Source organism: Emydura macquarii, unplaced genomic scaffold, assembly GCF_026122565.2.
Source record: "Emydura macquarii macquarii isolate MOO-44397 ecotype Brisbane River unplaced genomic scaffold, CSIRO-AGI_Emac_v2 contig_1146, whole genome shotgun sequence".
Taxonomy (NCBI): Eukaryota; Metazoa; Chordata; order Testudines; family Chelidae; genus Emydura; species Emydura macquarii.
The window spans coordinates 3,146,676-3,435,033 of record NW_027131283.1 but is presented as its reverse complement, the minus strand read 5'-3'; positions in this window follow the sequence as shown (position 1 = coordinate 3,435,033).

Sequence of the window (288,358 nt, the reverse complement as noted above, 5' to 3'; positions counted from 1 at the left end):
TTTGAATGAATCTTTCTTACACATGCGGGACCAGAACTGAACACAGTATTCCAGATGAGGTCTTCTTGTATGATATCCCGATCCTTCTGTGTATTGGCAATACCTCCCAATTTTGCATCATCAGAAAATTTTATTAGCACATTCACACTTTTTGTGCCAAGGTCAGTAATTAAAAGGTTAAATAAGATTCGTCCCAAGACCTGCCTGACAGTTCACCTTTCAGTATGACATGTTGCAGTCTCTCCTTTAACCAGTTCCTTATCCAGCTTTCCTTGCTGATCACTCCAATCTTTCACTCCTTGTAGGCTTTCTGCTTTCTCTTAATCACCTGTCTGAGATGCTTACTCATCCAGCTTGGTCTACAACTCTTGCCTGTGAATTTTTTCCCCATCCTTGGGATGCAGGCTTCAGATAGGTACTGCAACTTTGACTTGAAGTAATTCCAAGCCTCCTCCACCTTTAGATCCATGAGTTCTTCAGTCCAGTCCACTTCCCCAACAAATTCCCTTAATTTTTTAAAGTTAGTCCTTTTGAAGTTAAAGACCTTAGTCACAGATCTATTTTTGTTTATCCTTCCATTTATTTTGAACTGAATTAGCTCATTTTTGCTCGAACCAAGGTTGTCCCCTACAGCTAGTTCTTCTATGAGGTCCTCACTACTCACCAATACCAAATCTAAAATGGCATCCCCTCTTGTTGGTTCAGTAACTATTTGGTGAAGGAATCCATAAGCTATCACATCCAGGAAAATATGGGCCCTATTATTACTACTAGCGCTTGTCCTCCAGTCTATATCTGGGAAGTTAAAACAATCAGTGAGCCCTCTTAAGATACCTAACATATTTCACTTATTGTAAGTGCTAGCACCTTAGCACAAGCAAGTGGGCCCTACCTGATTTCTAGTATTTTTTTACTTAACCCTGAAGGAACTGAAAACTGTTTCTGATACAGGAATTTTATGGTGGGTTTAGCTCATATTAACAGTGGCCATCAAATGCAAATTAGCTTTCTCAGTAAAACTGTTTTCACAGGTACCAAGATCCAAGAGTATTTTCATTGACTGACTGTGTTGTGTGCTTTTTGTCATAACATTTGGATGCATGGTATAGATGAAATGCAACCTGATATTAAACTGAATGGTTTCTAAAAGACAACAGACAAGAGTTCAATTCCTTCTACAAACTCCCCAAAGTCACTAATTGTTGCATTATCCTCTAAGGGTTCATCTACACTGTGTGAGACAGCAGGACCAGACACCAGCAGGAGGGTCATAGAGAGAAGATATATAAGCCCCAGAATGTTCTGGGCCTTGTTCCCTGCAGACTGAGCAGAGGTTACTACAGGTTAATTAGGAGCTCCTGAAGCCAATTAAGGCCCAGCTAGAGTCCTGATAAAAACCCTGCTCCAGGGGAAAAAAAAGGGGGAAAAAAGGAAGAAGAACTGGCAGTAGCCTGGGATGAGTGTTGTGATCAACCAGAGGAACAAGCCCAAAAGCCATAAGAAAGGTACAAGAGAAGAGAGAGAGAGAGAGAGAGAGAGAGAGAGAGAGAAAGGGAAATAGCCCAGGGAAAGAAGTTCAGCTGTGAGGAGTGTCAACAGCACATAGCTGCTATTTGTAGGGCCCCTGAGCTGGATCCCGGAGTACAGCGTGGGCCCAGGTCCCTTCCTCCTCCCCCCTCACCGTGCATGACAGAGACACCGACGGCCCAGAGACAGGGGCACCAGGTGGTGTGCCGACCCACCACACAAGAGCAAGCGCGGGACCTACCATAGCAGAGTGGGCAATCCGTCACAACTGCTATTAAAGACCTGCAGCATATCTGCAGCTGGCCTGGGTCAGCTGACTTGGGTTCACAGGGCTCAGACTACGGGGCTAAAAATTTCAGTGTAGACATTTGGTCTCAGGTAGGAGCCTGGGCTCTGAGACCCAGCAAGAGGGGTGAGTCTGAAAGCCTGGGCTCCAACCCGAACCTGAACATCTACACTGAAATGTTTAGCCCTGCATCCCAAGCCCAGAGAGTCAGTCAGTTGACCCAGGCTCTGAGACTCAGTGCCATGTTTTTTTCTTACCGCATTGTAGACATACCTTGAAGGTCCAACGCTGATGGAACTTTGGTAGGAGTAAGTTTCCCTCCCCCTAAAACACCTTATGTCACATCTTATTCCACAGCTACTCACTGCAGGGTTCTTACGCCTCGCTTTGAAGCATCTGGTACTGACTACTTTGAGAGACAGGATAGGAGACTAGATGGACCTTGGTTCAGATCCAGCATGGCTATTCCTGTGTTCCAATCCTAAATGGGTTCCCTCCCATTCCCACCCTACACACCAGCTTCCTTTCTGGCCAACACATTGGAACCCTGTGACCTCACCAGGGAATGTTTGGTATGGAAGAGTAATTACCCAACACTCCCTTCAAACACCATTGAAACAAACAAACAAACAAACAGAACCATGAAAGAAGGGTCCTATCCACCTGTGCTAAATCCCTTGTGAGAACTGGAACAGAAAAAATTGTTGTCATTTTTCACCACTTTATAAATCTTGAAGGCAAGAACCATAGATGTTTGAACAATTAGGACAGTGTGGACATCTAAAACTGTGTTAGCCCAAGAAATTACATACTGACCAAAAAATGAAGAGGAACCTTTAAGTGTGGGATAAAATTTTCAAAAGTTACTAAGTGACTCAGGAGTGTAGGTCCCATTTTCAAAATAAAGTAGGCACTTTAGCACCTACATCCCAAAGACTTCTGAAAATTGTATTTTTGGTCTGGCAGAGATAATGTCAAAGATATGCAATGCTTAGGATGGGAATGATATAATTCAGTAAATGGTATGCTAGAAGAAATTTTAAGCAACATTAAGATATAATACAATTATAACAGGTCCAATTGCAACCTGCTAATAACAATGAACCCTATTGGTCTAGAGCAGTCTAAACACTGATAGCATATATGCCTCATATGGAGGGAACACATCCGTCAGCAAAAGTGCTTTAAAATTCAGAATCTTAAGGGATAATCAGATCTGGTTCAGTGTCTTGCTGGTCTGGTGCTTGTTTTTCCCCCAGTTGGATTACCCTTTCTCTTCCAGCTGGATTTTTACCCTCTCATTTGTCCCTCATAAGCCGGATATCTGGTTCCCTCATTCCCCCTGGTAAATGGAAACCTGATCTATTTCTCTGTCATCTGTATGTCTGTCATCTACAGGCCTTGGGGATTTTTCTGGCTGAAAATGCTGGGATGAAGCTTCCCTCCTTAACACTCCTTGGGGTTAACATGAACCCCAACCACTAACTATCTGTTCTGTAGATATCTCTGGCCTATATCCATCTACACAGAGACATTCCGGCAGCAGCTGCTTCTGTGTTGGCTTTCCCTCGTCCCCTTCTCTAAGATGAAAACTCCTTGTGCCTTCCTTTCCCTTCCCTTGCTGGGGTTTCTAGAGCCTCCTTTTCAACCCTCAGGGCCAGGGAACTGCCTACTTTCTCTTTCTTTCTTGCAAAACTTGACTTCTTGATCCTTCCACTCAAAAAGGATTCTGGCTGGCTGAAAAGAGGATAGTCTCATCTACCCTGGATGCTGATTGGATGAGTCAGGGAGGGTGTTACTGAGCTGTCCATGAAAGATCCCTTGATCAGTTCTGAAGCTCCTGCATCAGGGAATGGGAAATCAGCAATGGCTTTTTTTCAGAGTCCATTACATTATGCATGCTGTATTATTGTCTGAACACAAGTTCATACAATTCTAAGAATGGGACTGAAATGACAATCATTGCCTTTCCAAACATGTCAGAAACTCTCCTATATAGGCATCTCAGACCTTTATAAATTCTATCCATACTGCTGTGATCTCTTCTCTCTCTAGCTAAGCAGGTCAGTATTTGGACCACCAATATACCAGAGAGGGCCTGGCTAGTGATTTAATAGGTGGCAGGCTTCCTCTGGGCATGCAGTGAATTTATATCTCAGCCTTGTATTTATTCAAGGCACTCTGCTGGTGGTGATGCGGTATTTCAAATATAGGTTCTTTTTTCAACAATAGAGTTGTTAATGTCTGTGTCCTAGGTAAATTCTAATGTACCAGAATTCCCCCCAGATCCACATTTTCACGTTATTTTTATTTAATGTCATAAATTGTTGTGCAGTTGGAGTATTGCATCCCAGTGGTGGCTGTATTTCAGTGATAGATGAACTGAGAACTGTACATAATTTGTGAAGTACTCTGGGATTGTTTTGGATCAAAATTACTGTTTAAACATGAGATGATATGATTATTAGAGCTGGTTGAAAACTTTCTGATGGAATATTTTTCCATCGGAAAATGCCGATTTGTCAAAATGAAAACATGCTGTGGGAATGGGCTAATTTTCATGAAATTACATTAAAAAATGGAAATGAAGCATTTTAAAAGGTCAAAACATTCTGTTTAAACTATATCAGAATGGAAAATTTTGATTTTTTTTTCAAAATGACATTTGTTTTGAAATTTATTTTATTTTATATTTTTCATTTACTTATGTATTATTTTATAAAATACTTCACAATAAAATATAAAAGTAAATACTATCAAATACACTAATGTTCTAATGATTATTAAATGAGCTTAGTAATTGTAAAGAGATATGCATCATCTCAATACAGACAAATTGTGAAAGCACTTAGAATATGTGAAAAAAAACATTCCTACCTTACTGGTAGAAGATGTTTGGGTTTTGCCAGGTTGGTTTCTTACTGTAGCAGAAATCAGTAACATGGAATCTGGGTATATACTTAGTGCAACTTTTTTTAAACTTATGCCAGTCCTTGAAAAGATGTGGTCAAAAATAGCATTCAGACAATCCGCTCTTTCAGGAATCTCAGCCAAAATACCAGTGCCCAGTTTTCAGGCAGTGGCTCAGCCTCAAGATTTGAGTCTCATTAGAGAGAAAGAAATGGACAAAGATATATGTTTTCTGAAACTACAGAATATAAGGAAAACTTATTGGGGCACAAACCTCATCTATGTTTTTAAATCTTGATTTTTATTTTTCAGCCTGTGTGTGGAGTACTAGTTTTCATTCTGTCATGTCAGAGCCACAAGATACCTTCATGAAGATATATAGATGGATGAAGGGTGTGTGTATGTACATATGTATATGTGTTTACTAAGGTTATCCAAACAAAAACTTGGGAGTGCACAACTCAAAACTCTCACTTGAAAGGTTTGTTACCTATAATTCATCTGAAATCTCTGAATGCTTTCCTCCAGGTAACGGCAATTTGCTGTAAACACATTTCTGTATTGTTTAGATAATATGCATCGTAGCATATTATCTACCAGGCAAGTATATCATAAACAGCTGCTGTACCAAATACATCCAAGAAGAAAACAAAAGCAGTCAAGAAATAATATCTTCAACTAGCTTCTGTATACTTCCACTGCAAAAAATTGTGACACATTTCTCAATATAAAGCAATCTTTCCTGCACTTCCCACACAGCTGAATCAATTATCTCCCCTCAGGAATTATGCCAAATACTCCCTATTGTTCATGTAACGTATAATACTCCCTCTCCCCCTCTTCCGTCAATAGCAAGCAGCATTTCAGACATGAGTAGCATAGCTCCCTTCCAAATGATGTTTCTGAACCCCTTAAGAACAAACATTTGCTGTTCCCCTTGTACAATCCAGTTAAGGGCTCCACCAGTTCTTACTCCTGAACACTGTGGCAATTATAAAGGGCCTTTTAAATCTCTCAAGCAGCACAAAGCAGCTGGAAAACTGCAGCCAAGGATTCTCCTGACACAAGAGAATTTTCAGGCAATGCAGAGCCGGCATAAATTGGCCTCATGCCTTCAGGTAGAGGGCAGAGAGGAGGGGTGTCAGAGGTAGGAGCAGGGAGGATCAGATGGCATTCTGCCAGATCCTGGATTTTGCTAAATTATGTTGGGAGTTGTTTTGGTCTCAGATGGCCCAGGACTGGGGTGTGGAAACCCTCATCCTCATCTTTCTTAGATAAACTAAATATTCTAAACTATCCAGGCTGCCAAATTGTTCTGAAAATCTCAAGTGTCTTGTATGAGATTTTTGCAGATTCCTGCTTCTGGGAATAACCTATTAGTGTCTCTCTGTGTGTTTCAGCAATTACATTTCCAGACCACTCTATATCTAGGATGAACCCAAAATGAAAAATAATGGCAAATAAAGTGTTCAGATTGAAGTTTTTGAACCTCATAAAGTATAATTTGGGTTTGGTTCTGCTTTTCAGTGAAAGTTTGTATTAGTGATTATTTTAAATGGGTTACCCATCCCTTCTAGATTTCTACCAGATGGCTCTGTTGTGTATATATAGATGCAAGTTCTTTACTTCAGTACCAAGTTTTAATGTATTAATTCAGGTTGCCTAGTGCTCTGGGACAAAACGTCATGGCATGGTAAATTTTGTACAAAATTAGATGCCCTGGTCTTGAAGGTGGATTTTGTCAATGTTGGAATGTGCCTCCTATGTATTTTAGTAATTTTCTTTGGTGTCTTTATGCATACTTTATATTCCATTTGATAAAGCTTCATTTCTTTTCCCAGTTCTTCATCACATTGATTACACCGATTCCCATTCTTGGCAGTTCCCACTGTACTATCCTATTCCCACTGTATTGTCCTATTTAACCATTGACCAGTTTTGCTGCGCTAAACCCAGAAGATTTTTGAACCATGAATTTGAATGCTAATGCCATCCCTGAAAAGTTGCATTTACAAGAGAATAGTGCATATTAATAATCCTAGCTCTTTCTGTGCAGGCTGAGTCTGATGGGCAGTTAGCGATGGCACTAACTGATAGCAGTTAGTATTTATTGTTCATTTTACTTTACAAATAAGCTTCCAAAAGCTGGACAATATAAGAGTCTGCTGTTCTGATCTCCAGTTGTTGGAGATCTCACAATGACAAAACTTGGCTGAATTTCAAGAAGTGTGGTCTAGGGTATGTCCATACTGACGGAAGCAAAGTCGCCGCTGCCAGATCGATCTTTCTGGATTGATTGAGCGGTCAGTGTAGACTCACTCAATCGATCAGGAAGTCGAATGAGTAAATTCACCCCCTCAAGTAGCATAGTGCTGCATGGAAACACAGCAGTCAATGGGAGTTACGCAAGCCACTCTGCGTAATTTGCGTCACTCCGGTCAAATTTCAAGGTAAGTGTAGACCAGGGCCTAGAGGTTGAAACTGGGAATCCAGAGATTTGGGAATCTATTCCTACTGAAGCTCTGCCATAGAATTGCTGTTTGACTTTGGTAAAATCACTTACTCTGTGCCTCAGTCACTTTTTCTGTACAATGGAGATAGCAAAACCTACATCCCAGGTGAAGCTTAATTCTTCAATGTTTGCAAAGTGCTTTGAGGTCACGGGATAAAAGTTGTTACACAAGTGCAAAGTATTAAAGCATGTCAATTCATATCTTCAATACCATGGACCCTTCGGTGACTCTTTACAAAGGAAACATTTCTAGTTTGCACCTGATGATAAATATATATTCAACAATCCTGGTTGTTCCATCTAAGTATTGCAGGAGAGCTTCATTCCTACTTTTTCTCTGATGAACGTGGAGCAACGCTGCTTCTCCTTGATAGATTCCATAATTAAGGTTTCACTTATTGACCCTCCTAGTTGTGTACAATTTAAGTATTTGGATGCCCAAGCAACAGATATAACATTTTAGTTTTCTCTTTAAAAGCCATATGGAACTAATATTTAAACCTAAACATTTCTACAATTTAATTAGTTCTATGATTGTTGTGTGATTTGCTACAACAGCATATCATTTTCAAAATGAAATGACATCAAGACCTGTCCTGACATTTGGTGCTTTATTACTCTAGCTCAGTGGCTTCCACTTCTGCATGGGGATTGACAACTTGCTAGGTCTCAAAGTGATTGATTAATTTGTAACAAAGTAAACAGTTAATTGGAATGTAGCTTATATCAGGCCACCAAGACCATTGCAAGTGCTGATGAAAATGTGGTAGATTATTATTTTGGTGAAACCTTATAAATGCCCAGTGACACAGTGGTTTCTGCTGGAAGTCTCTCCTGTAATGACTTAATAGAACAAATAAAACTTATTTGATTTTATTGGATCCTGAGGGCTAGCTCCATCCTTCTTCCCCTTGTGATAGCAGTGACAGCTGCTTTTGCGGATATTACCTACTGCCGGGTGGGAAGGAGACAGGGGATATTCATGCTGCTGCCTTTCTTCAGAAATTCAGCCGGAGTTGAAAGCTTTAATTTTAGGCATGATTCCCTCGATGGCAATTTAGCTGGTGCAAGCGACTAAGAAATGTGCTAAATAATCACCTCTCTGTGGAGTCTACGCACCTTACCCAGCCAAGTCTGTCCACTGTCTGGACTGAGCTAACTGGCTCTAGGCCCCCCCAGTGGAGCGAGGCTGTGTGCCACTGTGACCACTTACACCACTGCAGATTTTCCACTCCAAGAACCTTACAGCCCTATGATTTGATATCAGAAGCCACTGTAACCCAGGGCCGATTTATACCCCTTTCTATTTAAATTGCTGGCATTACATTTTCAGTGGCTTTGGTTAGTCTGCCAGTCAGAAAAACTTCTTCATTTTCTTCTGTAAAAGGGAAAACTTAGCTTCCCTAAAGTCACATTTTCGTTATTGATAGAAACAAGGACACATCAGTGGATTATAAATGCTTGATTGGGAGATTTCCCTTCTAAATAATTCTGGAATCATCAACAGCCTAGGTGTTCTCTTATCTTCTGGACTATAACTAAGACATACTCTTAAATAATTGCACTCAGTTTCAGTTATCTGGATTTATGTCTAGCTGATAAGAATAGTCAATTCTGCTCCCATTAACATACGAAAGCTGCTTGCTCACCCACTGCCATTGTTGTATAAACTACTATTAGTGCAGATTGACTTTATTATCTACTAATCTATTCACACTGACACTTCTGTGTTTTAACAAAAATCCACAAATATAGGTTTTTTTAAAAAAAAACATAATAATGACCACAGATCAGACATCAATTGTTATTTTAAAAATGAAAGGAAAATCAATACAATGTAAAACTGTACCCTGGATTTAGCTAGTATAGCTGCTACATCCTCTAAAATTACAGAACACTTGCGTACCTAGTCTTGAACAGCTGGTCAAATATTGCAAAAAGTGTCAATGTAACTTTGAACTTTTAAATAAAATTGCTCATGCATCATTTGTGTTTTCAAATTCCATGAGCATTCATGCAATCAAGTTATTTGCCATGAATCTTCATGGGAAATTAATGTCAGTTTCATATCCTAAATGATCACATCTGAATATTCACTCTAGAGCCCATTTAAGTCAATGGAAAGACTCCCAATGACTTCAATAGGCTTTTCTGATCAGGGCCTGGAAGTGTTTACTGTACATAATTCTCCAATCAAGGAAAAGATATAATACCATCTCATTTATCTGACCAATTGCAACTGCCCAACACAGTTCAAATACCGCCAGAGAATTATTCACAATCAATCCATAGATTGATTAATTTATTTATTGTGGGTTTTTTTAGAATAAAATCTTTCTCGAATAAAAAAAACCCAGTGAAATCATGATCTGCTCTCTGATAGTCTGGCAGAAACAGACAATTCACCAGATATATTTTTCATGTAGAATTATTTATGCTGCTGTAGTTTGGAGTCCTGTTTTCTAGTTCCATGCAAATCTTTTTTCCTAAGAGAATGTTATGAGTATCTGTTTACTTAAGGTTTTGTGTAGTGGCCTCTGATTGTACATGTGTTTATAGAACATTTCCGAAAGAGTGGAGGTACTTTCATCTTTTTCCCATCTGGTTCTTTTTTTCAAGGATACTTAAAACTGTTTCTGTTTCCCTAATTCTCATTGAAATCAGGGGTCTGCAGTGTGTGATACTACCCTATTATATTCCTGGAACAATTAACAACTGCCAATGATTTGAAGCAAAACAATTGACATAAGATATTTTCTTAAATGAAGGTTCTAGTCAGCACATCTGAATTAAATGGGACTGCATACGTACCGGTACTATGTTCCCAGAAATATAGAGTGAGCCACAAGAGATTGTTTTCATTACTGTACCCTCTGATGCAGACAGATGGTGGGGCACATCTGATTCAACCCTCAGCTTGCTCTGACTTCCAAACAACTATTCTTTTCTGCATATGTGTCAGTTAGTTTACTAGGCTTTAAGAGCAAAATACCAGATTTAATTTTCAACCATGTTTGATTAATATGGTTGATCAAAGGCAGTGATGGTATACAGGGTGGGGTAATTTACATGCTGTGATATGAATTGATTAGTATTCAGGGAATGTGCAAAACTCTAGTTTATGTGCCAAGAAGGTGGAATAGGTGATGTAGCAGGACCAGTGGATAACAGTTAACTGTACAATAAACCAGGCATCACCACCACCTAAAATATACTGTCCTGTTAGTTGCTTCTCTTTCTACACTCCCTTTCACTCCCTCCGTGTGTAAGTTGCACTTCATTTGCCCCTCCAATGAATGCCAATTGCTTCTATACAAAGTGGGCTCTCCATGTGCAGAAATCCATGTGCTGCATGGCAAGTAGGGCACTAGCTGCCTCCGTAGGACTGCCCCCTTTCCCCAGGACTCAGGGGAGGGCTCTGTGCAAGGTCAGGATGCATATGGGGAAGTGAGGGGAGACTAGGTGGGCAAAGGGAAAAGTGGCCAGGTCTGAATGAGGATTTGGCAGTGCCAGGGGCTGGGTGAAACTCACTGGTGCTACAGCTATCCAAAGTTATTTTTTTCTCCACTGGATTTGTTTTTAATGAAAATTGTCTTGTGTTATTTTTTTTTCCAAAATGAACATTTTCACGGAAAAATGTGTTTTGTGAGAAACATCCCATTTTTCTACCAAAAAAAGCAGACAAAACTGACCTTTCTTTTTTTCTGTTAAAAATAAATAAAACAATTGTTTTTTCCCTGAGGAAATCAGAATGTTTCCTTGCAAAATTTAATATTGTTTAAAAATGACACCTTTTGATTTCTTTTTAAATGTGTTGTGGAATATACGGTGTTTCCCCCATTTCCAAATGGCAGCGAAACAGCCCCATACAGTCTAGGCAGAACCCCTTTTAAAGAGTTTTCCAGGGCATCTGCGGCCCATGGGCATTCTAATAGAGCTATGCCACTAGGAAGTGGAAGCAGTACGCTAGTGTGCGCCAGCCTGCAAGGAAACACAGAGCCTCTGCAGGGATAGCCAAGTTGGGATCAGATTCTCCATGAGTTCTCCCTCTCACCAACTCCTCCTATAGTTTTGCCTTGTGAACCTTCTGGGTTTTGCTCTGGGAGGTTGCCTTATGCCATGTAAGGGTGAGCTGCAAAAATTTAGAAGTTTTTGGAGAATAAAAACGAGACACATATTTTTCACAAATATTTTCATGCTTAATGTATCCCTTTCTCTGACCAGCTTTCTGAGCCTCCATGTCTTTTGTGACCAGGCAGAACAAAACCAACCTCTGTTTTCAGGGCATATATATATATACTGAAATACTTGTGTAGACTGTAGGTGCAGGCAGAAACAGAGTTTAAAACTTATTTGATTGGCTTGAAAAATGAAGTAAAAATCTAAAAATATCCTGAGAACCTTTCATTTATTTCTCTATCATAATTCAAATCTGATTTTAACGTCTTTAGTAAAATAGTTTGCATTATAAGAACTACTAATAAAAACATATTATCTTGCTGGATCCCCTCAAATGGAATCTTTACGGTTAATTTTAGCTTGACAGAAAAGCTGTATTTAACAAAATGGACACCTGCTCTTCATTGACATAACATGCACTATTTATTTTGAATAATCACTCCACTTAGGTCTGAATATAACTCTCGGATTGTAGGTGGTACTGGAATTGTCTGTATAACTAATTTAAACGGTCTGAATGAGCTCTTCCCTGATGAACTAGCAGGGGGTGGGAGGGAAAAGGCTTCAGGACCAGACTGTATTTGCATGAGCACACCCACCCTGCCTAGGTGCTCAGCATGATGGGACTGCTTTGCCCAAATGATCCCTTTGGCTGGTGGTGGGTTACAAATCACTTTAGTGTTAATTGCAGGGGTAATGAAATGTTGTTTGGCTTATTGTATGAGTAAAGGGCAGCATAACTGTACTTAGCCTGTCCTGATGGAGGGATCACCCTCGTCTGAACTGAACTGAACTTGGTAAGCAGGGGGTTTGGATGCAAAGATAGAAGTGGTGGGGATGGGTGTTCTTGTTGGAAGGTGTGGTGCTGCCCAAGAGACTCAGACATGATTTAAGTGGCCTTCCCACTGTTCAAAGATAGAGCTAGTTAAGGCTTCATAAGGAACATATTTTGTTACCTGTTCACTAGAGCTGAAATAATTTGTTGTAGGGCAGTATTTTCTGCTCAGTCTGCTTCAGCAGTGAAGTTCCCACTAAGAGCTGGCAATCAGTATGAGCTGGGTGGAATCTCAAGGGACTGTCTCAGTAGAGAAGGTGACTGTGTGCATTGGTGATGGCTGGAAGGGTGACCAGTGGACGAAGGGAGTGGCTGGTGGAGTGGGTGGACAGTGGAGCATGCAAAGGGCTTTCTTTCCCTCTGCCCCCAACCAGGCTACAAGGTGAACTCTGCAGCTGCACCTGCACCTCTGAACTCTGGGTCTGCATTAACTAAGGCCAACAACTGTGAGTGGGGTTCTGTGAGGTGAGGGGCACATTAAAAGAACTTCTGGTTGCTGGACTTAAGAAACTGAGGCAAATGGAAACTGCCCAATGTACTCTGGGGTAGGTTTTTTGCTCATGGTTTTATGTTTGTGAATCTGCTTGCAGCATTTTCCCAAGTTAATACCAGATCACTTTCTCCTTTTATTAAAAGTTTCTTTTCTACACTCATTCTCTGTGCTTGCGAAAGGCGAAGTATTGACTCTAGAGGCACCCAAGAGGTGGTGTGTAATTGTCCCAGGTTACTGGGTGGGGGCTCGAGCCAATTTTGTGCTGTACTATCGAAAAGGAACCCCTAGATATTGAACCTGGCCCTTGATGCTGCCGACTCCAACTGGCAGAAGGGCTACACTTATATTTATCTACATGGTTTTAAAAATTACAACCTTTCTCCCTTTCCCTCCCAAAAAGAAAACAAGCAAACAAAAACCAACAAAGGATAGATTGTGACATTACAGCCTGCCCTTGATTCATTAGCAGTAAGTGATATAGCAAGCAGGCAAAGTTGTAGTAAAGATCTCCTTCTCAGCATTCTGGGAGACCAGAGTTGCATAATGAGACTCTAGGGTTTGTCAGGTAGTGTAGCAGCCAAAAGATTGCTTGTGTTACACAAAACCTGAAGCCTGAATCTCCTTCTCCTGTTCCATTCATTATGCAACAGCCCTGAGTTACTGCACCACTGCAGGAGCAAACCAGAGAATGACCAGTGACTTTGAGAACCACAGTTAATTATTTCCTGATTCCCCTTGCTCCAAAGGGGAGGTATTTTGCTAGTGGTCTTTAGGTCAGTATGAGTTATGTCCCCCTCCATATTGCTCTGCTGGCTAGTATGTTGTTGGGGGCAGATCCGAGGCTCCAACCATTCCCTGCCCACCTGTGTGGAAATGGAGCAGCCCAATGGAGATTGCTCTTCCTCCCCTCACTGTGACCCAGGATGCATTTAGCCCATACAGGATGTGACAGGTGCCTTGGGCTCCCTTACTCCCTGTGCAATATCATAAAGGCAAGTCACAAGCCTACTATCCTGTAGCATCCTATATAACTTCCTCTATAAGATTAAAAATATGTATTTTCTTAAACAGTGTCAGCGTACTGGAATTTATTGTGGAAAAACAGAAAAGAAAACTAAATTTCCCTCACCTTGCATGTGTAATTGTATTATCCTACTGAGAAGTGTAATATGTGAAGTAGGGGAGTGCTGAACATTTGCTGCAAAGCCCTAATAAATTAATCATGTCAGTCAGAAAATATATGAGATGTAGATATCCTAGAAGAGAGAAAATAAAAGAGACTTATTGTTATTGGATCTGTAATTAACTACTTGGGTCCCAGTCCTGGACCGCATCCAAACTCTCTTCAGTGTAGCTCAGAATGGGGCAGGGGAGAAAGTGACAAAAGTAGCTATATTTCATCTTTATGCTTCCCCAGTTCTGGTGCCTGTGGAGGACTGGACCAAACCCACCATACATTAAAGCAGCCTTTTATGCCCTACTAAAGGACCGATCCAGCTGGAAGATTGAAAAACTCCATGGCTACTGCACTCTTTCCCTAATTGGGTTCCCTCTGCCAAGCTGTGGGAGGAGGGGTGTTATAGGAATCCCTCTGGTAGTTTTGTGGCACCTGGACATCTCTCTATGTTGGAGAAATACTCCCTAAACTGGTTAACTTGCCAAAGCAGTACAAAGCCATTGCAGCAGGGCCAACGAGCTTCCATTTAATATGTAAACTGTGCTCTTTTATACACCACTCGCATGCCAGGTCTTATTAATGAAGGCAGAATTATGGTAGATTGTGAACAACATGGGACAGTAGAGACTGATGCCATAGGTGGCCAACAGGAAACTAATTTATTGATTGATAAGCCTACTTCCATTATTTTTGTCAACCACAAGCATCTTTTTTTTTTTTAGTGCTTCGTTTTAAGAGCTGAGTTAACCAGTAATCATGTCCTCATTCATGATATCAGCTTCTTGTTTCTTTGGCAAAAGTGTTGTGTCCAATTCAGTGATCCAGAATTCAGTCACAGAATAAAGATAGGCAGCTCCCCCATTGCTGTTATCTCTACACATTCATAATCAGACATGAACGCATCCTACCACACAGACTGGATTTAAGACTCCTTTTATATAGCTGCATTTTGTGTGCTCAGTCCGTGGTGGTGATAAAGCAGAAGCTGCTCAGATGGCAAAGCGGATGGCATGTGATTCGGCACATGACCAAAAGCACTATACCTGTCCCCAAAATTACAGAAATGTAATCCTCTACACACACAGTCAGATCTGTGGCTAAACCTGACATTAGTTTTGTGCCCTTGTATAAATGTAATACAGAGTGCTGTGCAATGGGCCAGATTTAGAACATATTTATTTAGATGGGTCATCACATGATCATCATTCATCTTCATATTCTCAAAGATGGAATTTGTCTCTCTTTCTTTCCCTCCCTTTTTCCTCTCCCCTGCTGTTTTAGAAGAGGATTTCAAATGATTCAAGCTAGAATTCACAACTCATGCACATAGAACATCATTTAATTCCAAACGTTCAGTTTTGCCTTGGCATTACAGTATTTGGATTAAATCTGAATTTAAGGTTCAGCTTCAAACCCAACCTCTTGACCCTTCATTGATTAGTTTAGATTGTTATAGTTTAGCAGCAAGAGATTAATTCAGGTGTCTGCTCCTGATCAAGTGAAAGTACTGCTTTTGCTCTTCTCTTATTCCCCCAGGGTTTACATTTATATTGCAAAGCTGTGCTAAGTCAAGAATTCAGTGAAGCTACTCTATCAGTCCAAGGGTAAATGAGCCTTAAAAGAAATCTTTCTTTCAGCACAGATGCAAGAAGTTTTATTACTAGGATAGACTCCATGCAAATAACAATGCTGTTTTACTAAAGATGCATTTAATAATGCAGTTGCAATAATACTGTTCTGCTAGTAAAATCTAAAGATTTATGAAGTTTGAAGAGACTTTTGTTTTACTTTTTCTTATAAATGCTGTTTTAAATAAATAGAGGTGAACAGTTTTGCCTCTATCAATCATAAAATATGAACCTTCTGGGAAGTGGATGATCATAGTTTTTGGAGGAAAGGACAGCATATATCCAAATCTCCAGCTTCCCATCCATTGCATCATGTATTCACCTTCAGGTATGGCATCTGTTTGCTTAATATTTCTTATTTAGATTACAGTAGCACCCACAAAGCTTGGTGCTTTCCAGATACAGAAGAAGACATAGTACTTGGTCCACTGAGCGTGCAATCTAAAATAACAAAGAGAGACAAAAGGGGGTTGAGAAAGGAATCCAATTTACAAACAAAGTGTGGAGCCCCCACACCATCTGACAATGGGGTAAAAAGGCCAGCCCCCTCCACGCCGGAGCCATGATTGGCTAGAGAGCTGACAGGCAATCCTACTCTACTTTGAGCTGCTGATTTTACTATGACTGTGGGTGCGGGGACGTTGCTATATATGAGAATGGGCTGGATGAACTGCTGGACAGGGCATGTGCTGTTGCTGCAGGGACACTATAGGGTTAGAGTCTGAGCTCTGGGCTGAGGGACAGGCCCAAGATGCAGCCTGTGTGTGTGACCACTATGAGCTTGATTATGTCCTGAGAACTTTCATTTTGCTCAGTTCATAGAAGAAAATAGATCACTACCCCAAGGAGTTTACATTTTAAATTACACTGACAATACAGTTCAGACTTACTATACACAGGATGACTGGCTGAAAGTTGAATCTGTGTATTGATGAATTATCATTGATAGCTTAAATATGTCTAGAATTACATGCTGGGAAAATATACCTTCTGGGATGCCTGATATATTAAATATGCCATAGCTTTTCACTGTGATTTCACTAGAATTTTTGGCATCAGATTATGCATGGAGAATGAGCTGCAAAATAGTTAATATTGGTGGAAATCAGGTGGCCACCTAGAATAATTAATGTTTGTCTCCATCTGCTTCACTTTTCTTACAACATCCAAATACTTATTGGCCAAAGTCTAGAATCCAAAATGTTGGGTGTTTGCTAGCTAGTAAAATATGATTTGACTGCATCTCTATGTTTTGGCATTTAGATTTAATAAAATAAAATAAAAATAATTTACTTACAATCCCTTAGGGAAAAAAAAGTCATTAAATCATTCATCATAATGTGCTAAAGCTCTGTGGCCATCCAGAAGTATAACACTTAAAGTAGATTCCCATCACTTTGAAAAGTTCTGGAGTTAAATCCTGGTTCTATTAAAGTTAATGAAACTTTTACCATTGACTACAATGGGACCAGGATTTGGTTCTAGGAGACTATAATGGGCCAAATTTAGCAGAGATATAAAGAGCTGGGTAATATATGTCAGATGTCGATTATTTAGAAATGGGGGTAACTGGCGAGGTAACGCAATTTGCACTTTCGAGGCATCCCATATGGATTTGAGTTTGTCAGGTGGAACTACTTTATTTTACATCCTCTTGTTAGATGTTTTTTCCATTATCGCTAAGCCCTTTCTGCATCTTAAAGGTTTCAGTTTGTATAGTCACTGCATGTCGGTAGGCCTGATTGTAATCACATCTATATTGTTTATGTGCTGGTGTAACTTTATTGCCTTCAGTGGAATTAATTCTGTTAGCAGAAGGATTGAAAGCAGAATCAAGCCCCAACAGAGCAGAAGTAACATTATTTTTGCACTTACATGAATTTTCTAGCAATGTTACACCTGGGGCCATATCTTATTGTTGTTTTTAAGTAGAATTCCTTATTGATTTCTCTGGGGAGTTCATCTTAGAAATCAATAACATGATGTATCCCTGATGTGCAACTTACACCATTGCTTAGTTTGGCCTAGAGACTTCTATAGGATTCAAATCCCAGGGCAATAATACAGCAGCCCCAAGTCCATCAGCATGGCTGTTCTCAGCTGTAAGTGAGTAACATGTAACTGATCTAGGAATGAATTAACTCCAACTGGTTTTACAGCTGTGGTTGGGACGTCTGAATTGCCTGAGAATCTGTAGTTGTGGAGTGCAAGAGGTGGGGAGTTCATTTGTAATTCTTGGCTCTGAAATTGCACTATTTTCATGTTGCCTCCTTCAACAAGGCTGAGCTTTCCATTGGTCTGTCTCAGAGTCAGGATTTCTGAGCTTCTGTGGCCTAAGGCGCTCAGGGAACTATTGATATTAGGCCTCATATTTCCAAAATTTTTAAAAGATAATTATTTTGTAATATTGAGGAATCTCAATACAGGGGGACATAATAGTTCAGAGGTTTTTTTCTTGGTGTACAGAGATTCCTACTTTTAGGCCACTTGCTCAAATGTGAAAAGGTCAGTAATGATTTAAACTTGTATTTATTCCCATCTATTTAGAGCCTGGCACACTGCCTGTGTTACGCAGGAGGTCAGACTAGATGACAGTCCCTTCTGGCCTTGAAAATGATGACTATGAATTGTGCAGTCACAAAGAGGAGTCTGCATAGTAGGTGTAAAATGATATCCTCTTTACTTGGCAGCATTTTTATGTCCAATTTGTACTCACTTTGTGGATGGGTAAATGACTATGCAAGGTACAAAGCGGTAGAGATTCAGATACTTGGCCTATGTTATATATTCAGTCCCACTAACTGCTACTGGACAGTCTTCAGTAAGAAGCACAGAAACTGACTAATGCTCTGGGCAAAACTGATACATATTGTCCTAGTGTTGTGTGAGGTTATATTGTCAGTTCCTGTAACATAACATTTCAGATACTCCAAGTAGTCTTTATTCCTTTTTTCCCCAGACCAGGTGCCAGCTCATGCAAGGTCCCCGTGTCTCAACTGAACAAAAATACATAGCTGGAATCAATCTGGGTCACGTGTGTGTTAGCATTGTTAAAATAAGTATTAGAATTATAGGACTGTGTTTAGACTTTATTGAATGCTTGTGAGTTGCTTCGTGCAGTAATCTCACTTATAACATCTGTATCCCATGTTGCAAGGTAATATTTGAGCAGTGTATTGTGAGCTCCTGTGACTGTGCAAATCATCAGACAGAGAGAGACGTTAATTAGTGAGAAGGGTTGATCTTCAACAGAAGGTGCTCTCTCCTTTCCAACAGAAAAAGTCCTTCAATACTAGACAGACTATTGCTGGATGCTAAAGAGGACAAAGGACATTTGTTGTTCTGTTCTCCTTCCTCCCATGAAGATAAGTCATGCAAGTGGATTCCTCCTATCAGATGAGTTTACAGTGCAGAGCACCTGGCAGAAGGGGGACAAAAGGACCTGGGTATCTCTACGCTGCTTGGTCTCTGAGTGCAAGGGTTTTCCAGGCATAAGCAAGAAATCCCCATCTACTTAACCTGGGATTGCCCTCAAAGACAATATAGAGTTCACTGATTATCGCTATAGCCTTTTGAAAGTTAAGACTGCAACTCATTTGTGTACGTACAGTTATCTGCTTTAACCTTGTAAATAACTATCTGGTTTCCTTTTCCTATTTAATAAATATTTATCTAGTTTATTATAGAATTGGCTGTTAGTGTTGTCTTTGATGTAGGATCTAAGGTGCAACTAACTTGGGGTAAGTGACTGGTCCTTTGGGACTGGAAATAACCTGAATATTGTTATGGTTTTCGGTGTTAGGGACCATCTTTCAAAGGCATGCTCATCTCAGCTGAGATAGATGGGAGTACCCAAGGAAACTGTCTGTAATTCCATGTTAAGGCTCTTTTATAGTGCCTGAGGAGTTTACACTTGATGATTGGTTGGTGAAACCTAAGAATAGAACTCACATCCAATTTGGAGTTTGTGTCCTGCTTCCTAACAGCCTGCCCTGAGGTTAGTACATGCTCTTGAGCCACAGCAGGCAGCATTACACCAAGAACTATTCACAAGCCTAAAACTCTCTGAACTCCTGCTTTCCCTGCAAATCGTTTAACTAAACAAATCTCAATATAGTTCTGTGTCTCCAAAGCCAATGAAGTGCTGTAAATAATTATGCAAATTACACCTCGTCTTACAGGCTTGTCTTTTTAGAAAAATGCTGATATTAAGAATCACTTGATTATTAGCTCATTTGTGACAAAATAATGTTGCAGCATTGCGATTTTGTAGGTGTTCCATGTGTGTCTGAAAGTACATTTCTGAGGTTTGTTAGTAAGCTAACCTCTAAGTAGGAAGGCAGATTTCTGTGTAATATTAATGGAAGCATTTTGGAATTGTAAATAAACATATTTGTAGCAAACTAGCTGAAGAACAGAACGATAAAAATGGTTATAAAAATCTAATTAACATTTTAACTGTGAAAAGCTCGTTGCTTTGATACCACAAGAGAATAGTCTCAGACAGTAGATAAAATTAAATATTCCCATGTGGGTTTGCAGCAGATGAAACACTGCTATCAATATTTAATGAAATGTGTCAGAATTTACCACCATTTGAAAGAATGCAAATAGGGGTTACCATAGAAATCACCTTGACAGAATATTACACAAAATGCAACACAAACTACTACTCATGAATCCTCGAAGGAGTTAGTCTGATATCTCTCTGCCAGCCTTTCATATCATCTCTTGATAGGAAGGAGAAAAAAGGAAAAGTGATTTTGTGCTTGTGTGTCTGCACCTTGTGGTCTGATATAAGCTGGCAATTGTGAGTGTAGGAAAGAAAGAGCCTTATACATTTAATTCCAAAACTACACTTGGTTAAGTTGCAGATATGGTGGCTCAGTGCAATTCCTCAAAATAAGTACCATTGAATGCCTCAGTAAAAACCCCCAAGCCTGAAACAAAAACTATGGATATCACAAGTTAAGGTTACATAAAAATTCTCACATCAATCTGAACATCCAAAACTCACACAAACATATAACTAGACAGAAAAATTCTCAATGATCAGTACCCCAGCAACCTTAATTTTGCCCTGTAACAAATCCATCCACAATAACTTCAAAGTTTAAATAGTTGAAATGAAACGTATCATTCTCCCACATAATTTGCTCTCTGAAGGGTACATAAAAACATTAATTTTAACTCAACACATAACAAGGTTTCACAGTTCATAACGGTAGTAACGAATGCAATGTGTATCTAAGAAGACAAATTTTGCACGCCATGAAAATATTATTTTTCTTTATCCCTAGTTTTCTTTCTTCATATCAATACAAAATTTTGCTCAATGTTCAAGCATCTGAACTATGTAAGCAGTCAGGATAGTCTTCAGTTTTCAAACTCCATTTTACTGTGTGTACTGTAAATAGGATCATCCTTTCTTGAAGTCTGTTTTCTGAGTTGCCAATTGGTCTCCTTATCTAAAGCTATTATAAAGATATTAATGGCAGATGCAAACTGAATTTGGTCAGCTATCATATTGCAAGGCCAAGTTTCTCATTCATTTTTGTTAGACAGCATAATATTACCTAGCAAAAGATAGATGTGTAGGATTCAGTAATGTGCTATATTTCATTCCTAAAGAAAATTTGGCCTGGCATGCTCTCTTTTCTGGGGTTCTATGTGCATCAAAGTGAGGTATTAATACTTTCTTAAATCATTTCATCTACAGGAAGTGCATGAAATGGTCCAAGATATCTCAGGACCAGTAGTGCCTGCCTAAAATAAAATATCTACCCCCACAACTTCACATATAAGCGTCCATAATCTTTTTTTGGGGAAATAGGGTTTGGCAACAAAACTGATGCTCCTTCCAAAAATATATTGTCAGCTGTTTTAGCATATCAGTAAGCTAAGAAAAGGCTCTTATCTCTCAGTTCACCATTTGCCATATCCCAGTTTATCCTCTTTATTCTGGTCCATGATAACTATACATTTCTACACTCAATCTCTTAATTCAATAAAATGTTGTTGCTATTATCTCATTTTCATTTCAGTAAACTTAATTTTTACCTTACCTAGTCTTTGTCTCCTCCAGAGTATAACCCTTTACTACCACAGAATTGTTTTAGTCCACTCTGGGCAAAGAGTAGGAGACTAGTTATTTATATTGCTGGTATTCCAAAAGATTCTCCACAGGTTAGACTCCCTCAGTTGTAGTGGTAATGAACACAGTATAAATACCTAGACAGGTACTTGTCCATTTGAGGGTCAGCAGTTTTTTTCCCACTCATTACCTTTTCAGAAGATGTTCAAGGTTTGATTAATTTCTTTTTGTCTATCTTCCTTCTCTGTGGTAGTAGATCTTCCAGTTTAGTAGGTTTGCTGCTTGAGTGCTCGTCAGACAAAACTGCAAAGCATTTATTGTTTCTGCTTTATATAATTGTGTCACACAGATTAAAACAATGGCCAGCTACTTTTCAATCTCATATCACAGAAACATCATGGTGGTATATATTAAGAGTGTTTGCTGATCCTAGGTTATTGACTATCTGAGATGAATGATCTTACTGATACTTAGGCTCTTAGGTTCTTTATAGCTCTGATCCAAAGCCTAATGAAGGCAATAAAAGTATTTCTATTGAATTCAATGGACATTGGATCAATCCTTATATTTAAGAAACACTGTTAACTCTTTTATACTGCCCAGGCACTTCTACACTCCTCCTAATTAATTGAGGAGCCTTCCATGATCATCATTTTAGAAGCTCAGAGGGCCCACATCTAAACATCTAAGTTGATTATTAAGATAATTTGCAAATATTAGGAGATAGTGAACAGGTTCAAGTAGAGTAAGTAACCTAAACCCCTGAGCAGAACTCAAACCAAATCCTCTTTTGAGGTTCAAAAAAGTTCTTTTAATTGCTGCCATGCACACTTTGAGGAACCAGCCTGGCCCAAGAGTGGAACTGATGAAATACCACAGGAGAATCTTTTCTTGTGGTATTTCCAGTCTGAACAGAAGCAGGAAATACTGGAACCACCACAAGAAAGTCTGTTCCCATGAGATTGCCAGCCTAATCTTGCAGGTTTAAGGATGGTTCAAATAAGCATCTGAATTTGTGAGTGCTTAGCCAGTTTCAACTTCTGAATCTTTCGAGATTGGCTTGTCATAGAGAAATTTATCACTAGTACATTGTACATATTGGGCTAGATGTTTTGCACTACTCTTGTGATACAAAGAAGCCGAAAAATGAGTAGCAGGAATATAAACACCCTTTACGATGGCTCTGCATTATATCCTTTAGGACTGCTTTCCCATGGAATGGAACAAAGAAGACAGAGTGTACTGGTGAATCTGGTCCATAGCTTCACTCTACAGATTGTGTAAAAAAAAAAAAAAAAGTCATTAGATGTTGTGTAGTACAGTCTCTTATTGTAGTTTTAATGTCTTCTTTATTCTTCTGAGTTGGATACAGCTACTCAGGATCTTTCTTCTAGCCAGAAGGAAGGGCAAAGGGCTCCAGGCTAGTTCTACAATCAGTGGTAATGTTGCTCTTTAGTCAGCGTGAAATAAGACCAGTCTGTTCCTCTGGAGTCAAAGATCCTGAAGTCATAATACTAACATCTCCCAGTACACAGCACAATGTTCTTTTAAGTATGCTTTAGGCTTGTACACTTTTAAACTACTCAGCTCAATCAAAAAAGTTTCCAACTTTCTTTTTTGTTGCACAGATGTTCTTATTCCTTCAGACATTGTTGCACTCCAACAAGTGCAGTACATCCTCAGCACACTATGGCAAAGGTCATATATAGAAAGTTCTTTGTTGTGCTATAATGTGACAGCAAGAAGGAACTACCTGGCTGTTTCGTTTGCTTGTTTTGCAATCAAATTTAAAAGAAAACTCACTTCTAAACTAAGGATTTTGCCCCAGTGGTCTGTTGCAAGTGAAATTCATGTAAATGGGGATGGTATGAAAGAAACATGGGGTGGGAGTCTATTATCCTCTTCCTCCTACTGTAACTCCTGTCGGCATGTGGGAGTAATGCACATTAAGGACTTAAGCACATAGATAAATGGAAGTCAGAGAGCTTTTTAATTGTCTTTTCAAAGGGCTTTATGTCAGGTCTACATTGAAGAGAGAGTAGCTTTAGCATAAAGCAGAGTGGTGCAAGCCATTACTTTTATTTTTTATATTATACACAAATAATGTACAATTCTATCTAATTTAAATATATTACAAATATTTATGTTTAAAACACTCTTTCAGGTTTCCACATACTGTATTACTCCATACAGCTTTGTTGGATATTTTCATATTACTTGAGCCTTTTGTATTTTGTAGATGCTTATAATGATGTCAAAGACAAAATTAATCATATTTTAGATTTCAATGGGCTAACCTGCCTCTCTGTCATTGGCTGATAGTAAAGTATTACAAACTGAAGGGACATGTCTGAATTTTAGTATATAGCATTACCGTCTATGTATCTTAGGAACCTCTTTCATGATGAATGCTTCAGCTCTATTTGCTACCCAAAATATATATGGGTGATTAAAATCTCCCATTTTAAGTAAACATAGCCATATATGTCTGTTAAAGTATGTCTAATATATATAATAATCGGATACCATTACATACGGTTAACTTTCACTAACCCAAAGCGGAACAATAATAATAATAGAATAATTCCAAGCCCCATATGGTATTTTCAACAGTTGGTGCTGTTGGAATAGAGCTCTTGGGGACATAACTCATTTACTGTAAGGGGCAGTATTAAAGGCCTCAAACTAGTCTGTCTTCTTAGCAAAGCAGCTTTCATCTTCAGAATGTTTTGAAAACCTTGTGAAGATAGTGGATCTCTCAAGTGCAGTTTGCAAAAAGGTAAATATGGTTAGTTTATTTATTCTTGGGCCAGGACATGTTAAACCTGCATTGCATCACACTGGCAGCAGAAAGTCTTGATCGATTCTGACCTTCAAAGTCATCTATGGATCAGTATTCAACTACTTCAGTCATTGCATGTCCTTCCACAACCTGACAAGAGTCAAGTCTTCTGTGGGACAAACAGCTCACAAAGCCTAGGACAAAGTATGTGAATTCTGGGGAAATTTTTTCCCCAGTTGAGGGTTTTGGCATTGGAATGAGCCTCCACAAAAAGTTAATCTTATTGCTTTTAGACTCTCCTCTTTGATAAATCATTAATCATAGTTAAAATGGTGGGGTGAGGAATGTGAGGAGTGGAAGGGAGCAAAGACTTAAAGGAGGGAAATTTATATATGTTATCCCAAGCAGAGCTACCTACAACTAAGGAAGGGAAAAGAGCAGAAAACTACATGACGTGTAATAGGGACTTCTCCATGCAGACCCAATTTTTCTGGGAAGTGCTTAGATACTACATTAGAAAATCTTGAGATGATAGAGAGAGATTTCTTGAAGGCCACCAAAGAGTTGAGTTATGGTAGGTAACTGATCCAAAACTGAGGGCTTGTCTTCACTAGCGTGATAAATTGGCACCGCTGTCATCAATGCAGCAACATTGATTTAGCGGGTCATGTGAAGACACACTCATTTGATGGGAGAGCACTCTCCCGTCGACATCTGTAATCCATCTAAACCAGAGAAAGAAACTATGTTGATGGGAGAGGGTCTCCTGTTGATATAGGGAAGTGTGGACATTGCAACAAATCGATGTAAGGTAAGTCGACTTAAGTTACGTTACTTATGTAATGTAACTAGCATACCTTGCATCAATTTAGTGGTGTAGTGAAGACAAGCCTGGAATAACTGAGCTAGAGGTAAAAGGCTCTGTGTTACTGTACCAATCCCTTGAGCCATCCATTCCCCCAGTTTTTTTTATCATCATTGACTGATAGTAATGGTTCCAAGTCTCCTTTCAATACTGTCAGATTATTTTTTAACTTTTAAAAAGTTTTATAGACCCTTCAGATAGTTTCATGACATATCTAAGAGTCCATTAGAGTCCATTATGTGCCTCTAATCCTACTAACACAAAACCATATTATGTATGCTTCATAGGTGTACTTGACTTCTAAAATGTCTCATTGGCTAAAGTGTGGTATTTGGAAATCTAAGTCTACAGATACACCCATGCTCCTTTGAGTAGAGAAGGGGAAAAAAAAAGGGAAGGAGACAAGTGGCAGTCAAAAATAAAATGTTGAAATGTCTTTTTAAAAGATCAGGTTCTGTAGTTTAGAAATCATACTTGTCAAACTATTTTTATTGAAATTTCTTCCTTAATTATGAAATGCTGAAAAGTATAATTGAGAACATAGTTTTCAGGTACGCCTCATGGAACTTCCTTCAGGGTGATGCACTTTTTTAATGTCCTTTCTGCGGACCTGTACCATACTGGCACAATATGGTCCTTGTCTATTTTATTACATAATTATCTGTGGTGGAACATTAAAGACCAGGTTATGTGATTAAAATAGAGTCCTGCATTAGGGGTGGTATGACTCAACATCACCACAGGGGAGTGGGAAAGGATTGTGGTTCAGGTGCAAATCTTCCCAAGTTCTCTGGCACATAGGGAAGAGTGTGTATATTGCCCACTCCATAGGGTGTTGCAGCATGTTGATCATGTGTACTTGTCCAGCCAAACAGCTTGCAGCTTGACCCAAAACTCATTGGAGGCAATGGAAGAGCTCCCATTGACTTCAGTAGTGTCTGGTTCAGGTCCTTGGTGTTGAGGGGGTGAGGCCATGGTGGTTTGGTCTCTTGGGGCTCTCTCAGTGCTCTGCTGAATGAAAGGACTATGATTATGGTGGGATAAAAAGAGAGAAAAACTTCTGTGCCCCACCACCTTTCCCACATATGAACATAGAAACAAAACACAATCTAGCCTGTAACAATTAATCCCCAAAGCATCTTGTGTATGCTTATCCCAAGTTTAATGGTAGAGACATTGAGACATGTAGAAGTTAAGTGACTTGCTTGAGAGGCAGCATATTCCTCAACATGTCTCATTCTACTCTTCTTTTGTGTAAGGGCAATGATTCTTATTGCAAGTGAAATCTGAAAATAGACAGTAATTAGATGTCCCGAGTTACAGATAAGTATTATTAGCCCCATCATACAGTTAGGTAAATTGAGGCACTGAGAGGTGAATGAAGAGAATTTGTCTCTCTCACCAACACAAGTTGGTCCAATAAAAGCTGTTACCTCACCCACCTTGTGTTCTAATACAGTCATTTAACTTCTATTTGCCTATTTGTAAAATGAGATAAGAATATGGCTCAATGTCCCTAAGTAACATTAACAGATGTCCCAAATTAAGCATCTCATTTACCTAGAGTATATACTTACGTTATTTTGAGTATAATCTTCTCTGATGTGCATTAACAATTACAATTTTTTTAACTGTACCACAGAGAAGCAAAGAAATATGTTCAGACTGTATCCACCATTTCTCAGTTTCACAGTTTCTCCATCAACAGTCCTCACTATTTAAAATCATAATCACAGAACTGAAAGGCAGCCCATGCAAAACCCACAACTACCAAAGTATTGGAAATATGAAGACAGCAGATTCATTTCTTACAGAGAATACCATGGCACAAACAAGTCCAGAAGGAGGTTCCACTCTCTATTTTGAATCTGGCCAAATTTAAAAGCTTTTGTAATAGAACTTTGTGCACTTGACAGTAATTGTGACTGATTTCCACAATGTGCCACTGCATTGTGTCAAAATCTGTGCAGTTAGTAAAATTCTAGGAAAGAAACAAAATTTTATAAATATTATGGGGGATTTTCTCCACTGAACACCAGAGATCAGTGTTCCTGGTTATTATCCATCTGCAACACAGTCTTAGCATTGTTTAGGAATAATATCATTTATCTGTCAACTCCCTAAACTAAGTGCTCTGTCTTTTTGCTAGTTCCTATACTTCACCTGTTATCTGTTTCCTATCTCTGCTCCAGGTACACAACCTGAATAGGGAAACAAAGGCAAGAAAGTTATTATCAAGATGTTGTTTTTCAATTTTTCCTTTATTTTACTTAGACAATCAGCTGCCAAAAAGCTCCTTTTGCTAGACACTAATATGTAGGAAACACACACCTCATCTACATTTTTACAAATAGTAAACAAATTGGACACTGAGGTGAAATAGGTGTGTGTGTGTATATATATATATATATATATATATTTTTTTTTTTTTTAAATAAAATCTCAACCAAAGCACATTCTTTACGACTTCATAAATTCTGCCTCTGCTCCTTTGTAAGAGAGATAATTTCTTGTTTTTCTGCCACGTGCTCCATAGATAGTTAACTCTTTGGAGGCTTGAGTTTAAGAAATCTAAATGTTCTGCAATAGATGGTAGTGCAGATATGTTCTGTACTGTGTCTCCTGAGGGATACTGCACAGAAGGCTCAGTTTAGAGGAGAAGGCCACCTTTACGCCACCTTTGTGTCACCCGCTATCTTCCTGTGTCAGGGGCTAGTCTGGCCCCAAGAATAGGTTAGGGAAGCCTCAGGGGCAGATCTAATTTACAGTGGCCTTCACTGGTCCCTTTGTATGTCACTTTGCAGTCCAGAATCACCCAGAATGCTTACCACTATGGATACAAACACTCCCAACCCCACACTACCCCCTCTGCTGCCAGCCCCACCCCCAGAATACCTCATACACAAGGGTCTGTTGGACGGGTGGTATAGGATCACTTATGTTGGCCATATGCTGCTCCTGCACTAGGGGAAATTCACACCAGCCAGCAGAAACATATTTGCGGCATTCTGAAGGTCAGAGCAGGTGGGTGAGGGGGGAGGGAAGGGAAAAATGAGTCCTAGAGTGTGCATAAAACTATAAAAAGTTGTTCTTTCTGCAGAACATTACAAAAATTCAGCTTCTTTGCAATAATTCCATTTTGTGCATGCCTGACTGGGTTTGAGACTGGAAATCGAATAGGCTGCTGCAGTCATGGCAGGTACATTTGGTGCAACAGAGGTAATATGACAGAGCTCTATGACGGTAAGTAATACAATTCAAGAAATAATCTGTGCGGAACATATTGCTTCTGCTGCACATGTCAGGAAATGGACTTTGATCGATGCTGTTGCAACACAAAACCACCTACTAAAACTTTTTAATTACGATGACAGAGTAAAATTGTAGAGGGTATTCACTGGCAGTGTTCATAGCCTTTATAATTAATGAATTGACAGTGCAGGTTAATTCCGTATGCTGCCTGCTGTTAGTGTTTTATCATTCTTTTTAGTTCCTGCCATCAGCATATATATAAGCAATAAGGCATGACAGGGGGCCGGGTTATCATCACCTCTAGGGTGTTAAGAGGCATTCTCTAGGGGTGTGATTATCTCATGATAACACCAGCACCTGGCGATGCCATATTGCTGCTCTAAAAATTCATTAATGGAAGAGAAAAATGTGTATATTTGTGCTAGAGGATAAAGTTAAGAGTTCAGCATTATAAATAGCAGTATCCGAAGCTATGGTTTACAACTCTTCAACTCCATAGGCGAATATTCACCAGCCAATTGTGATGCTTTCTCAGATTTATGAACTAGAATACAGTTTTGGCACCATTTCTGCAACAGCACAATGCTACAAGCAGGAACGAAGCAGAAATAACACATCTGAAAAGTGGTTAGCCATTGAGTTAGCCACACATTCTGAACTGCTTTTACAGAGGGAATAGCTACGTTGGCAAAAGTCTACCCAATATTCAGGTTTTCAAATAAGAAGGAAACTCAAGGAAATCACAACTCAAGATTAGATAAGTGTCAATAATTTTTCATTTAAAATAATTTAATTTCAGTTTGGCAATACGTTTAGAGTATATTTAATGTGAATTAATCAGAAAAGTATGGAATTAAGTACGTGGGAATACAGTAGCTCATTGTCTACTATCCTATTCTTGAAATAGTTTGGACATGTACAACAATAAAACAAAATGTTATCTGACACTGTAATTAATTTTATGTTAATGGACTTTTATGCTCATTGACCTCTATAATACTGGACCTATAAGTGCTTTTGCTCTCTTTCAATTTTTGTTCTTCATTCTCCTCTACAGTCTAGGTATCTTGTATTTGTTTCTTTTCCTCTCCTTATCTTTGTTTATATTTCATTCTCTCCTTAGGAGGCGGGGAATGAGTGGAAAATAACATACTAGGAGTTCATGTGAACTAAAAGCTTTAGATATACATGATGAAGGATGATGTGTTGTTTTTCTCAGTGAGTATATAATATAGATAGAATACTTGACCATTTATTGATGTTGAAGTTGTCTCTCTGCCTTTCAGAGCTTTGTGCTCACTCCGGGGCTGCTTAGAAGTGGTGCAAAAGAGATTAGTTGTCAGGCTACTCTAGTTTGTACTGAGGAGTGTGCCCATGCCTGGCATCCCCAGTATTGGGGAATGCAGAGGTAGCTTAAACTCACACCAATTCCCCATTCCCCCCCAACCCCTCTCCTCCTTCCCTGCCCCCAACTCCACCTAGACTTGTACTAAGAAAAACTTAGCCAGCCTGGAAATTCTGGCCTAGCCCAGTGAGTGCAAAAATGGGTGTAACACACAACCAAACCGGAATGGTCCATTTTCCAACCACTTTGCACAAGTTCTGGGAGCCTTGCCTTGGACTGCAGGGAGAATGGGAGTCATTTGATTGTCTGGAAGACCGGCAAAGAGTCCTGTGCTCCAGGAGCCCATCCACAGATCATAGGGAGTAGGAGGCCATATTTGGAAATGTGCTCTACAGGTTTACTGAATTAGGGCCAAATTTATTTCAGTTGCATAAATCCAGAGTATGAGAGCTCTAGGTGCCTGGAGTAAAGGTTGAGGAGATGAAAACACTTCAGTCCGCAGCGAGGGTGTGGGGTTGCCACACAGTCCAAATGCATCTGTTACTCCATATGCCCCCTTTAGTTACATGGTAATTATGCAGAATAATACACAGTAAGTTTCATTTTGTTGCTCTTCCAAGCCATGCTACAAATGATAGGAAAATTAATTTGAGATTTATTGCCTGTACATGAAATTGCATGCTCCTCTGTGGGCTCATACAATTAGCATGTAGTTACATGAGGCTGGACTGTCCCTTCTCATTCTGCAGATACAAGGGGACATAAATACAGAAGATCCTGAATTGGGGAATAGAAGAGGTTAATACAGCTTTTGTGGAATTGTGTCTGCTGCTCTGGAATCCTGTAGAAGCCCCTCAGTGGCGGCTGTGTGGTGTTGAGCCACCATGGGAATTTGTTTTTCGGCAGAAGGATGGAGGTTCAGAGTACTGGTAGCCCATTGTTTCAGGCTGACCCCATAGAATTCCCAGCTGGAAATCTGATCAGGAATTAATGATGCTTGAAGCACCTCTACAGCTGATACTCTGCAGCCAGGATTCGGAGTGGGACTCAACCAAAGACAGCAAGTCTTCTGTAGGATCTGTGCTGCCAGATTTGTTTCAGGAGAGCAGTACGGAGGTACCAGATTTTCACGCTGACACCTCTGTCTCTGTGGTTTCCCAGAGTCCACTGGGACAGGATGGGCCATGCCATCAGCTCTCTCTGTATTACTCAGACCCAAGAACATTTTGGAGGTCAGCATTCCAGAGCCTCCTGGCTCTTCTCCCGCTTCACTGATATTTAAGAATAAACTTTGTTCAACTGTCATGAAATTATGAAGTCCATGTTTTCTGTAACATCAAGCTTTTAATTACATGGAAAACTATTTAACATGGAAAAGCAAAAACAATTGATTGCCTAAAAGGAGTAAAAAGGTAGCACCCAGGAACCAAGTTTAATAACACTTAACTGCAGGTCATCAGTGTGATTTTTGTTTCAGTATTTTCCTATATTCATACTGTATAGGACTGGAATACTGCCCACCACCATTCCCATTAAATATCACTGATTAGCCAAAGCAAATGAATTAATTCACTTTTATAACCCTGTTGTCCTTCCTAATTTCCTAGTCTGATTGATGCTATTAGTTTCTGTTATTCCCCCACTCCCCGCATAGATGTACTAACCTAAACTTAAATTTCTGCTGTGAAATGTCACTTTGTACAGAAAGCCAGTCCTTTCAGCTTTCATGTGGAAGATTATATGGTTCATGAGTTCTACATGGAAAGTTTTTCTTTATTGTGAGCTGCAGCTCATGGTGAGCGTCACAGATCATGAGCAGCTCTTCCTTTGATGGATGTTACTACATTTTCTTAGTGGCTGATTTTTATTAGTTTCAAAAAATAACAGTATATACATCCAGACGCTCTGTGTGTGTGTGTGTGTGAAGGGCATCATGCTGAAAGATTAGAAAAATCCCTCTCTCCTTCTAGTAAAAAGTGTTTCAGCAAGGATGGATATGCTTATTTGTATGGTATTAAATGCAAAAGGGAGAGGGACATGGTTGGAAAAATGGACTGGGAGACAAGAGATCTTGTCTTTCCCTGAGCTCTATCAATGACTTGCTGGCCTTGGGCAGATCATACCAACTCTATGGACCTCTGTAAAATGGGGATAAACTATCTATCTATCTATCTTGCAAGGTATTTTTGTGGCTTAATATTTTTAGAAAGTCAAGAGGTTTACAGTGGAATATAATCTCAATTGCATTGACACACTTGAACAGTGCAGTTTGGAGGCTGTAACAAGGTATGATAGACCTTTCTCCAGCACAGCCCTATTCCTGGTTCAGCCTAGAAACAAGACACCATGGTGCTTGTGGTTCTCATGGTGATAGTGTTAAGAGCTACATGTAAAGTGCTTCACAAGAGAAGCCATTTACAATGCACAACAACAACAAAGTTCTATTGGTCCTACAAAACCAAGATTACATTTGTGAGTGCCATCTACTGGCATTTTATATGTTAAATATTTACATATATAGGACATTACTATTTTCTAGAGCACTCCTTTAGCAGATGAGTGCCTTATGCCACCAGGAAGGAAAGCTCTATGTGTTTGCTCTATGTGTTGCTCTATGTGGTGAGAGGTCTGAAGGGACTAGGGTTTGCTGTTGGATCGCTCACGTCAAAGGGCTATGAAAGAGCCTTGAAAGAGGCCTAAAGGAACAGCCAAAGGCCTAGATAAAGCGTCCTGAATATCTAGTGGTGATTTGGCTAAAGGCAGCGAGAGCCAAGCCTTGAGATGGGATTGATGGGATTACTAAATGGCATTGCTGTTCTACTCTGGCCAGGGGAGGACAAGTAGAGATTTGGGGTGAGATTCTGTGCTGTGCCTCTATGTCCAGAACTATCAGCTTGGAAGGTGGGCACTACTGTTTTTACAGTAAATAGCTTCTCAGTAGGGGTCACTATAGTACAATTATGTATAGGAACTTAGAGATCTCTACCGTCAGGAAGTGCGTGAAGACACAGAACAGTGTATGAAGGAAGAAACAAATCCTGGCTGTTTCACTGTCTTGACTCTTGCTCTTATGCTTGAAAACTGAACAGAGATGGCTTTAAGCACCCACCCCATCTGGGCTATTCTAAGGTCTGGAAAGCCACTAGCGTAATTTAGACAAGTCACCATGACTTTGTTCCTGACGTGCTCCTTTAGCATGGCTTGTGAAGGGGCATTCAGGCTGCAGCCCTATGTTGCCTATGTCAGAGGGAATTCTCCCTTGACTAGAACCAGGTTTTTAAGGCCCCTTTATGCTGCTCTGGCCCCTGTACAAAAGAATTGAAGAGTGGGAGAGGATCTCACCCTTTGATTTATGTGGATTTTCATGTGTTGGACTTTCCCATAGAGGGTCTGCAGTGGTTTTGTTGGACTGGAAAGCTAAAATAAGAATCCAAACTGTGAGGGAAATTGAAGCAACACAGCATCTCCATACTGAAGAAGTAAGCCAGGACTGGATATTTTTGTACCTGTGCTACCTCCAACTGCTTTGAGTGTTATTCTGAGTGATGTTGCAGCATAAGAACATCTAAATGTTAAGTGCAAGATTCTGTGGATAGCTGGTACGAAAACAAAGTAGCAAACTCCACAGTTGCTATTAGTTTTGGAGATACACACACACACGCACACCTGATTTTCCAGCTACCCTGCACCGTGCGTGATCGTTTACACATGTGCAAAGTGAATGTATAACCTGTTGAATCAGAATAGTAGCACTTTGCACAGGTATCAATGACAACACAAGGTGGAAGGCAGTGGACAGGATATTTTGGCAGAATCTCATCCCTAACAGGATTTATGTATATTTGTGTGTAAATATTTAGTAATTACAAAGTGAAAATATAAAACCATTGAAGGGAAACATAGGACGCAGGAAAGTTCACTTCTTTTGCTACAGATGCTACCTTCAACTTGAGTAGCCAGCACCTTGCTGTCTTCATTCCTTCTCAAAAGTACAATACTTCTTCCAAAAGTGGTCTGGGTATTGCCATCAGGGAAACTTTACATCAGATTTATTTAAAGGATAGTTTAATTATATTAAACCTCATTATTAATATTATTTAGTAGAAAAAAAGGTTGGAAAATGCGTGATCCATGTGACATATTCCTATTCATTCACACATGGCACGTCAGCCTATATTCTTCTCATAAAAGATGCACCAATACACATCTAAGGAAAGTCTGACTCAGCTACACATAGCAATAAAATTTCCTTTGACAGAAAAAGTAACACATAATACCTAAGCCTGCTGCATTTAACTTTAACATGAGAGGCCTTTAAAAACATTAATGGGTACATTCAGCATAGTGAGTTGGGGCATCAGAAACCCAGTTATAGTTGGAATTTTGTCTAATTCCTAGAGCACATGCTTCTACAGCAACTTTCATTCTAAAACTTTTCACCTAAAAGCCTTTTAACTTCCAGAATTTAAGTAAAATGAAATATCTTGATCTCAAGTTTAACACATCAGTATAAAGGACTGTGAAAGTCTACATGGTCACTAATTCTCAGGAAAACCTTCAACTTGAATTCAATTCCTTCCCAAAGCTCCAATTTTTCATATACCTTCTCAATGAGGTATATGACTTGACTGACTTGAATTCAGTTCTGAAAGGAAAAATAGTATTTCTTCTTTTGATTTTTGCGTATCTGCAGCAGCTTGGAATGATTATGGACAGTAAATACACTGTCTACTTTCCCCATTTTTGCTTAACCAGTTTCCAACCACAGAGCTTCTCTGTATACAGGAACTTTGACGACACTTGCTCAAGCCTACTGGTTTTCTTTGAGGGAAAGACGAGGCTACAATTTTCTAAACATGGATAGACAAGTGAATTTTGAAACACCATTGCTTAAAAGGATATAATTAACCATTTGTGTATCAGATGAAGCATGCATCCAAGATGTAAGGAATAGGAGTAAATTAATTAGTTTGAAAAAATTACCAGGAGCAAGGAAGCAATCAGATGGCTGTCAAAAATTCAAATGAGGGAAGTTGTGCAACACAACTCAGAATCCAACTAAGGTAGCTTAGCTTCTATTTTGTGCCTACACCCTGAAAAAACAACAATCTGCCCTCCAAAACCCAACACATTAGGAGAAAAATGTATGCACACAGGATGATATTTAATTCTGTGTAGAGGGCCGAAACAAGGTTTGTGTGCCACTTTAGTCCTATTTACACCCCCAGAATAAATGTTAAATGGGACTTATGTGGTATATAGGTTTTGTGCTGCCCCTCTTCTTAGGGGTGACTATCACCCCGGAAACACCACCAAGACTGAGTCTGTTTTGCAGAGATGAACCAATGGGTGTGAAATGCAGTTTTCTTCTCATCTGAACAGTATATCTTGTACTTTCTCCTTAATAAAATAAAAGCAAGGTTTTTAATCGAACCACTGTTTCACCTATTAGCACTATGTCAACTTCAAAGATACTCTGCAGGCAGTTAATAGCTTCAGTACTGCCAGATTCAAGTAATTCAGTGAAGGTTTTTATGACCCTCACATTGCTAGGGCTTTCCAGCATTTTTTAAAAATTCATTTTAAATGTGTTAAAATTTACATTTTTTAAAACAGTGTTTCCTAAATGGTATAAAAATACTCTTCCATATTTCAAACATCAATAAAACCCTTTTCTGAATTAAACAAAATCTACACTGTAAACTAGGAAATTGCTACATCTAATCTGTTTTGGACTCCCATCACCTTAAGATGTTTAAAGAAAATAAAATGCCATACTAAATAGCCCAAAACATTTCTGGCCTGATCGAAAGCCCACTGGAACTAAAGACTCCCATTGACTTCAGAGAACTATAGAGATCAAGTACTTAGAGCTGAATTCAGATCTCAGGCCCTGATCCTGTAAATATTTCAGGAGATGCATAACAACTCATGTTGAGTTGAAATAGATTGTAATAGGACTAATTATATGAATAAAGTAATACACATATGCATATGTTTGCAAATCAGGCCTAAATAATTAAACTAATTGCATACAAATTTGACTGCACAATTTTTGAAAAAATGATAAAAATATTTGTGTAAATGAAATTAATTACTAACCATCATTTAATAAATGACCTAATAGTGCAGCAATCTGTCACATCTGAACTTCTCAAGTGCTGGAAGTAAACACCTTTGGTTTCATGTTTCGCTGTGCAACTGAATTACTTATGAGACTCACACAATACCACTCCACTCCACCATTCTTTACACATACTCCCTAATATAGGCATGTGTTTGTGTGTGTGTGTTTACAGCTAGGATATGGAAAACATGAGGAAGCTTCAGCAAAGCCATTTAGACTCATAGACTATAAGGTCAGAGGGGACCATTATGATTATCTAGCATGAACTCCTGCACAATGCAGGCCACAGAACTTCATCCATCCACTCCTGTAATAGACCCCTAACCTAAGACTGAGTTATTGAAGTCCTCAAATAATGATTTAAAGACTTCAAGGTACAGAGAATCGACCAGCAAGTGACCTGTGCCCCATGCTGCAGAGAAAGGCGAAAAACACCCAGGGCCTCTGCCAATCTGCCTGGGGGAAAATTCCTTTCCGACCCCAAATATGGTGATCAGTTAAACTATGATCATGACTCACCACCCAGACAGCGAGAAAGAATTCTCTGTAATAACTCAGAATCCACCCCATCTAACATCCCATCACAGGCCAGTGGGCATATTTACCGCTAGTAGTCAAAGATCAGTCAAGTGCCAGACTGGGCTGTTGCATTATACCCATCCCATCCATAAACTTATCAAGCTTAGTCTTGAAGCCAGCTAGATTTCTTGCCCCCACTGCTCCCCTTCGAAGGCTGTTAAAGAATTTCACTGCCCTGGTGATTAGAAATCTTCATCTAATTTCAAGTCTAAACTTCCTGATGGCCACTTTATATCCATTAGTTCTTGTGTCCACATTGGTGCAGAACTTAAATAATTCCTCTCCCTCCCTGGTATTTATCCCTCTGATGTATTTATAGAGGAGCAATCGGATCACCTCTCAGCCTTCTTTTGGTTAGGCTAAACAAGCCAAGCTCTTTCAGTCTCCTCTCAAAAGGCAGGTTTTCCATTCCTTGGATCATCCTAGTAGCCCTTCTCTGCACCTGTCCCAGTTTGAATTCATCTTTCAGAAACATGGGAGACCAGAACTGCATACAGCATTCCAGATGAGGTCTGACCAATGCTTTGTGTAACTGTACTAACACCCTATCTCTACTGGAAATACCTCACTTGATGTATTCTAGGACGGCATTAGCTTTTTCCTCGGCCACATCCCTTGGTGGCTCATAGTCATCCTGTGATCAACCAATACACCCAGGTCCTTCTCCTCCTCTGTCACTTCCAACTGATGCATCCCCAGTTTATAGCAAAAATGTTTGTTATTAGTCCCTAAGTACATGATCTTGCACTTTCCACTATTAAATTTCATCCTATTTCTATTACTCCAGTTTACAAGGTCATCCAGATCTTCTTGTATGATATCCTGGTCCTTCGCTTATTAGCATTGCCTCCCAACTTTGTGTCATCCGCAAATTTTATTAGCACACTCCCACTTTTTGTGTCCAGATCAGTAATAAATAGGTTAAATAAGATTGGTCCCAGCACCGATCCCTGAGGAAATCCATTAGTAATCTCCCTCCAGCCTGACAGTTCACCTCTCACTTGTTGTAGTCTCCCCTTTAGCCAGTTCCTTATCCACCTTTCAATTTTCATATTTATCCCCATCTTTTCCAATTTAACTAATAATTCCCCATGTGGAACTGTATCAAATGCCTTACTGAAATCTAGGTAAGTTAGATCCACTGCATTCACTTTGTCTAAAAAATTTGTTATCTTCTAAAAAAGGACATCAGGTTGGTCTGGCATGAACTACCTTTTGTAAAACCATGTTGTATTTTGTCTCAATTACCATTAACCTTGATGTTCTTAACTATTTTCTCTTTCAAAATGTTTTTGAACACCTTGCCATACTACTGAGGTCAAACTCACATTTATATACCTTTGAAAAATTATAATTATATCTAAACACAATATGGAGCTGCATAGGGTATTATGTAATGCAGTTACATGTAGCTATAGTAATATGGAACAGTGCTTCCCTATATTTTCATATCATAGCAGTTATTTGTAAAACAAGCCTTCTGACTGGGTCCCCATTTGCATTCTAGTTGCCCCTTTTCAGAAACTCACAACATTCTCAAGCATATTCCTTTTGGGATGAATTTTCCTATCTTTGTCCCTGCCTGTAGGTGATATTTTTAGATAAGCTCTGAGGTTGTTGCAATCTGCTACAGGATTGGGGTAGAAAATCAAAAAGGCAGTAATCACAGTTTGATATCAGCTTTCTCTCTTTCCTGTCTCTTGGGCTGCCATGGGTGGTTGGTGGGGAAGAGAGCTATCCTTGGCTAGCCATTCCTCTAGGATCTGCAATGGCCAGACAAGCTCCTATCTTGCTCTTCCTATGGTTCCCACAGCCCTGTATGGAAGCTGGTAATGGCGTAGCCAGAGCAAATTTCTCCTCCTCCCCACCCTGTGAGGCTGCAGGCGGTCAGCAGGTAAGGGACACTAGTTGCTCAGTAGAGTGCCTAGCTCCTATCAGAACAGCTTCAGGGAAGGCAATGCCCCCTACTTCCTCTCCATACTGACAGAGCTGGTGTAAATATTCCGTTTACAAGTCACACTGTGTGGCTCAGAGAACACATTTTTAAGTCATAATCAACTACAAATTTCCTTCTTAACACAGTAGCGCCTGAAAGCCATTAGTGGCCTCTGGGTCCCAGGCTAGACATCATTGGTAGAGCTGTTAAAACATTATTGTACTCTGCCAATTTTCTCTTTGCTTCCTTCACTAAAATTTTTTTGGGGTTGGGAGGGGTGTGGGAAGGGAAATCGATTTTTTCTTTGTAGATTTGACTTTGGCATGAAGCCTTAACAGACAATAAAGGCACAGTACTAGGTGAGCCAGAGAATTAATGGGTAATTGGAAGGAGGAATTGCCAATCCCTAAGTAGCTTGGACCTCTGAGGTTATTCTACAAGAAAAGCAGTTTTGCCAACTCTCAGGATTTTTATTGCGAGTCTTACAATGTTTTTTACTTAAAGCCCCAGATTCTGGGGACAAATGTCTGTCATGGTTCAGGACAGATATACCTGTAATTTACTCTCAGTGGTCCAGCAAGGGGACCCACTCTCAGGCTTCCAGATCCCCAGCCATTGCCTTTCTTCGGTAGAGACTTGCATCTCGCTTCCTTCTGACAGGTATTTCCAGTTCCCTGCACAGTTCCCTGCCTTTTCTATGTTATTCCCACCAGAGACAGAGACAGGCTGCCCAAGCACCCCTGCTTGCTTTCTCTTCAGAGATGGTTACCAGTATGAGTGCCCAAGGTTATAGATACCACGCAGCTCTTTTTATGCAAGCCTATTTTATTCTTAAAGTGAAAGCACTACATAAAAAACAAATTAAAAATAATAAAAGAACCTACATTCATATCACTGAGCTTACCAGGCATCAAAGGGATGGATTTGAAATGGGTCATTTGTAGTCCCCGTATTCCCAGATTCTCCCTAGTAAGCCACTTCACACATATTGTTCCTTCCAGAGGTTACATTAGTCAGTCTCCTAGAAAAGTTACATACATACAATAACACACACAAAACTGCATTTTAATACAATGGACCCCAAGGTATTAAACTAAATTCAGTGAAGTTTAACTTAATTCAGTAAAGTTCATTCAGGATGTTGTCAATCTGTCCCAATAACTACATGAGAATCTCAGCTTTCATCAAAACAAAACAAAACAAAACAAAAGTAAATCTCTAACCCTAATTGTTGTGAGAAAAGCTTCAAAACGTGTCTTAAAGTACACCCTGAGGGCTCAAAAACCAGAAGACAAATAAAAAGAACCCAAAGAATGTTATGTTTTAAATATCTCATGACTTTTAAGCCACTCTCATGTCTTTTTTGGAGCCAGACTCATGGGTTTTGAACATTTGGGACTGGGAGTGCTGGGGAAGTACCACTGACAGGACGAGGAAGGCTGTGTATGATTGGATGCACAGGTAGTTTGCTCATTAAGGGTTGTCACAAAATGTAAAGTTCAAGTCGAACTAAATTGTTTTTGAGGTTAGGGATTCTTCCCAATATTTGAGATCCATGGGAGATGCCCTTGTAAGCATGTGTGCTTATCCGTTAGCATCAGGAAGGCACCTTTACAGTGATTACAAGGCTATGTTGAAGGGTTTAATGTTATTAAAATGCTGAGGGCATGGGAGAAAATCACATTTTGGTGGTGGAGTTCCCAAAGAAAGCTCTACTCCAGCTCAAGCGGTATTTGCTTGCAAGAATCCTGCTTTTTAGATAAATGACTTAGCCAAGATTTTTGAAGCTGAAAGTGGAAGCAGATGATGGAAATAGTTCTAATCAGTAAAGCGAGATACAAAAAGAGTAGAATAGGAAAATGGTCCTCTGTGTCACAAGCAGGCAAAGCTAATAAATCCATGCCTGACAGCCGGGTACACTGGAATGTACAAATTATATGCTTTTATCCGGGGAGAATTTTTGAAGAAGATTAAGGTTTTAAGATGAATGCCTTCTTGTGAGAATTATCAGTTGGAAGAAACTGCATTATACATTTGCAGCAAGGGGACATTGTGCTCAGGTTACTGAGTGTTCAGTTTTCCACTGTACGAGAATCACCTTATAAGGCAAATTGCATGCTTATTTTAAACAAACAAACAAACAAACAAACAAACAAGCAAGCAAAAAAATAGAGGCAACTATAATAGCGAAGAAGAATGGAGGTGTGCACAAGCACTTATGACTTCAGATCTGCCGTGCATGTCATGACAAGAGAAAGAATGGCTAACGGACAGAAAGAAATAAAAATAACACATCTTATTAAATTTTTTTTTGTATTTAGAAATACAATTTATTCTTGGGTTATTGACGAAATGCAAGGATTTATAAGTAGCAGAAAAAATAACAACATGTGAAATGCAATCCCTCTCTTCACTGCCTTTGCACCCTCAGCTTCAATTATTAAAATACTTTGAAGTTTTAAATTCTTATACCTTGAATGTGATTTTATGGTGTCTTTGAAGGTTTTATCAGGACATGCGTCTATTATAGCTAGGGCACTTAATGAAATACATTATTTAAATGAGAAATGGAAAAAAGGAATAATTGTAAATCTGGAATGTTTTTCTCTGCCATTTGGAGGCACAATGGGATGACTTAGAAGAAACCAACAACAAAATAGAATAAATAGGAGGCATCCTTAGAAAATGCATTTGGGAAAACATTAATTTTCTTGGCTTCTCTATTAGTTTATCTGCTAGTGGATCTCTCACCCTTAATGAGTGTTGATTTTGTTTTTAGAACACAGATAGGTTAATAGTTGATACCTAAGTTCTCTGTTTGGGAGAGGGAGTCACAGGGAAGAAATAGCCCATAAAACATTCTAATTTTGATTGTTATAAAGGTTCTCTCACTTTTATTATTTAATATTTGCATTATGGTAGCATCTACTGGTCCTAATCAGGACTCATTTGTTTTAGACACGGCACAAACTCATAATAAAACAATCCTTGCTATAAAAAAGCTTTCAGCATTGGCCTATGACAAGACACAATAGGAAGACAGAAACAAATTCAGGGGAGGAGTGGAGGACAAGTTATCGCTGAAGTTAGTGTGTTGGGGGTAGACTAAGCAGCGGTTTCAGCATACTCTGTGCTTAGCCATTGTCATGCTTTTCCTGTATTACTTCATTTTCAGTTTTTTAAAATGCAAATGTGCATGGGTTATCCCTTTTTAAATAAAGTGCCTAGGAAAATAAGCTGAAAGACTGAAGATATGAGGAGCTGATGCAGGTGAAATAGAGAAATGTTGACAGAATTAGCCACATACACCTATTACAGTTTTGTCAGGAATAAGAGCCTACAATTAGCCTGCTTACCTACTAGCTTAACCCTTAGGCAGTCTAATGAACACAGCTGGGCCCCATTGAGCTGCCTGATTGGCCCAACCACTTTATTGGGTGAGGGAATCAGCAGACCTGCTCTTAAGACCAGCTGAAGCATCAGGGCATGGGATGCTTAAAACATTTGCCTAGATCTGTGATTGCTCCTGTGCCTGCTCAACCCCATGCCGTGCCATAGTTTCTGCAAATTTGCTGAGGGTGCAATCCATCCCATCATCCAAATCGTGAATTAAGATGTTGAACAAAAGCAGCCCCAGGACTGACCCCTAGGGCACTCCATGTGATACCGGCTGTCAATTAGACATTGAATCATTGATCATTACTGGCTGAGCCTGATGATCTAGCCAGCTTTCTATCCACCTTACAGTCCAGTCAGCCAACCCATACTTCTTTACATTGCTGACAAGAATTCTGTGGGAGACTGTATCAAAAGCTTTGCTAAAGTCAAGGTATGTCACATCCACTGCTTTCCCCACATCCACAGAGCCAGTTATTTCATCATAGAAGGCAATCAGGTTCATCAGGCATGACTTGGCCTTGGTGAATTCATGCTGACTGTTCCTGATCAACTTCCTCTCCTCCAAGTGCTTCAAAATGGATTCCTTGAGAACCTACTCCATGATTTTTCCAGGGACTGAGGTGAGGCTGACAGGTCTGTAGTTCCATTGATCCCCCTCTCTCACTTTTTAAAAGATTGCCTTTTTCCAATTGCTTGGGACCTCCCCCGATCACCACAAGTTTTCAAAGATAATGGCCAATGGCTCTGCAATCACTAACTACAAAGCATATATTCAAAATCAGGAGCTGAAATATAATCTAAGAGCCAGATCCTGCCAACACTTAGTTACATGAGTAACTTTAGTGACAGGAGTAGTCCTATCTACTCCTCACAAGCTACTCATGTTTAATTATTTATAGGACTGGGCAGAAAGGGTCATAAACACTTATTATTTTTGTATTTATTGTGGCATCTAGGAGCCCAAATCATGGATCAGGACCCCATTTTGTTAGACTGTACAAACACAGAACAAAAAGGATGGACACAGACAGGCTGATGGAGGGAGTACATGGAGACAATATTAGTCAGCATAATAGGCTGTGGTCTCAGCACACCAGCAGCTCAGCTGTTTTCAAGGGGTGGTGGTTTTTTTTTTTTTTTTTTTGTAGGCATCATGGAAAAGGAGAGATGTAGGGAGATAATGAATGAGTTTTGCCAGCTGACGATCTGGCCCTAAGACTGGGATAGCTTTCCTTCTTTGCTCACCATCATTAGTAACCTTGTTCCTTCTCCAGAAACATCCATATTTCTCCAGAAACATCCTGAGAGTGGCAAGATTTAGAGACTTCATGGAGCGTGCCCGCAGGGAATCTCTGAATATGGATCTGATTGAAACAGAAATCTGCCATATAGTTCTCTTGCCAATCATGGTTTACTGTGTAAAATAAAAAAGCATGAGGATGGACCTGAATGCTATAGAATAACAGACATTCTGACTTTAGACATATGTTTGTGCGAGGAAAAAAAACTCTACACGCATAATCTCTTGTATGAGCCCATTGCAGAGGACCAGACCAGTTCTAGCTCCTTTATACACAGGTAGTGATCTTATTCAACAGAGCCACCATAACAAAAGTTGCAGAGAAGGACACTGAGGACAAACCAAGCAATGGTCTGCATGTTATCCAAATTGCCACATGCAGCTGCTTCTCCAGCCCCCTGCTAGATGTATTCCTACTTTACAGTTGCATCAGGGAGGTTCCATGGGCTGCTAATAGGGGATGGAATTCACCTGTGGTGGAGATAAAACATGAAAGGCCCTCTGCACCACTTTAATCCTGCTGGGGGAGTACCTGCATACCCCTCCTGCATTTGGTCTCTGCTCTAGGCTTGCAGAGGCTGGTGGGACAGGGACAGGTTAAGGGAGGAACTGCAGATCCACCATTTATTTGTGCTGTATCTAGTGCTCCTATTATACACGTTCCACAGCAACTATGCAAATTGGAACAGCAGCCTATGGGGCTGGGGAGTAGGTTTTTCACAGTAGTGGAGGTACTATGTGAGCAGAGTGAATTTCACCTAGCTGGAATACAGGTGCATGCAGTTTTTGAAGTGTATGAATGTTTGTAGTGAATTTTGTCTGTTTTCAATGGTCAGTAAGAGCTACTTGTTACTTACAGGCCCATGGACAGCATCATCACAACCTCTGAGAGCAGGTTATCGAATGACTGTGTAGGCCTGCACAGTGTTTGCTGGGGAACATATATTGATGAAGTAGGCCTTGAGATTAACTGATTTATGGTGTTCATTAGGAATTGTAGCCATATATTTGATCAGTGAACTATGGGCCAGATTTTCAAAGGTATTTAGGTACATACAAATGAAGATAGGCATCTTTTCAGAAGGTCTTAGGTATGTAAATACTCTTAAAAACATGGCCCCATGTGATTTATTTCTGTAACTTGCTGACATGTGATGGGTCACTGAATAGGATTTTCCTCTGTCACTTTATTACCGTTTAATGATCAGAGTATCATGAATTTTCCTTCCTAAGCAGCCCAACATTTTTGTTTATGGTCCTTCATTAAATAAGGCAATGTTTGTTATTAGAGAGTTCTTCCTGATTTAGCAGGTTTTGTCCATAACTGATTTTATCCTGAATTTAATTTTGGGGTTTGTGTATATGGGGAAAATCACGTCTCCTTCCCCCCTCGAACATACAGCGGTCACCTTTTTTCTGCTATGGCGAATGATGTTTTGCAGTCTGCTGTTTTCTGCAAAGTGGATTTTAAGAATTAAGAAGCAAAAATAAAATCACGTGGAGGGAGAGATGCCCTAGATCTAGTCAGTGTCAATTAAAAGGGAGCTTCTGATGCAAATACCACATCAGCACCAATTTTGTCACTTAGAACTTTAAGATCAGAAGCAATTACCTTCAATAGCACCTTGTTTTTATGTGTCTACCCTGCATAGCCTTGGCTGGTAACTCGGTCTACACTATAATTTACACTGACATCTAATTTCAGCAGATCTGCAAGCAATCTAACTGGAGATGGAGATACTGAGGAGTGAGGAGTCCAGCTTTATCACTGCAGATATAGATTATTTTTTTTGGCAATTCAGAAAGCGAATCTTATAGGAATGAAGGCTCTGTATGTGTGTGTGTTTTGCATATCTCATTATTTTGAATTATTTCTCAGTTTAGGCAAACAATTTCTGCCTTTAACTAGATGATTAAATACTCCAAAGGAAAAAAAAAATCCAGCCAAGTACTATCAACACTGAGTAGATTTACCATTTTAAAGTGTCTCTGCAAAAGGGATGGGGGTGGGGAAGAGAGAGAAAGCAAGCATTCATTGCTAATCATTTCCTTTGAAGTATGGTAGAGACCTGGTGATTTTGTATTGTGTGTGAAAGTCACAGTATTAGACTAAGATTATTTTAAGAAACACTTATCATTTTCTAACTGACAGAAAGGGCAAGCTTGCCAGCCGTGCAGTTTGATGTTTCTTCATGAAATAATAAAAGAACCCCACAATGATGTGATTAATGGTTTGCATCCGTTTTCTCTGATACCCACATTTGAATACAGAGAACGCCTAAGATCTTCACACTATTATCCGCCATCCCATTCAGACAAGATTAGTACTGGCGCAACTGCTTTTTAGAAGGATGTTCCCTGAGCCAAGGAATTTGAATATCCTAGTGAGCACAGTTATGTAAAGTGGATGTTGATTTTGATGGTGCTATGAGCTGGCAGGAATAGCTTTGTAACAACTACAGTAGTTTTACAGTAATTATTATGGACTGTATGTTCAGTCATTTTACCTGCTGCAAAACTGCTTAATCTTGTAAATATGTAATTATTAAGGGAAATGTTCACAAGTTGCTTTTCTGCTATACACTTTTTTAATTGGTTGTGGACCAGATGCTGTAATTTAGTCATTAATCAACTACTTACAGAAGAGTTACACAAACATACATTCTTTTCTATCACTACTATCCTGTTTTGAGACCACTTTAGGGCACCTTCATACACTCTTAAATGTTGTTGTAAACTTCACAAATCAAAAGATTAAATGATTTTTGTTTCTAGTTTGGTTTAACCCTTTAGGTAACACATAGGGCAGGTGTCTGTTTTGGAAGATATTTTGAGATTGAATCAGATGGTGACAACAGGCCTGAATAATGAAGGTGGATCACAGAAGGTGAGTAAAGTGGTTCACCGAATCAGGTGTATTTCTGAGATAAGAATGAGGCTGTTGTTTTTTTGTTTGTTTGTTTGTTTGTTTTTAGTGTATCCCATTGACAGTGCCTACGCTGTGCAGGTAACTTATTTACAGAAAGAATGATTGCAGAAAATATGAATTGAGCTGAACTCCTTTAAAAATTCAAATCTTATGGGAAAGTTTATACTACTGTCTATCACTATAGTATCAAGTAGATCAGCTCTTTAAAAATAATCCAGATTGATGAAGGTACAAAAAAGGATTTTTTCAGCCTCTTGAGAAGATAGCTACTTTTCAAAGGTGCATTTCTATGATCAATGCTATAGATGGGGTGGGAGATTGGAGGGGAATAACAGGATACAAGTTTTCACTGGCACATCCTTAGATACAAGAGTTAACAACAAGCAAACAAAATAACCTCCAGATGTCATAGTCTTCAGTCTATTGGTAGTTAATCTTCTATTACAACACAGCTGTACTGGCAGGACTAGAAATGCATTTGGAAAGACGTACCACTTTTAACTCTGCACTATACATTGAGCTATTGATTTTAAATTGTAGGGAGAACACGCTGATTTGATCAGAATCTACATCTGCATCCTACTACTATAGGAAGCACTCTGTCTTGTGAGGGCTAAGCCAGCTCTAGTTTATTTACTTAGTAAAGTAATAAAATTAACTTAGACCACAAGAGTTAAACTTGAAAAGCCCTTTAGGGACATGGAATCCTTCAATTTTCTGAATGTCTTTGGACTTACATACTGAAGTCCTGCTTGACGGTAGACATTGTAGCCATAGGAACCAGACGTCAATCTTGATTGGGCCACCACCTTCTCCAAGTGGAGATCATGTTCTTTTCACCCCGCTATCTGAGATGCTGAAGCCATTTGACAGCAGTGCAAAGAGTACTTTCAGGAATGTACTGTGGCTATGAAGGAAGCAAAATAAACTTTTTCACAGAGTAAGTTCTAGGGTCCTATTATTTTGGAGGCAGGTGGTATTTTGAGCCCCCTGAAGTTGCTAGTTAAAGAAAATATAACCTTCCAGGAGTCCAGGGGCTAGTCAGATCCCTGGAAAATCTTTGATTTTAAGAGTTTTTAAAAAGTAAAAATTCACTATTGTGTCAATATTTTGTCATTGTCTCTTCCACTGCTGAACATTGGATGACTCTGTATATATTTTGCCTTTTGTGACAATAATTTGGGGGCCCTTCAAGTTCATCTGAGAGAAAGGCAAATATCTCCTTTGCCCTCCCCTGGTAGTGTCAGGCCTATCCTACAGGATCTGCAAAATTCTAGCCAGTGGCACTGTTCCAAATGGAATGGCTAATCCAACCAGACTACATTAACCAGACCAAATACTGCTCTCTGTAAGGATTTAGTATCTTTCTTCACTAAAAAGAGCAACTGGATATGAGGCATTCTTGTTTGGTATGATCTGTTCTGACTAGCAGAGAGAATAAAGACCATTACACTCAAAAGGAAGCTTGGAAGCTCTGAAAATGGCCCAGGCACCACACATGAAACAAATACTTAACTCTTATTGCTATTGAAAGTCAACCAGGAGCAACAGGACACGACTCAGTGATCTGTGCATTCTTCCAAGAAGGCAATGTAGTAATGGGTCCTGAAGCACTGTACAATCTTTTAAAGACTAAAACACTGCAGGTGAAATTCTGGTTCCACTGAGGTCAAAGGCAAAACTCCCCAAAATACTTACTGTTTTTTTCTGACCTTCTGACAATCCTATATCTTCACAATCAGAATTCATAACACGACATGGCAGATAGATGGATCAGGTAGCTCTGGTGCATGGCCTCCTGATGACTGTGGCTTGAGGGAGGGAAAAATGTCATTGCTTATACAGTTGGATCTCTCTGGACCCTTTGAAAGAGTCAGTCATAAACTATTACTAATCAATACACAATTACGTAATAGAGTGGGAAACTGCAACATGAGGATGGCTTCAATCATCCCTCTCAGGCAGGTCCCAGGGTATGGTGATGGGCAAATATTCCTCCTGCCCAAGAGTGCTCATCTATGGAATCCCAGAGGGATCTGTTTCCTCTGCTTTTCTGCATGCTACTGAGGAGGACTGTTGTTGAGGAGGTGTACTTCTGCAGTTTTCAGCAGTTGCCAGACACTGGACAACTGTAGGGCTGTGGTGTTAGCATAGGCCGGGAATGACACAGTTCTATGTTATGTAAATATTGTTGACATATCCCCATAAAGTGCCACAACTTCCCACAGCAGTTGGGTGTAAATATCAGGTAGGTCATAGGAGAAAATAAGCTTTGTAGTACCACAGCTGAATACTTGTGCGGCAGAAGTGCTGTTTCATACCACTAACATTAAGGACCTCAGAATGATTGCTTTAAACCACTTTTAGAGCATTTCCTTACACCTCTGAAACCACCCTCAGGTCACATAGCAGTATCCTGTGTTCCATTGAATCAAATGTTGAAGACAGGTCCAAGAGAATGAAAATAGACATTGGCTGTTTATCAGTTGGTAGAAAGAGAAAACCCATCAATGCCACTGGAGTTCTAGTTCCAAATCCTGGCCTGGAACCTGATTGGAAAGGATGCTGATTGTGGGCAGATGTGCTAGTAAGTGGCTCTTCACTAGCTTCTCAGTTAGCTTACTCAGAAAAGGAAGATTTTATTCTGGGTGGTAGTTAGTTTATTTTGTTGCTTTCACGGAAGGTTTTTCTTCAGGGTTGCCCAGACTACAACATATTTTAAAGTGGGAGGTAGTGCCAAATGGGACATTGGCAATCTTAGACACTCGTTGCTTTTCACTCTTCTTTACTAATCATGAAGTCTGATTTGTAGTGGTGTGACACTTCTTTCAACACACACAGGGCTTCCTATAGTTTGAACTAGCTGAATTCAGAGAGGAAAGTATGTACAACTCTCCACATACATATGGTGCCTGAATAAATGTTTGTAAATTAGTTTGTATTTGCAATTTTAGCAAGTTATTGGCACAAATACATACACTACACATTAATTTTGGTAATCCATTAGCTTAAGCTTATCCATATACATAACAAATATGTACTTAGATTTACACAGACAGTACTAACATAGCTTACACAGTTTTATTACTAGATTGTATGGCATTGTTAAAATGAAGTGCCTAGATATCATGTGCAAAACTTGTAATTCTGCTTGCAATCTGAAACTTCCCTTTGTTTTTTGCAGTGGCAAATACAGTTACCTATTCACACAATCAATCCAAGCTGTGTTCATGATTTATGTGCATATTTTTGGTATTGTAGTCTTTAATGTATAATATGACCATCTGGTACATTCTGTATATTTCAGTAAAGTGACAATCCTTAATTTACATGCATGTAATAGCCCTACAGTATAATCATGCAGAATCACTTATAAAGCTTTTCAGTGGTGATCACTAGCAGTAGTTAGGTGCTAAAGAGATTATTCCAGTAAATTAGTCTTGTCTAGAAAGTAAAGGAAGCGAATCTGTTTGGTGCTGAGTTAAAAACAGACTGACTTTATCATTCACTGTGACTCAGACTTATGTCTATAACACTCCTAGATATTGTGCTGGATTCCATAGTTGCAAGGAGAGAAAGGACACATGCTCCTCCCTCCTTCCCATTTCTTATCCAGAACAAAGCCATTATATTTTAGAAGAAACCATTTCAAGGACAACCAATTTCACGGCAAGCGTCCAGGAGTCCAACAGTTTAGCATGACTCTGGCTGTAAATTTGTATCTCTGCTGCAGTGTGCCTCCTAGTGTTTTCTGTAATTTTGTGGCAGCATCCATATTACTTACTGCCTACTGAGTTCAATACACTATTTCAGTAGCTTCTGTCATAATGGACATATCACTGTGTACCAAAGCATTGTGCAAGCTTTAAAGCAGGTGAGTCTATATACATGTATCATTTCTTTCCATATACAAACAGAAATAAGTATGTAGATTTATAGAGATACAGATATAAAAAATACCTTTTAGAAAAACAGCTTATTACTGATTAAACAGTTCTGTGGGTCCAGTGTATTACTTCTGAAATAAAAACCCTCTTCATCACTGAAGAATTGTTTCAGAGAAGTAGAATTTTCTCTACAACATGGGTTATGATAAATGGCATACACAATGTGACTCATAGCTACCTTAAAGTATATATGATGTTCCTATCAGAGCCTTATAGTTGCTAGTATTCGAGGTGAACAATGGCACCTGTTATCCAAGTTCTTACTCTCTGTATTGAGGTTGAAACCTGAGGGTCAAATTCTGTTTGTCACACAATTTGAAAGCAGAAAATCTGGCTGTTTAATGTTCACATGTATTCAAAAGAGTGTTGGATTACAGCAAGCATCCACAAAACGTGTATGAAGAATTACAAACCAATATTCCAAATGCACCTAGGGCCAGATTCCATTGAATCGACTGGAAGTGGGCACGGGTTAAGACCCATAGTGTATGATGAGAGACAACAGCTGAAAAAAAAATAATAGAAGGAGCTTGGCAATCAAACTAGCCTTTTGGGGTATATCTACACCGCAATTAAAAACTCGCAGCTGGCCTGTGACAGCTGATTTGGGCTCGTAGGCTCAGGCTGCAGGGCTGTTTAACTGCAATATAGACTTCTGGGCTCGGGCTGAAGCCAGGGGTCTAGGAACCTGCAAGATGGCTCTCCTACAAAAGGCTGATTTCATCAATGGCCTCTAGGTTTCCAATGAACCACATTTGCATTGTCCAAGTCATCTGATATCCTTTTATTTCAGATTTTTTTTTAATTCCTAGAAAAAGAAGCTAGGATATGGGTCAAAATAAGTTTGGGTTCTTGTTCTAGTTCCGTGTCCTGGGAAAAAGGATCCCATTAAGTGCCTCAGCTCTGCAATAGTGCCTATCTTTCTGGACAGCTTCTAGATCGCAACTGTCTGCTCAGATTGCCTTTCTCGTCACTTTTCTTTTTTGGCAGTTTACACATTAAGGATGTAGATGTAGTAATGGAGTCTAGAGAATGTGCAGTCAGTGCCAAAACGCCCTCTTTCAGTATATTACTAATGATTTTATGTGAGTTCTTCAAGATGTGCCAGCCTACTGCTGATTGCTTCTTCCCTCTCTTCCCCTCACCCCCAACCATAATCTTCCTTGTCAATTATCGTATTAAGAAAAGCTTGGGGAAAAGTCAGAATTCAAATTTCCTATTCTGATTTTTTTTCATACTGATCTTGAGTGTATTTCATGTGCTTTAGATCTCTGAGCAACTTCTAATCATAGTAGGGGACTTCAGTGCATGGTATTCTACCTTTTTTCCTTGCAGAAAAAATCCAGAGGGCTGTGGCAAGTGTAGTTGTGTCTCTCGTAATTTGTGCTTTTTTTTTCAAGACAAATATTTGGAGTCTGAAGTGCAATAGTTGCAACAAATGTGAAGTTATGTACAGTTTTGTACTAAAGATGGCAATCCAAAATATGGAGAATAAATGAAGCTTGCTAATTTCCACAGGTTGTAGAACTTTTAGCTCTGCTCTCCCTCTTTTTTAGTATGCTCAACTCCATTTGTGAAAATGTTATTTGTTTGTATATTATGTAGGCTATGTGAAACATGGTGGTACAGCCTTTGATTAAGTTATGGTGCAAAATGCACAAAACACTAGTAACAGATCTTTTACTCAGGTGTCTACTTGAAAGTTGTTATAAGAAATTAGATTGTCAGGTATATAGAGACAGGAAAATTTTAGTTAGTACCCAAATTCAAACAAGTATAATTGCAACCATAGAAGAATAAAGTAAGTAGAGCAAAATGATTACCTGCATTGCACATACTCCCAACCTTATGGATACCATTAGAAAGTAGTGGGACTGGCAATGAGATTTCCACCGTCCTGTCCTCTGATATCCCACTAGGGGCTGATCCAACAATCTTTAATAACCCTTTTCCTTCCATACTCTCACATCTGAGACCATATATGATTGGGTCTTGGCTTCATGCCCATATTGTTCCAGGAGCCCGTGATTAGGATTCCAATTGCTAGTTTATGCTATTTATATCCATACGTTTCCCAGTGGTTTCAACATGCAAATTCTGTTGCTCCCCAAAAGCCTCTAAAATCTAATTTAAACTCAAAGTGTTTCATCTTGTGTTCATAAAAAGATATATTTTTGCTTAATCTTATATCCCTAGGTCAAACATTTAGGCTAACTATTCAGGCCTTATGCAAAATGCTAGGCCCCATTAGGTCTCAGGCTTATTGTGAAACCTGTTTTGAATCTCTTAACATCTTATTTTTCCTACTTGCATTATAGATTTGTTTTTATTATCACTTCCTTAAGCGTCTTAGAATCATAGAAATGTGGGGCTGAAAGTGACCTCAAGAGGTCATCAAGTCCAGCCCCCTGTTCTGAGACAGGACCAAGTAAACTGAGACCATCCCTGACAAGTGTTTGTTTAACCTCTTCTTAAAAACCTCCAATGATGGGGATTTCACAATCTTACTTAGGAGCCTATTCCAGAGCTTAACTATCTGTCTAGTTAGAAAGTTTTCTCTAATAGTTAACCTAAATCTCCCTTGTTGCAAATTAAGCCTGTTACTACCTGTCCTGCCTTCAGTGGACATGAAGAACAAATGATCCCTTAACATATTTGAAGACTATTATCAGGTTTGCCCATAGGATTCTTTTCTCAAGACTAAATATGCCCAGTTTTTTAAGCTTTGCTCAAAGGTCAGGGTTAATAAACCTTCTATCACTTTTGTTGCTCTCCTCTGGACATCTTTTCCTAAAATGTGACACCCAAAAATGAACACAGTACTCCAGCTGAGGCCTCACCAGTGACTAGTAGTATGGGACAATTACCTCCTGCTCTTTCTTACTACCTTAGCTTTTCCTAACATGTAGATTATAGTTTGATGCTAGGTATGCTCACCCCCAAATCAGGTCAGGGGTCAAAAGTCAACAGTGGTTTCATTTCAGAGCGGTTTTGCTTCTTATAGGCAGACTTACATTTTGGGTGTGAAACCTCCTCCTGAAAATTCAAAGTAAAAATCTGATGAAAATGCAGGATTTGCTGAAAAAAACAAGAGTTGATTTCCAGCCAAAATAATACATTAGATCATGTTATCTTGAAACAGCCCAAATTCACTTAAAAGGACTTGAGTTTCAGTACAAAAGTTTCACCCAGTTCCACTTCTGAGATACAAGTGGTGTACTGAACTCTCAAATTAAAATAACAGAAGCGTCCAAGATATTGTGTCTAGAATTTAAGTGATGCAGCATACATAGTCTAAGATTTATGGTACCAGGTCTAGAATATACTGTTTGCCTTCCAATTTGAGCAAACCTTAGGGAATTGCAGATACTGACTTTGTGGCAAATGGATCAGTTCTAAAAAAGCTAAGGAAAGAAAGACCTGCTCCTCAGCTTCATGTCTATTGCTCCTAAATCTTGCGGCCATCAATTTCCTCACTTAGCGACACAACTCTTACTCCATGTCTTGGCTGGAATAGTGTTGCTGTGCAGTTATTGTTGAGAAGACAGATTTACTTGCAGTCTATTCTCCAATGCTCTAAGTTTTATTTGTTTGTTTAAAGCTAGAATTAGCCAAAACCAAAAATCCAGCTGAACTATGGATCAATAGTTAAATCTGGAGCCAAATATGTCCATATTTGAATTGGGAGAGTTTGTGTGTTCAGAATCCAGATTTGGCTTGTTAGAGATTGGTTCAAACAGCAAACTCTATCTGGGGTTTTGTATCAGGCTCATCTAGAGCAGAGATAGCTTCTTGTATTCGAGGAGGAAGACCTGTTCAATCATGTTCTTATTTTGGAGCATTTGAAAAGCATAACAAATAATACTATTACTGTGTAGAATGCCTGTACTTACATAGTTAGCATAAAGCAATGATATACTACAGTTTGGGTGGAAGTATTATATGGCAGTCAAATTTACATGTGATTCACCCTTAGAATTGTAGTTTATATTTTCAGCTGTGAAGCCAAAAAGACTAATAGAAGAGAAGTGCCATAAGATGAACATCATTGGCTCAATACCAATATACACTGGGGGTGACCTTCCCACAGCAGTCTCTCCAAGTTCTGGGGTACTTTAAACTGGCAATGGGGCACAAAGCGGACCTAACCTAGGGAAGAATTTGGACCATGTCATATGCTATATGTTAGTTTACAATTGAATAAGTACAAGCTATGTGTCTTGCAGGTCTTAACTGTGCTAGGATTTGCTCTTTTGACTTCTTTGCAAGATTTATGTCTTTCTTATACTGAAATATACTGCTTGCAGTATTGTGAGATCTAAAAAGATGTCTTATTGAAGCAATGAATCTATTTATATGACTGCGAAGAGAAACATAAAGCACACTCAAACTAATTTATGTCGATACCTTGATATACTTTTAAATATTGACTTGAGTTTGTACCTATTCATCAGTAGCATCTGCCATTACCGTTTCATATACAGTGCTTCATCCGATTGACATTTAAAGAGATTTAAATGACAAAAAGCAGATGAACAATTTTTTTGAATCAGTTGGCTCACTGTGGTTTTTTGAATGCCTATTTGCTTTTTATGGATTACAAGGATTAAGAGAGAGCACCAAGAAGAAGCAAAACAAAGCCTTGTTTGAATGTACTGTGGACCTGTTGTTAAACGTAGACGGGGACATTTTCTTTCCACAATGAGAAAAGACAAATTATAAGTGACAGTAGTCTAGCAGACAGCTTGTATTTATGATTGATAAAAGTGAGACTAGTGATTGACTTCATAGCTTCCAAAATGATAATATAAAAAGTTTGAGCTAGTGATTTATATTTTAAAAATGCTTAGCAACATGATGCTAGTGTTTGGCCTTCGTTGTTGAAGGCACTTTCAGGATTCATATTCTGCAGAAACAGCCCTTTCAGCCATAGGCAAGTGTTAAAATAGCACTTTAACTTTAAAATGTAGTTCCCCACTGGCTTAGCTCCTGAGATGTAGGCTTAATTTTGTAAGATACGATAAGAAAGTCACAAATGTTGATGTATTATTATCTGAAGTATACTGTATGTTTAGTTTTTATATGGCACAATAGTGCTAAAGAGGCAATGCAGTTTGATGAAACTGCGAATAATAAATGGGGACTGTTGACAGATGGAATTGGTTTTAAATTGGCTCTATCTGTGTATTTTGATGTGAATAAGTCATATATTTTTAAGGAGCCAGTTCTTTATGCTATTGTTGTGTGAAGTTTAGAAAAGAAGGCAATTTGTAATTTTTGCTACAAGTTATTTCTAGATAGTCCTAGGGGTCTCTTTTATCAGTCCCCTTTTATATTTTTTTTTAGCAAAAACTTTATAAATTTACTTTACCCCTCCTAAATATTTATTTAACTCAGTCAGTACCTGTCAGTACCTTTCTTCTTAATAGGTTACAGTTTGGATATGACTGAATCCTGCCTGCTTTATATCTGTTCAGCCCAGTAATCCATGCCTGCTGGTCTTGTTTCTAACATTTGAAACCTCTGTCCAGTTTTCATTGAGCTGCTATTTCAAAGTGAAATAGTTTGTGGCTTTTTTCTCTTTCCCAAAGTAGATCATAATAAATTCATGCTAATTGCCTTAGGTTATATTCAACCCTGGACCAGTACTAGGTAGTCCATATTTTAAAATACTTGAGTTGAAGCAAGTGTCCATTTACAGGTGCTCATTGGGTGTGCATGGGAGCTTGCATGGGAGCGATAAAGAATGGTTTTGATTGCATCCAGTGTCCTCTGTGCTCCCCTCTCCTGTAAGGGGTAAGTTTTGATGTGGTTTTGAGAATGAGCTCTAAACTGATATCTTCCAAAGCAATCAGGGTCACTCACGGGGTGCTACAGATGCTGTAAACTTATCTGGATCAGAAACATGATTAACTCAAGAGGTTTGGGTTAAGGAATTCAAGCAAGACCTGCTTATTGGATGCCCTGCAGTCATTCTTCAATTTTTCCTTCCCCCAGAACATCAGACTTTGGGTAGAGCTGTTTGAATATCAGAATTTCTGTCCCCCCGGAAATTCCAATATTTTGACATTTGTTTTCATCCTGATTCAGGATGAGAATTCTAAATATTGAAATATTTCATGGCATAGATATTTCAGAAAGATGTAGGCTTAAAAATGTTGAGACCGATTTTTTTAATTGAATTTGAAATATTTTGGCTTTGTTCAATGTCAGTCTGTGTCCACCTTTTCTGCTATGGTGTCTCTGGAAGTTGTTGTTCAGATGCCTCATATCACTGGTCTCTTCTGTGAGCCAGACTACGTCTCTCATGGTACACTGCAGCCACATGACTCCCTAGATGCAAAACATTAGTTCAGCAGTAGGGGACAGTGTGATGCATCATGGGTGATAGTCTAGCCAGACATACTAGCCCCCTGAGGAAAATGTGGGCCTGAACACTGCAGCACCGCAAGCAAATGCAAATGAAAGTTGAACTCACCCAATATGAAATGTCTTGATTTGGTTCAACAAATCAAAGTGTTTCAATTCTATTTTATCCCCCAGCAAAGATTAATAGGACACTCCTGGTATATTGCATGCTACACAGAATTCCCATCAGATGTGCAACACCTCTCCCTGAGGGGACTAGCATTAGTAAAATCTATCTTTCAGACATGGCCTGATCCAAAGCCCCTTTGAAGTCAAGAGAGTCAGATAGAGAAGGCTGAGGACAGTAACAGACCCACCACCCCAGAGTTCTTAATGCCAACATTGTAGAGCCAGTTTGATTGCCACCAGCTGTGCTGGTAAATTGTAAACCAAAGCTTTTATATGATGCAGCAAACACGCACGTGGTTTATGGGTGGTGCTTGTAAAGTGGGGCAGCAGTGCTGGAAAGTTAAACTGGTGCTTCCATGTCCAGTGATCATTGAGGGTGATGATGCAGGGTCATGACACTTTTGTGTACTTGACTCCAGGCTGCTGAAATTGTGACCATGATGGTGCCATAGGAGCTAGCTGCCTGCACCAGCCACTGTATTGAGAACAAGGGCCCCTGGAGACAAAGTGTTTGCTTTACTTACCTGCTTCTTATGATGGCCGGTTTCTTTGGCCATCATTGGGGATAGTGTAGTCATGGTCAGGCTGATCTATAGAAATGGGAAGGAGAGAAGGACCACAGACATAGCTGGTCCAGAAGCAGTGGAACTACATAATAGCCTGGAATATATATAGGGAGTAGCTTTATGTATCTATGTAGTAGAGCTTGAGGGAATCAGTGCACTATTTTGTGTGTGTGTGTGTGTGTGTGTGTGTGTGTGTGATGTTTTAGCAGATTTCCTCACCACTGCTTGTGGTGGCTTGTCCTTGCACAGCATGTGTGGATGAGATAGTGGATGCTATTGGAAGAAGTCTAGAAGCACTTTTACTAGCCCCATTAAGTCAGCAAGTGACTCTCCTTGCTGCCCTTAGGGAGACTCCCTGGACAACAAGATGTGCTGAATCCTACGAAAGAACTCATTGACCCTGGCAGATCAAATATACTCTTGTGATGGAGTGACAAAAGCCAAGAAATTCCAAGCTAGGCCTTAATTCCAGCCTTAACTCGAATTGTTGGTCCTTTATTGAAGACAGTGTGAATAAAAGGAAGAGAGCTTCATTTAGTTTTGAATTTCCTGCCTATTGCCAGTTCTTCTTATATTTCTTTGCAGACCTTAGATTCACCAGATCAAAAAGTAAAAGAAAAGCCTCAACACCTCAGTCAAGCTCACAAGAGACAGCAATTTGTAAAGACAAGTGTTGCTCTATCTTTATATCACAGCAACCCCTGCACTATACTTTTCATGTGGTAATCATACACTTTCTTGTCTAATGTGGGAGTTATTTAGATATTTCATTTCATGATCCCTCTAATATCACTTTCTTAAATTTGACAGAGTATATAGCTCACTGTGATGATTCTCAAGCTGATTTCTCTTTTGATATTAACAGAGGCATTTTCATTTATATCTATGCAAGACTGAGTTCAGAACAAAATCTAGAACAAGAAATGGATTAAATATAATTGGTTAAGAATAGGATTTACATTGTGAAATTTTGTGCTGAGACCCATCACAAAGCCGATGTCTCATCATCACAATTCCAGTGCTGGCCTTCTGTACAGAGGTGAATTTCACCTCTATTGATTAAAACATTGTCATATTAAATCAGCTTGACTGCAGAAATAATTGATCATCCAGAAGCAACCATGGGGCTCTTCCAGTCTGATCTTTCATTTTGAAGGACTGTTCATTAGCCTTCCCAATAATATCTTCTCTACTGCTATATATCTTCAATGATGTTGTTTTGCCCAATTCTCTTATTGATAAGAATGTCTTTCTTGTATCTAACCCAGTAGCTCTCAAGCCTTTTCTTTCCATGGACCATCTTCCTGCCCATTCGCAATCACATAATATCCCAGTGACAACCAAAGCAATTGCTTACAGTGGTCACACTTTGTATGTTTTCTGTCTTTAAAGACTCTAACATTTTTGAGAGTTATTCCCAATAAGTAAAATGAGGGAATACCAATACAACCTCACAAACACTGTACATGAGAAAGTAGCATTCAGAAAGCATTTAGTTAATGTTCTTTAGTAGAACTGTAATGCAATTTAGCTGCTGGAAATGAGGAGGAAGAGCCATCCATCCATCTGCAGAGGAAGAAATCTGTAGACTCTTAGTGGTCCATGGCCTGCAATTTGAGAACTTCTGTTCTAATCTTTCCTTAGCTGATACTGTGACAGTACAGAACAATGTATTGTTTTACATTCTTTTTCTTTTCTTTATCTTCCCACACCCTCAGGTGCATAAAGCATCCCCCAGTTTCTGCCACTTATTTCAGACTTGTTCTGGTTTGTTCAGTCTTCTGAGTGTCACATTGATGGATTTGGTTTCTTACTCTATTGTTCTGCATAATGTTTCTCTTGGTCACCCTCTCATTCTCTTTTCAGGTGGTGCCCATATTATCACTTGCAGTGGAAGTCGTGTTGTGGATTCCATAAAGTGTGTCCTAAATATGTTCATCATCATCTTATGAAGACGCTTTAGATAGGTTTGCTCTATGTAGAATTTCTGATGTTGCAAGAAACTCTATCCTATGAACTCTGAAGATCTTTCTTAGGCATTTCCTTTGAAATAATTTGATTTTATAAATTTCTGTTGTAGATCTCCATGACTCTGCTCTATAAAGGAGGACAGACGTGATGCCGATGTTAAAAAATTGTATTTTTTTTGTTTCAGTGCTAATCGTGTTACTTTTCCAAACCTTTGACTTTATGAAACTTATTTGCTGCTTTTGATATTTGTTGCTTGACTTTCAATTTGATGTCATCATCATTGCACATTTCACTTTCTAGATAGGTAAAAAGACTGACTTCTTCTGGTGTTTCTTATTCTGCTCTAACTTTTGGGACATTTTATCTTCCCCTTATTGATGAAAATATCATCTTGTTTTGCTATATCTGCCAAAAGCTATATGTTTTCTTCCATTAAGTGATGTGTTGAACTAAACAAGACAGTTTCATCAGTAAAAAAGAGGTCATCCAATTGTGATTCATCATTTGACCAAAAAAAAATCTTCTGTTGCCTTCTGTGGCTACATTCCTCACAACATAGTTAATGACCAGTGAAAACAATACTTGGAACATAATACATATTTGCTCTACTCCAGTTGTCACTGCAAATCATTGTCTGATGCTGTCGCCATCTCTGACTGCACATTCAGCATTATCTTATAGACTCATAAACTCTAAGGTCAGAAGGGACCAATATGATCATCTAGTCTGACCTCCCGCACAACGCAGGCCACGGAACCTCACCCATCCACTCCTGTAATAGATCCCTGACTTATGATTGCACTATCAAAGTCCTCAAACCATGGTTTAAAGACTTTAAGGTACAGAGAATCCACCAGCAAGTGAGTCGTGCTCCATGCTACAGAGGAAGGCAAAAAAACCCTGAAGCCTTTGCCAATCTGTTTTGGGAGAAAATTCCTTCCCAACCCCAAATATGGCAATCAGTTTAACTTTGAGCATGTGAGCAAGACTCACCAGTCAGACACCCACAAAAGAATTCTCTGTAATAACTCAAAATCCACTTCATCTAACATCCCTTCACAGGCCATTGGGCATATTTACCACTACTAGTCAAAGATCAATCAATTGCCAAACTAGGCTGTTCCATCATAACATCCCCTCCATTAACTTATCAAGCTCGGTCTTGAAGCCAGCTAGGTTTCTTGCCCCCCACTGCTCCCCTTGGAAGGCTGTTCCAGAACTTCACTCCTCTGATGGTTAGAAACCTGCATCTAATTTCAAGTCTAAACTTCCTGATGGCCAGTTTATATCCATTAGTTCTTGTGTCCACACTGGTGCAGAACTTAAATAATTCCTCTCCCTCCCTGGTATTTATCCCTCTGATGTATTTATAGAGAGCAATCATATCTCCCCTCAGCCTTCTTTTGGTTAGGCTAAACAAGCCAAGCTCTTTGAGTGTCCTCTCATAAGGCAGGTTTTCCATTCCTTGAATCATCCTAGTAGCTCTTCTCTGCACCTGTTCCAGTCTGAATTCATCTTTCTGAAATGTGGGAGACCAGAACTGCACACAGTATTCCAGATGAGGTCTCACCAGCGCCTTGTATAACGGTACTAACATGTCCTTATCTCGACTGGAAATACCTCACCTGATGCATCCAAGGACCGCAATAGCTTTTTTCGCAGCCACATCACAGTGGCGGCTTATAGACATCCTGTGATCAACCAATACACCCAGGTCCTTCTCCTCCTCTGCCACTTCCAACTGATGCGTCCCCAGCTTATAGCAGAAATTCTTGTTATTAGTCCCTAAATACATGACCTTGCACTTTCCACTATTAAATTTCATCCTATTTCTATTACTCCAGTTAACAAGATCAACCAGATCTTCCTTTATGATATCACAATCCTTTTTTATATTGGCAATACCTCCCAACTTGTGTCATCCGCAAACTTTATTAGCACATTTCCTTTTTTGTGCCAAAGTCAGTATGAAATGGGTCCCTGCTCACCACCGTGGCACCCCCTGCTGGCCATCCCAGGCAACTGCTCTGGTGGCTGCTGCACCCTGTCCACTGGTGTGTTGCCCGTCCTTTCTCCACTCCCGGACCCGCGTCTCCCCACAGTCCCAGCATCCACTTTGCATCACAGCCCTCCGGCTGTGTCTCAGTCTCTGTTCCTCCCCCTTCTGGGGGGGATACAATAGTCCTTAGCCACTTATATCAGTGGCCACAGCAGTCCAGAGTCAGGACCTTACTTCAGGGCCCAGCTGCTCCCTGTCTGGAATGAGCCCTGCCGTCTCTGTCTGGCTCTTATTCCAAGGCCCACCGGCTGCTCCTCCCCTGGAGCCAGCCTTGAAGCCCACCTCTGCCCTTGCTTCAGGGACCACGGCTGCTTCTTCCCTCGAGCCAGCCACTGGTCGATCCTGGGCGCTGTCCTGCCTCACCCTGCAAGCCAGCCAGCCAGCCAGCCTTCTCGATCTGATCTCCTGATAGGCTGCCAGCCAGAGAGAGGGGGCAGTCACATTCTTATATGGGCTGGCCTGATCCTGATTGGCTGTTTTCCCCTTGTGCTTCAGATTGGCTGCAACCCCTGCAGCCTCTCCAGGGCTCCATTAATCTCTTCTCTGCTGGGGTGGGCTATCTGCCCCACCACACAATAATAAAAAGGTTAAATAAGATTGGTCCCAAGACCGATCCCTGAGGAACTCCACTAGTAACCTCCCTCCAACTTGACAGTTCACCTTTCAGTCTGACCTGTTGTTGTCTCCCCTTTAACCAGTTCCTTATCTAGCTTTCAATTTTCATATTAATCCCTGTCTTTTCCAATTTAACTAATAATTCCTCATGTGAAACTGTATCAAATGCCTTACTGAAATTTAGGTAAATTCGATCCACTGCATTCCCTTAGTCTAAAAAATCTATGTTCTCAAAAAAGGAGATCAGGTTGGTCTGGCATGATCTATGTTTTGTTAAAGCCATGTTGTATTTTATCCCAATTACCGTGAACCTTGATGTTCTTAACTATTTCCCTTTCAAAATTTTTTTCCAAGACCTTGCATATTACTGAGGTCAAACGGACAGGCTTGTAATTACCCGGATCACTTTTTTTCCCTTTCTTAAAAATAGGAACTATCGTAGCAATTATTCAGTCATATGGTACAACCCCTGAGTTACAGATTCATTAAAAATGTTTGCTAATGGGCTTGCAATTTCATGTGTTAGTTCCTTTAATATTCTTGGATGGAGATTATCCAGCCCCCCCAGTTTAGTTCCATTAAGCAGTTTGAGGTTGGCTTCTACCTCAGATGTGGTAATTTCTACCTCCATATCTTCATTCCTATTAGCCATCTTACCACTATCCCCAAGCTTATCAATAGCCTCATTAAAACGGAGGCAAAGTATTTGTTTAGATATTCGGCCATGCCTTGATTATCCTTAACCTCCCCCCATCCTAAGTGCTTAGCAGTCCCACTTCTTCTTTCTTTGTTTTCTTCCTATGTATATGGCTTTAGAACCTTTTACTACTCGTTTTAATTCCATTTGCAAGGTCCAACTCTACTTGGCTTTTTGCCTTTTTCACTTTGTCTCTACATGTTCTGACCTCCAAAAGGTAGCTTTCCTTGCTAATGCCTCCCATCTTCCACGCTTTGTAAACTTCTGCTTTCTCTTAATTGCCAGTCTGAGATGCTTACTTATCCAGCTTGGTTTACAACTCTTGTCTATGAATATTTTCCCCTTCCTTGGGATGTAGGCTTCAGATAGTTACTGCAACTTTGATTTGAAGTAATTCCAAGCCTCCTCCACCTTTAGATCCATGAGTTCTTCAGTCCGGTTCACTCCCCCAATGAATTTCCTTAATTTTTTAATGTTAGCCCTTTTGAAGTCAAAGACCCGAGTCACAGATTTATTTTTGTTTATCCTTACATTTGGTTTGAACTGAATTAGTTAGTGGTCGTTCGAACCAAGATTGTCCCCTACAAACAGTTCTTCTATGAGGTCCTCACTACTCAACAATACCAAATCTAAAATGGCATCCCCTCTTGTTGGTTCAGTAACTATTTGGTGAAGGAATCCATCAGCTATCACATCCAGGAAAATATGGGCCCTATTATTACTACTAGCACTTGTCTTCCAGTCTATATCTGGGAAGCTAAAATCTCCTATAATCACACACTACCCAGTAGTATTTACTTCATTAAAAGCCTTAAAGAGGTTTCTATTCATGTCCAAATCAGATCCCGGTTGTCTGTAGGACACCCCAATCACTATCCCTGGGGAAACTCTAGTAGTTTTCTTCCCCAATGTGATTTTTACCCAGACAGAGACTCTGTCTTATCAATTCCATCACTTCTAATTGCTTTACAGTCTACCTCATCATTGATATATAATGCTATTTCACCACATTTGCCTTTAGATCTGTCTTTCCTAAACAGCACATACCCTTCAATACTTGTGCACTAGTCGTGATTACTATTCCACCATGTTTCTGTTATCCCTATGCTATCTGGTTTCACTTCCTCTACCAGTAGTTCTAGTTCCTCCATTTTGTTACTCCTCGCATTGGTATACAAATATCTTAGTTTTTCCTGTTTGACTTCGATCTTGTTTCTTACCTGATTTGGCAAAGTCATTGTACTGCCAATATCACTTATTAGACTGGTATCTTCACTACCCTTCCTCTTCATGTCCATTCTGCTTCCCACTGCTGTGTCCTTTTTTATACTTTATTTTCCTCCCTCTCAATGCTAAAATCAGGCGTGGAGATTACCTGGGCATCCCCCAACTCCCTAGTTTAAAGTTCTCTTAATCAGTTGTGCCAGCCTCCATCGTAGAAGTGCATTTCCCTCCCTACTAAGATGAAGTTCATCCCAAGAGAACAGTCCTCTGTCCATGAATGCCTCCCAGTGACCATACATCCCAAAGCTCTCCTTATTAGATCCTGTTGATCATCAGAATCTTGTCAAGCCTTTTTTGTCCTCCTCTAGGGACAGGCAGACTCCCACTTAAGATCACCTGAGCCTCGATTTCCTTAAGAGTCTTCCCCAGCCTGGCATATTCTCCTGTGATATGTTCCAGCGAGAATCTAGCTATATCATTTGTACCCACATGACTGACAATCAGTGGATTCTTTCCCGCTCCCATTAGGATCCTCTTCAGCCTCAGGTCCACATTCCGTATCTTTGCATCTGGCATACAGCACAACCTTCTGTTCTCCAGATCAGCTTTGGTTACAGACCTGTGTGTTCTTCTCAGCAGGGAATCCCCAATCATGTAGACCTGCCTTTTCCTGGTAATGGTGTGATTCTCCAGCCTATCACCTGTTCTTTCTGGCTGCTTGTCATCTCATTTACTATTCTCCTTTGCAATCCTCTGCAACCATTCCTGGATCCTCCTGGGGTTCTTATTTGGCGATATCTCCATTGGTTCATCCACTCTTTGTATAGGACTAGCTGCTCTTCTCTTCTTCCTTGCCCTTCCACCTTCAGCAACCACCTGCTGTGCCCCTTCTTTATTTTCCAACTCTGCAAACCTGTTTCTGAGCTCTATTTCTCCTTCACTAGCCCATATTTTCCTCTGCCGGGTTCTCACAATCACATGCTTCCACTGGCCACTTTCCTCACCCAGCAGTCTCCCCTCAGAGTTCATTTGTCCTACTTCCATCTGGAGGTCTGGGTTTTTTCCTTCAGCCTCTTCATTCCTTTGCTCTATCATCTGCTCGAACCCCCTTCTAAACTCAACCAGTGTTTCCACCTGCATCTCCAACCTCTGAATCTTCTCTTCCATCAGCTCTGTGAGGCGGCACTTCATACAACGAAGCTCTTCTGAGGTACCTCCTCCAGGATCATGTACATTCTGCAGTTTCCCCATCCAGTCATCTTCATTATCTCTTCCATGGCTTGAGTGACTACCATTACTGCCTCTATATCTGTTGTGACACTGGCTAGATTGGAGGGGGGGGGGGGCATTTATTATATTATTTAACATCAATATGTCAAAATCATAATAATTCATATGAGATATGCCGTGTCAGGTACCGTTAGAAAGGCTGTAATGTGCTAAGTAAGATGATAATGTTTATGTCCATGTGTTATATGTGTAATGGAAGTTATGGATATGTTTGTGTCTATATTTCAATTTGTACTGTGTTTCTGGGCGACACCCCAGAGAGGATGGCTACAGCACTAGCCAGCTTAATGGCCCATTAAAGAAATTCACAGGTAAAAGGGGCCCAGGGGGAGAAGCCAGGGATATACCTGATGAGTCACCAGGAATGACCCTGGACTCCACCTTATTCCTGTAAATTTCCACAAGCAGCATGGCAAAGGCCAAAGGACATAAAAGACAGCTGCACCATATCCATTTGGTCACCAGTCACCAGTCTTCACCTACCTCTGGATCATCTCATCTGCAACTGAAGCTGTGAATCAAAGTACTGAGACCCATCCAGGTGCTGTACATACACCAGAAGGACTATACAGGCCTGCAAACTCCACAATTCTACTATAAACCTGATATATATGGACATTAAAATCAATTGTATGTGTCTGATTGCTTTAATCCTTTAACGTTTCTCTTATGGTTTGTTTCTTTCCTTTTATAAACAACCTTTAGTTTTATTTACTAAAGGATTGGCTGGCAGTGTGGTATTTTGGGTAAGATCCAAACTTATATTGATCTGGTACTGTGGCTGACCCTTTGGCGTCAGGAGAAACCTTTTTGGTAAAGAGCATAGAGTTTTAAATAACTGGTCTCTTTACTGGACCTAGTGGCCGATTGGGAGCCAGAGACTGAAATACAGTAAAGGGGGCGGTATATTTTTTTATTTTGGGTTCTTGATAACCGGTGTGGGGAATCAGAAGCACTGTTTGGCTGGCTGGTTGGGAAGTTTGACACCCATTGGTGGTGTCACCCACCAGTGTTGGGAGAATCTGCTCTCCTTTTGTAGCCTGCCCTGACCTTGGCATTTTCAGGTGGCTATCCTAGGCACGGAAGGGGCACATCTGTCATAACCTTTTCCCCTAGTTCCTGTCAGTGAGAGACCTAAAAACAAAAAAACCCCACCAAAACAACCCCCAGTGAGCACCCCAAAAATACCAGAATACCACGCACTCCCTTCTCAAACTCCCACTCAAAGTCCCCTGTTTTCCGCTCTGTTGGCTGGCTCCTGTGCCACTGCAGCTTATAGATCCTTGATTAGTCTAATTATTTTTGCTGGTATTCCATAATATGCCATCATTCTTGTACATAATTGTTTTACATTAACACACACACACACACACACACACACATAATGTAATTATAGATGTAAATATGTCCCCTCATCTCCAGCTCTTGTGGATGTAAAACAATATAGATTTACAATAATTCACTTTGGCTTTCCCCCTTTGTCTCATCTTTGAATCCTTTCATCCTGTTTCATCTTTACATTCGCTAGTGTTCTACAGCCTTCCTACACCGTGAGAATGAGAATAGGGATAAAATGTTCATAAGTGACTAAGTACCAGTACATCAAAACACACCATGGAACTTTTAGTGCACAGGAGCAGGGTCCACACAGAGACTTAGCACACAGCAGGCTTGTGTGCTGCATATTCACGCTCTGGGTTGCTGTGCACAGAGTCTCTGAGAGGAAGAACCTTTGGGCTCCTAAGTCCTATTTTCAGAAGTGACTTAGGCACTCCTTAACTTCCAATGAGACTTAAGGTATGCTGCAATCTCCTTTGGGTGCATGTAAAATACATACACTACATGCCCCCCTAGCATGGGGATAAATAACCATGCATATATGCTTCTCTACAGGCCCAAGCAATGCCTCCCCTATCTACCCTGTTATTTTTAGCAGTGTAATGTCCTGCTGCCTCCCCACTGCTGGAGTCTTTCCTCACTTTGGGAAAAGGCTCAGGCAATCTCTCGTTGCTGGAGCCTTTCCATACTGCATGGACCTGCTGGAACTTTTCTTTATCTCAGGGAAAGAGGAAAGGCTCCAGCAACTCCCCACTGTAAAGATGGAGCTGATCCCCACCACAGGGAACTGCCAGAGCCTTTTCCTGCCTCAGTGAAAGACTCTGGCCAGGGAGAGGCATGGGAAAAGTTTCTGGCTGCTCTCTGCATGCTGAATCTTTCCCTTCTTCCTCCTCATCGCCTCAGTGAAAGGTTCAGGTAGTGGGGAGCTGTTGCAACATTGCCCCCCTGCCTCCTCCTGCTGTCAAAGCCTTTTATTGATATGTGTAGCTACACATTGTTGTGTGGCTGCAACCTGCTTTTCATCATGGCATATAGTTATACATACCCGACACCACCATCACAAGAGGTGTGCAGTGTAGGCTTAGCTTTAGGGACTAAGGAAAATTTGATCAGCTCCACTGTTTTTCTTCAGACACCTGATGGTAGTTCTGATGCTTCATCGCAGAAGTCTACCTCTCTTCCTTGTTGAGCTAGATGCTAATCTAGGCTATGATATAAGTTAATATTTATTAGAGCTGGAATGTGCCTCAGGACAGTGTCTGCAAATATTTATTTGAACACTGACCTCTTCTCTTTGTTCTTCATTGCTCACAAACATTTGTGCAAATTAATTTTCAGCTGTATGACTAAAGAATGGCAATCTTTCATACCAGTACTCATAGTCACAGTAAACAAATGGACTTGTTAGCAGACAGAGTATCTCCTGTTCATTATTCTCCCCTTTTATTGCTGTATTAGACCCCTAAGCTATGACTGAGTTACTGAAGTCCTCAAATAATGGTTTAAGGACTTCAGGTACAGAGAATTCACCAGCAAAGTAACCCAAGCCCCATGCTGCAGAGGAAGGTGAAAAACCCACAGGGCCTCTGCCAATCTGCCCTAGGGGAAAATACCTTCCTGACCCCAAATATGGTGATCAGCTAAACCCTGAGCATGTTGGCAAGAGTCATCAGCCAGACACCTGGAAAGAATTCTCTGTAGTAACTCAGAATCCACCCTATCTAACTTTCCTTCACAGGCCATTGGGCATATTTACTGCTAATCGTCAAAGATCAGTCAATTGCTAAATTAGGCTGCCCCATCATACCATCCCTTCCATAAACTTACCAAGCTCAGTCTTGAAGCCAGCTAGGTTTCTTGCCCCCACTGCTCCCCTTGGAAGGCTGTTCTAGAACTTCCTGATGGTTAGAAACCTTTATGTAATTTCAAGTCTAAACTTCCGGATGACCAGTTTATATTCATTAGTTCTTGTGTCCACACTGGTGTTGAACTTAAATAACTCCTCTCCCTCCCCCCAATGTATTTATGGAGAGCAATCATATCTCCCCTGAGCCTCTTTTTTTGGTTAGGCTAAATAAGCCAAGCTCTTTGAATCTCCTCTCATAAGGAAGGATTTCCATTCCTAGTATCATCCTAGTAGCACTTCTCTGCACCCTTCCAGTTTAAATTCATCTTTCTTAAACATGGGAGACTAGAACTGCACACAGTATTCCAGATGAGGTCTCACTACTTCCTTGTATAATGGTACTAACACCCTATATCTACTGGAAATACCTCACCTGATGTATCCTAGGACCACATTAGCTTTTTTCATGGCCACATTCCTTGATAGCTCATAGTCATCCTGTGATCAACCAATACACCCAGGTCCTTCTCCTCCTCTGTCACTTCCAACTGATGCATCCCCAGTTTATAGCAAAAATGTTTATTAGTCCCTAAGTGCCTGACCTTGCACTTTCCACTATTAAATTTCATCTTATTTCTATTACTCCAGTTTACAAGGTCATCCAGATCTTCTTGTATCGATATATTGGTCCTTCACTATATTAGTATTGCCTCCCAACTTTGTGTCATCCGCAAACTTTATTAGCACACTCCCACTTTTTGTGCCCAGATCAGTAATAAAAAGGTTAAATAAGATTGATCCCATGACCGATCTGAGGAACTCCACTAGTAACCTCCCTCCAGTCTGACAGTTCACCTTTCAGTATAACACGTTGTAGTCTCCCCTTTAACAAGTTTCTTATCCAAATTTCATAGAAACCTCCATGTTTTCCAATTTAACTAATAATTCCCTATCTGGAACCGTATATTAGTAAGATTGCTAATATGAATAAGGGTTAGCAAGTTTTGGCCCTATATAATTTGCAACTGAGTGAACTATTCACAAAAAATGATAGCTTTATTATTTCCTTCATGATGGATGGGAATTCCATGAGGAATAGTGCTCTGGGGATTTAACATACACAGTTCTAACCAAGAAAAAGTATAAGGAAAAATAAAAAAAAAAAAAAAAAAAAGGGGGGGGGGGGAGAGGAGGGCACTGATCAAATATTAGAGAGGGCATATTTAACAATAAAGAAATAGATAATTAAATGACAATAGGTAATCCAGGAGAAGATGATGGTTCCTTGCAGAGAAGGGAAACTAGGAGGATGTATCTAGTGGAGTCCCACAGGGATCTGGCTAGAGTCTGGTAGTAGTTAATATTTTCACTAATGGGTTGGATGGTGATGTTGAAAGTATGCTTATAAAATTTGGGGATGACACCAAGCTAGGAAATGTTGCAAGCACTTTGGAGGACAAGATTAGTATTCAGCACAACCTCAACACATTGGAGAATTGGTCTGAAATCAGCAAGATGAAATGAAATAGAAACAAGTGCAAAGTACTACGCTTAGATAGGAAAAATCAAATGTAGAAGTATAAAATGGGGAATAACTGGTTTAGGTGGTAGTACTGCTGAAAAGTATCTGAGGGTTATAGTGGATTACAAATTAAATATGAGCCAACAATGTGATGCAGTCATACAAAAGGCTAATATAATTCTGGGGTGTTTGAACAGGAATGGTGTGTTTGTGTGTGTGTGCGCGTAGGAAACCTGGGAAGTAATTGCTCTGCTCTACTCGGCACGAATGAGGCTTCAGTTAGAATACTGGCACCAGTTTTGGGTGCCACACTTTCAGAAAGATGTGGAAAAATTGGGTAGAGTCCAGAGGAGAGCAACAAAACCAAATGATAGGTTTAGAAATCTGACCTAGGAGGAAAGGTTAAATAAAAGTAGGCATGGTTTAGTGTTGAGAAGGGGAGACTGAGAGGGGACCTAATAACAGCTTTCAAATATGTAAAGGACTATTATCAGTTGTTCTCCATGTTCACTGAAGGTAGCACCAGAAGTAATGGGCTTAATTTGCAGGAACGGAGATTTAGGTTAGATATTAGGAAAAACTTTCTAACTTAAGGATAGTTAAACTCTGGAATATCCTTCCAAGGGAGGTTGTGGAATCCCCATCACTGTGGTTTTTTTTATATCAGGATAGACAAACAACTGTCAGCGGCTATGTCTACAATATGAGCTAGTTGTGTGATTCCCAGCTTACATACAAATACACTAGCTCTGATCTGAGCTAGCACACTAAAAATAGTAGTGTAGTTGTGGTAGCATGGACAGTGGCACTGGTAGCCTGGATTAGCCTGACCCCCATTATGTATTCATGGGACTTTGCGGATTTGTACGCAGGGCAGCTAACCCAAGCTGCTGCCCCTGGTGCTTCTGCAGCTACACTATTATTTCTGGCTTGCTAGCTTAGATGAGACCTAGCCTTTATATGAGATGACAGCTGAGAATCACACCTCTCCCTCGTATTGTAGACATAACCAGGGATGGTCTAGGGCTTCAGCATTCAGAGGTTTGGACTAGATGACCTCTCAAGGTCCCGTCCATCCCTACTTTTCTATGATTCTGGGATTTGCCAATTCATAGAATCACTTCAGTAACACTGTATCTCATATGAAAAGACTAACAAATTAAGTTTCTAATTTTATCTTCAGTCAGTTATCTTTCTGGAGTAGACCAATTTACAAAAAAAAATAGAGAAAAAAATCAAGCAAACAAAACAACCTAAACCAGAGAACAAAATATACTTTAGGGTCTCTGACGTCTTTCGAAATGTCACTTTGTGGTAATGACAAAGTGAACAAAGCAAATCGAAGAAGTGCAGGCAATTCCATTTGTTTTTATTTCATTAAATTTGCTTTAAAATTTGTAGTAAATATTGTAAAAGCTAAATTAGGGACTCTCTATAAAAGCAACCTCTGAGTCATGTCCCAGCTCCATTATGCAAATAATATTTTCTCATTACAGTTTGTATTTGGGTTGTGAAATCTGAAGAACATTAAGATTGAGTCATTTGCTTAAGAGGATGGGGCTATAAATGTGATTGATTGTAACATTTTGCAACGTACAAAAGATAAATGAGTGAAGCTAATTAGGAAAGTAGGAGGAGCTAGTATAGAAGAGGAAAACAATCTATAAACTACTGCAAAGGCTCTCTAAGCCAGATTTTCCAGAAGAGCTCAGTATGTTGTAGCTACATATTAGTGTTTAATGGGAGCTTGGATCTTTTGAAAATCTGGCCCTATGTGTTTGAAAAACAATTGAAGATTTGTTACCTAGAGGGACGGAAAACTTTTGTTTACAACTTCCATTGTGCCAAAATATCTCACTTCTTATACATTTGAAGATTTTTTAAGTTACTAAAAACCAACTGCTTATTGAAAATGGTGTAAAGCATTACCGTAGCTGTCTGTACTTGCTAATCAGAAGCATTCCATCTCGCCTTGTTAAAATGTATCCACAGAGCAGTGTCTGAGAATAAGTTACTTCCTCTCAGGTCACACAGTCACTATATTATGGCTGGCTTCTTTACTTTCTTTGTCCAAAGTAGTATGCTAATTGCTTCAGGAGTCCTAGTTTTCCTCAGCATGTCTATAATTAATTGAGGAGACATGGCCTGGATAACCAAAGGAAAATCATTGCTTGCCTTCTATAGTGCTCCCCCTAAGGATTTTTAGAGTGGTTCTAATTAGAGGAAAAAAGTTGAGGTAACGTGAGATACAGCTACTTTCATCTAGTTAAGTTTCAGAAGTATTGTTTAATACTGGCTGATTCTACAACTTTTAGTTTTACAAGATACTTTTTCTTTAGCTATCAATGAAACTCTTAATATAAAGGCTAGATATTAAAAACTATTTGAAGAGGAACTTTTGGACAGCTTGCTCACTAAATCTAACAAAACAATGGATGTGGTGAATGGTTATTCTTAGTTGGTGAGTGACACTATACCTGAAGTTTTAATGAGCATACAGGATAGGGCAAGATACATGGGGTAAAAATCATCAATTTAACATAAGTGACAGCTCAATATAGGAAAAGGAGAAAAACATTGAAATTTAACTTTTAATAGAAGAGAACTTCTTATAATGACTAAAGGCCAGCTTTTCAAAGGTAGTGAGACACCAAAAGATGCAATATATGGGATTTAGGTGCCTAGCTGCTTGGACACTTTAGGAAATCCCACCATGCATCTAAATACCTTTGAAAATCTGGTCATAAATGTCTGATTCAACAAGATACTTAAAATAATGGCTAACTTTGAGCATGTAAATACTCTTGCACAGGTGCGTAACATTAGGCATGTCCTTAAAGATTTTGATGTCTGGGGTGCATAGAAAGTAACTTTTCATATTTTTTTTAAATGTATGCATTTCACTGGGTGGCAACTGTACATTTGTAAGCCTTGGTCACGTTATGAAGGAAACTATCTATCCTGTAATCTCAGACACAATTTGGTTATGCAGGAAATCCTTGCAGAGTGATGTCCTGTTCCTCACAAAAAGGGATATGTGCCCCCCTACAAATCCTCATTGATGAAGTGGGATCACACTGGAACCTCTGTGGCTACAGAAGCAGGACTTGCCCCTGAAACAAATTTGGTAGTACAACTACTGAAAAAATTACTGGTGGCATTTTTTTGCAACTGATTCAAAAAGTGCAATGCCTTGGAGACTGGGGTTTTGTAAGGTAAATTTAAAGTCTAAACTACTTGCAAGAAGGAGGGATCCTGGGATTTTGCAACTTAATTGGAACCCAGAGTCTGTAAACACATGTATGGTGTGTGTCCATCTGATTCAGTTAAGGAAATTTAGGTTTGAGATTGTCTTGCTGTGAGCAGAAATATCTGCCATTTCACCTTTTCAATTATGGCATGCTGCTCAGTTTTATGCCTTTAGGATATCAAGATCAGAAGCCAAATGCTATTTTACTTCAGAAGAAACACTGCTCAGTTATATGCCTTCAGGATGTAAAGGAAAAGGACCACATGTGGTGTTAGGATATTACACATAAGAAGAGTTTGTATAAAAGCAGTGCCTCTATGGACAAAGAGGCTGACCACATGGGAAAGAGCTTATCCACTTTACTGAACTGTTGCAAAACTTCAGCCAAACTACCTTTTCTAAGTAGGAGTTTGCAGGACTGTTATATAAAAGAAGATGTAGAAGACTTCTGCCCTAATGTGCTACAGTCTTCATGATTAGACACTGACTCTCTGAATAGCAAGGCTTCACTTAATACACCTTTATGTTTTGAAGGGAAGAAAGGTCGGGTAAACCAGTTTGTCAAATGACAATTTGACTCTCTAATAGTCTGTTGTGCTGATCATTCAGAGACTTGTTTTTGGAGCTGTGATAAAAAATGTCCCCTTCTTTCTGTTCAGATGTGAGTCCATTCTCCTGATGTCTGACATCAGGATAATTGTTGAGTCTGACTATAGCTCTCTGTCCCTACTAAATAATTAAGGAGCCATTTTGCCTGGGATAATTTTCCATCAAATGGATCACTTGCATCAGGTTCCACCCTTTCCTATTCATCTATAGGACAGAGAAAAGAGAGTGCAGAAGCCAGAAAGTCTTCCACTTTCCACAAATATCTGGATATCAATATCTGTAGGAAAGCATTCCAGAAGATGGATATTGGTAATGGCAGTGCTAAGAGGGATAAAAATTGACATCACAAGCTGCTGTTGGAGGCACTGTGCTTAGATATTAAGAGAAGTTCACTGAATGAGTTAACTATTACAATATTAAAGATGACTGCATGCAAGGTAGAAAGACATAACTGTGTTTAATGTTGTATCAGCTGGTAGAAGTTCACCACCACAGATGATACTTGAAGATCCATGTCTACACTGAAGGTCATATTCTCCACTCCTCTAAGGTCACTTTGTGCTGCCTTAAAGCATCGAGAGAAACCAGTGATGAATTCTCTCAGTGCTGAGTTCCCAGCAGGGGAACTCTCTGCTAACATAAAGTTGGTGGAAGCGGCTTTGCTACCTCTTGTTCCAGGTGCCCTGCACAGCCCCTAGCGTAAGATTAAAAAGAAGGAGGCATGTAAGGGATGGAACGTGGACAGGATGGGAGGAGTAAAGGTGGGAGCCTTGCTGAGAGGCACTCTGCTGTAGTTGAGTCTCCATTAGTGTAAGCTCCTTTGCACAAGTTATGTAAGTTAGGGCACCTCCTATTCAGCCCAAGCTTGCAATAGCCCTAAATCAGCTTTGTCTCCCCTTTCCACTCTCTCTGAGCTGAGCTGGGACAGAGTCCCTGAGTGTTTACTATTGTGTTAGTTTCAATGATTCCTCAAAGCCTCCTTCAAACTCAATGAAATAAACGAGTGTAGCTGGGGATGTGGCAGCCAAAGAGGACTTCCTCAAATAGGCCCCCTCCATTATTCTCTTAGTGTCCCGGTCATCAGAAAAATCATTCTGAACCCCATCTGTAGCAGAGTGCTTGTGCTCCCATATCCCAATATCCTTCTGTTCATCTTTGCCATTTGAAATATGCAGGTCACAGCCATCTGATGGTCTTCTTATAAAAGATGGATATTCTTTGTTCTTTCTCTTTTAGAGTGTGAGGTCTTCAGGGAAGGAATTGTGCCTTGTTTTGTGTTTGTACAGTGCCTACAACATTATAAGTTCTACTTGAAACAAATAATAAAAATGTGTAATGTGGCTCGGAAATAGTTGTGTAATTATCCATCAAAGGCAGCCGGAATGTTCACCACAAATGAGTAGTGAGCCTTTAAAGTCTACAAGTTTTCTGGAAGTAGGATACCTTTTGAAGGTTAAAAAGTTTCTTTCTGGTGAATAGTTTGCTGCCGATATGTAATGTCCCATTAAAATGTACTTGACAAAATGTCAGTTCATGAATAAAAAAAGATTAAAGACCAATATAGGAAGATATTTTGGGTTGTATTTTTAAAAGATTGCCCAGTTCTTTCGTCCTGAGATTCCCTGTCAAAGCACTCATGTTAATACTCTGTAGCACTGAGTTATGATATAGCCATTGATACTGCACTGTTCTGCAGATATGCTTGGTAGACTGACATTCCTGTCTTTGATTCTGATATGCATAAATAGCAGGATATTAAAATACCATTGTATCTGTGGAAATAATAAGGAGCCAGGATAATGGTCTGATGTGATGCTTTAGTTAATGTTAGCCTAACACTGGGTTGTGAAGTATGCAGGTTCCATTGGTTACATCAAGGCAGATTGTATGCTTTAGCCCACACATCTAGGCAATCAGTGGGTGAGTAACCCCCTGGCTCAGCTTTGTATGAGGAGCATTCTTAAGTGCCATCAGTGGCCTCCTTCAAGGGCTTCTGCTCCCCTCCAGTTATACTCTTGTTGATTCCAGCTCGTACCCAATGCCAAAGGCCTATGCGAAAGCATGGAGGGAACTAAAAGTAGCAAATAAAAATAGCTTTTACTCACATGCTCTTTCATTGGAGTACGAAATGACAGCTAGTAGACATACTAGGCTCATTGAGCCCATCTCAGCTGACTGTGACTCTCCTAAATCCATCTCAATGTTAATTGGATGTTCATGATCACTCCATGTCAGGCCTTTCCAGTATTGCCTAGCAGGGACAGTTTCTCTCTCCATCTTATCATTCAGAACTGTTCATTTCAAATTCCTTGGGTGATGAATATCTTTCCCCAGGTTTTTTTCTGTACATTCTTAATATTTAGGTCCCAAAACAGAATAGTTGTATCAAAATACTTGGGACATTCAAGAGTTGTCATTTATGTCCATGTGCTCCCTTAATACCTGCACTGTACATTCTCAGGAGTTTCTGGTTACTGATGATATCATCAGGACCTGTAATCCTCCACTGCTTGCACCTCAGAATAGTGAATGTGAAATAACACCATTTGATCTGAGGAAGTTTGGGTCCAGATCTGAGCTCTGGAATAAGCATGATAGCCCCAGTCTGCAGAACCTGAATATATCTCTTGTTCTTCCTACTATTTTTGATGTCATACATATGAGAACTCTTTTCTAATAAATATTTGACCTTTCACATATTTGAGATTTTTTTTCAAATCACAGCTCTTAATAACTCCTTAATCTCTTGGCTAAAGCCATTGAAAATCAGAGTGCACAATGTTTAATATTCATCCCTGATTTAAAGCACAGTGTGCAAATCTAAAGAACAGACTTATGTTATTCTTCTCCTTTGTATATAAAGTATAATACTGAAAGGTCATATTAATTAACTGTATATTTGTTTCTTAATTTTTCAGTTAGGGATTAATTAGAAATAACAGTCTTACTGTACATGTTTTTTAACATACTGTATATTTTGCTGCAAAAGAGCATTACCGTTATGTAAGGCACATTATTTCTGAGAAATATACTTCCACATATGTCAATAAGTATTTCATAAGTGTAATTACTTTACAGCCTTGTGTGTATTTAATGTTTTTAAAATCAATATCTAAATACACATTAAAAGACTCATTTTATGAATATTGTTATAAGATATTGCATTTAAAGGAATTTATACGTTTATCATCATAAAAATAAACTGATCCATGCAATATCCCCAGGGTACACAGAATAGGAGAAATGTGGAAAATCTTCATCACTTTAAATATTATTTTTTCTTATAGACAAATACATTTAGAAAGTATCTCTCTCTTACAGAAAGTCAGAAGTTTTTCTATGAGAGGAAAAAGTCTGTGTCTTACATCCTTCAGACATTATTTCTAAAAACTAATGAGCTACATCAAGGGACAATGGAGAATTCTGATATGACTTCCTTGATTGAATAGAACCCCATTAGGCAATCAGATCATTTTTGTATCTTAATGTGTTTTGACACTAAGGATGAATACATTGTGTTGGGAGAATATAGGTTTTCCCTCTCTTCATACAAATTTTCTGATTAAAGCTTGCATTGTCCTGAAGTGCAGAAAGTAGCTGGAAGTTGTAATCTGTTACTTTATTTATCTCAATTTCACAATCTCAATTCTTATTATTGATTACCATCAAGCAACATTTCTGTACCAACAGCATTTTCTGACCCAAGTTTACTTAGGGCTGGATTGGCACCTTTATAACTGAGCCCAAGAAAGGGGCAGTATATAGCTGTGTAACACCAGGACCACAACAAGTATCACACTATGATTCAGAGTCACAGTTCATTCTTTACTTCCTGTCTTATTCCCTGAGGGAAGTAAAATGAGTCACCTTTTTTCCTGGTTCAGATTACTTTCCCTTCTGCATTGCTCAATTGTGTCAATTGGCCGGAGTCAGAGCCAAAGTTCTGTCCACTCCCCATGCACTTGCATGGGAAGAGGAGTAATAGATGTTCCATATAAGGCACACATAGTAAGTATACATCCCTGTCCATGTTTTCTAGAAATTACTGGACCTGAAGAGTACCTGTTGCATATAAAAGCATTGCAGAAGAGCCACTGGGTGATTAGTCTTTTGACACTTGGAAGAATTGTCTCTCAAAGTCATGAAGGAGTTAGATCTGATTTGTTTCACAGACATAATCTCCCAAAGAGAGAAATTGATCTGCTGCCCTGTTCAGATCAGCCAGTGGCATTTTGAGTCATGCAGAGCACATTAGTAAAAGTCCGTGTGGCAATGGCTGTCAGCGGCTGTTTGTGAACATATCTTAAATGAAATTAAGGACTGTCTAGCTGCTGTCTAATGGACCCATTTATAATATTCTTTCAACCTGTTTGTTATCTTTAGTGTTCACCATCCCTCTGCTGTCTTCACCACCCAAAATTGCCCCAGCCATAGAAAAGTCTCAAATGGTTGCAATTCAAGAATTCTCTACACTTGTGTTGTCAGGACTGGGAAGAATACAATAATCCAAACATTGTCTTACTACCTCAAAAAGCTCCAGGTTGTGGTCTGTGCAATCCTAACATGATGACAGGCTTCTCTAAATTTACTACTAAACAATTGCAATTTCCTCTACCCTGGACTTCCTTTAGTGTGTCCAAAGTTCTGCTGCTAAACTGCTTTTCTTCATGATAATGGAACACACAGTGTGGCTTGTTGAGGGAATTCCCTTGTTTGTTGGTGAAACAGCAGATAGACTTCTCTATGTACAGTCTTTGTCCTTTACCTTTTTTACTCCATCACTGTTTAGGTGTGTTTGCTTCTCTTAAGAGGGCTTCTTGGCTAGCTCACTCAGTAGGACTACTGATAGCAGAAAAGAGGTGTTGACAAGATGATGGATTAGCTGATTTAATAGGTCTTTTTAAACCTCTAATTTATTTTAAAGTTTTTTCTTTGTATAACATGCCCCTCATCTGTAAAATTCTCTTCTGCTTAAGCATTGTCTCTACACTACAGAGTTTTGTCAACACAAGTTATGCCAATGATAAAAAAGCACTATAATGATATCACTTGTGCATGTTCACACAATGCTCCTTCTGTCGACGGAGCACATCCACAGTTGGTGCTGTAGCATGGACAGTGAGAGCAGTGCACTGTGGGTAGCTATCCCACTTTGCAACTCACCACCTTCTGCAGCTAGGAGCTGTGGGAAGGCAGAGTGGATCGCAGTGCATCATGGGTGTGGGCTCAATGTCTATTATGCAGTTTTCTCTGTCCCATAATTTTTGAATGCATTTTGTGGCATTTTTCAACAGTCCCATGAACTCCCAGACTAAACTGGAATCAAAAGTGACTGACTTGCTGTACGCCATGAAAAGTAATAACACCAGATTACTTTTGGCATTCACAGAGTAGCTGCACATGGTGGACCGTAGCTTTTGGGCATGGGAAACAAGCAGGTGGAATCACATTATTATGCAAGTCTGGGATGAAGAGTACTGGCTGCAGAATTTTTGGATGCAAAAGCCACCTCCTAGAACTATGTGTGGAGCTCGCCCCAACACAGTGGCACAAGGACGCCAAAATAAGAACTGCTCACTCGGTGGAGAAGTGCATGGTGATTTCCATATGGAAGCTGGCAATTTCAGACTACCATTCGGTCACGAATCAGTTTGGAGTTGGGAAGTCCGCCATTGGGGCTATGTTAATGCAAGTGTCCAGGGCCATTAATCGCATTCTGCTATGAGGGACTGTGCTCTTGGAAATGTGCATGAAATAGTGGATGGCTTTGCAGCAATGGGATTCCCTAATTGTGGCGGGGCGATAGATGGCACACACATCCCAGTTTTAGACCATCTTGTGACAAAGTACATCAAAATAAAGGGCTACTCCTCTATGGTATTGCAGACGCTTGCGGATCAGCGTGTGCGTTTCACTGACATCAACGCAGAGCGGTCAGGGAAGGTGCATGACGCTCGCATCTTCAGGAACACTGGCCCGTACAGAAAGCTGCAAGCAGGGACGTTCTTTCCAGACCAGAAGATTCCAATAAGGAATGTTGAAATACTCATATTGATCTTGAGAGATTCAACATACCCCTTATTCCCATGGCTCATGAAATCTTATACAGATAACCTGGACAGCAACAAGGAGCGCTTCAATAACAAGCTGAGCAGGCGCTGAATGACCATAAAATGTGCTTTTGGCAGATTAAAAGCATGCTGGCACTGCATTTATGGCAGGTTAGATCTAAATGAGGAAAATATTCCCAGACCATAGCTGCCTGCTGTATACTCCATAATATTTGTGAGGCTAAGAGTGAAAAGTTTCCCCCCTGGAGTGTGGAGGCAGATTGCCTGGAAGCTGATTTTGAGCAACCAGATATCAGGATTATTAGAGGGGCACAATGGGGGGCTATTCAAGTCACGGAGGTCTGGAGGCACCATTTTGACAATGAGCACCAGTAATGTGTCTTTCTATAAAGCAATCGCCCATGCTTTGTTAACTTGCAGCCTTGCATGAACATTTGGATGATTCCTGACCAGGATTTGTACTCTGCAGATGATCCAATTGCCAGTATGTATTAATTTCAGCAGCAACCACCGTGGAGACAAATAAAGATTGATTATCTTTCAGAAAGAATGTTTTTCTTGAATACCAATTAACAACACACACAAAATGCCTGATGGGATGGGAGAAAACAGTGAAGGGCAGTGTAGGCTCTCATAACTGTGTGTAAGTTCAGCTATCATTCTGGAAGCTATCCAAAAGGGTGGAGTGAATGAGATACCGAGACAGGTTGAGAGATTGGAAGGAATATGTCGGAGGAGTTTGGGGATGGCATGGCAAGAAGTTCTGTATTGGCTGCAAGGGAGCAGTCAAGCATGCATTAATTCTGTCTGCAGCGTGATTAAGGACTTCAACATCTCTGTTTGGTCTTCCATCACTCTTATCATCCACACCTAGCCCATTAAGATTGTCTCTTGGCTCTCCTTTCTGTCCTGCCTGTCCATTTTATCATTTTCATTTGAAGTGTCTCTCAGTGCCCTGTGTTCTTGTTTTTCGGCCTCTAAAGATTAAAGCAGCTCTTCAAACATGTTCTCCTTGCTCTTCCTCGGTCACTTCCTTATCAGGCAAAGGTGCTCTGCTGATGTGTAGGGGGTTCCCCTGAAAGCCACATCTGCAGAATCACAAAAAACAACAGAAGCATGATTTTAGTGCACCCACAGCATCCAATCATTACAGTGAAATACACCTTCCCCACTGTCCCCTGGCAAACACAGCCTGGCGAACACCCCAAACATGGTCGACTTTGTCCGGGTGGAGGGGGAGCGGGGGAAGCACTCAAGGTGGGGAAAAGGGTCTTGGTGGTTTTCTAAAAGGGATCACTGCAGGTGACTAGGGACAAAATTGTAAATTCTACCACCATTGTCCACAGCCAGGGGGTCATAGAAGCTGATATCCCACTCTTGAGGGTAAGCAAGGATTCAAGGATGCATCTACTGCATGTGAGTGGCTTCAGACCAGCCCTGCTGTGAAATATCCATGGGGCTCTTGTAGATGGAGGTTGGGTCACCACCAAGGATGGTTTCCAGCTCCTTATAGAAGCGGCAGGTCTTCAATGTAGCACTGGAGTGACAGGTTTGATTCCCTTGCCTTCTGGTACACCTGCCTCAGCTCCTTGATCTTCACGTGGCACTGATGTGTGTCCCATTTGCAGCTGTTCTTCAACATGCCTCAAGAAATCTGACCATAGATATTGAAGTTCCTATGGCTGCAGCAGAGCTGGGACTGCACAACCTCCTCACCTCATGTACTGAGCAGATCCAAAGCTCCAGTGAGCTCCAAATAGGAGAATGTTTGCTGCGTGGAGCCCTCATGGTCAACTGGGAAGATGTGATGTGAGCTCTCCACACTGAGCAAACAGGAAGTGGAATTTCTAAAGTTGAAGGGAGAGGGGCAGATGCTCGTGTACTTGGGTGTAGGGCCGTAGAGTTCGAACTGCTGACCAGAACAGTCAGGATGGGACACCTGAGACACATTGTGGGACACCTCCTGGAGGCTATTTATTGCAACAGAACCATGATCAGAGTCTACACTGACACTTTGTTTATATAAATTTGCTGCAAAAAACTACGCCTCTCAACAAGGTGGTTTTATTTTGTCGCCAAAGCAGGGGAATTTTGTTAACGGGAGAAGCACTGTAGTGTGTACACCTCCACTGTTTTGTCGACAAAAGCTGAGTTTTGTCAATAAAATTCTGTAGTGTAGACAAGGCCTACGAGTTACACAGAGCGTCCTTGTCAGAATTTAAATCAGTCTGTAACCTTTTTTTTGAGTGACTTTTTGTGATTTGTTCTGATTTGTGTTGTTGATGTGCATCAACCTGATGTGCTGTACAGAAGTAAGCATATGCAGCAGGTATAAGAGGCTTGGGGAGGCTTAGCCTCCCCAAACTAAGGTGACCAGATAGCAAATGTGGAAAAATCAGGACAGGGGGTGGGTGGGTGATAGGCACCTATATAAGACAAAGCCCTGAATACTGGGGTTGTCCCTATAAAATCAGGACATCTGGTCACCCTACCCCAAACAGCTGCCACTGTTGCCAGAAGCTCCCACTTGGCCTCTGCCCCAAGGCTGTGCCCTCACTCCACCTCTTCCTGCCCCTGTTCAGCCTTCTCCCTCCTGCCACAGGAGCAAGTGGCTAGTGGGGGGGGGAGGACTCGGAGGAAGAGGTGAAGTGGGGTGGGGCCTTGTGGGAAGGGGTAGAGCATGGATGGGGCCTTGATGGGAGGAGGCAGAGTGAGGGCAGGATCTCGGGGTGGAGCCAGACTCCCCAAATTCAAGAGGCATGCACGCCTATGGAAGTAAGCAGTCAATTATGTAGAGATGCTCACTGGTTTGGAAAGTATGTGGCTTTTTTAACTCCTAACATATAGGAAAGTAAAGTGATTGTGCAATAGCTTAAATACACATTTCCTGTTTTATCCACCAGCCTGTTTACTTACATGCACAAGTCTGCCTGGCTTATCAGCCATCTACTTTTATCTTTTGTCAGCTGTGAACTTCCTTCTTCTTTGTAGTAGGACTACACTAAATGATGTAGGGAATGACTTTAAACTTTGCCACAGGGATTTTTTCCTAAGCATAAACAGAAGCAGATTCTTCATCTCAGCATGCTATGTTTGCTTCCAAAGTTGTTGGGACCTAGTTTGCAGACTCCTAGGACTGCACCTATTAAATAAGATGAAAGAAAAGAACTCATTCCTGCTGAGTACACTGGGGACAAGAGTGCTCACTTTTAATCATCCAGTCCCAATTTCTACAAAATGCACATACTACTAGTGTTGTTGTGAATGATGTTCCTTTCCCAAGTCAGCCGTATTTTGCTATTTATTTAATTATAAATTGCCAACTCTCAGTTTATTATTAATCAAAGAAGAGTTCCTCCAAGGAGAGTCAATGTAATCATAAAGAGGACAGTGTTTAGCCTACCTCATACACCTGAATGTGTTTAATTTTTAGAAGGAAATAAGGATGTTTTATCAAGTTTTCAGTAAAAGATGGTTCATTTCCTTGTGACTATGTTTGAGGACTGAGTACAGAGGATGAGGTAGTACACTCCTTTTGTTCATGGAGGAGAATACATTTTTAGCATCAACTGACCCAAAGATACAGATGTAGAATAACTGCATTTGTGTAGCTATGTGTGCTATACATCTCTTAGTGTAAAACAGAAATGCATTTGGGAGCAACTATATGTTTTCTGCTGCCTTGTTCACGAATGTTTTCCAAATGTAAGGATTTATGAATTTTGCTTTCTAATGTCAAAGACAGGAGCACTATCTCTAGAAGTTCTGATAGTAACAAAAATTACATTCTAAAATAAAATACCATATAAGGAATAACTGAAAAACTTTCAGAAATTAAAACAAGTGCTTGAGTATACTGTTTCTTGTGTTAATTAATAATTATAATTACTACACTGTACTTAACCATTATGGGTTAATGTAATGTGTGTATAAAAATAAATACTGTTTCAGTTACATAGATTCTTATAGGAATATTTTTCCATGGTGTAAAACCAGCTAATGTTACTATAACTATTTAAATTAAATAACATGGTGTGATGAATTGAATGCATCTCACAAAGAGAAACTATATCAATAGAATTAATGGTCTTTCCCAGTTCAGCTACATCAAGAAAATAACTTTGTATAATAACTAGTTAGTATTAACAAACACATGAGATGGAACTCATAGTTGCAAAAATTTCTACTAGAAAATTGAAAAGAGAGTAGAATCACTTTTTATGAATTTTTCAGTTAACATCAGTCCACTCAAGTTAATGTGATAAATACAGAATGGAAAAAACCTCCACCTTCATGCACTCACACCTACACATCTATCTGGAGCAAATGAATATAGTTTGATAGCTTCAGCAGCAAACTCTGCTTCTCTTTAGACAGACTGATGAAGCAAAGAATTACGTTTTGCAGATCAGCTATATGGAGTTTAAGTGCAAGTGCATATTTTTTGCATGTGATTTTGTATGAGGTATAAATTCCTACTAGTAATTTAGGCTGATATTCTCCCCAATTTAAGGGCCCTGAATACAGGCACTATGTCCCACTTTGGCCTGTCTGAAGGGATAAAAACGTGCCCTGCTCCTCTCCCTTGACCATCCTGAGGGTGTGGAGGGCTTTCTTGCAGCAGAAAGGCTAAAGAAGGTGGAATTTACTCTCTCCTGTGGATCAGGGACACTAGGGCGACTGAGATTGCTCCATTAATTAGGCTAGAGTAGCAATACTAAAATGCAGCATTAGAGAATCATTCATCCTTTTAATTCCCTCAGCGTTTCCAGCACCCACATAAATTACTCAAATTGGGTGCAGGGGAAAGGATTTTAGACTCTAAAAGTAAGTGGAACCTAGAAACCTCAATGGGTGCTCTACACTGAGGTAAATTTTTCTGCTACATGTGTGAGCAAGACACAGATACAATACCTATTTGTTACAGTATCTATGTATATAAACTACACCCACAAGGTCTGTGTGATGCTAAATGGAGCAATTTGTATGTATTTTAAGACCATAACGAATCTTTTCCCCCCTGATTTCATGTAACCAAAGTTTACATAAGATCAGATTGTGACTACTTATTCACACTTGTGAGCAATTGTTCTCACAAGTAGTCCCTCTGGGTCCTGGGTGAGTAATTGCTTGCACTAGCACGAGTAAGGGGTTCACAGTCTGGCCCATAATGATTATTGTTTTCTTCAAATGATTGTGGCTATTAAAAGTACCTCAATACTTTCAGTACACCAGCTATCATAATATCTAGGTGCCACTCAAATATCTTGGAAATTCTAATGCAAGCCATATGGCCTGAAGCTCCAGAGGAGAAGGAGCTCTCTCCTCCCTCTATTGGTGGAAAAGGAAAAGTTCTTCCATCTACCCACAATTCCTCTAGTGACACTGGGGGAGTCACCATAACTTATGTAAACTTGAACTTCGGAAGCAGCAATCTCCCAGCAAGGCTTAGAAAGGGGAAAGAGCTCTTATTTTGTGGCAAGGAGCTCATTGCCATACAGCCAGGTCTCTGCTCAAGGGTCTGTAAGCTCTTGGTTTCCCTTTTCCCTGGGGATTTCACTGCAAGGACATGCAGACCAAAGATGTGATGCCCTGCACCCCATATTCACCCTTATAGTATAATTGTCTATTGCTCAATGCAAAGTATGTCATATAAGTTGTTTTTGGAATGCTCATGATGTACTGAGCACTATTGTTACAGTAATATGTTTTGTAAAAATCTCATGTGTATGGTTATGAGGCTTTGCTATGTAATATTTCCAAAGATGTGTTCTCATGGCTTGAGTTGAAACATAACCAGGAAAAACTCTCCAGGAGCAGAGGGGTAGTTCACACCTTGTCAAGGCTTGTATAGGACAAACCCAGCTCAGCTTTCCAGGAACAAGGACTGGCCTAGATGTCAACAAAGAACCAATGGGACTCTTAAGTGAGTCACCTCCCTTACCTTGGCCAGCTGAAAACCATGATGAGGTTCACTGACTGGATGAGTCCATACAAGGACATTTTGTCACCTGACCTGGGGGGTGGGAGGGCAAAGGTCCAGAGGGGAGAAGGAACATTTTAAAAAGGGGACACATTTGCCATGGTCTCTCTCTTCCACCTCCATCTAAAAACACCACTAAGCAAATGAAGTGCTAACCAAAGGGAAACCAGCCAGCCTGTGGTGAGACAAGTCTAAGTTTGTAAGTTTGCTGAAAGTGTTAAGCTTAGTTTAGAATGCGTTTTGCTTTTGTTTCCTCTTGAGTAAATCTGGTTTGTTATCCTTTGACTTGTAATCACTTAAAATCCTTCTGTAGCTAATACACTTATTTGTTTGATCTAAAGCAGTGCATTTGGTTTGAAGTGTGTGGGAGACTTCACTGGGAATAACAAAGCTGGTGCATATCAATTTATTTGTAAAATTGACTAATTTATATGAGCTTACATTGTTCAGTGGGCAGCACTGAACATTGCAAGATGGAAGTTCCTAAGGTTGCATCTGGGACTAGGGGTATTAGCTAGGGTCATTCTGCTGTATAACTCAAACAGTGGCTGGCTAGAAGTACTCACTCACTTGGTTAGGAGCCACTTACATGCTGAAGGCTGTGTGTGAACTGCCCAGGAGTGGAGGTTCTCACAGCAGAGACGAGTAAAACGGGCTCCAGGACTGGGGGATTGGGGTGACACAGTGATTCACCATTCCAGATTGCACTCGGGGAACATCAAAAAAAAAGACAACACTGGAAAGACTGTGCAGAGCACTTTGTCGCAGCAGAAGATGCAGACTGAGGACTTTGCTGTGGAGCCATTACAGAGGGCAGCCAAAAGGGATGAGTGGGCTCCTCTGTGGTCTCTCATACCCACTGCCTTAATAAAGCTGAATCACTAAGCTGTATTAGGTGATGGCATCTTCAGGCTCAACCAGTCAAGAAGTTTTTTTGTGACTGAAGACAGACCTGCAAAGGGACAATTGATGATTGAAGCCATGAGCAGGGTTTGGTGGGTGAATGAGGTGGTGCAATTGAGGGGCTGTTACTTGTGGGGGACACACACAGGTGGGTAAGAAGGGGCCACAGCCAGGTGGGAAAGTAATTGGATGGATTACTGCCAAAATTATTGGAAGGGGCTGGGTATTTTACTTTGCATGTGCATTCTGTAGCTGTGTTTTCCCAAGATTATGTCTGTGTTCTCTTTCTCCTAAATAAAAAATTCCTTGTTTGTACACAGACTGGGAGTAGTTGTGAGTGGGATGTTCTGCTTGTTAAGAGCACCCAGGGATGGTATGTTTAGTGTTCTGAGCTTTCTGGATGGGGACTGAAGCTGGATTAGTTCTTTGTTAAAGGGGATCCTAGACATGTAATGAACCCAACCCTTTTTGCTGCTGTTAACCACCGGACAGAAGGGTTACACTGGTAAAATTAAGATAAATCCCCTGAAACTAAATAATGCTTAGTTCTGAAGGTCTGTAAAAGTTAGTATGAATTCAAACTGATAAACTTGTTCCTCAAGGTGAGAGAGACCGCTTTGCTGAATTTCAGAAGGTTTAACTGATAACATTTTATGCTCCAATTACATGAATTTCCCCAGCATGTTTACCGAGAAACAGTAGAGAACCAAGTTTTTAAAATATTATTAATTGAAAACCCCTATTCCCTGTCTGTCATACTAACACACCATGGAAAGCAAATAGGGAAGCACAGTAAACAGAAAACAAAAATATTATATATTAGGTAGAGATTCTACAGATATGTTGTGAAGCTTTGGCTACCACCCAAATTATGTACTTGCTTATTCTTTATGGAATCAAATATTTATATATTGTATCATCCATAGATCGCATGAAAATCTCAGGAATTTCCCAAGCTGCCATGGTGTTAGTTAGAAAAGTCTTTGAAATCTATACAAGTTGTTTTATCCATTTGGCAATAATGAAAATATACAGGGCTAGATTAAGTCAGCTATGGAACCACAGATCATGGGCTCTGGGCTGGCTGGGATCCATGGTATGGGTCTGCCATCAGAACAAACTGGAGTCTGCCATTGAAACTTGGGAACAGGAAGGAATATTGACAGGACAAGGAGCCAGGACTACCGCAACACATCTTATTTGCTCACAACTTCTTCCACTCTTAGATATTAGCTCTGAGCCCAGCCCAGATGGTGCACACATTGTTAGGCTGAGTTCTGTCTGCAGATTGTCAGCACACAGAAGAGGGAGCAGATAGATGATCCTCCCTTTTGGTGTCTAGGCCAGTGGAGCTTCTCACTTCTATTGACCAGTCATGCCAGGAGTGGAGGACGTGACTAGGGGCACAATTGGCATCCTCTTCACGTCCATGTCAGGCCAGACGTCATTATCTCTCTTTGGAGCCACTGCTCTGAGGGAGGAAGAGCACTTCAGGGAGCAGACAGTGCAGCCTGCATCTGACTGATCTAGATGTGTCTATCATAGCATGTGCAGATACTGTGCCATTTTTTGTCTTCACTCTTTATCCATGGGAAGCCTTAGCCATCCACCCAGATACATGACACAGATTCTTACCACCATTCCAGAGCAACTAAAAGAGTAAGGACATAAATGTGGGAACAGGAGGACAAGGAAGGGTTCTTAAGTCTCAAATGAAGTGGAGGAGGAAGTAGGGGGCAGGGCCTACAGGGCTAGCGATGAATGCAGTGGATAAGGAAGGGAACTTTCCACTCTGATAAGTGGGCATAAGAAGTATTCAGAGAGCATTAGTGGGGGTGAGGGTGGTGGCAGAGGAAAAAATAGAAGAAACTGAAAACTGAGTGAGGTAGGATGTGGTGAAATTACAGGCCATTAAGCCTCAAAGACAACTATAGTTAAGGGAAGAAGGGTACCCATCTGGAAAAGGATGAGGCTTCTATGACTTCTAGCTGAACCACTAACATTTTTGAGATCTCAAGAAATTAAATATTCTTTTTAAAATCACATAGAAATCCTCACATAGAAATCTCCCCCTCCCTCCAACACACTCACCCAGGCAACTGCTCAACTATTTCTCAGACAAGCCCCAGAAAGAACATTGTAGCATTGGTAACAATACCATAATTTGTTTTTTAAAACCTTCCCAGGTGATTTAACTCCTGGCTCGCCCACTTTAGCTGAAAGAGAAAAAAATTCTGTTATGTGAATGATAATTTTTCTGCCACAAATAAAGAAAAGATATTTGAATAACATTGATCACTGTGAATTGCTTCACAGCCTTATTCAAAGAATTTTTAGTTTTAATTGCTAGTCTGTATTAATATGAAAATTGTTTAAAAATCTGTTCCCCAAATCCTCTAACAGTACATATGCCCACAGAAACAGCATTTATATAAATGGATTTTTTCCTTTTTCCAAAAAAAACTACAATAGGGTTTCAGGGTCATAGATTCAATTTAGATGTAATAATCCCCAAGTTCCTGATATGGTGCCTATGATTACTGGATGCACTATGTTGCAGATATAGTTACATGAAATTTAAAATAAAAGTGTAAAGCATAAAATTGGTGTGTGAAACAGCAGTTTGCTAACCAATAATTAGTACTGCTAAAATTAGAAAGTAATAACATTTGTTTCAGAATCAGGTAGACCATCCTAGTCAACGAAGAACTGACAAACTCATAGCTGGAAACCAAACCAGCTCACCTCTATGTTTTAGTTTTGTTCAAAATTGGTATTTGTGTTATAAGACTGTATTTAGTATTTAGCCCCTATGAAATGCTTGTAAGTTGCTGCATGCATTAATCTAATTTGTAAATGTCTGTATTTCATGCTATAAGGAAATATGTACATTTTGCTTTAAAACTTTGTAAATGTTTGAGCCCAGGCCTGGGAATCATCCTCCACTTTCCCCTCGCCAATTCAAGAGGTCTATCAAGATTAAATGCCCCTTTAAGGAACATCACAATACAAAGAATTAGTGAATGGCCCTATCACACCTTGGAAATGGTACATGTAAGGGAGCTTTTTTCATGGCAGGTTAAATGTAAAGGATGAAACAGAGTCACATCCCTTTGCTGTTTGAACTCTCATGGGCCAGAGAAATTAAATTCAGGCAGAGACCCCCAGGAGTTATCCCCTAGGTCTTCCCTGAAAAGCATCTTGAATTGACAGATTACCACATCTCTGTCATCTTTAGGAACCAAAGATGATAACTCATTTGTGTATATATGCTTGCTTGCTTTAACCTGGAAAAAACTCTTTCTTCTGTATTCTTATTCCTAGTTAATAATCATTCTTTAGTTAGTTTATTACAAGATTGGCTACAAGTGTTGTCTTTGGTGTAAGATCTGAGATACAAATTGAGCTGAGGTATGTGACTGGTCCCTTGGGACTGGAAATAACCTGAATATTTTGTAGTCTTTGGGTTAGGTGACCATTTTCACTAAGTCCAGCTTGCCTGGATGGCAAGATAGACTGGAGATCCTAAGGGGACTGTCTATGACTCAATGGTAAGACTGTGATATAATAATGTAACTATAATATAGTATAAAATAATAATATAGTGTATGATTATTATTATTAATATAATAATACAGTGTAACTATAATATAGTGATCGAGCAGTTCACATTTGTTAGTGGGTTGGTGACATGTAATTATAGAAAATACCACGAGTTTGGGGAGTCTGCCCTGTTTTTGAGAGTCTGCCCTGAGGGAGGCATTCATGGTCGTGAGCCACTCCAGACAGCATGTCACAAGCATAACCTTATTGCATAGAAATCAGAACACAAATAAAAAGAACCTCATGTTTATCATTTTTGAAATCCTGTGATATTTAAGATAATTTCATGATTTTTTGTGGCCTGAATTTTGATTTTTGAGCACTTGGGGTTGATGTTAGTGGGGAAAAAAATGGATCACAAGTCTTTGTTGGGAGATAGGAAGCTTTGATATGCTATAGAGGCACTTTGAATTACTGGGGGACATGTGATTGGTTTGGATCCAAGACCTATATAGAGCCTCATTCAAATCCATTTAAAGTCAATAATAATCTTTCCATTCATTTCAGAAGGCATTAACTATATTCTACCATTTTTAATAAATAAATCTCATACCTATCTCTACAATGCACACATGCGTGCACACACAAACACACACATCCTCTCTTCCCTGCCTCCTTCCTACTACACAGGCAAAAAAGTCCAAGAGGAATTTTTTAAACCATTGGGAAAAGTTACCTATACATATTCTTTAATGTTTCTTAATTATATTAAACAAAGAATTGAGAAGCTGGAGAGCAAGTGGTGACGTGGGAAAGGACATTTTGAGGGGAGATGGCATCTTTGTGTCTGATTATTGTCTGAATTCCTGTGGAATTGGTATGAAATAGGACTAAGACAGAACATTCTGATTGCCTGATGTTTTCTGTGAATCCAATCAATATCAAAGCATCAAACAAAGCTGAGCTATAAGGCTGAAGTGAAAAGTGAAGATAAGGTTCAGATTCTGCCACCCTTATTCACTTATTCACTTGACTAGTATCTTTCAAAATAAATAGTGCCATCAAAGCAATAGGGGCATTTTTGGAAGAGGGTACTATACAGTATAAGTAAGGGTATCCCAGTTTGGCCCTCCAGCATTATATTGTGATAAATCCATCTTCTGGCACTGTAGTGCATTCTATGTCAAAATTGTATTGTCTATCGAGGCTCAGTCCAACAAACCAATCCATATGGATGCAGGTGTCTACTCATTTGTCAGGACTTTGGGGTGCAGAAAGGTGGCTTTAAGCCATCTTTTTCCCACTCCCTCCTCAACTTCATGAAGGACTCAGTGTAGCTGAGAATCACTTTAAATACAAAAGTCTATGGATTGTTAGGTAACAGATTGTGTGTCCTGTCTATATATAGAAGTTACAACAAGTTATGGTATATGACTTTCAAATATGTCAAAGACTAAAATACTACACCATTAATTCACTCTGTTCAATGTACTATTTTAGGAGAGTAAAAGATTTGTTTCAGTAAAATCAATTTATTGCAGAAAAGTACAAAGAAATAGATCTCAAGACTTTTAAGTGAAATAAGTGTACCATAACGGACATTACTGAAATGTATTTGTCAGAATACATCAAAGTGCACTGGGCAGTATATCAATACTTTCAGAAAATCTGCTGTACTTATAATATAAATAGTGAATAGCACAGTGGTTTCATGCTTTGTTGCTCAACCTTTTCCCATCTGATACTCAAAACCACCCACTGTTACTTGTCAAGATTCTCCTCCATTTTATTCTATATGTACAAGATAATAGGTATTTTCCATTTCTTATTTCTATAAGACTAGGAAATATGTTAATATTTTTACTGACACATCAACTTTATATATCAAAACAATCTTTTTTCTAATTAAAAGCATTAATTTTGTGGGAAATGTGTGATTCATTAGTTAAAATGATGTTTCTTGAAGGTAACTAAACAGTGTATCCTTATTTCTTTTCGCTAAAGATTTTTGCCTAGCAGCTTCTAATTGTGCTTTTAACAGGAAAGTCTGGCAACCATCACTCATTCTCTATCATTCTGGAGGAAGAAAAAAAAATCTAATACACAAATATGAAAATGGGGCATAATTGGGTAGGGGGTAGTACCACTGAAAAGGATTTGGTAGTTATAGTGGATCACAAAATGAAACTGACCTAATCATGTGACGCTGTTGCAAAAAAAGGCTAATATCACTCTGGGGTGTATGAACAGGAATGTCGTATGTAAGTCATGGGAGGTAATTGTGCTCTGCTTGGCACTTATGAGGCCTCAGCTGGAATATTGTGTCCAAGGTGCCACACTTTCAGGAAGACTTTGAAAAATTTGGGAGTCCAGAAGAGAGCAATAAAAATGATAAAAGGATTAGAAAACCTAACTGTGAGGAAAGGTTAAAAATACTGGACATATTTAGTCTTTTGAAAAGAAGATCAGCAGAAAAAATTGTTTAGCATAAGTAGTTAACACATATTTCGCTCCGAGTTAAGTTTCCTTCACCTGAAGAAGAGCTCTGTGTAAGTTCAGAAGCTTATTTCTCTCTCCAACAGAAGTTGGTCCAAGAAAAGATTTTACCTCACCCACATTGTCTCTCTAACATGATGGGACTGAGATAACTACTGCATTGCATATATCATTTAACTTGTCAGAGGAGTCCTGTTCCAGGAAAACTGGGGAATGTGTGACTCTTCATGCTTTTCTAGGGTTTGTTGTTCTTGGACTATCAATAGGCAAGTAACTACAGGCAGTAAGACATTGTGATGCAATATCTTTGCTCTTCCCCACTTATTCTCTGGGAACACTTTGTATACTGGATGATTCCCCATCTTTCGGTAATAATGTGAATGTGATCTTTTCAGTACGCTTTTAATTTTGCAGGTCCCCTACGCACTGACAAATTCCAGACAAGTACCTGGTTTCCTGGGGAGAGAAGGGTGCTGTGAGCATGCAATCATTATAACTCTTATTTCTGACAGCTGACTTTCTGGAGTTTGGTTAACTAAGTCAAAAGCTTCTCTCATCTGTGCTTTCCATTTTTTCACATAATCACCACAGTTCTCTGCTGATTATTCTCCATCAAGTCAAATATAAGGTCGATTGGCAAATGAGGCGCTCTTCCATACAAAAATTAAAATGGTGAAAATCCTGTTGTTCAATACATGTAGAATTATAAGGAAAAATATGAACCTTTTAAAGACTCTTTTCAGTTGGATTTCTGATCTTCAGGGAGAGTTCTCAACATTCCTAGCAGTGAAAAGTTCCAGAGGAGTAGCTGTGTTAGTCTGTATACAGCAAAAACAACCAGAGTCCTGTAGCACTTTAAGGACTAACAAATTTAATTTCTGAAGGCATAAGTTTTCATGGGCTGCAACCCACTTCGTCAGATGCAAGAAATAGAAATCAGATAGGGGGTATATATATATATACATCCAAGGGTAAGGAACAACAATGGGGAGGGTAGGTGTTAGCAAAGTCCATTCAGTTAGAGTAGATGAGGCCTATTCACAACCATTGATTAGAAGGTGAAAATGTGTGAACAGTGAAAATTACTTCTTGTAATGAGAGAACCATTCCAAGTCCCTATTCAGAGCCAGTCTGATTGTGTCAAATTTGCATATGAGTTCCAGCTCTGCAGTTTCTCACTGAAATCTGTTTTTGAAGTGTTTTGTAGAAGTATGGCAACTTTCATTCCTAGTAGTGTTCTATTAAGTCATTTAATTTGCCAGTTTTCCTGTGGATGAGACAGAGTTGTTCTCGACTCTGCAGCCTGACAGTACTGCTGCAGCTAATGGAAGAGAGAGTTTTCAAATTTGCCATCTTGTTCATGATGAATTTGTTTAGGAAATCCAAATCCAAAACAAAATAATTCAAAATTTTGTCAGCTCTGGTTTTCCTGGATTTGTTCCTTGTGTGATAAGTCTGTATAAACCTGGTAAAGTGCTCCCCTTTTTAACTGTGACCCCATATTTCCCTACTCATACCACACCAAAGTCCCCAGACTTTTTGACCATTAGAAAATGTAACAACACATTCATTCCCCCCCCCCCCTGCAAAATAAGAGGAAAAGCTGTTGACAAATGACCAGGGTTGGGGAGTAACTGTCATCTAGCCAGTCCTGACAATACTGTTTAACAATCTCTTCAGAGATATTGTACCCAATGATGCATTGTGACAAGCATGGGGACTGTTAGTACTTTCCCACCATTTGACAGCTGAAACTGTATTTCAATACATTCATCACAGGGGTGCCATTAGCAGCTAGGAGCTTTAGGCCATGAGCTCTCTCAAACAACTCCATGAACTCTCTTACTATTACCTTCACCCACTGTTGTGATACTATGCATACCTGCGTACTGATATCCCACAAAGCTGCTACTTTAACCCCTTCAGGTACATCAAACCATACATTTTCCCCACTATGTTTGTTAGCTTAACATACTGCTTTGGGGGTCAATAAACAATCCCTTTAATTTACTATCCCTTTAATTTTACAATTATATTCACAGTTACAACGTGTCTGTAAAGTACATCTGTACAAGATTTTAAGATGCCTACTTCTACTAATTGCATGGATTTCTCAATTTCTGGTTTATTTTTGGTGATTGTTTCTCTTTGGGGTTTGTTGGTCACGCGAAGTCCTTTGGGGATGTAGTTTCCCCTCTAGTTCACTTCTTTGATGAGAAACAAACAGTCTCTTAGTGCTCTTCACTCTTACACTGAAAACAGGGGTTGCAGTTATTGCCTTTGTCCTCCTTCTGGCAGTTGGGACAGCCTCACCACTTAGGAGCTCTCTGTGGGGTGGATTGTAGTGGTCTCCTGACATCATGATAGGGTGCCCTCAGAACTTTTTTTGCAAGCAACGATCTCCATTTTTAGTTTTTATACTTCTGCTAGATTTGTTCTCGGTTCTCCAATGTCATCCATCAGCTTGGTTCCATGTCAAGATTTTTTTTCTTATTGGTGCTGGTAACTTGTCAGTCTCTGATTCACCAGGAACAGAGGCCTGTTGCATTAAGTTCTGCAGCTTTTCTGTGTGCCCATCTTGCTACTTTGTGCTGTTTTTCCTCTGTCCCAGCCAGTAGCAATGTTCAATCTCTCCAGCAAAGCTTCATCTCTGACTGAATTATCTTGGATATTGGACTGTGATGTTGCCCTAATGTTATCACTCTGTGGCCCACAGTACCCCATGCAGTGGAGATTGAATGGAGTAACATTTTGCACCAAGAGTGGGTCATACTTTAGAGTGGAATCAGCTTTCTGTGGTGCAAACAGTACTTTGCCATGAATTGAAGGCACGGACCAGGAACTCCTGAGGTGTTTCTTTGGATCCCTGGATTGCAAAATGATTCTGTTCAGATGCATCCCTGTCTCTATAATTGGAACTCAAAACTCTCCTCAGCTTTGGTAATATCATCATACTCATCCAAGTATCTCTGAAGACTTGTTCCAGGACAAATTGCTTTGGTTACTGCCTCCATTACATCAGGTTCTGAATTTTTATCTGATGGACTAGACTAGAAAAACTCATCCATCCATCCAGTTCAAATCTCCATCTTCCTGTCACTTTGAAATCCTTCTTTAGCAAGGGTTCACAATGCAGAGCTTGTACTAATGTTGTTTCTCTCATGGGAATCATATTCTGTCCTGTTTTCTTCCCTAGTGGTGGACTGTGGATATGTGGACTGTCCATTATGTCCAGGAACAGAGATATATCCTCATATTCTGAACTAGCAACATCCTCATTAATGCTCTTGTTCTCTGGTGGTCCACTTCAAGAAGTGATTCAACCCTCCAGCAGGTCACAGTTTAAGTCTACCCCTTTTGGGGTAACAGAAAGTCCAGTAAATCAATGTCCAAGAACTTGTATTAGGTCTTCAACTCTGAAGGCAGGTTCTTTGGTCCTACTCCCTTTTCTCAGGGCTGTCCATTATCTTGTCCCTTCTCAGGGGCTTCACACCACCTTCTCCTGTGGCTGGTAGGGGAACTTGAGCCCTGTCACTATATTGGGTTCCAGCCCACAGACCCTATAACCAGCAGCCAAGGACTACTCTGCATAACTCCTTGCTGATTTCTCCCTGGTCTTCTTCCTACCATGGACTTTCTCAGGCTTTCTGCCCCGCAATCTCTCCAGGTTCACCCTTCTTTCAGGGCCAGGACTCTCAAGGTTTTTCCTCTCGGGATCCACCAACGAAACCCCAAGCTAAACGTATAAAGTCAAAGCAATTTCTGCCCTTATCAGGCTTGATTTTTCATCCCTCCCTGCTGCTCTGTTCCTTCCACTGAGCATCTCCAGCACTCTCTCATTGATAGTCCAAATTTTGCTCTGTTATCAGGGTTTACCACTGGACTTGATCCAATCCCAGTCACTTCTGTCTCTCTCCTGGCCTCTTTCCAAGCTTCCTTACTCAGGCAAGGATGCCAAGGCCAGTTTGGGCAAGCGGGCTGTCTCTCTCTCTTGTCCTAGAGAGAGAGACTTCATAACTTCATTTCTTAGAATTCAAAACAACAACAAACAAAAACACCAAATCAGACAGAGACAAAACAGGCTTCTCTTTAAAATGGAGGGGCATAACTCACCCCCACCTTAATCTAGACTGTCTGCAAGAGTAGGGGGTGTTTGGAAATTACAATGTCTGGGGAACACAGTGGTAGTGGTGATGGGGGCGGAGTATGTCCAGCCACTGTGAAAAACTTCAGCAATCAATGTAATTTCTTTAGCACTCACTTCTGTGTATGCTTTACATGTATCTTTAGGTACCCAGTTTGAAAAACGTATCCTCAGCCTTTCCAGAAACTAAGAAAGACAGTAACAAACATATATAATTTGAACAGTACTGAGTGAGAGAGCTTGGTGGCTGAGAAGACAGAAATATTTGTGAATTTGAGAGTAGAGCTGGTTAAAAGTTTTCCAAAGGCTGATTCAGTAGAGCAAAATGTTTAGCGAATCTTACAGCTTTGACTAAACTTTCGTCGAAATGCAGGCAAGTCTCCTTGCCTCCACACTAGCTCCGAAAAACAGAGAGGCAGAACACTAGAGCTTTCTGTCTCTCTGTCTCCCTCTAATTCTGGGAGAGAGAGAAGCAGAGCCCTGGGGGCACCACTTCAGGACCAAACTTTTTTTTAAAAAAATGCAAAGATGTTTGAAGGAATGGATTCTCCTTTTTCAGCCAGCTCTGTTTGTCAGTACATAGTCCTGCAGTGTACTCTTTTATTTAATATTCATCTCTTTTCAGAATTATATTCTCCATGAGTATATGGAAAGAAACAGGGGCTTGTGTTTAAGGCTGGGAGATCTGGTTTCTGGTCCTGATTCTGCCTGAAACTTCCGGAGCAACTTTTATCATGTTCTTTGCTCTCACTGTGCCTCAGTTACCCCGTTTCCTTTAGTGAGTGTAATATGGAGAACTGGAACAAAAAGGCAGCCCAGAATGAATGGATGTGTGTGACATCCTCTGTTTTTGCCAGAAACGAAGAAGATATTGTTAGTCTCCAATAAATATGTTGTACTTTTTTCCATTCGGTCCACTCAAGAAATCCACAATACAAATTAGAGAAGAAAATTCTGCCTATTGAAAGTTCTAATGAGATAGAGAGATCCAAATAGGTAGTAAAACAGGAGACTGAGCATCTAAATGAGACACGAAATATAGATGAAAATATCTCATCAGAACACAAAATATTGTTTCTTTCATCCAAGAGATGTTGAAATCAACATTTTGTGTTCTGACATTTTCCAATTATGAAATAATCAGGTGGCTCCAGCAATTTCTTAAGAAACAAAAAACTTCTCTTTTTGTAAACACTGATACAATTTTGGACACAACTCAGCTTGGAATGTTGCAGTCCATCAGTATGTCTAAATGTCTGGGTGCTCTAAAAAAGAAAGCAAATTTGTTTTGCAAAGCTAAAAATATGCATAACTAATCTAATGTAGAAAACCCAATCTCCTTAACAGTTATTTAGTAGTCTTGACTGGCTTGTCTGACATGCATTGTCTTTGACACATCTTAAAATGTGTAACTAAAACTTTTGCAGGAGCAAAACATTCCCAGAGTCAGAAACAATAAATTACCTCTTCATCCCAAATCCATTATATCTAAGAGAGAAGGATTACATTAATAAATATATAATTATTTCACCATCTGTTGAAGATTTTTGGGGAATCTTTTTAACAGAAAATAAGATCTGTGTTGGAAGTCCTGCCAAACTTTAATGTTATAGCTGTAGAGGTTTAATCTTAAAATGAACAGTAGATGGCTTCAGCAAACACTCCAATCTGTGAATGACAGCTGCAGATAAAGAAAAAGAAAATGCAGCTTCAGATAGCACAGGAGACTAATAGAAAGATCTGGTCAAGGAAGGTTTGGGGCATGTCTACACTACAAACACATATTGTCTCACATTACATCGGCATCCAGCTGCCACAGTTAGTACATTGCTTGTGTGAATGCATGCTTGGCTTTTTGTGTCAGCAGTGCCCGTACTCATCAGGAGTGCTTGTATTGCTGCAGAGTGTGGTGCATCATGGGTAGGTTGTTACACTTATAAAATAAACAGCAGGATCTTATTCAGGGGATAAAGCAGTATGCCGCATTTATTATGAATACAAAAACGAAAAACATCTTAAAAAGCCATTGCCTAAAACACACTCTTACTCACACACACAGAGTTCTGCAGGAGGGATATAATTACCAGTCCCTTGTTGCCCGAGCTGAATCACTGGCCAGGTGATTCAGACACGAGGGTGGAGCCAGGCTCTGTCGGTTGCGACATGATGCTCCTTGGGGTTTGCAGAACGAGCCCAAAGTCCAGGTTTCTTCTCCCCATTTTTATACTTATCCATCCCCATTCGGGTCTATGGATTTTGTCATGTCAGATAGTCTCTTTGTTTGATGTAATCATCAATTACGTTTGATAATGCAAGTGTGACAGCTTTCCTCATTATTCTTTCATTCCTGTTTGACACTTTGTCTGTGCTTGGGTGTTAACTCCCCTGTTTTCCAGGGTTATCTTGATCTTCAACCATCTGGGCTATAAAAGTTCCTTAAACAAAAGCATATTCTCTCCCTCCAGTCCTTGAAGGCTGAGAACCATTACCTCAGCAATTATTTTTTGCCCTCTTATCTCAGTAGACTCAAACTGCATTCACTCCTCATTCACACTTTCTAAAAATCATTGCATTCTTATTTCATTACATTAGTACATTATCTTATACTTACTTACTAACGTAATAAAATCCTTATACCTTCACTAATTCTATTAATACCAATTTTATTAAACGAAAATAAAAGGAATCTTATTTGCCCTCTCATTGCCCCATGATTTACACATCAACCACATTCCTGATACGCATTGGGCACTTTCCTTCACTTATAAATTATCACAGTTAGATTTCAGGATGTTCCCAAACATTCATTCGTAGATGTTTACAAGGAGGGCCCCAGTGTGTCATAAATGTTAAATCACAAAATGTTTCGGCAGGATGTTCCCACTCATATGTTCAAGCAGTCAATTATCATAGTGGAGCCTGGGATTGCATGAACAATCAATGTGTCCAGAACATCCCTATCTATAATGCCTATTTTTGTTCTTTCTCAGTGTGAGGATTAACCCTTAAGGTTCAAATAGTATCCATGGTCCGGGCCTGCTCTGGTTCAGGTCTACATCACAGTGCTGGGGCCTACATGATATCCCAGGGTGCAACTCACTACAGTCCAGCACACTGTCTTCTGGGAAGTTTTGGCAATACTTGGTGGTGCCAAAACAAGTTATGAAGGGGTGACTGTGAGCACGGGAGCAATTGTCTCCATTCCATTTTGTATTCCATAATTTTTGTGCCTTTTTTCAAAATCTCGCAAACCCAGATGGCCCTTCTCACTGTCCATCCTCTCTGACAGAAGCATGGAGCCTGCACAACTCTGCACTATTGTCATGAGTGTTGCAAGCACGAGGCGCACAATCCTGGAGTATTTACAGAACCGCAAGAACCAAATCACTGGAAAACATGACCGTTCCTCGGAGGACAGATTGCTGTGGGACATAGTGTTAACCAGTTCTAGGGTTGTTGGTGGTGTTCATGGAGCAGCTGCAGATGGTGGAGCGCTGCTTCTGGGTCGGAGAAACAAGCACTGACTGCTGTGATCGCATCATAATGCAGATTTGGGCTGATGAGCAGTGGCTGAGAACTCTCCGGTGTGTAAGGTTATGTTCCTGCATCTTGGCTGCACCTGTCCAGCTCTTCAGCGCAGGCCACCAGAATGAGAGCTGCACTGAGAGTGGAGAAGCGAGTGGTACTCACACTGTGGAGATTGCTACCGGTCAGTCAGGAATCAATTTGGAGTCAGGAAATCCACCATGGGGGCGATTGTCATGCAAGTGCACAGGGCCATTAATTGTCTCCTGTTACACAGCACTGTGACTCTGAGAAATGTGCAGGACATAGTGGATGGATTTGCAGCAAAGGGGTTCCTGAACTGTGGTTGCGCACACATTTCATATTCCTGAATATGCACACATATTGCTCTTTTGCACCAGACCACCTTGCTATAATACGACAAGAGAAATGTCTACTTTTCCATGTCTAAGCAAGTATTGATGGATCACCAGGGACATTTTTCTGAACTCAATGTGGGCTGGTCAGGTAAGATGCATGACACTTGGATCTTTAGGAACACAAGACTGTTCAGAAAGCTACAAGCAGGGACTTTCTTTTCCAACCAGCAGATTAGTATTGGGAATATTGAAATGCCAATAGTGATCCTTGGGCGACCCAGTTGACCCCTTGCTCCCCTTACTTATGAAGCCATACACCAGCCACTGCGACAGGAATGATTCAACTATCAGCTCACCCAGTGCAGAATGACAGTTGAATGTACTTTTGGTCATTTGAAGGGTCACTGGCATTGTTTGCTCACAACATTGGACCTCGGTGAGAAAAATATCCCAATGGTTATAGTTGCCTGCTGTGTCCTACGTAATGTATGTGAAGCAGGAGAGGAAAAGCTTCTGCTGAGGTGGAGGTGGAGCAGCTTTCTGCTGAATTTGAACAGCCAGACGCAAGTGTAATTAGAAGAGCTCAATGCAGAGCTATACAGCGCAGGGAGCCAGAGTAGTGTGCGCTGGTGTAGTGTGCTCTACCTGGCCTTGCTCTTTTGTGGCCTGGTAGGAATGGTGTAGTGATTGCTGTACATGCACTGTCGATGCACCTATTGATTTTATTTGTGAACGATCCTGTGAGTTGTGTCACATTGTGCAGCAGTGGGTAATCAGTTGCTTCCATAACTGCTGAGCACTCGACAGCATATGTTTTGAACTAATACAGATGAATTATGCTCCAGATCCTGGAATGTTATTCGGTAGCGAAATCAGTGCAAAAAACCCATACAATTTTTAAAATAAATACATTTAAAACTTAATAAATTAAGAAAACAGAACTTACGAAGAGGAAAGAATATCCATGTCCATTTCTGCTAGACATACACCAAACATGGCTTTTACAGGTCTGTGTATGTGAAGCTGTGATTATTTTTAATGCCCCCCCTTGGGTAGAGAGGTAGAGGTACTGCAGTGACTCTGATGTCGAATGAAATGTACAGGGTGGGGATATAAAGAGGTCCCAATATTGAGTTCCCAGTGGTCTGCAGAGGGAGGTGAGCCCAGGGATTGTTGAACCTGCAGGTCCACCAGAGTCTGCAGCTTTTGTTTGAAGCCCTTTATGTCCTAGTGCATCTCCCTTTCTCTCCTTTTCCTGATGGGACTCCTGGGCCCTTCTCCCCTCCAGGCTTTCCTTCTCCAGGCTGTTCACAATGTTCGTCCTCCAGGCCCCATGCCCATAGTCGCAAGCAGGACTGAAGGCCGCAGTGGCAGCAGCTGACGATAAAACACAGAGGTACTATTATCAGCACATTCATTACAGACAGCAAAACCTAAGTTGCTGAACTCACTCCCTGTGCGCCCCAAAAGTTTTAAGCATCACCTTCTCAGTTCTGCTTGGGACGGCTTGTGCCTGGTGCCAGTCACTGCACTGTGAGTAGGCCCTGCTGGAGGTAGGGGACATGAGGAGGGAATTGCTTGATTGCATGATTCTAGCACTATAAGGCAATGACACTGAACACTGGCACCACTTTCTACAGGCGTTGGTGATTTTAGCTGATATCTCACTTTTCAGGGTAATACAGGCAGAGAGAGCCCAGCTGCTGCTGGCATCCAAAGTCGCCCGCTCCTGTGTACTGCAATGGTGCCTGCTGAAGTTATCGCTGAGTGGGGTGGAACAGAGTCCTACCAGGGAGGAAGAAATAAGACAGCCCTCCCTAGAAACCTTCGGCAGATGATTTCAGTGTACCACCATGGAAGTTTAATCATGATCTCTGAGGAGGATTCAAGGGACATCTCTGTGTACGTAAATGAACTGCTCCACACACTCCCCCACCCCCGCCTAGAGGGGAATGAAAAGCAGATAGCAACTCTACCTGTCTGGGTTGTACCACCACCTCCTCTAGCATGAGTAAATTAATGAGAAGTCAAAAGATTGTGTCCTGCCACTTTGAGGGGAGGAGGCATTCTTGTAATTGAAAATTTAACTACACTTTTACCTGAAGTTCCTTTGCCTGCATGGGGCTTGCCCGTGCTTGACTGGCAGGACTGGCTGGACTGTGGTGGAGTCAAAAATAGCTGGCTTTCTAAGAAGATGGATCCCCAGTCTTCTGTCATCCACACTGCTCCTCATCATCCACCACCTTGCAGTTCATAGCAAGGGCTTGTGACTCAGGCTCCTCAGAGGTATCCCTGGTGCTGTCGGGGGTGGTGGTGTGGTCTCTTCAGAGGAGGTCATGCAGCTGTTTGTTAAAGCAGCAGGTCTGCAGCTCAGCACTGGATCGCTTGTTGGCCTCCTGGCTCTTCTGGTATGACTGCAGCAGTTCCTTGGCTCTCACATTGCACTGCTGCTAGTCCATGTCATGCCTCTTCTCCTGCAGCCCCACAGCAATCTGCTCATAGATGTCGACATTTCTATGGCTGGATTGGACCTGTGCCTGCACATCCACTTCTGCCCAGTGGCCCAGGAGATCCAATATCTCCTGTCTACTCCAGGCAGGAGCTGTCTGGAGTGTGTAGCTGACATGGTCAACTGGGCAGTTATACTCAACAATGGAGAGCTGCTATGTGTGCTTGTCAAGTCAGGCAATCAGGAAAAGGAATTTAAAAATTTGCAGGTCTTTAAAAAGGATGTGAGAGCTTCTGGTCTCCATCTTCCGTGGGCGCTATTGTTCACACTGGTGACCAGAGTGGTCAGTGTGGGATATTGTGGGACGGCTGCTGGAGGATAGTTATTGTTGACATAACTAAAGTAGTGTCTACACTTGCATTACTTTGACCTACATACGTTGACTGTACCTCTATGCCGCTTGGGGAGATAGTGTTACTATGTAAGCATAACGGGACACTTACCGTGGTGGAAGACCAATCTGAGGGTAGATGCATGTAAAACTAAATTGATGTAAGCTGCCTTGTGTCATCCTGACCATGTAGAGTATATATATAAATAGAGAAAGAGTGAGCAAAAAATGACCTGAAAATTCAGATGATAAAAAAGCCAAAAAGGTATTTACATCAAGGTGGGACATGGTCATTTGTAATGTCCGAATGTCCATTCCACAAACACTTCTGCAGACATTTAACTATATGCACATGAGCTGTGTCATTGAGTTCACCCCCAAGTTAGCAGGTACTGGGCCATACCATGTATGTGTGTTGACTGGTTAATGCGTACCATCAGTGGATCTGCAGGTTTGCTGAGTCAGAAGCAAATGTTGCTTGTCTAATGCTTGCCCCAGCTCTTGTGATGATTGATATAGATAAAAGGGAAGCTGCCTGTTTTTGCTGCTAATTTGTTTTCTGATTTATAGTTCTTTTGTGTGTATTTGTCACTTTTATGTATGATGTATTTCCACGGTTGACGGTGTTTTCCTTCTGTTCCCTATAGTGCCCATCAGTCCCAACAATTCATGTGTTTGTGGCAATGAGAGAAACAGAATTGATGGCTCTCCTTCTAGGATGCAGCTCATAAATGATCCCTTACAACCAAAGCATTACATAAGACAGCATTTTCAAGATCCATGGAGGAGTAAGGTCTGAAGGAATTTTGGTTTTCAAATGTTTCATTAATGCATCTGTTCACTGAACTTGGGTAAACAAAATATAAACAAGTTCTAATCAATAGGCCAACGTGCAGGCTTTAGGTGAATGGCCCAACTGTGACAAAATTTGATTTTAACCAATCTGAATATGTGAGCCATATGTTCTCTGCAGTTTTCCTTTTTATTTGAAAGTTATTTGTTTTGAGTGAAATTTTTTTTTCATTGAGCAAAAAATAGAGAACAAGGGAGCAACAGATACAGAAATATAAAAAACTAGTACAAGTTATACATAAAAATTCATACAATCATAGAAATGAGGGAATGGGAGGGACCTCAAGAGATCATCTAGTCTATCCCCCTGCACTAAGGCAGGATTCAATATGTATACGTTCATAGATTCCCAGGCCAGGATGGACCACTGTGATCATTTAGTCTGACCTCCTGCATAACACAGGCCACAGAACTTCCCCAAAATAATTCCTATAGTATACCTAAAGCACTTCTGACACGTGTGTGGCTAAACTGTTCTTAAAAACCTCCATTGATGGAGATTCCACAAACTCCTAACACCACATTGTGTTCAGAATACTAAAAAAACCCAAACCTCTGTATCTATTGTAATAGGAATCTTAAATATGCAATCACATTGTACCATAATATTAACTACCAGATTGAAAAAACAAAATGGAGTTAAATTTCACTACTTATTGGTAACTTAACGGTAAAAATAAGAGGTGGTTGAAACTCAGAATTTCCCTTCCATTGGGATTTTATTTTTAAAAAATCCAACTCCCAGGGCAACTGGTTCCTTGGGAGTCAGCTCGGGCGGCTGAAAGTGCTGGGAACTCCAGCTCTGTGGCATCCTGCCAGACAGGCTGCTGTGGAGGTGGGTGAGCTGGCAGGAAACCAGACAGAAGTATGTTGAAATTGAAACCTTCACTGGACAAATCAGCATTTTCAGAAAATTTACAGCCACCTGTAACAAAATAATTTCAAGAATGTTGCAGTTATCCAAAACACAATCAAATTACAAACCCAGGCAATTCAGGGTTAAGGTTAACTTAAAAGAAATTCAAAATGTTAAAGTACAGAAATGGTCAGTTAAGCTAACGAAATAACCTTAACTCTGCCCTGTGATGCTACGCAATGACTATATAATTATGATTAGTTCATAGATTAGATTGTATGATTGTAGTCCTAGATTAGATTAAACTATTAAAGATATATTTGATTTTTCCCTCAAGGTGTTGCTACATAGCTACAAGAGAATGAACTAGGGGAACGGGATGGAATTAGCAGATGAAAAAATAAATACTTTTTGTAGAAGTGAATGCACCCTGCCCATTCTATGCAAGAGGAAGAGATATACATCTGGGGGTCACTTCTGTGTGTGAATCCTGAAGGAAAAATTGGGCTCTATGTTTTTAATAATTTTTTAATCCTGCTTATTCCATCAGATGTCCAACACTCTCAACTATGACCAGGTTGTAATGTTACCCATATCAGACTGTTATGCATTGTTAGTTTGCATGTTTAGCTCTTCATATGGAAAGATTCCATATCAATTGATTACAACAATGTACTGACCCAATTAAATTTAAGAAGTTTTTTTGGCTTCCTTTACATTTTTTTTCTTCAGTACTCACTGTATCTGAAGCTGAATGTGAAAACAATATAGGTCTTCAGCTGATACAAAACATGGGTGCTTGCCTTTTCCCTGATTCAGGCTTCTGTGAACACTCCAGGCTTGTGCTCCAGTCTTTAAATTAAGGTCTTGAAACTTTTTAAAGTGCCAAGACCCTGCTGCAGTAAACACCAAATTTTCATTTAGGTACTGCAGAGAGATTTGTGCCCCTATGGGACAATATCCAGAATGAAGCATGTGAGAAATGGAGATAAAGCATTTTCTTCTGAAGAGATCTAGCTATGGAACAAACTTACAGAGGGGATCAGATGAATCCACAGTCGGAACATCTTTAGAAAATACTGCAAAGACTCTTTTGAGAAAGTCTTTCTGCTGTAACAAGGATGACACACAGCATCAATGATCATCCTCTGGCCCGCCTCCTTCCAATCACCCCACCCCAATAAATGTAAATAAGTAAATTAAATAAAATCCCCAAACAAACAAATAAATCAAACAACAGCCAAAAAATTTAAATAAAAAATAGTACTATCCCAAACAGACTTTCTGTAATCCAAAAAGGAACAGAAACAAATTCCCATGCCGTCCATTAGGGACCTTGCTGTTGCAAGTCTATGTTACTCAGAAAGTGCTCTGATACTAACGTGACACCATGATCCACTGTATAAAACTAACGTCTTTACTGTAATTCACAGTTAAGACAGGTGAACTAACAAAGAACAACAGGGTATGTGCAAATTCATAGGTGTTCTCAGCAACTTTACTGTAAAGGAGAAAAATTTACTGTTAAAAAGCTGCAATTTGTCCCCCAAAGAAATTCTGAAAGCAAAATCACTAGCAACAACACAAATAATGTAATTAGTATTTTACTTAGAGAAAGCAGTTATTACAAAGCATGTATTATGCAAACACCTAAGCAACACAAATGGCATTACAAGTACTCTTGAGATGAATAAAAAGAAAGCAGCATTTTTAATGGATTTTAATTCATTAGAGCAGTAGAGGTAAAACTGGGTGAATAAAGCAAAAAAGGATTTGTGAATATTCTTGGATTTTCTGCACTTTGTTTTTCTGCAGCTTGGGACACCTTTTGTTTGCTGCATCTCCTAACATCATCCTAATAAGGTCACCGCAAAGCTCCATGTCATGTCCATAGTCTTGGATTATTAAAGTGTGCCCCAATCCCTAGATAGGTCTATTATACAAGAGTGACAGGAGGATTGCCCTTGCTCAGGACTGATACCATAGCCATAATAATTTGGACTAAGACATGGTTCTAAACGGACAAAGGAGATGCTCTTGTGTCCTCGCACTGTCACACCAAGATACCTTGCCTTCTACTTCACTGGGGTCTTACGTGGCAGCATAAACCAAGCTAGGGCCCAGACCATCTGGATGGCTGAACAATGGCTAGTAATTCTTTGTTATTTGTTTAATCTGTTGTGAGTTTCAACCTAAATTCATTCTAAAATATCTCAACTTCAGTGGTGGTTTGTCTGTATACAACTGCAGCACTGATCCTTGCTTTTCTTTCTGACTACTGTTTTCTTGCTTTTGTTTCCATATGGATATCTGTGGGTCTGACTCCATGGGCCATGGGTTGCACTGACCTACCAGCTGAACTGTAGTAGTTAGATACAGAGTTTAATTAGAGTCCTTGTACATTGGGTCTGGAGCTGGGTGTTTCTCTGATTCTTTGCATTTCAGATATATACAGTACCAATAAAGCCCATGTTAAATGGATTAAGAATTGATTGATAGATCTCAAATTGTAGTTGTGAATGGGAATCACCAGCAGGGATTTTTCTTGTGGGCATGATGTTTTTCTACATGTTTGCCAATGGTTTGGAAGTAAATATAAAATCACTCCTGGTAAAATTTGTGGATGACACAAAAATTGGTGCAATGGTTAATGACAATGAGGACAGTGAAGTCATACAGATCAATAAAAATCACTGGGTAAGCTGGGGCCATTCAAACAAAATGTGTTTTAATTTTGCCGAATGCAAAGTTATAGATCTAGGAAAAAGGAATGCAGGCCATGCCTACCAAATGGGGAGCTGTATCCTGAAAAGAAGTGACCCTGAAAAAGGATTTGGAGTCATAGTGGACACAGAACTCAACAAGAACTCTCAGTGTGAGGTTGTGGCAAAAATGGGTACTGTGATCTTTATGTCATGACCAGGACAAGGACGGTCAGACCTAGTGATTGGAGCAGGAGATGGGAGTCAAGCTGAGTCAAGTACCTGGAGATCAGAGTCTGAGGCCTGGTCTACACTGGCAATGGAGGTCAATGTAAAGCCGCTTACGTCGACCCTCTAAAGTATGCATCTCCATTGGCACGTAAGTTCCGTCAATTTAAAGCGTGGTAAAAGTCGACCTAATAAAACCAGCTCTGCAAGTGGTGTAGCACTGAATTTGAATTCCATGGGTCGAATTTTCACCAGTGTAGGCAGAGCGCAACGTAAATCGATGCCATTGGTCTCTGGGAGGTATCCCATAATGCCCCGTTGTGACCGCTCTGGACATTCACGCTCTGCTGTAATGTGGCCACATACACAGGAAATAGCTCCTCCCCTCAAGCCCTGGGAAATTTTGAATTTCCATTTCAGGTTTAGACAGCATGGAGAAAGCTTTGTAGCTGAACTGCTCATGGTGACTGCATGGGCCAAACACGCGCCAGCTTGGAGTCGACCAGAGGTCTTGGATCTCATCGGTCTATGGGGTGAAGAGTCTGTTCTGGCTCAGCTCTGAGCCAGTAAAAGAAATTTAGATATACACGAGAAGATATCTCCTGGCGTGTTGGAGAAGGGGCACAACAGGGACGTGCAGCAGTGCCGTGTTAACATCAAAGAGCTGAGGCAGGCTTATCAGAAAACTAGGGAAAATAACAGCCATTCTGGCTCCTCACCCAAAACATGCCACTTTTACGAGGTGCTGCATGCATTTCTTGGCGGGGACCCACCACTGTGCCACCACGCAGCATCAATATCTCCGAAGAATCCCAGTCCAGGACGAATGAGGAGGACTCTGTAGACGAGGAGGATGAGGATGAGGATGAGGAGAGTGGAGTATCTATTCTCCCTGAGATCCAAGACCTGTTTGTTACCCCAGAACAGTCCAGCCACACACAAGACAGTGGGACTGATCGAGATGTAGGTGAAGGCACATCTGGTAAGTGTGTGTGGCAAATCTTTTTTTTGCAGTTATGACCCCAGTCCAGTTTCTTAAAAGGAGTTTGTGTTTTTGAGGGGAGAGTCTTACTGTGTGCTGGCAAAATTCAGTGGAGAGTTATTCCCGGAACAGACTATTTATGTGCAGAAGTATACTCTGAGAATCCTCTGTGGGTATTGTAGCCTATAGAACTAGCCTGCTTGCTTGCATTATTATTATTAGAGATATTTTGATATGATTGTGTGATTCAATAATAAAATTAGATATTTTATTCAGCTGTAATGCAAAGTACCTTCCAGGCCACATCCTGGATGACAGCTACCATTAATATATATATTCAACCTTTGGCTTAGATAAATTTAGAATAGGATAGGACATATATGGTCATAACCTTTACTCTAGACAAGTCAAGGGACATTAAAAGGGGAAGGGGCTGTCCCGGTTACCAAGAAACTTTACAAGAACACCACAGAACCCACAATAAGCTAGAAATAACAAAGGTGAGATAAAAGACCACCTGGAAAGGGATGTGGATACGTCAATAATACGTACGAACTTAGTAGCCAATAGATTATGTGTACCCCAAAAGTTTGGAGGTGGAAAGGCCAAGTATGGGCCTGGAAGGAGGATCCATATTCTTAGGGGTATAAGAAAGATCAAATCCAGCTCATCGGGGCAGTCGACTATCAGCTATCCCTGCTTGAAGTTTTATTTAGTGTTAAGATTCATTCTTTATTTTATATTCTCAAAGTTGTAACGTTAGTCTTAGCTTATAGCTCTTAGCTTTGAAGCAGCTCTTATTCCACTCAACTCCAACTTGAGAAATTAGACATCTCTTTCAACCAAGTCCAGGAAGGGTGTGAGTATACTAGTTTAAAGCATATCATAGATATATCTATCAAATAAGTCTTTACCTTTAAAATTGTATTAATCCATTATCAATTTGATTATTCATTTTATTTTCTCTATATCAGTCATTTGTTTATTATCTTATGTTGTTTTAATAAATTTATAAAATTATATAAATATTGGTTATCACTGGAATTCTTCCTGTGTTGTACCCGGGGTCCTTATAAACTCACCTGAAGCCTGATTAAGGATACGAACTTCATAATCCTTTAATTAGAGCAATGGGCAAACCTATTACCCTATTCAATAAATTAATAACCATAAAATCAGGCTACAGTATCTAAAGGAAACTTTCATGTAGGTAATCTGATAACCTTTGAAGAAGGTTTCTGGGGAGGGCAGCCCCATTTCTTCCACCATGGTAGGATACTTTTCCCCACCACTCTGCTATTAAATGAGCAGGCATAATCATGGAACACAGCATATCAATATAAGGGCCAGGCCTGTAGCCCGATGCTTGCAGTAAATCTTCCCTTTCCGCCTGTGTTACCCTCAGGAGACTGATATCACACATTGTCACCTAGGGAAGATGGCACAAGTTTAAAGTATCCAACCAATTCAGTCTCTCTGTTTTATTCCTCTGCCATGGATGGGGTCCCTGGGCACCTCCCCAAGACTATTCCTAGTCCTAGTACTGTTGCAATGGGCATTATGGGTCAGGACACTGGTTGCCCTATATATTCCGCCGCTACAGTTCACCGGCAGTGTCCTCTAATCTGTTTTGCCCACCTCCTCCCAAACCGGTCTTTGACATGTTACAGGGAAGCCTCGTGATCCCTCTCCTTGCTCAAGTGTGGATTGTGGATTTTAGTGCTAATGAAGCCTCTCTAACAGATGCAAAGTCCCCTTGATTACCATGTCTGTAACACCGGTGCGACCCTTCCGACATGTACAGAATGGAATGTGGGTTTGGCTTATCTTTGTGAACATGAAGAGGACTACTTTTTACATTGCAACATTTCCTTTACTACTTTGGGTTAGCTAACAATGGCAACTTTGTGCTTTGCTTATCTTACAGTAGACACCTCGGCCCTCAGCCCCCTCTTGCTGAACTCCAGCTGAAAGACTTTCCCAGATTAGGAAGCAGAAAACAAAAACCGCGGGATGACATGTTCGGCAAACTAATGAACTCCTCCACGACTGCTGACACAGAGCTCAGAGCCTGGAGGATGTCCTTGTCTGAAAAACTAGAATAGACATGGAAGACAGAAGATCTGCACAGGAGCAGGAGCGTGATACGCAACAGGAGATGTTGAGTATTATGAGGGATCAGTCTGACATGCTGAGGCACCTGGTAGAGCTCCAGGAAAAGCAGCAGCAAGACAGACTCCATCTGCAGCCTCTCCAAAACGCTCCGCCGCCTATATTGAAATGCCTATAGTGATCCTGGGAGATCCAGCCTACCCCTTACTCTTGTGGCTTTTGAAACCTTACACCGGAAACCTTGACAGCAGCAAGGAGTGGTTCAACAACAGGCTCAGCAGGTGCAAATGACCATTGAATGTTCTTTCAGCAGATTAAGGGGCAGGTGAACACTGAGGATTATATTCCCATGGTCATAGCGGCCTGTTGTGTTCTGCATAACATTTGTGAAGTGAAGGGTGAAAAGTTTTCATAGGGGTGGAGCATGGAGGCAGATTGCCTGGTGGCTGAGGCAGAACACCAGGGCATTAGAGGGGCTGAATGGGGGGGGGGGGGGGGGGCTATTTGAATCAGGGAGTCTTTGAAGCAGCATTTTGACAATAAGCACCAGTAATGTTTCCTTCTGTAATGCATTCAGCCAAGGTTTGGTTACTTGCTGCCTGCCTTGTAATAATTGCTGCCTGAGCATGTATTGTAGTCTGCAATTGTGCCAATTGCCACTGTGTCTGAATTGCAGCAGCAACCACCATGTGTAGGACAAAAATAAAGATTCATTTTCTTTCTATGAGTACATTTTTATTAAACAGCTATACACAGATTTCAATTTCTTACAAGGGACATAACACTGAGAAGTACTCTCTGAATTGAGGCTCTCATAGCTGTGTGTAAGTACAGCTGTCATTAAGGAACCTATTCACAGGGTGGAATGTAAGGGATGCTGTGATGGTCTGGAACATGCAAGGAATGTGTGGGGGGAGTTTGGGGAGGGCATGGCATGCACTCCTGTATGGGCTGAAGAGGGAGGCGAGCACCCATGTGTTTTGACTGCAGCATAATCAGGGGCCTCAGCATCTCTGTTTGGGCCTTCATCAGTTTTATCATCCACTCCTGGCCCTCTAACATACACTTCTGGCGCGTTTTCCTCTCCTGCCTATCCATTTTTAATTTTTAATTTATTGTCTCTTTCCATGCCCTGTGATTGTTATCTGCTGCATCAGATGATTGCGGCACTTCCCTAAACATTCCACCTGACTTCTCCTGGTTCACCTCTTTATTTGATAGAGGGGCTTCACTGATGTGTAGGGGGTTCCCCTCAAGGGCACATCTGCAGAAGCACAAGAAGCAGTAAACAGAGGCAGTACTGTGAGTGCACTCACAGCCTTGAATCATAACAGTTAAATACACCTCTTTCTCAGTCTTCCTTGGCAAGCACACAGCTCAGCGAGCGCCCTAAACATGGTGAGTTTGGCCTGGGGTGGGAGGGCCAGGATGGGGCAAAGGTCTGGGTGGTTTCCAAAGGGGATCACTGCAAGTGCCTAGGCACACAATTGTAAATTCTGGCACCATTTTCCACAGGGAGGGGTGATTGAAGCCAATATCTCACTCTTGAGGGTAACTGAGGATGCAAGAATGAATCTCCTGAATGCCTGCAGCTTCTGACCGGGTCGGTATGCTGCTCGTCTGTGTGCTGCTTTTGGTTCCTGCAGAAATAATTGCCAATTGGCACTGCAAAGTTTCATACAGTGGGGGAAATAACAAAGCGGCTTTGTCAAGGATCCTTCGGCAGAGGATTGGTGAGTAACTCCAGGAAAGTTTCCTAGAGATCTCTCTGGAGGATTCCCATGAAATCTCAGTGGGCATTAACAAACTTTTCCATGGGACCCCTCTGCGTAGCTGCATAGGGGAATGGGAAGCAGAAGCAAACAGTGGTAGTCTTGTAAATGTCCATTTCTTAACTCACTTCTAACATAGAACAGAACAAAGGACAGCTCTACCTCATGTAACCATGAAGTATCAAATCAAAATGAGTTTTTACCGGAGCTCCCCTGTCCTGCATCAGGTGCTCAAGAGCTGGAGTGCTGGGACTGGCTTGAACCCTCCAGAGTTGAAAAGAGGTCCTGGTTCAAAACACTATGGACAACTCTTTCATCTGTCCCACATCATCTTCCAGCTCCACTTCCTCATCCACTACTTCATCTTTGGGGTTGACTCTAGTGGTTCCTGGATCCGCCTCCCCTGAAATATCCCCGGCCTCTTGAGGGGGAAGGTGGGGTCATCATCAAGGATTGTGTCAAGCTCCTTGTAGAAGCAGAAGATCTTCAGCGCTACCCCAGAGCAATGGTTTGTTCCCCTTGCCTTCTGGTACACCTGCCTCAGCGCCTTGATCCTTGCACAGCACTGTTGTGTGTCCCTTTCATGGCCCTTCTCCAACATGCCATGAGTGCAATCTGCCCATTGTTGAGACTGGACACTTCTTGATCTGCAAATTTGGCATATCATGTCTCACTGGTATCCACACTGATCACTAAGGTTTAATGTGCAAGGTTTTCTATAGATATACTAGCTGAATACAAAGCCCAAAATTAATTAACAATATATCATACTCACTAAGCCTGGAGAGCTAAGCAGTCATTCAGGCGGCTATATAAAGGAATGGCTTTCTTCAGAGGCCCCACCGGGGAGTCAGTGGGCTCTGGTCCAACCAGTAGCACATCCCGCGGAGTCAGATGTTGATGGAGCGCCCGCCCCCCTTTGTCTAAGTGGTAACTTCTTATACCCTTCCATAAACAGCTTTCACCTAATTACCTCTCTACTCATTATCATATATGCTAATTACCTACATTGGGTTTTCAAGCTTTTCTACATTCCATTCACACCATGATAATTGGGGTCATCAAAACATCTGGTGATAGAAGGGGCGGTCTAAAAACATGACTGTTGGCAATGAAAAAGTGTACCCCCAGACATTCAAGGATGACTTGTTGTTTCCATCACCATTATCTATGTGCAGCTGCAAGCATACGTGTTGTATATTTTGTCTTGTTATGTGCCATGGTATGCGGAAACTGAGACATCTGCAAGGTTACTCAGTAGTCTGATTCATCTCTGCCAACTGGAAGATGTCACGCTACAGGGGTCAGAATAGCCAAGCAAGCAACTGAAGCTATGCTATGCCTGTAAGACAGTGGTCAGGCAACTCAAATTGTACGGAGCCTCCAACACCTGTAGGTGTCAAAGTTTCTTAGTTGGAGTGGAGCTGGGCTTACACAACCACCTTTCCTCACAGACCCAACAGACCCAACAATTCCAGTGTACTGCAGGCAGGAACGTGTTTGCTGCAGCGACCCAGCATGGTCAGCTGGAAAAATGCGAGGAGAGCTCTCCATGCGGAACAAACAGTAAGAGGAATTTCAAAAACTTCTTGGGACTTTAAAGGGGGAGGGGCGCATGCCTGTTAACCTGGCTGCAGGGCAGCGGGGGTTCAAAATGCTCATGAAAGTGGTCAGGATGGGCATTGTGGGACACCTCCTGGAGGCCGCTGAAGACGACATAAGCAAGCACAGTGTCTACATTGACACTGAATTGCTCTAACTTTGTCGCAAAAAGCTCTACGCCTCGCGTCAAAGTGGTTTTGTTTTGTAGGTGTAACAAGAGAGTTAAATCGGTGGGAGCAGCATGATAGTGTGTACATCTCCACTACTTTGTCAGTAAAAGTCGGCTTTTTTCGACAAAACTGTGTAGTGTAGACAAGGCTGAAGTTAGAGCTGTTCAAAGTTTTTTCATTGAAATGATTGTCTCACAAAAAATGCCCCACCCCTTTTGTGTGTATGCATGTGTGTGTAAATGCCCCTTTATTCCCTTGCCGTCGATCTGGAAGGCTCCTGTCAATTTCACTTTCCACCCATGAAATTGGTACAAGCTGCCTCAGCAGCCCTCTAGGAAAGATAACCCCAAGGGTTCTGCCTCTACACCAATTCTGGCAGTCTGAAAGGCAGAGATCCAGGGCACTCTGCCTTCACTGCAACTCTGGGAGCTGGAGAGGCACGGACAGCCCCATCATACAGGCTGCCCTGAGGTCATGGACCTAGGGCTTCCAGGGTCTTTGCTATGGAACTGGGAGCCTAAAAGTTCTGAGAGCCCTGACTGTAGCAGATTTCATTTCAGAAAGACCAAACCTTGTAGATGGGAGGTATCTTGACTTTAGTACACTGATGAGGCCTCAGCTGGTGTATTCTGTCCAATTCTGGGCATAACATTTCAGGAAAGATGTAGACAAATTGGAGAAAGTCCAGAAAAGAGTAACAAAAATGATTAAAGGTCTAGAAAACATGACCTATGAGGAAAGATTGAAAAAATTGGGTTTGTTTTGCATGGAGAAGAGAAGACTGAGGGGGGACATGATAACAGTTTTCAAGTACATAAAAGATTATTACAACGAGGAGGAGTAAAAATTGTTCTTGTTAACCTCTGAGGATGGGAGAAGAAGTAATGGGTTTAAATTACAGCAAGGGAGGTTTAGGTTGGACTTTAGGATAATCTTTCTAACTGTCAGAGTAGTTAAGCAGTGGAACAAATTGCCTTGGGATGTTGTGGAATCTCCATCATTGAGGTTTTAAAGAACAGGTTAGATAAACACTTGTCAGGGATGGTCTAGTTATTATGTGGTCCTGTCCTGAGTGCAGGTGACTGAACTAGGTGACCTATCGAGGTCCCTTCAAGTCCTATGCTTCTTTGATTCTATGTGTTTTGGAATGAATATTTTTCAGCATTTCTAATTCATGGGAAATTTGAAAAAAAAGATGTTTTTATTTTAGCTTGGAAAAAAACAAATTTTCAAAATGTGGTTTTCCCATGAACCAGAAATCCCACATTTTGGCTAGCTCTAATCTAAGAAGACTCTTTACAGAAAGCTGGTGCAACACTGTATACACTAACACTTTTCATTCTGTATCTCATCTTCTTAGCTCAGTCACACATGACGTATTTCCTCACCAGACATTTTAACTACTCAGTGAATGCAATGAACATATTGAAATTAAATAGTAAATGATCATGAGATTTACTAATCTTTCCCCGTCATCTGTCTGAAGCAGGAATAATAAAAATAATGTTTACAACTACCTGATGCTAGACGTTGTGTAGGAAAGGTTGTACTTGCAGTAATTATTTTTGTGGTGGATCTACCTCTTCCATCAGAAAACTCTTGTTTTTATTAAATTGTATTAAATACTCAATGTTTTGAGATGTTTTTCCTTTTAAAATAAGTAAAACATTTGGCAAGCTTACTGAACTGTTAATACAGCATGCCTTGAGGGAACAGGAGGCAGTTGTCAATGGTTGACTGAGCTGAAATACTTAAAAATAATGAGAGATAACATATACAGTTATGGCTGAAAGTGCATGTCAGCTTAGAGTTATCTGCAATGGCAAAGAAAACAATGTTACCAGCATCCATAGCTCTTAGTAAAGTAGAATGGACAAAAAGCATTTTTGCCAGCCAAATCTTTAACAATAAAACCTTTCCAAAGCCATGAAGCAGATCCAATGTTTTTGCCCTGTGGGTTTCTGCTGAACTATGAAAAGTGAGGTAGGTCCTGTATTTTTTCTGTTACAAGTCTCCTGTGAGTTGGAGGGGAAGGAGAACCTGATAGTTTTTATTCTGTTATTTGGTCTTTTTCTTTAAAGTGGTAGCTTTCGACTTTTACCTACACTGCTTGCAATGTACCTAAAATGCTATATTGTGGATTCCTACTGATTCCCAGTCCTATCTTTAATACCCACAAAATCTATTTTCCAATATTGGGCCTGCTCACTTAGGCAAAAGTCTCACTGAGACTATACTGCAGGATTGGACCCATTGATATTAGCAAATGGACCAAAGGGGAAGAGGAAAACAATAATTTATAGTGATTTAGGGGAGGAATTTGAACAGTGTATAAATTTATAAATCTTTTCCCTTTCCTTCCTAATCCCAGTAATTTTTGCTCTATTTCAGTAGAGTTGCTGTCAAATGGCCATGCTGATTAGACTAGTTGGATAAATTCATCCTCATCTTCCTGATGAAAGGTGCATTCATAGAACAAAAAAACACAGAAGATTTTCTGGACTAGATCAGTCCATTGAAGTCACCAATACCTTACACTTCAGAAGGTAAAGAAAAGTCTCATAAATACACTGTGATTAGCCACAATGATTAGGCACAGAGGTGGAGGGGGCAAGTGATAAAAGTGACTCTGATGTTATTTCTTTATGAATATTCTTGCATGTCATCTCATAGGGTTGCTTTTTTTATATCCAACTAAATTGAGAATACCTTGAATTAATTAATATGTTTCATTTTCTTCGTCTTGACTACAGTATGAAGAATGTAATCTCAAAAGAAAGTCTAAATTGTAGGAAATATTTAAATACACTCAGCTTCATGCTTTGTAATCTGTCCCCAAAGGGAAAACCTACAAATTATAAAACATCTCTAATTTTAATTTGTACCATTTGACAAGGTTTGAAGACATTTATCATATGACCAGCCGGGAGGCCTAAAATCCTCAGAAATGCTAACCTGAAGTTAACATATAAAAGATCCTTTGCAACTGAGTTTTCAGGTGTTTGAACAGTGAACATTAGGTCAACACCACACTTCAGCTGTCAAAAAAGAAAATCTATTGTCCCAAATATTATGAGTGTATTTAAAATTCCTGAGAGTAAGGAATTAGTAACACTGGTTGCTATTGGGAATGGTGGAGATAGATAGGGGAGGCTGTTCTTTTCAGTGTACATACCTCAAACTTGGCCTGGAATACCATTGCTATTGTAGTCTCAAGCTTCTCTTGCCCAGAGTCTGAGTGGAAGTTCTGTGATTTTAACAAGGGAGGCTAAAATGAAACCAGCCGATTCATTTTCTATGACCCACCACTCTGTTTGAGCTATGGTCCCCAGAAGCAAAAAGTTAGTGAGCAAGCATGCTATTCCACTCTACTCCTCAACTGCTTTTTTTTTTTTTAGCGTTACCTATCAGCTGTAGTTAGGAATATGCTACACTTAGGGTGCTTCCAAACATTTAGATTAGAAAATAAAAACCTGTTCTCGTAGAACACTCGTAGAAGCATAGAAGCGGCTATTTTTAATGTGAAACTATAAAAGTTGAAAGTATTATTTTGGGTTATGAGATGAACTAACTGATGGCCAGCACTATGAATCTACACTACAGTGTAAAAGAAAACCAACAAGTTTACCCAAATCATTAATTTAATTTAATAAATTTACCCAAATGATTATATGACTGAATAAGTATCCTATTCTTTGTATTCTTATGATACCCTTAAAAATCTAAGTTAATAAGTCAGACTGGAGTAGTGAAAGCCCTACATTTTCCATTTATGTTGAAATGGAAAAGTTCTAGGAATTTGAAATTAAAATCCTGAGTTCAGCCGCTTGTTTTATGTGTTTATATGTTTCAGGTTTGAAACAGCTATAAAATAAGCGGCTGAGCTCAGGATTTTAATGTCAAATTCTTGGAAACTTTTCCATTTCAACTTAAATGGAAAATGTAGGGCTTTCACTACTCCAGTCTGGCTTATTAACTTAGATGTTTAGGGGTATCATAAGAATACAAAGAATAGGATGCTTATTCATTCATATAATCATTTGGGTAAATTAATATGTAGCCACTTATTCTTTAATAAGCATCAGATGTTTATATTAAACATGCTTACCTCTCCATTTTCAAAGCCTTGTGAGTAGGGGGCATGAACAGGAGATATGTGGCTGAATCCCCAATCTGCTGCTTTGAAAACGGAGAGGTACATTGCTAAACTTGTTTATTTTAAAAAACAATCAACTCTGAGCTTTTCTGAACAATTTCCAGACAGTCATCAGACTTTAACAAGGGTGAGGGTGGAATATTTCACATATAAAAATGAATCCTATTCCAAATCTAATTTACATAATTGTTTGAAAATAAAATTGTCTATTTGGAATCATTAAAAATGTACTGTCTCTATTGACATAAATAATAGATGTGCTCTTTTCGAATTAAAGCATATGCATGTTGAACAGTAAATGTACCGTATCATTGCTGTGTTTTTATGTTCAGCAGGCAGAAAATATGCTTTGTTTAAAAATATGACTTCAATAAATATTTTACACAAGGATTAAGAAAATAAATTTGGTAACCAAGAGGGCAGTTCTATTTAAAGCAATTTGCCACAACCCACAAGCTTTGCAGTAATTTGATTATGTTTTTGATGCACTTTCTTTTCTGTGTTACTTAAATACTGTTTAGCCTTTTCATCCCCTGCATTTATAAAAACATACATAAACAGGAACTTGTGTTAAGCCTAAGACTTTAAAAAGAAGTTGTCACCTTTCCAAAGAAAAATAGCTGAATATTCCTACCAAAAAAAAAAAAAAAAATTATAGTTTTCCATAAATGATAATAGTCACACTGTACTTCCTGACAGATATTTACTTTATGTCTTCCAGTTTTTAGAATGACAATAAAACTACTTCTTTTTTTAATAAACATATTTATGAAAGGCTTTGTAGATAAACTTGAAACTATCTAGCACTAAAGAAGCAAGCTCTGAGACTAATAGGGTGGAATGTAGGTTTTATTTTATATGGCTCTTTACTGCTGTTCCTACAGAAGGGATTTTCTTCAAAGAATTTATCATAACCATAGCCATAAGCAAATACATTGACTGCACAGCTGTGTGATCTAAGAAACGAGTTTGTATTATAGAGTGAAATGTATGAAAAAAATCCCTTCAGCTCTGCTGCATTCTTACAGCCAACATTTCTTAAAATAGTTCTTTTTGTGGGTAACAGTACAGTTTAATAGTAATTAAAAAAAAAAAAAAAAACCCTCCAGTCCAATTTCACTTTTACTTGTGCTACCTTAGAAAACAAAATTGTCTCTTGCAAAAAGGAAAGAGTAGTTCAGCACCTGACTACTTCCTGTTTAGCACCTTACATAGTACTTTGAGACACATAACAGATCCCATAAACAGAGCCTCTGGATTTATAATATGACAGTAAAGATCCTAATACACCAGCAGATCACATACAGGCATAAAACACGCCTTTAGAAATTTTGTCATTTTACTTCAAGATGAATCTATTATGAGATGGTACAATGTGGCAATTAAATGATTATAGAACAGGTGGCATTCAACAGCACATGACATGCCATACATCAGTCATTCAGGAACAGGAGTCAACTGAACCACTCAGTTAAAATGTAAGACTGAATATTAATGCTTTAAAGATATGATTTAGAGGCATCTCTTTTTTCCTTTAAACTTTTTGATAAAAAAAAGTAAAGGAAATTGAGAGCTGAATTACAGAAGATTTATTGCGCACAAGAGGGTGTTTTATAAAAGTTATTGCAAGTGTTGGGTGAACCTGTCTCTTTTGGGGTTTTATACTGTGCTCATTACGATCAAATCCAAATGAAGGCTTGTTTCAGATAAATATGAAAAAGTCTGAGGGCCAAATTTGCCCCTGGTTTAGTGGAGTTACATCAGCAAAGGACTAGGCCCTGAATGTTTTCCAGAACCTTGTCCAAAAAATCTAAGCCTCTGAGGTGTTTGAAACTGGTTGGAAAACTGAGGTTATTGGTACTTCCTGATTTTTGGTTATGGCAGAAATAGCTAAGAACTCTTTCTCCTAATATTTCAGCTCATCCTTTGTTCTCAGCTGGAACCAGAAAGCACATAGGAATTAAAAAACAAACACATCCCATTTTTAAAAAAAGTTTACCAGATTCTCTTTAAATCTCAAAAAAAAACAACCACATTTGAAATTCAGATGAAGATTTGTATCAGCTCTTCCTGGTTCACGCCATTGTTAGTTGTCTCTTAGGCTTTGATTCCACAAACATTTACACAAGTGAATTGCCCATTAAAATTAAGTGTTTGCAGGATGGTGCCCTAAAATAACAATCCTTAAAGAGACATTGAATAAGCTTTTTGATAGATGTGAAACAAAACTCTGGATCTGTACACTCCCAAACCCTGAGTAATCTTCTATTTGGATATAAGGATTACTGTTTGAGTCCCATCTCTTTTAATTCCACCTTTTAATAACCATTTAATGGAAGTTGTAGCATAATTATCATTGGACATAAGAGCAAAATATCATTAGTATAGTAACAATAATTGTAATACTGTCTTTGCGCAGCGGTAGCGAATACACTATTTCAGCAAAATAACGGAAACCATGTAAGATTTTGTTCAGGACTTCATTTTGGGTGAAATTTGAAAATGGCACAGTTATTAGTAGCAACCGCCAATCCAGTGCTATGACAAAGTTTCAGTCTATAATGTCTGACTCCTGGATACATCAGAGAACAACTTTCTCCTCATATGATATTGCAATGGTCGAGATCAAATTATACCCATTAGTATAAATAGGAAGAAGCTGGGGCAGGATAGTCCCAGTTTCACGACAGAACTTACTCTTACCTGCCTCCTGGGTCCTACAAATTCTTTCTGGTGACATGCAGGACCTGAAGCAAGAACTTTTCTTCCAGGTTTTTTTCTCAGGTGCTGAGGGAATTAGAATGAATGGTCAGAGTATCTTTGATTTATGTCTGTCTGTCTGTCTCTCTACATACATTTTCACTTCTGTGTCACCTTTCGTTGGATCTTTAAGCTTGTTACATTCACTAACTAAGGAGCACATCACCCCTTGGAAATTGGTAGATATTGTTGTGGCCATTTGAGAGCATAGATCTGTCCTCCGGGGTTTTCCAGTACTTTTTCACCCCATCACCATCTTTGGAGTCGTATTTTCTTTTCATACTGTGTCGCTGCCTCTGATATTGCTACAAGAGCAGTTCCTCAGCTCATGCTACAGTAGTTTTCATACATCAACAAAGTCATCTCACTTCACCCAGCTGACTGAAAGCATCAACTTCATGGCACAGCAGCCAGTGGCAGCCCATGACCTTAAAGTCTCTACTTATGCTTCTTGAAACCTTCCAGATTCACTGTCTGACCTGCGAGTAAAATAAGTAAATACGGATAAACTTCTCTGCTATGACTCCTTCTTAAAGCAAAGGGGGAAAAATTGGCCCTTTAAATTATGCATTTTTTTTTCTTTTCAACTAGGAAAACTTAGCATAGCAAATTCTGTTCTGCAGGGGAATTCTTCTTCTTTTTAATAAATATTCTGGGAATAGAGTTACACATTTAGCAGGCTCCAAGTTCCCCAGTTATAAATCATCAATGTTCCATATGGCACAGACATTATTTGAACTGTGTACCCACTGGAAAAATCTTTATATTGTTTTTTCTGAATGTTTTTCCCCCGTCCCCTAAATTTATAAATCACATTGTCAGTTTGTTGAGTTCTATTTATTTTCCAAATGTTCATCTGTTTGGAATGAGAAAAAAACCTGGCCATGCCTAAAGCTGTATTATTGAAATCATTGCTAGGGTTGTGGGAGGGTTACAGTTATAAATGGCACACTTCCAGTTTTGGATGGTTACTGTTATCAAATGCTCCTGTTTTAAAATAAGTATATAAAACATTTGATCTTCTACCTAAAAAGAATGGCTTTCAGTTTGAAGTGTAAGAATCTGATCCTGCAGCTGATTGAGTATGGGTGGAATCACATGAATCCCTGTTTGGCTATATGCAGGCATAGAAGTCCATTTGCTCAATATCAGTTTCAAGATCAGAGCCTGAAGTTGTTAAGCTAGCTGCCTTGTTCTGTGATGAACTGGCATGTCTGTCACCAGCAATCAGCCTATGAGGCCAGCCTCTATTGCATCCTTTTATGTTTTCAAACAAGCACCTTCATGATTTCTTTCACACCTGGGAGGAGCTCCTTGTAAACATCCCCACAGCTACCACATTATCCTCCTTCAAAACACTCCTTAAAACTCTTCTTGGCCACCAGACCTATGCAAATCTTGCCAACAGTAGCTAACACTGCCTATCACCAATATTGTCTCATGGTTTCCTTGTGCCATACTCCTCTGTTGTCTCTTGTCTTATAGTCAGACTGTAAGCTTCTTGGGGCAGAGGCCGTCTTTTTGTTTTGCATTTGTATAGCATCTAGCACCATGGAAAGCCATGACTAGGGTTTCCAGGCTCTATGATAACACAAATAATAACTAATAATAATGCAGCACTCTTTCAAAAGATGTCTCATAGACTCTAAGGTCAGAAGGGACCAATATGATCATCTAGTCTGACCTCCTGCACAACTCAGGCCACAGAACCTCACCCACTCTCTCCTGTAATAAACCTCTAACCTATGGCTGAGTTATTAAAGTCCTCACATCATGATTTAAAGACTTTAAGGTACAGAGAAGCCACGCATAAGTGAGCCATGCCCTATGCTACAGAGGAAGGTGAAAAATCTGCCCTGGGGGAAAATTCCTTCCCGACCATCAGCAGAGATAGGAAACCTTTCAAAACTATTTCAGGGCAAAAGATACGTTTGTATTTATTTAGTAATTTTTTTTTTTTTAACTCCAGTCACTCTTTATTTAATAAAGCATTCACGTTGCAGATTAAGTCTTGGCCACAATTATCATTTCCTCCTGCCTTGCAATGGACAAATGGATTGAAAAGGTTGATTCCCCTGTAGTTTCTGCCAGCCACTTGGTAGGCTTCACTGAAATGCTGTGCAGCTATCATGGTATTACACATACGGGAGGAGCTTGTTTTATCTTACACTTTGCCTCCCGCTTTTTTTACTGCTCCCTCAGCCTTCTGAATGTGTAACTTATACAACCATATTCCACTTTATAGACTTGCTCCCTTTCACACCTCTGAAATTGGCCCATAGGCCATTCTCACACTTGTCAGCTTTCTTACCCCTTACTCCTACACTTGGACAATCGAGTTAAAAATTCTTCTATTACTCTTCCGGAAGAATGTTTCAGGGAGGAGGCTGTCAGCTGACAGTAATTTGATGATAAAAGTGAATTCCCTAGTATAAATATACATTGAACCCACTGTCTACTGATTCTCTGATGCACTTGCTCTGCTGTAATCCCCTATTAATGTTCAGATCCAGTTCTAAATTTCAATCTTTTTTACAGAGTGCCTAAAACTGTGCAAGGATATCTTGTAAGAGAATACAGAGAAGATACAATATAGATCTGGCATAGAGACGCCATCTCTTACACCATTCTAAGACTCTGGTTGCAAATCTCTTACTCCTGTTGGTGAGCAATTACTTGCATGAGTACTCCACTGAAATCAATAGGACTACTTGTGTTAGTAACTGTTCACAAATAAGAGTAAGAGGTTCACTATCTAGCATTAAATTGACAAAGGAAAGAAGTGAGAAGGAGAGACAATAAAAACAAATTGCTTGAAATGATTAGAGGCATGTGCCTGATCAGTTCTGTGATTTAAAAAAAGAAATACAACCCACTCTTCCCCGTTCCTCTTTCTTTTTCTATGTCTTCTGGGGCTTTGCTTGCTCTCACATTCCACAGCTGTAGTGACAGAAATGATTGGTCATTTCTGAGTTTTGGATAGTTGAAGGATTCCTGACATTTCCCCTAGGAAATCAGGAGACCAAAGACTCAAATACATACACCTGATTCACGAACAGGCATCTTCATCTCTGTAACATCAAGATGGTATCAGGAGAATTGCTATGTGGATGAACATGGCTTAAAAAACAGAAATAGATCTATAGAACAACAACAACAACCAAAAAAAGCAGTTTGTAAATAAATCACATGGAATATCTCTTAGGGAAAAGAACGACAAATAAACTGGAATAAAATTCATATGCTGCAAAAGGTAAATAGGTCTGATGTTGGCAAAGAGGGGATAATCTGAAAATATGAGCCTTTTATTTTCATGCTACCAGAAATTATTTCAAAAATATAAACTGGACTTGTAAGCATTTTTTCTTTTATTAATTGCAGAATGCATCCTTTCTCCCTGCAGCTTATTAGCAAAAAGACTTCAGGCCCTCAGAGCTTGCCTACACAGCGAGTTACTGGACCAGGATATGAATCTACAGCATATCAGCATGCTGTGTGATAACTTGCAGTGCAGATAAGCCCTCAGCCTGCAAGCTGCTCCAAGTGGGAACACCCCTGCTCTCATGCAGTGTCCCACTGGTTTCAAGTGGGGCTCTGTGCAGGAATTAGGTTCTACCTTGGCAGAGTTCACTGGAGGATTAATGTCAGCCTCCTCTGGGTAGGAAGAAGTAAACAGCTACCCATATAAACCATGCTTGAATTTACAAAAGAGAATTAGAACAAACCAGCTAAACAACACGTTTTGGGGGGAATTTCCCATTCACCTTGTAACCAGTCCCACCGCAGGCTGTTGCTGGGCATGTTGTTGCACATGAATCCCCTCTACATGCTTTTGTAGCATGTCCTGTATACCACTAACTCTCACTAGTGCTGGAAGAGATCCATGCATGAGGCTCTACAGGCTGTGTCATTTGGCGGGTTCCTGAAAATACCCAGATATGTTGTCTATGGCAGATGATGACTTTATCAGGGCTACCAGCAACTAAAAAGCCCAAACTCCCTAGGCACAATGACTTGTAAATAGTAAAATATCAACCCAACAGTTCTGAATCCAGCCAATGGAGGCAGTCTAATTTAGGGGTACAAAGGTAAAGTCTTGATTCATATGGAAGGGCTCCATCCTCCTGCTAAACACATGCAGTCACCCCTATACCATGCCCCCTGCAATCATGCCAGTATGCTGTATTCAGCTATGACTGACACCTTCCCAGCAGTACGTTGTTTTCCTGTGAAGTTCTCAGGCTACCTGCTACCCAGCCTTTCTTCCAGAACAAGCTCTCAGAAGTGCCTGTGGTTCCTATTTGTTGGAAGCTTCTGAGTCTGATTTCCTCTAAACTCAGCTATTACTCCCTTTTCTTGTTCTCGGGCCTAGAGATTATGGAGCCCTGAATTGGCTGGATGTTGAACTGAGTATGCCCTGCAATGGGTACCTCTTTGCCCCCTCACCCCAGCACATCAGGGGTGAAGGGAAAGCAGTCAGTGATGTGCCCGCAGATTCATGACAATATTAACAGGAAGCTGCACTGCTGAATTCCTAGCACGAGGTTGTGCTGTGTCAGGAAATTCAATAGCACTTAGATGCCACCTCATGTGCCCTAAAATGTTGCTTTTTGGCTTCTGGTTCCAAGAACACAACAGAATGGTAAAATAAGCCTGCTCAGGTAGAAGCACCCACTGGCTCCTCCATCTCCTTTCAAAATATAAAGGCAAGAGGAGAAACCAGCTCTGCTGTGTGTGCCCGGTACTTAGATACTCCTCTCTCTTTTCACTTGGGACTCATATGCTTTCAAAGAAGAATTTTAATAAAATTAGAGTACTTTTTAGTATTAGCCCTTTAGCAGTTGCTGTCTTTTTCTCTCCATCTGCCTCCAAACCACTGCCCCTGCTTTCTCACGTGTGCTGGCTTTCCACCACAGGCAGGGAAAGGAAACTTGTGACTTGTCTGGTTCAGGTTTGGGGGGAGAACTGTGGAGTAGTGGATAAAGATGGAACTGGTAATCAGGAGATGTGGAGTCTAATCTTGGTTCTAAGGCTGAGTGACCTCTCTAAGTCTCAGTTTCTGCACTTGTAATATAGGGCTAACAAGATTTATCTTTCTCAAAGTGGTAGTGGGAAACAACATGGCAATAACACCTAGGCACTCAGTTATGGACAAGTTCTGAAGCAGTGACTTAGAGGTGAAAAGTTTGGTGCCCCATCATCAGTCCCTCCAAATGTTGTGCTGTGAATTATATACAATAGCATTAAGATGACATTGTTTTATATAATCTGACTGATGGTTGTTTTAAAGTACTCTTCAGAGCAGGTTAGCCGGCAGCAATTCACAAATAGCTAGAGAAATCATACCTACTGTACACTCTCAGCCTTATATTATAACTTTCTTTCTGAGTCAGAGGATAAGCTTTCCTTTTTAATAAACAGTTTCTCTAGTGGTTAGGAAATTGCTCTCTGCAGAATACCATCACAGCTGTGAGTCTATCTGTAGTTGGATAGAAGTCTGTTCTGTCAGATAAATGGGTAGGCCTGAATAGCCCTTTTGTGTTCAGAAACTCTTCTGGGTGGAATATGGAACAGATTTTGAACGGGAAAGGAAAGCATTTCAGGCCAGATGGTTATTCTTATGGTGCATATTCTGACTGGAGGAAAGAGTAGTGTTGTGTAGTTTAATAGTTACATCAGCACAAAAATAAAATAAAATAAAATAAAAATTAACAACCCAACAACAGTTAAGTTAATGGAGATTTGTGATTGTGCTGAACCCTAGGGAAATATGACAGTTTCTAATAACATATAATGGATAATTGCTAATGTAGTCTGATCAAATTTTCATGAAGTTTTAGTGCTTCCGCATTTTTTGCGAGTAGAGAATGGACCAGATTCATGTTTTTGAATACACTTCTTTGCAAATCAATAGACATGTAAAATATATATGTGTGTTTTTATGTGTGTTATATGGGGTTGATTTAGTTGGTCTATTTTTTATGCTTCTGTGTATTTTTTATTTACAAGATGTGTAGTCTTGGATATGGAGAGTCCTGGAGAAAGGTTTTCCAGTTAAACTGCTTCTTTATTGGTTTAAATTGGTGGTGCTAGAATGGGTTGCCCATTTACAACTCAGAGATGGACATTATTTGTTTCAAGTCAACTATGGCTAAACCTCACCCTAACTGCATTAGATGAAGATGCCCAAAGAAGCACCTAAGAAAACTAGATATATTTTATAGATTCAAATTCTGTTACTGTAGAAAAAAGGAAGTAAATGTGGAAATGAAAATTAACGGCAAATGGTCTTGTTACACAATAAGAATTGTGTGGTGAATACATACCTTTGTTGGGTATACAGGAAAAGGATTTATTTACACAAGTTGATGCCTGATCTGTTGATTATGTATTAATTCCTAGTTAGCATTTCTCTCGTTTGGCAGGTTTCTGCCTCATGACCAGACCCAGAAATATTAAAATTATTACATGGACCCTGATGTGCATGCAGACAATTACATATTGGAAAGGCGTTCTGTCCTTGTAATATTTGTATTAGCACAGTTAGCAAAATAATAAACACTTCAATCCAGCAAAGAAGTATAAATATAATATAATATAAAATGAGCATCTGAGTATCCATATACTTATACCATTCCTTGGGGAAAAACCCAAAGTTAGTCATCATCATCATCACCACCAGTGATTGTCATCCTAGCATCTCCCAAGGCATGTACACCAGGATATAGCGTTTATAATGCTTTGTGCTGACGCCACTCTGCCTAACGCATATTTGGTAGGGGTTTCATCCTCTTTTGCTTATCTTTATTTCCTCACCCTACTAATGTTGGGGTGCCCTTTTCCCATAAGTTATAAGGCCTTCATCTCAAGTTCATTAGCACATATGCCAATTAGTTTGCATATCATTTGTGTCCACTCTATATGTCATTTACATACATACATTCCACTGTATGTATCATTTGTTTCCACTGTATGTCAGTTGCTCATGCCTCCTCATGGTGTGTGACTTCATGAAGTATGGCTTTGCAGAATGGTGCGGTCTCTCTGGCAGTACAGATGAAAGCTGTTGCCAGGCATTTGTAGCTCCAGTAGTACTCAGGTCCCAAATGGTAACAGGTCTAATAGCCTCTGGGTGCTTGAGGATGCTGATCCAGGAGACCCTACTGGATCCAGAATAGTTGCAAGATTTTGATCCAGTGCACGTGACATGTATCCATGGGACACTCATACCTACACCATGGCCTGGGGGCATTTGAGTGTAGGGAACCAGGCCAGAACACTTACAGTTCCTCAAGACACCCTGAACCATAAGTCATTATGTTACCCCTCTGCCTCAGCAAGAGTGAGTCTCAGCAAGAGTGAGTCTGTCTGTCTCACCAGCAAACTCTGCCAGTCTTAACCTTCCCTAACAGGTAACAATCAGTGAATCCCAGTTCCCCATAGATATTCCTCTGCAGCATCCAGTCCCTCTCATTCAGCCATCACATAGCTGATTAAGGTTGCTGCCACCAAAGAGACAGTATACGCACAAGCATGGTAGATTAGCTGAGGACTCACTCTGTACTTCAGTATAACAGCACTGAGATGATTTATACTAAAACCAAGAATAAGTTTATTAATAAGAATGGAGATTTAAGTGATACTAAGCAAGAGAAAAAGAGACTGATATGGTTACAAACAAAACAAAACACACTTCCCAGTGGCTGAAACTCAGTTTTAACAAGTTATAATCTTTGCCTAAAGCAGATTACACACTAACATCAAGTTATCATCATCTCCAGCTCTCCACCACTGTTCACAGAATCAAAGGGCGCTGTCCCCTTGGTTCCTTAAGTGACTGATAACTAAGATGTCTTTTTACTTTCCTTATATTTCCCAAAATCCATTGTCTTTTTTTTAAGAGGAAGGAAGATTCTTTGGGGTTCAGATTTTGAGGTGTCCCCTGGAGGGCTAATGAAGCTGTTCCGTCACCATTTGTTAGCTTGATTGTTTTGCTTACCTTATGTATAAATGTCCTTTCATTGTCTATGATTTACAAACTTTGAAATCCACATTCCTTTGTCTAAAGTAGGCTTGCCTCCAAAACATATTTTGAAAACCTAGTTCCAGCACACATACATAACTCTTTATACACAACCTGTATATAGATCATGCAATGATATTCATCACCAGCATGTCACCAATTTTTATATAATACCTTATTCAATACGCTTTTGTAGTACAATTAATATTGTATACAATTAGTTGATTCAATTGCTTATTCTTTGTGGTTCTGACCCTTTGTTCTTCCCCTGGGATATCTAGAACCTGGCTGCCACACTGGCATCACCCACAACTTGCTGTGGGAAGTAATAATTGGCAGGGACTGGCAACACTTCTTTTTGCTACTACTGAGTTGCTTGGAGAACCCAGATGCCCTACAGGTCTGATTGTCTAACAACTTTCTGATTGCCATATCTGATTTTTGTGATGGCCCATTGTGGACCAAGATTTGGAAGCAGCAACTACTAGCTGGGAAGGTCTGATTGTGAACAGTTTTGTCAGTTGATGAACCAGGTGGCAGCTCTGTTGAGAGGACAACCCTCTTTCCAACATTGGCATAACAGTACTGGCTAAGACTTTTGATTTGGCTCAGATAAACAAGGAGATGACACACTTAGAAAGACATGTGCTTAGCTTGTGGTTCTTAATAGAATCATCACTCAGGAGACTCCAGCCTCCCAAGTTCCCCACTTTAAACTACACAATTATTTACTTTACCATGTGGAGAAGAATGGCTGGAGAGAGGAGATATGTCACCACCTCTTGGTGCTCTGAAGTATTCTAGAAAAAGTATTATGACTAGCATGCTCCATTCCCCTTGCCTGTCACTTGGGCAGTGATAAAACCCTATAAAGGGTGCTAGTGGAAGAGGGCTGTTGTTCCTTAACTGAAACTTAGTGGTTTTTTGGTTGGCCCTCACCCAATACCATTAGAAAGGGGAAAGGCTGAAGAAGAATCAGGATATTGGGAATGATAGGTTCCCAGGACCAATGGGGAGAGGCCAGCACTCCAAGTCAGCTGGATTGACAGAGCTGGCAGGCCAATGAGGGAGTCGAAAGCCCGGGGCCCATCCTCCATGGGCGCTGGTGATACCAGGGCAGAGTAAAGAATAAGAGGGAGGGAGAGAGCAGCAGCCCAGAGCAAAGCCAGAGCCAGGGAGCCAGAGCAGCGGAGATCAGCCACCCTGATGGTGAGCCAGAACCAAGCTACAATGGGGAGCCGAGAGACCGGAACCAGGATAGCAGAAGGTCTGCTGTGCTGTAAGTAAACTGGTGCCAAGAGCAGTGAGGGGCTAGGGAGAATGAGGTGGGGACCCTGGGCAGAGAGGGCATCAGAGGGCAACAGAGGAAAACATTAGCAGACAAGAGGGTCTTGAAGGCTGGACTCTGGGGGGGGAGGACGGGGAGTGGAAGAAAACCTGACGGGGAAGGCTGATACTGGGAGAAAGGACCTTCCAGCTAGAGTTTAATGGTGTGTAGCCACCACCATAGCAGGTGTCTTATCTCAGTGCATCCAGGTCCTGGGAAGGAAGCCTGGGATGTGTAATGAATGGACAGAATTTTCTTGAGGCTCAGAGACCATTGTTTACAGTGGTCTCCTTGCCCATTATGTGGGGTTCCTGCATCGTTTACATTTTCATCTTTCTCTTATTTGTCTGAAATGACTGCTTAATAAATTATATATGGTTTAACTCAATGTAGTGATCACCCAGGGATGCTGGCCTAGCCTTGTCAGGGTTATGAGGACTCTACTGAACTGGAGAATCCTGAAGTTCAGGCATGCACCAGAGTAAAGGGATCTGGAGCAGGGACACAGATCCTTTTGGCATCCAATTACACTGTGGTATTATAGAAGCCAAGAAAATTCATGATTGCGGGACCATTCCTCTGCTTACATTAACTAGATGCTTTTGAAGAGGGGTCCACAAGGAAATGGTGAACTTTTGCACATCCTGCCCAGAATGTCAACAAGTAGCACCTAAGGATACCTCTGAGCTGTGGTCCCTTTACTGCTCGTAAGTATCCACTTTGAACAGGTAGGGATGGACATAGTGGGGCCATTAGAAAAAAGTGCAAGAGGTTTCCCAGTATATTTTGGTAACAGTGGATTATGCAACCCACTACCCAGAGGCAGTTCCCCTCTGTTCAATAATGGCCAAGACAATAGCTAGGGAGTTAGTTCTGTTTTTTTCACTTGTAGGCTTACCTATTGAAGTCCTCACAGATTGAAGAAGCAACTTCACCTCTTGCCTAATGCAGGACATATAGCAGCCTCTTACATTTAGTCCCCAAGGAACTTCAGTATATCATCCCCAGACTGGTGGCCTGCTGGAAAGTTTTAACCAGCATTTAAGAAATGCTGAAGAAACTTGTGAAGATGGACCCCAAAGACTGGATCAGTTACTTCCTCATCTCCTCTTTACCATACAAGAGGTTCCCCTGGTCTCAACAGACTTCTCATCCTTTCAACTGTTATATGACCAACATCCTTGAAGAATCCTGGACCTCTTTAAAGAGACCTTGGAAAAGCAACAGTTATGCTCTCAAAATATGTTACAGCACATCCTACAGATGTGTGAACAGCTCAAATGGATAGGACAATTTGTGTCGGAGAATCTCCTGCGGATCCAACAAACCCAGGCCCAACATTATAACAAAGGAGCTCTGGAGAGGATTTTACAGCCAGGAGACCATGTGCTGCTGCTTGTCCCTAGCTCAGAGAGCAGGTTCCTGGCCAAATGGCAAGGCTTCTATGAGGTTGTCTGGTGAGCTGGAAAAATTGATTATGAAATTCACTGTCTAGAGAGAAATAAGAAAAAAACAGATCTTCCATGTAAATATGTTAAAACCCTGGTGTGCTCAGGAAAGCTTGCTCACAGATCTGAGGGATCTCCATGAGGATCTGGGCCTCCAGATACAAGACCCAGTGGGTGCTGAAAATGTGCCATTAGCAGAAAATCTTACTCCTTGCTTACACTGGCAACCCAGGAATTTATTGACCCATTTCAGTACAGTGTTCTGCACCCAGCCAGGGTGAACACATTTTATGGAACACCAAATCCAAACCAGCCCAGGGGTAAAGCTGGAACATGAGACTTATTGCATTCCTGAGCAGTTCCGCAAAACTATGGAACAGGAAGTACAGGCTTTTTTAGACCTTGGCATCATTGAGAAGCCCAAGAGTCCTTGCTGTTGTCAGAAACCAACAAGGATGATCATGCCTAGTGGTTGGAGCAGTTGTGGTCAGGCCAAAGGGTTGGAACCAAAAGTTAGAGCTGGAATCAGGAGTCAAGAACAAGTTGGAACAAGGACTGGGAGCTAGGCTGAAACCAGAGCAGGGCTGGAGCAGGACTAGGAACAAGACTGGAGAAGAACAGGCTGAGGCCTGTAGAGGTTGTCACCACTATCAGGCAGAGGAGGGTTCCAAGCCATGAAGCAGTGTTGAGCAGAGTGAGGTGCTGTTTCTCCTGAGACACTTATATACCTGTTCTGAGAATCACCAGGGCTGCTCCTAGCTTGTGGATTGGCTGGAGCCTAATACAGGAATGACACATCCCCACATGTGGTTTAAGGAGAACGCTTAACTCAATTTGATGCCTACCCAATGCCATGCATTGATTAACTCCTCATCCACTTTGGGAAGGCTAAATATATAATGACACTTGATTTAACAAAAGGGTACTGGCAAATACGCCTGGCCTCAGATTCCAAAAAAAGGACCGCATTTGACACATACGTTGGACTTTCTGAGTTTACAGCCATGTCCTTTGGCATAGCATGAGAATGTGTGGGCAGGATCCACTAGAGCCCCTGCCTATGGAAGATCGCATGAAGGATGAATGTGCCCATTGTACCAATAGAGTGGTTAAAATTGGCCAGTGCAAAGCCCAAGATCATAACCACTATTTTCCAGAAATCTTCCTGGCACAATACATTTTGGAACTACAGATAGATCTGTGCTACTAAGTTTGGATCCAGATATGAAATCAATCACAGTTCTGATGTCTTTAAATCCTGGATTTTGAACTGGGCTCATCTATGTGTCAACAAGATGAGTTATGGTGTATGCAAAATTGTTATCTCATGGAAAATTCCTATTGAATTTTAATAGTGTTTTGAGCTGGGTGAAACCTTGTTATGGGTTGAGTTAAAACTCCATTGAGATTGCTAGGTGTGAATTTATCTTTCAATTAACATAACTGAAATCATAAGCCTCACCTAAGACAGAACGGCTGTGTGTTTTTGCTGAGTATTGTTTTGGGTAGATATGTGTGTATGTGGGAAAAGAGATCACACAGAAACTGAGGTCAGATAGCAACAGACTGACTGTGAGAGAAGAGAGAGCCTAAAGGAGTAGTTGAAAGCATGTGGCTGACCCTGGAAGAAACTTGGGGAGAGGCCTTTGTGACAGGAGTGCAGGCTGAAAAGAGAATCCTTTATGCTGGGAGCAAAAGAAGCTGTTTCCTGCTGCTTTTTTACTTCTGCATTCAGAGACACATGCTTTTGTATATTTTGTGTAAATAAATGAAATTGCATTAAAGAAATACTTGACTACCACCAATTTCTCCTCCCATCTGGAACACCGAGAGGGCCCCAAACTTTGACTATGCATTCGAGTAGACAAGGAATATCAATAGTATGTAATTGTTCTGTCGAATTTTGATCCATCCTATAGAATTTAATTACAATAATATCCAGGCTATAGAATTCTATATGATGATTTTATTTTTTTTAAAAAAAACAGAATTGATATTATTCTCTATTAAATTCTATGGGCTTTTGAGTAGCTTCTATGAAACCTTATTGCTTTCTCCCCTATTCAGATCTTTAAGAATTTTTAAGTAGGGTTTGTCTGTCCTTGATTAACTCTGGATCTGCAGTTTCAAAATACAGAGAACTTCAGGCTGGCATAATTTATAAAACATTAATTATATTGTAAATGATTTATAGTTGACTCAATATTACTTCTAGAAAACATTGTATGAAACCCATAACCTTGCATCATGATCTTCAAAGAGGAAAAAAGGCAATATATGAAATGTAATTGTCAGGAAAAAATATTGCCTAGTTTTCCAGGTAGAAGGGTTGTGGTAGTTTTTGAGCCTTGAGGAACTGGAGATAATTATGTGGTTAACATGGTTTCGATTTTGGATAAGTTGTTATGATAATAAATTAAGTTAATTTATTAAATGTTTTAGCAATGAGCTGTCTAAAGAAGAGAGATGCATGTTACTTGCAGCAAAAATATTAACAACTATGTACAGCTTTTATATTTTCTTATGTGAGTTTCTTTAACTGCACAATTGACATTATAAGCATGAGGCAAAAGCATTATATAAATCACAAACAGCAACAGTACATTTAGATTTATGCACTTAAGTGTCGGGTTTCTCTATTGGGCTTTGGAGTTGAATGTTTTAACATTAGCTGGAGATTGTTCATGAGCATATTGTATATGACGTTGGTCATGTCTCACAAGAAAATACACTTGCGGGAAGTGGTAAAAATCCAGAATCCATTCTAGAAAGTTTGCTTATGTTCATTTTGGAGGGGGAGGGACATATGAATTACCATTCTAGTTCAGACCAAGGATTCTCTAATATTCCGTCTCTGCTGGTGATTAATACCAGCTGTTTCAGAGGCAGGTTGAAAAACCCTGTGATAGCTAATTATGGAATAATCTGCCCACAGAGAAAGTTTCTTATGCAGTTTACTTTTGTCCAGAAGCATGCCCTCTAAACCTCCATGAACATTCATTCTTGGTTGTTGTAGGAGAGTAAAGAGTTAAATGTTGGGCAAATGGTCAGGCCTAAGCTACAGGGAACAGGGTCAAGGCATGGGCAAACCTTGATTCTGTTAATTGGTGTGAATTCTAGTTAGAGTCTATTATCTCTCTTCTTTTCCTCCCTTCCTGGCCATCTGCACAGGGGATGAGACTGACATAATAACTATCACCACTTCTGCACAAGGCCTTTGGTGGGAAGAAAGCATTATCTTCCTTCCCTCTGGCATATTTTTACTTCAAAGAATGTTCGTGTAAAATGTATAGGTTTTAAGGTGATGTGCCTGACGTCTTTACGGTAATCCTGTAAACAACAAACAGGGGCGGGTATAATTGTATTCATTATGTAGTTGTTAATATTCATTTTATAGGTGTCAATGTAACCAAATAAGGGTCTATGGGGAGTTGCTGGAAATGTATACATTTACATACTGTTATGGATAAAAGAATTGTGAAGTAACCTCCTTGTTGCTCACTCGCGGCGTCAAGGTGGAACGAGCAGACAATAAAGGGTTCTGTCTCCCCAAGGACAACCTGCTTGGTTATTTCTAACACTTGTGTTTTAATTCTTACTATTGTCACACTGTGACAGGGTTAGACTGCCCCTTAAGGATAGTGAGGCTTAGGAGTCAGTCCACTCTTATCCCATAGTTAAGAGTTGCAGAGGTCTGATGAAGGCAAGGATTTGTGAAATGGGAGTTATAGGTAGCAAGAAAGTGCTCATAGGGCTAATTAGTACTTGAGGAAATGAAACTCGTTATTGTTCCTTTGAGGACCCAGGACTAAGGGCCCTGCAGCATGGGCAAGACAAGGTTCCCCTCTCACCCAAGCAGCCGAGGAAGTGAGCTCATAGTGAGCATATACAACAATAGAAGAATGTCTGCCTTCTGAATTCTCCAAGCCTAAATCTGAAAAGACTGATTGGCCCTTTTTTCCCCAGCTGGAGTAGAAACTGGCTGAGGCCTTGCAGTTGGCCTATGTGAGAACCCAGCTCTGTGGGGAAGCTGGGAGAATTTTTGCCCTAAGGAGAGACAGAGTAACTGCCAGAGGTGCAGCCCAGCTCCAGGAGAAGGGGCTGAGGACTCCTGTCCTAAGGAGAAAATTCTGTGAAGCTCAACCCAAAAGCTAGAAAGGTTGGGAGTGGATTTGAATAAGCTCCTCAGCAACTGACTGAGAAGGAGGCACATAAGGCAACTTAATCATGGAGCAGGAGCAACAGAATCTGCAGTCTGGCAAGAGATGCTGATGAAGAAGGAATGATAGGAGGAGCCAGGGAGGTAGCAAGGGTTTGGAAGGAGCAGACCTTAGCTGTCTAATACAGGGTCCCTGGGCTGGAACCCAGATAAGAGAGTTGGCCTGGGTTTCCCAACTGTCCCCCAGAACAGTATGAGCATTGGGACTGAGAGATACAAACAATGACAAAATCTCCAAAGGGGACTGAGAGCTTGATATAAAGGCCAATAGCCTTTAAGACTTGTCTTGTTTGGATTTTCTGTTACCCCAAAAGGGGACTGGGTTTGGAAGGTGACCTGGCTAGAGGGCTGGGTCACATAATGCAATAAAACCAGAATGCCAAACAACAAGGAGTGCTAGGATGGAAAACCCCTCCAGTGCTGAGTCCTTGCACACGGGGTCGCTCCAGCAGTGAATGTGGACCACAACAAGCTCAATATATCCATGCTTTCCACATAAATGTCTGATTCTTTTTGGCATCTTGTTATGCTCCTGGAGTCAAATAGGGTAGCAATGAGTCCCATAGTCTAATTGTACATTATGTGCAAAAGCGTTTCTTTTTATCAGTTTTAATTTGCTGCCTTTCAGTTTTATTCAATGATTCTTTATTCTTGTGTTATGAAAAAGGATGAATAGAAGCACCCAGTCTACCATCTCTGGACCCTTCACCATTTTGTATACTTTTATCATGTCTCCTTTATAGAGTAAACAGTTCTAACTTTTTCAATCATTCCTCATATGGAAGCTTCTCCATGCCCTTAATCACACACACATTGCTGTCTCTGAGCACCCTTTTTCTGCTATATTCTTCTGAAGACTTGGTAATCAGGAAAAGGTGTATATTAGTTATCTAAGACTTTCACTGACAAAAAACAGGAGTTAAATGTTGTTAGTATATAGAATACAGATATTCAGGCCTGCCTGCAAAGGCCCATGTTCTGTAAGTATATCCTTATCATTTAGCTGGTTATAGGAGTATAAAACAAAGAATCAAAACCACAGGCCTTCTCTCACTGTGACAGTCTGAAGCCTTGTACTTTGGCTCAGATGCAGGAGTGGCGGCCATAAGCTGGGAAGCGTGCAGTCACATATGCACATTCCAACATAACATCTAATACCAGGCTGTTAAGATGGTGATCCAGTTTAACACCTCCAGACAAAGAAAAGATCCTAGAATGTTTTAAGGAAACTTGGTTTGATAGCATTCTGTCTGGCAAAAGAATTATTTATCAACAGTTGTGGTTGTAAAATCTACACTCCTTATTGTTTTGTCTTTATGGTACCCAATTCTCTATTATCTATTTGAATGATTTCTGCCTGGTTCTTTGATTGTTTCTGTTTGTTGCATAACTAAGTATGATCAGTTAAGGTGGTGGGATATGATTGATTAAAGAATTAAGTTACAATATGTTAGGATTGGTTAAAGAATCATCTTGTAATATTGTTCAAGAAATGATTGGTTAAGATACATTATAAAAACTGAGGTAAAACAGGAAGTAGGGGGGAAGATTTATTGGTGTAAAGGACTGGGGAGTTCTAATGGAAGCTTGTTTGAAAAGATCCCAATAAACCTGTCTTATTGCCTGCTGCTGGACTCTGGACTTCTGCTTCTGTCAGCAAACTAAGAACTGAAAGGACTGGGGGAGGGGTCCTAATACATATTTCCATGTGAATCAAAAGACTGAAGGAGAGATTTACCTGTATGACATACTGCTCCGTCAGCGCTATGATAATAAGTAGATCTTAGACTACATATCTTAGCCTTACCCAAAAAACCTCTAGAAATTATGCTCTGAGTATATATTATACATTTACTAAGCATAAAGGCACATCTACAAGAGATACAGGCTGCTCATGTGATCACATATTGATTTGTAGTCCTTCTCTTTGGTATCCTTCAGTCTCAAGTGCGCATGGGTATGCGCCCCTGAGAGGTAGAAAATTTCCTCAGTTGATTTTATGGTAGTCATGGCTATAGCTGAAGAGATCCACTAGAGAGAGACAATCTCTGCTGCTTTTGTCACATTTAAAGGTGGTGTTTTGATCCTTTGGGCTCTGCCTTCTGCAAGGTCTTTTCTCCTCTGCTAAGCTGGACTGCTTCCTCTCGCAGCTTTGGAGACCTTTAGTGAGCTTTTGTTTCCAAAGGCTGCGGTCCTTAGAGTGATCTTCCCAGTTATCCATATCCATGTCCATTTCTTTGAGGTCCCACTTGCACACATCCTTGAAACACAATTTTGGACGCCCTTTAGATCTTTTCCCAGATGCCAGTTCACAATAAAGGATGTTGTTTGGGACGCGCCCATCATTCATTCAGCACACATGCCCAAGCCAGCGTTGGCATCTCTGTTTAAGGAGTGTTTGCATGCTGGATTTACTGGCCCACTTGAGCTCCTCAGTGTTGGTGACTCTATCTCTCCCGGAGACTCCAAAAATTCAATGAAGACAATACATAAGCTGCTGAGCCTTTTTTTCTTGATGAGAGTGTAAGGGCCATGTTTTGCACCTGTACAAAGAGTTCTGATAACACAAGCACGACACACACAGATCTTTGTGTGTTCTGTCAGTTTGTTGTTTTGCCATACCCTCTTGTTCAGTCTAGATATTGTTGTGTCAGCTTTTCCGATGCGGATATTGAGTTCCTTTTTCAATTGAAAGGTTGACTGTGATAGTAGACCCCGAGTATGTGAACTCTTTCACCACTTCAAGTTCATAATTATTGATGTTGATGGAGGGTTCTTCTTCAACTCCTTGGTACATTATGTTAGTCTTTTAGTAAGCCTGAAGCCTTGGCAGGCTTTGGAAAAACTGTCCATGAGGTTTTGGAGATGGGCTTCTGTTGGGTTGTCCCTGCTACATCATCAGCAAAAAGGGGATGTTGGATAAGGGCTTCCTGAGTCTTGATTTTTGATCTAAGTCATGCAAGATTGAACAGCTTTCCATCAGATCTTGTGTGCAAGTAGATTCCCTCAACTGAGGAAAGGAAAGCTTGTTTCAGTAGCAAGGAGAAGAAGATCCCGAATCTCGGGGACTGAGCCGTCGTATTGGACTGTGTCATACATATTTTCATGGAAGGACCGAATCATATTTAATAGCTTGGCGGGACATCCAATCTTTTCTAGAAAAACACAAATAGTCCGCTTCTACTGACAAGGTCAAAAGTCTTTGTGAAATCAGTAAAGGCTATATAAAGGGGCTTTTTTTTGTTCTCTGCATTTCTCTTGTAGTTGTCTCAGCGAGAAAAACTGAAGCTGCACTGTGATTCAGGATAAATTCTATCTGCCAGGATCTGAAGTCTATTCAGGAAAACTCGGGCAAAGGCTTTTCCTATAATGCTAAGAAGGGAAACACCACAATAGTTGTTACAGTCATGCGTGTCATCCCTGTTTTTAAACAGAGTGTTGATGATGGCATCTCTCATTTCTTGTGGTACTTTGCCTTCTTTCCAGCACAGACAGAGCAACTTGTAAAGGTGTTGCAGTGGAATAGGTTTTCCACATTTTATGACCTCTAACCTCTTTTCCAGGAGGCTTTCCATTGGGAAGGCCATCTATGGCAAGGCTGAGCTCCTCGACAATTGGTTCATTGTTGAGTTGGTTCATAACAGGCAAGCTTTCAATGGCATTAATGGCTGCATCCGTAACAATATTTTCATGAGAGTAAAGTTCAGAACAGTGTTCTACCCAATGTTGGGCCGCGGATCAATTCAGATCAATTATGGGCACCCAATAACCATACCAGTGAAGACTAGGATTCAATTTCTTCAATGCAGAGCTATTTATGGAAAAGCAGGTATCACAGACACATAGAAAGGACTATATAAAGCTTGTCCTTAGTAAACCTCAATTTCACAAACATTAACCCTTAGTAACTATGCTGGCCCCATGTAGTATCCTGATTAGTAAACAAAGCGAGAAATAGCTACCATTCCTAAGTGAAGACTGTCTCTTCCTTCTCCCGGTTCCCTCAGGTATTTGGTCTATTTTCTGAGTTCCTCATGGTGGGGTCTTGGTTACCCCAAAGCTCTCTGATCTATGGTCCCTCATAGCAGGGTCTCATGTCCCTCTTCCATCTGACAGTATCACCAGCCTTCTTGGATATATGTGTGTAGATAGATAGATAGATAGATAGATAGATAGATACCATGTGATCTTCCTAGTACTCATACCCTATTCCCAAAGGAGTCACATGTCCTGAAAATATGCAAAATATACTTTGCTAGCGTATCATCTAGCATATCATAATTAATTCATCATTTGGGAGGGGGCTACAGGGATTGGCTGATGTTCACTGTCCATTAATTATTCCCTCCAGGCATTACGTTGGTCTATAGGGTCATTTGACCCAGGTCAGCTAGTTCCAGATTCACCATTACACACCTCCGCGTGTTCACATCAGGTGAACTGGACAATGGCTGACTGTGACCATTGGTCTTCCACATCAGCACAGCTGCTTACACAGGGCCTGGACAAATATACATGCTCATGTTGATGCCAAGTGAGAGTTTGGCCTTTTCAGTGATTTTCCACTGTCTAGTGCTAAGAGGCCCTGATTCAGCACTGTCCCAACACCCAGCAATCCCTTTGCTTGGTAAGGTCATTATTTCCCCTGTCATTGATTTCAATGGGGCTCTTTTCTTTGAAGTTGGACCCAATGCTTTCTTGATCTCAACATACATGTTTGTGGTCCTACAGAGTGCAAGACAGGTAAATAAAACAATGGATATAGGGCAAGGTTGGACACTGCTTTTGGAACTACTGGGGAAAAATTATGCTTTTGCTGAAAATGGAATACAATCTTATCAACCAATTAGCATTGTGTGCCAATGTCAAATAGAATCTTAAAAGGACGACTCGTATTGTTAAAATGAAAATATTTGTTTTTATTATTTATATTTCGGTAGCGCCCAAAATGTGGTACGTGCTTTCCAAATAGAGGAAGACAGACCCTTCTCCAAAGAAAGTTCTGTGTGTGGCCCCAATCCTGTAATGACTTTCACATATACAACTTTGTACCCTGTGAGCAGTCACAGTAACTTTTACTCAGTTGTAAAAATTAAACATGTGTATGTATTTGGAGGGCAGGGAAAGGATGCTTTAAGTCAGTCTACTTTGTTTCAGAAGACATTTGCATAAAAGTTCATTCCTTCCATTTACTAGTTAACTCCATGTCAGTTTCAGCATTTCTTTTGGGTTTATCCATATGAACTTAATTTTTCCATGGTTATAAGGTTACTGAAATATTAAGTATGAGCAGAATAGAAGGGATACAAGGAGGTTATATTAAACTGAAATCCATTGGCTATTTAAATAATTGATGCTGTGTTGAAATATTAAAATTGTTACACAGTTACACTTGATTTAGTAGAGACCAGTAACATTTATTAACATTTTTGAGAGAATATATATACGGAACATCTAGTTGAACCATATCTAATTGAAAAGTACTGTACCTTACAATGTCAATAATGCAGAATATACATTTATTGCATGTATTTTTCTTGTTAGTGTAAATTATTCCTTTGAAACAGGTTAACAGCTAGTTAATACTGCTAAGTGGAAATGGAAATTCTATCATGGCAAGCGTATCACAATTTTTTTTCAGGATCAACTTGTTTTTGTGGTAAACATGAGGCTGAAGTTTCCTATACATAATTTTGCAAAATGTTTTGTATTTATTCAGGTTGGTTCACACCATGCCTTGCTGGATCATTGGCAGCAGGGTTCAAACCCCAACCTCTGAATCTAAAAGTATGAACCTCCACTCCCGGAGCTAAAAGCGCCAGGTCTGTTAGCCAAGGCTCTAGCAAGCTCATTGATCTTTATATGTGGTCTAGGGGACAGAGTGCGCCACATTGAGTGGATGTGGGTTACATCATTTGTACGTTCAATGGGGATTTCATGGCCTTTATGAACTACCCCCAGTTCCAGCCTCAGCTAATAATGGTGTGAAGAGCTGGTTGAATATGCTTCATAAAAAAAGATTACAAGAACAAGCGTCTCCCCTCCCCCACCACACCCAACCACACACGCATACTCCTAATTTAAAAATATATTTGTGGACAAAAAATATCCAGTTAGGTTTGTTATGATACAAGGGTGGGATGAGGGGAAGTCATGATCTCAGGGAGCTGTACAGGAGTCAACATAAGGGACAGAATCCAGAGGGATGTTGGCTTGATTAGGCAATCATGGCCAGGGGAGAGCTTAGTATGGTCAGAAATGCTGGTAAGACAGGTTTGGCTGGGAGTTGCAGACCCAGCCTGCATGGACAAGGCTAGAAAGAAAGTGAATAGAGAGGTCACCAAGACATTCCTGGAGACAGGAGGTTCAGGGACATGCATTATAATTTATCTGAATTTTTCGGGGATGATGGTGTACGTTCGTCAGATGCAGATGTTGACATATGGCTACAGAATGTGCGGTAATGGATTCTGCAGAAGTTGTGACACCAGGCTGCAAGGTTGGTGGGGAGTGACCAGGCTGGTGCTTCCTGTGGGCAGTGCAGTTAAAAGGATAAAATGAACAGTTCCCAGAGGTAAAAGACCTGGGGTTTGATGGTGGGCCTTGGGCTCATGGGACAGGGTGAAACCTTGTGGACTTTGCAGGTTGAGGTCATAGGCCAAGGTCCCCGCCCTGCTGCATTCTCTGTCCCCTTTCTGGGGTGAGGGTGCTAGGACTCAGAGAGAGCTGAGTCCTGGGAGGTGGGCTGCAGAGAGCCTACCCTGAGTATGGGTTATGTGGTAAGGAGCCCTGTGTTGTTAATGCTGTGGAGTGTTAAGGCTGCTAAGTGCTGCTGTTTCTGGAGGTCTGATGTCAACTGCACCAGCAGAGAGTGCAGCTTGCCGATTCAGCAGGACCTTGATGTTGTTAATAAAGAAAGACTACGGGCTCGGTTCTCTGGCGAAGGCGAAGGGCCCGGTTTACCATCAGCAAAGCATAGTACTATCACCCTGTCCAACAAATCATGTATGTCCATGACAAGGTAAAGGCTCAGTCAACACAACAGGATTCTGTCTCCTTGGCCTATACAAAGATGCCCCTCCTATGACTTCTCCTTTTATACATTGATACAAACAAGTTACATATTACACTCCAGATGTTGTTAGTTACCTCCCCTATGCCTCGTACCTGCTAGTTTGAACAGAACATTCTCATCCATTATCCTGTCATCCGATCCTTATTTTGGAGGGGGGGGGAGGGAGGGCGGGATCAGTGTGTTCTTGTACAGTCTCTTGAGAATTTGTTTACTTAGTTACTTGAGAACTCTGGGTGTTCTTGTACCATCCTCTCCTGTCAGGAATGTGCTTACTTGGTTAGCCAATACCTGATCTGTTACTATACTAATAGGCTTACTCTGGTTCATATACTAAATTATGCCTAGAGCTCCAGCGAGGCCTACAGCCTGTAACCCCACACTGGAACTAATTAAATACCTGTTATAGGAGAGTATGGGTAATGGGTGGGTAGTGCTCCTCTCCTGTGTTAAAATTTAATAAAAGTAAGGGACCACTATGTAATTCCTTTCATGTGTCAGTCCTCACTTTGCCGCTGTGTCCACATCAATTGTTGCATGGGAGTATTTGGATTATTGCCAGGTATTCCTGAAAAATGTTTGCAAACCCTGAAAGCTTAATGAATTTTGGCACAAATAATTATTCATCTGAATTCAGTTTTCATTATTCACTATTCATAATTCTCCTATTTAAAATGTTTCAAGGAGCAGAATCAAAGCTCTGTGACTTTGGTGACCAACCGTAAAACATAACACACATGGCTGCCTGGAGAGGGCAGCTTTAAACTCTGGTAGAGGCTACAGTGGGCATGTGCTGATGTGTTACATCACCACATCCCCTGAGTACTGTGGCTCTATAGCCTCGTCAACCAGCACCAAGTACTTTTGGGCTGTGCTGGCCATATATGGGTTCCTCTGTGTAAAGATGGCTGTGAATATGTTGCACTAATGGTAGACTTTCCATCTCAGTCGGTAGTCCATAAACCAAAGACAACATTGCAGACCTGGTAGTGAGTTTTTATACTGAAAATAAATGTTCTTAGCCAGCCGATGGTCAGGGATACTGCAACTACAATATACAACTGTCTTCACTCTGCGATGTTGTCTATAATGAGAATGTCTTGCAGTTGTTCCATCATTGGTCTGGCACTGGTACTAGCCATGATGGCAGCTCTCATATATACCAGATACAGATGTGTTTACCCTTTAGACTATGATTAGATGCCATAATAATAAAAAATGCTAGCTTGGCAGTGGGAGTTATGCTCTAAATTCACAATGTTCTCAGAGTTCCATTGGCTGCTAAAATGGTTTCAGCAACTACATACTATGAAACCTATTGTACTCATCACTGGAGCAGGTCTAACTTTTTTTGACAAAACACATTTCTTTTGGAAAATGCAAGCTTGCCAGAATAAATTTTTTTTGCAAGAAGCATGCTGATTTTGATAACATTTTCTGTGGGAAAATTGATATTTAGACATGGTAAAAATGTTTAATTTCATTTTGTTTTGAATTTAATATTTAAAATTAATAAGTTTAATATTTTAAATTATTCTTTGACATTGCTGAAACTAAATGATTTGATATTATTGAACCTAAACGATTCATTGTGTTCAAATGGAAATTTTTCGTCATTTCCATCCTATGGAAAAATGTGCAATTTTTTTTTTTGTTCTGATTCAGCATGAAAACAATTTTCAAAATGTTGGAATTTCATTTTTCAACCAGCTCTGCACACAACCAAGCCCTATAGCCAGCAATTTTCTCTAGCTGACAGGTTAAACTTTATTTTTACTGTTTTAGATCTCCAAAAGGTTTAATTATGATGCATATCATGATACAAATTGAAAAATTATTGCTTTTCACTATGATAATTTGCCCCCAAGTTTATTTAGCCCAAAATATGGTTATCATCTCATAAATAGTAAGTAACCTCAAGCTGTCAAATATTTAAAAACAGAAGACAATAATTTCTAATGCCTGTCTCCACAGCGATTATAATTACTTTAAGCTATTCAAATCAACAATTAAAATTTCTCACTTTGCTTAGTTAGCATTTTGTGATGCCCATTCCCAGAGCCCTAGATGGATTTAGATTAGAACACAACAAGGAAATCTTTCTTGGCAAGGAGCAGTTGTAGCTAAATGAAGAATTCTCTTTCATCAGCTAGAAAGTTTCATTTGCCTTTATCAATTATTTTGCCTTTTTTATCCTTCTTTTTCAGGAGCTTTTAAGTATATGACCTTTTTCTTTTGGGGGCTATGTTTTTTCATTTGTTGATTGAACATGTAATGTAACTGTTATTATTGATAAACTCATAAATTCTACATTTAGGACTCTGCTTATAGCACACCAGGTGTTCCACATTTTCTGTATGGAGTCATGTTGGCATCCTCAGCAGTCCTGGGGATAAGCAGTTCTTACAGTGTATAAAACAGTTATAGTGTAATGACATCTACATCTGATTTTTGTCTGGTATCTTTATACAAAGACTCACTTGGCACATCTGTTTGATCATTGCAACTTGTATCTGTATCCACAAGGAGGAACAAAAAGAACAACCTTAAAGCTAGAAATAATTAGCTTGTACAAACAGGTGTTCTGATGTCATGGCGAAGATCTCATGGTAGTAGAGATATAATACACACTGGAATGAGAGTAGGATTGACACATGAAGATGCAGGATTTTAGTACGAAAATCAGTTATACTCAGATGTCTTGCAGGTCTATGTACGTACTTTACACACTGTTACCTTTAAACCTCGGGCTCATTTTCAAAAGTAATTTAAGCATCTAAGGTCCATCTATTTAAAGGTATTTAGGAGCCTAAAGATGCCTGCATTTTTGCCTAGTTGGATTTTCAAAAGTGTCTAGATTCCACTAAAATCAATGGGAATTAGGTGCCTTTGGAAACCTCACTAGATGCCTAGCTTCATCTGTAGGCAGCTAAATATCTTTAAATATCTGACTCTTAAGTGCCTAAATCTCACTGAAAGTCAGTGGAGACTTAGGAGCCTAAGCCCCAGATCCTCAAAAAGTATTTTGGTGCTTACCTACTATTTAAGTGAATCCCATTGATTTCAGTGGGAATTAGGTGCCTTAATACCTTTGAGAATCTTTGCCTTAAGTACTAGATACCTTTAACTAATTAAAAGTTCAGCTTCTCTTTAGAAACAAATCTTATCTTTTGGTTTAGAAATTGGTTAGGAAATCTTTCTCTCAATTCCTGTATTTACTGGTTCCAGTCATGTCATGATACTTTCTTCTTCTCCTTATCCCATCATTTGGGATTGGCGGCTCTTGTTCTTTGTCTCCAAGTGTTCTTGTCAAGTGTCTCCTTCAAGCTGACACCAACCTTCTTCACGTCCTCCTTTAGCATCTCAAACCACTTTTCTCTGTCCTGTCTCAACTAGCTCTTGTCTCTGGTCAGCATAACCTACATCTTGTCATCTCACATGACCAGACAGCTCAGCGGATACTCCCTCAGCTTTTCCATGATGAGGGATGAACTGCATCATAGCTCACACTGTTTCATAGTGTAGCCTTTCAGCTCTCCTCCAACCCAGCATCCATCTGAGTGTTGTCATTCAGTTAGGGTATGTGTGCTGGTGTGAGTTCCTCTCTGGATGTTGTCTCAAGCTTCTGCAGCTAGCTGAATTGACTGACTTCATTAAGCATGATCCATAAATCACCACAGATTCAGTTAAAAGGCGAAGGCACTCAGCAAGAGAAGCACAGTGCTAGCGCCCCATAGGAGCTACAGGTACACTAGGACATGTGTGCTCGTCACAATGGACTGGCTCAGTTAATGGAGGGACTTTCCGTTATCCCCTAGACTGGACAAAGATGCTCCTGCTGGGATCCCTTTCTTATACCCTGATACAAACAAGTTTCACATTGCCTTTCTGATGTCGGCTATTGCTCCACTTCATTTTCATCCATCATCTTGTTTCTTCTATCTTAAGGTCGGCGTGACTCTGTACTGTCTCTTATGATTGTGTTTGTGCACCACTGTATCTTGGGGAGATCCTGTACAGCTTCCCTATACTATATTTCTGTTCAGGGAGCATTTGTACTGTTTCCCAGGATTGTATTTCTCCAGTCACTATGTATCAGGAGAGCTGTGCTTTAACAATATTGTGTTTCTGCTACTGCTCCTTAGGAATGTCAATGGATTACCAATGCAGTATTTCTGCCAAGTTTCTGCCAGTGAGCTTATAAGCATGCAAGCAGTTGCTGTTTCCTAAAGCCAAACTGGTTCAGGTCTCAGCTCTTGCATATAGACCTGTTATACAAGGCCTCAGGCTCTCACTTTCTTCTACACTGAGCATTTTCATTTCAGCATTGTGATGTGTTGTTCATCTCTAGCTTTGTCACTGGCCAGCATTCCAACCTGTATGCCATGGCTGGCTTAATCATGAATTTATACACTTTGCTCTTTAGTTTACTTGGCATATTCTTATTACAGAGAATTCCTGTCAACCCTTTCTACTTACACCAAACATTCTTTATGTGGATCCTAACATCTACATCCACATTCCCATCATGATTCAATGTTGAACTGAGTTATTTAAATTATTGCATTTTCTTCTAATGCAGCCCTCCACCAATCTAGGTCCCTTTCCAATTTGTATTTATTTGTATGGAACAACCTAATGTCATCAGCCGCACAGTGAATGCCTCTCTGTATCCCCTGCTACTTTTACTACTTTGTACATGTCCATAATGGTGTGAACATATATCTCTGGCAGATTACGTGACTGAAGGCATCACCTTAACAATTCACTAGGAACTCTGTCATAAGCCTTCACTAAATACACAACACTAAATGCAATTCCTTGTGTTTCTCACTATACTTCTGCAATATTCGGGCTGTGAACACTAAGTCCATTGTTGACCTTCCTGGCATAAACCTGAATTCGTTGTCAGTTTCTTGATGCTCTGGCTCCTCCCAAAGTTTTTTCTTGATAGTTCTTTCCAGCCATTTCATCGTGTGACTTACTAAATAGCTGAGTCAGTAATCACTACATTCTTGCATATCTTCTTTATACCTAAAGATACAGTGTGCTGCTCCTTCACTCATTGGGCCTTTTTCCAGTATGGAAAATAAAGCTGAAAAAGTTAGTTATTGTCACCACTCCCTCATGGCTTAATGTTTTAAATGCCTTAATTTGTACACACTCTGGTCTCACTACCTTCCCACATTTCATCATCTTTAGAACTATCACAGTCTCCACCCTGATGATAGGTCTTGTGAAGTTCTTGCTTGCACATACTTCCCTCAGGGGTTTCTTCGCATTCTTTTCATAAAAATGCTGCCACCTCCTAATGGTTTCACCATCTTCTACCTGAACTCTCGTGTTTTCATCTTTGACATAGTTCACAGCTCCCAAGTCATCTGTGTTTCTTGCTTAAATTTGGCAAATGTGTATATTCCTTTTTCCTCTTCTTTTATGAATAGTCCTGCATATAAGGCTTTAAATGCTTGACCGTTAGCTTCCACAACTGCTTTTTTCACCATTTGCTTTATTAGCAGGTAATCTTCATAACTTTCCACCATTCTTACTTTCTGCTGTTGCTTAAAAGTTACCTTTTTCTGCTTTCTGCACATCATTGGACCACCCCCACCACATCTCTTTGCCATGAAACTTCCCTCCTTTATTTGGCCACAGGCAGCTTGTGCATATCATAAATACTTCAATAATAATAATTCATATCCTGCTTTTATATGGTGCCTTTCAACTGTGAGATTATTAGGGCTGTTACCAAAAAAACAAAAACAAAAAAAAACCTTACCATGCTTCTTGTGAATGAGAGTTTAAACTGAAGTACAGATTAGAGAATCCTTAAATGTAGATGTTTCTCATTCAAAATAGAATTGGTGTTTTACCTGATCTTTCTTGTGACATAGAGGGTCCCACCCTCTCACTCTAGCATATTTCCTTTGAAGCCTCTCTCTCTTTTCACATGTCCCTCCCACTGAGTCCAGATTTCAGCACTCCTTTTCCTAATCTCAGTACTGCTGCGCATTTCAACTATGATGACAATTTAAAAATACAAAAAGATGATCCTATTACTCAGAAAATCTGGAGTTGTTCAAACAGTTTCCTCATGTACAATTAGCAGCAGCCATTTTCCTGTGTCCTCATATCTCAGTCTTATGAGGATGATTCACTGCTGTCCCGGAAACATGCACACAAATTACCATATTCATATACACAGCTCTCTTTTTCCTAATTTTATACATCTTTATCCATTTTTTATTTATGTGAGTTGAAATATTTAAAAAGGAAAATAAACCAATGGATAGGCTCATCAGCCAGAGGAGGTTACAATGAAGCTCAAAGCAAAGTCCCTTTTCTGGAGCCGCCTATATTGTAAAAAAAAAGATCCAAATACAGAACAAAGCATCTCAAATACTTTCTGTTGCCCTTCAGGTTCTTGTCTCAGTCTTCATCGGTCCCATACTGAACTCAGATTGCCCCACTATAGTTCCTAAATGTCATCACCTGGTTCCTCAGTCATGTGACTTCTGGACTCTCAGGGTATGTCTATTCTGCAAATTAAGGTGCAATTGTAGTGCAGGTAGGCCTAATCTTTAATTGAGCTAGCATGGTAACAATAACAGTGAAAACGTTGAGGTACAGACCTTGGTACAGGCTAGCAACCAGAGTGTATATCCAGGGTCCCTGTTGGGCTTGTACTGGGGCAGCTACCCCATGCTGAGGCCTGTGCCACTATGTTAACTGATATTGTTACCTGAGAGAGCTAGATTAAAGTTAGCCTAGTTGTATTACATTACACTTTAATTTGTGGTGCAGACATACCTTCAGTCCTTCCTCAAGAAAACCACCTTTTTCCCAGAATGCCTGTTTTTAAAGGGCCATAACAGGCTCACTGAGATGCATGCACATGCCACCAGGCCCAACATGCTGTTGAAAGTATTCAATTACTAAAAAAAAAATATAGGAAATATCTGTTTAAGTAGAGTAAAAAGAAACAGAACAAAAATGTCCTTAGCATTCACATCATGAGAAAAATTTCAGCTAAAAGTCTTGCTTCAGTTGTTTTCAAAACTGTTAGGCCCACAATATTGTCCTTTGATAGACTGTGTCAGAAAATGACACAACTAATTACTATTGTCATCTACTTAGTTTCTACTAAGGAATGCAAACACTATTGCCTACATTTTTACAATAAACCAGATAATGTGTAGAGTAGAATGTATCATTTATGGTAGAACTTCTCCAGCAAAGAGACAAATCAGAAACTATATTTTTAGGTGGTGCTTTTCCTTTCCTTACCTTTTCTAATAACTGAAACTCCACTCTTGGACGGCTGAGTTTCATAAAATATATACCTCATTCCACAAAACTTGCTTCATAGATTATTTATATGGTTTGTTTCAAAACATACAGCTATCTACAGCTACAGTAGCAATGTTATTCCCACTGAATATTTCAAAATGTCATGCCAACTGTTCATTATTATCTAATTAGAAGAAAAGGTGGAAAGAAGAGAAGCTGTCAGGTTAGATGTTAAATGCTAACATTTTTTTTTTTCTGATAGTGTGATCTGAAAGCAAAATGAAACCGCAGGCTTGGGTTTCAGGCTAAAATTTGGAGTATGCTATTAATACCTGGATCCTGATTTTTATAATCTGCTTGTAGCAGCTGCCATTCAGTCTTTCAAACCATACACATCATTGATGTCAGGCTATTGTTCCATTAAAGTGTAGCTCACTGCTTCTTTCAACTCAATCTCTTTTAATCTTGCAAATCAGAGAAAGCTCAGTAATGCAGATAATATATCAAAAATATCCTTACCTAATTGACATTCCCAGTAGTCTACTCTTGAAATCATTTCTCAGCTAAGTTCTGATATGTTCTGCAAACCATGAAAACATCATTGAGAAGTGCTTAGTGCCCATCAATAAAGAAAAAAGATAGCCAACAGGTATTGTAATGATAGTTGACTGCAGGGTTTTTGTGCAGTGGAATTTAGATGTGCATAAAAATAAAATCAGATTTCATGTGCATGCTATTATTCCTAAATACCACTTCTTTATGAAAAATAACATCAGACTGTATTTCCAGTGATGTATCAGTGAGCAGAATAATAATTGGGATAGTATAAGCAAATGGCTGCTGCAGAATTTTATATGTAGTCAGTTATGAAATTTATCTTCTGTGGTAAATATTTTCATGTCTTTGGAAGTTTGAAGATGCAAAATATGTAACCACAATGTACATTTTATGCATATTTCATGTGTGTATGGTTTTTTATGTGCCTCTATAAAGAAATATGCAGAATGGAGGTACATTACGGACTCTAGCCCGTAAATCAACAGGAGGAAGGGTGTCACAGGTGTTGTGTCTGTTACTCTGTTCTATACACCCAGAAGTTTTTTGACTGCACGGGGCACAATATTTCTGGGACCCTCAGATAGATCAGAGTGCTTTCCTTGCCATGGGGCTGTGGGCTTTATACCATTACAGCCACAATCCAGCCCATTGTATTTTGAACTGAGATGAAAGTGTTCTGCATTTTTTAGCACTTTAAAAAAACAAAACCCAGCCAAACAAAAAAACTATGAGTCATAGAAATTGGAGAACGAAACAACATGATAAATCATCTAATTCATCTCCTTACTAATGTAGGATTACTAACTACAGTATATTCTCAAGTGTATAGTCATGTCTAATCCATTGTTGACTCCAACTGCTATTATTTGCTTTGGGAAACTATGCACTTGTCTAGTCTGCTTCACTGTTAGAAAACTTTTCTTGATATTGTCTGCTATTTGCACTCGAGTGTCTAACTTCCTTAGTCTCTGTGTAGAAACCAAACCATTAAGCAACATTTTCTTCAACTATTTCTTAAGATATCCATGTGTACATTAATAAATACCTTTCACCAAATCTCTGTGGAATTTATTGTTTTTGCTGTTACTTTGCTTTTATCCTATTTTGGCTCATCACAATTAAAGCCCAGTAGCAGGCTGTAATTTACCATTGGTAACAATTCTTGTAACTGTAGGACTAAAATTTGAGAAAATAAACATATATATGTATATATATATATATAAGGATGAAATCTTATCCTTTCCTAGCAAAGAAATTAGAGCAGACACAGTGTTTCCATTTCATTCAGCTATTGGTAAGATTTAAAATTAGTAAGGTTTAAAATTGGTAAGGTTTAAAATTATAAATATACACTCAGTATCTAACAATCCATCATGTAGTAGCATCTACTGCAGTAAAATGTACTGCAGAAAGTGCCGCAGAAGAGCAAAAGAAAGACTGGTAGAAAGTTTAGCTTGTTCATAGTAAATCACTTGGAAGTTGTCTCTGGTGATGTTGCAAATTCTGTAGTGCAGATACACACTGGTTTTTTTCTATGTAGTAATTTTAGTAATACCATTTATTATATTTACACTTCATCTTGTACAGGTGTATTAATATTTCTAATTCTAGTTAAATAATGATGAATCATGCTACTATTACTATGAAAGGAAATATTTTGGAATCAACATTGTTTTCTCTTTTTAGAAATCACAGCAACTATTAAGGTTGCTTGAAAAGTTTAGGGCATTAGAATTTAGGTGATTAAAGGTCAAAAGTACATGCTGTGTATTTAAGGCATAGCTAGCTTATTATCTATCTATTATACTGAAATAACCCTATTACTGCAGTATCTGAGTACCTCACACTCTTCAATGTATTTATCCTCACAACACCTCTCTGATAGATTAGTTATAGCCACTAAGTGAAATTGACAAGATATTTCCCTGAGGCCAGCCTGGAAGCCAAACAATTCCATTTCCGTTATCTTAAAATGGATTTTTTTCTGGAAATCCCTTTCTTCAAACATTTTCACATATTTTGATGTCAGACTGACTTTAACACTAAACTTTTTTCAAGAATGTGAAAATTTTTGCAGAAAGGGATTCTGCCTTTCCACCATATCTAATAAGTATGAATTAATGGAGTTGGATAAATACTGCAAGAAAATTTCATTAATGATTTTTCTAAATGAATTTGCTTTGACCATGTTAAATTCTCTTTTTATGTTCGCTTTCTTTAGACATCAAGCTATTAAGATATTCTGATAAATTCATCAGAAAGCGAATATCAAAACTTCATGTATAGTTTTCATCACATTCTTAACTTTAAATTTGCATGCATGAGTATTTTCACCATAAATGCTTCCACACTCACCCAGTCAGGGAGCAAAACCAATACCATGAGCAACTGCAACTAAGAAAACCAATTCAAATTTCAAATATTGGAGATGTTATTGATAGAGTAAAACATTTCAAAAATATATTTATTGAATAAATCTACATGATCAATAAACCCTAGGAAATCAGCACCTGCTTGTAGGTATTCCTCAAGTAGAAAGAGGTTAAAGATTTGTCAAATTATTCATTAGAATTACTCACTCATTCAGACGTACTAATGAATCAAAATTTAAAGGCTAAAAAATCCAGCAATTAAATCAGGAAGCACTTTTAGAAACACTTCTTCAGGAAAATTAACATGATATATAAAAGAATGGAGAGCATGCAATATCATCTCACAAATTTCTGATCTACATCCTTAATTAAAATTTAAGACAGAAAGTAAAAAAGAAAACAGAACTAATTTTTAAAATATTACAAGAGAAGCTTGATTCTCTGTAAAAAGTATTGAAGGCTTTTCTTATCCTAGTAAGCAGTACCAATCCACAGGCAAGCAGGTAGTAATTTATGCATGCTAAGGTAATATCTTAACTATAATAGTTATTCTGTTTGCATCGATAAATAAAGCCAGATGTTGCAAATGAATCCGTTGCCTAGGGATACATTTATTAAGGTAAAAGATAATTAATTTTTATTTCATGAGCAAGATAGTCAATGGCATAGGTTTACTGCTATGGAATTTAATTGTGGAAAAATTATGTTGAAACAAAAACCTAATAGCTTTACAGATTAACTGTTAATGAATATGATGCAATTTAAGGACTTTTCTATATGTTGGGGCAATGCCCTTTGTGGGGAAGGAGGTTATTTCTAAAGTGCACTAATGTGTTGCATATTAAATGGTCTGTGTAGATCCTGCTGGAGTGCTGTAAAGGTTCTCTAGTGTGCTTTAAGTGTAGACAAGCCCTAAGTAAAATTTGAATGCTAAATTATCAGAAATAATCTACTATTTGTGAGACTGCATTGAAGAGTTTGAGAGTAGTCTTGTGAAAGTAACATAATTTCTGGATCCTCAAATATACAGCAAGAGGAATTATACCTGTAAAGTGATGGAAGAAGAATTAGTTGATTATACCATAATATTGATGATATTATGATTATTTATTATTTGTACTATTATAGCACATAGAAGTTCCAGTCATGGACCATGCCCCCATTGTTCTAGGTGCTGTACTAAACAGAAACAAATTGAGGTCTGCTATAAGCAGGTGCAATTGCTTTGACTTCACCTGCTTACATTAATGGTAAATTTGATCCACTGTTCCAATTCTCATTGATTTAGTTTAGGCTGTATTGTTTAACTTTGTGATTTGGTATAGTTGTGATTAGCTCTTTGTTTTCTCCCTGGAATATATTAACTAATTTGCACAGATGTTGACTCATTCAATTAATGATCTACTTAGTGACTACTTTGTGAAACTTATTGCTTGTGAAATAAACAAGACTGTTGCCTTGTGCATATTGCAAACTCATAGAAAAAGAAAACTGAGTCAACCAGCACCTTGCAGAACAAGGCCATGGAAAGGACCTGTGACAATCACAGTGGAGCAGAAGGACTACTAAGGTGGGCACATCACCGCAAAGAGTTGGGGAAGTGTGCGAGGCTCTCAAAGTAGGCTAGGTCCATCCTTAACATTTGCATAGCTTGCACACTCCCTTTATGCAAAGAGGTACCCAAAGCTACTGAAGACTGTGCCTAATAGATACAATCTAGCTCTAAGAATGTAATTATACCAAATACGGTTTAAGTATTCCTGATAAATTTTTTCTTTGTTAAGCATGTTAGATATTCTTTACTGTATCTGCTGGCTATTTGGAGTGTTAGTATTTGAGGCCATACAGAGATTGCTTTTCATTGAAATATTGCAGTCTTTTATAGTCATCGATTTTTAAGGCTAGAAGAGACAACTATGATAATCTAATCGAAACAGCTGAATAACACAGGGCAGAACTTTCACCCAGTAATTCCTGCATCAAACCCAATGTTACTGGGTTGGACTAGAGCATATATTTTAGAAAGAGGTCTAATCTTAATTTACAGATTTCAAATGACAGACTGACCACTTTTCTTGGTAAATTGTTCCAATGGTTAATTGTTTACAAAATGTGTACCTTATTTCTAGTTTGAACTTGCATAAATTCAATTTCCAGCCTTCAAATGTTATCTTTCTCTTTACCCACCATGACCCCTAAGTCACTGTTGTCTAAGATATAGTTCCCAATCATGTAAGTGTGACCTGATTTCTATATTCTTAGATGTATGACCTTGGATTTAGCATTGAGTCAAGAACAGTTTCCAGTGGAACCCCCATTTGAAATGCCCTCATTTGGTGATGATTCCCAGTTATATTTTGAGATCTATCAGCTCCCCAGTTTTTAATCCATTTAATATGGACTATATTTGTTAGTGCTAATTTTTAATCAGAATGTCAGAATTTCTCTACACATAAAATAGGGAACAATTGTGATACCTAACATATTACTATTTGCTAATAATTGGTAAATGTTGACTTTTTAACAGTGACCACAGTACCATGTCCATGGGGGAAGTGCCAGAAGAGGGATTTTTTCTCTCTCTTTTATTTGGTGGTGTTAGATGAGCAAAACTGAAGCAGTTAATTTTGTAGGCAGTGTATGTCACTCTAAATTCTTAGCTGTAAATTTCAAATGTCATTGTGTTTGTTTAATTGGTTTGATAAAAGCCCCAAATACTTCGTACAAAAATTGGGAGAATTCCCAAACTGTTTGAAACTTTTGAAACTTACTTTTACAGTCTAGGCTAAAATTCTAAGGAGTCTTAGGTATTTCTAGTTCTATTTTTTGTTTTAAACCCCAATTACAGTACACATGCAAATACATTCAGTTATTTTGTTGTGTCTTTAACTAATCAAATGTATTGTAGTAATAAAAAGTGGTTTGGGAATTTGTGGTAGTCAATGTCAATATTTGTGTGTGTGTATGAGAGAGAGAGTTTCTCAGCAACTGAAACAGCTATCTAGTGCATTTCATGGTTTCCGCATGGAGTGTATGTGAGTAGACAGGTTTGCCCATAGTATTGCTTTTTATTTAAATGAGAAACAGCTGGACTGTGGAGGGTCACTTCTCTATAACCTCTGTAATCATGGAGATTTCAAGCATTTGGCAATGTGGGATTGCAGCTGAGTACCCAAAAGATATATTTGGCAGCAATATTAAATTGCTAAGGGCTTGAAGAAAATTTAATATGACTATGTTGGAAGCTTTCTGTGCAGGGGGTTTGAATACATCCCCTACATTTTTCTGTCTTCAGAAAACCAGAATTTGAAATGTGTAAATCTCAACTGACTTGTCTACACTTGACCGTTCTAAATTGCCATAGGAACTGCAATATCTCATCTGAGCATCATATGTTTTGAGTATGTACCTCAGAAAAATCAAGTCCTTTGGCATACTGGATAAATTGCATTGTAGCTGAAACAAGCTAGATCTTCTGTCATATTTAGATGCACCATTTTTAAACAGGATGCTGTCCTGCATAAGGGGCACAGACCAGTTTCAAATAAATTGCTGACTTATCTCAGATAAATGCAATTGGAGTGGGATTGCACACACTCTGGCTCTTCACTATTCCATGGTGCATAGTGGACCATGAATTATAAAGAAATGTCACAACTTAATCTCATTTTATATATATATATATACACAGAGGCATACAGGTTAACTCTGTATTTGGTAACGGAAAATATAATAATGCTGTGGCAATCATAAGTTTGTCTTGTTTTAGTTTGGTGGCAGTGAATCTCAAATACAACTTTGTTTTATTCATTTAGGAGCAAACTGCTATAAGGTTGCACTATGCAAAGGGAAGCTGGATATATGGGAGCTCTAAAAAGGATATGCATCTCCTCCATGAGCCCTACTCTTTGCAAACTCCCTGTATATCAGGAAGGAAAAGGGGGTAGGAATGGAAAAAAATGTAGGCAGGGCTAGAAGCCCCATTGCCGGGCAAATGTTCCCCATCCTGTCCCCATGGGGAGAAGCTATTTACGGTCTCAACAAAGATTTTAGCCACCAAGCTAAAATACAGTTTGTGGAGTGGTTGTACAGCCAGGGTAGGGCAGGAATACTACGTAACCCACTGATGAGTGTGTGTTGCAAGTCACTTTCTGTGCTTATCCACAAAGCGTATGAGTTATTATAGTCCGCAACTACAAAACCATGGCTTTTTAGCTCAAGTTGTAGTATTTGTTCTTTTTTTTTTTTTTTGGCTCTGGAGGTCCTTGGTTCCATCCCCAGTGTGTTAGCCAAGAGGCAGGCCCTCACACCTGCTCACCCACCAACTGCATCTATCTGCTTACTGATCAGATTTAAGGTAGTGGACTTTCCCTTATGCCAGATCCTGAAATTGTTACTCAGCTTTTACTCAGGTAAGCTCTGCAAGAAGCCTGATTAAAGATTGAGTAGAGATGGTTGAAATTTTTTGACTGAACTATTTTCCTGCCACAAAATATGTTTTCATCAAAATAATTATTATTAGCACATCAGAGCTGCCATACTGAATCAGACCATGGTCCATCTTACAGTATCCTGTCTCTGACAGTCGCCTGTACAGAGCTTCAGGGAGAAAGTATAGAACAAGGACATTATGGAGTGATCCACCCCGTCTTCTATTTCTGGCTCCTGATAGTCAGAGGTTAAGGATCATCCTGATCATGGGGATGCATCTCTGAGCATCTTGGTTAATAGCCATTGATGGAACTATCCTCCATGAACTCACCCAGTTCTTTTTTGAACACAGTTATACTTTTGACCATCACAACATGCCATACCAATGAGTTCCACAGGTTATTTGTGAATTGTGTGAAAAAGTACTTCCTCTCATTTGTATTAAACCTGCTGCCTATTAATTTCATCGGGTGACCCCTGGTTTGTATAATGGGAAAGGATAAATATCACTTCCCTATTATTTTTCCACACCATTCATGATTTTATAGACCTCTATCATATCCCACATTAGTCGTCTCTTTTCTAACCTTTTTAGTCTCTCCTTGTATGGAAGCCATTCCATATCTTTGATCATCTTTGTTGCCCTTCTCTGAACCTTTTCCAGTTCCACCACATATTTTTTGAGATTGGGTGACCAGAACTGGATAGAGTATTCAAGATGTGGGCTCACCATTGATTTATTTAATGACATTATGATATTTTCTATCAAATTTTCTGTCCCTTTCCTAATAGTTCTTAACATGTGGTTAGTCTTTTTGACCACTGCTGCACACTGAGCACAAGTTTTCAGAAAACTATCCACAATGATTCTAAGGGCTTGTCTACACTTACCTCATAGATTTGGCAGCAGTTGACTGGAGTTACGCAAGCTATACAAAAAACTTGTGTAACTCCCGTCGACTTCTCTGCTTCTGTTCTGCGCGCCATCTTCACTGCACTGTGCCGACAGGAACACAGTTCCCATCAACACAGCACTACACCACTTGAGAAAGTGGTCATAATACATTGATTTCTGGATTGACTGAGTGGGTCTTCACTGACTGCTCAGTCAATCCAGAGAAGTCGATCTGACGGCGGCGACTTTGCCGCCGTCATTGTAAACATAACCTAAGATCTCTTTTTTGGGTGGAACAGCTAATTTAGAACCCATCATTGTATATGGATAGTTGGGATAATTTTACCAATGTTCATTACTTTGCACTTATCAACATTGAATTTCATGTGCCATTTTATTGCCCTATCACTCTGTTTTGTGAGGTCCCTCTGTAACTTCTCTCAGTCTGCTTTGGACTTAACTATTTTGAATAATTTTGTACCACCTGCAGACTTTGCCATGTCACTGTTCACTTCCTTTTCCAGATAATTTATGAATACATTGAACAGCCCAGGTCCCAGTGTGGCTCTTGGGGGGATCCCACTGTTCTACCTCCCTCCATTGTGAAAACTGACCATTTATTCCTACCGTTTGTCTCCTATCTTTCAACCAGTTACTGATTCATGACAAGACCTTCCCTCTTATTCCATGGCCACTTAGTTTCGGTAAGAGCCTTTGGTGTGGGACCTTATCATAAATTTTCTGAAAATCCAAGTATACTATATTGACTGGATCACCCTTATCCACATACTTGCTGAATCACTCAAAGAATTCTAATAGATTGGTGAGGCTTGCACTTCCTTTTACAAAAGCTGTGTTGACTCTTCCCAACAAATCTGAGTCTGATAATTCAATTCTTTACTATAGTTTCTACCAGTTTGCCCAGTATTGAAGTTAAGCTCAGTGGCCTATAATTGCTAGGATCTCCTCTGGTGCCCTTTTAAAAATTAGTCATCTGGTACAGAGACTAATTTCACTGATTGGTTACATACTACAGTTAGTAGTTCTGCAATTTCTTATTTGAGTTCCTTCAGAACTCTTGGCTGAATACCATCTGGTCCTGGGCGACCTATTACTGTTTAATATGCCAATTGGTTTGAAAACCTCTTCTACTGAGATCACTCTGGGAGAGTACTTCAGATGTGTTACTCAAAAAGAATTGCTCTGATGTGGGTATCTCCCCCATTTCCTCAGCACTGAAAACAGATGGAAAGACTCAATTAGCTTCTCTGCAATGGTTTGTCTTTCTTGTGTGCTCCTTTAAAACCTGTTATCATCTAGTGCACCCACTGCCTATTTGACAGGCTTCCTGCCTCTGACATAGTTAAAAAAATATCATTAGTTTTTGTGTCTTTATCAAGTTGTTTCACAAATTCTTTCTTGGCCCGCCTTATTATACTTTTATAATTTACTTGCCAAAATTTGTGCTCCTTCCTATTTTCCTCATTAGGATTTGACTTCCAAACTTTAAATAATGCCTTTGTGCCTTTAATGGCCTCTGGCACTCTACTGTTTAGCCATGATGACATTCTTCTGGTCCTCCTACTTCCTTTTTTGATTTGGTAAAAGTATTTTGCAGGAAAATGCTTTCAATTACATATTTTTACTGGAAATTTCAATTTGAATTGAAATGAAAATGTTTGTTTCATTTAGAAACTTTGTGCAAAGGATTGAGAAAATTCAAATGAATTTTTTATTCAAAATTTTTTGTAGGAGAAAAACTTTTTTTTTTTTTTTTTTTTAAACTATACCTAAGACTGAATAGGATTCTCAGGATCTGGCTGTCAGTAAATGTACAGGATGTGAATTTGTTTGAATCGACATTCTAAGTGTGTCACCTTAATTCCTCCAATAAAAATATCACAGGGGACTGGAAACGTTCTGCCCAGGAAACACGGGTGCATTATTTTCAAAAAACGAAAGGAACCAAAACAAACTAATTAAGATTATAGGGGGAGCAGATAGTGACTCCTATATTTATGTTGCCTAATACTTTCCATTATAAAGATGATTTTTCTTTGAGAATTTCTCACACCTCCACTGTTAGCAACAGACCTTTGTTATTTGGCAGGGGGATAGCCCCCAGACTAAAGAAATGCCTTTTCTTTGTGCCATGAAATTTTATTCAGCGTTTGGAGAGATCTGAACAGTCAAAGTCACCATAACTAAACAAAACCATTCTAAACCTGGGCTTATGCCACCAAAGTAACAGCAGTACATCCTACAATGGGAACAAATGGAAGTTGCTCCCTGTGAAGCAGGGAGTTTGTGAGGAAAAGAGCCTGAGCAGTTTTCCCCTGGACCCAGCACATATCCTCAGTGGTCCATGCCCTTCTCTGGGTACACCATATTGGGCAGGAAACCACTGGCTCCTAGTGATATGGGTGGGGAGAGAGAGTAAGAGATGGGTCAGGTTCCCCACAGCCACTCCTTTGGCTTAGCACATACTCCAAGATGTCCCCCAACTCTTGGGTTGGAGGTGGGTGGGAGAGAGAGATGGACCAGATGGGACTCACCGAGACTTCTCCCCAGTCCCAGAACCTGGAGCCAGTGATTCATCCCCAACCTGGGAAAACAGACTTCTGCTGCTGCTGCTAGCCAAAGTAGTTAGTCATGTAGCTTAAGTGCTGAAGGTTTAGGGTTTAAACTCTCCTGATACTGTATGATGGGGGAATTTTACAATTGCACATAGTGGAATTTGTCTAACTTAATTCCTTTTTTTTAAAATTCCAAACAAACTGGGAAATTAAGTACAAAATACTCACATTAAAAGAATGATATTTTGGTTGCAGAATCAAACACTAGAAAACTAGGAATTGCCACATTTAGAGCAATCTTATTTCAGCCCTCTTGTGGATATGCATTAAAAATTCTCTAAATATATAATCATATACTATTTTTCCCCACGGGATCTCTGTCTCATTCCATGCACAGGACAGATATATAAGGAAGAAAAATCAAGCTGGCATGTGCTTATCTTTGCAAACCAAATGTACTTTTAGCATTGTTTTTGAATATTAGATAGCTAGATAGATAGACATTCTGTATATAAGTAATTTTATTTTTACACTTTAATTTCTCTGCCGTGTGATATTTTGGCAACTCAGTGGAGTTTGCCAAGTGTTGTTTTCTCTGCTTCACTTCATCTAATAGTTACATACAAGTTGGCTTCTTCATAAAAACACACATGAGATGTGCCATAACAAATGGACACGAGTGCCAGTTTGTGTGTACATGTCCTGGTGACTAAGGGAAGAGGGCTGCCCAGAAGAGTTGATTGATGCTTTCATTGAAGAAAGAAAAGATTAACGTAATATCATCAAGGCAGACATTGAAAGAGGCTGAAAGATTAATAGAAGGAAGCTCAGTGTTCAATTTGTTATTTCCCACTGTTTCTCTGCAGAATGTAATTAATGTAATTTCATTAATGTAATTTATTTAGCACTTAATCTGAACCCTTAAGACATTAATTCATAGGAAATGTGAAAATAAAGACTACTTGTGATTATATGAGCACAGTTAATAGATTCTCCAGTAGATCATTCATCTATTTTAGCCTATTGCAATTGAAAGATTCTTCAGCACTGATTCTGCTATTATATATTATATCTGAGATGATCTTTGATGGTTGGGTGCCTTGGCTAGCAAAGGAGAAACACTTGCTACAAGGCTCGTTTTGAAGTAGTCTCATTCTGCAAACTCCCAACTAACCAACAGGGGTAGTTACAGAGTCACAGAGGAAAGTTTCTGATTCTTTGATGGAAGAGTTGACCATTCATTGTAGGTTAATACAACTGTTCTAGATAATATAATTGTTTCTAATGATGACAAGCCCTCTGTAAGTATATTAATGCTCAAACTAGAGTTTGTGTGGGATAGGACGGGGAAGGGAAGAACATTGTGTTGTACATTTTATAATCAAGGCCAGAAGGGAGCACCATGATCATCTATCTGATCTCCAGCCTAACACAAGACAAAAAATTTTACCCTGTAATTACTGCATTGAACCCCCAAATTGGTGGTTGAATTAACCTCCTTGGGCAAGGATTGTATTTTCATTCTGTTTGTAGTGCTTAGCAAAAGAATTGGGTCTTCTGGGCACAACCATCGTACAAATAATAGTACATAATAAATATTGACCCTAATAAAATCAATAGCAAAATTCCCATTAACTCCAACAGGGCCATGATTTCACTGCATACCTTTTACAAAGATATCTAGTGTAGATTATTTCTGGTTTGACTTTTTCTAAGTTCAACATCCAGCTATTGGATCTTGTTCTCCCTTTGTTTGCTAGACTGAAGAGCCCTTTAGTTCCAGACAACTTCTGCCTGTCGAGGCAAGCTTCTCTTTGACAAGCTGCATAGGTTGAGCTCCATAAGTCTCTTATTCTATGTCATGTTTTTCAGGCCATTCTTTTGGCTCTTCTCTGAACCCTGTCCAAGTTTTCAGCATGCTTTGAAAAGTGTGGTCATCAGAACTAGACAGTGTGAACATCTTGTCTTCTGCTATCAGGTTTCTCCACACTGAAAGCTGAGTCAACCAATGCAGTTCAGATAGGATCCTCTGGAGGTTTTTTTTATGCTTCCTGTAATAAAGCAAGCTGGTTGAAAGGAGACAATTGTGTAGTGAAGAGGTGACACTCTTGTCAGCAAGGCCAAACACCTCTTCACACTGCTTAGAAAATTAACACCACACTGCGTAAGTTTTCAGGAGGGCAGGGGAAACATGCACAAAACCTAATAAAAATATTGTAAATGTGGAGAGCACAGCTCAAATGTGTTTGCCGTATGTGATCTTTTTTCTTTTTAGTTTTTAAAATTGATTAAATGTGGTTCAAGTATTTACTGTAATGGTTTAAAAATCAAGTGTCTAAGTCTTCAGAAATATGCTTTAGTGTTACCTGCCTAAAAATGACAAGTGCATGACAGATCAAGCACTTACATTCACTAGCATTTTTAGCAGTTTAAGAACATGAAACTGAATGCCAAAATATGGTAAAGGAAAGCTTAAAATCCTTTGAAGATTTACAATAACTGGGAACACAAAAGTAAGTGAATTGTTTAAGGGGGCATGGTCATTTATTTAAACATTCAAGTACAGTACACATTCAATGTAATTAGACCCTTAATTTAACACCAAAACGTAGTTGATGTATTTGCATGTGTAAGTAGTTATGCGTTATTTACAAGGGCTCTGCAGTGCTTTGTTTTTAACATCCCTCAAATCAAATTATTCAGTATTTCTGACTTTGAAATACCTGCAATTTTTTTTTGTTTTTAAATGTTCTTAAGGTTTTTTACAATGTTATAAAACATAGCTGCAAAACAAACAACCAGCTGAGAAAAGTACAAAATTAAATCTAACAAATGAAAAATGGGAAAAGACAATAAGTAACAATACAAATTTCATTAAAATCTAACAAATAATTAGTAAGCATAGTTATAACACCAAGAACAGTAAACAATACCAGATGCACTAAAAAGAGTTTATTGAGACAATAACTAGCTTATTCACAGAGAACACCAAAGTTAAGTTATATCTCACAAAGTAAATCTGGACTATGTAAATCCTAACTAATTTATATGGTTTCCTTACATCTTTCAAAAACTAATCCTGCTCATAATGTATCCTGCTTCAAGTTTGTGAGGCTTCATTCATTAATAACCAGTTATAAAGTTCTTGGAGAGGCTGAAATGAAGGATGCTAAAGAAGTAAAATAATATTTCTTAATTTATCATTAATCGAGTATTTAGTCAAATGCTTCAATGTTTAACTCTGCCAGGGAAGCTCGTGTTTTGGGAATTTAGGCTTGGGAACTTATAATGTATGAGGAGATTAAAAAAAAGAATTTGGAGAGAAAATATGCACAAGTGGTGACAATCTTGAATCCTGTATAAACTCTGAGGGGTTTGATTAAGATAATATTTCACTTTAGGAAAGGCCCTATTCCAATAATCTTCCCCTTATCCTCTACAAAGGGACCCCAGACATTGGATCCATTTTAAGCATGTGTATCGTCTTATTGAAGTCACAGTGAAGCATGTGCATAAATGCTTCACTTAATCGTGACCTGCATGCTTAATGTCTATTTGGAAATGTATTCCAAATGAAATGGTGATTTAGATGTTAACACCAGTAATTTAATGCCACTTGTCTACATCTAGTATCATGGATGTCAGTAGTGACTCTATAGCGACATCCATGATGACTAACTTTGATGCCCTTATTTGAGGGTTCATGATAGTTGTGAGGAGCCAGGTTTTAAAGGGGTGTGTTCTGTTTCCTGAAACAAGGAGAGATACACATTAGCAACTGTCATGTTTTTCTTCACTGTTGTTGTGGGAGCGTGGTCTTCTGTGAACTGGTATGTTGTACATATATGGCTTCCCACTCAAATGAATCTGGATGTGATGTCTCCATTGTGGAACACTGCTTGAGTTCACTTCACTCCTGGTTTATTTGTGCTGCTGACACAACTAAGACCACGTTTACACTTACAGGCTTACAGCAGCACCCTTACAGTTGTGCCACTGTAAGAGCACTTGTGTAGCCGTGTTATTCTGATGGGATCGAGCTCTCCCATCGACATAATAAAAATAGCTCAATGAGCAGCGGCAGCTATGTTGGTGGGAGAGCATCTCCCGCGGACATAGCACTGTGCACACAAGCGCTTATGCCAGTAAAATTTATTACGTTCAGAGGGACGTTTTTTTCACATCCTTGAGAGACAAAAGTTTTGCCAACATAAGTGCTAGTGTAGACATTTCCGAAGCCAGAAACACCTAACTGGAGTATGTGGATTTCTTGGAAGTCACAGCCCTCAGTCACAGCAAAGCACCACCCTGTTGGGGCTCTCAGCATTCAGAACACAACTGCAAACAAGTTCTGAAAAATCTCCTGGTCCTCAAACAAGCGCTGAGTGCCAATAGGTATATGCAAGAGGCTGCTCACGCTTGTGGAAGCTTTTGAAAACTTCAGCGCTACTGTGTAGTATTATTTGTTTTACCTCTTTTACTGTGACCGTGGAAGGAAAGCTGCATTTTAGGAAAATATATAACATTCCATGGGAAAAATATCAAAGAAAACATACAATAATTATTTATTGAAGGACGACTCAACGTAATAAAGCATAGCACAATCAGGCCCTCTGTATTTTGCTGGAATCCTCCAATATTTCTTAATTGTATTTTAGAGATGAATTTTGGGATCCCTATTTTCTTTCCATTCAAAACCAACTGATTCAGCATTCTTCCTCTCCAAATACTTTTTTTTTTTTTTTTGTAGACAACAGTCTTCTTTGTTGTTCATTAGTCCTCTGTTCTGAATAAACAAAGGGACAAGAGTTTGATTAGTTTTACTATGTGTGATCAGGGGGCATACACAACTTGCTATTATATCAGGTGCTCAGGGAAGCATTGATCATTGTCCAAAAGAGCATCTCCATTCAATGATTTGACAAACACCTCCCTTCAGAAGCCTGCTGCCTCAGTATCCAGAGAAAAACTTCACCTATCTTCCTTTTTGTGGGGCGTCTTCAAAGGAAGAAAAAGGTGTCTTTGTGGCTTCATCTTTCTGTTCTGAGCACAGCACTGTGTTTTCTTTTAAAAAAATATGTTGACGGTCGACCCTTTTTTTTAAAAAAAGCATATTAGTTGCACAATCCTACTGATCATTTACTAAATTGGGAATCAGCTTGCAGGAATTTTTGTTGTCCACTTGAGGATCCTTTTACTAAACTGTATAAAAACACACCAGCTTAAACTTTCCAAAGAAAACCTTTAGCACTGAAAGTGTTCAGGTTTCAAAACAACAGCCTTTCTGAGACCATGATGAAAGTTTACTCTTCAATATTTTCATCTGGAGAGACTTTGTGAGCTTGTGAGTATTTCTGTCTCTTTTGATTCCTTATCAGCTTTTGTGTTTTAACTAGAGGTTCTGAAGGTCGCATTCTAACCCGAACGGGATCAATCGGGTAAAAAAAAATCTGTAAAAAAAGTAGTTTGTCCTTGTTTCCTTGCACTGGTTACCAAGCTTCCAGTAAAATCAAACTACAGGTGGAACTTTTACTGACTTAATTTCTGTTGAACTTTGTAGCACAAAAGGTCCATGGTTGTCTGCTTTCCCCAAAGGACTCTTTAGTTGTGGATTTTTTTTGCCCATGCTATTTTCAAACTGGTCTATGGAACTATATTATTACAGACATCATTCATTATAAATATGCTTAAATAACAAGGAGTATGTGAATTTGTTCCTGAGCTTACAAGCTGGAAAAGGATTGTGAAATATATTAGGTAATACACATTATGATGAAGAGGAATTGCAAAGCTAATGCATCCCAAAGTAAACAACACTTTGGAGGAATGTTTTTCATTATAAGTACTTCAGTTTTGCCATGTATAATTATATGTTGCCTGTGTTCAAAAATTAGCATTGTATATTGCCTGAACATTTCTATTTATGTTATTGCTGAAAAGAGATTTGTCCAGTATTTCTCATGATTCAAGTGGATTTGTCTTAAAGCCAAAATTTAATTACAAATAGGGCTGGTGTATTGACTCTTTTATGCATTTCAATTAGATGGGAAACTGATAACAATTCAATTATAGATTAAGAAACAGTAATTTCAAGATTTTAAAATACTAAAGGAATTTAATCTGCCTGTCTTCCATGTTTTTATGAGCTCATTGTTCTCTGTGTCATATTCACACTTTCTCTGCCAATCAGTTGTAAAATTTTATTGTAATTTGGTAGGCACTGTTCAAAATAACTAATTTAAATTGGCTGAATATATTGCAAGCCTGCAATAAACCTAATCATCCATATAGACAACATGTAAACAACCTTTGCCCAGATGACGGACATAGTGTTTGGGGTGTAGGAGGAAACAATTCTCTTCCCACACCCCCAGCCTGTGAAACATGAACAGTTTGCACAAGGTGTTGCTGGCCAATGCATCTACATAATTCCTGCTGCCAAACCCACCATAGCCCTCCTCCTACCTCGCCACACCCCAGTCTTCTACAGTTTGCAGGGGGTTCAAAATCCTTCTACATCAGTGGTTCCCAAACTTTTCCTCTTACCCCATCCCCTGCAGTAATAGAATGTGTCTGTGTCCCCGTGGGCCGGGAGCTGAGCTGCAGCCGAGATCAAGGGCTGGAAGCTGAACTGCGGCCAGGACCAGCAGGAGAGCCAGGGTGAAGCTGAGGCCAGGGGTGGAGTGGACCTGGGGGCTGAGTGGGGCTGGGGGCAAAGTGGGGGTGCATGACACTTCCTCCTGACCCCTAATGGGGCCTGGCCCAGGCCCTGCTGCACCCCACTTGATGTTGCTCTGTGCCTCCTTAGGAGAGTGTTCCCCAAATTTTGCGGACCACTGTTCTACATAAACTCTCTGTGGCTTACCCTACTCCGATTGACACAGAGGAACCATGGGGAATTCTATTGCATTTTGGGGTTTCTGGGAAGAGAAAACTGAGAGAAATCAGTTTTTTGTTTTGTGTTTTTGTGGGGGGGAAGAGGGGTTTGTGAGTCAGATAATTTGGTAGTAGCATTTTTAGAGCTACTTAAGCCTCCCAGAACACTCTACAGATAATGAATTACATAGTCCATCTAATTATATATTTCTTTGGGTCAAATCTTGGGGCAGCCTGCCCAGAAGTGGCATGTTGGATAGCCTGGCTTGAGGGGTAGAAGAGATTCCATATTCCATGTGGATACCTCACCTTAGTCATTAAGCCTGAGTAGCTAAGGATTGACCCCACAATCTCAGGCTTTCAGTGATGCAACTGTTAGATGCAACTGTGCTATAGGATCCATGGCTCCAAATACTATGGTCATAAGTGTGATGTTGAATAGAATAGAGAGTTCAAGAAGGCTGCAAATTTGACAGTCCTTGAGTTCTTAATCTCCATCATTCTTTGGATATACTTAAAGTGGTGAATATAGTATTTCCTCTTTTTCTTTCTTTCTTTCACTGAAAAATATTCTGTCTTTTTTTTTAAATCAGCAGAGCATAACCTCACATGATAGAGATATGAGGTGAGCAAACATGTCAGCAAAAAGAAACATCTCAGACTTTTCAAAAGTATGTTCCCCTGTGTGTGTCATGTAGGAGAGCTATACAGCTGGTCTCCACAGCAACCTGTGTTATACAAGTCGGGGTTAAGTTTAGTCAGGAAGTGCCAAGTTGCTGCACATTTTGTAGGACACTGTGCAGTGCTACACTTCCTGCTGACACTCTTTCTTTCACACAGAGACGGGAGCTAGCTGTAGAGGCTGAGACAGGAGATGCAGCCAGGATAAGCTGTAGCAATATCACAACTGTGTTTACTTTATATAATTTATTGTTCATAAATATTGGATGAACACATTTTCCTGAAGTCTGCCAAAGCCATCACTGATGTAATACAGTAGTGGAGTGAAGGGGAAATTGTGGGTATAGGTGAGTGTGGTCAATGCATATGCACTGTACAGATCTACTGAGCCAAAACTCCGTGTGGCAGAAAAAGCAGTGATCTGTATTTGGTGCACCTTCCCACAGCCTGGAGTAGTTGCTATGGACTGCCAGTCAAACAACTGTTTGGGCTTGAGGATTTTTGCTTCTGTGGCTCACTATTTTTCATGTGGTGCAAAGACCTATATTTTCTGTTCTACGGGATTTGGCCTTGCAGCTGCAATGTGCTTTATCTCATCTTGCAGACTTCCCAGAGATTACCTTCATGCACAAAAACAACAAAATAACTTTCCACTGGTAGATGAAACTACAATCTTCAAAAATAAATTTAAAAGCATGGTTTGCAATGGAGACTGAGGATGGGCACTGCCTGAAGTGTGGATAACAATCCACAATACTCTAATCAGCATTATCACTGAATCTTTATTAGGGTTTGGCTGTGTGTGTGTCAGACTGAGCTTTGAGCAAAACCATGTATGAACTACTTGACATCTTAGTTTGTTTGGGGTTCCTTTTTATTTGGTCCTAAGTATCCTGGTGTTCTCAATTTTCCTTTTTCACATCCCCCTTGCTAAACAGGGCTAGAAGAGTCTATTTAGAACCTGCCAGTGATTGTCATCAAATCACAGGAGAATAGGGATGCATGAACCTCAAAAGGTCAAAAAAAGGGGAGACATTTGAAAATGTAAGCTTTATACTTTCATTTCAGGCAGAAATGATAACAGAAGGAAGAGCTTCCCTTATTGACCATTTGAAGGAGAAAAATAGACATGAGTGGTCTTCAGTGTATCAATGACAGAGCAACTTTACAGTGTCTTTAAAATACACTTTAAAATACGGGAGTGTACGCAGTAGACAAGATCACGGAGCCAAAAATAGAATCTTTTAATTAACTAGATAGGAGTCAGACGAACCTTTACTTAAGAGTATTAGGATAATAAAAATATTTGTGGTGAGAAAGCTCTGCTAGAAAGACCTCCCAGATGTTAAATATGTTTTAGAAGGAGCTCATGAGGAAAAATATGGGTTATGTTTGACACATCTAGGAAAAGACTACTGCAGAATGAATTTAGTTCAGTGTGGTTTTGGTACTATAGAAAGAGCTTTAAGCCAGTGCAGAACTTCCCTTAGAAATGATTCCTACAAGGGTATTATTTTGAAGCATTTATTAGTGCTGAAATAGTATATAAAGCTTTGCAAAAGAGTATGAGACAGGGGCTCTGTCCAGGAGACTTTACACTCTAACAGTAAATGTTAACGTATTGGTGAGCTTTTCTTCTGGATTTCAGTAGCTTTTTTGGTTTATAAAGTACTTTGTTTTGCAGGAGATTGCAGCTAGGCTGTCCATTCTAGGAGGGTTTACAGAGAATAACTGACAAGGTATACCAGGAAAGCAGAAAATGCAGACTGAAGATCAGCACAGAGAAGACAAAAATTATGCCAATTGGAAAACAAGAGAAAATGATAAAGGTCAGACTCAGAGACAAAGAACTAGAACAAACAGAAAAAACTTATGTACCTGGGAGGACTAGTATCAAAGAATGGAAATTGTGAAGATGACATAAAAAAGAAGAATCAGACTAGCTATTACCACATTTGGAAAACTCTGCAAGGCTAAAGACATTTTGATTAAAAAACTCAGTGAATATGAGACAACTGTCATGGCAATATTGCTACATTGGTCAGAATGCCGGAGTATGAGGAAAGATGATAAACAAAAGATTTTTACTGCAGAAATGAACTGGCTGAGGAGAATACTGAAAGTTTCAAGACTGCTGAAAATAAAAAAATGAAGAGATAAGAGAATGCCTAGGGCAAGAAATAACATTGTTACAGAAGAGTCACTAAAGAAGACTGTGATGGCTTGGACACCTGTCAAGAACTGACCCAGAAAATACACTGTACTTGGAGATACATACCCAGAGTGCAAATAACTAGAAACAGAGGAAGACCGAGGTTGCACTGGATTGACTTGATAAGTGGTTCTCAACCTATTTACCATTGTGGGCCACATATGCGACCCAGAATGTTTAATGTGGTCCTCATCCAATACTAGTTGTATGGCTCTGAGGATATCACGTGTGCTGCTGCTGTGTGCTGATTGGGCTGCAAGCAGCTTGCGGACCACAGGTTGAGAACTACTGGACTAAGATGAATGAAGCCATAAAGCTAATGCAAGATAGAAATTGGTGGAAAGATTTCATTCAGTCCTATTGTCACTGTTGCACTGACAGATGGGAATGAAAGAAGAAGTAGCAGCAGCTAGGCTGTTGATCCTATGGTTCTTCACTGGATAATTATTCTCTGGAGATCTCTTTTGCGTCTACTTACTTTTTTGAAACTTGAGTCAGACAATATAAAGAAGACCCAGTAGTTTTGTTGCCAGAGACTTCTTGGACAGAAGTTAAGAGGTCAACTACTTTGAGTCTTTCTAGTAAGGTAGAGTAAAATTAGAAATAGGTCAAAAATTAATAAAATCTGTAATACAGAGAGATAGCAGTTTAGGACAGTGTGTAATTACCGCCCTTTTTAAGAAGAGAGGAAACTTCCTTACGAGTCAAGCAAATATGTAGAATTTTAATTATATAAGGCAAAATAAACCTCAGTTTGCTTTTGTGGAGCAATGCCAATTTACACCAGCTGTTGATCTGGTCCAGGATTTTTAATGAATTGTTTAATTGAACACTAATAGCTTCATAGGGAATTTTAAACATAGGGCCAAATCTTGCTTTCAGATGCATGTGGTCAGTTTGCATTATCTCTAACTTTAATGAGAGCAGTGCATGAATATTTTTAGGAAGAATTTGTCGTAAAAAAAATAGAGAGAAGTCTTTGTATTTGAATTAAATTTTGTAATTTGAGGGAGGACTTTTTTGCTGTCAAGAACTTCTATTAAATGTCACCATTTGCGGCAGTACCAAATATTTCCATTTTAACTAAAAAATCCTGAAGAGCAAAAATTGCATGCAAAAGCTGTCCTTCAGTTGCAGTACTGTAATTCTGTACAAACTTGTGTGCCTATTCTCTGTAGATCGTGATCCATTTTTTGCCTTGGCCTAGTACTTGTTGTGTGGCTCTTAATTGCTTTTCCCTGTCAGGTCACCTCTCAGTCTTTGAAAGTGCAAACTGTATTATTGATTACATAACAACGAGAGTTCTGTGGTACCTTAAAGACTAACAAACCCACTTTGTCAGATGTCCATGAAAGCATATGCCCAAATAAATTTGTTAGTTTTTAAGGTGCCACAGAACTCTTGTTGTTTTGCTGAAAACAAAAAGTCTTTCTCAAAGCTTTATACATTTGATTCAAATTATTTTAAAAGTTTTACTTACTTTTTCCCTATTATTTTCCATCAGGAATTGAAGTGAAAATGCTGAAATAGAATCATAGAAGATCAGGGTTGGAAGGGACATCAGGAGGTCATCTGGTCCAACCCCGTGCTCAAAGCAGGACCAACCCCAACTAAACCATCCCAGCCAGGGCTTTGTCAAGACACACCTTAAAAACCTCTAAGGATGGAGATTCCACCACCTCCCTAGGTAACCCAGTCCAGTGTTTCACCCTCCTAGTGAAATAGTTTTTCCTAATATCAAAACTAGACCTCCCCCACTGCAACTTGAGACCATTGCTCCTACTTCTGTCATCTACTACCAATGAGAACAGCCTAGTTCCATCCTTCCTGGAACCCCCTTTCAAGTAGTTAAAGGCTGCTATCAAATCCCCTCTCATTCTTCTCTTTTGCAGACTAAACAAGCCTATTTCCCTCAGCTTCTCCTCATAAGTCACGTGTACTTGCCCCCTAATCATTTTTGTTGCCCTCCTCTGTACTCTTTCCAATTTGTCCATAATAATGCAAACTGTACTAAAAACGTATACATTAAGACTTGAAAAAGTATCATGTGATATCAGTTTGTGAATATTTGCTTTTTTATGGTGTACATTCATATTCTGACCAATTTATACCCTACAGACAACTTACGCTACTATTTTTACCACTACCACAGTGAGTTTTCATTGGGAATTTAAGATAAGAAAATTCAATCACTGAGCAATGGTAGATACAACATTTCTTGGAGATTGTTTTATGTCCAGGTGGAGAAGTAGTAAGGAAGGCTCCGGGAAGTTAGAATAGCAGGAGAGCAAAATTATTTGAGGTAAGAGTTCATTGTAAACCAAATACTCTGCACTTAGAAAGCACTGTTCATCCGAGGCTCTGAAATCACTTCACAAATACAAATTAAGTTTTACATGCCTGTTTAGTATGCAAGTACCACTGTTATATATGAGAAAAATCTAGAGTTATACAGGTATAGCAAGGCCAGATTCTGATGCCTATATTCTAAGCTGAATAATAGCTTTCTCAGAAGTGGTCCATTGAAATCAATGGCAGACTCAGCATAAGTAACCCACTCTTCACATTTAGCATTTTATTCACAGGACCCAATTCTCATCTCACACTAGTGTAAACCCATTGATTTCTATGGCATTATTCATGATTTACATCAGTGAGAAGGGAGAATCCGGCCATAATTTTTAATTTGAATTTCAGACTTAAGATATATCATAAGGGGTGGGGGGTTTTGCCATAGTTACTGTCTCAGGAGGCTGAAAACTCCATCTTGCTTCATTTAGCCAGTCTACTTAACAATTCTTTTCTTGGGAGAAAGTTAATGCAGGCTCAAAGGGGGGCACAATCCATGTTTCTCTGCATGCTTTCAACCATGTGAGGCCTGATTCTGGCCTCATTTCTACTGGTGTAAGTCAGGAGTAATTGAAGTCCATGAAGCTACATAGGTATGAGATCAGAATGAGGCTGTGTGTATTTAGTCTATGCATATCGTTTGTTCCCCGAAGTTAGTAGGTACTCATTTTATCTGCACATCATGTGAATCATTAGCCGCTGCTTTAGTTGAATAAGCTTTGCCATCCAAAGTAGACCTTGATTCTGTCATTATTGATTTTGCATAGTATCGTATAGCCTCTCTTCAAGACCACTACTAAAATCACAGAGGCAGATTTCCGCAAAGATATATTGACTTAGCACACTTGCTGCTGACTTTCCCAATGACTGATTAAAATGACTGCTGAGCTGTGCTGTTAGTAATGACTTCTGATTGCAATGGCTTGCCATAAGCAGTATCAAATGAACATGAAACTGGTGTGCCTATTTATCAAGTGCTGCATGACTATTACTGATCTAAACCATGTAATCTCTTGGACAATGAATGAAATTGAATTTTCCCTTCCATTTGTTTAAAACAAAAATAGCCTGCTTGTTATCCCACAGTCAACAATACTTCTTTGGTTCAGTATTTAACATAACTTCCTTTTTTGTGCCATGATCCGACTTTCAAATTAAATTTGCGAATACTTAAATGCTTTCTTCCTCTTATTACTAGCAGGTAACGTTTCAGTAAGAAAGCAGCGTCTCCTTTCAACTTTTTATTTCAGTGTATCGTATTGTATGCCATAGAGACGACTGTTTGCAATAGATAAAGTGTGGGAGAACAAATATTACAATCACTGAGTCACCAATGTCAAAACATTCTATTTTTCCTCCCTCTATTTTTAGATAATTTTAATGTATTTTAAAGCAGGTGAGATATGTAAACAGGAAAGGGAAAATGCAGAATTCTAAGGGATATCGCCTAGGATTTAGATAAGTTGTAGTGTGGCTCTAAAGGGACTTGAACACTGCACTTAAAAGGTTTCCTTTTCCTAAGGTATGTTGTAGTAGCATTTAGAAGATGTGCTGTGAACTTGTTTTAGGCTGTGAAAGGTTACTCCTTCTTGGAGATTATTTTAGGCACTTTGATTTATAAGGAATGAATTTTTGTTATCTTTTACTAGTGGTGTATTTTTACAGTAGTGAATGGTCTGTCAACCATAAAAATGTGCTGAGCTAAAATTTGGAAAATACATTGTGTGCGTGCATGTGTATATTTATGCACATACAAAAATTGGTATTTGCTGCAGAAGGTATTGATTTAGTTAATCTTAATTTATAGGAGTGCAACAAACTGGAAGATTTTAAAACTTCAGATGCTTATCTTTAAATTGTATCTTTAAGTGAGCATAAGTAGTCAATCTCTATTGGTGAGTTGGCACTTTTGGTGTTTTTTTTTTTAAATACTATCTTGTGCCCTTCTGAATCATATCCCATATAAAAGGTGTGAATAAATCAATTCCCCAGAGAATGTAAATCATGTAAGGGATTTGTCATGTGTTGCATAAATGCATGCTCTAAACCTCTACCCAGTTAGCAGTCTCCTGCGGGGGGAGGAGGGAGAAGGAGACACAGATGGGGTTATGATAATTTTCCATAATGTTCATTTAACTTGGTGATGGTTCCTCTCAGGACAACATAATGAAAAGATAAGAAATTAATGATCCATAAATTCAACAGAAACCAGATAGGGTAATCTTTCAATCTGTCAAAATTAATTAATATTAAAACAAATTTACTAGAGATATGCCTCTCAGTTAGAGAGTGAGGGGTGAAACCATATTAGAACACCCCTTAACTTTGGAAAAGTTCTGATCTAGACTGGAACCTTAATCTTTCAAATCAGGCTCATTTTTACTTTCATAATCTAGATTTGAAACAGCTTTCACTTGTATTCAAGTGGTGCCACAATGCTCATTATGTAAAAATATGTATGCTCGATCTTTTCCTTGTATATATTGAGTATCACAACTGCCCACGTTAGTGATAAAAATACATTATTATTGCCTTTTTACTCCTGTTATCCATGAAAAGCCAGTGCAACTAGAACATGAACATAAGAAAGGCCATACAAGGTCAGATTAATGGTCCATCTAGCCCAGTATCCTGTCTTCCTACAGTGGTCATTACCAGGTGTTTTAGAGGGAATGAATAGAACAGGTAATCATCAAGGGATCCATCCCATGGGCCATTTCCAGCAATCAAGCAGTCCTGCCTATCCAGGCTAATAATCATTGATGGAACTATCTTCCATGAACATATCTAGGTTTTTTTTTAACCCCATTATAGTCTTGGCCTTCACAACATCCTCTGGCAATGAGTTCCATAGGTTGACCATGCATTGTGTGAAGAAATACTTCCTTTTGTTCATTTTAAACTTGCTGCCTATTAATTTCAGTTGGTGACCCCTAGTTCTTGTGTTATGAGAAGGAGTAAATACCATTCCTTATTTACTTTCTCCACACCAGTCATGATTTTATAGACTTCTATCATATCCCCTCCTTAGTCGTCTCTTATCCAAGCTGAAAAGTTCCAGTCTTATTGATCTCTCCTCATATGGAAGCTTTTCCATATCCCTAAACATTTTAGTTGCCCTTTTCTGTATCTTTTCCAATTCCAATATATCTTTTTTTCAATAAGGTGACCAGATATGCATGTAGTATTCAAGATGTGGGTGTACCAGGAATTTATAAAGAGGCAATATGATATTTTCGTATGTCTACACTACCACTTATGTCGGCAAAACTTATGTCACTCAGGGGTATGAAAAAACACCCTCCTGAGTGGCATAAATTTTGTCAGATAAGTGGCAGTGTGCACAGCGCTATCTCAGCACAGAGTGGCTACACAAGGATCTTACAGTGGCACAGCTGCATCGGTACAGCTGTGCTGCTCTAAGCTCATGAGTGTAGACATGGCGTAAGTCTTCACTGCAGCGCTAACTAACTTGAATCCTGTTCGCACACAGAAACCCTTAACTGAAGCATGGTGTTTTCAGTTTGAATTGGCCTGGCCTGTCACAGATTGAGTTAGCACACTTCATCAGCTGCTAAAACAATCACTCTGTGATGCTCACGTGTTATTATACAGTGTGCTTCTTCTCACTCTAGAATTCCTCAGAAGTTAGTCTGTCTTGAATGTGGACAACCCAGAAAGAGAGTCAGCTGGATTCTGCTGTCTGGTTGTGCATCATCAACAGAATTGATCACTAAGTTCCACACCTCCGTGCCCCCACTGAAAGCAACAGAGTTGCACAGGTGTTATTAAGTGGCTAATTTTGCCTGCAAAACCTATATTACTGGAGGTGATTGTGACATATATGGCAATTTCCTGCAATATCCTTGAAAGATCTTATGGTAGTAAGTTTATGTATTATTGTGAGCCAGGAGTCTATGTAACTTCTTTATTGAGGAGATATGACAAATATTGCAATTCCATGCAGTACCTTTGGAGTCCTTTGTTTTAAATGAATGATATATGTATGATTGTGCTCTACTCTGTGTGGGGGAGGACCCTCACAGCTTCCCCCACGAACTAAAAACAGTGGATGATGATTAAGACAAACCAGCCAGGTTGTAACCTCACTGAGAAGTACCATCACCTGGGTAGGCTTGCAATTGCTAGCTCAAATTAGATTCTCCAGAGACCAACAGACAAAGGAAAACTTTTGGATAAATAGCGTGAATTTAAACTGACTCAGGACCTTCTTTCTGATCCAGAAAATGGACAGGACCTCCTGCCTGGGGGCCCAATCCTTGTGGAAAAGTTGGAAGGATTGACAGCTGTCAGAGCCTGAGGCTGGGGTTGGAATGACATCTGGCAAATTCTTTAGGATGTATGCAGGTGCTTTTATTGTCTTTCATATGTTTTTTTTTCTGTAATGCCTGCAGCTTAAGAATAAATGTGCTTTCTTAGAAAGAAGTGTGTAGCAATTACAGCTGTTCATAGTCTTGGAGAGAAAGCAAAGTGCAGATGTTGGCTTGTTTAGGCAGTCTGGCTTGCTGGGAATATCACAGTGTAAAGCAGAGACCTCTACAGCCTAGAAAAAATGCCTGTTAGAAGAGGGAGAGACATGGGCTTTACCCAAGAGAGGTGATGGCTAACAAGCTGGGAACCTATAGAAGGTGCCTTTGAGGGACCGTAAGGGGGAAGGGAATACAGGAGCAATTGCCCTGAACCGTGACTGTGACGGACTGTGAATGAAAATAATACCCAGCTTGACTCTCAGATTGCAGGTTGAATTTGCAGGGTTATAAGCACCCTGCTGAAGAACAGCTGGTGATGCTTGTAGGAAGAGGGAAACACTTAGAAAAATGAGCGTCCTCACATCCCCTTTTTATTGTGTGCAACTGTCCATAGATTAAGTTGATCCACAGCCTCAGGATCCTCAGTGGTGCAAGGGCCCAAATATCCATTTTTGCAAAAAACACCCATTTCCAGTAGTCGTTGGCCAGAAGATCAAACCACATCCTATGAAATCAGACTTGGGCCTGGTCATCCGTGCATTTTTGACCTCCAGGCTTGGTTAGTTCTCCTGGCATCTGGAAATGAGACCACACTGTCAGAGAGAGCCCCAACTGATAGAAAATGCAGAAGCTTGTCTCCTTTGTAGCATATGTCACCTTGAACACATCACCCTGGTGCTTCATTTTCTTCATTTACTGACTGTGGAATGCAGTGTTCAATGTCTTTGTGCTAATATTCAAAGTCAAGCGACTGCCAACAGCCACGACTTCCCTCAGCAGATGTGTTTCACTGGAGCAATGAAACTGTCAACTAATAGGGAAAGGCAGCAGACAGAGCTTTCACATGGTGCCTGATTCTCATGTACAACAGTGTGGCTTGTGTAAAGAGACCTGAAATTACATTTAAATTCATTTTGAGGCCCCTTTACACTACCATGGAGTTGTAAAGTTGCCTTAGGATAAATGAGAATCAGACTCCAGCTGGATCTCACTCTCACAAGAGATAAGAAAGACTACGGACCTGGCCACTTTCAAAACGAAATACAAAACTCACGCTTAGACTTACCTTCCCCACCATAAATTTAACACCTGCATGCAGTGAAAGCACCCATACATAAATTCACAATTCCCCTGTCTCACTTCCTCAGCCCCGAGCCCACAAATTGGCTTTCAGTGAAATTTGGGCTCCTAAATCACTTGGGAATTTTTGAAAAGTTTTACCCCAATGAAGGACAAAGTCCAATTAATGGACTCCCTCGCCGTTATTTTGTATTATTTATACAGATTTTACATATAAGGAAACTGAGGACCAATAAGGCTAAGGGACTTGTTCAAGATCACCCAGCAATCAGGGGAAGAATGATATATGTAACTCTGGAGTTTTGACTCTCAGTCACCTGCCCTAACCATTTTAACACTTACCAGTAAAGGCAAATTATAAAAAACTGAAATCTGACTTCTGACCTTGCTTTCCTGACCTCCTTAGTTTTGCAAGTTTCTATCAAGTCTTCATTATTATTTTTTAGAGAGTCTATTCATTTTTTCTTTGTAAATTAGTAACATCTTTCCAGCGTTTTTACTTATTCTCCCATCATGGTCTAATGTAACACCATTATTTATGCTGGAAGATGCACTCTTCATAATCATCCCCTCTTCAGTAGAAGTCATTAAGGCTACATTGTAAAATTTTACCTTGATTACAAACATACATTTTCAATGCTGCTAATATAAAATAAATGTCATGTATTTTTACTTGCATATCTAACCAAAGTAGTTGATATTAAGGAGCCATTAAGAAAACCTGAATCCCAGATCATTATTCATTCAACAGTCAAAAAAAGCATCTGTGCGTTAGATGCTATTAACACAAGCAGAATGCCAGATATAATGATCCCATTAAATCAGACTTGATTAATAGTTCATGAAGACTGAATTTGTTAGTTCTAAAAGTGCTGTTTATATTATTATTCTCTTATATTACTTTGGGAAATATTGGTCCAGTCAGAAGAGCCTAAAGGCCTGTGCATGGCAGATGCATAGTATTCCATTGATTTCTGTTGTGGACGTTGCTGCTTCAACCCAGAGAGAGAGAGAGATAAAAAGGTCATTACAGAGAAGACCAGATTTCCCCCAACTAGCACACTCAGGAATAAATTTTACCTTCCCGTCTCTGCTGATTTTTCTGTGTCCTTAATAATTCACCAGAAATGTTAACAGGGGCCTTATAGTGCCAGCAAGCTGCCAAGGGAATGAACTGAATCAGGGGACCCATTTTTATGCAGTGATGTCCTTCTGTAGGCTCCCTAGTAGAGATGAGTCTACAGACCCTTTCTTAACCAGCCATAATCTTCCTTCCTGAACCCAGTGGACTTTCCACCTTGGTCCTGAGCCTGGTTTTCTGTTGGTTAGAAACCAGCTCAGTCTGTCTAGGATGTTTGGTTTCCCCATGCTCCTGTATTATTCCCCAACTTGAAGCTGCTTTTATGATGAAAAATAACACTTTCATTAACATGTAAGTTCCACTAAATGAAATCCTGGTCCCATGGAAGTAAATGGCAAAATTCCCTTTGACTTCAGTGGGCCAGGATTTCACTCATGATTTTCAGAGTGACTCAGGTTTTTAAGGGACAGGTGCTTTTGAAACCCCCAAAGTCTCTATGATTCAGAGGAAGTGGAAGACTTAGCTTTTGCCAGGGTTTTCATTCAGATACTCTCCCATTCCTTGGGTGTCATGAGGTTCTTCACTGATTCAACCACAAAAGACAGTAAACCTTCCTAAAGCATGCTGCACTTGACATATGGCACCATTCTAGATTGTCACAAGCAAAAGTCCCATTGATGACAATGGGACTTTACTTGTTCGAGCAGTGCAAGACTGCCCCAGTAAGTACTACATCCAGTTTCTAAATGGGATTGGCACCACTTCTGAAGGGCTGTAGTTTGATTGTTAAGGTTGTAGTGAACCATATTTTTTTTTTATTTTTAATGTTAGCAAGGAGTTGAACAGCAAATAGAAATCCGCTGCTTATCATCAGTGCAGAACGGTAGAGAGGGAACACAAATTCATCTCCTACTAGCCACTTGAATGCCACCAGGCTATCACCACAGGGGTTGTTGGGGTTTTTTTTTGCCATGAAGGCTCTTATTGTTTAGCAGCCAAAAAATGGTCACACCATATATTAAAGTTCCATTTATAAATGGCTATTCAGGTTTCAATGAAAATTCTTGGATAGCTAATAAAAGGGAGAGCAATCCGATGCTCCATTTTTTTCTTGTGGAAAAAATACCTTGGTGTTGTGGTTTAAACAAATGGTGCCATTATTACTATTTCAGACAGAGAATCCATATGAGCAGTTTATCATGTGAGTGGGTGTGGCTATGTATACTTTTAATCCCCAACTCCAGGACAGTGCTGTTTATTTGGTAATCACAGTGGGCATATTTTTTTTCTTCTTCTTACAACAGTGAATAGAATTACAGTTCTGGCATTGGGGAAATTACAGTTGCTCTTTATTTTATTTTTTTGTCAAAAGCTCACTCCATATTTTTCCTTCTAGTTTAAACAACCCATAAAAAACCCTCTTTTCTCACCTGAAAGAACTTCAACCTTTTATATGTAGATATAGATGATATAGCTATAGATATAGATCTACCTAAAAATATCATTAGCATTTATTACATTTTAATTTCCACTTCCAAATGTAGACATGAATTGTTTAATGAACTTTCCATGTTCATATCATCTTCTCAAAATAATTCTTTTCTTGGCTTTTCCTGTTGTTTGTTGTTTGCATGAAAACCAGCCACTGCTAAGAACTGATGTAAGCTTTAAAGAAAAAAAGAGAGAGAGAGAGAGAGACTGTGGCAGGACCCTCTCATCAAGGGAGAAGATTGACTGTTTCAGCAGGCAAGACGCCTCTGACTGTTTTAAGTACAAGTCCTTCAGGAGAAGTCTTAGTTTTGCTCAGTGAACCACAAAATTAAAGTACCATGGAAGAAATCCAGACATGCAACAATGCCAAAATATGTATCACACCGTACTGAAAGGCTTCAAAATTACTGTATTTACACTAGGGAATTACAGACAGAATAAATGAAAATTTTATGGTCTAAGAAAGGAAACACAATTTTAGTTAACTAGCACTTTTCTACTGCTCTAAAGCTTTTAATGGGAGCAGAGGGAATTTGTGAAGTGAAGTAGATCAGTGAAATGATAATTTGTCTTTGAATGGAGTACTTTTATCCCATTAATTTCTGCCATTATAGTGTGAGATAAGATGTAAGCCAATGACTAAATGAAAATTAAGGTCCAAAAAAGAGGCAACAAAACAAAAGAATAGCTCATGCCATATTATGCAAAATGTATGATAAAATTAATTTTTACTCAACCTTTTATTGTATCCACTTTTAACCTCAATTTTTGTGCACTTAATCATATCTGTTTCCTCTATATTAAATATATATTAGTATTACTCATCAGATCTCTTCTTTTTAGGTATATTTGACTACAGTCCTTTTGTTACAGTTAAGAGAAGGAAAAAAGTGATTGTAAGGGAGATACGCTTGAGGTGAATGTTTGGAGGTGAAAGCATGGTTGCTCAAAGTACTACAAAAGTTCAGTGTATTGCTGAAATAGCATAAGTGAATTCTTCAGGTTGTGCCATTTACAACATTAGCTGACATTGCATGTTCTGAATTACTGTCTATTTCACATAAGTATAATCACTGAATATTTTGGAAGTATTTTTCATGGCAAGACATAGGAGAAAAGAGAGAAGCAGTAGAACAAAGCTAATTTGATTTTAAAGCTTGGGTCTACAGTTTTTAGATGCAAAATCTCACATAACGTGGCTGAGTTAGAAATCATATAACCTAAAGGTGATGCAACAGCAGGTTTAGTGAAATCAATAGAAAGGTAAAAGGCACACTGTCTAGTGTGAGTCTTTTCTTCTTGGCACAGCACTTATGTGCCTGGGTGCTCAGCCTGAGCATGGGCAGAAATGTATTTTGCATGTTAATATAGTTCAGTGACATGCTTTTAAAGTTTGTAAAACAGTTTCCCTTTTAAATTTCTTGCAGTATTAGGCCCTGATCCTGCAAAGACTTACACACATACTTTGTACCTCTGAGTAGTTCCATTGACTTCAGTGGGACTACTCACACATGTAAATTAAGTATTTACATAAGTCTTTGCAGCATCGGGGCCTTCTGTTCGACAGTGCAACCTTAACAATTATGAGCTGGGTATATATTTCGCAGCACTGACTCCTACTAGCTGAAATTTTCAATATTTTTATTTTAATTAAAAAGGTCACTAATTTACTGACACACTTGGAACTGAAATTTGGAATGGAAATTGGAGTTATTAATGGCACTGAATATTTTTTTTTAAATTTGTGATTTCTTTGAAATAAAAAAGGAATTTTCTTCAACATTGACTATACTTTTAATATGTTTTTTATAAAAATTTGTTTGAGTAATATTTTTTGGTTTGGTTTGTTCACAAGAATGTTTGCAGAAAGCAAAGGTACCACAAATACTTGCATGACCAACCACATACCCCAAGCTATGACCAGCAAGTAATTGAAGTGAACATTTCATGAAGGACCCAGGGCCCAGTATTTGTTTTCATATACTATTTGTTTGCAATCACAAATAATGAACACTTGTAAATATCAAATTCTCTTAACAAAACTATCCAGTCAGAAAAAGAGATCAAATACGTCATCTAATAAACGTATCGAATAATTCAGCCAGTTTTACCATGCCTCAAATAAAGAATAGTCACATGTAGTCAAAGTGAGCAATTAGCTTGCAAGCAACACATAGTAGGCTATAATATATGCAAATCATTAACATTAATTATTCTGTTTGTAATCTGAGAAAAGAATAAAGAGCTAGATGTGTGAAATAAATTATTCACCACCATATTTTGCCCCAGCAAACTATTGTTATTAAGAGTTCCAGAGGGGTAGCTGTGTTAGTCTGTTTTCAGTAAAACAATGAGAGTTCTGTGGCACTTCAAGACTAGCAAATTTATTTGGGCATAAGATTTTGTGGGCAGAAACCCACTTTGTCAGATGCAACATTGGCAACAACTCTCATTGTTATTAAGAGTGCTTCCTTCACAGCTATCTTTTATGGTAAGAATGATAAACCAATTCTGAAAGTGTTATTTAAATGGAGAAAAAACAAGAAATGTGTTTTGGGAAGAAGTGAAGATTTAAATTATAATGACTATAACATTTAACTAATTAAGACTTTAACTTTTGTTACTTGTGAACAAGGCTACAACAGTATCTATTATGCTGGCCCACTCCAGTAGGCATAGAAACGTGTCCATTAAACTATCAACATTTATTAGAAATTCATAGAGATATATTTTGTGGTCACTTATCCTACCTGAATTCAGAGTCAGAGAGTTTAAGACCAGAAGGGGTCATCAGATTATCTAGTCTGACCTACGTATATCACTGGCCACCATCACCACCCAGACCCTAAATCCAACTACAGAAAACAGCAATTTTATAACATATTAACGTGTTTAAAAACAATATTATAGTATAGTTGTACTCTGAAAAGTAACCTTGCAAAAATGGCTTTATAGAGTCCTATATCTTGTTGCGCCAATAATTTCTGTATCAAATGTTTGCATTTTACAATTAAAGCTGCTGTGCAAATGTCTTTTTCTTCAGTTATGTCTTACTTGTCACTTATTAATTCAACTACCTTTGAGTTATACTCGGTAATGTTCTCCAAGTACCAGACCATGCCCTTAAAATCCACGTGTAGAGTCCACTCCACTTGCAGATATCCATCTTCCCACACAGAATAATTAGTCAGATACATATATACCACCATCTCTCCCTGGGCATTGAGAGTTCTGTGCGGGTCTGGGGCTTCATGAGCGGATTTTGTGACTAGGTTACTGTGCATTATTCACTCTTTCACTCAGTGGAAATGCTCAACAGAAACCGGAGACTGTATTAACTTCCCTGCCAACTTTCTGAGTCAGAAAAGCCTCTCTGCGTAGGTTAGCATTTAAGCACATACTTAAAAGTTTTCCTGAATCAGGATATAAATGGAGTCTCGGGATGAGATTCTGGCTGGGAGTGCCGGACAGCATAGCTTCTGGAATCATGTTCAATAGAGCAGGAGCATCACAAGGGGTTGATGGGGAGACAGAATGCTGCTATTGGGATGGCCTTTTACTCCCAAGGGAGCACCCAGATCCATAAAGCTTGTGGATCCCTGTGTTTTCCATATGGGGTACACTGCCACCCTGAAAGGAGAATTCAGAGCAAAATTCTCTCACAGGGAACTTTCAGATAAATCTACACTCTGACCCGTGTTGCTTTTATTTTTCATGGAGCAGACACCACAACATTGGTTTTGTTCCTGAAGGGAATCCAGTCCACCTAGCTGGAATCATCTTTAAACTGTTTTCTGCAACATCTTGGTGTGGGTAGTCAGTATGATTGCAAAATCATCAAGAAACTTTTGTAAGTGTTGTATAGTTAATCCATGGGAATGCAGTGAATGTTTCCAGAATACCTTCTTGAAACGTCTGATACTGTCAGAAGAGATGAGCAATTTATCTTTCTTTTTTACGGCAGTAATATTCTTAAGAGAGAAAAGACAAATAGAGGGGTTTTCAAACACTGTCATGTCACTTAGGCTAATACTGTGTATATCACAACTATTTTTGATTCCAACTTATCTGCCAATTTTAGTGTTAGTGTATACCTATAATTAAAGAAATATTTAAAAAGTGCACTTCTGATAGAAACAGCAACTGAATTGAAGATTCTTTTAAAGTGAGAAATGAACATTAGCCTTACTGGGTACTTTGCAGTGGATTTCAAAGCACTTTACAAATTATCCAAGTATTAGGCCAATTCTTCTATTCATAGTTAGTTGGTTAGGTGAAAGGAGAACCATGGAGTAGAGGGGGCTTTAGGCTGCAGGAATTTTGAGTTACACACTGAAAAAAATTGTGTAATTTTTGTGTATGACTGAATGAGGACTTTCTAGCAAAAATGCCTGTTGTAAAAATGGTCTCATAAGAAAAGAAGGCCTGGTCTACACTACAAACTTAGGTCGATGGGAAGCTGCCTTACATCAACTTAATAATGTATTCGTCTACACTACCAGGTCCCTTCCACTGACATAATTCACCTGTTACATCGACTTAATTGCTCCACCAGTGCTGCGTGAAAATCAAAGAACTTCAGCAAGCACGCCAGAAGACAAGTTGTTCTGTTTCTGCACCTCACACATGCCGCTTCTACAATGAGCTGAATGCAATTCTTGGTGACGACCCTGTTATCAAATAACAAATATCACAGGATCCTTTTCAGGGGCTAAGGTAACAAGCCATGTTTATTGTGAATACAGAAATTTGGTAAATAGTATCAATAATGCAAATACCAGGAAAACACGATCAACGCTGTAACAATATCAATATTGTGCTTTACAAATACAGAGATTCTTGCTAATAAAGTATACTTCATTGACACATGTTTTAATTGGTACTTTCATTCACACTTCTACACACAGACAGGCATACACAGACAGGGAGACAGATAAACATACATAGGGGTCTCACAGGTGTTATAGTTACCAGCCTCTTGGTGCTCGTGGTAGTCACTGGCCAGGTGACTGTAGCACAAGGGTGAGGAGCAAGGTTCTGCCGATGCGCATCGGTACTCCTGGATGGTGTGGTGTAGACCTGAATCTCCAGCCTTCATCTTTCTGTCCCATTTTATAGGGAAAAGACCTCATGTAGGTCTATGGGTTTTTGCTCTGTCATGCTGCATCTGCATTTGGTGTGATCCTTAATCACCCACATTGTTGCAAACGTGATCAGATTTTGTCGTTTGAAGTGGGCTGACTCCAAAGTTATCAGGGTGGACTCCTCTTCGGCCAGTTGAGTGGTAAAAGTTATTATCTTCGCTCCTTTCTTCCTCCCTCAAACGTTTGAGATGAGGCTGGTATTTTCTTCATCGTGTTTTGACATCCCTTACTTAGACCAATTGTTCAATCACTCTCCCTGTCTACACCCACCTCAATTGCTCAGCCATTCACACATCAATCACTCAGTGCCAACTCCTAGCTGAAGAATTCACATATTTTTTTAAAGGAAACATTATTTCATTTTTGCCAGTGTCTTTCACAATTAGATAGGTATATTACATTTCACAGTGTGGTTTCTTATACTTAAAATAGGATTTTTACAAATATATTGAAAGTGGGTAAAATTAACAAATAAAATAGTCAGTGGAGAGGTTTTTGCAAACAATCTTAAACCAAATAGAATTATACAAAGTACAGACAGACTTGAATTATTATGCAATAAATGCATATTTTAAAAAGACTGAAGTGAACATTTCAAAGGGTAGAACAATAAGAGTCAGTTGAGGTTTTAGCTTTTGATTAAAGCTACAGTGTATCAGACTGAAGTGCCTCTTAGTAGGAACAGGGGGTTGGTGTTTGTGGCTCTGTTCTTTCACGTATTTCACAAAAACAAGATTTGGCCAACAACCCCACCGCTGCCCCCAAACGCAGCACGAACACCTCCCAGGAGTCTGAGTCCTGGGCCACCTCAGGCAACAATGAGGAGGATATTTTGGATGAGGAAGAGGAGGAGAATGAGAATGTGAGACAGGCAAATGGGGGATCCATTCTCCCTGAGAGCCAAGAGCTATTTTTAACCCCGGAGCAGTCCAGCTGGTCACAGGACAGCATCGTGGCCAACCATGATGCCGGGGAAGGCACCTCTGGTGAGTATGTCAAATGCCAGTCAAAGTGTAGGCGTTACAACATCTTATGTTTTATGTTTAATATGAAAAAAATAAGTTAGTTGCAGTGGGTATCTGCTTCCCAGTGGTCGCTCCAGCTACACAGAGGGTTCCTCCTGGAAAAGAATGTTTATGTGCACAGGGATGGCCTGGGAATCCTCCATGAAGATCTACAGGAAACTTTCATGTAGGTACTCTGCAGTCCTTTGCAGAAGGTTTCTAGGGAGGGCTGCCTTATTTCTTCCACCATGATAGGACACTTTCTTATGCCACTACAGTATTAATTCTGCTGACACCATTGCAGTACACAGCATAGCAGCATAAGGACCAGGTCTGTACCTGGACACTTGCAGCATCTGCTCCCTAGCTGCCTCTGGTACACTCAGGAGACTGATATCACATAGAATCTCCTAGGGGAGATAATGGAAGTTTTCATTACCAGTGCTCACACTGCAAACAATAGCACATGCGATCCCCCACCAATGGTTATTTCTGGGTCCCTCAGCTATGCTTTCCCTAACATGCTGGTGGTTTGGACGGCAGGGATCAGTGTTGACCTCCAAATCTGCAAACCCAGGATGACTACTATCAGCAGCATTAAGGGAAATAGTGGGGGGTGTTCTCTTGTGGCTGCAAACCCCACCTCAGACAGAGACCGCACTTTGGGAGGCTGAACGCTGGTCCCCAGTCTCCTAGCACTGTCCATGTTCCTACGGTGAAGGGGGCATTGTCCAGCTGTGCTCCCGAGGCATGTTGCACACAAGTTGCAGCACAAGTCCCGTTGCCCATGCTGCTGGGCCATACTCACTATGGCTGGAACAGCGAACCGGTTCATCGAATAGCTAGGGGATATGGACTATGTTCTGGCTTGCATTTCAGTGTAATAAGGGAAGTGATTTTTAAATAGCAATTTTGTACTAGACCCAGGGTATGCACTGACAATGGTAGCCTTGTGCTTTGCATGCCTTATAGTGGAAAACTTGGCCTTCAGCACATCCTTCAAACTGGCGGAACGGCTTTCATACATAAGAAGAAGGGAAAAGAGAACACGTGATGACATGTTCAACAGGATCATGAATGGTTCTGGGACAGCTGATACAGAGCTAAGAGCCTGGAGGATTTCATTGTCTGAAAAACTGGACATGGATATGGAGAGCAGGAGAACATCCCAGGAGCATAAGTGTGCCATGCAGGACGAGATGCTGTGGATTATGAAGGACCAATCAGACATGTTGAGGAATCTCGTTGAGCTTCAAGAAAAGCAGCTTGAGGCTAGATACCCTCCGCAGCCCCTGGCCAGCAAACATTGACATTCCCAATCCCCCTCCCATCAAACGTTCCAGGAGGTGAGGGGAAGGAGAAGGTGCAGTATCCCTTCCACTCAACACCGGGGGAGGGTACTAAGAACAAAAGGCGGCCATATGAAGATCTTTGATGGGCAGACGAGCTGATTTGGTTTCTCACCTCCCAATTTTATCACACCATTTGCCCAAGATTAAATTATTTTCCTGGTCTTTCAGTTCCTTTATGTGTGTACAATAAAAGTCAACATATTGAGAATGAAATAATCTTTAGTCTTAGCATGGGGAGTTATGGTGGGGAGAAATGGAAGTGCAGGGGAACTGATGCACTGGAGGGGATGCTATGGGAAGGCACAATGCTGATAAGCAGCACACATTACTGTGGCTCATAACTGAAATGGGTTTTCAAAGCCTTCCAGAGATGCACAATTCTTTTCTGGGCTCTTCTTATTTCCCTGGTTTCTGGCTGCTCAGCCTATCCGCCTTCATGCCCGCCATTTTGCCTCACAGATATTATGGAGCACACAGCTGGCAGTGTTAACAATGGGGATATTGCTTGTATTGAGGTCTAACCTAGTAAGCAAACTGCACAGAGACCCTTTAAATGTGCAAAGGCACATTCCATCACCACCATTCTGCACTTGCTCAGCCTATTATTTAACCATTCCTTACAGCTGTCTAAGTGTCTAGTATACGGCTCCGTGAGCCACAGGAGCAAGAGGTAGGCCGGATCTCCCAGGATCACTAGACATTTCATCATCATCAGTGGTTATTTTGCTTCGGAAAGAAAGTCTCTCATTGCAGCTTTCTGAACAGACCTATGTTCCTACAGATGCATGCATCACGCAACTTTCCTGACCATCTCACACTGATGTCGGTAAAACACCCCGTGATCCACCAGAGCTTGCAACACCATTGAAAAGTGTCCTTCTTGGTTTATGTACTCTTTGTCGAGACGTTCTGGTGCCAAGATAGGGAAATGCATGCCATCTATTGCCCCACCACAGTTAGGGAACCCCATCACAACAAAACCAACCACTATGTCCTGCACGTTTCCCGAGTCACTACCCTTAGGACCAGTTGATTAATGGCCCTGCACACTTGGATCACAACAGATCCCATGGTGGATTTACTAACTCCAAATTGATTCCCCACTGACAGGTAGCAGTTTGGTGTTGTGAGCTTCCACAGAGTGATTTCCACTCACTTCTCCATTGTTAGAACAGGTCTCATTTTATTGGTGCTGTGCTTCAGGGCTGCGGAAAGCTCTGCAAAGAGTTCCTGGCTCAGGTGAGCACTCACAGATGGATTTAAGCACATGCTTAGGTTAAGTACTTTTAGGTAGAGGATATTCGAGTTATCCAGGCGGCATGGCTGAGAAGGGCCTTGACTGAGAAGGGCTGATGAGTGATTTTGAAGTTCCTAGAAAGAGAGACTGGGAAACCAGTAAAATCTTTAATAATGGAGATGACTGGAGTTTGGGGGGCTTCTATAAGGGGAGAAGATGGAATATTTATTTAACAAATAAGAAGTAACAATACTTTCATTCACTTAATATGCTTGCAATAGTAATATATGAAATTGGCAATAAACTGGTACAAGTAAACACAAAGCATAGAGAGGAAAAGCAATTAAAATCAATGGGTGATACCCAATTTTTAACCTATTTCTTGTTGCACGTATATATTATCTACAAACATAATACTAAAGAAGAGGAATCATTCAGATAAAAATAAGAACAGTAAGGTGAATATTAATCCTAATACTTCTATTAATGAGTACATTTTATTCACCGCACTTTTTGGGATTTGGAAGAAAAACATTCCACAGGTTAAGTAAAAAGTTAGTAGCAAGCAAAATAAAATTCTGATCACAAGAATATGTTCTAGCAAACAATATGGTCTTCATTTTAAAAAGCATCATCAAGAAAGACATTTTAACAGTGTTTCTGTATGTTTTAACACACACACACAAAACAAATAAAAGGAGAACTAATGGCAGGATTATTGGGGGATTTTTTCTTTTGAAAAGCTAATTATGTCACATTCACATGATTAGAAAGTAAAATGAAGTAATATAAATAGAAACATTTTTTAAGTGGGAAAGTTGCTATAATTTATACTGTTAGGATCAGAGATTTCTTTAATGTATAAGCTGGCTTTCTCTTTGTCCATCGTGCTCTACCTAAAAACACTTTTTAAGTGTCACTTTCCCCTACATAACTCTAGCTTTGTATCTATTGTGGCTTACTTTACAAGTGTGCATATAATCTTGTATCTCTTGTTAAATCTCTATTATTTGTCAAAGTTGGCTCTGTTACCATACAGTTCTTTTTTTGTTTAGGGCCATTAGGTTGTTAATATGATGGATCAGATGAAAATGGAAACATTAAAGGGTACAAGAAATACCATCAAGCATATGGAAAAGCAAAACAAAACTTTAGTGTTGGTAATGAACATATTATGTTGATTATTTATTTATTTTTTATTTTTACAAAAAAGGGCTTTTTCTTTTTCTTTTTTTTTTAATAAATGACTTCATATTAAAGACTTGAAATCTATTTACTGAGTCAATTTAATTAAGAAATTAATTATGCTGTACTGTTGTTGTGCATCAACTAGCCTACTGACAATGACTAACATGTATTGGTTTTTTTAAGATTATCCCACGATGTTCAAACCTCTTCTCTGCTTTACCCTAAAATAATATTTACATAAAGATAATAAAATATAGCAACGTTTCATGTATGCATCATCTTTCATCCTGAAGGTTTTAAAGTGCTTTAGAAAGTTGACATAGTATGGGAATAAATTGAGCCACAACTGAAATGCACCTTGTCTTAGTGGGTGTGTATATGGGAGGGTGGAAGCTGGAGACAAGAGATGTGGAAACGGTCAACAGTGCTTTGCTGTAGAGATGAGTAAAATGTTTTGGACAAATAATTTATTTGATGAAAAATGAAGTTGTGGTTGAACTGAAACTATTCACGAATTTGACATGAATTGTTTTGGGCATTTACAAAGTGGCCAGAGGAGATGGAGGTGGATGTGCTGATGCTATCACGAACATCCCTTCTATCTCTGCTTATAACTTTTAGCCCAGTGGTGATGGCACTTAACTGGGATGTGGGTTGAATCCCCACTCTGGAATAGACCCAAAACAGACTTTTTCGATTCACTAACTATTCCAATAAATTTCAAATTTGATTCAATGGAACACCAAAACCATTTAAAAAATTTCTTTTTCAGAATTTCCACTGAACCAAAAAAATCAGTTATTTGCCTACCTATATACAATAGAACTGTGCAGAATGTCAAGTTAGGTAGGAAAAATGCTGTGTGCTTTCAAGTTGTATGGCTATTCTCATTGGAACAGCGCATCAGCAGCAATGTGATCAGTGCACTCAAGATATAAATATTAAAACCAAGATTTGAAGTAGGCATCAGACACAAAGGCTTTATGATAGTTCCCTATCTAGCTGGAATGTATTTTTTTTTAAATTTCTGACTTCTTTGTTGCTCATATTCCCCATCGCACCTGGAACAGAAATTTGAAGCAGACACTTGGACCTGTTGTATATATTGATGATACAGCTATGTTAGCCTTGGAACTATTTTTGAATAAATAGTTTAGACAGCTGTCTCAACAACCACATCCAAGCTACTGACAAGACCCCAAATATTGTGAGTTAACCCTTTTTTAACCTATTTCTTTTTGTGATATATTGAGGGCTGTGATGGAATTGCATGCAATCACTTTAGGGACACGGGTTTGGTGTAGTGAAGCCTGTGATCTGATTTCAGAGCCAGCCTAGAGCAGGTGGAGTGAGTTATGAATCTTTGCCTCCAGAGAAGCCTGCTTTCTCTCTCTTGTTTTGGTTTCCCATTGGAGGAGGAATTGGTGATAGAATGAGAATATATTCTAGTGTAATTTGTTTATTTACAAAATGTACACAAGTGTTTTTCTGTAAAAGGAGGAGATAAATAAAGCATAAAGACAACTCTGTCTTACAGAAATCTCAGCTAAGGCACCTCTGCTCTGTCACCAACAAACATCTCTCTGTCTTTTTAGCCCTTTCTGCTTAACACACTCCTGCATTTTCCATCCTCAGCTGCTTGGGCTTTCTACATGGAAACCTGCTAATGCAAAACTGCTCATCTTGGACTGTATGGTCTTGAAAGGTGACATGGTTATTAACCTTCCTTTTGTGCAACAACTCTCCAATGCAAAGGAACCTCAGAAAAAGTTTGACTACTCATCCAGATATAGGGAAATGTTTTAACCCACACAATCCCTTTATTGACTGTTTGGGTGTGGTTGCTGCATGAGATTAGCACATCCTGAGTGTTTATATGTTGATGAGCATGATGTTAGCACCTTTGCCATAACAATTTGTGTCACCAGATTGTGGCACTTGGGAAAAATCTGTCACACCTGAGTATCCCCATTGGCATTTACCAGATTTCCCAGATGTAATGGAAATGAAAATATTACTCATAGTATCATGATGTAAACTGGTGGCACAGTCCGGCTGGGGCGTCGCAACCATTCCTCGGGCCCAGGCTCCGAGGAAGGCCACAGCACCTTCCTTTGGGGGAGTAAACAGTGTCCATTTACAAGTCTTTAGCCCCGACCCCCAACGGGGTGGACTTCCTTCCCAGTCTGTAGCGCTCCAGCCCTCCCGTAGGGCAGGGCTGATGCGTGATCTGTAGTCCCGGCATTCCCACAGGCGGACTGGCGAGCGATCTGGTGCCCCTGGCCCTCAGGCAGGGTGGAGCAGGCAAGCAGTTTGCAGTCCCTAGCCCACAAGCCAGGCAGGGCTAATTGGGCTGTCAATAGCCTCCATCCTTCCCACAGGCGGGGCTAGTAAAATAGTCTGGAGCCCCCAGCCTTGCAGGCAGGCAGGGCAGGTAGAGCTTGTGATCCTCCATCTCCCAAACTCAGAAGGTGTCAAGGCACTCCCAGGGTGGCTAGGGAAGGGGGGAAGTGGACGCAGGTCCACCTGACTCCACTGCATCCTAGCCCGGGGCCCTATCAGTGGTAAGGCAGTTTGCCACTGAGTCAGTGGGGCTCCAGCCACAACACACTGACAGGGTTTAGCCCCTGACTCAGCCACTTACTAGTCAGCTGTCCCTGGGCCACTTCCTCCCACCCTGTCCCTGGGTACCTGCAGGCATTAGTCTCCTCTGGGTACACGGCGAGCAGCAGACCCAAGAGTCCCTGCCTGTCAATCCGGCGGCAGATTCAGGAACTCCTCTGCGTTGTCCTCCTGTCCACAGGGTTCCATCAGCTTCCGGGGTTCCCTGGCGTTCCCTGGCAGCTCCGGCCTCAGGGGGTATTTCCCACCCAGGAGTCTCAGGTGGCTCGTTCTAGCTCCTAGGGCTTGGCGACCCCACCTAACCACTAGGGCTTGGCGACCCTCTCCAGTCGCTAGGGCTTGGCGGTCTTCTCCAGTCACTAAGGCCCAGCACCCGGGCAGATTTTAGATGCTCTGCTCGGTGGGGCGGTAGCTTTAAACAGCTGCTGGGTTTGGATCAGGTCTAGGCTGCAGCCTCTAGGAAGACAGGTCTGCCTCCAGCAACAGCTTCCCCCCCCCCCCCACTGAGCTCCTAGGCCTGCCTTTTATAGTTCCTCTTCCTGCCTTGGCTCCGCCCCTCTGTTGCTGGGCTCTGAGGAAGGCCACAGCACCTTAATAGACAATTTTAAATCTAGCTTTTATGATAAATATTTAAATACACATGAATTCTGACAAAACTATTAGCATGCCATATGATGGAAAGACTCAACATTTCCCTGGAACAGCAATCATCTACATTCTAAGGGTCTCATTCTGAAAAGCTTACAATGAATAACACTTGATTTGAAAAGGAGTACTGAGTGTTAATGGTGTGGAATTCTTAGACGGAGGTAAACTTGATACGGTATAGTCAAGGAAATTGTACCAGTTTATGCCATCTGAGGTTCTGGCCCTAGGAGTTGTCCCTTTTGAGGTGGAAAGAGAAGGTAGACCAGCTCCTCCAAGATCAGTCAAGATGGATTAATAGATTTCCTCTTTTGATCACAATAAAGGGAAGAGTTTTGGTCCTCCTGGTTTAGTTTAAATTTGACAATGGAATTCAAATATTCTCTGGTTTCATTCATCCCTACTAAAAGGTAATTGGGCCTGATTCTGATCCAATTCACACTGGTAACTTACACTTGGTTACTCCTGATTTATACTGGTGTAAATAAGAGCAGAATCAACCCCTCAACTTTCAGCAGGACATTTTTATTCTCCGTAGGGTATAAGTATGAAATAATAATGTGTGTTGCCCCTTATTTAAAAGATTGATGTATAGACATCAGCTAGGTTTGAGGCTAGCCCCAGAATACAGGAGTTCACATAAATCCATTTGAGAAAATGTAGCTTAAGTTAATCGAACTGTAAGTATGATTTTATTTCTGTTTTACATAGGTTTTTATACTGCCCACATCGCTATAGTATATGAATGGTATTTACACAGCAGTCCTTTGGACAAAATCCCATGGTTCATCAATTCATCAGCATGAGTTCTTTGAATGGAATCTGGCTTTTTTTGCTGAGCTTCTTTCTGCAGCTACTTCTCTGCTTCTGATCATTTCAGAGTGATTCTGAGCAAGCAAGGAGAGACCGGATTCTCCTCTCACTTGCACTGGTTTTATACTACTATGTCTGCATTGACTTTAATTTAAGTTACTCCTGGTTGAAGCAAAAAGAAAATCCTGCCCACTAGTTATTCTACCTTCCTGGCTTTATATCTAGGCTTGACAAGATTCAATTCCAATTGATAGATGTCGGCAAACGTCGAATTCAGCTGATTCTGAAATCGCCAAAAAATATTGATCAGTTAGAATCAGCAGGAGTACGGCCTCCCCCTCCCCACCTCTGGTGACTAAAGGGATCAGGTGTCACCAGCCGTGTGGCAGTGCAAGCAATCCTCTGCCACAGATCTGTTCCCTCACCCCCATGATGGCAGTGGAGCTGCAGAGGGCTCCCTGTGCTGCCACAGGGTCAGTGACACTTGATCGCTGCATGTGCATGGTGTGGGAAAGGCTGCCGTGCCGTCCTGGTGGGGCAGAGCAGAAACCACCAGCCAGGGCCACGAGGAGAAGTACGAGCCCCAGTCACGGGAGAGACCACCCAATTGCTGAATGTCTCGTGCCCAGAACTGAGCCATTCAGCAGTGGTGTGGCCTTTCCTGTGGCCAGGGGCTCCTCATCCTTCAACTCCTCATAGTCCTGGCTGGGCATCTGTTCTCTGTCAGGCCAGGACAGCAGCATCCCTCACACCTTGTGTCTGGGTGTCTTGAGCCCCTCAGCTCTCTCCAGTCCTGCTGTCAGCACTGCCCTAACCCTAACTCCAACATTACCCCCCATTTAATTTTCAACAACTGTAAACATAAAAATAATTAACATTAAATATATTTTTAAAATAAAAATCAGTGTGAATCATCAATATTAGAAAAAATAAAAATAGAATTCTGCCAAGCCTATTTATATCTCACTGCTGCATTGCTCCCATGAAGAAAATTGTATGTTAAGCACATTGACATAATACCTAAAATCAATGGAATGTCATTCAATTTGCACTCTGCAAATATGTACAGTAGTCCACAGTAATATAATATTGAACAAACTCTTGAGAAAGACCCTTAGTTCTCGGGCTTTTTTTAATGACTATTGTTTGCATTCCTACCTCATAATATGCCACTTCAATAAGGATAATCTGAAGAGTTTCCAGATGGGGATATGTTTCCAATAACAGTCTTTACTTTCCAAAGTTTCTCCTTTTACAGATCATTTTAAATGTTCTCATTTTGGTGAGACAAAGTAGGTGAGGTCATATCTTTTATTGGACCAACTGTTTTGGTGAGGGAGACAAGTTTTCGAGCTACACAGAGCTCTTCTTTAGATCAGAGAAAAGTACTGAGAGTGTCACAACTAAAAACAAGTTCAAACAGATAGGTTAGCGTAAGTATAAGTGGTTAGCACATATTCAAAAGGACCATTCAAGGTACAGTGGCTCATTAACACCCCTGTAGTCATAGTTCAAAAAGGGGGCTTGCTTAGTCGGTATAAATCCAGTATCTTTATTAAGACCATGATTTTTAGTCCCTAGCAAAGTTCTGAATGTAAGCTTCTAAGATCTTCTTTTGAAAGTGTTGTACAGGTTTCCTTTGAGGATGAGGATTCATAGGTCAGCTATAGAATGATCGCTTTGTGAAAAGTGTTCACCCACCAGTGACAGGGAATTATTGTCTTTTATCATTTTCTTGCATGAGTTCATTTGAGAGCATACTGGATGTTTGGTTTCACCCACATAGTTGTTATTGGGGGTCATTGGGGCATACAGAGCACTGGATGAAGTGCTGTGAAGTGCTGAGTACCTAAGAAGAAATTCTCTGAGATTCATTCTCAGTGCCTCTCAGGATCAGGCCCTGAATCCTGAATAAATGATAATTAAGAGGGATTAAGCATTGTGAGTGTTGAACCACAGTTGGAAGCGAGGAATTATTTAGGACAGGCCCAAGGGTAAAGACATGAAACTGAGGAAAGGAACGTTTGGACTGAATAGGAGGACACATTTGATGAGATGAGATCCATTATTCTTCAGAATGGTCACCATGCGTCACTTAAACCTAAAAAAAAAGCACTGCTCAGCACTACATTTACATCTAGGGTACGTCTATACTGATGATGGCAAAGTCACCACCGCCAGATCAATCTTTCTGGATCAATTGAGCGATCAGTTTAGACCCGCTCAGTCGATCAGGAAGTTGACTGAGTAAAACCACCCTCTCAAGCAGTGCAGTGAAGACAGCGTGCAGAAGGGAAGCAGAGCAGTCAATGTGAGTTACGCAAGTTACTCTGCGTAGTTTGTGTAACTCCCGTCGACTGCCGCCGAATCTCCAGGTAAGTGTAGACCAGGGCCTAGTATAGGTATAATACTCAGTGTAATATAGTTAATAAGAAATATTAGAGTATTTTATAGGAATTTCATGAGTATCACTTAGTTAAAAGGAGAGTGGACAGCTATACGCTTTTTTAAAACAAGTCATCAAGAAAATAATAAATAGTAAGGAATTTATTACGTAAGAACACGGTTTTACATTTGTGCATTTTTCAACATTTCAGCTAAGTGTGAGTCTTTACACCAATCCCATAACTTGATGTATGGGGGCCAACTGCTGTGCCTGCATGGAGTCCCATTGATTTCAGCAGGATTCCATGCAGACTCAGCAGTCCTCCTGCATTGCAGGACTGGGGCTTCAGCTTTATATACCATGTAAGACTTTGCACATGATTAGTTCAAATGTTCTCTTCAGAGAAAGATTTCTTGGTGGTGTTTAATCACTAGAGCTCAGCGGTAGCACTATTTTGCAATAGGGTAGCTTATATAAATGAAAACTATTCCACAACAGTCTAAAAATTTACTGAATATTTAATTCTTTCTTAATACTTTCTAAGGAGTCAGTTTATTTGACAATTTATACCCACTTTTTATTACTTTCTTTTCATGTGACAAGTTTTCCAAATTCCTTTGAGTGAAGAACACTGACTGTGTGACATCTAATCACTAAAGTTGCCTGCTGTCACTTTTTATTTAGACTTAATGATAATATAGTACAAGTTATATAGGAGTCAGAAATGGCAGAGTTGGCCCTAAAGTCTAAAAATACTAAGCATTTCATCAAGCTTATTTTTATGAGGCAACAACAAAAGAGTCTTGGTGATCTTAAATACTGAATTGTGCTAGAGGCAAAGAAATTATAAATCTACCTCGCCCTTTCTTTTTCTTTCCTCATTGAATATTTTCTAGAAGGTAATGCAATAATAGATCTCTGTTCAGTCTGGTTTTTATAAACAGATTTATTGGCAGGCTGATGAGTAATCATAAAAAACTGGAAGGAACATAAAAGCATTTACTTTATAAATTTGGCAGGAAAAGTTTCTGACTAGAGTAAGTCTTAAAGCATTTGTGGCAGTCCAACAAAATACAGGTCAGCCACCAATAATACTGGGGAAAAGGTTTAAGAATTTAATAAATACCAGCAATAGGGTTTGATTATTCTCTCATTTACTCCAGATTACACTAGTGTCACTTCACAGATTTCACTCCTGATTTATATGTGTGAGATCAGAAAGAGCTCCAGTATCTCATGACATAGTATTAAATTATGCACCATACGTTGCAGCCAAAAAGCAGAAGTATTAACACAATGAATTTTGTGTTGATGTTAAAATTATAGAATCATAGACATGTAGGACCGGAAAGGACCTCGATAGATCATCTAGGCATTCCCTGCATTGAGGCAGGACTAAGTATTATCTAGACCATCCTTGACAAGTATTTGTCTAACCTGTTCTTAAAAACCTCCAATGGCAGAGATTCTACAATCACCCTAGGTAATTTGTTCCAGAGCCTCACTATCCTTACAGTTAGGAAGTTTTCTCTAATGTCTAACCTAAATCTCCCTTGCTGTAAATTAAGCCCATTACTTCTTGTTCTGTCCTCAGCAGTTAAGCAGAACAATTGATCACTCTCCTCTTTATAACAACCTTTTACATACTTGAAGACTGTTCCCATGTCCCACTTTAGTCTTCACTTCTCCAGACTAAACAAACCAATATATTTTCAATCTTTAGTCATAGCTCATGTTTTCTATACCTTCAATCATTTTTGTTGTTCTCCTCTGGACTTTCTCCAATTTGTCCACATCTTTCCTGAAGTATGGTGCCTAGAACTGGACACATTACTCCTGCTGAAGCCTTATCAGTGCTGAATAGAGTGGAAGAATTACTTTTCGTATCTTGCTTATAACATTATATATCCCTTAATATATAATGGATTATATTATCCCAAAGAAAATTATGAACATTCTCTGATCATACCTTACTCCTAGTGTTCAGATGAGATGGGTGTGTAGAAATGGGCAAGCCCAACACATATTTCTCATTGTTGCTAAAAGGGGGGTAGATACTGGATAGGATGGGGAGCATATGTCAAAATCTGAAGCGTTTTTGTTGAGTTTTATCTTGCCGTCCTAAGAACTAGTGAAATAGCAGTGTGCTATGTACAGCAAGAGATTTTTAATTATATTTGTATGTATGATTTCTCCAATTGAGTGATTGGCCAGCAACTCAAGTTTTCCCAGTGATGTGCATGGGAGTTTGGGGCAGAAGTCTTCATCAGCCATAAACAGAGTTAAATATTTAAAGGAAACAAGCAGGATCTGCATGAAAAAAAACCCAGGTTTATATCAATAGAAAAAATTCTATAGGCACTTCCCAGTGCCATATGTGGATGCAGTCATAAAAATTCATGGTTATTTAAATTCCTTCTAGAAGCAGGCCCATTACAATGATGGGACACAACTAACCTGACTGAAAAAGTCTGTTTATAATCAATATAGAAGATAACCAGAGTGAGTCAGCATACCAATGTTCAGGATGTAGTACTGTGTTCTCAAAGTATCAATTAAAGATTTTGTCCCAGATTTTCATGAGTTCATGTATCCAAATATGAACGTACATAATCAATGTAGACAACCACCACACTATTACAGGATACAGACCCTTAATTTTTAAGGATAACAAGAGCACTGGCAAGATTATAAGGAGGAAAATAATATACACTTAAAAGTTCATGCAGTAATTGATAGTTTTCCAATACTAGAGCCAATAAGGAGGTATATATATGTAAGAAGAACATATAGTAGTCTAAATACAGATAAATGTATATCTAAGTTTCAGAATTGATATGTTGCTGGTACATTGTTTACATATGTCATTTGCCTTAAGTTTAGAACTTTTTCATTTCTTAAGATGACATTCTGTCACAAAATATGACCTTCCCTCCAACTTTCCAACACTGCAAGTGACATTTCAGTTTGTTCCCAGTTGTGAAACAGCTACTAATACTTCTGTAGGCTAGAAGTATGCATGTGGTGGGTGCGGAGGGAAGGAACAACAACTTCAAAGATTATTAATGTATTAGTAAAAGTTTTTAAATATTTGATTATAAAATACATCCAAAGGATTACAGAGACATTAGTTATTTAGAAACAATGGGTCACGGTCATCCCTTGTATAACTCTTATTCGTAGAACTGCTAAGGGAATGGATGGCTCAGGGAACTGAGAATGGGCTAATGGTCCTTTCTCACTCAAGTCATAAGGCTTGTCTAGACAGGAACACTCAGGAAAATTAATTCAAATTAAATGAAGGTGTACATTTAAAGGGCATTAGGTAAACTGCATTAAATCTTGTGTTTACACTCTTATTTAGCATTAAAGTGGATTTAAGTGAATTCTATGAAATTGAATTAAGTTCACTTTCATAATAATAATAGCATCATAGAACCTCACATGGGTTTTAATGCAGTTTACCTAATGCCCTTTAAAAGTTAATTCGGATTTGTGAGCGCGGGGACAAAGGATGTCAGCGATGGGCCACATTCCTGGGGGTTTGGGACTTGGGCCCAGGCTTTGGACGTGAATTGTCCTCTGCAGAACCCCTGGCTTGGGCTAAAAAGGCCATGTACTACACAAGCCATAATTATGCGCTGCTCTCACAGCAGTTTCCTAGCCTTGGAGTTAAGGAGGGGTACCATGGTAATGGGGTAAAGGGGTCCCCCCCTTCTATTCCTTCCCTCACCATCTGGACAAAGAAGGTGATAAGAAGTGCTTTCTCAGACAGCATGCCTGTTAGACAAAGCTCAGGATATCTTCCCCCTTGTTTTTCCCTTGCAGTTGGTTCATTAAGGAGATTTATTCCTGCTGTCAAGATAGCCGAATTCACAGCAAAAATGCATATGCCACGCAGGTTAAGTGGTAAATAATAAATAGGGACTGGTATAATTATATGCCTCCTATAGTCATTAATATTCATTTTATAATAATTTATATTTCCAAATAGGGGTTTTATGGGGCGTTGTAGAAGTGTGTGTATTTACGTATTATTTTAAGTAAAAAGTTGTAAAGTAGTTAACACAGAGCTCACTTTGTTGGTCACGAGGCAAAGGGGAATGAGTGGACTAGAAGCTGTAACCAAATAAAACGCTCCTTATCACTCCACCCGGCTCAATCTTTCTTCAATCGGCCTTGCAACAGAATTAATATTCCTGCGTGTTCCTGTGTTGACTTGGTAATGACTGAAAGTTGTTCCTCTCTGACAGCTATTCTGTGGTTAATAGGAAATTAAATTGAATTTTCGGTTGAATTTATCAGCTGAATTTGTATTAGACTGATGTCAACATCAAAAAAGACACCATATTGTTTGTCATATTGTTTTTTCATACTTTTTATCAGAGATCAAGGATTAAATTGGCATGCTGACCATGATGATTTGGGAGCTAGATCCACAAAAAGGACTTAGGTGCTTAAGTCCAACATTTAGGCACTACTGAGATTCTCAAAACCCCCACTTAGCTACCACCTAACTCTGTAGGTTCCAAGGGACTCTAGAAGCCCACAATTTTCAACCATTAAAGTCCCCTAGGCACTTAAGTTTCTGCCAGTGAACATACACACAGCCACCTCAGTCTAGGCACTTGCTCTAGTGGGATCCTCAAGGTAGGCATTCCTTCACATGTGTCCTGTGGAACCTGATCTGGTAGGTAGGTATTCTCAGAGCATGCCTAAACCTATGCAAAATAGCAGGATCAGGGTGGTGATGGTGTGCCTTACCTTACAAATTTAAACCTAATGGATAGGGTAGCCATCAGTGTTCAATTTCCCATTCTGCTGGTGGTGGAGAAAGAATTTGAACTTGGGTCTCCTGCCCAACAGAGTGCCTTAAACATGAAGATATGGAGTATTCTGGGGCAAGGGTCTCCCCTTTTGGAGTTGTTCAGCTAAACATAAATAAATAAATTAGAGCAGTCCTGGAGCTGGGTCCTTCTACCCAACAGGCTCTTACTGGCTGCACGAGCAGTCAAAGGGGGCTAGGAGCTGAGGAGAAGTTCTGGACACCTGCAGCAGCAGCAGGAGAAGACAGAGGAGTGTTGTGACCAACCACTTCATGACACCAGCCACAGCATGCTGCCCTCACTGCCCAGTTCCCGACCTCCAACGTGGCCTGGGCATGGGACCTCGGGGGGGAGAGGAGAAGTTGTGCATGTGTGTGGAGCTGTCCCAGGACAGCCCTGCTCTGGTTACGGCACCACGGTTTGGGGTGGGCAATATCCCCTTGTGCCTCACTCAAACTCTGCCCTTGGGCTCAGGGCGCTGAGGCTTGTAGACCCCCTGAAACCAGTTGACAACTGCTGCTTCAGTCTGTAGAACGCAGGCCATAGAACTTCACCAAAATAATTCCTAGAGCATATCATTTAGAATAACAGTAGAACTTTATTTAAAAATTATCACTGATAGAGAATCCATCATGATGCTGGGTAAATTGTATGACAGCTTGTCTGGGTCACCCAGAACTGTGAGCCACCATGTTACTGTTTTGCCTCAGCAAAAGTGAGCTTTACTGGTGCTAAATCATATGTTAACTCCCCAACACACCAATTTATATGCCTTGCCAGCATATGAGGACTCCACCAGTCCAAACCGTCCCTTGCAGAGTTCCTGAGTGTCCCAGAGATGTCCTTTGTGGTGTTCAGTCCTTCTCATTGGATGCTCACAGAAGTTATTTAGTTTGTTGCCTCCAAAGAGACCGAGCACGCGTCAGACCATTGGGTTAGCTGAGGACTTACACTTCACTTCAGTATAACAGCGCTGATATGGTTTCATAATAAAAAATGAATAAACTTATTAACAAAGAACTTAGGTTTAAGTGATTTCTAATAAAAGTGAGAGATTTGAAAGGTTACAAACAAAACACACTTTCCAGTGACTAAATCTGAACTTCAGCAAGTTACATTCTTTATCTAAGCAAGTTTCATACCTATAGTGAGTTCCCAGAGACGTCAATCCCCTTGGGCTAAAGGATCCATCTTTCTCAGATTTCAAGAGCTCTGGTCTATTGTGTCCCTCAGGGGATGGATTCTTCTATTTATATTTCCTAAATTCTATTGTCTCTGTTTCAAGAGCCAGGCAGGCTTCCTGGGGGCACAGCCTCCATCACCTGTCATGACTGTTAAGTGTTCATCTCCCCCATTTGTTAGTGTGATGGCTTTGTTTACCTTATATGTAAATATATTTCTATTGTTTTCTGTCTTGCTTAACATACCCTGGAGACACAGCCAAGCAGGTGAAACAACATTGCTTTGTTCAGGACAAGCTGGGCTTATGCACTGCTTGCCAAACACATCTTGAGAAAAATTTCCAGCACACATCTATAATTGTTTAAATGTTACCCATACATGCCTTATGCAATAATATTAATGAACAGCAAGTTATCAATTTGCATGTGGTACTGTATGTGACACTTTTAGACACAGACTATGACAACAGTGAATTGGGCCAATGAGTGTGTCAGGCCTGATGTGAGTTACAGTACGGTGGAATTGATGGGCTCTGGGGGTCACCCATCTCCCCTAGTACGATGCTGCAGTAGAGTCAGTCACTGGCAGAACCCTCTTTCCAGGACAGGGCATCTGCCACTATACTTTCTTTCCTCTTAATTTGCAAAATTTCCATGTCATAATCTTGGAGCATCATGCTCTACTGCAGCACCTTGGAGTTGGTGCCTTTGGTTCCATGTAACCAGACCAAAGGAGAATGGTTAGTCAGGACCCTGAATTTCTTGTTAAAGAAATAGGGCCTGAACTGCTTGATTGTCCATAGTATGGCATGACATTATTTTTCTATGTCTGAATAATTTTGTTCAGTCATTGTCAGTTTCTTGCTTAATACAGCAATGGAGTATTTTTTGTTACTTTGCCCTGACTGCATTAGTACTGCCCTTAAACAAATGTCTGATGCGTATGTACACTGCTCAAACATTTTGTCAAAGTGCGTTCTGGCCAGTCTTCTCACAATATTTTCCTTACCTCATCAAAGCCATCTTGACATGCCTTTGACCATACAACGTTATTTGGCTTTGTCTTCTTGCACAAATCTGTGTTTGCAGACACAGTATCACTGATTGCATACAAAAACCGCAATAGTAGTTAACCTGGCGTATGAAAGACTAAATTTGTTTTTCAGTGTTAGGCACAGGCCAGTTAACAATAGCATCTACTTTCAGGGGATCAGGAGAAATTCACCCACTCCAAACCCAATGCCTTAAATAGGGAATCACGGCTGCCCTTACTTTGCCTTTAGAGTCTAACTTTAGTAGCTCCTATTTATCATCCTCCTGAGATACTAGTGGAATGGAAAGTGGTTGAAAATTGCCTAAGATGAACTAAATGGATAAAAATAGACTGCATATTCCAATGCTGTCAAATCAGCATCTTTCACAAACTGAAAACACATTTTATTTTTTTAAGTAGCAATAGCAAACTAACAGTCGTAATATATCAGCTTTAACCAGTGAAAGAAAATCACTGAGAGCCTATTCCTGAAAAAATGAAACTCTGTCCACTTCATTATATTATATTGTCCATTTCAATTTTTACAGTATCCATTAAGTCAATACATTGAAATTAGCATACTCTAAACTTAAAAATCGGCCCTTCTTTCAGTCAAGTACTGATCTCAGCCATTCAGCTTTACAGGAAATTAGGAGTACGTGCACAGCACACACATTTTAAAAACACACTGGCATAACATATTGAAAAATAAAAAAAATATTAATTTGACTTTATACCATAATGCAGTTCTCCAATTATATCATTATACATATGGACCCAATCAAGCACCCTTTTAATTCAATGGAGAAGAAGTGGATCTGGCCCACACTGTTTGACACCTACATGTATGCGACCCTCAAGGTTCAGGGGAACATTATAAATATGAACAAGTTATAAATAAAATCCATGTGGTTCTTCAGTTTAGTCCATCAAAGAACCTTTAATGTAGGTTAGGGACTCTATCATTTGACTTAAACTATATTGTTTACAAAGGCAAATGGGTATCTAGGTTGTTTAGATGTAAAGAAGCTGATCTTACAGCAATGGCGGTCCCATTGGCACAATACTATACTGGAATAGTGAATGATTTGGCATTGTTTAAGAGAGCTTACTTTATCATGACTGTAGTTATGAATAGATAATAATAGGGTCCCTTTCTGTTGATACAGATAGTTGGTTAAATAATAGAAACATTTATGTGAGTAACTGATTGTGGGGGCGGGGAAGTTTCCAACAATACTGATCCCCAGCCCTGCAAGTTATAGGTGTCAGAAAGACCATAACACTCACACAAAGATACAGTGAAATTAATGAGGATCTATATGGGCATACAAGTTCATCCAAATAGTTTGGACTTATAGGGTTGCAATTAACTGCAATATCTGCAATTAATTATGTGACCAGCTTTACTGAACTGTAAGTCTGATGATGTTTATACATGTATTAAAATGTTATGAATATGCTAGTTTATTTTAATTCAAGCCTTAACATAACTAGCTGATTCAGTTTTTTAATAAACTTTTACCCAACTATAGTTTCTGATATATTTTCCTACAGTGAAGTGCAATAAAAGGCAAAGTTTTGTTGGTATTTTTAGGTGGAGATTCTGTGCAAACCTGAGTGGATGGGCAACTGGATTTAAATAAAACTTAATATTCCAACTGCAAGTTCTGTACCCATTATTCCCTCTTTGATATGTAAACCACAGACATTATTTGACTTTGTTGCTTAAATCTGTTCCTGCTGGAACTCTATCAAGGTCACAAGAGTAAATCCAGAGACAAAGTTAGACTCATATGTTTTTCAATTTTCTTCTAATTTATGAGTTTGCTCTAATTTTGTGCAGCCAGATACACAAACTTGCCCAGAGTTTGAATATTTTGACCCAAAGCACCTCCACTGCAGGCTAGTCAGTCAGAAACAACAAAAAGTATTAGGGTATCTTTAATATAAGAAGTTAAAAACACTAACCATCCCAACTTCCCAGATGATGGATGAGCTGAGTGTGTGAAGACTTTTGTGCTTCTGGTCCCCAATCAATGTATCAGTTTACAAGGAACTAGATAGTAAAAAAAAAAAAAAAAAAAAAAAAAAACCTGCACCAAAACACAACAGACAGAACAAGTTGGGTAGTGTGATACAGTCTTCCAACTGTATGAATCACAGGTCCTCCAAACTGCATTGTCTACTGAAGTTTAAAAAAAAATAAAATTAAGTGATTAACCTGCGTCAGATATTGCTTCACAGAATCTTCAGCCCAGTTTGAATAATTAGATCATGGTAGCAAGATAGTTTGTGCAGTAAAGGGTGATAGTGAGATATCCACACAAATATCCCCTTTTCCTTGTCGGTGTCGGAGAAATAGCCAACTTGGGAGACTGGAGGACTCAAAGGTGACTTGAAGCCACACTTGTGCATCCCCAATCCTGGGGCCTCCTGCACTGGTCCAGTCCTTGATGCAAGCTACAACAGCCAGCTGGTGATGAAAAGGCCATAATGGCAGCTGGGGATCACCAGCCTGCAGACACTCTCCAGGCATTTCTCTGATCGGGCCATAGGGAAGAAATGGCTTAGAAGATGCTCACCTACTTCACTTCACCCAAGGACCAGTTTATACTTAGGGTGATTTCTCCTGTGGTTGAGAGTGGACTGGCACAAAGCTGTTATAATGCAGGAGATAGTCTGGCCTACTGTGCGATATATAGTGTAGATCTGGGTGGAACTGGATTTTATGTTGCATGGATAATTCTGCAATTTTGATTTTTTTTTTTTTTCATTTTGAAATGGAACAAAACCAAAACAATTCAAAATTTCTCACAGAAAAATAAAATTAACTTTGGGTCAATCAACATGTTTCATTTTGAAAGAAATGAATGTTTCATTTTGATTTTGACTTTTAAAATATTACTTAATATAAAATACATTTTAAAAAAACCAAAACAAAAAACTGTTTGAAACAGAAAATTGATGCATTCATTCCATTCTGAAAAGGGCAAAACAGAATAGTTCAACTTCATTAGAACACTTTTTTCAGTGTCTTATCAAAATGCAATTTAATGGAAATTGACCTATTTCCACAAGCCGTTTTCCTTTCAACAAACCAGCACGTTCTTCTGAAAAGTACTTGGTGGCAAAAATTTCTGACCAGCTCCAATAACTGCTGCTTAATCTTGTTTGTGAATCACTTAATTCCGCAGTGTTTGGGCCTGATTGGCTGAGGTCAATTTTAGCCACTGAAGCACCTCAAACTGATCCTGCTTTAAAGGGGAAGCTGAGAAGTCCCAGTGTGGGGGAATCCTAGGCTAGTGTGTCAAGACAGCTGTGCAATGGAAGATGGGGTTCTGTGGATGGAGCTCGAATTTTTTGGACTGTACTGGTCACCTGCTCTTGAACACGACTCTTAGGTGTTGTCTCCACTAAGAGAAAAAAATGTGTTCTCCACTCAAGTTTAATTAAATCGAATTAACTAATTGAAGGAAGAATTTAGAAATGACAAGCCAGTTTTCAGTTTTTACATGAGTTAACAAGTCGAGTTGGACCATGAGGGTATGTTTACACTGCAATAAAACCCCCATGGCGCTAAGTATCAGAGCCTGGGTCAGCTGCCTCAGGTTCATGGGGCTTGGGCTGCAGGGCTAAAAATAGCAGTGTAGACATTTGGGCTCATACTGGAGCCTGGGCTCTGAGATCCTCCCCCTTGGTGGGGTTTCAAAACCTGCGCTCCAGTCCGAGCCAAATATCTACACTGTAGTTATATATCATGCAATCCAAGCCTCGTAAGCCTCAGGTAGCTGACCTGGGCCAGCTGCAGCCGTGCTATAGGTCTTTTATTGCTGTGCAGACATACCCTGAGGGATGCTGGTCTTTACTATGGCATAACTCGCTAACTCATATGAAAACTAGAAGCTGCTTTGTCCTCACTGGGATTTTACCTCAAGTTAGCTAACTCAAGTTAAGAACATATCTTTTTTCTTAGTGAAAACATGGCTTTGGGGACTGTTGTAGCTGGACCTGTGGATGCTCTAACTTGTGCCAGGGCAATTTCAGATCATAAGAGTATGTTTACACTGGGAACAAAAATAAAACAACAACCCCGAGACAATGAGACTCAGAGCCTGGGTCTAGAGACTCAGGCTTGTGCTACAATCCTAAAAATAGCTGTGTAGATGTTCTGGCTTGGGCTGAAGCTTGGGCCCTGAAACCTCCTCACCTCTGGGCTTCAGAACGCAAGTTCCAGAGCCAGAACATCTACAGTAGAGAAAGCCTGAGTCTGTTAGACTTTTTTGCAGTGTAGATGACCCAGGAACTAAGGAGACATAAAAGTGGCTTAAAAGCCACCTTTGCCTCAGTGCAGGTCAGGATTATACCCTCTCTTTTCCTGTAAAACTTCTGTTTCCTAAATACAAACAAATCTGCGTGCCTTTTAAATTTAAAATGAAACATCTATGTTGCCAACAGATATAGCTATACAGTGGTAAATGTCTGCCTCCAGCAAGATTTCAAGTTGGGTTATGTTCCTGGAAGACATTGTTTCCTTCCAAATCAATGGGAGTAGTAATGAGAAGTGACATTAAAATGCTATAACGATACCTCATTACCAGCTAACAGTTATTATACTGTAGGTATACATGATTCTACTAATTTGTCTGCCAAACCTGATACCCATAGCAATTAAAAGTGATATTGCATAAAATGATTTGAGAGGGGATTGGGTTGGATAATAGAGGGAAAGAACAGTCACAAAACAAGTATGAACATAACTTTTCCTCTTACCACTTTCTTTTTATATCTTCTCTACATTTGCATTTTCATTTTTTTTTTTTTTTTTCTGCGTTAGACTCTAGAAGGATGCTGACTATAGATGTGTAGAGCTGGTTGAATTATATTCCTCAAATTAATTTGATGAAATTTATTTTAAAATGTCACCAGAATTATTCAGTGAATACTTGTTTCTACCCAGATTTTACCGAGTTGGACAAACAATTCAAAAATAAGTATGAGTGATACTGTTTGTTCAAGTTAAAATAAACTTAGTTTTTGAAAATGAAATATTCAATGAATAACTTTTTAAAATGCAACTAGAGAATAAGGCAATATCTGACTTTTCATCAGGCAGTCAAGATTCACACAGTCAACAATCAGCACTATTTTGATTGCCAAATATTTATGATATGCATAGATACCTAGGGTGAGAAGCAAAGAGTTCGCATCTCATAGGAAAGAGGATTATTATCTAAAACATTTCTATCTTCTTGATTTCCCTCCTCAACTCAGGTGCCCCATTTCCACCTACTGGATCTAAATTTTCTTCTGCATTATCAGATGTTCTTTGTGCCATGAATGAGACTCCATTATCCCTGTCTAAACCGGGCCACTCTTTTGCATTCCTCTGTATTGTTAAATCATGTAAGTGTAGGGCTGTGCACAAGGTGGGGGGATCAGGGCTCCCCGATAATTGGCAGGGGGCACAGAGTTTCTCCGGCCTTCAAGGCCCCTGGCAGGGAGAATGCAAGCTCCTCCAGGCCTCAGTGCCCCAGCGGGCACACAGAACGTGCCCCTCCAAAAGCACTGGAATGTAAATTCCTGAACACTCTCTTGTATACGTGTTTCCTCTATATGTATCATTCGACAAAGTGATTATTTTGGTTAGCCCGTCTTACGTATTCCTCCAGTTGCTCAATGGCATAACTGCCATGTGAGATGGTCTGGCTTTCTTTTCAACACCTGTTCCAGATATTTCCAGCTTCTTTTCTGGATAACTTTGGAAATAAATGGTTTTTGAGCTCTCTGATAAATCTTGGCATTTGTTATAAATTCATTCTATTTGATACCTAGTATTTTCCCGAGGCATCAGTCTCATAGGCAATTAGATGACTGTCTCTACCTTTGGTGGATTTCCAGCTTTCACATCCATGTGTGAGGTTAGAAATAACATATGAGCTGAAGATTCATAGCTTGTCCTTTAAGTTGTAGATTTTCAATGATCAAATTTTGTTTAAACTGGTGAATACAGTTGCCACCATAATCTTGGCCTCTTTCTTGACCCTGGACTTTTCTTCTAACTCCATGGACCATATCCCCAGCTAGTCAGGGGATCTACATCATTTTATATCAGTTGAGGATCTGGGTCACATACATCTATGTTTACAGTTGTGCATTTCAACACCTCGGCATAATTTATGATGTTCACCATGTTCATTTATATTCTCTCACCCTGATTATTGCAACTCTAAGGACTCTCCAAGTCTCCTCTCTTTCAGCACTGGAAAGAGAAGTGGGAATAGTCAGATAGTGGCTTTACTTGAAGATGACAGAAAAAGGTAAGGAGGGAATCTAGTGTGTTGAGGATATCTGGAGATCCTATAGTGACGAGTATGTCCTAGTACTGGCCCAAGCTTAAATTTTCTTTCTCAGTCTCTTCGTTATTACTCAAATGTTAAAAAGCTTCTATATCTACCTAAAGATAGTGAGGCACTGCAAAAAAATAATCTTTTCAGGTGATAAAAGCCAGTGTCAATTAAAAAATGACACGTTAGTCAATAGAGTAGTTACTGCAAAATAACCCACATAATTTTAGTCTAAAATACAAAACAATTTCTGAAAATAGCTAAATTTGCAATGTCTTGGTAGACGTATGATTATTAAATTTATTTAGAAAATGTTTAAAATATTTTAGTAAATATATTGAAGTATTATGCAAAGGAAAACACAGTGGTGCTTTTTCACGTGCTATTAAATTACTGTAATCAGGGTTTTTATTACAATTGTTTCCATTACTATTTTCAGTCTATAATTCATCAGTAAAAATTCATTGTAGGTTAAAACTTGGCATACAAATACTAATCCTCTGTGAATATTTTTTTCTCATTGGCTGCTTCTATTAAGTTATAGGATTCTTAAAATTAGCAATTTCAGGTATTTATAAACACTTTCACAAAATGTGAAAAATGAGCTTTTCTTTACCACATTTAGCTCCTACACACACCTTATTTTTAACCTCTGATATGTTTGTTGATTGTTCTTGATATATTTTTATTATCCATTGAAAGTTGTATGTGTTAAAATGCCACCATGGTCAGATCCTCAGCTGGTGTAGGCTAATGTCTTCATTGAAGCTACATCAATTTATACTAGGTAAGGATCTGGTCTTATGTATTTTGTAATAGAGTTTGAAGTGTGTGAAAATTCTCATATAAAAAGTGTTGCAGTCATAAATAATGTGATAATAAGGAAAATTAGACGTTTTATTTGTTTGTTTGTTAATTAATTGGTCTACTAATTCTTTGCACTTCTAAGATATTCATCCCTTTTAATGTCTAGGCACTATTGTATATACCAAAAGGATCAATGATACTAATATACATATGTAAATATATACAAATATTAGTGCCATTTGGTCCTTTTGCAGAAAGAAACTGTTCTGTTTTTCTCCTCCAGAATTTGAAGCTACATATTTCATACTAGTATGATTTAGTTGGTTTACCATAGGAGTCTGTTGCTGAGGCCATTCCATAGATTGGCTATTAAAGAGAGTATCTTCTACTGCAGATGAATAACAAAACCTAACATTTGCAAGGCTTATTAGTGAATTACATAGCTGAATACCCTCTACCCACAATGCCCTGACACCTTCTAATAGGGATCTCATTCACAGTGGTCGTCTTGTGGAGCATAGCTGCTGTGAAGAATGGTAAGAGATTATCTTTGAAGTAACTCAATCTCAGCCTGTTTAGTGCTATGCAGTTCCAAACTCATGATCCTTATTTAGGATTGGACTGCTACTATGAGCATTTTTCACAGTGAATAAATATTATAGCATTCAAGAGCTTTTTTAAGGTATTTTTTATTCTAGTTATTACCTTCTATTGCAAAAAAGTATACTGCCATACATTGCTCATATTCCACAGCTAGTAAGAACACTAAAAAGCTCTGGAATTAAGGATGGCAGTTGTTAATGGCCTTGTGAAAGAAAGAAATTAAATGGCTTTAGGAAGAAGTAAAGTTGATGTGTATGCATTCTTACGAGCATATGTACCATAAAACTTGTTATAATAACCCTTGTTTATGACAACATGACTAATACAGCATTGAATAATATTTAGTGCTAGCTATTGTTCAGTTTGTAGCAGTTATAACATTCCCAGCTACTTCTCCATTGCTTCCCTTTCCTTCACTGACTTGTGATTTTACAAGGTATTGCAGAAAATGTGTGAAGGTCATGGGGCTGTCTGTAATATTTTATGAATGGGATATGTTCCATATGTTTGTCTGATTGTTACTGTGTGGTTTACTGGATGAGATAAAGGGTTAATTCAAGCAGGAGCTGACTGCAGGTATGCAGGAAGGAAGACAGTGACCTGATAATGGGTGCTCCCTAAACGCAAGACAAGGCAGACAATCAGCTGCTTTGAAGTCTATCTCCAATCCCCTGATGAAACCAGTTTGATCAGGCTCAAGAGACACAATATAAAAAGGGGATTTGACTGGCTTTATAACAAGACCCCTTGCTGAAGGGGTGAGACAGGGTTTTTGAGCTAAACTGAACCCAGGATTCAGAGATTAGTAGTCTGGGATAAAATCAGCCTTTTTGGGACTATAGGTAAAATAGGTAAGACTGGCAGAAGCCAAGCCCAGCTGGCCGTGGTGATTAATCCTGGTTGGTTCACAGGGTGCTATAATTTGGGGACCTCATCTAAGAGTTAGAAAATCCTGGGATTCCACCCCAGGACAGGTGAAGGAATAAGGCCTAACATTGGAAGAGTTGCACTTAGAGAGACCAGAAGAAGGGACAGAGTTTCCGCTACCATGTGTGACGACATGTATCTCTGTAACATCACATACAAATATTACCTTATTGTAATATTGTTTTCCTGTCCAGTCAGGGGAAGTGCATATAAATGTGGTATTGTGAGTAGTGGTAATCTACATTTTTCAAATACAATTTTTTTTTCACCAAATATGGGCTTTTATATCAAATGAAACTTTTCACATGGAAGTGTCAAAATTATCAATTTTTGTGTGAATTTTATAAATATTTTAATTGATTTGTATTGAATGTATCAAAGTTATAGATTTTTTTTTTCATGTAGCAGAACTGTGCTGTGTTTTTTTAATGGAAAAGAAGAATTTTGGTAAATAAAAATTTTCAAACCATTTCAAGAAAATCAGGAGAAGGGTTTGATAAAAATTTTGATACAAATATCTGTAAAACATCATGAATAAATTCACACAATTGGAAAGTTCTGACTCATTTTAGTCTGTTTCAGTGACCTTATAGTCTATGAGACTATGGGGAAACTACTGTATAAAACATGGCCCTGATCATGTGAATAGCATGAGGAGCATTTTTCAGGATCAAGATATCAGTACTTGTAGGAGGAATGTGTGTGGAAATATTCTAAGTCACACGTTGCTATCGTCATAACACATTACAGGAACTTTTCAGGATTGTAAACAGGCTGTCTGTCTCCTGAATGTTCCTGCGTGGCCTGAGGTTGCCCTTGGGTAGCCCTGCCTCAGTTTCCCCCCTTTACTGGGATCCCTCAATCAAGCTTCACCCCTTCTTGGGACTGGATTTATTAAAATAACAAAAATAGCTCCCAAAATAAAGTTCTCCAAATCCCCATCGAGGCTGTACTTCATCTTTCCCACTGTGAATGTCCCGTGCCTTCCCTGGTTGAAGCCTTTTCCCTGAAGGATCAGAGTTCCCTTTTGTAGCCTACTCTCCCCAGCAGTCTCTGTAGGCTTTTCATTCTCACCTCATTTTGATTGTCTCTCTCCCTGAGCACCTCCCCTTTCTCTGCAACTTCCTGTTTCTCTTTATACAAGACTCAGCTCCTCCATACCGAGGTGGTTCCATAATAAACCTCACACCCCGAAGTGTGTCTCACACATGGCTAATTGGACAGGGCCACCCAGTTCCAGGATTTCGGGCCTTAAAGAGGCAGGACACCCCTTACCATGATAAATCAAGCTTTGTCACGTGTGCGCATTGGGGAGGAGTAAAATAATATGCTCAGACTTCAGATAATGCAATAGGATTCTTCAAACCCAAAGCTAACCTGGCCAAAATTCCAAACACTTGCTAATTTAAAATAATAAGAAACTTTAAAAATAAATAAATGAATAAATTAAGCATCACTGAAATTCTGTAGCTTGAGATCAATTAGAACTTAATCCTTACAAGACTTGAACATGTGAATAACTTTGGTCATGTAGGTGTTCTCATTATTTTCAGTGGAAATACTCAGGGTGCATGAAGTGCGTGAGTGTTTGCAGACTGAAATTATTTAGCTATTCAGATAATTATATGGCCCGTATCATTCTTAATGGATGACCACACAATCATTAATGGATTTTTACCCTTACAGCACCCCTATGAGGTAAGGCAGAATTATCCCCATTGTTTAGATGAGGAACTGAGGCAGAAGGTTGATTAAGTGACTTGACTAAGGTCACAGAAAAGGGCTGTGACACACTCAGGAATTGAGGCTAGCTCTCCTGACTCCTAGGCTGGTGACAACCTCTAGACTGCCCTTTCACACCAGCATGTTCATTATATTCTCATTTACCACAGAAGCTCTCATCCCAGGAGAAAATTTAGTTTCAATATCATTTGTGACTTGAGTTTAATATTGCATTAGGTTTTTGTACTCTAGCACAAGTGAGAATGGACACTATTCATGGGTGCAATTAAAGTTTACCACGCTGTATGGTCCTCCATGCTGATGATTAGTTTGTTTTTTTAGCTCCTGGATGCAATCAGGGGTGTACAGGATAAAAAAGGAGCAGGATGTGGAGGGAGACGTGGGTTTAATCACAGTTTGCATTATTCTAATGAGATGCTTACCCATGTGTTTCTTATCTTAGAATTTACTAAGTAGGGAGGCATGGTGCACATGACAATAACTTAATTAATACAGGAGTGGGTATTCTTCTGCTCTTTGTCCTGCTCCTCGCCTGTTACCTTTTGCACTACATCTGTGCTGTGCAGGATTGGAAGCTTTTTGTCACTGGTCCAGATATCAGAAGAGCCACTAATGTCACTTTCTTTGCTCAAATGGTCTTCTGCAGTATGAGTCTCTTACTATTATTGTGTTTTATCTGGTGTGAATGAAGATTATATTTTTCCAGTTATGCAGCTTGATTGAGGGGAAAATATTAGGATTTTGTGACAAAGATGAATAACTTAAAGTTTTTCCCACCCACGCAGCTGATTTGTGTTAAGTGTTCAAAACTAATTTCTTCCACAGCAGGTGATTTTCAGTTGGAAACATCCCTCTTGACCCCGGTCTTCTGTTCCTGTTTAAAACTGTTTGCATGCCTTTTTTTCCCCTAAATTCACAAGTCTAATTTCCTCCCCAGAGGGTGTTCACAGTTTCTTCAAAGCTTTCATTTCTTATCTGCTGGCTGAGATATTCTTTGACAGCACTCACACTTTCTGTTTTGCAGGTCACCCAGGTCAGTCAAAGAAGAGGAGGTGGTTCTGGTTAGAGCTGCACAGAACTAGCAGATTCTAATTAGGGAAGCTTAGAAAAACATTCCATTTCAGTCTGCTGCTTTCATTTCAGATCGTTTTATCCAATATCTAAATTGGAAGCAGCAGGTATCTGATCTGAAAATAAATTGTTTTTTCTTACCTCTCAACCTTAGTGTTGTGGTATCGTTTTCTCTGTCTCAGACTGCTTTAAAGAGAATAGCATCATCAAATTCTGTTTTGAAATTTTAAAAGACAGTGTTAGGTTTCACAGAGGGCTTTCAAGCATTTTGGGGTGTCATTGTGTCCTAAAATGTGCCTATGATCAAACTGCTTATTAATTACTTTAAACTTGTTTTCATAATAATGCCACCAGCATTACAGACACAGTGTGAAAATCTGACCTAATGATCAAAGCCAAACTCTTATTGACAACAGTGGTGGCAGGATCTTATCTACAGTACTTTGTGCCTATTTTCTACTGCAGGTAGAAGTAAAATAATAAAATTTTAATAACAACATATGGAACCAGTCCCATGTCCTAGTGATAATGCTTTCTGCTACCACAAGAGAGGGATTCTGGGTTCAAGTCCTACATCGAATGTCTAATAATGTATATTTAGTAAGTTGGTTGCCTTAAAGTTGATGCATTCAGGTAGTGGTGGTAGAAGTTTAAGTTAAACAGCTGCTGTGTCCTTAATAGCACTTTTAAAACAGTAAAATGAATGTGTTTCAACTTTAAACATTTTACTCAGAATGGAAGCCAATGCAGACACAGATATTTATGCAGAAAGAGGCCCAAAGACTACAGCCTTACTGAAGTGAACACAAGATAATACCTAAAGGCAATACAGAGGGTACCCTATAATGGTTAATCTGGGTTTAGGAGATATAATAGCTTTCAGAGATATTCCCTATACGTAAAATGGAATACAAATAGAACTAGTAGTATCTCTAGAACCAGAACAAACTTTTTAAGTAGGTAATGACAATAGTTAAAAGGAGTTAAGGGCAAGTAATCATAACATCTTTCCATCAGGCAACTTTGGGTTCCTTTCTAGCACATAGTTGATACTGACTTCAGTGAAACTAGGATAATTTGCACCAGCTGAGGGTCTATCCTTAGGACTTTGTCCTTGAATGAAGACCAAGATAAAGACTGTGACTTCCCAAATAAAGCAAGTGCTGGTGACCTCTCTCAGCAATTACTGTTATTTCTGAAACCAGATATCCTGAAAGGAGCTGGAAACTGTTCCTCCATGGCATTTCTTGTTCCTGCTGGAAATGCTCAGAGACTTCCATTGCTACACTTTGTCTCCAGAGGGGTGGGAGGACCTAGTGGTACAGAACAAAGACCCCACAAGAACTAACGAGTAGCAGTCTGCTACAGGCAGATGATTCCAGCAGGTAGGAAGCTATTGTTGCTTGCTCAGGAGAAGCTGTCCCTTGCACTCTGGAATAACTGGCACAACTAGCAGCCTTTCTTGTCTCTTTATTGAACAAATAACCTCACATAAGCTGTTTTATCACCTGCATATTTTAATTCAGAAGACATATAGTGATTAGAATGGAGTTAAAGCAACTGTGGTGCGGTGGGTTACCAGAGTTAACTATGGTGTGGGCAATTTATGCTTTTTTTCATTGTGCATTAGGACATCTGCTATATGTGACAATTTTTTGCATATGTGCTTTTGTGCATTTCTGGTAGCACTTTAAAATGCCCAATCATTACTAATTCATTTGGTATTCATTATAATAATGCCAATCATGATACCCTTATGTGGTGTTATTGTTGATGTAATTTCGGTTAAAAATCCTCCATTTCTTGTCTCAGTTTGGTCAAGTATATCTGTTTTAGTGTATTTGGATTTGGCAGCATTCCAATCTCTGATGCATTCAGTAGAAAAAGACTTGGTAAGTAGGTATGGGTGTTTAGGGATGAGCAAAGCTGCCCTTCATCCAGTTTAATTTAGATTTCTCTTATTTGGTTCAGGTTCGTCAGTACAGTTTTGTGTAATGTCCCTTCTGTTCTCTACTTATGTTTAAATTTAATTAAGTTCAGCTTTATTAGGCTCAGAAAGGAAATTGTCACATCTAACATAAACACATAACATTTCAGTTCTTTGCTGTTTTAGTGGAAAAGGCAGAAAGCTTTTCCCAGTAATGAAAAAGCAAAATTTGCATTTTATAATCTGCTTTTGCCAGCACTTCAACTCCCTTCCAAGAATACAGAAAACTGAGCGGCCCAATTCCAAAGAATCTTTTAAAACAGATTTATAAGAGCATCACAATATCTGGAAGACCATTACTTCAGCATGTTCCTCTCCTCTTGTGAAACAAAGTTCCAAGTAGACTAGTAGGCTATCCCTGCACTCTTCTGTTTTATTTTGCATTATGAGGGCTCTCTGTTGGAGTGTTTTGTTTACAAAATTACACAATAGTGCACAATTGTTTGCTGATCACATAGAGATTCCAAAGCCAGTAGCCATTGTGGTCATATAGTCTGACCTCCTGTTTAACACAAGTCATATAAATTTCCCAAAATAATTCCTAGAGCATATCTTTTAGAAAAACATCCAGTCTTGATTTTAAAATGGCCAGTGATGGAAAATCCACTGCAACCCTTGGTAAATTGTTCCAGTGCTTATTATTATTGCCTTATTTCCAGTCTGAATTTGTCTATCTTCAATTTCCAGCCATCAAGTTATATCTTCCTCTGCTAGATTAAAGAGCCCGTTTTCAAGTATATGTTCCCTATGTAGGAATTTATAGACTACAATCCAGTCACCCCTTAACCTTCTCTTTGCTAAAATAATAAGACTGAGCTCCTTGAGTCTATTGCAATGAGGAAGGTTTTCTAATCCTTTAATCATTCTTGTGGTCTCTTCTCTGAATCCTCTTGAATTGTGGGCACCAGAACTGGACACAGTATTCCAGCAGCAGTCACAGTGCCAAATAGAGAGGTAAAATAACCTCTCTACTAGTACTCAAGATTCACCTGTTTAAATGAATTCAAGGATTGCATTAGCCTTCTTGGCCACAGCGTCACACTGGGAACTCATGTTCAGCTGATTATCCATCACAACCCAATTTTTTTTCAAAGTCATGGCTCCCCAGGATAGAGTCCCCTATTGTGTAAATATAGCCTGTATTCTTTGTTCCTAGGTGTAAACATTTACATTTAACCATAATCAAATTCATATTGGTTGCTTTCATCCGCCTTACCAAGTAATCCAGATTGCTCTGTATCAGTGACCTGCCCTCTTCATTATTTACCACTCCCCCCAATTTTTGAGTCATCTGCAAAGTTTTATCAGTAATGTTTTTTTGTTTTCTTCTGGTCATTGATAAAAATGTTAAGTAATGCAGAGCTAAAAATTGATACTTGTGGTACCCGACTAGAAACATGTCCATGATGATTCTTTCTTTACAATTACAATTACATTTTGAGACCTAAGCCAGATTTCCATCCATTTAAAATGTGTCATGTTAATTTTAATATCACTCTAGATTTTTCAATCAAAATTCTGTGTGGTACCAAATCAAAAACCTTACAAAAGTCAAAGTATATTACATCAACACTATTAACTTTATCAACCAAACTTGTAATCTCATCTAAAAAAGATAACAAGTTAGTTTGGCGGGATCTATTTTCCATAAAGCCATGTTGATTGGCATTAATTATATTACCCTCCTTTAATTCTTTATTAGTTGAGTTCATATCAGCTGCTCCATTATTTAATCCAGGATAATGTCAGACTGAGTGGCCTATAATTAGCCAGGTCATCTCATTGCCATTTTTAAAAATTGGCACAACTTTAGCTTTCTTACAGTCTTCTGGAACTTCCTGGTGTTCCAAGACATTTCGGAAATCAACATTAATGGTTCAGCTAGCTTCTCAGCCAGCTCGTTCAAAACTCTAGATTGAAACTTAACTGGACCCGCTGATTTAAAAATTTCTAACTTTAGTAGCTGCTATTTAACATCCTCCTGAGATAGTAGTAGTATGGAAAGAGTGTTATCATCATTATCATATGATTAAGCACATTATCTTTTTTCCCAAATACAGAACAGAAGTATTTATCCAATACGTCTGTGTTTTCTGAAATATTGATACATTTACTATTTCTATCTTATAATGGACCAATACCATTGTTAGGATTCCTTTTCCTAATGTACTTAAAAAGCTCCTTCTTATTGTAATTATTTTTGCTAGCCATATATTTCTTCTTGTATCCCTTTGCTTCCCTTATCAATTTTCTACAAATTCCTAACTTCTGATTTATATTCATTACTATCAACTTCCCTTTTCTTCCATTCTCTCTCTCTCTCTAGCTGCCTTCACTTTCCCTCTAAACCAGGTTAGTTTTTTAACCAATACAGATTTCTTTCTTGATTGGAGCTTTTGGGGAATCTAATAAAGCGTTCTTAAACAATTCCCAATTATCATTCATATTTTCTGATTAAATTCTTCATCCCAGCTGATTTGGCTCATAGTTGTTTTCAACTTTGTGAAATTAGCACTTTTAGAGCACGTAATATATATTAGTATTCTGGATTTTATTCTCTTTGGACATTATAAATGTCATCCACTCACAATCATGTACCTAGGCTACTGTTCAAATTTAGTACTGCTATCAGTTCCTCTTTATCTGTCAAGATAAGTTCTAATATGAAATTCCCCTGGGTTAGATGCAACATCTTTTAATTTAGGAAATTGTCATCTATAATATTTACAAATTCCATCCAGATACAAGCAGGTGAATTAGGAAAAACAGAAAAGGACAAGCTGCAGAAATGGAACTTTGTATCTTGCACATTGAGTTTTGTGACAAGGCAGCTGTGCGCATAGAAACATATAGTGCAATAAGACTACTTGGCCATACAATGTAAGAAGAAAAGAATGGCCATACTGGGTCAGACCAATGGTCCATCTAGTTCAGTATCCTGTCTTCTGATTGTGACCAATGCCAAGTGCTTCAGAGGGAATGACCAGAACAAGCAATCATTGAATGATCATTCACCCCCAGCTTCTGGCAAACAGGGGCTAGTGACACTTAAAGCATACTGTTACATCTCTGACCATCCTGGCTAATTGTCATTGATGGACTTATCCTTCATGAACTATTTTTTTTTAAACCCTGTTGTAGTTTTAGCCTTTATAACATCCCCAATGGACTCCACAGGTTGACTGTGTGTTGTATGAAGAAGTACTTCCCTCTGCTTGTTTTAAACCTCTTGCTTATTAATTTCACTGGGTGATCCCTGGTTCTTGCATTATGTAAAGGAGTAAAAAACATCTCCTTATTCACTTTCTCCACACCAGTCAAGATTTTTTAGACCTCTATCTGTTTAATATATCAATATGTTGCAAAACCTCTCTCTAATGACACCTCTATCTGGGACAGTTCCTCAGGTCTGTCACCTACAAAGAATGGCATAGCTATGGGAATCTCCCTCCCATCCTCTGCAGTGAAGATTGATGAAAAAAATTCATTTAGTTTCTCCACAATGGCCTTATCTTTCTTGAATTCTCATTTAGCACTTCAATTGTCCAGTGGTCTCTCTGATTGTTTAGGAGGCTTCCTGCTTCTGATGTACTTTTTTTTTTTACTGTTAGTTTTTGAGTCTTTGGCTTGTTGCTCTTCAAATTCTTTTTTGGCCTGCCTAATTATACTTTTACACTTGACTTGCCAGAATTTATGCTTCTTTCTCTTTTCCTCAATAGGATTTAACTTCCACTTTTAAAAGGATGCCTTTTTACCTCTAGCTGCTTCTTTTTCTTTTATTGTTTAGTCATGTTGTCACTTCTTTGGTCCTCTTACTATTTTTTAAAAATTTGGGGTATACATTTAATTTGAGCCTCTCTTATGATATAGTTAAAAAGTTGTATGAAAACTTGCAGGCATTTCACTTTTGGAACTGCATCTTTTAATTTCTGTTTAACTAGCTTCCTCATTTTTGTGTAGTTTCCCTTTCTGAAGTTAAATGCTATTGGTCGGCTTCTTTGATGTTTCCCTCCCCCCACAGGATGTTAAATTTAATTATATTATGGTCACTATTACCAAGTGATATTCACCAGCTGTATTCACCTCTTGGACTAGATCCTGTGCTCTATTTAGGACTAATCATGAATAATCTCTCCTCTTCTGGGTTCCAGAACTAGCTTCTTCAAGAAGCAGTCATTTGTGATGTTAAGAAACTTTATCTCTGTATCCTGTCCTGAGATGCATGTACCCAGTCAATATTCGAATAGTTTAAATCCCCCATTATTACTGAGTTTTCTATAGATGACACTATACTAAATATAAATATACTGCGTTCAAGCACTCTAAGCTCTTATCACATGAAGACTTTTGATAACTTTTTATGTAAATAGGTGACAATCCCATAGTCTGCTATTTCTGCTTTTATGCTCTCATTTAAGCATATAACAAGTCATTGTACACTTAAGCACCTCATGCTGAAAATGTAAATATAGTTGTCCATTGATTTTTTCTTTTGTCTCTTTGAGAATTTAACCTCATATCGAGATTCGTTGGTTTTTGCACTTGCTGTGATGGAATTAGAACAAGCAAAAATGAGGTTACACAAGAACAGAGACTTGTCAAAATAAAAGGTTATCTGCAGTCACAACTTTGAAGGCCTAATCCTGCAGAATCATAGAATATTATGGTTGGAAGGGACCTCAGGATGTCATTATAGAGATATGCTTGTTGAAGATTGTGATTTAGGGACACTCCCTAGGATGGGATAGTGTTGTGTAAATTGGGAGATGTGCCCTACATCAGATCTAACATGGCTGCTCCCAGCTGTACACCTGGGAATCACTCTTGTCTGTGTTATTAAAGTTCTATTCCTTACTCATTCAATACTTTATTCTTTAATGAACTCTCAAGATCCTTACATGATGTCAGAAGTGGTGAATGAGTCCCAAAACTACAAGGGTTTGGAGGAAAACTCCTGCGTTTGCAACTGAAAGCACAGACGGGATATCTGAAAACACAGACAAAGGACAGTGCCTTGCAGACAAAGGACAATGCCTTGAAGCCTTCAGCAAGTAAGTGAAAGCAGAACTCTAAGAATGGATGTTTTAAAACCTCCTTCCACTCTGAAAATGTCAGGCAATGTTGCAGAGAACTGGATAAAGTTTAACCAGTGATTTCTGTTGTAGTTGTCTGCCATTGCGGCACAGAACAAAGAAGAAAACCTAAAATCATCTATCTATTTTTACATGTTGCTGGGGAGGAGGCATTGGATGTTTATAATAATTTTGAATTTGAGGAAGGTGAAAGCATGAATTTAAATATAATACTGACTAAATTTGAGGAATATTACATGCCAAACAGGAATGTGATTTTTGAGAAGCATAGCTTTTCTTTACATGCATGCAAAAACCGATTGGCACCATTGAACAATATGTCACAGAATTAAGGAAACTAATTAAAACCTGTAACTTTGATGGCTTGACGGAGTCTCTGATCACAGACAGATTCATTTGTGGCATTACAGACAATGTGTTAAGAGACAGACTGCTCCGGGGGGGGGAGTTATCTTTGAACAAAGTTCTCCAAGTATGTGGGGCTGCCAAAAGGGTTAAAAAAAAAAAAAGTAAAACAGCTGAATTTATCAGAAAGGGTCATCCATGCACTTAGGAAAGCAGCATATAGCCAGAGTGGGTCAAATCACAATATGGAACCAACCCCTGCTAAAGGGAAGACTGAGTCTAGACGGTCATGTGGCAAGTGTGGATCACGGCATGGCCCCAGACATGTCTTACCTATGAGAAACTCTGTCATAACTGTGGGAAACTTAATCATTTTGCAAAGTGCTGCAAATCCAAAAGGCAGAAAAGTCCAGTGCATTTAGTTACTGACAATATGACTGAGTGGTTTGTAGATGTACTGGGATCAAGCAAGCCTGATGAGAGGGTCTGGATACTGCCGCTGACAGTGAAAGGAACAATCATTCTACTGAAACTGGAAACAGGAGCTCAGCTTAATATTCTATCTGCATGAGATTATGAGAGACTGAAAATAAGACCTAAAATGGGACCAATAAACCATAAAAGTAACTGGGTATTCTGGAACAAATATACCAGTAAGGTGGTGATGCTTCACTAGCGTTAACCATAAAAACACCATATACATACTCTTTTTCATTGCAGTGCCACGAGAGGTGACACCAATTTTGGGCCTGGCTGCATGTGAGAAACTCAATCTGATAAAAAGAGTGCTCTCACTACAAGGTTTTACTGCACTTGGCTATGAGGCAATCTTTCAGGAATATCAGGACCTGTTCCAGGGATTGGGTTACTTGCAGAGTGAACATACAATCCGGATAGACAAGCAGGTCCCTCCAGTTATTCATCCATGCAGAAAGGTGCCATTAGCACTCTGTGATAAACTCAAGGCTGAGCTTGCAAGGATGGAAGCAATGCATGTAATACAAAAAATGGGGGATCCAACAGAATGGGTGAACTCCCTAGTCATCGTAGAAAAAAGCACCGGCCAGCTTCACATATGCTTAGATCCCAGAGACCTTAACAAGGCTTTACAAAGAAAACATTTCAAACTACCAACCAGAGAAGAGATTATGGCTCAGTTTGCAAATGCTCAATATTTCAGTAAAGTGGATACATCCTCAGGGTTTTGATAGCTAAAATTAATGGAGGAAAGCTCAAAATTATGCACATTTAATACTCCATTTGGAAGATACAGATTTTTACACTTACCATTCGGCATAGCTTCAGCACCAGAGGTGTACCACAAAACCATACAGATGATCTATGAACATATTAGTGGTGTGGACATCTCCATGGATGACTTCATCTGGGACTCAATGAAAGAGGAGCATGATCGTCGACTTCAGCAAGTCCTGGGTACAACTAGAGCTGCAAACCTCAAACTAAATAGGGACAAATGTGTCTTAGGAGTTAGAGAACTGACTTTTGTAGGAGACAGTGTTTCCCATGAAGGTGTAAAACCTGATAAGAGGAAGATTTCAGCCATTGAAATGATGTCACATCCCCAGTCAAAGAAAGATGTCCAATGGTTCCTGGGAATGGTTAATTATCTTGGAAAATTCATACCCAATCTTTCTGCGGCATTGAGACAACTCCTAGAGGACAAAAATGAATGGTGTTGAGGTGCTGAACAGGAGGAATCATGGGAAGGTTAAAAACAACACCTGATACAAGAACTAGTATTGAAGTTTTATGCACCAGGAAGGCCTATTAAGATTTCAGCGGATGCGTCACAGTCTGGGTTGGTTGCAGTGACTTTACAGAAGCATGAGGATTGCTGGCAACCGGTGGAATATGCATCCAAATCACTGACTGATGCAGAAACTAGATATGCACAGATTGAGAAGGAGCTTTTAGGAATCTTGTTTGCCTGTGAGAGATTCAATCAGTATATTTATGGACAGACAGTGGAAGTTGAAATGGACCACAAGCCCCTTATTCCATAGCAAACCGCTAAATGACTGTACCTTAAGGATTCAAAGAATGATTATAAAGTTGCAAAAGCATAATTTGCTGGTGACCTACACACCTGGTAAATTTATGTTCACAGCAGATACGCTTTCCAGAGCAGTGGCACCCACGGCACCTGAAAAGACACTAGAGACAGAGGTGCAAGCCTATGTAGATATAATAGTGAGGTCAATTCTCATAGTTAACATGAAACTGCAACAAATAAGAGAGGAGACAGAGAAAGTTGAATTGTTGAATTATCACTTAAAGAAGTGATAATTATAGGGTAGCCTGAAGTCATATGCAGTTGCTGTCTAAGTATACAAGACTATTGGAACTGCAGACATAACCTGACTGTGCTAGATGGGGTGATTTTCAAAGGCGTTCAGGTAATAATTCCACTGAGCCTCTAAAAAGAAATGCTACAGAAGATCCATAAATGTCATTTAGGAATTGAGACGTGCAAAAAAAGAGCATGAGAGGTGCTATATTGGCCGTGGATCAATCACAACATCACCAATGTGGTAAGAAACTGCTTTTGCTTGAAATACAAGCCACGCCAACAGGCAGAGCCACTGAGACCATATCCTGTTCCACAAAGACCTTATGAGAAGGTAGGCACTGATTTATTTACCAGACATTCAAAGCATTACTTGTTAGTTACCAATTATTACTCTCTGTATCCATACATTTGCACACTACACGGTATTAATAGTAAGTCAGTGATCGCTGGCATGAAAGGAATTTTTCCAGACATGGAATTCCAGATGAGGTCTTTAGCAATAACAGGCCACAATTTTCCAGCACGAGTTTAGACAATTTGCCTTAGATTGGGATTTTCATTACAAAACCTCCAGTACAAATTACCCCCAATCAAATGGACTGGTGGAAAGTCTATACCGATGATAAAGAACCTGATGAAAAATACTTTTGTAGGGGCGATATGTATAAAGCATTGCTGGTCTACAGAAGTAAGCCCCTGGAGAATAGCTTTTCTCCAGCTCAGCTATTAATGGGAAGAAGGATCAGATCTAATTTACCTAATACTGATAACTTGCTGCGATCTCAGAACAATGCCACCATTCGGAAGATGAAAGAAAATCAGAAGTGGTAGCAGAAATATTTTTTTGACAGTAGGGCCCATGACCTCCCATCTCTTAACCCAGGTGATAGAGTGTGCCTGAGGAGTCACACCTCTAATATTTGGGGCCAAAAGGGTACCATTTGGAACAGTTGCATCCACGGTCTTATGTGGTCCAGACAGACCAAGGGGACACATTTCGACATAATTGACGAGATCTATGAGTTATCCCAGAGAGTTTCAACACTATGAAAGTTGAGGTAGAATCCAGCAAATCTCATCTCACTGATTTGGTATCATAAATATATGATGAAGAAATTGTCATGGAACGAGAGAACTCAGGTTCAAATGAAGGGCTGGTACTGAGAAAATCTGATCGAGTGATCAAATGTCCGGAAAGACTCATAGAGAATTGCTAGGATATCTGAGGAAAGTGGGTGGTAAACATTCACTTGAGAGTGATGTGCTAATGACCTCTCCTCTCTAGGTAGTTGACATGTTGAGTTTATGGAATTGTATAATGCATGCATTATTAGATAGTTGTTATGTGTTATTAGATGTTAGTGCACTGTTATTAGATGTTAGTGCATGTGTCATTCAACAGTATATTCTTTAATGAATTCTCAAGATTGTTACAGTAATCTAGTCCAACCCCCCTGCTCAAAGCAGGACCAACCCCGACTAAATCATCCCAGCCAGGGCTTTATCATATTGGGCCTTAAAGACCTCTAAGGATGGAGATTCCACCTCAGTAGGTAACCCATTCCAGTGCTTCATTACTCTCCTAGGAAAAAGTTTTTCCTAATATCCAACCTAGATCTCCCCACTGCAACTTGACACCATTGCTCCTTGTTCTGTCATCTGCCACCACTGAGAACAGCCTAGCTTCATCCTCCCTGGAACCCCCCTTCAGATAGTTGAAGTCTGCTATCAAAGCTCCCCTCACTCTTCTCTTCTGCAGACTAAACAAGCCTAACTCTCTCAGCCTATTCTCATAAGTCATCTGCTCCAGTCCCTTAATTATTTTTGTTGCCCTCCACTGGACTCTCTCCAACTTGTCGACATCCTTCCTGTAGTGGGGGACACAAAACTGGACACAATACTCCAAATGAGGCCTCACCAGTGCAGAATAAAGGGTCATAATCACTTCTCTTAATCTGCAGGCAATGCTCCTACTAATGCAGCCCAATATGCTGTTCGCCTTCTTGGCAATCAGGGCACACTGTTGACTCATATCCAGCTTCTTGTCCACTGTAACCCCCAGGTCCTTTTCTGCAGAACTGCTGCCTAGCTAGTCATTCCCTAGTCCTTAGCAGTGCTTGGAATTCTTCAGGACTCTGCACTTGTCCTTTTTGAACCTCATCAGATTTCTTTTGGACCAATCCTTTAATTTGTCTAGGTCACTCTGTATCCTATCCTTACCCTCCAGTGTATCTACCATTCCCCTGAGCTTAGTGTCATCTGCAAACTTGCTGAGGGTGCAATCCACTCCATCCTCCAGATTATTAATGAAGATATTGAACAAAACTGGCCCCGGGACCGACCCCTTAGGCACTTCGCTTGTTACTGGTTGCCAACTAGACGTCGAGCCATTGATCACTACCTGTTGAGCCTGATGATCTAGCCAGTTTTCTATCTACATTATAGTCCATCCATCCATACTTCTTTAACTTACTGGCAAGAATACTGTGGGAGACCACATAAAAAGCTTTGCTTTGCTAAAGTCAAGATACATTATGTCCACAGCTTTCCCCAATTCTACAGAGCCAGTCATCTCATCATAGAAGGCGATCAGGTTGGTCAAGCATGACCTGCCCTTTGTGAATCCATGTTGACTGATCTCTTCCAAGGGCCTCAAAAGGGATTCTTTGAGGACCTGATCGATGATTTTTCCAGGGACTGAGGTGAGGCTGATTGGTTAGGTAAGTCCCCCCGATCCTCCCTCTTCCCTTTTTTGAAGATTGGCACTATATTTGCCTTTTTCCAATCATCTGGGACCTTAAACACTTAGACATAACTGATAGAAAAATGCTGTATATTTTTTGTGGAAGATTTCAAATGAAATAAAAAGGTTTTGTTTCATTTGATTTTTTTTCCAATTCTTCTGCTTTTCAATGAATGTAAAAATAATTTTTCCCCTCCCTATTCCACCATTGGAAAGAGTGGAAAAAAGGAGTAAAAGAAGGTGGGGGATAAAATCTGAAAATTGAAGATTTTTAAATAACCAAGAAAATTTCACCAAGATGAAAATCTTCCAGACATTTTTCATTTAGTTAAAAAAAAATTGAAAAAAAATGTTTTGATGGAAAACAATTTCACCTAGCTCTAGTTAAACATGTGCTCTTTTACTCACATTAGTAGTCCCCCCTTTGAATTTGAGCAGGGCTATTCACGCAAGTAAAGTAAAGTAAGGTTTGAGCCTTATGTTGACTAGGAGAACTTGGTATATTGGCAGTGTAACTGTTAGTGATACTTCAGCCCTCACACACAGTGGTACCTGAGATTTGCTTACCCAGTTAAGTCCTGAACTAATTTTGAGATGTGGTCTCTAGAAATAGACTATCTATTTAAGGGTGTATTACATTTTGATTTTCATTTTTTGTCTGTTGCTCAGAATGAGCATTGGAAATGGCATTGCAGCCTGAGGTTGGAAAAGAGCAGCAGGAAATGAAGAGGCAGGAGTTCAGCTTTGTTTTTCTTCTAGATGGCAGTTGGGAGTTTCTTCTAGATGGCCTCAGTTAGCCATCGTTTATCCTTCCTCAAATCAGTGCCTGAAGCCTTCACTGTACGAAGCTGCAGTAGAGCAGCAGGAATGCAAGAGTTTAACTTTATTTGATTTGATTACTTACTTGTTGTTTAGGAGGAAGCACAGCGTGTATGGGCCATGGAAGGGGCCACCCAGACTAGTCAGTCTTGGAGGTGGGATCTATTTTATTAAAAAAATTATGTCAATATTTGACAATATAAAAAAACAATAAAACTAAAAAATAAAACTTCCTGTACTTCAAGGGGCTGATCCTAGGCTCCCAAAGTAAGTAGAAAGTTCCAACTGGACCTCAGTGGGAGCAGAATTGGGCCCTAAAATTATATTTGTCTATCATGTTCATCATTCAGGCATCAGACAGCTCAATGAATAAGTTAGAATATGATTCTTGTTTATTTTATGTTACCCCAAATGCTAGGCATTTACTAAACAGAAAAAAAAAACACTTTTGGGTGGGAGAGACTGAGTCTCTGGGTTGAAACTGGAAAAAAACAAATTCAAATGGTCATGAAGTTGAAATGTAACAAGGTGACAAGGTGGTAGCATTAAGACTTTAACTATGAGTTCTAAACCCAAGGGGCATATTGTTTCCACCTGAAGAGTTTATAATCTAAATAGACAAGGCAGACAAAGAATGAGAGAAAGAAAGTGTTATCCCCATTTTACTGAAGGGAAACTGAGGCATGGAGAGATTAAGTGCATTGGCCAAGGGTGCACAAAAACTCTCTTGGAGAGCCTGGGATTAAACTCAGATTTCTTGAAGCCCAGTTCACCTCCTTAACACAAGACCATCACTCCTCTCATTTAGAGTTACATGGTTGTGATTTCAGTGAGTTTACTGGTGGTGCAAGATTTTATTCCATAAGGATATTACAATCTGCCCCTTGGGTTTAGAACTCATAGTTAAAGTCTTAATGCTACCACCTTGTCACCTTGTGACATTTCAACTTCATGACCATTTGAATTTGTTTTTTTCCAGTTTCAACCCAGAGACTCAGAACGTTCTCAATTAATATTAAAACAGCAGGATGATCTCCATTCTGTATAGTGTAATGATGCAGAACACCACACCTACCATATTCTACATTCATAACTGTTACCTAGTGTAAAAGGTTTCTTAGGCTATGGCTACACTGATGACAGCAAAGTCGCCGCCATCAGATCGACTTCTCTGGATCAACTGAGCGGTCAGTGAAGACCCATTCAGTCAATCCAGAAATCGAAGTATTAAGACCACCTTCTCAAGTGGCGCAATGCAGTGAAGACGGTGCGCAGAACAGAAGCAGAGAAATAGACGGGAGTTACGCAAGTTTTTTGCATAGCTTGCGTAACTCTGGCTGACTGCCGCCAAATCTCTGAGGTAAGTGTAGACAAGCCCTTATTTTGACCGTGTGCTATAACTGTTTATACAGAATTACATGCAAAACAACTACACTAAAAGAACTTTAATAAAGTTGCAAAGTCAAGCACTCAAAAGTTAGGAAGTGCCTAATTTGGATTGCCTGTGAAACATTAATTTGCCTCCTTTATGGGTATGCATTATGATATAGTCTTTAATTACATGGTTACATACTATTTCTTCAATAGATCCTATGGTTCAATCAGTGCACAGGATGGACACTGCTCAGTTAATGAGAATCTATGCAATATTTTGTTTTCTCCTTGTTTAACGTGTGGCCCCAGGCCATTTATATTGAATAGTATTCTAACCCTCTTCTGAAGATAGAGTTATTGTTTTCTCTGACTTTTCTATGGTGCTCATCACTATTGTCTCTAAGTGCTTCACAAATACGAATGAATTTAAGTGCTTAATTTCCACTGGGCGTTAGTCTCCTAAATACTTTTAAGGCTTTAGACCAAAATCCAAAAAAGCTTCACTTTTATCTCTATCCCTTTTCTGAAAACATAGCTTATTTCAAGATGTCAGAATTAAAAGCTTCTGATCAACCAAGTCCCTTCATGAAAGACTGTATCAGCCAGAAAGGAGACAGGTGATAATCTCCTGCTTCATAGAAGGACCTCTCAACTTTCTTCTGAAGTCGTGAGGACCCATGATTACTAATCAGTGGATTTTAGTAGTCATATCAAGTGCCTGTAGAACTGAATTGCATATTAAAGAAATTAGACTCATTAGAAAATTTCAGGAATCAATAAAATGAGCACTGATTCAAATACATTTTTTCTTGTCTCCCGATTCAGACTGTTCACATTGCTACTGTGTCTCAGTGCCTGTGGTGATGAGGAATTTATTTTATCTTCTTAAAAGTTCACTATATAATAGATGTGGGTTTTGTTTTTGTTTTTTGTGTTTTACAGAGAAGGCATAAACCTGGAAAAAACCAACGAAGGTTAATTGGGAAAAAAAGACCTTAACATTCTCAAAAATGTGTACCATATCAGGCCAGCTTAATAAAAGAGGTCATGCTTGCATGCAGATTCTTCCACAAACAGAAGGAGTAATTGTTAATCTTGTGGGGAGATTCCAAATTTTTGTCACTCTGGTATTCAGCAAACCAAATAAGCATTAAATTTAAGTGTGTGCTAAAGTCAAATTAACATGTGTGTGGTACTTTCAGAGTAAGGATGGATTTATATACATGCTTGAGTTTTTTGCTGAATCAGGGCCTTACTCAGAATGTCTGCGTCAAAACTTCATACTTTCAATTCCTCCTATTTTCAACCTAGAAAATAACGATTGTCACATTTTTGCTGTCATGTTATCAAAGTTGTTTTGCTTAGCAGTTCAGAGCTTCCTGTGGCAAAGCTGCTACTATGTCCCAGTATGTTCATAATACTTTTCAAGTCAAACTGTGTCATTTCTGCTGATTAGTGGCTGGTATATTAGTATTTTCATATCTGTATTTAAGTCAATCCACTTCATGGAAAGAAAGGCTATGAATGGAAGTGGAATTGATGCTATACTGCCGCGCAGGTGAAGACAGGGTATGATGAAACCATGCATGAGGACCATCCATTGTGCACCATGGAAAGGTACTCCATAGAGATTCCACCCATAGTAGCACAGAGTGTAGTGGACTGAGGAAGGGGCAAGGCAACTGGATCCATGTTGATTTACTAGAAAACCCTTTGGTATGGGTGCAGTAGCGGCCATAGAATAGCTGCATTGACTCTTTGGGAAATGGGAATAGAAGGGTTCTCAATTCCCACTCATTCCCCTTAGAAGAATACTTTTAAACAAACCATTTCCTTACACTTTGTGTTGGGAGAGCAGATTAGGCCAAAAGAAGGCAATACCCCCTCTCCAGAAGCAAATTAGGTTGATCTTTCAAATATGCCTTGGGTTTCTGAAAATGGAGCCTGCATTTCTTCAAATTTGTGTAGTTCATAAGTTTATAATGTTCAGAAAGGTTTTGATTTTTTTTTTGTTGGTAATGTGATGTTTATATTGAAAATCAAATATAAAAAAAAGCTTTAATAGAAATTCTTTGGGTATCATAACCTGTTTTTAAGAACTATGAATTGTATGGCATATTTATTGCCCTCAGAATAATTTTTGTTTTTGTAAAAGTATTAAATATGCCACTTGTGAGATTTTTCTTATCGCTAATAAATAATAAAGCACTGATCACCTGAGTTTATGTGTAAGGGGAAACAATTACTTCTTCTGCCTGTTTTTATAATCAATGAGCCACATTTTGCTCTCAGTTACACTGGTGTAAATCCACAGTGACTCCATTGACTTCAGTGGAATTACTCTGAATTAATTCCCATGTAACTAAGAGCAGACGTGTTCTCTGTTACTCATAAGGTATTTTGGCAAAACCCTGTTCAGAATAAGCAATGCAATCCTTTTTGTACTGTGTGCTTGATGGTATTAAAACAGAAGTTATGACTAGCCTACAATCAGATTGAAACACTAGCTGTACAGCTATTTTTATTTGTTAACTTTGCTTCTGCCAAGGTAGAGAGAAGCTTAAAATACTGCTCTAACAGAATTCCTATTATTTTCACATTATTCAAGCATTATCCAACCTGGAGAACTACAGCGATTAACAGTGGATAAATTAAGAGACCTTTTACTTGTCTTGGGAAGGACAGACATACTCTTGACAAAAAACATAAAAATATATTAAATATGGCTCTAATTAGTTTTATTCACCACTCTAATCTCTTCAGCTAGATCCCTTTGATGCCAACCAGCTTCCACCTAACATGAATAATGAGAATGGTTGCTGGATAATATTTCATACTGCCATGTTCCCATGGAAGCAGTTTCCACTTGTATGCATGGTTCCAGTGGATGCACTTTGATAAAGTGGTAAAAAGAAAAGCACATAACTATCTAATTTCTAGACACACAAAATCCTGGAGCTTGGTAATATATCAGCATGTGCGAAATTACTCTTTGCCAATACAGTGAACCAGTTTATTATATCAGACTATGCTTATTTAATGCCTGTCATCCACAGGCACTTAGGGTGCTTTACAAATAATAGTTAATCAGCAATAAAGTGATATTGCAGGATATAACTCTGACACAGATTCCATTAAACAGCCAGAACTAAGTTTCCAACATACATTTAAAGAACAGAAATAGTCTAAGCTCTCTGTGTTGCAGATGGAAAGAATTCTGCAAGGGATATAGTAGCTAACGACTCTCATTCCATAAAATTATTAATAGACCTGGGGAAAACCAACAGATTTGCTTTGCTGGTTTTTAGAAGATGGCCGGGAACATAAAACTGGTAAATATGTTGAACAGAAGCCTGTGCGGCTTTCTGGATTGAAAAAGAGGCTTTAAAATCAGCACATTTTTTAAGCAGCAACCAGTTAATGTATTAATATTAACTGTCCCCTTTTTCACAAGGAACTTGGCAACTGTGGTATCAGCTGGAGTTTATGCATGGCCTTATTGAGTGAGCTAGATAGCAGGTATTTGCAATAATCAAATCTTGAGGTACCAAAAGTGAAGGAACCTTTTCAATATCTGAATGAGTCACAAATAGCTGCAATGGAGTGAGAGTTCTTGGGTGGGCTTAAGGATGCAGATATATATTTCTTAAAATGAAAGGATTTCTCTAGATCAGTCCTCATTCTTTTTGCTGTTTTTAATATTATTTATTATGGTCTAGCACCAAAAGTATGGTAGGTGCTAGAGCAAATCTATGCCTCCCGCACCCAAGAATTTACAATCTAATTTTAGACATAAATTATACTCCTACAAAAAGCAGATATAATGAAGAGTAGAGAGAGGATGGAGTGAAGAAAGATAAGGGTGACAGCAACAAAATCTCATGGTTATTCTAATTAGACATATGAACATCCTGATGGCTCAGTTAAAAGGATGTTCATATGTTTGTTAATGATGTATTAATTGACTCTTTGTGCTTTTCACAGAAGAATTGCACCTTAACAAGGGTTTGAATGAATGGTAATGAGTTGGTTGGGCTGGGAAAGTGAAAGCATTCCGAGCTTCAAAGATGGCATGAAAAAAGGCACAGCGAGAGCAGTGGGAGAAGTATGTTGTAGAGACAAACTAATGGCTCCCAAAGAGAACAATAGGTAAATAAAAGTGAGTTTAAGAGAGGCTGGGGGTGAAAGAGGATAGGGACTACAGCAATAAAATCACGTGGTTTCTTCACTGCATGTGTAGGCAGTTGGCTCAATTAAAAATCCTTTTTGTTTTTTTAATCACAGCTTGGTATTGATTGAAGATATTGATTCAAGACATTCCAAGAAGTGCATCTTTCCTGAGAAAGGATTTGAATGAAGGAGGCAGAGGGCTGGTGAATCAGGATAGGCAAGGGGCCCAAGGCATAGGCCATGGCCTTATAAAAGGCACAGACGGTTGTGGGAGAAAGTAATTTCTCTTGAAGAGACTGTAAACGAAAGAAAAGAATTTGTGTATAAGACTAGACAACATTTCTTTCTTCTCTTTTGCCTGTAAAGTTTGGACTGAATGTCTATAACCATGCTAATATCAATGAAGCTGCAGCATAGATATCAGAACATATACAACATAATCTGGGGGCATAAACTGCATAATGATGATAACCCAGTTGGTAACCCTAGCAAATATTTTTCAAGCCAATTAAAAACAAACTAAGAAGCCAAGAACTGAAGACTGAACCACACTTTACTTTAGACTGGAATAGGATCAAAAGGCATGCCTGAGATTCTCAATACGAGTTGATTTCAATGGAAGTTTGAAGCTTAAATACCCTTGAGAATCTGGGCCAAGTTGCCAAACTGTTATTGATTTCATTGGGATTTGGTCACTTTAGCTCCATAGGTGTCTCTGAAAATCCCAAATAACTATTGACTGAGAGATGTAAAATGCAGAAATATTAAGAGATAAATAAGACAACACAGAACCCAGAAAACTTGTCTACATGTTCACTCCTTTCCAGACTCAAAATAAAACAGATCTATCCAAAAGTTGAATGCAGTGATGACTAAATTATACCTGTCCCTGAGTAGATATATTGAAAAGGATTGAGGGTGTCCTTTCCCCCAGCACTTTCACAGAGAGGTAGCCATAATTTGGTCAGAAGAACAATGGGGGAGGCTTGCCAGCAATCTTGCAGTGTTTGAGAGGACATATCTGGATGGGGCAAGGTCATCCACACAACACACATTGCATCACATTGCACTGGTTCGGTTGCACTGAGACATCAGTCTATTACATCTCTGAGGCCATTACGACTCTCCCCCAGGACCCACAAGACATTATGCCATCCAGTGGAATAATGCCACCCTTTTCAGTGCTCAGGTGCTAAACGGTGTTCCCGCTTCATTGCATTTTCCCATCTCTCAAAAACCCATCATTTACCAAGTGTTATTTGTTCAGTTTTGCTCTAGCTCTGATGATCCTCAAGGAAGAAATTTCAGTCAGGAGAACATTCAATTACATCAGATTTAATCGTATGAAATATATTACAGTCCACAGGACACCAAATTGCTAGTGAGGCGTCTGAGCTCTAGAGAGGATTTGCATCTAGGGAAGGGCCGCAGATAGCTTTCCCCTGCTCTGGGAGTTCTAAAGAGGTTGAGCATCTTTAATTTGCTGATGGGGCTGGAGAGAATTCTCAGAGGATGTTCTGAAGCAGTGCATCCCCCAGCTGCTCTGGCCAGACCTCCTGGTCAGACAGTACCAACCACTTTTGGGGAGCAGTACTTTGCAGTTGTCTTGGACCACAGTGAGACTGCAGGCAGACTCTAGAATATCGGGGATTCTTTTCTGCAACTTCTGTGGTGTAACTTGGGTTTTTTCCTTAACCATCCTTTCTACATTAGCTAATTATCAATTACATCTGTTTGTTAAATAAGGGTTTCCTTCCATGGGGTCTGGCTTCTAACACTGTAATAGTGGAACTGTGGCATCACAATTATTTTTATGACTCTCACAAACAAAGAATTATGATGTTCATTGTAGGATTAAACAGCAGCAGAAGCTGGGACATAAGTGAGAAAGGAATTCAACAACTATTAATAATTACAAAGAGAAAACTGAAAATATTGGTGCCTTCTCAGTGGTCACCACCTTGACTTCTCTTTGAGGTGGATGGAATCCCTTCAGCAGTTTTAGAATCTTGAAAGACTTTATTTTTATTTGATTCAACTTCTCTGTGCACTGCCTATGCTCATAAAACCTATTTCAACCAATTGCTATGCTTGAGCAGCCAGCCCTCACTTCCTTTTCATGATCAGACGATGGCATTCCAGAGTGACAGCTCTCTTCTCCCCATTGTTCTGTCCATTCAGCAGGTCCCAGTGTGATTCAATTGCATAATCTGCAAACATCTATGGTTGACCATAAGAATCTAACATAGTAAGGACAGAATATGGAGATTTTCAATGTGATGACACTGTCTACATAGTGTATCAGACCTCTCAAAGCTTAAATAGTGACCATTATGAGTGTTCTGATTTGCAAGGATTTTTTTCATATAATTCAATTTGCCATTAAGCAAAGAAGTTTGTAAACCATTATTAATACCATTTAAAGTTTGACCTGACCTCAAACCCTTGATCCCGAATACAAACATGCTTCCCCAGCCCAATGAACTTTGGGGAAGTTCAGATTTGTATAAGAACTCTATAACTTCATGAATTGGGCTCATCTCTAATATCACTGAGTATCATCATATGTATAGTATTATCTGTTGTCCTGACACTGGTACATATCACCCCAGAATTGGAGCATATATTATATATTTGAAAAGGCACAACAATAATACATATAGTACACTTGGTATTTAATTGCAAGTAGCTCTGGTGAATGTTAGTCTATGGTTATTCCTAATCATTTTAAATTTTGGAAATAACTTATACATTGGTAAGTAAACTATTATCTTTAAGGTGTTAGACAGTATTTATTGTACTTGATCAGACCATTCTTTCAGTTATGTATGCTTAGAAGCTCAGAAACTAATGTGCTATGGTTGAGTAATCAGGCGATATGCATATATAAATATATTAATTTATGGCATGCCAGTCCCTCAGTGTGCATGTCAGAACTAGCCACAGTGAATTGTGATGTTCTTCACAAAACACAGAAAGCAGAATTTCAAACTTGTGCTAGGATACTATGGGGTAAAAATTTCACACTTCAGCTGTCCAGTTTGAAAACAAAACCATCTCACTGCCCACATAAAATATTTCAGCCATGCCAGATACCTATTTTGTGTTGTTTTGTGGCTTAAATTGGCTACTAATTCTAAGTTAGTCCCTTTCAATAGTTGTTAACAGAGAGAGAGACTAAGTGAAAGGATGGTTGCCTTTAAAAATTCAGCATTATCCAAGGGTTATCATCTAGTACTATCTAGGACATCACAGTTACTCCCTTTACTTAGAATAGGAAATAGTTGGAGTAACTGAGGAGTATGGTTGGCAAATAGTTTTTACTGGCTACTTCTACATGTGTTTATCTTGATGAATTTGAGACTTGCTCATGTACCTCTCATGCTTTATGCTGCAGCATTGGACTCTGGCCCAAAGAAAGAGAGAGAAGCAGTTTGGAGTGGTGAGAGGAAGATGTGGATTTTAGCTGGAATATGCCATGTCTTTGAACAAATGAAGAGAGGAGCAGAGGAGAACTCAGCCAGAAATACCTAGAAACATCCAGAAGTAGGGTGTGGCATTACTAGACATGCTCAGCAGCTGTCTCTGAGGCTGTTTAGGAAGTTTTCATTATGGGTAATCCACCTGAGAGGTCACACCCTACTCACCCTCTGAGAACTGAGCCAATCAGAACTCAATATGAGGAAAGGTTATAAATATAAAAGTTAAAGACAGCACTGTGTACTCAGTGGCCAGTCCATACAGGACCAAAAGATGTGTCTGCTGTGATGACTAGGTCCTAAAACCCATTCCACTTTGGATATAAATGAGTGCTATTCCAACTGTACTTACTAGAGAAGCCCTCCATTAGGATAATGTTTGGATAGTGTCCTAGAGTCAGAGCCTTAGAAATCCAAGGAACAGCTATTTAATATACTTATCCCAATCCCTGTAAATACTTTGGATACAGGCTACGGACGTCTGTTTCCCAGCAACTGAAAGGACCAGTCAGCTATTAACTCTGAAGAGTCCAGGTGACACACACACTACATTCTATGGCCATAATCATCTCTGAAAGAAAATCAGATGGAGAACATGTTTAGATGTATGTGCTAAAGTACAGAAGTGTAAATGGTTCCAGAGGGGTAGCCGTGTTAGTCTGTATACAGCAAAAACAAAGAGAGTTCTGTGGCACTTTAAAGACTAACAAATTTAATTTTTGTAGGCATAAGCTTTCGTGAGACTCAGCTCGCTTCGTCAGATGCAGAGGTAGAATGATGTGTAAATGTTATATTAGAACCTTATATTTGAATATAGATAACAGCAACAAAGTGGGGAAGCCTGTAAAAGGAACATCATTAGATTTACTGTAACTACTTTTGTTTGAAAGTTGTTCATCGTATTCTAAATACTATGTACAATATTTATACTACATTACATTAGATTAAATATTTGGTTTACTAAGAAAAAGTATGGTACTATTTCTTTGAAGTTGACTAAGAACTATTTTCACCTATCTATCAGGGTTTTACATACAATATGCCTGAGGTTTGATTCTGTGTAATGTTTTCTGAAGAGACACAGTTCTGGCCTGTGCTTCAGCAAAGAGTTAAGCTGAGGTGGAGGAAGAAGGGGCTGTAATAGAGTCATACAACATATTGCCTCCCTACCGCACTACACTCAGACAACTCTTCTATGTACTGGGGAGAGAATAGACCCGTAAGATGTGTGTGTTTCAAGAAACAAGAAATGAGTGTTTTGTTGTAAAGTGATGAAGGTTCCTTTTTGTAGTTTTCTATTTCAACTAGAATACAATAACTTTTATATTTGGATTTTTATAGTTGGCATTGTCATCAATTTTCTTTATTTCACAGTGAAACAAAATCAGATCTTTCAAACAATGTTTTTGGTTGATTCAATACTCAGAAATATTAATGTTTATATCTTATATTTTGGCACTGTAGAAATATATATATTTTCAAATATCCCATGTTGTACAGGAACAAAGAGGTTAACAATAGAAATTTTCTATGCTAGAAAACTTAACTGATTTCACTAATTCATTTTAAAAAAAGAACAAATTAGACTGGTATAATCTTTAATATAAAGGGCACCTCAACTAGTCGAGTCCTGGCTTACATCGATTTAAATTGATCCACCCAAGTGAAATCATTATGAGCAAGGGTAAAACTGGTTTATACTCATTTATATTAGTGGTATACACCAGTTATAGTAGAACTGTTTTTAAATGAATTAAAATGATACACTTTTTACAGTATAGACAAAGTTTAAAAGAACAAGGCAAACGTGTTGCATAATAACAAAAAATAAATAAATTTAATTCCAATCCAAAGGTTTGATTTCATAACTAAAGGGACATATTCTGAATTCTGTTACATTGGTCTAAAAGCAGAGTACAAATTAGCAGACAATCAGATACTTTCAGTGTCATCGGATCTAATTTATTTTACATCATAGATAAAAGTGAATTATATGAACATTCTGTTTAATGCAGGTCACAGAGTTAACAACAGCAATACAATTATGGGGCATAAAATAAAACCATCAGAAGAATATGATATAGCTACAATGGTTCCTCTCAATAGAGAAACAAGGGATGCAGATGAAAATAATTACAATCTGGTATTTTAACAGATGGCTTAACTCAATATGGTGAAAAACCAGTAAGAGTTGATGATTCCCTGGCTATATGATTGACCTTTTCTATGAATGTGATGAATGGAAGTCATGTAGCGCGGTATTTATTATAAGGGTCTCTCCTGAGGCTAGTCATCCTTTCTATCATCAGCACATCCTATTCCTTAATGATCCACCTGTCCAGTGACAGCACATTTGGATTGCACCATTTAGTGGTTACAGGCCATTCAGCTACAGCAATAAAAGTCTTAGCTGTGCTTATGATTTATTCTTAGGTGAATTACAATCTATTCCTAAAATCAGCTAAATCAGTCTCAGTGAAGTTTGTTCACCAGTAATTAGTGCAAATTGTTGGAGAATTCTGCTATATATTGTTTTAAATACCTCAGAATGTTCAGCTACCTTCCTTCCAGCACTGCTTATTTCACTCTCTGCATGTTTTATTTTATCAGTTGGTCTTGAGGTCAGTCTTGTGCAAAATCTGATATTAGAGGATGAAGTAGATAGTGGAGATTGAGGTATGTACTTGTATTTTATGCACATCAGTCAGAACAGAACCAGCTCATGCATATTATAGTTTTAGCCCATGCCATACTTCCAAGTGTGTGTTCTTACTGACCTGGCATTTGAGCAAAAGTGCATATAAATGAGTCATTGGCTCTTATATTATTCCTGATATTATGAAAGAAAAGTCATATGAGGCCTGATCTGCAGTAATGCTGACTATACATTTAAAGTCCCTAGAAGTTGGGGTTACGCAACGCGTCTGCCTTTTTCTTTGTAGCAATTTCAAGTATCTTTCCTTGTTAGGGGGTTGTGAATACTTGTCAATTTCTAAAAATATTGAAATATTGCTAAATGCTAAAAGTTTTTACTGACTCTGCATAAGTTCCAATAACATTATTTCTTGTGTACATGCCAGTTGTTCACATTCTAGAATTGCTTTACATCATATTAATCAGGATCGTCTTTTTATACTGTTACTTCTGAAACAACAAGCACATCATAAAATAAAATGCATTCATATAAACACTTTTGTTCATGTCTTGCAATTCTTGTTTTCTAACACTTTTGTATGTATGGTTCATATCTTTCAACTGATTTCAAAGGACTTTGGATGAGGCTATATATGATTAGACAGCAAAAAGTATGTCCAATGAGAAGCACTATAATGCTAAAACAAAAACAAACTTAGATCCTGCTGTGAAATACCAGAGTAAATTCAGACTAATGAGCAGCTGTGTCACTCCTGCCCTGCAACCTTGGGTGCCTTACAATAGCTTCCTGAAGTGGCTTCCGCTTGGGCCATGCACAAACAGCCCTCCAGCATGCAAAACACACCCTGTGTGTATGTGTGTAACTGCAGTGTTCCAGCCACATTTGGGTTACACTCTGGCTCTCACCAGCCTGGGTTATGCTGCAGTGTGACCCCAACACACCCCCAGCCCCTTCCTGGACAGCACAAAATATTTTAAGGCCTTTATTTCTTAAAGGGAATAATATGCCAGTTTATTATCTCAAATAGTTAATCAGACACTTCAATTTAAACACACTGGATTAGATAAAACAGTAATAGAAGTATATTAACTACAAAGAGATTTATTTTAAGTGAGTACAGATAATGAGGCATAGAAGTCAGAAATGGTTACAAGAAAAATAAAGATAAAACATTTACTAATGCTTGACTCTGATATAGTTTGTTAAGTCAGGCAAAGTTTCTCACCACATGCTTTCAGCAGTCATTTTGGCCAAACCCTCTAAGTCAGGATCCCTCCCCCAGTGTCCAATTCTTGCTTCCTTTTTCTCTTCAGATGCAGTAAATGCAATGGGCAGGGTAAGAAAGAAAGGTGCTTTGGGGTGTTTGTCCCTCCTTTTTATAGTTTCAATCCCATTCTTGAAAAACATTTCCAGCTGGGCACTAAGGGACAAAGAATCTATGTGGAAGGCTGTTCCCGTCTGGCTTTTTCTGACCTGTTTAAACTTTATTTGTTTCCCTTGCTCACTCTGTTTACTGCTTAAATGAATTAAGCAGAGCACACATTCCTTTGTTTAAGACAGACCTGTTTGCCAAGCTCTGGGCAGGGCTGTGGGGTTTGGAACATGTATTAATAACATCATACTGTGAAATCTTATAACTTTACGTACAATGCTGCAATATTTTATCAGGATGATACTGACCAGCAAATTACAAGTTTTCAAATGATATCTCACAAGACATGCCTTGTACAAAATTATTACAATAGTGTGTAGGGTGTGGATACAGGGATCTGCTCTGTCACACCTGGCATAGGGCCTCAAGCCGCAATCCAGCTAAATGTGTAAGCATGGGCTTAACTTTAAGCATGAGAATAGACCCATTGACTTTAATGCAACTTGACTTCTCTGAGACTACTCACACATGTGAGAACTCACTGAGTTCATGCCTACAGCATCACTTGAAGTAGCTAGGTCAGTTGCTTGGCATAGATGTTCTGGATGATTACTTTTCTGTTACACTTATAATCATTCTGAACACAAATGGTAGCCTTGCAAGCCATCAGACTTTATAAGCTAGTAAAGTCCAATTATTTCACTTCAAGGAGTTTACAAGCTCCATCACAAAGTTCCTCAAGGAGGAAGAAAAAAAGACAAGTGAATCAATCTACCGATCTGATCATCACATTAAGGTTATAAACTTAAAAGTCAACATTCAGACAATGGAAAATATAAGTTCTCATTAACGTTAGTTTGGATAATCTGCATATATTGTGTGGTGTGTTTTGTATTCCTGTGTTGCTTCTTAAATATATATATTAAAATAGAAGCATTAAATGCATCTCATGAAACATCAGGTATGTGCAATTTTGCTGGTTTTGTGTTATTTTGTGATCTTTAAGTTTTTCATTTTTTGGCCTTCAAGTAGTTCTGGGCAAATTCTTATTAGCGAATAATAAATTCACCCAAAAATGCATTTTTCAGGTCTCTGAAACTACTAGCAAATATGGGCAAACAGTTTCAGCCAAAAAAAAAAAATCTAGACATTTTATAAATGAAATGGCACTTTGTTTAGAAATTTAGGTATTTTTTGGAAAAGGATGAAAAACACCCCAAAAAAACAACCCAAAATGAAATTGTTTCAGGTTGAACATAGCATTTCATTCTATTCAAAATTATTTTTTTCTGCTTTTCTGTTTTGTTGTGAAAAAAAGAAAAAAAAAATCAATTTCAATGTGAACTGAACCAATTTTATTTTTATTTTTTGGTTCAGCTCTCAAACTGAAAAATCTATTATGCACTTGGCTGTTTTCAAGCATTTAAGCAGGTAACATTAATTTCACATAATCATGTGCGTATGTATTTATATATAAATATAAAAAAGTACTTAATTGTACCTTTATACATACAAAATATATCCAATAACTGATGTCACCTATTTTTGACATACGTGACTCAGTCTAACCATCTACAGCTGCTTACCTGAGAGAGGTGTTAAATCATAGAATTGTAGAAATGTAGGGCTGGAAGGAACTTTGAGAGGTCATCTAGTCCACTCAACCATGCCAAAGCAGGACCAATTAAACTTAGACCATCCCTAACAGGTGATTGTCAAACCTGTTATTAAAAACCTACAATGATGGGGATTCCATAACCTCACTTAGAAGCCTATTCCAGCACTTACCAACCCTCATAGTTAGAAAGTTTTTCTTAATATCTAACCTAAATCTCTCTTGATTCAGATTAAGCCCATTACTTCTCGTCCTACCTTCAGTGGACATAGAGAACAATTGATTATTGTCCTCTGTAACAGCCCTTAACCTATCTGAAGACTGTTATCATGTTCCCCCTCAGTTTTCATTTTCGCAAGGCTAATCATGCCCATTTTTAAAAATATGTTCCTCACAGATGGGGTTTTCAAAACTTTTTATCATTTTTTTGCTGTCCTCTGGTTTCTCTCCAATTTGTCCAAATCTTTCCTAAGTATGGCCTCCAGAACTGGACATCGTACTCCAACTGAGGATTCACCAGCACTGAGTAGAGTGAGACAATTACCTCCCAGGTCTTACATATGACACTTTTGGTTACATACCCAAGAATATTAGCTTTTTTTGCAATTGCATTACATTACATCATGTTCAATTTGTGATCCACTAGAACTCCCAGATCCGTTTCAACAGTACTAACACCAAGCTAGTTATTCCTCATTGTAGTTGTGCATTAGATTTTTCCTTCCTAAGGACAATACTTTGCACTTGCCTTTAATGAATTTCAATTTTTTTATTTCAGACCATTCTCCAATTTGTCTAGGTCATTTTGAATTCTAATCCTGTCCTCCAAAGGGCTTGCAACCCATCGCAACTTAATGTCATCCACAGATTGTTATAAGCATCCTCTCCACTCCATTATCCAAGTCATTCATGAATATATTGAATGGTACCAAATCCTGGACTGACCCCTGTGGGACTCCACTAGATACACCCGCCCAGCCCAGTTTGACAGCAAACTATTGATAACTAACTACACTTTGAGTATGGTCTTTCAGTCACTTGTGCATCTACCGTATAGTAATTGATGCTAGATTAAATTAATGCTTGTAAAATGCTTTGAAATCCTCTGATGAAACGTGCTGTTAAAAATAGAAATTGTTATTTTATTAGTGCAAAAGTTCAGGCTAGATTCCTTTTTCTATTAATTTCTGAAGCAGTCTATTCCCCCATTCTATATGTCATTGGTGATATGATACCCACCTGTCACAGGGAGAATTTCACATAAAGAGAAGCATTCATCAACAGATGGCTGACTCTGGACTGTTGCTGACCAATATTAGTAAAGAGATGTACAGACACTGGTATCTTTCTCATGTTAATTATTACTTCTAACTAGCACTTCCCAAGTCATTACAATCCAATGTTGGATTCCCTGTGAGTATATGGAGTTGCTAAGCAACATGATTGGTCAGCTAGTTCCCTTTAAGAGACAGCTGACTTTCAAACAAGATTTCTGTATTATTTTCTGAAATGTAAACTATTATTATTTCAAAATTTGATTCTATATTTAAGATGAGGTTTCATTTGAACTGAAGAAAACTTTTGCTCTGGAATTCCAATCTCTTTTTCTTATTGGGACAAATTTCCCACTCACTGTAGCTGTTCGTGCACAAACATCAGAGGACATTAATTAGCAGGTTGTTAGGATGTAAGGGATTTTAATGGTACAACTGGAAGGTTGCCCACATGTCCCTAGAAAATTATAAGCAGAGATTCTCTAGCTAAAACTGATAACCAGATGGATAAGTATGAAGCTAATGTTATTTCTTCTGAGGCCAGAATGTCAAAGTGAATAAGTGAATATTTAATTAGGGTTGGGTTATTTTTTTAGCAATTTGCATGAACGACACAGAGCAAAAATAAATATAGTATCAGTTTAAAAATTAAACTGAAAAAAAAGAAGTATAAAAGTCTTTTGAATTTATATTAGAAAAACAGGGTGAAGAACTAAAGCTTCAATTATTATCAGAGATGAGTAAATAAACTGCTTTAATCATTTTATGCAGGAAGGAATACTATAGAGTTTGACTTACATTAGAAATCAGCCTGAACAATAAAGCTCAGATCAAGATCTAAACTTCCAGGGTGTCTGGATCCAGGGTTTGGTTCAACCCAACAAAGAGAAAAGGACCACTTACGGAGGGACTGAGTCTGATTTCACATCAACTTCACATTGTAGCAACTCCAGTAAATAGACTTACTTCTGATTTATCTTAAATTGGTCAGAATCAGGCCCAGACTATGGATCCAGCTCGGGATCTGAAATTCCTCCAAATTCACAGATATTCAGATCTATGGATCTGGTTCAGGTCAGAATCTATTTGTTATACAGTGAACTGTATATGCAAGGTATCTGAAAGCACTTCAGTAAATAATTGTAAATAATGGTTATGCAGTGACCATGTAGCCAACCCCAACAGCCATGGTTTGTTCAACAACAGTTCATATAACAGCACTGGCCATCAAAACTTGCTTGCTTGATAGATGGAATGTTGGCAAGGACACTGGGAATAACATTACCGTAGTCCTACTGGGGGTCTTTCAACTTCCATCTGTCTAGCCAGACAAGCAGATGTGACTGAGCAAAAGAGACTTCCCTTTAAAATCTCATTTATAGAACAGCTGCTACAATAGTGCAGCACCCGGCGAGTGAGCATGCTTAGTCAAAATTTTTATGATTTAACAAAAAACAAACAAACAATAAAAAAGTCACACCTTCAGAAACAATTAAGTTAGAAATTATGGTCAGCCATGTAATATCTACCAAACAAATTAAATTAGAGAAGGGAGGGTTATTTAAGCAGGCAAATCAAGAATACACAATAATGTCAATATTTCCTTGCATTATGTGCAAGCTATGAACCACAGAAGGTCGGTCAGATTATCCCTAACTGCATCTCATTGAAATGGATCTGCAGAGATTAATTACAGCAATGATAATGTATCTACCCCACCCAAACCTTCAATTGTCTATTACTCCCTGTCTAGCAATGCTGTGGCTATGGAGTGGTTAGTTTCTATGAGTAGAGCTTTTCATCTTTGATTCAGATTTTTGTTTCAATATGTCAAGATCAGAGGTTGAGGCAGAAAGCAGTTGCCAACAGTTGCCAAATTTTTTAGTGAACAATATTAAATGTCTTAGAATAAATAAGTGGCCACTTAGGGCTTCTGTGGTTGTCATTATATACTGCACACTGTGGCCCCTTAGAAATTCATGGACACAGCAAGGAAAGAACTCCCATCTTTCTGCTGCAAAAGTATGGGTCCCCACAATTTGAGGTCAAGGAAAAAAAAATCTTCTCAGCTACAGTTAAAAAAATATGAGACAATGCTGAGCAGTTCTGAGCCTGTCTGCGAGAGGGCAATGGTACACATACTCATTAGGCAATTTGACTGAAATAGTCTTTCAAGTGTGCTGGTTCTTCTTCCACACACCGTCCCTTCCCATCAGCTTTCTCCATCACATTACCAGTACAGGTTGTATAGGACTTCCTCTCAAGAACTACCTCAGCTGTTGATGTAGTTCTTAGTCCTAAAGGAGACACCAAAGTGCATCAGAGAATTGATTTCTGAAGAATTTCTTAGAACCACTTCCTCTCTCTCATAATTTCCTACCTATATATTCTATTTTTCAGCATTCTCCAAAAATTATTTTTGGGATTTACATTTTGGTTTGGGTGGATGTGTAAAAACAAGAGACAATCAGCACCTGGTCCTTCTGACAGTCTGAATCATTGTGCTTAGCTTCAAGTAGCATTGCCATCTTCCTTCAAAATAACGGCCCTTAACTCAATTACTGGTAGTAAGAAGAGAACTGCTTGGATAGTGAGAGTGTTTGGTACTGGTGGGATCATTTTCACTGATCAAAACTCTCTTCCAGCAACCACTAATACTGAGAGAATGACACCTATAATAAGCAAACAAAACAAAATAGATCTCAGAAAAGATCTTTAAATCAAGTGAGAAAGAATGAAAACTTGGGGAAAATACAGAATTATTTTGTCACTTACAGTAATTATGGATAAGAGAAGAAACTGAAATATGAAACAACAATTAAAATACAAAGTATGCCATTTGCCTGGTTTTTTGGTATTTGTACTTTACTGCTGTTTGATCTCTGCAACAGTCCATTCATAAATGGTTAATTAATAATGACTAATTATGATGACTATAGAACAAATTATAGAAGATGCATTTTAACAGCGCTAATTGAAATTAATTTTAACAGTGCTAATTTCTTTCTTTCTTTCTTTCCACTACTATGGAAAATTTCACTGATTATCTGGGCTTCTGGAGTTGGGGAAAACTTCTTCATTCAGATTTACATGATGATTCTTTAATGTCCTTACAAGAGCTGAACTTGCATCATCAGCATCAATGGAAACTTAACACAAGTAAGAGCACGATACCAGAGTCAAGAATGGACACTCAGATTTGAGAGTAGAATTTTGCTATGAGTTGTATGCTGCCTTGTGATCATTGAGCCAGTACTTTACCAAGGTGGTCCTACAAGAATGTCTTTCCTCCTGTAAAAAGAGCATTCCAGAGTGCATGGAGGAAGGAGGTGAAATTATTAATTAGTTTTTACCACTTAAACAAAACCATTCTCTCATAATCATAATGGAGAAGTCCAGGCAGCACCACTTACTAAATGTGTGCCTAAAGTAAGCTTCTGGGTCTTTCCCCTATTTTCTTTTCCATAAGCCAGGCTAGACTGGTAACCACCATCAAGACGTATCTAACACATTCACATTAACATAACATATAAAGTAAAAAACGACTGATGTTAAAGTGGGGCTCTTGGACCTTATAGCAAACGTTCCTGTGTTAAAACCATCTCCAAACCTGATGGAAATTGTCTACAAAGAAGGTATAGGTGGTAAAGAGACTGATGGCCTTATTCACACTTCAATCTCCCTGTCAAATATAGTTTAAAAATAACATGACAGTGTTTTTGACGCAAATTGCTGCCAGACTGTATATTTGTAGTTGCTATTACTGAATAGAAACCAGGCATTATGATCTGAAATGCATTTCATTCAAGTGTGTCTGAGGCACTTAGGTTGGAAAATAAATGAAATATTCTATACAAGAGATCTGATTAATATGAGCTATGGCTAGGGTTGAATTTATAAGTGCGTGAGAAATTGCTCCTTGGCATTCCCAATCTATTTTGTTGTGCAACAATCATGGTGTATTGAAGAAATTATTACCATGAACAGCACTTTAAACTTAAAGCAAACTTGATTGTTAGCCAATATGTTTTGAGCAACATTTGTGTTTACAATGACACAGCCTATGATCTGTATCTTCTCAATTCAATATCTATAAATAACAGATTACAGAGGAACTCAAGTGAACCCACAAACCCTGGAATAATTCATGTTTGTACAAGTACCTTCTTCTGATATATACATCACATTTTTTCTGATGGCAACCTAAAATCAGCTCTGTATTTTATTTTCCCCTCCATCCTGAAGATTAGAGTTGGGTGAATCTTCCAGGAAAAGGTGAAAGGACTGGAGGTCCCAGAGCACTGGAGAAGGGCAAACATAGTACTTATTTTTAAAAAGAGGAACAAAGAGGAACCAGGGATTTATAGACCTGTCAGCCTACCTTCAATAACTGGAAGGGTACTGGAACAAATTATTAATTTATTATTATTTAATAAATAACAATAACAATAATAACAAATTATTATATGTTCCCCTTTTTAAAAATAAGTACTATGTTTGCCCTTCTCCAGTACTCTGGGACCTCCAGTCCTTTCACAGACCTCTTCCTGGAAGATTCACCCAACTCTAGTCCTCAGGATGGAGGGGAAAATCAGATACAGAGCTGACAATTGTAAACACTCTGTTGCAGTTATGAAAAGGCTAATAACATTCTGCAGTATATGAAAAGGAGTGTCAGATGTAAGACCTGGAGGTAATTGTCCCATTCTACCTGTCACTGATGTGTCCAGTTCTGGGACCCACACTTTAAGAAAGATATGGAAAAATTGGAGGACAGCAACAAAAATGATGACAGGTTTAGAAAACCTGACCTATGGGGGAAAATTAAAAAAAAAAAACAACATCTGTACATATTTAGCCTAAAGAAAAGAAGAGTGAGGGGGGACCTGATAACAATCTTCAAATATGTTAAGTGATGTTACAAAGAGAATGGTGATCAATTATTTTACATGTCCACTGAAGATAGGACAAAAGCAATGGGCTTAATCTGCAACAAGGGAGATGTAGGTTAGATATTTATGAAAAAAAAATAACTATAAGGATAGTTAAGCTCTGGTATCGCTTTGAAGGGAGGTTGTGGAATCCCCTCATTGGAGGTTTTTAAGAACAGGTTAGACAAACACCTGTTAGGTCTTCTTGGTCCTGCCTCAGCACGGGGGCTGGACTAGACAACCTCTCAAGGGCTCTTCGAATCATGCATTTCTATTTTTCTGTGATTCCATAATATTTCCTTGAATTCTTTAAATGAATTCTTTTACTGTGTTTACTTTCCATGAATGTGGCAGTAAATTCATTTACTGGCAAAATATTCAGAAAAAAACTCCCAGCAAATGTTAAGCAATTATTGCAGAATATTTATAGGAAACACATTTTGAACTGGTGCTCACAAACATTCACCCAGGAAACCTGAATCTAACCTCCTCCAGGTCCTAATCTTTTGCCAAGTGGGTTCAGATGCCCAGGGCCAAAGAGCTCAGCTTCCCAGTGCAGGAGAAATCAGTAACATGGAGTGTGGGTCTACTCCGTTTCAAAGTGGGGTAGATCAAAGCACACTAGGGAACCGTTAATGTGTGTCTGCAGGCTCCACAAGGGCAGTTGGTGTGCATTAGGCTAGTGCAGGATAGATTCATATTCCTGCTCGCCACAAACTAAATGTTTATCAAGACAATCCTTAAGTGTTACTTGCTTTATTCACACATACAGACCAGTTCTGGAATAGAAATTCAAGCCATCCCTTGCCTCAGGTACCTCATCCCAACACAAATGCCAAGTTCCCAGGGAGCAACTCTGCTTCAAGAATTGACTCTATTCAGAGAGACCAAGGTAGACAGCAAACTTTCCTCTAGTTGGCACAACTCCTTCTACACATAGTATTGAATAACCACAACTAACAACCACACAGAGCATGTCTTCCTAAGATTGAACAGTTGCTCATAGATCTTGTACAGGCGTAAATACCTGCCCTTTCCTGGTTACTATGCGGTCAGTCCGCCGTCCAATCTAGTATTCAGTAGCTAAGATAATCTAAAATCAAGATCTAACCTATAAGTAATATTTATTATTCAATTAATTTTAAAATTAAATTAATGAAAGGACAGTTAAACATAGTCAACAGGTCAATAGTATGAAAACTAAAGCCCATTGATTCTATTAAATATGGATCATCAAAAGAATCTAAATATTTGTCATAAAAGCTAGATTTAGAATCGATTATCTTAAGGTCACTATATAAAACATTCATAAAAGCCATCGGTAAAAGATTAAAATCTAAAACTTGGCTCTCACTAAAATCCTCTTGTTCCTCCCGAACAACACTCTTCTCTCCAACTCGGAGATTAAAATCATCCATAAAACCAGCTATTCCATCTTTTACTCTATCTATAGCATAAGGAGATAGCATCTGTCCGGCTCTATGAATAATACCTCTAATCAATTTAACACTACTAGCCGGGGCGTCGAAACTAGTAGCGGGGGCGTTTTTAACCCGGTCCAGCGCCAATCCGGTATGAAATAAAATTTCTGTTTTCTCCATAGATTTAAAAGATACTACCCTTCACAGGGGGAGGCTTACCCTTACCAGGGGGAGGCTACCCTTTCCAGGGGGAAACTAACCCGTTACCAGGGGGGACTAACCCGTGCCTGGGGGAGGCTAACCCTTACCAGGTTAAGAGTACATCTACTCCTCAGAAAAAGACCCGTGGCAGTGAGTCACAGAGCCCAGTTCAACTAACTCAGGGTTGCAGGGCTCATGCACCAGGGCTAAAGAAGCAATGTAGGCATTCAAGCTCAGGCTGGAACTTGGGCTTTGAAACCCAGAGAGGGGAGAGGATCTCAGACTCTCTGCTGTGTTTTTGTTTTTTTGCAATGTAGACGTACCCTAAGTAAAATAACTTGGAAGACCATATGTAAGACCTTCTGACATCTGCCAAAACAACTTTAAATACTTACAAGTCTGTATAATTTTTCTCACAGGAAAAGCCCCAGTGGGGAATATGAATAAAGTTACACACATGCTTAAAAGCTTGCAGGACCAGGACCTAATGAGGAAAGAGAAACAAACCACATGAACTATTTGGCCAACCAAAACAACTTGTATTCACATGTTGAATATCAAATGTAAAAAAATATTCACAGAATAGCTACAGACCAAGGATTTGATCTTTACTCAGGTAAGTATTTTTATTTGCTGAGCAGTCCAAATACGACTCATGCAAATAAATTTAGTCATCCCATTTATATTTGTGCTGAATCAGACCTCCCAAAATAGTCACTGAATAATTATGGTAATTGATTTATTCAAAAAAATTGCAACGAGTTTGACAATTTGTGAACAGAAAAAGATCAAAATCCACTCAATACATTTTTTTTATGAATTATTTACCCAGCTTTACTGGGATCTAAGAACAAAACATCATAAATGTTATTCAGTAGAAATTAGCATGCACTGTTCTGCCTGAAGGATCTTCTACAGTGTAAAGTTTGTTTCTTTCATAACTAGCTTGTCTGCAGTTGTAAAAGATTTGTTCAGTGAAATAAATTCTCATGTGATTTTTCTTACCATTTTGCTATTTTGTAGAATTTCAGAAAAAAGTTTTAAAGATAATTGCATTCTTCAGGGCTTGAAAAATTCAGTGACTGTTGGCAAGTAGGAAACTTTCCTAATAAAATTGAGGTGTTTAAGACATCATCTTCTGTGAAATGTAACCCCTCAGAAAAGAAAAAAAAACTTACAAATATATGGGTTGCAAAGATAACCTCTCAAATATGTATGAAGGCAACACCTTTTTCCTAAATCTTTGGCCATACTGCTGCACTGATTCTGATGCCACAATGCAGCTGAATGCAACTGACATGACCATTTCAGAACCCTGTGGGCAGCAATTAATTTGACAATAACCATGTTAGTTGTAACAACGAGAGTTCTGTAGCACTTTAAAGACTAACAAATTTAATTTCAGCAGGCATAAGCTTTCGTGGGCTTTAGCTCAGTTCCTCAGATGCAGTTGGTAGAAATAATATTTGCAACATGTATAAGAAGCAACATATACCTATCCAAAGGCATAGACAACAATGGGGTAGGTGGATGAAAGCCGGGTACTTGAGGCCTAATGATAACCATTAAGTAGGAGGTGAGAATGGGTGATCAGAGCAAATTACTTCTTATAATGAGATAGCCATTCCTTATCCCTGTTTAAAATGTGAAACATTCAAACTGGGTTTAAACAGGGATTTGGAATGGCTATCTCATTACAAGAAGTAATTTGTTAGTCTTTAAAGTGCTACAGAACTCTCGTTGTTTTTGCTGTATACAGACTAACATGGCTACCTCTCTGGAACATGTTAGTCGTGCTTTGCTGCTTGCTTGGAGAAGATATGAGCAATAGCAGAGCCAGGTTCTGGAATCATTCACTGGAAGAAAGACCCAGAATCAATAATACTCCGCATATTCACCAGTAGTAGCCAGGAAGCTGGGAGGTCAGGTATAATAGTGCAGGCTATTCCACCACTTTGGTCCCTTCTCCACTACTTGGTCCACCATGGCTATGGGGGTCACCAGGAAGGTGGAGAAGGGGCCAAAGCAGTGATGTTTCACCTCTCTTGCCAGGTGGTTCTGCGGTAGGAGGGAAAGATCTTCCGTTAGCCAGCAGAAACCCACAATCCTCATGTTTTATTGTCTACTGGCTGATAAAATGGCAGAGCCCTCAGAAAGGTTTCACCCTCCCAGGCACACAGGCCAGTCGGCTTTGACGCAGACCACTCTATAGATTTAGACATCAAGACCACGTGCTGCTGCCACAGGGTTACAAAGATCCCTATGTTTTGGAAATGTTGCTCTTGCAGCCTTTTGGTGGTTGACTGTGTAATAGAGTTAATACAATCTTACAAGCTATTATCTTCCTGCAAATAAGACCAGTTATTTTCGGTAATATTGCAGGGAAAAGTGATCTCTCAGAAGTGCAAAAGAAATAGATACTACATTGTGCTGGCTTCATGACCAAGAAAATAATTTTGCAACATTGGAAGCCAGACAAATCACATAGTATTGCAGGTTGGTACAGTATGTGGGTCAGAGTGAAATGGCTACTCTGTAGAAGATGACTTTTTAGAGACTCAACAAACAACAAGATTTAAAAGAGATTTGGACATTGCTCTTGAGATATATGCTCAATGTGTAGCTCTTCTCTGAAAAGTAATTCAAAATGACATCCTGGGTTGTCTCGACCACATTTGGTCAATTTACAAGTAAAAAGATAGTTTTGCTAACTTCTAGCTCTGCAGACTATATTTGTGATCTGAAAATCAAGTTTTTGTTTTGTCTCTGGCTTGTATATTATCACCATCAGAATCTGCGGCCAAATTGTGCCTGTGTAATACCCTTGTTTTCAACGGGCTGCACAGGTGTAACTGAGGGTTCAGTCTGGAGAAGTACACGGTGTCCCCAGCTCTGCGTCATGGGTGCTCAGAACTTCACAGGTCTGGGCCTTTAGTTAACAATTCTGGAGTCAACTGTCCCCTCTGTTCTGGTTACTTTGTGCCACCAGAGCTTTATGGAAGCTCAAGGGGTCAGCAGAGAATTCCCCTGTCATTGGAGCAAATTAGGACCAAAGTGAGAAGCAGCTCTGCACTTCCCCCCACCTCACAAGCCTTGGAGTAAGAGGAAGATCAGGGAGTGCAAAGGGGTGCCCATAATGCTAAGCGTTACAGAAAATCTGGACTGATGTTCAGTCTGTAGGCAGCTGTGTGAAGGCTGTGTTCAGTCTGAGCTGCCCTCAATGCTACCTCAGATTACGCCATGGGCTGTTTTAGCCCCTGCAGCAGCCCAGAACAAGGAGGGAGCAAAGGCACATTTCTCGGCCCCTCCCCTGAGCAGCCTCTTATGTGCCTCCTGGGATCTGTATTGGTGATGTGCAAGAAGGAATAGAACCCAGCCCGTTCTGCCATAGCTATATTGTTTCTGCAGTGCTAACAGAAGTCAATAATAGTCAAACTCTTGTGTTTCTGAAAACATCAGATATGACTTTAAATATACAGAGGAAGTAGACTCGGTGAAAAAAGCCACTTTAAGGGTTTTTAATATGTATACATAAAAATACACAGTTACAGCTGTAGTGTCTGTCAGGTGTGCTTTTCAAGAGCCAGTCTATACACAGTCCCTGTTCACAAGGCTAACACAAGTGTTGAAGAAGCTCTTTTTTCATACTTCTAATGCCTTATTTTTCTCATGGTGTAAAATGTTTTCAAAAGGACATCCTTAGTCATGCAAACCATCCTTTAGGTATATTTTTTCTGTTACAAGATACACTAGAAATAAAGGTAGCCAGGTCATATCCTCAGCAGGTACAAATCAGCATAGCTACATTGAAATCATTGTTTCATACCAGCTGAGGACCTGGCTCATTACATTTCATGTTTGCATTGTTGTGATGGGTTATCTATAAACTTCACTAATTTCCAAAATTAAGCTGTATACTCCCCATACAGTAAGTGAAGTTGTAGAAATACATAGTTATTTGTACATTGCATTTGGAGAGACACTGTCTCTGCCTGCATAAGAGCTCTCAATTTGACATACTTAGTGAGAAAGAACTTTTTTAACACGGGGAATCATACTTCCAGAAATGTGCATTAATCAAATATAGGAAACAAACAAAAAAATCACCCCAAAATCAAGTAAACCAATTAGAAAATAATGGGGGGTGGGAGGAAAATGTCCTGAAAGCAAGCTGGGTATTTTGCAATTGAAAAAGGCAAAGGTATAGAATGGAGCTAGACAAAGAAGAAAACAAGAATAGAATTGACTAGGGTATATGATTGATTGTAAGAAAAATGGTAAATTTGCATTATGGTAACAAGTAAAACAGAAACAAAGGAGTTTATATAAAACACGTAATCATCTTTGCAATTAATTTTGCATTTCATTTGTTTCCTTCAAATGTAGCCCTAGATCACTCTAGGGGAAAGAAAGCAGCTCATTAGAATGAGTATACTATTTATATTGTTCATGCTTTTTAGCTTAGAGCTGCCCAAGCTGAGTGCATTTCTTTATTATGAATAGTTAGATTACTCCACATAGTAAAAGTTACATTTTATAACAATACTTCCTTCAAGCGTAAGGTAGGTTATAAGATTTTTTCACATACACACTCTTGTTTTATAGTAGCCACTTCAAAAAGCTCTCCTGTCCTAAAATACTTTCTTTCTACAGATCATCAGCAAAATAATATTAACATTAAGTATAACTGCATTTGTTCCATTGCTGTTTATATAGAATATACAACAATATTTATACATGGATAGAATCCAGCATGCAGTGCTATGAATTATTGAAATGCCCCCACTATTCGCTATTTTATCTTCCCTTATTCCATTCCTACTACAAACATTAAAATTAGCAGCTTTTTCCTCTTTCTTTGATTCTGCATGTTTTTTCTATCCAATTGTATATTCTGTATGAAATACGAAATCTTGGTGCTTTCTCTGACAGTGTATAAAGAAGCTGTTCAGCCAAGAGTAGTTGACCTGGTAGTAGAAATCGCACACTGAAATAGAAGAACTGCTGGGAGAAGTCTTTGATCCATAACAGGAAGCTGTACAATGATCAATTGTCTGTCCAGATCTGCCCCGTACTTATTATTTTTATGGAAATTCCTTGTCCCAGCTACTCTTAGGTATTCTCCGCCTTATTCCGTCCCCACCTTTCAGAGCACTAGCCACTTCTCTGAGGTTTTGCAAAATAAATAGAAACACAAACAGTGGCCTTTTGCAAGATTTTATTTTAATCAGACTGCAGCTGGAAATCAAAGCCATTTCTGCAAACCTGTATTAGAAAATGCTGATTGCGGTGAGCTTAATGGAAGTGCCCTACTTTCTAGAGCCATTTGTTTTGATGAGAGCCTGAGTGTAAATTCTGTGCAGAACACAGACAGCTATTATGCAGTTAATTATGCACAAAGTAAACATGTACAATTGCAAACAGCAAAATGCCACCTAATAATGGATAACCTGAGATTTATGGTATACATGCCCAATCTGTAAAGGCCTCTACTCATGAATCTAAAATGAATGGAACATTACCTAAATGATCCAGAAAGAAGGCTTTAACACAGCGCTTTACCCTTATTACTACTTATTTACTGTCAGCAGATTTTTCATTTTGCTTTAATTTATTATACATAACACTACGCGAATGATTTGGTCATATTTAAAAACATATGGCCTGTGCTTATGATTACTGGTTAGGCATTTTGCTACCAATTACTTGTTAAAGCAATCACTTTTTTAATTATAGTGGTCAGCAGATAATGACTGTGCCTTCATTTATTTGTAGCCTAACTGCAGCAAAATTAAAATTAATATGCAAACCCTCGAAAAAGAGAGTGCATCCTTTTTGCACATATTTGTTAGCCTACAATTTCTTACTAGACTCATTCAGTTCATATATCTGTTTATAATTATGCCTGTTTTCAAGAGTCAGAGCCATTCAGCAGAGTTGTGACTACGACAAAAGACATTAAAGGTTGTGTTTGCTCACTATTGTTTAGCTCTCATTATTTCCATTGTTCCTCACCTGCCAGGAGAGTGGAGAGTCAAAAATTCATAACTAATTGCAAAGCAGCAAGGAACCTTTCTGCACTGCGAGACTGGTTTGTCAGTAATGGCAGTTACCGTCTTTTTTTTTTTTTTTTTACTGCCCAGTTATTTTAGATGTCCAGGTTATCACTTCCCTTTGAGGAAAACAACAAGCAAGGAAACCAAATATTATGAATTATTTTCCACGTGTATCATACTAGTGAGCTGACACAGATGGCAAGTTGATGGGATGATAGCCTAAATGTGAGCCACAAGGTTGCCGGATCTGTATTGTTCCAGTTGCTACAAAAAAGCATATATTTTCTCCTCTTATTTGAAGAAGCATTAAGTGCATTCTTGTTTTGATCCATTTTGTCTTTATATTTGCTTTGCTGGCTGTAGGAGACAGCTAAAATAGTCCACTGACTTGGTTTTTTGTGTTGTACATTTTATTTGGAATATCATTAAAAATGAGAGCAGAAGAGTAGAAAAATGAATCAGAAAAGTGTGTATGAGAATGATTGAACAAAGGCCTGATATTCCGCGCTCTTATAAAGTGCAGAGAGGAATAGGTTGGCATAACAAAGGAGGAAGGGTCCCTGTGGGGCTTTATGGAAGAGAAATGATGCTGCAGGACAGTATCAAATACTGCCCTATAGTCTACAGATACCTGCAGGGACGCTAGGTGGATACAAAGCTCATCATCACATCAGAGTGTGACAGAATGTGAGTAGCCTAAGGCTGACTCACCACTCTGGACACTTGGTAAGCATCCCCACATGGGACAAATTAGGGAAATAATTGGTTAAGAATTGAATGATTAACCATTTAACAAGACAGCACAGCTCATCAGCTGAGGACAACTAAAAGAGAGACAAGGAGAGGAAGAGGTCAAAAGGAAGGACCAGGGAGGTGAGATCTCTTTCCCCTTGCCCTGTCCCTAGGAAGACTGTAAGAACCTTGAACTGTAGGGAATTTGTTTTGTTATAGTCACATCGTAAATAAAGCACTTGGTGAACTTGCTACAAATTCTGTGTAGGGATTGTTTGCAGCCAGGACTCCAGGGAAGAGGAAAACTCAGCCCGTGACACGGACACACTGCCACTAGTCCCCATCCTCATCAACACAAGCAGGGCAGTGCTATGCATGGAAAAAGGGTGTATGGCCTGAAAATCTAGATGAGGAGTTAGGAAACATCTACTCTATACAGCATGTTCCCTTTCCAAATAAGTGTGAGACAAGCGGCATATATTCATAACACTGCTTAGAGCAGGATTAAATTGAGCTGTTTGTTCTGGGACTCCCTTCAGATAGGTCATGCCAGGGAATCCACCATGGATGGTGGAAATGGAAACACTGGAACACACTCAGTCATGCTGGGGGTATGGCTGGGGGGTGGGTCTGCACAGACTCATCACATACCTGCAAAAGAGCTGAGATTAACAAGATTTGGGCTATCTACTGATCGTAGGCCTTAAATATGTTATGTTGGCTATGATCTCTTCCCCTTTTGGCAAGGGGAATGATGCTCTACTGCTACAGCTTCTCAGAAGCTGTACAGCTTTTTGAGTGTTTCCTTTCTGCATACTTTTACATAGGAGGAAAAAATTTGACGCTAAATTTTTACTTCTACAATTAGTAGTTAAGGATGTATAGATTCCAAAGCCAGAAGGGGCCACTGTGATCATCTAGCCTGATCACTTGTGCAGCACAGGCAATAGAACTTCCCGGAAATATAGTGGGAAATTATATACTATGACAATGAGGTGGAGAAGGGAACCGGTGGACATTTTAAAAAAAATTAAGCAGGGGATTAATAAACTGTCTCCTGTACAATGAAGGATATTTATATCTGATATTTATACATATTGTTCTGCACTGCATCCTTCTTTTCTATATCCTTAATGACAATGATCTCTTCTTTTCTTTTCTTGCAGTTGTTTTTGCTAAATCTATCTTGCCACGTTTCTTAATGGCTTACTTTTCTGCTATATTTGGAGGGAGACAAAAATGCCATTTTCATCTATTGTAGAAAGCTTCCACTTTGTCACTTGCTACTCAGTATTTAAAACTAACAATTCTCTTGTCCTTTACAGCATTCTCCCCCTTCTGCCCCCGCCAGGTAGCTTTGATAAAGGTTTTTTGTTTTTTCCGCCTCATTAACAAGTTAATCTGTGATTATTATTCCTTTCTCTTGATCCACTGGTCATTGCCTCAGGTCTTTTTTCAGTGTCATTGTAGGAGCCCTCTGAATTTCTTTCATAATGTAGGATCAATAGCACACTGTTTGAATAGGTAAGTCTTGGAAAACACCTTCACAGTGACAATCTTGATTGTGTGAGCTCAGCTGTGAAAAAAAATGCTTAGCTTTGCTTGCAAAAGAATCAGCTCTAACTGGATCGAAACCCCAGAACTATGCAGAAAACTTTGCAGTGGAAACTAGGGATGATTTTTGATGTATTGATGATTTTGTTAGAAGGAAACCAACTCACTTAATTCGATGTCAGTAGTTTTCCTTGGTTTAATGTGCTGGTTTGGCAGGTTACTAACCCCACTTTGCACACATGTAAATGATAGCACACAGGCCAAGGCAGTGGAGGATCAGGCCCTTCTTTTCAAACCAAAGAGCTGCAAGAAGCAGCATAGCCAACAGGGCTAAGTTTAAAATCACAGGAATGGAGATACAATGACAGGAGGAGGCACAGCTGCAGCATCCCCCTCTGGCTCAATGGACCCTGTGACTTTAATGGAGTGTCTGCAGCTGCAGCAATTACTGCCATCCAGCCCTTTGGGGGTAAGGGTGACTGCGGTTAGCCGCAAGCCTACAAACAAGTTTTCTCTGTTAATTTAAGAACAGAGAAAAAGGAGACACAGGAAGCTAGTAAGTGTAAATTTGGTACCTCTACCAGATAATAGCAGCATCTTTCCCCAGCTAGACCAATGAATATACTCCACCATCATCAGCAAAAGCTATTGAGGTTTGCGCCTGAGGAGAACACGGGGCCGCCAGAGAATGGTAAAGAAAAGAACCTTTCACCTGTAGGTCACCAATTTGAAATCAACCTACACTGGAACTGACTGAGAGCCATGCCATCTAATAGCCTATATGAAACACATTAATAATCTCTGGACATTTCCTAGTTGGACAATAGCCACTATCATAAAAACTCACCTTTTGCCTTTAGCAATGGTATTTTGCATAGCGCACAGAATATAGGGAGCAGGGCCTGGGATGACTGGATGAAGGGCAAAGCTGTAGGATCCTCTGCTGTGCTGATCTTCCTGTTGTCCAACCAAGGATGCACAAAAAAGGGTGTGTGGGGGTGCAGGACACAGAGACTTCTCCAGCCATCAGACTGGAGCAGCCTCTGCTAGGCAATAAGGAGCTATGGGGCAGACTGATGACAAAGATTCTTTCCCCCCTTAACCTCCCACTCATTGGCTCAACACCAATCCAGCACTCTGGGTGCCGGACTCTGGATTTGAGCTTTGGCATCTGAATGAACATTTCGTTTGTTTGTTTGACCAAGTGGCATGGATTGTATTGCACTCCATATGTTTTCCAACCATGGGATAAACTCACAAAGGTCTAAGTTTAAAGATCATTAGGATCTGGAACGTCTTCATGTGTGAATGTCTCTTTGCACAATACATGACAAATTTCAACCTGAAACAAAAAACTAGCACCTTTATTTACTGAAAATATTCAGAGTACATAGGAAAAGCGTTGCTATTATCATAGTCCATGTACCACTTAGCTCTTATTCTGTTCTGAGTATCACTTTGCAGCTTGTAGTATAAAAATAAATAAAACAAGGGAGAAAAAAAACTATCTGTGATTTTTTTTTACAACCTTTAAATTTTACAACTTTCTTGTAGCCTTTCCTACCAAACTCAGACAATCTGAATTCCTCTCTCAAAGACATATAACTTTAATGCTGTGCCTTTTTGTTGCACATGCAGATTTAATTTTGTACCTTTTTCATTTAAGTATTTTTATTTTATAAATAGTTTATCCCTTTTATTTTATTTTGTTTTCTTTTCATTTATCTCTACTTCTAAAGCATTGTCTACCACATTCAGTTTCATTTTGTTTCTTTCTCTTTAATTTGACTTGTATCTGTTTTCTGCCTTTGTTCCATTTCCACTCTGTTATTTTTAGGGGAGTGTATTTTATTTTTTAGCTGATTTAATTGTTCAGTTTTAACTGCCCCCATTTTTTTCATTTACCTTTTATTTCAGAACTACATCTGTCTCTATTTTTTCATTACATTCTATTCTTAAGTATCTCTTGTTTGCAGTACAGATCTTTAATGTGTTCTTGGTTGTGTTATGCTAGCTATCTTTCCTATTGATGCCATTTTTCTGTAGACAGATACATTTTTTAAAGTTTATTTTTATACAGACTCAAATCCCTTGTATTAAATTAGATAGGAGTCCTGAGAGCCATGCAAATAATGAACAAAACAGTTTTCATTCACAGTTAAAAATATTAGGGCAGGCTACTTTCAAAAGGCAGGTTGTTGGTTTTTTTTAAAGTGTTATACAAAATTGAAAATTAATTTAAAATATTTTAAAGGATCTTCATTCTGGAAACCATAAGATTTCAAGTGTTGCCTCCAGTCCCATTTTTAACATTTTTTTGGCTCTTCTGTAAACCTTAATTGATCTGTAATGTCTAAACCCTTGTCTATACTACAGAAGCTCACTGTATGAACATGGTGGTGAACTCAAGTTAACTGGCATGATGCTGACCAAGACTTAGCAGTCAGTGTACACTGGGACAAATCATGCTCCAGATCATGGAAGCTAACTATCATTAACCATCATCAATCAAGGTAAAACTGTTCGTGTTCACAGCCCTGACAGAAAGAGTTAATAAATTGCTCAGATGCAGTTTTCAGCTTTCTTGATAGCTGATCTTTGTTAGGTAGTGGATATTTAGGCATGCATTGAACTGTTTGTGTTCTAGGTTATATGATCCATAAAATCAATTTCTGATCCCATTCTATCCTAATATCTACCTAATAAATAAAGTGGAGCAGCTTGCAAGATCTGGTCCTGTATACTCAGTGAAGCAAAATAAATAACTACTAATTTCTCACAAGAAGGCAGATATGACCACTGACATTTTATTACCATGTCTCTGCATTATCCTGCTGTCTTCTGTTATCACCCCTTAACAAAATTAATAAAATAAACTCTGAGCCAGTTCCTGCTTTTAGTTACTGACGTGTAAACCTGGAGTAATTCCACCGAAGTCAGTGGAGTTACTCCAGGTTTACAGTGGAGCAACTGAGAGCAGAATCTGGCTTCCTATGAATACAAATGGAAAATTGCCTAACTGCAGATTAATCCTGTGGATAATTACAAAAAATATCCTTATTTAGCTCACATTTAGAATGCATGCAGCATAGGAAATAAAGCAGCACGCTTCAAAACACAGATTGGATATCCAATTAAACATAAAAATCCACTTAGCAAATCTTTCAGGCTTCAGGCAGCCTTTCAAACACATCAAGGTTTGTTTGGGCTTACGATACCTAAAAGATGGCCTAAAGCTCCTGAACAAGGACTGCATTCCTCTGGCAGAAGCAAAATTCCATAGCAAAGATGATTTTCTGTGTAGGAAAGAGAAGTTTTTGAGAGCTGGTACAAAACTGTGGAACTAACTCCCACCAGATCCATGAACCACCAAAAACTGCACCACCTTCCATTTCAAGTGCAAAGTGTGCTCTCTCGATTTGGCCTTGGGGAAAGAAAGACGGAGAGAAAGAACCACATGTGACAGCTGCTGTGTGGTGAGACAGTCATTTCACTTGTTGAAGAAACACATTTGGATACCACAGTGATTGATAGGCACAGGATGAAAACTTGGAGAAGAGAATAAGGACTAGTTTTTTATAACTTCTTCTTTGTAAAATCAGAATGACCCATTTCTTCCGTGATATTCTAAGCATGATGATGGTGAGCTTGTTGGGTACTCTGGAGTAATCTAAGTCACATATAAAATTGAATCATGGCCAGTCACCATCTGAGCACTTTATCACTTGAACGTTTTACCTTTCTCCCTGACTTTTACCTCTTTGTTTTGTCTGTTCAGAGTGTAAGCACCCTACACCAGGAACACTCAGCCGTTCAGACATACACATATTAACCACGTATGTGGTGATGTATCTATATGATGAAGAGGCCTGTGATGAAAAAATGCTACCTGAGCTTCTTCACAGCCTCTACTGAGGTGTAAAAATTCGGTACTAGCTACTCCCTTGCTGAGAGATTCACCCTATTTTGGATCCACTTGTTATTCTCCCACTGTACCAAAACACCTTTCCACTACCATGGATGAAGGCCTGTTGCCCCAGTCTATAGGACACAAAAGGTGCAGCTCTGCCTGAGTGAGCTCTTTCATCCTACCTCTGATTTGTGCACTGGAATTACATTGGCTCTGCTGCCTTCCAGCCTGTACTCACTTTGGAGTGGGTAAGCAGGATTTGCTTCTTTTTGAAAAGAAAAAATTCAATGCCCAGCAAAGTGAGGGCCCCTTAGGATATGGATACCATTGCTTTAACTGTAAAGGTTTTCTCAGGGCCTAAGGACAATAAATTCCTTGTCTCAGAGAAGGGTTGTGTGTGTGTATGACAGGCTCTCTGGCTCCTGCCTCTGCTCTGGTCCAAAAACTGCCTAGAGATCCTTGTGCTGGTCATACACCTTGTGTAGTTTATTTACGATGTGGGTTCCCACCACCTTCATACTATATATAGCTCTGCTCCAAAGTCCTGGGAGCTCCCAGGTCCTATAACAAGCAAGGCAGCGCAATCTCTCTCTCCATCTTCTGTTTTCTGTTGGTTGGTTGGTTGGTTGGTTGGTTGGTTGGTTGGTTGCTTGCTTGCTTGCTTGCTTGCTTGCTTGCCCACCCGCCCCCTTTCTGCTTCCTTCCTGTGCCTATTTGTAGCCTCTACCTAATGGCTTAATTAGCCTTCCAGCTTTGCTCCAACAGCAAATTAGGCACAGCTTTGTTTAATCTGGTCCATTCTACATTGTTTGATTGGTGCTGCCTTGACCAGAGTGCTGTCTCAGCTGTTCTTGCTTAGCGCTCTGTCACACTGTGGACAGGATATGACTTTGTCCATTTCGAAGCATTTGGAGATCAGTATTACGATATATTGATTATGATTATTATGATATAGAACAGGAGAGAGAGATTGGTGCAAAGGAGTTAATATTGTTCACCAAGTTAGTTAGGAAGAACAGAAATATATACTGAATGTGAGTTGTATGTTACAAATGTTTTTGAACTTTGTTCTAATACATCACAGTTGAGACTGGTAGCTGTCTGACAGGGATTATATTACTATTTGTTATTGTTTCATTTCCAGGTTTCTTTAAAAAAATACATTGAGTTCCTGGAATTTGAAATTACTTGAGATGGCACTACCTCTTCCAAAGCCAGAAAAGTCTTCACATGGTAATCAAAGAGTTCTTTGTGGGGTAACGATCTCTTTCCCTGGGTAACCCTGCAGTAGTTAATGTGGATGTCTAGCTTTATTTCAGCTACTGAATATATAAAGCATGCATAAAAAGACTAATTGACAGAGGTGGAAAAATCCTATAATTAGTCTCAAGGCAAAATGAGACCTTAAGGAATAGGTCTCAGTGATATTAATGCTTTTGCCAAACTTGCTTTCTAAATTTAATATTTATACCTAATAACAACACATCAGGCTATATTTTCATATATAGTTAACACTAATAAGATTTGTACACAGAACTTCTGAATACTGCTTTGGACAATTACCCTATCAAGTACATTTCATGATGACAATAAATCTGCATACAGTTAATGCTATCACCTGAACTAATCTCCGTGTTACAAATTTTGAAGCAGCAGATATATGGGTGTATGATTATGTAGCAACAGACAGTGCACTGAAGCAAATCAATATGAAAAACAGCCCTGGAAAACAATTTCCTTTCTCTGTGGCCAGATTGGCATCTTTGTGCTTTTGGAACTATACTAATAATATAATGAAAAACATGATTTTGCATGCTGATAAAAAAAACCCCTGTTCCTTCCTTACTCCTCCTCTAGGTCAAGGTTATCACATCATAAGTTGGATATTTAATGACTCTTCTTCAATAAATGTAGCAAACTGATGCTAGATAGTTATTTTTTATTCCTATGTTGTCTACCAGTATGTCAGTTCACATATGTCATTATTTTATTCCATATTTGTAAATGCCCTTAATACTGTTGCTGCTAACAGATAATTAGAGTCCCTTCAGAGGAAAAGCACAACCAATGCCAAAATCATGCAATTGACATTAATGATGTTTATGGCAACTGTGATTCTCTTTATGGTTAGTACTGCAAATGGATGATGTCTTATTGGCTGTGCTATGGCCCTGAATCAAACCCTGACATTTATTTAAGCAATTTAATTCTCTATTCAATCTTAGATGTTATTCCAGAAATCTGAGTCCTTATTTGGTTGTTACTTATAAGGAATTAAACTGTGACATTAAAGCCAGAGCCCTGAGTTGGGGCAGGGTCCAGGTGTAGCATATCTGAGGGATCTCAGGGAAATATTTTGCCTCTGTGAGACACATTGGGCCTGATTCTAAACTCACACTAGTTTTGCACCAGTGTGACCCTATTAGCCATTACATTGGCAACTGAGGCCATTACAGAGATTTTCATTGATGTAACTGCATCAATTTCATTACACTGGTTCATTGATGTAAAGTGTGTCTTTGTTTGGAAATTTTCCTAATATAGATATACCTCACGCTGCTCCTGGTTTACAGTGATGTCAGCAACAAAAGAATCAAGCTCATTGCCTCTAGAATATTTTAGGAAATGCTGCTGCATTCTCTGTAATATGTATGCTGTGGGGAGGGGCCATGAACACATTCTCCTTGCTTCCTTTTCAGACAAGCTCAGTGCATGAGCTCTACAGAATCCTTGGGCCAGATTTCTCACTTCACTGCACTGCTTTTGCATTAGTGTAGCACCATTAACTTCAATGATGTAATGGAGTGGGAAATCAGGGCCCTTGAGTTCAAGGACTCCTAAGTGCCTGGTCATGTGAAGGATATGCAAGGAATCTTGCACCTTCTTTCTTGTTGTGCTTCCATATGGGAGCTGGGCATAATCTGGCTATAAACACCATTTATTATTTTGAAAGAGCTCTGGTCGATCCAGGAACTCCTTTGAGAAGGACACTGTACAATTTTAGAGGTACATTCAGATAGCTTGGAACCTAATGAGTTTGGCTTAGATAGAAAGGAAGGGTTTACAGGCAATGAAAAGGCAGATGGACAGTTTACTTAGAATTGTTTAGGAGAACATATAGTTTGCTACAACAGAGTGTGGGCTGTGTCAGAATAAAATCAATTACTGTAATCTTATGTATGTGTGTGTGAGCTGTTGTAAAAAGTACCAGTCCTCAGGAATTCTGAAATTAAAAGATGTTGGGGCTGTTTTAGCATGAGACATTTAAGCTTGTGATCAGAAGGAATTGTCTGATATATTTCCTATCATGCTTGCCTCTGCAGATATTTAATCTGCAAATTATCCACAAAATGTTCAAATCAGTTGAGTGTTACACAAATTTAATGCTATCCTGGGATAAAAGCTTCTGGCAGGATTTTGCAAGGGAAGTTATTAACACAGTGGGGTTTTTGTTTAATATTAGCAAAAGATGGATACTAATGAAATATCAAGCTAATGTGATATAATAGGAATTGGCCAGAGCATTGAACAATCGGATTTTCACTTTATATTGGAAAGAATTAGAGTCCTACTATACTATGATGTAATATGGGACAAAATCCTTACATTGAGTCACTAAACTATCTGAAGGACTCCCCCATGAGAATTTCTGGGCAATGGTGTTAGACCCATAATCCAATTATTACTATATGATAGAGTTATTTCGGCATCATGGGTATTGTGATGGGGTATACAAACCCAGCTGGGCCTGAAGGCAATACTTGGCCCAGATAGGCCGTCCCTGCTGGGCTGCCAAGCATGCTCCAACTGGAGGAGTGGATTAAACGTTGCTCAAGAGCCTAAGCAAAGGATGGTAAACATGCTGCAGGAGAGCGGAATCCTTCTCTGGGATGCCCGACAGACAGTTGAGCCTGAGAAGGGACCACAGAGTGGGTAAGTCTCACGGGCACTGCCTTCTCCCATCACTCCCTCTGAGAACCCACAAGGCCCATTCTTTTTTGTTAAGTGATTGCCTGTTTGGACGAATGGCGCCATGCTCCCAAACTGAAGGGACCTGTAGGTAGGAAGTAGTCCAGGGCAGTGGGCCTAAACTCTCAGGGAGGACCCTGCTGGTGTTGCTTCCCAGAGAGCCCTGCACTGGGACCTTTTCAGTTTTTGTTTTATAATTTTTGGTTCTCATCCTTTTTTCTTATCCCTTTCCTCCCTCTTATTCCCCCCACCCCACTCCCAAACTTTTCTTTCTTTTTGCATTTTGCTACTGGAAAAAGTGGAGAGAAGGAAGTAAAAAAGGGGGAGAAAATGGTGATAAAACTCCAAAACGAAAATACTGAAAGGTAGAAAGCCAAGAAAAATACACGTTTGTGTGTGTGTCTCCCAAAATTGGAAACTTTCGAAAGAGCAATCATTTTCATTGAGAAACAAATGTTTTGAATGAAAAATGTAGTCTGTTCTAATGCTGTTAGGCTTTATTAAGTCTTGTAGAGATGGTGAGAGATGAGGCTGCAGAGGATGGTTCCACCACTCATCCTTGTCAGTAGCTCATCTGCAGGTCCCAGCCCCAAAAAAGTCGGGGTGAAAGAGCTTCTGTAGAGGTGTGAAAGGGAGGAGAATGTATTGGAGATGTCACTGCCCTGGTTTGACCCATGGCTATTTCTATTTAGATATGGTGCAAAGTCTGCAGGTTTTCTATAACTTCTCTGGTAATGCTCTGTTCTCCTTGAAACTGAATGTGGCCACTGGTCTCCCTAGGAAACACTAAAAAAATAAAGAAAACTTCAACATGGATGCTGCAAATCCTTCAAGGATGCAGAGTTGTGATGGGGAATCCACCTAAGCAGCTGGAAAGGACGTTGAATATAAGTACCTTACATTCATATAGGTTGACACTATTGCATCAACATAATTTCATATTCAGCATGGCTTGTGGATAGGATGTGATCTGGAAGTAGGGATTGTAACTTTGTCAAACGAGCACACAGCATAGGGAGCATGAATGAAGCACGGGCACTTCTACATGGTTATATTTCTGGTTTTTGTTTTGTTTTTGTTATGTTTTTCTTTTAAAGCAAGCATCGTAAAGCATATCAACTGGAGAAAATATTCTAGGCACTACTTGAGTTGGTCTGTGTAAGGCTACAGAAGAAATTCCAGCTTGTACTATATAGTATTAATTGAAATAATTAATCATGATATAAAGAGATCATATTTTAAGCCATAAGCACATGGGCATAGTTAAGTTTGAAGTTCAATCTTAACTCTGCATTTCTCAATCTTAATGATGCATTTCCTAATTATGAATATTCTTAACCTAAGGGTTATATACAAGGTTTTAAAATGGAATTTCCTTTTCCTTTTTGTTTGAGTTTGAGTGTTAAGAAAGAAAATGCATAGTCTTTTCCAGTAGATGTTGTAAGGCACTTAGATTGGAAATCCCAAAATGTGCAGTAAGGACACCTTTTAAGTTGCTTTGCATGACTATATCCTGTGGTTCAGGAGAAAAAGCCTGTATTTCTAAAATTCTTTATATGTTTAGATCAGCTGAGCTGACTAGGCATTCTATTAGAAAATAGTGAATAGTTACTCAGTTTCAAATACTGAGACCTTTCCACAATGGTGACAGCAGCTGGGATATGCTTACTGGAAAACTATAAGAAAGAGAAAATTAGTGGTCTACATCCTAAAGAGTGGGTCTTTGCTCAGATGTCTTGAAAGCCTCAGTTGATTTTTTTTTAAATGTATGGCTAGTCTTTTGACTCGGTATAACTGAAGCAATGCCAGATTTTCTAAATATTTAGAGCACTTTCCCAAACTGTCAGAACTTCCCTCCCTAAGTACAGAAAAAGCACCTGCACGTTCCTCCTAATGTACATTTTAATTTGCAAGTGTGATGGCCAGGCAGAGAGCTGTCTGTGTGGAAATATTGAATAGATGGTGTTTTGGAGATATATATGCTATTACAATCATGTGCACAGACAAGCATGTTAATTTCTCTTTCTTGCTGGGTCATTTCATTTCCACTATGCACTCAAATGAGTATTTAACTATTAAATATTTAGCAAATGATACTTAGTTCTGGTTTATTCAAGTCTTAAGAGACAAAGAAAATACATTCTTTGTTTAATGATTTTTCTTGGTCTGGCCCGATTTTCATCTCAAATAGGTTATCTCTCAAGGATGTCATCTTCAGAGACCGAGAAACTCCTGTTATTTCTTTAAGTACCCATGGATAAATGGAAAGCTCCAAACTGCTGGAGACATGTCAAGAAACGAAAGCAGATATGCAAACACAATTGAAGAAAAGAAAATTCTGAGCAGCTCCTCTTCAAGGAAAAGCAAGGAACCCTCTTTCCAGGAGTGGCTTTCATCTCCAACAACCTCTCTGTTTGGCCTATAGCTGGTCAATTCAAGTTCTCTAGAGTACATTTCATTCTCCAGTGCATATGAGATTTGGATTAAGTGTTAGTTGGGGTCATGGTAAAGAGCCTTCCAAAGAGAGGGTCTGGATCCTACAGAAGAGTCTAAGACTCACAAGGGGATAGAAAATGATGGCACATGACTGGAGCATAGTTGGAATAGGAGAGAAAGTGGAACCATGATGTAAGTCAGGTGCTCTGCTCTCCTCTAGGAGAAGGGAACAAGTCAATGTTCCTTGGTCTTTAAAAAGAGTTTGGTAAAGGTTCTCAGGATTTGTTATTTTAAATGAACAAGTTCCCTAAAGCTTTTTTCATAGTACAGTAATTTTAGGGAAGTATTTAATATAGAGAGCTGGCAGGTGAAACTTTACATTATCATGTAAAGTGCTACTTGGCTCCATGGATTAAGTGTTTTTTCTCTTTCACTGTCCTTTAAGTGGAGGGACTGAGGCTGAGTTCAATTGGGGCTAAAGTGACTGACAGAAAATCATTACAAGAGATGCCTGTAAAAGGTCATAAGTGAAATGAATTCTTGAACTTTCAGCGTAGTTCTCTAACCTGCTCAGATATACATCAAGATATATTATCTACATTGGCATTAACCTGCTATCTTTGGCTCACCAGAACCCTTGACGGGATATATCAAGGATCAGAAATTTTATGTAGGAACTTCAGGGAAGAAACACAATGAAAATGTGGACATGCTGAGGCTCTAATGCCAAAGCAGCAACATCTATACTTATGGATAACAAAGAATTTCCATTTTAATTCCCAAGATTTCACAAATTCCTAACTCTCTGAAAATTTACTTTTACGGCTGAAGCTTTCAATGCTTAATCTCTAAGAAGAAGTGGATTTTGTCCCTTTTATGTCCTTTTATGGAAAGCTTGAGGAAAATCTCTACAGCAACTGAGAGAATAAAAAAAATTCCCCATTATTTCATTGCATAAAGGTAAATCATTGCACTTTGTTTTCAGGAGACTAGCTTTAAACTGGCTGAAACTTTAAATTTCACATTTTATTTGGATCTAGCCTATAAGGAGGTGTATGGTTGAAGGAACTGCCTGTGAAAATTAAAATTTATAAAGATTTTAAAACTCACCATGTTACATGAGTCTGTGGTAGGTAACCTTTGTTTATAAGAAGCAATTTTAAATATATGGACACAGCTATTAAATCACTACTAGGGGGAATGCCTACATCTCATTTCATTGGATGTTTTGACAGGATAGGGAATATTCTGACTGATGTCTTATTATCAGTACCTAACATGAGCTTTCTCTGCTATCTGCTAAAACTACAGTAGGAAAGAACATGACATGGAGGGATCTTACTACTGGAAAAGATCCCAGGAAATACCCCCATGAATGTGAAATAGACGTTTTGCAAGAGTAAGGTCACCCTAACATTCAAGAATTTGGTTTAAGTCCCAAAGCAAACATTTGATGATGGAGATTCTGGGCCTTTCACACAAATAGCATTTGTGTCTTAGCAGGCAGAGAAGGACATGAGCTACTTAGAGTGACACTAATGCATCTGTGCTTTGTTTCCTGAATTTTCATTTCACAGAATATTACATGAATGTACTCACCCTTTCATTTTGTGAGATTTCTTCCTTGCTCCCTAATTTTGCCTTATGGGAAATGTCACTGTATACTTCTTGCTCTGGAATACCTGGAATGGCAACTTTCACAGTTAAAACACACAAATAACATGAATTTTGGAATTTTTTAGTTGCAAAGCTCTCTCTCCAGAAAACTGAATCAATTGAAAGTGTGCAGAGTTTTATCATTTTTTTAAACAGAAATGCTAACCTAGAAAATTTGTTTGTGAATAGTTTTGCATTTCATTAAGAATATTTTGCAAAATTCCATTAGTTAGCAGTGGTCCAGACAGCAGACGAGACAAAGTCCTACTAAATGGGGTTTCCATGTGTCAAGTGGGATCCATCCATTGGGGAAGAAGAAGGATTGATCCTGGATTATGACCTTGTGGGGACAATGACATATATCTGTTTGGCATCTCAAAAACAACAGGAAAGTATCCTCAAATTTGGGGCCTGATTGAGTTGTTATAAAAGCAGAAATATTGATTCACTGGCCCTGACATATCATTAGTGAGAGCAATGCATCTTGTTTTGATATGTCAGCACAGTGACTCAATGGAAAAAATGGTGTGTGGTAGGTTAGGAGGAAATCACCTTTGGGTAGACAGAGGTCAAAGACTTTTTTTTTAATTTGCTAGTCTGAATTTATTACCACTCCAAAAATCAAATCAACAAAAAACTCACAAGCAGGCAATACAGTGAGCAGAAATCATGAAGGATCATTACAAACATTATCTTTTAATTGAAACTTTAAGACACTTTCAAAAAACTGTTTTTCTTTTAAATATATATACACACAGTTTTGTGGTACCTAACATCCAGCTACGTCAATCACATCTAATGGAAGGTACTAAGATGTGACTGAAATAATGAGATGGTTTGCAGTCTAACTTTAACCAAAAAGAAATGTGATTTCTAGGAAACAATCTAAATAAAAGTCTTTTGAATCAAAACAAAAGAACAGACTAGTGGACAAAACAATGAGCTGGCATTTTGTATTTAACTGAAAATATATCAGGACAGATTCTCAGCTGCATCCAAGAAGCTCTGGAATATTTTAGATTGTGTGAGATGGGGAGAGATGCCTCAAAAGAGATTTACAGGCTATGTAAGGAAAGAAGCTTAAAATATTAGAATTGTCTAAAATATTCTCACCATTGCAAAGTCATGTATTCATGAAAAATCCTGTTTTATTGTTTGTTCACTGAATTTCTGCAAAGAAAAAACACTTTCAAAGCAAAGTTAGTAGTTTTGCCGAAATTTTTGTTACCTGAGGCAAATTTGGAAGCATTCTTGGTTCATATACTCTCAGGCGTTCTTTACGTTTTGCCAGAAAGGGAGTAACCCATACACATGGAATCAGTGATATCAGTGAAGAGCATCAAGATCATTCCTGCTCCTTTTTTTCCCCTCATTTGAAAAATCAAAGACAAAGTAGAGTTGATGTGGAGAAAAAAAGAAGCTAAATAGTGTATGGTGCTTTATGTCCCATAGCAGAAGTGTAAATACTTTATTTAGAAGATTGAGGATGAGCAGCTGCCTACTCTTAGATTTTGTGTCTGTGTGTGAGAACTCCAGGAATCAGGCTTATAAAAATCAGGACAAATTAGGAATAATAAGAAAAATATTTTCATCTTCTTGTCTTTCCCATTTTAATATAGTTTCAGTAAAATTAGTTTCCTGTTTGGGATTGAGTACATTGCATCAGACTTGATATTGGTTTCTCTGAATATTTAGGAAAAATACCATCAACACATGTATATATGGGACTCTTGTTTGGACCAACATGAGAAGCAAAATCCTAGGCACCAATCCTGCAACTGGCTCTGTCTGGGTGAAGCCAATTGCAATGCTGGATCCCTAATCTTTTATCACAGCTTGGATCCAGTCCATACAGTGTAATCCAGACACAGAATGCAAGACAGAGGAATCAGAGCTACAGAGTTGAAGAAAAGGAAAAAAAACCCAAACTCTCCATTAATTGGTATTGTGTCTAGTCATTTTATTTAACTTTATTACATCTGAATCTGAAGGGACATTCCAGTGGCTGGGGAAGTCATTTCACCATTTCACCATTTTCACCCATAAAATCTTCAATGAACATAATAGATTTATTCTTTTCAATGGGAATATATAAGAGAGCGAGAAAGACTTCATGAATATATTACAGACACAAAACGATCTTTGTATTCACTTCATGTTCACACTCATAGGATGAAAACAGTACTGATTTGTACTTCAGCTTGCTGGCAATTCACTGTAGTTATTTGCAGGGTAAGACATACTCCATGTCAAATGTAAGTGCTTGCATGGTTTCCTTCATGTTCGATGCTTTCAGTTTTAATTCTGGATGATCTTTGCATACATACAATTACAGGATAGATAATATAGGACAGCTAATACTTGCAAGATATTTTATCTCTTGCAGTAAGGTTTCTGTGCATATACATTTTATTGTTGCTGGAGGACCGCAGAATAGGAGTTGGAATATGCTTTCATGAGAATCTATGTTAAAGCTGTTCAAAGCGTAATGTTTCCTGTTGCAGATGATAGTTTCCATGAGGGCTCAACAATCCCTTATAAACACCGGCCTGGTGCTCTCAAAGAAATGAATTTCATTTCACAGGAGAAACAGATTTCAGGAAATATACCACAGTAGAAGATGTGAATTTCAATGTGTGAGAATGAATTTGTATTGAGAATCCTAATCCACTTCCCACTCAAAGCTCCATTAGGAATTGCAAAGTTTCTATATACATAAATGAGTCAGAAGAAAATGAGAGAGAAAAAATATGCCTAAAGACATGTGAGAAACAAACTGTATTTCATGGAATACAGGATTGCATAAATAAATAAAATAAAAATATATTGTGAGTAAAACCTTGAAGGAGCTACAAAAAGGGCCCAATTGCCCACTGCACCCCTTCTTGTGTGGTCATTCACACCTATGCAAACTCAGCTCTGTTGTTTATCTGTGTGTTGTGATATGTAAAGCAAAGGGAATTACAGTAAAATGTCTATCTGCCTCTTGTGATTTACAGACCTTGACAGAGCAATAGTGGAGATGAATTACTGATTACTTTATCACAAGATAAGGTGGTAACATTAAAGATGGGTTATTTCTACTATGCAGTAAGCACTGCTTCAAAAGGGGTTGCCTTTTCTGTTTGTTTTGTGAAATATAAGACTCTTTATTACTGTGTCTGGCTGTAACACGGGTGTGCAATGGAAGGGAAAGGTTCAAGGAGCCTTCCCTCCCTTCCTCCATACCCCCAAACCTCTTGAGTTAGCCCACACAAAGACCAGTAAGAACTCTAGTCCCCATGCTCTGAGGAACATAGGGATTGTTCTAGTCTTATACCCTAGAGGTGCATGGAGTCCTGAATAGGTGAGGAAGGACTCCGAGAACACTAGCTCTGCCCATCCTCCATATCATTGGTTGAAGTTGGACCAGCAAAGGGGAGAATAAACTGAGAGAGTCTTACTTTTTCCCCCACTCTCTGCCCTGCTTTTCTTTTGAGTTTCTCAGAAAGAGACAGGATATATTACAGGCTGGCTTCAGACAGCTTTTGCCAACAATTTTGGAGATTAGGGGCTATCAAAAAGATACTAGGGAATTCTTTTAGTCATTCTGTGTTTAAAACCAAATGGTATCTTCCCCTGTGAAAGCATTTACAAGCAGATGTTGCTAGATAAGAATCAACCACAAAGGAAATGTTATCACACATTTTAACTTGATTGAGTGATGATTTCTTGGTACAGCAGTTGCTTTTTTTTATAATGCAGCTCTCCACTATGAGAAGCAGATATCCTCCTTCTGGTTTAAAGCTGATATGCAATAAATCTATTTAATATCTGGCAGTTTTATGGGATTCTAGTAGAGAATTTTGCCAGTATAAATGATGCTCCAGAACTCAGTCTGTGTTTGCTCATACTCTGGCTCATTTGAACTTCAAATTTCAGTTGCAACCATCTTTTACTATACGCACCAGTGGATGAAGGCAGAAACTGAAAACATGGTTCAGTGCAAGCACTGTATATCTTTTGTACAACGCTATCTGCTTACTTATCAGATATTTTGCTCAATGAGCAGTTGTAACTGTGAGCAACTGATATTATCCACTGGGATCAGATACCATTTTGGTAAGGTGTTCTGGCTTGTTTAGTTTAGCTTTATGGCTGCTACAATTACAGATAGACACACAGATGTGCACACGCACCAGTGTTTACAGTTTCTACAGAAAAATACTTTCTGTGATATTGTAAATCTGTTTCTCTCACGTGCCTAGCCCCCAAATAAGTCATTTACAAATATGCAGGAAATGGTAAGAGATATTGCCAAAATAAATAAAAGAGCTGCCTTTCAGAAGACACAGAGTATATGCAGAGCTGCACACACCTACTATAACTTTGATATAAATATTTCTCTTCCTATTTATATATCCTAGAAGGACAAGGATAAATGAAATGTAAGGTATTTATTTCATTTTAGTTTTTTTTTTTTCATTTATAATTATTATCAGAAAGCAAGCACCTTCCTGGTTCCTAGGTACCTTTCACAATGACAAATGATAAAGCCAGGAATCACTCCTCTACTCCAACACCATAAAATAAAAAAATGTAGATGAAAATCAAATGTAAATTTCCTCTAGATAGGAAGGATGGTTGTGTGGTTAAAGCATTCACCTAGGATTTAGGAATGGTAAGTTTGAGACCTCCTTCTGCAAGGGCCATCATCTTTGCTATTGAGTAGGTCATTTAATGCCTTTGTTCCCCATCTATAAAATGGGAATGGATATTATTTTCCTACCTCATAGGAGTGTTGTGAAGATAAATACATTAAACAAATTGAGGCATTCAGGTATTGTGGTGATGGTTGCCTTATGTGTACCCAAGACAGATCTTCATAATCATTTCAATTTCCATATATACGTAATTAAAATATGTTAGTGGACAGATAAATTGCAATGAGACGTGTCCACAGTCTATTGAACAGATATGACAAAACAAACAAAAAAGTTTCAGTCTGAGTTCATTGGCTTGTGATTGAAGTCACATGATATTTTCTCATAGTTCCTGATCAACTGGCCTACCACATTTGCACAGATAAAGCTCTTTGACTTACTTTGTAGGCCTTAATGGGAGGGAGGGAGAGAGGAGATGTTTCCAAAAGACATCATTGAGAAAAGCAGACCTGCCGCTTACTCTTCCCCATCAGAAGGTAGGGGACTGGGACATGAGGGTAGGAAAGGAAAGACATGGGAGCCTGTTTGTGGGCATGGGGAGGAAAAAGTCTCTGAAGGACTGATAGGCCACAGTACTGATGGGTGTGGCGCTCCATACATTTGAGTGGATTGGATAAGTATCCAAATGACTCTATCCACAACCAAACTAAGCTAAAAACCTTTCCGAGGTTTTGCTCACTGCTAATTCCAGATGTGTTGTCCAGTGATGAGTTTTCCATATTCCTGAATGTGGTCTTGATGTAATGCTGAGTGTTTGCATATGTTATTTGCAGTGCTACAGCTGATTTACTAGGTGCTTTTATATGACATTTTCCTGCAGATATTTACTGCAAATTCTTCCATTTAGTTTTGCTGTGGAAATTCTGAGATTTGCCTTTTTAAACATTCTCTTGTAATCACAGAAATGGCACCAAAATCATTTGAAAGGGGAAAAAAGAAAATGTCAATGTGTAAGGCAAAATTATACACTTTACCTATTCCATATACCTACAGACTATAATTCCCAAGCATCACCCTCTCAACATATCTGTAGTTTTTATGTTGCTGAGCAACACTAGTATTTGACTGCTAGTTTATACATAAAAAATCATCTTTATGTTTCCATTTGTTTATCATTCTTTTAACTTCCAAGGCAACCTTGTGCGGGTGGAGATATATACCCAGAATGGGCTTCACATCCCTATTGGTCATCAGTGCCACAATAAACATTATGGCTGCAGGCAGTACTGATGATGACTAAGTGTATATAATATAGTTCAGCAAGATGTAGTTTTGTGAACAACTTCAGATACTTTTCAATATAGCTTTTACACTTTATTTACCTAATTAAACAGTTGTTTAAAGACCTATGACATGCAAATCTCAAATGGCTTGGATAAAACATGGATGCAGACCTTAATCTAATAATTTTTCTCCCATTCTCACCTCTCCAAAAGTCTCCTGGGAACCTACGATTTTTAAAAAAAGGTTTGGTATAACAGGGCTATGGATAAGGCCAATTCTTCTAATCAAAGAGGTTCAAAATCTTACATTAAGAGTGGTAGCATGGAAAAGTTTGAAAAAAATATGTTATCTATGCATTTAGACACTCATAGCACATAGGAGTCCCAATCATGATCTAGGACTGTACTGAGTGAGGTGCTGTACAAAAATAGAACAAAAAGACAGTCCCTGCCCCCAAAAGCTTACAATTTAAGTAAGAAATTGATTGTCCTATATTGTATGCTACATATTGTCAGCTCTTTCTTCTCTTGTTTTTCATATCTTTTCAGGCCTGAAGGGACCATCTTGATTATCTAATCTGACTTGCTGGATAATGCAGACCAAAGACTTTGTTGAATGCTAAACCACGTTGAAATTGCTGAGGGTATATATATGTAAACAGGTTCTTTGGTGCTTTGAAGTTCATTTGCTTGTGCTTTTTCATTGCCTGTAATTATAATCATGGGTTTGAAATATCATAATTGTTTTTTGCAGCAGCTGACTGCAATATCACCAAAAAAGGATTATGAGGATAGGTGAGGAATGAGTGGCAGATATAAATGGATTCCTAACAAGATCATCTTTTTTTTTCTATTTAAATGCCTCTAAAACTACAACAACAAAGTAAAGCAGGCAAAAACCCAAGAAAATTGAAGAGAAAATCAATAGGTTTCACTTAAACTGTTGTAGAGTGTACAAAAGAGAAGACAATCCACATTCCAAACCCAACTTGAGTTTCTGTGTAATGCATTTTCTTTTTGCTGATATCCTCCATTCCTGAACTTTCTCTCCCTCCTAAAACAAAAAACTCTGTTGGTCGGCTCCTTTTCCCACCCATAATCTGACAACTCCACCCTAGACATGAACTATTGGATATCCACCTACACAATGAGATATCAAATAAAACAGGCATATAAAACTTGTTTAAATGGCTTGTGTTATGGAGACTGTTTTTGGAACTTCCCACAAAATACCAGCATGTCTTTTCAAAAAATTATGTATGCTATGTGCAGTATCTGTGGCAACTCCAAGGTGCACAATACTGGAATTGCAAAAAAGTGTGGCAGACTCATTGTTTCCATTAAATCTTCAACTCAGGATTGTGAAGTCAGACACATGTAGCACTGATTGCATCAGCCATCGCATAGTTGCTTCACTGAGGAGATATGGCCCAATTTAATGCCTCCTGAAATCAACAGCAGTCTTTTCATTGACTTAAATAGGTGTTGTATTAGACCCCAAAACAGTTATAGCCATGCTTGAAACTTTAAAAGCTTTATTTTAGTTAAAAAAATGTATCTTTGACCCTTAGCAAATCTCTACATTTATTCTGTGAATTATGTTTTAAGGTGGGTTTGATTATTAGGAATATTCCCACATCTAGACACAATGTTGTAATCAAAGTACATTCTAAAAGGGTATTTTATTGTGTGTGCCTATTATTTTAATGTTTGCTGTGTTTGTATCTATCATCTACCAGTGATTAACGTGATATAGATGTAATAAATTGCACATCTATGCAATAAATACCCTTGCAATTTGTCAGAAAATGTAGATTTTATCACTTGGCCACTAACATGTTTTCCAGGAATTTAATCTAATCTAATATTCCAAACTTTTTAAAATCTTCAAATACAATCACTACCATTTTAAGTCAACCAATGAAAGATCTCCTCTTTATTCCCATGAATGTAGAATTTCCCTCCTAAAATTACTGCTTTCTGACAACTGGGATAGATTAGAACTCATGGCCTTATCAGTTGTGGGTAATGCAATGTTCCCAAACTCATGCTGAAAAGACCTCACCCCATCACTGTGTCTTATAGAATCAATTCTGCACAAAAGGCAGTTTGAAAATATTGTCTCCCTGTTTTTTTAAATGCATCTAAATATTACAAGTACATGAAAACAATATTTTCATTCATCTTTGCCAAGGGAACACAGTACAAAACTCTTTAAAAATGCATTTAAAATTGTCACATAAGAATGAGATTTTAAAAAGTGCCCAAGTGAGTTAGGTACCAATTTACATTGACCTAGGATGTAGGTGCGTAATTCACTTAGGTACTTTTGAAAATCCTAGTCAGTGGAAACAGTGATTCATTCCTCAAGTACCTACAAATCTGATGGGGATAGCATGGCCCAAACATAATTCCAAGCATCAGTGTATAAAATGGACATGACATGGCTGGGATAATATGCTTTTTTATTGGCACATGAGACATGTAATTTTGACTTTGAATGTGACTTTCAAATAGTTGTGGCATCTCCCTCACTGCCTAATTCATGTCACTTATTGCTTGCAGCAGTCTTTTCTAGGCATCAGTGCACAGTTTCACAGAAGCTTATAAATGATGTTGCAATTTACAACACTGCAACTATTGTCTATTATTGTTGCATGTTGAGTGGAAGACAGAAAATGTCAAGTCTTTTTTATTCAGAAATTGATCACCTATAAATGGGTGCTCGTTTCAGCTCTGCTAACATATTGCTAGTGGCTTTCGTTCTCTGGAAATCCCTCATTTTTTGTAAAGGCATCTTCTGATATTTAGAAGTTTGCCCTGTGTTTTTTTTTGTTAAAAAACATTTATTTATTTATTTAGGTGTATGAGATCTGGTCAGCTTACATTACAGTAAAGTAGGTAGGCTGCTAATAAATACAACATATGGAAGACTCCATGTGGAAAGATACTGTGAAACTGTACACAGAAATTATTGCTCATTTGTATTATTATTTTTTAAATTGTCATCTCACATGTCATTCTGCAGCAGATTTTGTGGCGCCTGAGGTGAATTTATATAATAAGCTTGGTTGTGTGCCATATTTCCCATAGGTCAAGCCAATTAAAGGATAACTGAAGGAGACAGTACTCCAAAGTGTGGCATATGGTACTATGGCATAAAAGCACAAGGGATATGGGAAAACAAATTGGCAAGGATTGTAGTTTTGAAATGAAATGAAATTGGTTGTAAAACATATTGGACACTGTGTTCTGGATTTCCTTGACGTTTCTTGATTTCTCTTGGACTGTTCCCTATAGACAGTGAGTTAGTATTGTCCAGTGGCGTGGACACTGGATTGGAATTTGGCAGATGTAGATTCTATTCCTGACTCTTCCATTGATGATGTGTGACCTTGGATAAGTCACTTTACCTCTGTGTGCCTCTGTTTCACCTTGCACCATTTTTCATAGATTATAAGGCCTAAAAAGATCACAGTGATTGCTTAGTCTGAGCCCCTGCATAACACAGGCAATAGGACTTCACTGAAGTAATACCTTTTTCAACTAGAACATATCTTTTAGAAAAACAGGTAATATTGATTTAATTTTTTTCTGTCTTGTCTGCTTAAATCTTCATGGCAACGACTATACCTTTCTATGGATATGTACATTGCCTAGCACAATGGTGTTTGATTTCATTTGGGCTTCTAAAGGCATGTCTACATTAAACAAAAACCTATGGCACTGACTATCAGGGTCCATGTCATTGAATCATAGAATTGTAGGATTGGAAGGGACCTTGAGAGGTCTTTTACTCCAGTCTCGTCACTCAGGATAGGACCAAGCATTACGTAGACCATCCCTAACATGTGTCTGTCCAACCTGCTCTTAAAAATCTCCAATGATGGAGATTCCACAACCTCCCTAGGCAATTTATTCCAGTACTTAACTGCCCTGATAGTTAGGAAGTTTTTCCTAATGTCCAACCTAAACTACCCTTGCTGCAATTTAAGACCATTTTTTCTTGTCCTATACTCAGAAGTTAACAAGAACAATTTTCTCCCTCCTCGTTGTAACCTTTATATATTTAAAAACTGTTATCATGTCCCCCCTGCAGTCTTCTCTTCTCCAGACTAAACAAACCCGATTTTTCAATCTTCCCTCAGAGGTCATGTTTTCTAGACCTTTAATAATTTTTGTTGCTCTTCTCTGGACTTTCTCCAATTTGTCCACATCTTTCCTGAAATGTGTCACCCAGAACTGGACACAATACTCCAACTGAGGCCTGATCAGTGTGGAGTACAGTGGAAGAATGACTTATCGTGCCTTGCTTACAACACTCATGCTAATACATCCCAGAATGATGGTTGCTTTTTTTTTTTGCAACAGTCTTACACTGTTGACTCATATTTAGCTTGTTATCCACTATGAGCCCCAGATCCCTTTCCGCAGTATTCCTTCCTAGGCAGTCATTTCCCACTTTGTAAGTGTGCAGCTGATTGTTCTTTTGTAAGTAGAGTAGTTGCATTGTCCTTATTGAATTTCATCCTATTTACTTCAGGCCATTTCTCCAGTTTGTCCAAATCATTTTGATTCCTATCCTCCAAAGCACTTGCCATCCTTCCCAGCTTGGTATCATCCGTAAACTTTATAGTGTACTCTCTATGCTATTATCTAAATCATTGATGAGGATATTGAACAGAACCAGACCCAGAACTGATCCCTGCAGGACCCCACTTGATATGCCCTTCCAGCTTGACTGTGAACCACTGATAACTACTCTTTGGGAATGGTTTTCCAACCTGTTATGCACACACCTTATAGTACTTCCATCTAGTTTGTATTTCCCCAGTTTGTTTAGGAGAAGGTCATGTGAGACAATATCAAAAGCCTTACTAAAGTCAAGATATACCATATCTAACGCTTCCCCCTCTCTTCCCCCATCCACAAGGCTTGTTACCCTGTCAAAGAAAGCTATTAGGTTGGTTTACAGGATTTGTTCCTGAAAAATCCATGCTGACTGTTACTTATCACCTTATTATCTTCTAGATGTTTATAAATTGATTGCTTAATTATTTGGTCCTTTATCTTTCTGGGTACTGAAGTTAAGCTGACTGGTCTGTATTTCCCTGGCTTGTCCTTATTCCCCTTTTTATAGATTGGCACTATATTTGCCCTTTTCCAGTCTTCTGGAATCTCACCTTTTTCCATGACTCATTTGACTCAGGCTTGAGTTGCAGGGCTAAAAATAATGGTGTAGACATTTGGACTTGGGCCAGATCTTGGATTCTGAAAGCCATTGATGGGGAAGGGTCTCAGATCCCTGGCTCCAGCCATAGCCCAAATATCTACTGTAAACATGCCCTTCTGAGGGCAGCGTCGGGGTCTCCCCTCCGAGTCCTTTCTGGAGGGGAACCACTCTCCCTGACTTTCTCCGGTGTGGGAGTCTAGTCCGTCGCCCCGGCCCTAGGCAGGGCGGGCGAGCCAATAGTCCGTCACCCCGGCCCTTAGGCAGGGCGGGCGAGCCAATAGTCCGTCACCCCGGCCCTTAGGCAGGGCGGGCGAGCCAATAGTCCGTCGCCCCGGCCCTTAGGCAGGGCAGGGAAACAAGCAGTCCAGCGTTCGGCCCGTAGGCAGGGCTGGAAAACAGCAGTCTAGTGCCCGGCCCGTAGGCAGGGCTGGCCAAGCCACAAACAGTCCAATGCCTGGCCTGTAGGCAGGGCTGGTGAGGCAACACACACTCTAGCGTTTAGGACGGTGCGGAGGGTAAGGGTCTCCTGGGGTGGCTCGGGAAGGGGGGAGGGGGACGCAGGTCTACCCGTCTCCACTGCGTCCCAGCCCAGGGCCCTAGCAGTGGCAGGGGTGCCTGTCACTGCGTTGGCGGGGCTCCGGCCGCAACATGCCAACCAGGTCCCGTACTCAGCCTCTGTTTAGGGCTGTCCCTGGGCTTCTTCCTCCCCGTACCCACAGGTACCTGATTCCTCCAGGCCGCTGGGATATGGTAGTCCGATCAGGTCCTCTTCGTCCCCTGGTGGCAGCTCGGGCAACTCCATTGGCTCCTCCTCGGATGGGAGTTCCTCCAGGTCCTGCGGCCCCCAGGCCGCCGGTAGGGCCGGTAGGGTCTCCGAGTCCCAGGCTCGGTGCTGCTCGGGTCGATCCTCGACGAGTGCCCTGGCAGCAGATGGCCTGGGCGGGTCCTCATCTGGCTCCTGGGCAGCGGGTGACTCCGGTGGGTTCTCGTCCGATTCCCCGGCAACGGGAGACTCAGGCAGGCTCTCCGTCAGCCCCCAGTCTGGGGTGGAGACCGGCCTTTCTCTTTCTCTTTCTCTTTCTCTTTCTCTTTCTCTTTCTCTTTCTCTTTCTCTTTCAGCGGGGTTTTCGGGCCCGGCTCTAGCGCGGAGCCTCCAGGGAGAGACATCCTTCTCCCTCGGCCGTCCCTGCCTGACTGAGCTCCCAGGCCGGTGTTTTAAAGGCCTGGCCCCGCCTCCCGGCTTCCGGTCAGGTGGTGTCCGCCTCACTTCTAACGGCCCGGCCCCGCCTCCCTGCTTCCAGTCAGGTGATCTTCTCTTGGGCTCTAGCAGCCAGGGTGGGTTTGGCTCTCCCTCTGGGTCTCTCTCAGAGGGGAGCCATCCCTCCCGGCTACATCTACATTTCTATTTTTAGCCCCGCAGCATAAGCCGTGCAAGCTTGAGTCATTTGACCCAAGCTCTGAGACTCAGTGCCAGTATTTTCTTTGCATTGCAGACATACTCTTAGTGCTACTGCACTGCACATTTATCATCATTATTATTTGCATTTTGAGCTTATGTATAATCCTTCCTGTTGTTTGGAAGTTCAGGGTGTTCTTTACCCTGTGTTATCTTCTAAAATCTCTTATCAACTACATAGCTTTTGGGGCTTTTTATATTTTCATAATTTATTTTATTTTATTTTTTATATAAATCCAACTTGTGGTGTATCTCACACAAATAGTTAACTAAGCAACTATCTTACCATCTCAAGAGCTTTACTTTAAACCTAGGAATAAAGCTGATTCACCCCACTTTACAACAGCGTAACAAATAATTTCAGTAAGTATTGATAGAGATCTCTTGGTATAAAAACAGATTAATACAGTGTTTAAGCTAGCCTATTAAATACAATCTGTTCTGAAAATTTTTCTGAAGAATTTGGAAACAAAATTAAAATAATGCATAATCAAACTGACTTAACAGGACAGTTTGCCTTTTTAAAGAATAAATTGTCTATCTGTACTATTCACTATGAGCCTTATATGTACATGGGAATCTCACAAATAAGTATGGAAGAAAAAAACATGACCATTTAATTTTTAATCTTCTCTACTGGCTGGTAAATGTAAAATACTAATGGTTATCAAATCAGATTCACTGAAAGAATGAACTTGTCAAACTCGCTTTATCTGCTGTGGCAACTGATGTCACTACAATAATGCCATTTCAACAATGCTTAAGTAAAGAGTTTGTCACTGGCCCCATGATAAACTCTATTTTTGGGAGGGGGGGAGGTTTCAACCCAGTTCATCAAGTTACATAGGTCTAACATTCAACATACTGTCTTCATTGTTTCAAATGTTCTCTTGATTTAGACTAACAATAGGAATACTTTAAAGAATGAGGATTTTATTAATGTATATCTTTACTGTGGATCAAGTGCTTTTGATGTTACAGATCATGTATATTGGCCAGGCAGAGTTTTTCCCCTCTGTATTTAAGCAGAATTGGGATGAAAAGAGAAATATTGGTTTCAGGTATCAGTGATATATATATTTAAATATACCCTTGGTGTGATTAATCCAGAATTAGGGCAAATATAAGGCTAAATTGGGACTTGCACTGTGAACTGGTGCAGGAGAGGAATGGGATCCTATTTGCCCTACTATTCCCCTGGATTTCTGGTGTGGACGGGGAAAGGAGGGGAGGCTGGACAGGAGGCTCCATGTGGTCACTATTTCGGCACAGCAGGGCAGGGAGTGAGAAAAGAAGGGCACAGATAAGTTTATGAAGGAGAAATGAGGAACCTTCCACTACTGGTCAAAGACAGTAGCAGATTATTTCCCCTGCCCCTAGAACAAGGGAGGGATGGACCATGGGAGGAACTGTGACTTTGGGCTGCTCCTGTGGTGATACAGATACTCACTGCTCTATACTTGCAGCTATATGTAAGATCCTAGCCCATAACACAAATAATTTCTTTTGTTTTCTGTCTCTTTTCTATTCTGTGATAATGCACTAATTATTTGCATGCACTTCCTTTTATCTTAAACTGTAATATTAATTTTCAGATTCCATTATCCAATTTCTACTCCATTAATATACACTTCACTATACTATTACATTTTTTCAAATTCCAGTTCTTTATAAATGAGCCTCCCCTGTCCTCTATACTTAAACAATTTCAATAACCCTGCTAGAGATGCTACTAATCTTGTATCAGATTTATCATCTCAATCTTTTAGCCAATATACTATTTACCAGGCTTGCTTCAAACCTTTCTATACATTCTTTATAGGGGGAAAAATCTGTGTATTGGGATAGTTTGTGTTTTAAAATAACAATTCCTATCAAGCTTGACATCAGCTGCTGATCAGAATAAAATTATCATCCTTCACTGGGTTGTCTTGCTTTATGATATTAATTAGCACACAATCTGTTTTGTTGTCAGATGATGAAACAAGGTTGTGAAACAGAGGGTCTGTGAAGCAAAACATTTCACAGGTAGAATGCCTGTTCCCTCAGGTATAAGGGGGTATTGCTTTTCACCTTGCCAAAGCTGGCATGTACAAAAACATCAAAGGCTACCACTAGATATTTTAAACAATGTCTTAGATTCACTGGGAATTTTTTTAACTTTAAAATAATTTTTAAAGTGCCCCTGTGACTGCAGCAATCTTATTTTGTCATTTCCCCCATTATCACTTCAAAAAGACATAAGAGAGCTACACTTGGTACACTAGAGGTCAGTAGTAGGCTATAAATATTTTCTAGTTTACCTGCAGCATTTACATGATATGCATCTCTTCAGGGACACTCTATATTACTGACCTGGCCTAACTATGGGCCCTTACGTGTGTAAATGTTGGCAATATTGTGCCCTGTGATTGGGGTTTACAGACCCCACACTAAGCCAGAACAAAGTGTGGGACAGTACTAGTCTAGGGAGGCCCCACTCCTCCGCAGCTTCAGGTGGACGGGTAGTTTAAAAGGGCACTGACAGCCCAGTGGATGGAGCTAAAGGTTGCATCAG